Here is a 288358-nt window from a genome sequence, read left to right on the forward strand (position 1 = left end):
TTTTGTATTAAATTCGGTTGCAATTTCTGTGTTTCAACACCAATAAGAAGGTGCAAGGTATACAGGAAACCTGTAGTGAACCATCGGAATCTACAACTGGGCTCACAGGAGAGGTTCAAATCATATAAAGTGAGAGTGTCAGTCCTCTTGTACTTAAGTCGGCATTGTGCCTTTTGTATTAAATTCGGATGCAGTTTCAGTGTTTCATCGTCAACTAGAAGGTCAAAGGGATACCGTAAACCTGATGTGAAGCATCGGAATCTAAAACTGGACTCACAGGAGAGGTTCAAATCATAGATAGTTAGAGTGTCAGTCCTCTTGTACTTAAGTCGGCATTGTGCCTTTTGAATTTAATTCCGATGCAATTTCTATGTTTCATCGTCAATAAGAAGGTGCAAGGTATACAGTAAACCCGAAGTGAAACATCGGAATCTAAAACTGGACCCACAGGAGAAGTTCAATTCGTAGAAAAAGAGAGTGTCAGTCCTCTTGTACTTAACTCGGCATTGTGCCTTTTGTATTAAATTTGGATGCAATTTCTGTGTTTCATCGTCAATAGTAAGGGCCAAGGTATCTGGTAAACCTGAAGTGACGCATCGGATTCTAAAACTGGACTCACAGGAGAGGTTCAAATCATAGACAGTTAGAGTGTCTGTCCTCTTGTACTTAAGTCGGCATTGTGCCTTTTGTATTAAATTCAGATGCAATTTCTGTGTCTCATCGTCAGTAAGAAGGTCCAAGGCATACAGTAAACCTGAAGTAAAGCATCGGAATATAAAACTGGACTCACAGGAGAGGTTCAAATCACAGAAAGTGAGAGTGTCAGTCCTCTTTTACTTAAATCCTCATTGTGCCTTTTGTATTAAATTCGGATGCAAACTCTGTGTTTCATCGTCAATAAGAAGGTCCAAGGGATACAGTAAACCTGAAGTGAAGCATCGGAATATAAAACTGGAATCACCGGAGAGGTTCAAACCATAGAAAGGGAGAGTGTCGGTCCTCTTGTACTTCAGTCGGCATTGTGCCTTTTGTATTAAATTCGGATGCAATTTCTGTGTTTCATCGTCAATAAGAAAGTGCAAGGTATACAGTAAACCTGAAGTGAAGCATCGGAATCTAAAACTGGACTCACAGGACAGGTTCAAATCATATAGAGTTACAGTGTCAGTCCTCTTGTACTTAAGTCGGCATTGTGCATTTTGTATTAAATTCGGATGCAATTTCTGTGTTTCATCGTTAATAAGAAGGTCCAAGGGATACAGTAAACCTGAAGTGAAGCATCGGAATATAAAACTGCAATCACAGGAGAGGTTCAAATCGTAGAAAGTGAGAGCGTCAGTCCTCTTTTACTTAAGTCGGCATTGTGCTTTTGGTATGAAATTCGGATGCAATTTCTGTGTTGCATCGTCAATAACAAGGTCCAAGGTATACAGTAATCCTGAAGTGAAGAATCGGAATCAAAAATTGGACTCACAGGAGAGGTTGAAATCATAGAAAGAGAGAGTGTCAATCCTCATTCACTTAAGTCGGCATTGTGCCTTTTGTATTAAATTCGGATGCAAACCCTGTGTTTCATCGTCAATAAGAAGGTCCAAGGGATACAGTAAACCTTAAGTGCAGTATCGGAATCTAAAACTAGACTCACAGGAGAGGTTCAAGTCATAGAAAGTGAGAGTGTCAGTCCTCTACTACTTAAGTCGGCATTGCGCCTATTGTATTGAATTCGGATGCAATTTCTGTGTTTCATCGTCAATAGGAAGGTCCAAGGGATACAGTACACCAGAAGTGAAGCATCGGAATATAAAACTGCAATCACAGGAGAGGTTCAAATCGTGGAAAGTAAGAGCGTCAGTCCTCTTTCACTTAAGTCGGCATTGTGCCTTTGGTATGAAATTCGGATGCAATTTCTGTGTTGCATCGTCAATAAGAAGGTCCAAGGTATACAGTGATCCTGAAGTGAAGCATCGGAATCTAAAACTGGACTCACAGGAGAGGTTCAAATCATAGAAAGAGTGAGTGTCAGTCCTCTTATACTTAAGTCGGCATTGTGCCATTTGTAATAAATTCGGATGCAACTCTGTGTTTCATCGTAAAAAAGAAGGTCCGAGGGATACAGTAAACCTGAAGTGAAGCATCGGAATCTAAAACTGGACTCACAGGAGAGGTTCAAATCATAGATAGTTAGAGCGTCAGTCCTCTTGTACTTAAGTCGGCATTGTGCCTTTTGAATTTAATTCCGATGCAATTTCTGTGTTTCATCGTCAGTAATAAGGTGCAAGGTATACAGTAAACCTGAGGTGAAGCATCGGTTTCTAAAACTGGACTCACAGGAGAGGTTCAAAACATAGAGAGTTAGAGTGTCAGTCCTCTTGTACTTAAGTCGGCATTGTGCCTTTTGAATTTAATTCCGATGCAATTTCTATGTTTCATCGTCAATAAGAAGGTGCTAGGTATACAGTAAACCTGAAGTGAAACATCGGAATCTAAAACTGGACCCACAGAAGAGGTTCAATTCATAGAAAGGGAGAGTGTCAGTCCTCATTTACTTAAGTCGGCATTGTGCCTTTTGTATTAAATTCGGTTGCAATTTCTGTGTTTCAACACCAATAAGCAGGTGCAAGGTATACAGGAAACCTGTAGTGAACCATCGGAATCTACAACTGGGCTCACAGGAGAGGTTCAAATCATATAAAGTGAGAGTGTCAGTCCTCTTGTACTTAAGTCGGCATTGTGCCTTTTGTATTAAATTCGGATGCAGTTTCAGTGTTTCATCGTCAACTAGAAGGTCCAAGGGATACCGTAAACCTGAAGTGAAGCATCGGAATCTAAAACTGGACTCACAGGAGAGGTTCAAATCATAGATAGTTAGAGTGTCAGTCCTCTTGTACTTAAGTCGGCATTGTGCCTTTTGAATTTAATTCCGATGCAATTTCTATGTTTCATCGTCAATAAGAAGGTGCAAGGTATACAGTAAACCCGAAGTGAAACATCGGAATCTAAAACTGGACCCACAGGAGAAGTTCAATTCATAGAAAAAGAGAGTGTCAGTCCTCTTGTACTTAAGTCGGCATTGTGCCTTTTGTATTAAATTTGGATGCAATTTCTGTGTTTCATCGTCAATAGTAAGGGCCAAGGTATCTGGTAAACCTGAAGTGACGCATCGGATTCTAAAACTGGACTCACAGGAGAGGTTCAAATCATAGACAGTTAGAGTGTCTGTCCTCTTGTACTTAAGTCGGCATTGTGCCTTTTGTATTAAATTCAGATGCAATTTCTGTGTCTCATCGTCAGTAAGAAGGTCCAAGGCATACAGTAAACCTGAAGTAAAGCATCGGAATATAAAACTGGACTCACAGGAGAGGTTCAAATCACAGAAAGTGAGAGTGTCAGTCCTCTTTTACTTAAATCCTCATTGTGCCTTTTGTATTAAATTCGGATGCAAACTCTGTGTTTCATCGTCAATAAGAAGGTCCAAGGGATACAGTAAACCTGAAGTGAAGCATCGGAATATAAAACTGGAATCACCGGAGAGGTTCAAACCATAGAAAGGGAGAGTGTCGGTCCTCTTGTACTTCAGTCGGCATTGTGCCTTTTGTATTAAATTCGGATGCAATTTCTGTGTTTCATCGTCAATAAGAAAGTGCAAGGTATACAGTAAACCTGAAGTGAAGCATCGGAATCTAAAACTGGACTCACAGGACAGGTTCAAATCATATAGAGTTACAGTGTCAGTCCTCTTGTACTTAAGTCGGCATTGTGCATTTTGTATTAAATTCGGATGCAATTTCTGTGTTTCATCGTTAATAAGAAGGTCCAAGGGATACAGTAAACCTGAAGTGAAGCATCGGAATATAAAACTGCAATCACAGGAGAGGTTCAAATCGTAGAAAGTGAGAGCGTCAGTCCTCTTTTACTTAAGTCGGCATTGTGCTTTTGGTATGAAATTCGGATGCAATTTCTGTGTTGCATCGTCAATAACAAGGTCCAAGGTATACAGTAATCCTGAAGTGAAGAATCGGAATCAAAAATTGGACTCACAGGAGAGGTTGAAATCATAGAAAGAGAGAGTGTCAATCCTCATTCACTTAAGTCGGCATTGTGCCTTTTGTATTAAATTCGGATGCAAACCCTGTGTTTCATCGTCAATAAGAAGGTCCAAGGGATACAGTAAACCTTAAGTGAAGTATCGGAATCTAAAACTAGACACACAGGAGAGGTTCAAGTCATAGAAAGTGAGAGTGTCAGTCCTCTACTACCTAAGTCGGCATTGCGCCTATTGTATTGAATTCGGATGCAATTTCTGTGTTTCATCGTCAATAGGAAGGTCCAAGGGATACAGTACACCAGAAGTGAAGCATCGGAATATAAAACTGCAATCACAGGAGAGGTTCAAATCGTAGAAAGTAAGAGCGTCAGTCCTCTTTCACTTAAGTCGGCTTTGTGCCTTTGGTATGATATTCGGATGCAATTTCTGTGTTGCATCGTCAATAAGAAGGTCCAAGGTATAACGTAATCCTGAAGTGAAGCATCGGAATCTAAAACTGGACTCACAGGTGAGGTTCAAATCATAGAAAGAGTGAGTGTCAGTCCTCTTATACTTAAGTCGGCATTGTGCCATTTGTAATAAATTCGGATGCAAACTCTGTGTTTCATCGTAAATAAGAAGGTCCGAGGGATACAGTAAACCTGAAGTGAAGCATCGGAATCTAAAAGTGGACCCACAGGAGAGGTTCAAATCATAGAAAGAGAGAGAGTCAGTCCTCTTGTACTTAAGTCGGCATTGTGCCTTTTGTATTAAATTCGGATGCAATTTCTGTGTTTCAACGTCAATAAGAAGGTGCAAGTTATACAGGAAACCTGTAGTGAACCATCGGAATCTACAACTGGGCTCGCAGGAGAGGTTAAAATCATATAAAGTGAGAGTGTCAGTCCTCTTGTACTTAAGTCGGCATTGTGCCTTTTGTATTAAATTCGGATGCAGTTTCAGTGTTTCATCGTCAACTAGAATGTCCAAGGGATACCGTAAACCTGAAGTGAAGCATCGGAATCTAAAACTGGACTCACAGGAGAGGTTCAAATCATAGATAGTTAGAGTGTCAGTCCTCTTGTACTTAAGTGGGCATTGTGCCTTTTGAATTTAATTCCGATGCAATTTCTGTGTTTCATCGTCAGTAATAAGGTGCAAGGTATACAGTAAACCTGAGGTGAAGCATCGGAATCTAAAACTGGACTCACAGGAGAGGTTCAAAACATAGAGAGTTAGAGTGTCAGTCCTCTTGTACTTAAGTCGGCATTGTGCCTTTTGAATTTAATTCCGATGCAATTTCTATGTTTCATCGTCAATAAGAAGGTGCATGGTATACAGTAAACCTGAAGTGAAACATCGGAATCTAAAACTGGACCCACAGAAGAGGTTCAATTCATAGAAAGGGAGAGTGTCAGTCCTCATTTACTTAAGTCGGCATTGTGCATTTTGTATTGAATTCGGATGCAATTTCTGTATTTCATCGTCATTAAGAAGGTCCAAGGGATACAGTAAACCTGAAGTGAAGCATCGGAATCTAAAACTGGACTCACAGGAGAGGTTCAAATCATAGAAAGTTAGAGTGTCAGTCCTCTTGTACTTATGTCGGCATTGTGCCTTTTGTATCAAATTCCAATGCAATTTCTGTGTTTCATCATCAATAATAAAGTGCAAGGTATACGGTAAACCTGAAGTGACGCATCGGAATCTAAAACTGGACTCACAGGAGAGGTTCAAATCATAGAGAGTTAGAGTGTCAGTCCTCTTGTACTTATGTCGGCATTGTGCCTTTTGAATTAAATTCCGATGCAATTTCTGTGTTTCATCGTCAATAATAAGGTGCAAGGTATCTGGTAAACCTGAAGTGACGCATCGGATTCTAAAACTGGACTCACAGGAGAGGTTCAAATCATAGGCAGTTAGAGTGTCTGTCCTCTTGTACTTAAGTCGGCATTGTGCCTTTTGTATTAAATTCGGATCCAATTTCTGTGTCTCATCGTCAATAAGAAGGTCCAAGGCATACAGTATACCTGAAGTAAAGCATCGGAATATAAAACTGGACTCACAGGAGAGGTTCAAATCACAAAAAGTGACAGTGTCAGTCCTCTTTTACTTAATTCTTCATTGTGCCTTTTGTATTAAATTCGGATGCAAACTCTGTGTTTCATCGTCAATAAGAAGGTCCAAGGGATACAGTAAACCTGAAGTGAAGCATCGGAATCTAATACTGGACTCACAGGAGAGGTTCATATCATGGAAAGGGAGAGTGTCAGTCCTCTTGTACTTACGTCGCCATTGTGCCTTTCGTATTAAATTCGGATGCAATTTCTGTGTTTCATCGTCAATAAGAAGGTGCAAGGTATACATTTAACCAGAAGTGAACCATCGGAATCAATAACAGGACTCACAGAAAAGGTTCAAAATATAGAAAGTGAGAGTGTCAGTCCTCTTGTACTTATGTCGGCATTGTGCATTTTTTATTAAATTCGGATGCAATTTCTTTGTTTCATCGTCAATAAGAAGGTCCAAGGGATACAGTAAACCTGAAGTGAAGCATCGGAATATAAAACTGGAATCACAGGAGAGGTTCAAACCATAGAAAGGGAGAGTGTCGGTCCTCTTGTACTTCAGTTGGCATTGTGCCTTTTGTATTAAATTCGGATTCAATTTCTGTGTTTCATCGTCCATAAGAAGGTGCAAGGTATACAATAAACCTGAAGTGCACCATCGGAATCTAAAACTGGACTCACAGGAGAGGTTCAAATCATAGAAAGTGAGAGTGTCAGTCCTCTTATACTTAAGTCGGCATTGTGCCTTTTGTATTAAATTCGGATGCAGTTTCTGTGTCTCATCGTCAGTAAGAAGGTCCAAGGCATACAGTAAACCTGAAGTAAAGCATCGGAATATAAAACTGGACTCACAGGAGAGGTTCAAATCACAGAAAGTGAGAGTGTCAGTCCTCTTTTACTTAAATCCTCATTGTGCCTTTTGTATTAAATTCGGATGCAAACTCTGTGTTTCATCGTCAATAAGAAGGTCCAAGGGATACAGTAAACCTGAAGTGAAGCATCGGAATATAAAACTGGAATCACAGGAGAGGTTCAAACCATAGAAAGGGAGAGTGTCGGTTCTCTTGTACTTCAGTCGGCATTGTGCCTTTTGTATTAAATTCGGATGCAATTTCTGTGCTTCATCGTCAATAAGAAAGTGCAAGGTATACAGTAAACCTGAAGTGAAGCATCGGAATCTAAAACTGGACTCACAGGACAGGTTCAAATCATAGAGAGTTACAGTGTCAGTCCTCTTGTACTTAAGTCGGCATTGTGCATTTTGTATTAAATTCGGATGCAATTTCTGAGATTCATCGTTAATAAGAAGGTCCAAGGGATACAGTAAACCTGAAGTGAAGCATCGGAATATAAAACTGCAATCACAGGAGAGGTTCAAATCGTAGAAAGTGAGAGCGTCAGTCCTCTTTTACTTAAGTCGGCATTGTGCTTTTGGTATGAAATTCGGATGCAATTTCTGTGTTGCATCGTCAATAACAAGGTCCAAGGTATACAGTAATCCTGAAGTGAAGAATCGGAATCAAAAATTGGACTCACAGGAGAGGTTGAAATCATAGAAAGAGAGAGTGTCAATCCTCATTCACTTAAGTCGGCATTGTGCCTTTTGTATTAAATTCGGATGCAAACCCTGTGTTTCATCGTCAATAAGAAGGTCCAAGGGATACAGTAAACCTTAAGTGCAGTATCGGAATCTAAAACTAGACTCACAGGAGAGGTTCAAGTCATAGAAAGTGAGAGTGTCAGTCCTCTACTACTTAAGTCGGCATTGCGCCTATTGTATTGAATTCGGATGCAATTTCTGTGTTTCATCGTCAATAGGAAGGTCCAAGGGATACAGTACACCAGAAGTGAAGCATCGGAATATAAAACTGCAATCACAGGAGAGGTTCAAATCGTGGAAAGTAAGAGCGTCAATCCTCTTTCACTTAAGTCGGCATTGTGCCTTTGGTATGAAATTCGGATGCAATTTCTGTGTTGCATCGTCAATAAGAAGGTCCAAGGTATACAGTAATCCTGAAGTGAAGCATCGGAATCTAAAACTGGACTCACAGGAGAGGTTCAAATCATAGAAAGAGTGAGTGTCAGTCCTCTTATACTTAAGTCGGCATTGTGCCATTTGTAATAAATTCGGATGCAACTCTGTGTTTCATCGTAAAAAAGAAGGTCCGAGGGATACAGTAAACCTGAAGTGAAGCATCGGAATCTAAAACTGGACTCACAGGAGAGGTTCAAATCATAGATAGTTAGAGCGTCAGTCCTCTTGTACTTAAGTCGGCATTGTGCCTTTTGAATTTAATTCCGATGCAATTTCTGTGTTTCATCGTCAGTAATAAGGTGCAAGGTATACAGTAAACCTGAGGTGAAGCATCGGTTTCTAAAACTGGACTCACAGGAGAGGTTCAAAACATAGAGAGTTAGAGTGTCAGTCCTCTTGTACTTAAGTCGGCATTGTGCCTTTTGAATTTAATTCCGATGCAATTTCTATGTTTCATCGTCAATAAGAAGGTGCAAGGTATACAGTAAACCTGAAGTGAAACATCGGAATCTAAAACTGGACCCACAGAAGAGGTTCAATTCATAGAAAGGGAGAGTGTCAGTCCTCATTTACTTAAGTCGGCATTGTGCCTTTTGTATTAAATTCGGATGCAATTTCTGTATTTCATCGTCATTAAGAAGGTCCAAGGGATACAGTAAACCTGAAGTGAAGCATCGGAATCTAAAACTGGACTCACAGGAGAGGTTCAAATCATAGAAAGTTAGAGTGTCAGTCCTCTTGTACTTATGTCGGCATTGTGCCTTTTGTATCAAATTCCAATGCAATTTCTGTGTTTCATCATCAATAATAAAGTGCAAGGTATACGGTAAACCTGAAGTGACGCATCGGAATCTAAAACTGGACTCACAGGAGAGGTTCAAATCATAGAGAGCTAGAGTGTCAGTCCTCTTGTACTTATGTCGGCATTGTGCCTTTTGTATTAAATTCCGATGCAATTTCTGTGTTTCATCGTCAATAATGAGGTGCAAGGTATCTGGTAAACCTGAAGTGACGCATCGGAATCTAAAACTGGACTCACAGGAGAGGTTCAAATCATAGGCAGTTAGAGTGTCTGTCCTCTTGTACTTAAGTCGGCATTGTGCCTTTTGTATTAAATTCGGATCCAATTTCTGTGTCTCATCGTCAATAAGAAGGTCCAAGGCATACAGTATACCTGAAGTAAAGCATCGGAATATAAAACTGGACTCACAGGAGAGGTTCAAATCACAAAAAGTGACAGTGTCAGTCCTCTTTTACTTAAATCTTCATTGTGCCTTTTGTATTAAATTCGGATGCAAACTCTGTGTTTCATCGTCAATAAGAAGGTCCAAGGGATACAGTAAACCTGAAGTGAAGCATCGGAATCTAAAACTAGACTCACAGGAGAGGTTCAAATCATAGAAAGTGAGAATGTCAGTCCTCTAGTACTTAAGTCGGCATTGCGCCAATTGTATTGAATTCGGATGCAATTTCTGTGTTTCATCGTCAATAAGAAGGTAGAAAGGATACACTAAACCTGAAATGAAGCATCGGAATCTAAAACTGGACTCACAGGAGAGGTTCAAAACATAGAAAGTGAGAGTGTCAGTCTTCTTTTACTTAAGACGGCATTGTGCCTTTTGTATTAAATTCGGATGCAATTTCTGTGTTTCATCGTCGATAAGAAGGTCCAAGGTATACGGTAAACCTGAGGTGAGGCATCGGAATCTAATACTGGACTCACAGGAGAGGTTCATATCATGGAAAGGGAGAGTGTCAGTCCTCTTGTACTTACGTCGCCATTGTGCCATTCGTATTAAATTCGGATGCAATTTCTGTGTTTCATCGTCAATAAGAAGGTGCAAGGTATACATTAAACCAGAAGTGAACCATCGGAATCTAAAACAGGACTCACAGGAGATGTTCAAATCATAGAAAGTGAGAGTGTCAGTCCTCTTGTACTTATGTCGGCATTGTGCATTTTTTATTAAATTCGGATGCAATTTCTTTGTTTCATCGTCAATAAGAAGGTCCAAAGGATACAGTAAACCTGAAGTGAAGCATCAGAATATAAAACTGGAATCACAGGAGAGGTTCAAACCATAGAAAGGGAGAGTGTCGGTCCTCTTGTACTTCAGTCGGCATTTTGCCTTTTGTATTAAATTCGGATTCAATTTCTGTGTTTCATCGTCCATAAGAAGGTGCAAGGTATACAGTAAACCTGAAGTGAAGCATCGGAATCTAAAACTGGACTCACAGGAGAGGTTCAAATCATAGAGAGTTACAGTGTCAGTCCTCTTGTACTTAAGTCGGCATTGTGCATTTTGTATTAAATTCGGATGCAATTTCTGTGTTTCATCGTCAATTAGAAGGTCCAAGGGATACAGTAAACCTGAAGTGAAGCATCGGAATATAAAACTGCAATCACAGGAGAGGTTCAAATCGTAGAAAGTGAGAGCGTCAGTCCTCTTTTACTTAACTCGGCATTGTGCCTTTGGTATGAAATTCGGATGCAATTTCTGTGTTGCATCGTCAATAAGAAGGTCCAAGGTATACAGTAATCTTGAAGTGAAGAATCGCAATCTAAAATTAGACTCACAGTAGAGGTTGAAATCATAGAAAGGGAGAGTGTCAGTCCTCTTGTACTTAAGTCGGCATTGTGCCTTTTGTATTAAATTCGGATGCAATTTCTGTGTTTCATCGCCAATAAGAAGGTGCAAGGTATACAGGAAACCTGTAGTGAACCACCGGAATCTACAACTGGGCTCACAGGAGAGGTTCAAATCATATAAAGTGAGAGTGTCAGTCCTCTTGTACTGAAGTCGGCATTGTGCGTTTTGTATTAAATTCGGGTGCAATTTCAGTGTTTCATCGTCAACTAGAAGGTCCAAGGGATACCGTAAACCTGAAGTGAAGCATCGGAATCTAAAACTGGACTCACAGGAGAGGTTCAAATCATAGATAGTTAGAGTGTCAGCCCTCTTGTACTAAAGTCGGCATTGTGCCTTTTGAATTTAATTCCGATGCAATTTCTGTGTTTCATCGTCAATAAGAAGGTGCAAGGTATACAGTAAACCTGAGGTGAAGCATCGGAATCTAAAACTGGACTCACAGGAGAAGTTCAAATCATAGAGAGTTAGTGTGTCAGTCCTCTTGTACTTAAGTAGGCATTGTGCCTTTAGAATTTAATTCCGATGCAATTTCTATGTTTCATCGTCAATAAGAAGGTGCAAGGTATACAGTAAACCTGAAGTGAAACATCGGAATCTAAAACTGGACTCACAGGAGAGGTTCAAATCATAGAAAGAGAGAGTGTCAATCCTCATTCACTTAAGTCGGCATTGTGCCTTTTGTATTAAATTCCGATGCAAACTCTGTGTTTCATCGTCAATAAGAAGGTCCAAGGGATACAGTAAACCTTAAGTGATGTATCGGAATCTAAAACTAGACTCACAGGAGAGGTTCAATTCATAGAAAGTGAGAGTGTCAGTCCTCTACTACTTAAGTCGGCATTGCGCCTATTGTATTGAATTCGGATGCAATTTCTGTGTTTCAACGTCAATAGGAAGGTCCAAGGGATACAGTAAACCTGAAGTGAAGCATCGGAATCTAAAACTGGACTCACAGGAGAGGTTCAAATCATAGAAAGTTAAAGTGTCAGTCTTCTTTTACTTAAGTCGGCATTGTGCCTTTTGTATTAAATTCGGATGCAATTTCTGTGTTTCATCGTCGATAAGAAGGTCCAAGGTATACGGTAAACCTGAGGTGAGGCATCGGAATCTAATACTGGACTCACAGCTGAGGTTCATATCATGGAAAGGGAGAGTATCAGTCCTCTTGTACTTACGTCGCCATTGTTCCTTTCGTATGAAGTTCGGATGCAATTTCTGTGTTTCATCGTCAATAAGAAGGTGCAAGGTATACATTAAACCAGAAGTGAACCATCGGAATCTAAAACAGGACTCACAGGAGATGTTCAAATCATAGAAAGTGAGAGTGTCAGTCCTCTTGTACTTATGTCGGCATTGTGCATTTTTTATTAAATTCGGATGCAATTTCATTGTTTCATCGTCAATAAGAAGGTCCAAAGGATACAGTAAACCTGAAGTGAAGCATCGGAATATAAAAGTGGAATCACAGGAGAGGTTCAAACCATAGAAAGGGAGAGTGTCGGTCCTCTTGTACTTCAGTCGGCATTTTGCCTTTTGTATTAAATTCGGATTCAATTTCTGTGTTTCATCGTCCATAAGAAGGTGCAAGGTATACAATAAACCTGAAGTGCACCATCGGAATCTAAAACTGGACTCACAGGAGAGGTTCAAATCTTAGAAAGTGAGAGTTGTCAGACCTCTTATACTTAAGTCGGCATTGTGCCTTTTGTATTAAATTCGGATGCAATTTCTGTGTTTCATCGTCAATAAGAAAGTACAAGGTATACAGTAAACCTGAAGTGAAGCATCGGAATCTAAAACTGGACTCACAGGAGAGGTTCAAATCATAGAGAGTTACAGTGTCAGTCCTCTTGTACTTAAGTCGGCATTGTGCATTTTGTATTAAATTCGGATGCAATTTCTGTGTTTCATCGTCAATAAGAAGGTCCAAGGGATACAGTAAACCTGAAGTGAAGCATCGGAATATAAAACTGCAATCACAGGAGAGGTTCAAATCGTAGAAAGTGAGAGCGTCAGTCCTCTTTTACTTAACTCGGCATTGTGCCTTTGGTATGAAATTCGGATGCAATTTCTGTGTTGCATCGTCAATAAGAAGGTCCAAGGTATACGGTAATCCTGAAGTGAAGAATCGGAATCTAAAATTAGACTCACAGTAGAGGTTGAAATCATAGAAAGGGAGAGTGTCAGTCCTCTTGTACTTAAGTCGGCATTGTGCCTTTTGTATTAAATTCGGATGCAATTTCTGTGTTTCATCGTCAATAAGAAGGTGCAAGGTATACAGGAAACCTGTAGTGAACCATCGGAATCTACAACTGGGCTCACAGGAGAGGTTCAAATCATATAAAGTGAGAGTGTCAGTCCTCTTGTACTGAAGTCGGCATTGTGCGTTTTGTATTAAATTCGGGTGCAATTTCAGTGTTTCATCGTCAACTAGAAGGTCCAAGGGATACCGTAAACCTGAAGTGAAGCATCGGAATCTAAAACTGGACTCACAGGAGAGGTTCAAATCATAGATAGTTAGAGTGTCAGTCCTCTTGTACTAAAGTCGGCATTGTGCCTTTTGAATTTAATTCCGATGCAATTTCTGTGTTTCATCGTCAATAAGAAGGTGCAAGGTATACAGTAAACCTGAGGTGAAGCATCGGAATCTAAAACTGGACTCACAGGAGAGGTTCAAATCATAGAGAGTTAGTGTGTCAGTCCTCTTGTACTTAAGTAGGCATTGTGCCTTTAGAATTTAATTCCGATGCAATTTCTATGTTTCATCGTCAATAAGAAGGTGCAAGGTATACAGTAAACCTGAAGTGAAACATCGGAATCTAAAACTGGATTCACAGGAGAGGTTCAAATCATAGAAAGAGAGAGTGTAAATCCTCATTCACTTAAGTCGGCATTGTGCCTTTTGTATTAAATTCGGATGCAAACTCTGTGTTTCATCGTCAATAAGAAGGTCCAAGGGATACAGTAAACCTTAAGTGATGTATCGGAATCTAAAACTAGACTCACAGGAGAGGTTCAAATCATAGAAAGTGAGAGAGTCAGTCCTCTACTACTTAAGTCGGCATTGCGCCTATTGTATTGAATTCGGATGCAATTTCTGTGTTTCATCGTCAATAGGAAGGTCCAAGGGATACAGTAAAACTGAAGTGAAGCATCGGAATCTAAAACTGGACTCACAGGAGAGGTTCAAATCATAGTAAGTTAGAGTGTCAGTCTTCTTTTACTTAAGTCGGCATTATGACTTTTGTATTAAATTCGGATGCAATTTCTGTGTTTCATCGTCCTTAAGAAGGTCCAAGGTATACAGTAAACCTGAGGTGAGGCATCGGAATCTAATACTGGACTCACAGGAGAGGTTCAAATCATGGAAAGGGAGAGTGTCAGTCCTCTTGTACTTAAGTCGGCATTGTGCCTTATGTATTAAACTCGGATGCAATTTCTGTGTTTCATCGTCAATAAGAAGGTGCAAGGTATACATTAAACCTGAAGTGAACCATCGGAATCTAAAACTGGACTCACAGGAGAGGTTCCAAATATAGAAAGTGAGAGTGTCTGTCCTCTCGTACTTAAGTCGGCATTGTGCCATTTGTATTGAATTCGGATGCAATTTCTGTGTTTCATCGTCAATAAGAAGGTCCAAGGGATGCAGTAATCCTGAAGTGAATCATCGGAATCTAAAAGTGGACTCACAGGAGAGGTTCAAATCATAGAAAGTGGGAGTGTCAGTCCTCTTTTACTTAAGTCGGCATTGTGCCTTTTGCATAAAATTCGGATACAATTTCTGTGTTTCATCGTCAATAAGATGGTGCAAGGTATACAGTAAACCTGAAGAGAAGCATCTGAATCTAAAACTGGACTCACAGGAGAGATTCAAATCATAGAAAGTTAGGGTGTCAGTCCTCTTGTACTTAAGTCGGCATTGTGCCTTTTGTATTAAATTCGGAAGCAAACTCTGTGTTTCATCGTCAATAATAAGGTGCAAGGTATACGGTTAACATAAAGTGTCGCATCGGAATCTAAAACTGGGCTCTCAGGTGATGTTCAAATCATAGAAAGTGAGTGTGTCAGTCCTCTTTTACTTAAGTCGGCATTGTGCCTTTTGCATTAAATTCGGATGCAATTTCTGTGTTTCATCGTCAATAAGAAGGTGCAAGATATATAGTAAACCTGAAGTGAAGCATCGGAATCTAAAACTAAACTCACAGGAGAGGTTCAAATCATAGAAAGTGAGGGTGTCAGTCCTCTTTTACTTAAGTCGGCATTGTGCCTTTTGTATGAAATTCGGATTCAATTTCTGTGTTTCATCGTCAATAGGAAGGTCCAAGGGATACAGTAAACCTGAAGTGAAGCATCGCAATCTAAAACTGGACTCACAGGAGAATTTCAAATCATAGAAAGTTAGAGTGTCAGTCCTCTTGTACTTAAGTCGGCAATGTTCCTTTTGAATTTAATTCCGATGCAATTTCTGTGTTTCATCGTCAATAAGAAAGTCCAAGGTATACATAAACCTGAATTGAAGCATCGGAATGTAAAACTGGACTCACAGGAGAGGTTCAAATCATAGAAAGTGAGAGTGTCAGTCCTCTTTTACTTAAGTCGGCATTGTGCTTTTTATTAAATTCGGATGCAATTTCTGTGCTTCATCGTCAATAAGAACGTCCAAGGGATACGGTAAACCTGAAGTGAAGCATCGGAATCTAAAACTGGACTCACAGTAAAGGTTCAAATCATAGAAAGTGAGAGTGTCAGTCCTCTTTTACTTATGTCAGCATTGTGCCTTTTGTATTAAATTCCGATGCAATTTCTGTGTTTCATCGTCAATAAGAAGGTGCAAGGTATACAGTAAACGTAAAGTGAAGCATCGGAATCTAAAACTGGACTCACAGGAGAGGTTCAAATCATGGAAATTTAGGGTGTCAGTCCTCATGTAGTTAAGTCGGCATTGTGCCTTTTGTATTAAATTCGAACGCAAACTCTGTGTTTCATCGTAAATTAGAAAGTCCAAGGGATACAGTAAACCTGAAGTGAAGCATCGGATTCTAAAACTGGACTCACAGGAGAGGTTCAAAACATAGACAGTTAGAGTGTCTGTCCTCTTGTACTTAAACCGGCATTGTGCCCTTTGTATTAAATTTGGATGCAATTTCTGTGTCTCATCGTCAATAAGAAGGTCCAAGGCATACAGTAATCCTGAAGTGAAGCATCGGAATCTAAAACTGGACTCACAGGAGAGGTTCAAATCACAGAAAGTGAGAGTGTCAGTCCTCTTTTACTTAAGTCCTTATTGAGCCTTTTCTATTAAATTCGGATGCAATTTCTGTGTTTCATCGTCAATAAGATGTTCCAAGGGATATAGTAAACCTGAAGTGATGCATCGGAATCTAAAACTGGACTCACAGGAGAGGTTCAAATCATAGAAAGTTAGAGTGTCAGTCCTCTTGTACTTAAGTCAGCATTGTGCCTTTTGTATTAAATTCGGATGCAAACTCTGTGTTTCATTGTCAATAAGAAGGTCCAAGGGATACAGTAAACCTGAATTGAAGCATCGGAATCTAAAACTAGACTCACATGGGAGGTTCAAATCATAGAAAGTGAGAGTGTCAGTCATCTAGTACTTAAGTCGACATTGCGCCTATTGTATTGAATTCGGATGCAATTTCTGTGTTTCATCGTCATTAAGAAGGTCAAAGGGATACAGTAAACCTGAAGTGATGCATCGGAATCTAAAACTGGACTCACAGGAGAGGTTCAAATCATCGAAAGTGAGAGTGTCAGTCCTCTTTTACTTAAGTTGGCATTGTGCCTTTGTGTTATATTCGGATGCAATTTCTGTTTTTCATCGTCGATAAGAAGGTCCAAGGTATACAGTAAACCTGAAGTGAGTCATCGGAATCTAATACTGGACTCACAGGAGACTTCAAAACATGGAAAGGGAGAGTGTCAGTCCTCTTGTACTTAAGTCGGCATTGTGCATTTTGTATTAAATTCGGATGCAATTTCTGTGTTTCATCGTCAATAAGAAGGTCCAAGGGATACAGTAAACCTGAAGTGAAGCATCGGAATCTAAAACTAGACTCACAGGAGATGTTCAAATCATAGAAAGTGAGAGTGTCAGTCCTCTTTTACTTAAGTCGGCATTGTGTCTTTTGTATCAAATTCGGATGCAATTTCTGTCTTTCATCGTCAATAAGAAGGTCCAAAGGATACAGTAAACCTGAAGTGAAGCATCGGAATCTAAAACTGGACTCCCAGGAGAGAATCAAATCATAGAAAGTGAGAGTGTCAGTCCTCTTGTACTTAAGTCGGCATTGTGCCTTTTGATTTTAATTCCGGTGCAATTTCTATGTTTCATCGTCAATAAGAAGGTCCAAGGGATACAGTAAACCTGAAGTGAAGCATCGGAATCTAAAACTGCACTAACAGGAGAAATTCAAACCATAGGAAGTTAGAGTGTCAGTCCTCTTGTACTTAAGTCGGCATTGTGCCTTTTGTATTAAATTCGGATGCAAACTCTGTGTTTCATCGTCAATAAGAAGCTCCAATTGATACAGTAAACATGAAGTGAATCATTGGAATCTAAAACTGGACTCACAGGATAGGTCCAATCCATTGAAAATGAGAGTGGCAGTCCTCTAGTTCTTAAGTCGGCATTGTGCCTTTTGTATTGAATTCGGATGCAATATCTGGGTTTCATCGTCAATAAGAAGGTCCAAGGGATGCAGTAAACCTGAAGTGAAGCATCGGAATCTAAAACTGGACTCACACGAGAGGTTCAAATCATAGAAAGTGAGAGTGTCACTCCTCTTTTACTTAAGTCGGCATTGTGCCTTTTGTATTAAATATGGATGCAATTTCTGTGTTTCATCGTCAATAAGAAGGTCCAAGGTATACAGTAAACCTGAAGTGAAGCATCGGAATGTAAAACTGGACTCACAGGAGAGGTTCAAATCATAGAAAGTGATAGAGTCGGTCCTCTTTTACTTAAGTCGGCATTGTGCCTTTTGTATTAAATTCGGATGCAATTTATGTGTTTCATCGTCAATAAGAAGGTCCAAGGGATGCGGTAAACCTGAAGTGAAGCATCGGAATCTAAAACTGGACTCACAGGAAAGGTTCAAATCATAGAAAGTGAGAGTGTCAGTCCTCTTTTACTTAAGTCGGCATTGTGCCTTTTGCATTAAATTCAGATGCAATTTCTGTGTTTCATCGTCAATAAGAAGGTGCAAGGTAGACAGTAAACCTAAAGTGAAGCATTGGAATCTAAAACTGGACTCACGGGAGAGGTTCAAATCATAGAAAGTTAGGGTGTCAGTCCTCATGTAGTTAAGTCGGCATTGTGCCTTTTGTATTAAATTCGGAAGCAAACTCTGTGTTTCATCGTAAATTAGAAAGTCCAAGGGATACAGTAAACCTGAAGTGAAGCATCGGAATCTAAAACTGGACTCACAGGACACGTTCAAATCATAGAAAGTTAGAGTGTCAGTCCTCTTGTACTTAAGTCGGCATTGTGCATTTTGTATTAAATTCGGAAGCAAACTCTGTGTTTCATCGTCAATAAGAAGGTCCAAGGGATACAGTAAACCTGAAGTGAAGCATCGGAATCTAAAACTGGACTCACAGGAGAGGTCAAATCATGGAAATTTAGGGTGTCAGTCCTCATGTAGTTAAGTCGGCATTGTGCCTTTTGTATTAAATTCGGACGCTAACTCTGTGTTTCATCGTAAATTAGAAAGTCCAAGGGATACAGTAAACCTGAAGTGAAGCATCGGAATCTAAAACTGGACTCACAGGAGAGGTTTAAAACATAGACAGTTAGAGTGTCCGTCCTCTTGTACTTAAGTCGGCATTGTGCATTTTGTATTAAATTCGCATGCAATTTCTGTGTCTCATCGTCAATAAGAAGGTCCAAGGCATACAGTAAACCTGAAGTGAAGCATTGGAATCTAAAACTGGACTCAAAGGCGAGGTTCTAATCACAGAAAGTGAGAGTGTCAGTCCTATTTACTTATGTCTTCATTGTGCCATTTCTATTAAATTCGGATGCAATTTCTGTGTTTCATCGTCATTAAGAAGGTCCAAGGGATACAGTAAACCTGAAGTGAAGCATCGGAATCTAAAACTGGACTCACAGCAGAGGTTCTAATCATAGAAAGTGAGAGTGTCAGTCCTCTTTTACTTAAGTCGGCATTGTGCCTTTGTGTTAAATTCGGATGCAATTTCTGTGTTTCATCGTCGATAGGAAGGTCCAAGGTATACAGTAAACCTGAAGTGAGGCATCGGAATCTAATACTGGACTCACAGGAGAGGTTCAAATCATGGAAAGGGAGAGTGTCAGTCCTCTTGTACTTAAGTCGGCATTGTGCATTTTGTATTAAATTCGGATGCAATTTCTGTGTTTCATCGTCAATAAGAAGGTCCAAGGGATACAGTAAACCTGAAGTGAAGCATCGGAATCTAAAACTAGACGCACAGGAGATGTTCAAATCATAGAAAGTGAGAGTGTCAGTCCTCTTTTACTTAAGTCGGCATTGTGCCTTTTGTATCAAATTCGGATGCAATTTCTGTCTTTCTTCGTCAATAAGAAGGTCCAAGGGATACAGTAAACCTGAAGTGAAGCATCGGAATCTAAAACTGGACTCCCAGGAGAGAATCAAGTCATAGAAAGTGAGAGTGTCACTCCTCTTGTATTTAAGTCGGCATTGTGCCTTTTGAATTTAATTCCGATGCAATTTCTGTATTTCATCGTCAATAAGAAGGTCCAAGGGATACAGTAAACCTGAAGTGAAGCATCGGAATCTAAAACTGCACTAACGGGAGAAATTCAAATCATAGGAAGTTAGAGTGTCAGTCCTCTTGTACTTAAGTCGGCATTGTGCCTTTTGTATTAAATTCGGATGCAAACTCGGTGTTTCATCGTCAATAAGAAGCTCCAAGGGATACAGTAAACATGAAGTGAATCATCGGAATCTAAAACTGGACTCACAGGAGAGGTTCAAATCATTGAAAATGATAGTGGCAGTCCTCTAGTTCTTAGGTCGGCATTGTTCCTTTTGTATTGAATTCGGATGCAATATCTGTGTTTCATCGTCAATAAGAAGGTCCAAGGGATGCAGTAAACCTGAAGTGAGGCATCGGAATCTAAAACTGGACTCACAGGAGAGGTTCAAATCACAGAAAGTGGGAGTGTCAGTCCTCTTTTACTTAAGTCCTCAATGTGCCTTTTCTATTAAATTCGGATGCAATTTCTGTGTTTCATCGTCAATAAGAAAGTTCAAGGGATATAGTAAACCTGAAGTGAAGAATCGGAATCTAAAACTGGACTCACAGGACAGGTTCAAATCATAGAAAGTTAGAGTGTCAGTCCTCTTGTACTTAAGTCGGCATTGTGCATTTTGTATTAAATTCGGAAGCAAACTCTGTGTTTCATCGTCAATAAGAAGGTCCAAGGGATACAGTAAACCTGAAGTGAAGCATCGGAATCTAAAACTAGACTCACAGGAGAGGTTCAGATCATAGAAAGTGAGAGTGTCAGTCCTCTAGTACTTCAGTCGGCTTTGCGCCTATTGTATTGAATTCGGATGCAATTTCTGTGTTTCATCGTCAATAAGAAGGTCCAAGGGATACAGTAAACCTGAAATGAAGCATCGGAATCTAAAACTGGACCCACAGAAGAGGTTCAAATCATAGAAAGTGAGAGTGTCAGTCCTCTAGTACTTAAGTCGGCATTGTGCCTATTGTATTGAATTCGATGCAATTTCTGTGTTTCATCGTCAATAAGAAGGTCCAAGGGATACAGTAAACCTGAAGTGAAGCATCGGAATCTAAAACTGGACTCACAGGAGAGGTTCAAATCATAGAAAGTGAGAGCGTCAGTCCTCTTTTACTTAAGCCGGCATTGTGCCTTTGGTATGAAATTCGGATGAATTTTCTGTGTTGCATCGTCAATAAGAAGGTCCAAGGTATACAGTAATCGTGAAGTGAAGCTTCGGAATCTAAAATTGGACTCACAGGAGAGTTTCAAATCATAGAAAGGGAGAGTGTCAGTCCTCTTGTACTTAAGTCGGCATTGTGCCTTTTGAATTTAATTCCGATGCAATTTCTGTGTTTCATCGTCAATAAGAAGGTGCAAGGTATGCAGTAAACCTGAGGTGAAGCATCGGAATCTAAAACTGGACTCACAGGAGAGGTTCAAATCATATAGAGTTAGAGTGTCAGTCCTCATTTACTTAAGTCGGCATTGCGCCTTTTGTATTAAATTCGGAAGCAATTTCTGTATTTCATCGTCATTAAGAAGGTCCAAGGGATACAGTAAACCTGAAGTGAAGCATCGGAATCTAAAACTGGACTCACAGGAGAGGTTCAAATCATAGAAAGTTAGAGTGTCAGTCCTCTTGTACTTCTGTCGGCATTGTGCTTTTTGTATTAAATTCCGATGCAATTTCTGTGTTTCATCGTCAATAATAAGGTGCAAGGTATACGGTAAACCTGAAGTGACGCATCGGAATCTAAAACTGGACTCACAGGAGAGGTTCAAATCATAGAAAGTGGGAGTGTGAGTCCTCTTGTACTTAAGTCGGCATTGTGCCTTTTGTACTAAATTCGGGTGCAATTTCTGTGTTTCATCGTCAATAAGAAGGTCCAAGGTATACAGTAAACCTGAAGTGAAGCATCGGAATCTAAAACTGGACTCACAGGTGATGTTCAAATCATAGAAAGTGAGAGTGTCAGTCCTCTTTTACTTAAGTCGGCATTGTGCCTTTTGTATTAAATTCGGATGCAATTTCTGTGTTTCATCGCCAATAAGAAGGTGCAAGGTATACAGGAAACCTGTAGTGAACCACCGGAATCTACAACTGGGCTCACAGGAGAGGTTCAAATCATATAAAGTGAGAGTGTCAGTCCTCTTGTACTGAAGTCGGCATTGTGCGTTTTGTATTAAATTCGGGTGCAATTTCAGTGTTTCATCGTCAACTAGAAGGTCCAAGGGATACCGTAAACCTGAAGTGAAGCATCGGAATCTAAAACTGGACTCACAGGAGAGGTTCAAATCATAGATAGTTAGAGTGTCAGCCCTCTTGTACTAAAGTCGGCATTGTGCCTTTTGAATTTAATTCCGATGCAATTTCTGTGTTTCATCGTCAATAAGAAGGTGCAAGGTATACAGTAAACCTGAGGTGAAGCATCGGAATCTAAAACTGGACTCACAGGAGAAGTTCAAATCATAGAGAGTTAGTGTGTCAGTCCTCTTGTACTTAAGTAGGCATTGTGCCTTTAGAATTTAATTCCGATGCAATTTCTATGTTTCATCGTCAATAAGAAGGTGCAAGGTATACAGTAAACCTGAAGTGAAACATCGGAATCTAAAACTGGACTCACAGGAGAGGTTCAAATCATAGAAAGAGAGAGTGTCAATCCTCATTCACTTAAGTCGGCATTGTGCCTTTTGTATTAAATTCCGATGCAAACTCTGTGTTTCATCGTCAATAAGAAGGTCCAAGGGATACAGTAAACCTTAAGTGATGTATCGGAATCTAAAACTAGACTCACAGGAGAGGTTCAATTCATAGAAAGTGAGAGTGTCAGTCCTCTACTACTTAAGTCGGCATTGCGCCTATTGTATTGAATTCGGATGCAATTTCTGTGTTTCAACGTCAATAGGAAGGTCCAAGGGATACAGTAAACCTGAAGTGAAGCATCGGAATCTAAAACTGGACTCACAGGAGAGGTTCAAATCATAGAAAGTTAAAGTGTCAGTCTTCTTTTACTTAAGTCGGCATTGTGCCTTTTGTATTAAATTCGGATGCAATTTCTGTGTTTCATCGTCGATAAGAAGGTCCAAGGTATACGGTAAACCTGAGGTGAGGCATCGGAATCTAATACTGGACTCACAGCTGAGGTTCATATCATGGAAAGGGAGAGTATCAGTCCTCTTGTACTTACGTCGCCATTGTTCCTTTCGTATGAAGTTCGGATGCAATTTCTGTGTTTCATCGTCAATAAGAAGGTGCAAGGTATACATTAAACCAGAAGTGAACCATCGGAATCTAAAACAGGACTCACAGGAGATGTTCAAATCATAGAAAGTGAGAGTGTCAGTCCTCTTGTACTTATGTCGGCATTGTGCATTTTTTATTAAATTCGGATGCAATTTCATTGTTTCATCGTCAATAAGAAGGTCCAAAGGATACAGTAAACCTGAAGTGAAGCATCGGAATATAAAAGTGGAATCACAGGAGAGGTTCAAACCATAGAAAGGGAGAGTGTCGGTCCTCTTGTACTTCAGTCGGCATTTTGCCTTTTGTATTAAATTCGGATTCAATTTCTGTGTTTCATCGTCCATAAGAAGGTGCAAGGTATACAATAAACCTGAAGTGCACCATCGGAATCTAAAACTGGACTCACAGGAGAGGTTCAAATCTTAGAAAGTGAGAGTTGTCAGACCTCTTATACTTAAGTCGGCATTGTGCCTTTTGTATTAAATTCGGATGCAATTTCTGTGTTTCATCGTCAATAAGAAAGTACAAGGTATACAGTAAACCTGAAGTGAAGCATCGGAATCTAAAACTGGACTCACAGGAGAGGTTCAAATCATAGAGAGTTACAGTGTCAGTCCTCTTGTACTTAAGTCGGCATTGTGCATTTTGTATTAAATTCGGATGCAATTTCTGTGTTTCATCGTCAATAAGAAGGTCCAAGGGATACAGTAAACCTGAAGTGAAGCATCGGAATATAAAACTGCAATCACAGGAGAGGTTCAAATCGTAGAAAGTGAGAGCGTCAGTCCTCTTTTACTTAACTCGGCATTGTGCCTTTGGTATGAAATTCGGATGCAATTTCTGTGTTGCATCGTCAATAAGAAGGTCCAAGGTATACGGTAATCCTGAAGTGAAGAATCGGAATCTAAAATTAGACTCACAGTAGAGGTTGAAATCATAGAAAGGGAGAGTGTCAGTCCTCTTGTACTTAAGTCGGCATTGTGCCTTTTGTATTAAATTCGGATGCAATTTCTGTGTTTCATCGTCAATAAGAAGGTGCAAGGTATACAGGAAACCTGTAGTGAACCATCGGAATCTACAACTGGGCTCACAGGAGAGGTTCAAATCATATAAAGTGAGAGTGTCAGTCCTCTTGTACTGAAGTCGGCATTGTGCGTTTTGTATTAAATTCGGGTGCAATTTCAGTGTTTCATCGTCAACTAGAAGGTCCAAGGGATACCGTAAACCTGAAGTGAAGCATCGGAATCTAAAACTGGACTCACAGGAGAGGTTCAAATCATAGATAGTTAGAGTGTCAGTCCTCTTGTACTAAAGTCGGCATTGTGCCTTTTGAATTTAATTCCGATGCAATTTCTGTGTTTCATCGTCAATAAGAAGGTGCAAGGTATACAGTAAACCTGAGGTGAAGCATCGGAATCTAAAACTGGACTCACAGGAGAGGTTCAAATCATAGAGAGTTAGTGTGTCAGTCCTCTTGTACTTAAGTAGGCATTGTGCCTTTAGAATTTAATTCCGATGCAATTTCTATGTTTCATCGTCAATAAGAAGGTGCAAGGTATACAGTAAACCTGAAGTGAAACATCGGAATCTAAAACTGGATTCACAGGAGAGGTTCAAATCATAGAAAGAGAGAGTGTAAATCCTCATTCACTTAAGTCGGCATTGTGCCTTTTGTATTAAATTCGGATGCAAACTCTGTGTTTCATCGTCAATAAGAAGGTCCAAGGGATACAGTAAACCTTAAGTGATGTATCGGAATCTAAAACTAGACTCACAGGAGAGGTTCAAATCATAGAAAGTGAGAGAGTCAGTCCTCTACTACTTAAGTCGGCATTGCGCCTATTGTATTGAATTCGGATGCAATTTCTGTGTTTCATCGTCAATAGGAAGGTCCAAGGGATACAGTAAAACTGAAGTGAAGCATCGGAATCTAAAACTGGACTCACAGGAGAGGTTCAAATCATAGTAAGTTAGAGTGTCAGTCTTCTTTTACTTAAGTCGGCATTATGACTTTTGTATTAAATTCGGATGCAATTTCTGTGTTTCATCGTCCTTAAGAAGGTCCAAGGTATACAGTAAACCTGAGGTGAGGCATCGGAATCTAATACTGGACTCACAGGAGAGGTTCAAATCATGGAAAGGGAGAGTGTCAGTCCTCTTGTACTTAAGTCGGCATTGTGCCTTATGTATTAAACTCGGATGCAATTTCTGTGTTTCATCGTCAATAAGAAGGTGCAAGGTATACATTAAACCTGAAGTGAACCATCGGAATCTAAAACTGGACTCACAGGAGAGGTTCCAAATATAGAAAGTGAGAGTGTCTGTCCTCTCGTACTTAAGTCGGCATTGTGCCATTTGTATTGAATTCGGATGCAATTTCTGTGTTTCATCGTCAATAAGAAGGTCCAAGGGATGCAGTAATCCTGAAGTGAATCATCGGAATCTAAAAGTGGACTCACAGGAGAGGTTCAAATCATAGAAAGTGGGAGTGTCAGTCCTCTTTTACTTAAGTCGGCATTGTGCCTTTTGCATAAAATTCGGATACAATTTCTGTGTTTCATCGTCAATAAGATGGTGCAAGGTATACAGTAAACCTGAAGAGAAGCATCTGAATCTAAAACTGGACTCACAGGAGAGATTCAAATCATAGAAAGTTAGGGTGTCAGTCCTCTTGTACTTAAGTCGGCATTGTGCCTTTTGTATTAAATTCGGAAGCAAACTCTGTGTTTCATCGTCAATAATAAGGTGCAAGGTATACGGTTAACATAAAGTGTCGCATCGGAATCTAAAACTGGGCTCTCAGGTGATGTTCAAATCATAGAAAGTGAGTGTGTCAGTCCTCTTTTACTTAAGTCGGCATTGTGCCTTTTGCATTAAATTCGGATGCAATTTCTGTGTTTCATCGTCAATAAGAAGGTGCAAGATATATAGTAAACCTGAAGTGAAGCATCGGAATCTAAAACTAAACTCACAGGAGAGGTTCAAATCATAGAAAGTGAGGGTGTCAGTCCTCTTTTACTTAAGTCGGCATTGTGCCTTTTGTATGAAATTCGGATTCAATTTCTGTGTTTCATCGTCAATAGGAAGGTCCAAGGGATACAGTAAACCTGAAGTGAAGCATCGCAATCTAAAACTGGACTCACAGGAGAATTTCAAATCATAGAAAGTTAGAGTGTCAGTCCTCTTGTACTTAAGTCGGCAATGTTCCTTTTGAATTTAATTCCGATGCAATTTCTGTGTTTCATCGTCAATAAGAAAGTCCAAGGTATACATAAACCTGAATTGAAGCATCGGAATGTAAAACTGGACTCACAGGAGAGGTTCAAATCATAGAAAGTGAGAGTGTCAGTCCTCTTTTACTTAAGTCGGCATTGTGCTTTTTATTAAATTCGGATGCAATTTCTGTGCTTCATCGTCAATAAGAACGTCCAAGGGATACGGTAAACCTGAAGTGAAGCATCGGAATCTAAAACTGGACTCACAGTAAAGGTTCAAATCATAGAAAGTGAGAGTGTCAGTCCTCTTTTACTTATGTCAGCATTGTGCCTTTTGTATTAAATTCCGATGCAATTTCTGTGTTTCATCGTCAATAAGAAGGTGCAAGGTATACAGTAAACGTAAAGTGAAGCATCGGAATCTAAAACTGGACTCACAGGAGAGGTTCAAATCATGGAAATTTAGGGTGTCAGTCCTCATGTAGTTAAGTCGGCATTGTGCCTTTTGTATTAAATTCGAACGCAAACTCTGTGTTTCATCGTAAATTAGAAAGTCCAAGGGATACAGTAAACCTGAAGTGAAGCATCGGATTCTAAAACTGGACTCACAGGAGAGGTTCAAAACATAGACAGTTAGAGTGTCTGTCCTCTTGTACTTAAACCGGCATTGTGCCCTTTGTATTAAATTTGGATGCAATTTCTGTGTCTCATCGTCAATAAGAAGGTCCAAGGCATACAGTAATCCTGAAGTGAAGCATCGGAATCTAAAACTGGACTCACAGGAGAGGTTCAAATCACAGAAAGTGAGAGTGTCAGTCCTCTTTTACTTAAGTCCTTATTGAGCCTTTTCTATTAAATTCGGATGCAATTTCTGTGTTTCATCGTCAATAAGATGTTCCAAGGGATATAGTAAACCTGAAGTGATGCATCGGAATCTAAAACTGGACTCACAGGAGAGGTTCAAATCATAGAAAGTTAGAGTGTCAGTCCTCTTGTACTTAAGTCAGCATTGTGCCTTTTGTATTAAATTCGGATGCAAACTCTGTGTTTCATTGTCAATAAGAAGGTCCAAGGGATACAGTAAACCTGAATTGAAGCATCGGAATCTAAAACTAGACTCACATGGGAGGTTCAAATCATAGAAAGTGAGAGTGTCAGTCATCTAGTACTTAAGTCGACATTGCGCCTATTGTATTGAATTCGGATGCAATTTCTGTGTTTCATCGTCATTAAGAAGGTCAAAGGGATACAGTAAACCTGAAGTGATGCATCGGAATCTAAAACTGGACTCACAGGAGAGGTTCAAATCATCGAAAGTGAGAGTGTCAGTCCTCTTTTACTTAAGTTGGCATTGTGCCTTTGTGTTATATTCGGATGCAATTTCTGTTTTTCATCGTCGATAAGAAGGTCCAAGGTATACAGTAAACCTGAAGTGAGTCATCGGAATCTAATACTGGACTCACAGGAGACTTCAAAACATGGAAAGGGAGAGTGTCAGTCCTCTTGTACTTAAGTCGGCATTGTGCATTTTGTATTAAATTCGGATGCAATTTCTGTGTTTCATCGTCAATAAGAAGGTCCAAGGGATACAGTAAACCTGAAGTGAAGCATCGGAATCTAAAACTAGACTCACAGGAGATGTTCAAATCATAGAAAGTGAGAGTGTCAGTCCTCTTTTACTTAAGTCGGCATTGTGTCTTTTGTATCAAATTCGGATGCAATTTCTGTCTTTCATCGTCAATAAGAAGGTCCAAAGGATACAGTAAACCTGAAGTGAAGCATCGGAATCTAAAACTGGACTCCCAGGAGAGAATCAAATCATAGAAAGTGAGAGTGTCAGTCCTCTTGTACTTAAGTCGGCATTGTGCCTTTTGATTTTAATTCCGGTGCAATTTCTATGTTTCATCGTCAATAAGAAGGTCCAAGGGATACAGTAAACCTGAAGTGAAGCATCGGAATCTAAAACTGCACTAACAGGAGAAATTCAAACCATAGGAAGTTAGAGTGTCAGTCCTCTTGTACTTAAGTCGGCATTGTGCCTTTTGTATTAAATTCGGATGCAAACTCTGTGTTTCATCGTCAATAAGAAGCTCCAATTGATACAGTAAACATGAAGTGAATCATTGGAATCTAAAACTGGACTCACAGGATAGGTCCAATCCATTGAAAATGAGAGTGGCAGTCCTCTAGTTCTTAAGTCGGCATTGTGCCTTTTGTATTGAATTCGGATGCAATATCTGGGTTTCATCGTCAATAAGAAGGTCCAAGGGATGCAGTAAACCTGAAGTGAAGCATCGGAATCTAAAACTGGACTCACACGAGAGGTTCAAATCATAGAAAGTGAGAGTGTCACTCCTCTTTTACTTAAGTCGGCATTGTGCCTTTTGTATTAAATATGGATGCAATTTCTGTGTTTCATCGTCAATAAGAAGGTCCAAGGTATACAGTAAACCTGAAGTGAAGCATCGGAATGTAAAACTGGACTCACAGGAGAGGTTCAAATCATAGAAAGTGATAGAGTCGGTCCTCTTTTACTTAAGTCGGCATTGTGCCTTTTGTATTAAATTCGGATGCAATTTATGTGTTTCATCGTCAATAAGAAGGTCCAAGGGATGCGGTAAACCTGAAGTGAAGCATCGGAATCTAAAACTGGACTCACAGGAAAGGTTCAAATCATAGAAAGTGAGAGTGTCAGTCCTCTTTTACTTAAGTCGGCATTGTGCCTTTTGCATTAAATTCAGATGCAATTTCTGTGTTTCATCGTCAATAAGAAGGTGCAAGGTAGACAGTAAACCTAAAGTGAAGCATTGGAATCTAAAACTGGACTCACGGGAGAGGTTCAAATCATAGAAAGTTAGGGTGTCAGTCCTCATGTAGTTAAGTCGGCATTGTGCCTTTTGTATTAAATTCGGAAGCAAACTCTGTGTTTCATCGTAAATTAGAAAGTCCAAGGGATACAGTAAACCTGAAGTGAAGCATCGGAATCTAAAACTGGACTCACAGGACACGTTCAAATCATAGAAAGTTAGAGTGTCAGTCCTCTTGTACTTAAGTCGGCATTGTGCATTTTGTATTAAATTCGGAAGCAAACTCTGTGTTTCATCGTCAATAAGAAGGTCCAAGGGATACAGTAAACCTGAAGTGAAGCATCGGAATCTAAAACTGGACTCACAGGAGAGGTCAAATCATGGAAATTTAGGGTGTCAGTCCTCATGTAGTTAAGTCGGCATTGTGCCTTTTGTATTAAATTCGGACGCTAACTCTGTGTTTCATCGTAAATTAGAAAGTCCAAGGGATACAGTAAACCTGAAGTGAAGCATCGGAATCTAAAACTGGACTCACAGGAGAGGTTTAAAACATAGACAGTTAGAGTGTCCGTCCTCTTGTACTTAAGTCGGCATTGTGCATTTTGTATTAAATTCGCATGCAATTTCTGTGTCTCATCGTCAATAAGAAGGTCCAAGGCATACAGTAAACCTGAAGTGAAGCATTGGAATCTAAAACTGGACTCAAAGGCGAGGTTCTAATCACAGAAAGTGAGAGTGTCAGTCCTATTTACTTATGTCTTCATTGTGCCATTTCTATTAAATTCGGATGCAATTTCTGTGTTTCATCGTCATTAAGAAGGTCCAAGGGATACAGTAAACCTGAAGTGAAGCATCGGAATCTAAAACTGGACTCACAGCAGAGGTTCTAATCATAGAAAGTGAGAGTGTCAGTCCTCTTTTACTTAAGTCGGCATTGTGCCTTTGTGTTAAATTCGGATGCAATTTCTGTGTTTCATCGTCGATAGGAAGGTCCAAGGTATACAGTAAACCTGAAGTGAGGCATCGGAATCTAATACTGGACTCACAGGAGAGGTTCAAATCATGGAAAGGGAGAGTGTCAGTCCTCTTGTACTTAAGTCGGCATTGTGCATTTTGTATTAAATTCGGATGCAATTTCTGTGTTTCATCGTCAATAAGAAGGTCCAAGGGATACAGTAAACCTGAAGTGAAGCATCGGAATCTAAAACTAGACGCACAGGAGATGTTCAAATCATAGAAAGTGAGAGTGTCAGTCCTCTTTTACTTAAGTCGGCATTGTGCCTTTTGTATCAAATTCGGATGCAATTTCTGTCTTTCTTCGTCAATAAGAAGGTCCAAGGGATACAGTAAACCTGAAGTGAAGCATCGGAATCTAAAACTGGACTCCCAGGAGAGAATCAAGTCATAGAAAGTGAGAGTGTCACTCCTCTTGTATTTAAGTCGGCATTGTGCCTTTTGAATTTAATTCCGATGCAATTTCTGTATTTCATCGTCAATAAGAAGGTCCAAGGGATACAGTAAACCTGAAGTGAAGCATCGGAATCTAAAACTGCACTAACGGGAGAAATTCAAATCATAGGAAGTTAGAGTGTCAGTCCTCTTGTACTTAAGTCGGCATTGTGCCTTTTGTATTAAATTCGGATGCAAACTCGGTGTTTCATCGTCAATAAGAAGCTCCAAGGGATACAGTAAACATGAAGTGAATCATCGGAATCTAAAACTGGACTCACAGGAGAGGTTCAAATCATTGAAAATGATAGTGGCAGTCCTCTAGTTCTTAGGTCGGCATTGTTCCTTTTGTATTGAATTCGGATGCAATATCTGTGTTTCATCGTCAATAAGAAGGTCCAAGGGATGCAGTAAACCTGAAGTGAGGCATCGGAATCTAAAACTGGACTCACAGGAGAGGTTCAAATCACAGAAAGTGGGAGTGTCAGTCCTCTTTTACTTAAGTCCTCAATGTGCCTTTTCTATTAAATTCGGATGCAATTTCTGTGTTTCATCGTCAATAAGAAAGTTCAAGGGATATAGTAAACCTGAAGTGAAGAATCGGAATCTAAAACTGGACTCACAGGACAGGTTCAAATCATAGAAAGTTAGAGTGTCAGTCCTCTTGTACTTAAGTCGGCATTGTGCATTTTGTATTAAATTCGGAAGCAAACTCTGTGTTTCATCGTCAATAAGAAGGTCCAAGGGATACAGTAAACCTGAAGTGAAGCATCGGAATCTAAAACTAGACTCACAGGAGAGGTTCAGATCATAGAAAGTGAGAGTGTCAGTCCTCTAGTACTTCAGTCGGCTTTGCGCCTATTGTATTGAATTCGGATGCAATTTCTGTGTTTCATCGTCAATAAGAAGGTCCAAGGGATACAGTAAACCTGAAATGAAGCATCGGAATCTAAAACTGGACCCACAGAAGAGGTTCAAATCATAGAAAGTGAGAGTGTCAGTCCTCTAGTACTTAAGTCGGCATTGTGCCTATTGTATTGAATTCGATGCAATTTCTGTGTTTCATCGTCAATAAGAAGGTCCAAGGGATACAGTAAACCTGAAGTGAAGCATCGGAATCTAAAACTGGACTCACAGGAGAGGTTCAAATCATAGAAAGTGAGAGCGTCAGTCCTCTTTTACTTAAGCCGGCATTGTGCCTTTGGTATGAAATTCGGATGAATTTTCTGTGTTGCATCGTCAATAAGAAGGTCCAAGGTATACAGTAATCGTGAAGTGAAGCTTCGGAATCTAAAATTGGACTCACAGGAGAGTTTCAAATCATAGAAAGGGAGAGTGTCAGTCCTCTTGTACTTAAGTCGGCATTGTGCCTTTTGAATTTAATTCCGATGCAATTTCTGTGTTTCATCGTCAATAAGAAGGTGCAAGGTATGCAGTAAACCTGAGGTGAAGCATCGGAATCTAAAACTGGACTCACAGGAGAGGTTCAAATCATATAGAGTTAGAGTGTCAGTCCTCATTTACTTAAGTCGGCATTGCGCCTTTTGTATTAAATTCGGAAGCAATTTCTGTATTTCATCGTCATTAAGAAGGTCCAAGGGATACAGTAAACCTGAAGTGAAGCATCGGAATCTAAAACTGGACTCACAGGAGAGGTTCAAATCATAGAAAGTTAGAGTGTCAGTCCTCTTGTACTTCTGTCGGCATTGTGCTTTTTGTATTAAATTCCGATGCAATTTCTGTGTTTCATCGTCAATAATAAGGTGCAAGGTATACGGTAAACCTGAAGTGACGCATCGGAATCTAAAACTGGACTCACAGGAGAGGTTCAAATCATAGAAAGTGGGAGTGTGAGTCCTCTTGTACTTAAGTCGGCATTGTGCCTTTTGTACTAAATTCGGGTGCAATTTCTGTGTTTCATCGTCAATAAGAAGGTCCAAGGTATACAGTAAACCTGAAGTGAAGCATCGGAATCTAAAACTGGACTCACAGGTGATGTTCAAATCATAGAAAGTGAGAGTGTCAGTCCTCTTTTACTTAAGTCGGCATTGTGCCTTTTGTATTAAATTCGGATGCAATTTCTGTGTTTCATCGTCGATAAGAAGGTGCAAGGTATACAGTAAACCTGAAGTGAAGCATCGGAATCTAAAACTAAACTCACAGGAGAGGTTCAAATCATAGAAAGTGAGGGTGTCAGTCCTCTTTTACTTAAGTCGGCATTGTGCCTTTTGTATTAAATTCGGATTCAATTTCTGTGTTTCATCGTCAATAGGAAGGTCCAAGGGATACAGTAAACCTGAAGTGAAGCATCGCAATCTAAAACTGGACTCACAGGAGAATTTCAAATCATAGAAAGTTAGAGTGTCAGTCCTCTTGTACTTAAGTCGGCATTGTGCATTTTGAATTTAATTCCGATGCAATTTCTGTGTTTCATCGTCAATATGAAGGTCCAAGGTATACAGTATACCTGAAGTGAAGCATCGGAATGTAAAACTGGACTCACAGGAGAGGTTCAAATCATAGAAAGTGAGAGTTTCAGTCCTCTTTTACTTAAGTCGGCATTGTGCTTTTTATTAAATTCGGATGCAATTTCTGTGTTTCATCGTCAATAAGAAGGTCCAAGGGATACGGTAAACCTGAAGTGAAGCATCGGAATCTAAAACTGGACTCACAGGAAAGGTTCAAATCATAGAAAGTGAGAGTGTCAGTCCTCTTTTACTTAAGTCGGCATTGTGCCTTTTGTATTTAATTCGGATGCAATTTCTGTGTTTCATCGTCAATAAGAAGGTGCAAGGTATACAGTAAACGTGAAGTGAAGCATCGGAATCTAAAACTGGACTCACAGGAGAGGTTGAAATCATGGAATTTAGGGTGTCAGTCCTCATGTAGTTAAGTCGGCATTGTGCCTTTTGTATTAAATTCGGACGCAAACTCTGTGTTTCATCGTAAATTAGAAAGTCCAAGGGATACAGTAAACCTGAAGTGAAGCATCGGAATCTAAAACTGGACTCACAGGAGAGGTTTATAACATAGACAGTTAGAGTGTCCGTCCTCTTGTACTTAAGTCGGCATTGTGCATTTTGTATTAAATTCGGATGCAATTTCTGTGCCTCATCGTCAATAAGAAGGTGCAAGGTATACAGTAAACCTGAAGTGAAGCATTGGAATCTAAAACTGGACTCAAAGGCGAGGTTCTAATCACAGAAAGTGAGAGTGTCAGTCCTATTTACTTAAGTCTTCATTGTGCCATTTCTATTAAATTCGGATGCAATTTCTGTGTTTCATCGTCATTAAGAAGGTCCAAGGGATACAGTAAACCTGAAGTGAAGCATCGGAATCTAAAACTGGACGCACAGGAGAGGTTCAAATCATAGAAAGTGAGGGGTCAGTCCTCTTTTACTTAAGTCGGCATTGTGCCTTTTGTATCAAATTCGGATTCAATTTCTGTGTTTCATCGTCAATAGGAAGGTCCAAGGGATACAGTAAACCTGAAGTGAAGCATCGCAATCTAAAACTGGACTCACAGGAGAATTTCAAATCATAGAAAGTTAGAGTGTCAGTCCTCTTGTACTTAAGTCGGCATTGTTCCTTTTGAATTTAATTCCGATGCAATTTCTGTGTTTCATCGTCAATAAGAAAGTCCAAGGTATACATAAACCTGAATTGAAGCATCGGAATGTAAAACTGGACTCACAGGAGAGGTTCAAATCATAGAAAGTGAGAGTGTCAGTCCTCTTTTACTTAAGTCGGCATTGTGCTTTTTATTAAATTCGGATGCAATTTCTGTGCTTCATCGTCAATAAGAACGTCCAAGGGATACGGTAAACCTGAAGTGAAGCATCGGAATCTAAAACTGGACTCACAGTAAAGGTTCAAATCATAGAAAGTGAGAGTGTCAGTCCTCTTTTACTTATGTCGGCATTGTGCCTTTTGTATTAAATTCGGATGCAATTTTTGTGTTTCATCGTCAATAAGAAGGTGCAAGGTATACAGTAAACGTAAAGTGAAGCATCGGAATCTAAAACTGGACTCACAGGAGAGGTTCAAATCATGGAAATTTAGGGTGTCAGTCCTCATGTAGTTTAGTCGGCATTGTGCCTTTTGTATTAAATTCGAACGCAAACTCTGTGTTTCATCGTAAATTAGAAAGTCCAAGGGATACAGTAAACCTGAAGTGAAGCATCGGAATCTAAAACTGGACTCACAGGAGAGGTTCAAAACATAGACAGTTAGAGTGTCTGTCCTCTTGTACTTAAACCGGCATTGTGCCCTTTGTATTAAATTTGGATGCAATTTCTGTGTCTCATCGTCAATAAGAAGGTCCAAGGCATACAGTAATCCTGAAGTGAAGCATCGGAATCTAAAACTGGACTCACAGGAGAGGTTCAAATCACAGAAAGTGAGAGTGTCAGTCCTCTTTTACTTAAGTCCTTATTGAGCCTTTTCTATTAAATTCGGATGCAATTTCTGTGTTTCATCGTCAATAAGATGTTCCAAGGGATATAGTAAACCTGAAGTGATGCATCGGAATCTAAAACTGGACTCACAGGAGAGGTTCAAATCATAGAAAGTTAGAGTGTCAGTCCTCTTGTACTTAAGTCAGCATTGTGCTTTTTGTATTAAATTCGGATGCAAACTCTGTGTTTCATTGTCAATAAGAAGGTCCAAGGGATACAGTAAACCTGAATTGAAGCATCGGAATCTAAAACTAGACTCACATGGGAAGTTCAAATCATAGAAAGTGAGAGTGTCAGTCATCTAGTACTTAAGTCGACATTGCGCCTATTGTATTGAATTCGGATGCAATTTCTGTGTTTCATCGTCATTAAGAAGGTCCAAGGGATACAGTAAACCTGAAGTGATGCATCGGAATCTAAAACTGGACTCACAGGAGAGGTTCAAATCATCGAAAGTGAGAGTGTCAGTCCTCTTTTACTTAAGTTTGCATTGTGCCTTTGTGTTATATTCGGATGCAATTTCTGTTTTTCATCGTCGATAAGAAGGTCCAAGGTATACAGTAAACCTGAAGTGAGTCATCGGAATCTAATACTGGACTCACAGGAGAGGTTCAAAACATGGAAAGGGAGAGTGTCAGTCCTCTTGTACTTAAGTCGGCATTGTGCATTTTGTATTAAATTCGGATGCAATTTCTGTGTTTCATCGTCAATAAGAAGGTCCAAGGGATACAGTAAACCTGAAGTGAAGCATCGGAATCTAAAACTAGACTCACAGGAGATGTTCAAATCATAGAAAGTGAGAGTGTCAGTCCTCTTTTACTTAAGTCGGCATTGTGCCTTTTGTATCAATTTCGGATGCAATTTCTGTCTTTCATCGTCAATAAGAAGGTCCAAGGGATACAGTAAACCTGAAGTGAAGCATCGGAATCTAAAACTGGACTCCCAGGAGGGAATCAAATCATAGAAAGTGAGAGTGTCAGTCCTCTTGTACTTAAGTCGGCATTGTGCCTTTTGATTTTAATTCCGATGCAATTTCTATGTTTCATCGTCAATAAGAAGGTCCAAGGGATACAGTAAACCTGAAGTGAAGCATCGGAATCTAAAACTGCACTAACAGGAGAAATTCAAATCATAGAAAGTTAGAGTGTCAGTCTTCTTTTACTTAAGTCGGCATTGTGCCTTATGTATTAAATTCGGATGCAATTTCTGTGTTTCATCGTCCTTAAGAAGGTCCAAGGTATACAGTAAACCTGAGGTGAGGCATCGGAATCTAATACTGGACTCGCAGGAGAGGTTCAAATCATGGAAAGGGAGAGTGTCAGTCCTCTTGTACTTAAGTCGGCATTGTGCCTTATGTATTAAATTCGGATGCAATTTCTGTGTTTCATCGTCAATAAGAAGGTACAAGGTATACAATAAACCTGAAGTGAACCATCGGAATCTAAAACTGGACTCACAGGAGAGGTTCCAAATATAGAAAGTGAGAGTGTCAGTCCTCTCGTACTTAAGTCGGCATTGTGCCATTTGTATTGAATTCGGATGCAATTTCTGTGTTTCATCGTCAATAAGAAGGTCCAAGGGATGCAGTAATCCTGAAGTGAATCATCGGAATCTAAAAGTGGACTCACAGGAGAGGTTCAAATCATAGAAAGTAGGAGTGTCAGTCCTCTTTTACTTAAGTCGGCATTGTGCCTTTTGCATAAAATTCGGATACAATTTCTGTGTTTCATCGTCAATAAGATGCTGCAAGGTATACAGTAAACCTGAAGAGAAGCATCTGAATCTAAAACTGGACTCACAGGAGAGATTCAAATCATAGAAAGTTAGGGTGTCAGTCCTCTTGTACTTAAGTCGGCATTGTGCCTTTTGTATTAAATTCGGAAGCAAACTCTGTGTTTCATCGTCAATAATAAGGTGCAAGGTATACGGTTAACATGAAGTGTCGCATCGGAATCTAAAACTGGGCTCACAGGTGATGTTCAAATCATAGAAAGTGAGTGTGTCAGTCCTCTTTTACTTAAGTCGGCATTTTGCCTTTTGCATTAAATTCGGATGCAATTTCTGTGTTTCATCGTCAATAAGAAGGTGCAAGGTATATAGTAAACCTGAAGTGAAGCATCGGAATCTAAAACTAAACTCACAGGAGAGGTTCAAATCATAGAAAGTGAGGGTGTCAGTCCTCTTTTACTTAAGTCGGCATTGTGCCTTTTGTATCAAATTCGGATTCAATTTCTGTGTTTCATCGTCAATAGGAAGGTCCAAGGGATACAGTAAACCTGAAGTGAAGCATCGCAATCTAAAACTGGACTCACAGGAGAATTTCAAATCATAGAAAGTTAGAGTGTCAGTCCTCTTGTACTTAAGTCGGCATTGTTCCTTTTGAATTTAATTCCGATGCAATTTCTGTGTTTCATCGTCAATAAGAAAGTCCAAGGTATACATAAACCTGAATTGACGCATCGGAATGTAAAACTGGACTCACAGGAGTGGTTCAAATCATAGAAAGTGAGAGTGTCAGTCCTCTTTTACTTAAGTCGGCATTGTGCTTTTTATTAAATTCGGATGCAATTTCTGTGCTTCATCGTCAATAAGAACGTCCAAGGGATACGGTAAACCTGAAGTGAAGCATCGGAATCTAAAACTGGACTCACAGTAAAGGTTCAAATCATAGAAAGTGAGAGTGTCAGTCCTCTTTTACTTATGTCGGCATTGTGCCTTTTGTATTAAATTCGGATGCAATTTCTGTGTTTCATCGTCAATAAGAAGGTGCAAGGTATACAGTAAACGTAAAGTGAAGCATCGGAATCTAAAACTGGACTCACAGGAGAGGTTCAAATCATGGAAATTTAGGGTGTCAGTCCTCATGTAGTTAAGTCGGCATTGTGCCTTTTGTATTAAATTCGAACGCAAACTCTGTGTTTCATCGTAAATTAGAAAGTCCAAGGGATACAGTAAACCTGAAGTGAAGCATCGGAATCTAAAACTGGACTCACAGGAGAGGTTCAAAACATAGACAGTTAGAGTGTCTGTCCTCTTGTACTTAAACCGGCATTGTGCCCTTTGTATTAAATTTGGATGCAATTTCTGTGTGTCATCGTCAATAAGAAGGTCCAAGGCATACAGTAATCCTGAAGTGAAGCATCGGAATCTAAAACTGGACTCACAGGAGAGGTTCAAATCACAGAAAGTGAGAGTGTCAGTCCTCTTTTACTTAAGTCCTTATTGAGCCTTTTCTATTAAATTCGGATGCAATTTCTGTGTTTCATCGTCAATAAGATGTTCCAAGGGATATAGTAAACCTGAAGTGATGCATCGGAATCTAAAACTGGACTCACAGGAGAGGTTCAAATCATAGAAAGTTAGAGTGTCAGTCCTCTTGTACTTAAGTCAGCATTGTGGCTTTTGTATTAAATTCGGATGCAAACTCTGTGTTTCATTGTCAATAAGAAGGTCCAAGGGATACAGTAAACCTGAATTGAAGCATCGGAATCTAAAACTAGACTCACATGGGAGGTTCAAATCATAGAAAGTGAGAGTGTCAGTCATCTAGTACTTAAGTCGACATTGCGCCTATTGTATTGAATTCGGATGCAATTTCTGTGTTTCATCGTCATTGAGAAGGTCCAAGGGATACAGTAAACCTGACGTGATGCATCGGAATCTAAAACTGGACTCACAGGAGAGGTTCAAATCATCGAAAGTGAGAGTGTCAGTCCTCTTTTACTTAAGTTGGCATTGTGCCTTTGTGTTATATTCGGATGCAATTTCTGTTTTTCATCGTCGATAAGAAGGTCCACGGTATAGAGTAAACCTGAAGTGAGTCATCGGAATCTAATACTGGACTCACAGGAGAGGTTCAAAACATGGAAAGGGAGAGTGTCAGTCCTCTTGTACTTAAGTCGGCATTGTGCATTTTGTATTAAATTCGGATGCAATTTCTGTGTTTCATCGTCAATAAGAAGGTCCAAGGGATACAGTAAACCTGAAGTGAAGCATCGGAATCTAAAACTAGACTCACAGGAGATGTTCAAATCATAGAAAGTGAGAGTGTCAGTCCTCTTTTACTTAAGTCGGCATTGTGCCTTTTGTATCAAATTCGGATGCAATTTCTGTCTTTCATCGTCAATAAGAAGGTCCAAGGGATACAGTAAACCTGAAGTGAAGCATCGGAATCTAAAACTGGACTCCCAGGAGAGAATCAAATCATAGAAAGTGAGAGAGTCAGTCCTCTTGTACTTAAGTCGGCATTGTGCCTTTTGTATTAAATTCGGATGCAAACTCTGTGTTTCATCGTCAATAAGAAGCTCCAATTGATACAGTAAACATGAAGTGAATCATTGGAATCTAAAACTGGACTCACAGGATAGGTCCAAATCATTGAAAATGAGAGTGGCAGTCCTCTAGTTCTTAAGTCGGCATTGTGCCTTTTGTATTGAATTCGGATGCAATATCTGGGTTTCATCGTCAATAAGAAGGTCCAAGGGATGCAGTAAACCCGAAGTGAAGCATCGGAATCTAAAACTGGACTCACACGAGAGGTTCAAATCATAGAAAGTGAGAGTGTCACTCCTCTTTTACTTAAGTCGGCATTGTGCCTTTTGTATTAAATATGGATGCAATTTCTGTGTTTCATCGTCAATAAGAAGGTCCAAGGTATACAGTAAACCTGAAGTGAAGAATCGGAATGTAAAACTGGACTCACAGGAGAGGTTCAAATCATAGAAAGTGATAGAGTCGGTCCTCTTTTACTTAAGTCGGCATTGTGCCTTTTGTATTAAATTCGGATGCAATTTATGTGTTTCATCGTCAATAAGAAGGTCCAAGGGATACGGTAAACCTGAAGTGAAGCATCGGAATCTAAAACTGGACTCACAGGAAAGGTTCAAATCATAGAAAGTGAGAGTGTCAGTCCTCTTTTACTTAAGTCGGCATTGTGCCTTTTGCATTAAGTTCAGATGCAATTTCTGTGTTTCATCGTCAATAGGAAGGTGCAAGGTAGACAGTAAACCTAAAGTGAAGCATTGGAATCTAAAACTGGACTCACGGGAGAGGTTCAAATCATTGAAAGTTAGGGTGTCAGTCCTCATGTAGTTAAGTCGGCATTGTGCCTTTTGTATTAAATTCGGAAGCAAACTCTGTGTTTCATCGTAAATTAGAAAGTCCAAGGGATACACTAAACCTGAAGTGAAGCATCGGAATCTAAAACTGGACTCACAGGAGAGGTTCAAATCACAGAAAGTGAGAGTGTCAGTACTCTTTTACTTAAGTCCTCATTGTGCCTTTTCTATTAAATTCGGATGCAATTTCTGTGTTTCATCGTCAATAAGAAGGTTCAAGGGATATAGTAAACCTGAAGTGAAGCATCGGAATCTAAAACTGGACTCACAGGACAGGTTCAAATCATAGAAAGTTAGAGTGTCAGTCCTCTTGTACTTAAGTCGGCATTGTGCATTTTGTATTAAATTCGGAAGCAAACTCTGTGTTTCATCGTCAATAAGAAGGTCCAAGGGATACAGTAAACCTGAAGTGAGGCATCGGATCCAAAACTAGACTCACAGGAGAGGTTCAGATCATAGAAAGTGAGAGTGTCAGTCCTCTAGAACTTCAGTCGGCTTTGCGCCTATTGTATTGAATTCGGATGCAATTTCTGTGTTTCATCGTCAATAAGAAGGTCCAAGGGATACAGTAAACCTGAAGTGAAGCATCGGAATCTAAAACTGGACTCACAGGAGAGGTTCAAATCATAGAAAGCGAGAGTGTCAGTCCTCTTTTACTTAAGTCGGCATTGTGCCTTTTGTAATAAATTCGGATGCAAACTCTGTGTTTCATCGTAAATAAGAAGGTCCGAGGGATACAGTAAACCTGAAGTGAAGCATCGGAATCTAAAACTGGACCCACAGAAGAGGTTCAAATCATAGAAAGTGAGAGTGTCAGTCCTCTAGTACTTAAGTCGGCATTGTGCCTATTGTATTGAATTCGATGCAATTTCTGTGTTTCATCGTCAATAAGAAGGTCCAAGGGATACAGTAAACCTGAAGTGAAGCATCGGAATCTAAAACTGGACTCACAGGAGAGGTTCAAATCATAGAAAGTGAGAGCGTCAGTCCTCTTTTACTTAAGTCGGCATTGTGCCTTTGGTATGAAATTCGGATGAAATTTCTGTGTTGCATCGTCAATAAGAAGGTCCAAGGTATACAGTAATCGTGAAGTGAAGCTTCGGAATCTAAAATTGGACTCACAGGAGAGTTTCAAATCATAGAAAGGGAGAGTGTCAGTCCTCTTGTACTTCTGTCGGCATTGTGCTTTTTGTATTAAATTCCGATGCAATTTCTGTGTTTCATCGTCAATAATAAGGTGCAAGGTATACGGTAAACCTGAAGTGACGCATCGGAATCTAAAACTGGACTCACAGGAGAGGTTCAAATCATAGAAAGTGGGAGTGTGAGTCCTCTTGTACTTAAGTCGGCATTGTGCCTTTTGTACTAAATTCGGGTGCAATTTCTGTGTTTCATCGTCAATAAGAAGGTCCAAGGTATACAGTAAACCTGAAGTGAAGCATCGGAATCTACAACTGGACTCACAGGTGATGTTCAAATCATAGAAAGTGAGAGTGTCAGTCCTCTTTTACTTAAGTCGGCATTGTGCCTTTTGTATTAAATTCGGATTCAATTTCTGTGTTTCATCGTCAATAGGAAGGTCCAAGGGATACAGTAAACCTGAAGTGAAGCATCGTAATCTAAAACTGGACTCACAGGAGAATTTCAAATCATAGAAAGTTAGAGTGTCAGTCCTCTTGTACTTAAGTCGGCATTGTGCCTTTTGAATTTAATTCCGATGCAATTTCTGTGTTTCATCGTCAATATGAAGGTCCAAGGTATACAGTAAACCTGAAGTGAAGCATCGGAATGTAAAACTGGACTCACAGGAGAGGTTCAAATCATAGAAAGTGAGAGTGTCAGTCCTCTTTTACTTAAGTCGGCATTGTGCCTTTTGTATTACATTCGGATGCAATTTCTGTGTTTCATCGTCAATAAGAAGGTGCTAGGTATACAGTAAACGTGAAGTGAAGCATCGGAATCTAAAACTGGACTCACAGGAGAGGTCAAATCATGGAAATTTAGGGTGTCAGTCCTCATGTAGTTAAGTCGGCATTGTGCCTTTTGTATTAAATTCGGACGCAAACTCTGTGTTTCGTCGTAAATTAGAAAGTCCAAGGGATACAGTAAACCTGAAGTGAAGCATCGGAATCTAAAACTGGACTCACAGGAGAGGTTTAAAACATAGACAGTTAGAGTGTCCGTCCTCTTGTACTTAAGTCGGCATTGTGCATTTTGTATTAAATTCGCATGCAATTTCTGTGTCTCATCGTCAATAAGAAGGTCCAAGGCATACAGTAAACCTGAAGTGAAGCATTGGAATCTAAAACTGGACTCAAAGGCGAGGTTCTAATCACAGAAAGTGAGAGTGTCAGTCCTATTTACTTAAGTCTTCATTGTGCCATTTCTATTAAATTCGGATGCAATTTCTGTGTTTCATCGTCATTAAGAAGGTCCAAGGGATACAGTAAACCTGAAGTGAAGCATCGGAATCTAAAACTGGACTCACAGCAGAGGTTCTAATCATAGAAAGTGAGAGTGTCAGTCCTCTTTTACTTAAGTCGGCATTGTGCCTTTGTGTTAAATTCGGATGCAATTTCTGTGTTTCATCGTCGATAGGAAGGTCCAAGGTATACAGTAAACCTGAAGTGAGGCATCGGAATCTAATACTGGACTCACAGGAGAGGTTCAAATCATGGAAAGGGAGAGTGTCAGTCCTCTTGTACTTAAGTCGGCATTGTGCATTTTGTATTAAATTCGGATGCAATTTCTGTGTTTCATCGTCAATAAGAAGGTCCAAGGGATACAGTAAACCTGAAGTGAAGCATCGGAATCTAAAACTGGACTCCCAGGAGAGAATCAAGTCATAGAAAGTGAGAGTGTCAGTCCTCCTGTATTTAAGTCGGCATTGTGCCTTTTGAATTTAATTCCGATGCAATTTCTGTATTTCATCGTCAATAAGAAGGTCCAAGGGATACAGTAAACCTGAAGTGAAGCATCGGAATCTAAAACTGCATTAACGGGAGAAATTCAAATCATAGGAAGTTAGAGTGTCAGTCCTCTTGTACTTAAGTCGGCATTGTGCCTTTTGTATTAAATTCGGATGCAAACTCGGTGTTTCATCGTCAATAAGAAGCTCCAACGGATACAGTAAACATGAAGTGAATCATCGGAATCTAAAACTGGATTCACAGGAGAGGTTCAAATCATTGAAAATGATAGTGGCAGTCCTCTAGTTCTTAGGTCGGCATTGTGCCTTTTGTATTGAATTCGGATGCAATATCTGTGTTTCATCGTCAATAAGAAGGTCCAAGGGATGCAGTAAACCTGAAGTGAAGCATCGGAATCTAAAACTGGACTCACAGGAGAGGTTCAAATCACAGAAAGTGAGAGTGTCAGTCCTCTTTTACATAAGTCCTCAATGTGCCTTTTCTATTAAATTCGGATGCAATTTCTGTGTTTCATCGTCAATAAGAAAGTTCAAGGGATATAGTAAACCTGAAGTGAAGAATCGGAATCTAAAACTGGACTCACAGGACAGGTTCAAATCATAGAAAGTTAGAGTGTCAGTCCTCTTGTACTTAAGTCGGCATTGTGCATTTTGTATTAAATTCGGAAGCAAACTCTGTGTTTCATCGTCAATAAGAAGGTCCAAGGGATACAGTAAACCTGAAGTGAAGCATCGGAATCTAAAACTAGACTCACAGGAGAGGTTCAGATCATAGAAAGTGAGAGTGTCAGTCCTCTAGTACTTCAGTCGGCTTTGCGCCTATTGTATTGAATTCGGATGCAATTTCTGTGTTTCATCGTCAATAAGAAGGTCCAAGGGATACAGTAAACCTGAAATGAAGCATCGGAATCTAAAACTGGACCCACAGAAGAGGTTCAGATCATAGAAAGTGAGAGTGTCAGTCCTCTAGTACTTAAGTCGGCATTGTGCCTTTTGTATTGAATTCGGATGCAATATCTGTGTTTCATCGTCAATAAGAAGGTCCAAGGGATGCAGTAAACCTGAAGTGAAGCATCGGAATCTAAAACTGGACTCACAGGAGAGGTTCAAATCACAGAAAGTGAGAGTGTCAGTCCTCTTTTACTTAAGTCCTCAATGTGCCTTTTCTATTAAATTCGGATGCAATTTCTGTGTTTCATCGTCAATAAGAAAGTTCAAGGGATATAGTAAACCTGAAGTGAAGAATCGGAATCTAAAACTGGACTCACAGGACAGGTTCAAATCATAGAAAGTTAGAGTGTCAGTCCTCTTGTACTTAAGTCGGCATTGTGCATTTTGTATTAAATTCGGAAGCAAACTCTGTGTTTCATCGTCAATAAGAAGGTCCAAGGGATACAGTAAACCTGAAGTGAAGCATCGGAATCTAAAACTAGACTCACAGGAGAGGTTCAGATCATAGAAAGTGAGAGTGTCAGTCCTCTAGTACTTCAGTCGGCTTTGCGCCTATTGTATTGAATTCGGATGCAATTTCTGTGTTTCATCGTCAATAAGAAGGTCCAAGGGATACAGTAAACCTGAAGTGAAGCATCGGAATCTAAAACTGGACTCACAGGAGAGGTTCAAATCATAGAAAGTGAGAGCGTCAGTCCTCTTTTACTTAAGTCGGCATTGTGCCTTTGGTATGAAATTCGGATGAAATTTCTGTGTTGCATCGTCAATAAGAAGGTCCAAGGTATACAGTAATCGTGAAGTGAAGCTTCGGAATCTAAAATTGGACTCACAGGAGAGTTTCAAATCATAGAAAGGGAGAGTGTCAGTCCTCTTGTACTTAAAACGGCATTGTGCCTTTTGAATTTAATTCCGATGCAATTTCTGTGTTTCATCGTCAATAAGAAGGTGCAAGGTATGCAGTAAACCTGAGGTGAAGCATCGGAATCTAAAACTGGACTCACAGGAGAGGTTCAAATCATATAGAGTTAGACTGTCAGTCCTCATTTACTTAAGTCGGCATTGCGCCTTTTGTATTAAATTCGGAAGCAATTTCTGTATTTCATCGTCATTAAGAAGGTCCAAGGGATACAGTAAACCTGAAGTGAAGCATCGGAATCTAAAACTGGACTCACAGGAGAGGTTCAAATCATAGAAAGTTAGAGTGTCAGTCCTCTTGTACTTCTGTCGGCATTGTGCTTTTTGTATTAAATTCCGATGCAATTTCTGTGTTTCATCGTCAATAATAAGGTGCAAGGTATACGGTAAACCTGAAGTGACGCATCGGAATCTAAAACTGGACTCACAGGAGAGGTTCAAATCATAGAAAGTGGGAGTGTGAGTCCTCTTGTACTTAAGTCGGCATTGTGCCTTTTGTACTAAATTCGGGTGCAATTTCTGTGTTTCAACGTCAATAAGAAGGTCCAAGTTATACAGTAAACCTGAAGTGAAGCATCGGAATCTAAAACTGGACTCACAGGTGATGTTCAAATCATAGAAAGTGAGAGTGTCAGTCCTCTTTTACTTAAGTCGGCATTGTGCCTTTTGTATTAAATTCGGATGCAATTTCTGTGTTTCATCGTCGATAAGAAGATGCAAGGTATACAGTAAACCTGAAGTGAAGCATCGGAATCTAAAACTAAACTCACAGGAGAGGTTCAAATCATAGAAAGTGAGGGTGTCAGTCCTCTTTTACTTAAGTCGGCATTGTGCCTTTTGTATTAAATTCGGATTCAATTTCTGTGTTTCATCGTCAATAGGAAGGTCCAAGGGATACAGTAAACCTGAAGTGAAGCATCGCAATCTAAAACTGGACTCACAGGAGAATTTCAAATCATAGAAAGTTAGAGTGTCAGTCCTCTTGTACTTAAGTCGGCATTGTGCCTTTTGAATTTAATTCCGATGCAATTTCTGTGTTTCATCGTCAATATGAAGGTCCAAGGTATACAGTAAACCTGAAGTGAAGCATTGGAATGTAAAACTGGACTCACAGGAGAGGTTCAAATCATAGAAAGTGAGAGTGTCAGTCCTCTTTTACTTAAATCGGCATTGTGCTTTTTATTAAATTCGGATGCAATTTCTGTGTTTCATCGTCAATAAGAAGGTCCAAGGGATACGGTAAACCTGAAGTGAAGCATCGGAATCTAAAACTGGACTCACAGGAAAGGTTCAAATCATAGAAAGTGAGAGTGTCAGTCCTCTTTTACTTAAGTCGGCATTGTGCCTTTTGTATTAAATTCGGATGCAATTTCTGTGTTTCATCGTCAATAAGAAGGTGCAAGGTATACAGTAAACCTGAAGTGAAGCATCGCAATCTAAAACTGGACTCACAGGAGAATTTCAAATCATAGAAAGTTAGAGTGTCAGTCCTCTTGTACTTAAGTCGGCATTGTGCCTTTTGAATTTAATTCCGATGCAATTTCTGTGTTTCATCGTCAATATGAAGGTCCAAGGTATACAGTAAACCTGAAGTGAAGCATTGGAATGTAAAACTGGACTCACAGGAGAGGTTCAAATCATAGAAAGTGAGAGTGTCAGTCCTCTTTTACTTAAGTCGGCATTGTGCTTTTTATTAAATTCGGATGCAATTTCTGTGTTTCATCGTCAATAAGAAGGTCCAAGGGATACGGTAAACCTGAAGTGAAGCATCGGAATCTAAAACTGGACTCACAGGAGAGGTTCAAATCATGGAATTTAGGGTGTCAGTCCTCATGTAGTTAAGTCGGCATTGTGCCTTTTGTATTAAATTCGGACGCAAACTCTGTGTTTCATCGTAAATTAGAAAGTCCAAGGGATACAGTAAACCTGAAGTGAAGCATCGGAATCTAAAACTGGACTCACAGGAGAGGTTTAAAACATAGACAGTTAGAGTGTCCGTCCTCTTGTACTTAAGTCGGCATTGTGCATTTTGTATTAAATTCGGATGCAATTTCTGTGTCTCATCGTCAATAAGAAGGTCCAAGGCATACAGTAAACCTGAAGTGAAGCATTGGAGTGTAAAACTGGACCCACAGGAGAGGTTCTAATCACAGAAAGTGTGAGCGTCAGTCCTCTTTTACTTAAGTCCTCATTGTGCCATTTCTATTAAATTCGGATGCAATTTCTGTGTTTCATCGTCATTAAGAAGGTCCAAGGGATATAGTTAACCTGAATTGATGCATCGGAATCTAAAACTGGACTCACAGGAGAGGTTCAAATCAGAGAAAGTTAGAGTGTCAGTCCTCTTGTACCTAAGTCAGCATTGTGCCTTTTGTATTAAATTCGGATGCAAACTCTGTGTTTCATTGTCAATAAGAAGGTCCAAGGGATACAGTAAACCTGAAGTGAAGCATCGGAATCTAAAACTAGACTCACATGAGAGGTTCAAATCATAGAAAGTGAGAGGGTCAGTCATCTAGTACGTAAGTCGACATTGCGCCTACTGTAATGAATTCGGATGCAATTTCTGTATTTCATCGTCAATAAGAAGGTGCAAGGGATACAGTAAACCTGAAGTGAAGCATCGGAATCTAAAACTGGACTCACAGCAGAGGTTCAAATCATAGAAAGTGAGAGTGTCAGTCCTCCTTTAATTAAGTCGGCATTGTGCCTTTGTGTTAAATTCGGATGCAATTTCTGTGTTTCATCGTCGATAAGAAGGTCCAAGATATACAGTAAACCTGAAGTGAGGCATCGGAATCTAATACTGGACTCACAGGAGAGGTTCAAATCATGGAAAGGGAGAGTCTCAGTCCTCTTGTACTTAAGTCGGCATTGTGCATTTTGTATTAAATTCGGATGCAATTTCTGTGTTTCATCGTCAATAAGAAGGTGCAAGGTATACAGTAAACCTGAAGTGAAGCATCGGAATCTAAAACTAAACTCACAGGAGAGGCTCAAATCATAGAAAGTGAGGGTGTCAGTCCTCTTTTACTTAAGTCGGCATTGTGCCTTTTGTATTAAATTCGGATTCAATTTCTGTGTTTCATCGTCAATAGGAAGGTCCAAGGGATACAGTAAACCTGAAGTGAAGCATCGCAATCTAAAACTGGACTCACAGGAGAATTTCAAATCATAGAAAGTTAGAGTTTCAGTCCTCTTGTACTTAAGTCGGCATTGTGCCTTTTGAATTTAATTCCGATGCAATTTCAGTGTTTCATCGTCAATATGAAGGTCCGAGGTATACAGTAAACCTGAAGTGAAGCATCGGAATGTAAAACTGGACTCACAGGAGAGGTTCAAATCATAGAAAGTGAGAGTGTCAGTCCTCTTTTACTTAAGTCGGCATTGTGCTTTTTATTAAATTCGGATGCAATTTCTGTGTTTCATCGTCAATAAGAAGGTCCAAGGGATACGGTAAACCTGAAGTGAAGCATCGGAATCTAAAACTGGACTCACAGGAGGGGTTCAAATAATAGAGAGTTAGAGTGTCAGTCCTCTTGTACTTAAATCGGCATTGTGCCTTTTGTATTAAATTCGGATGCAAACTCTGTGTTTCATTGTAAATAAAAAGGTCCAAGGGATTCAGTAAAACTGAAGTGTAGCATCGGAATCTAAAACTGGGCTCACAGGAGAGGTTCAAAACATAGACAGTTAGAGTGTCGGTCCTCTTGTACTTAAGTCGGCAATGTGTCTTTTGTATTAAATTCAGATGCAATATCTGTGTCTCATCGTCTATAAGGAGGTCCAAGGCATACAGTAAACCTGAAGTGATAAATCGGAATCTAAAACTGGACTCACAGGAGAGGTTCAGATCACAGAAAGTGAGAGTGTCAGTCCTCTTTTACTTAAGTCGGCATTGTGCCTTTTGTATTGAATTTGGATGCAATTTCTGTGTTTCATCTTCAATAAGAAGGTACAAGGGATACAGTAAATCTGAAGTGAAGCATCGGAATCTAAAACTGGACTAACAGGAGAGTTTCAAATCATCGAAAGTTAGAGTGTCAGTCCTCTTGTACTTAAGTCGGCATTGTGCCTTTTGTACTAAATTCGGTTGCAATTTCTGTGTTTCATCGTCAATAAGAAGGCCCAAGATATACTGTAAACCTGAGGTGAAGCATCGGAATCGAAAACTGGACTCACAGGACAGGTCCAAATCTTAGAAAGTTAGAGTGTCAGTCCTCTTGTACTTATGTCGGCATTGTGCCTTTTGTATTATATTCGGATGCAATTTCTGTGTCTCATCGACAATAAGAAGGTCCAAGGCATACAGTAAACCAGAAGTGAAGCATCGGAATCTAAAACTGGACTCACAGGAGAGGAATAAAACATAGACAGTTAGAGTGTCCGTCCTCTTGTACTTAAGTCGGCATTGTGCATTTTGTATTAAATTCGGATGCAATTTCTGTGTCTCATCGTCAATAAGAAGGTCCAAGGCATACAGTAAACCTGAAGTGAAGCATTGGAATCTAAAACTGGACCCACAGGGGAGGTTCTAATCACAGAAAGTGTGAGTGTCAGTCCTCTTTTACTTAAGTCCACATTGTACCATTTCTATTAAATTCGGATGCAATTTCTGTGTTTCATCGTCATTAAGAAGGTCCAAGGGATATAGTAAACCTGAATTGATGCATCGGAATCTAAAACTGGACTCACAGGAGAGGTTCAAATCAGAGAAAGTTAGAGTGTCAGTCCTCTTGTACCTAAGTCAGCATCGTGCCTTTTGTATTAAATTCGGATGCAAACTCTGTGTTTCATTGTCAATAAGAAGGTCCAAGGGATACAGTAAACCTGAAGTGAAGCATCGGAATCTAAAACTAGACTCACATGAGAGGTTCAAATCATAGAAAGTGAGAGTGTCATTCATCTAGTACGTAAGTCGACATTGCGCCTACTGTAATGAATTCGGATGCAATTTCTGTATTTCATCGTCAATAAGAAGGTGCAAGGGATACAGTAAACCTGAAGTGAAGCATCGGAATCTAAAACTGGACTCACAGCAGAGGTTCAAATCATAGAAAGTGAGAGTGTCAGTCCTCTTTTACTTAAGTCGGCATTGTGCCTTTGTGTTAAATTCGGATGCAATTTCTGTGTTTCATCGTCGATAAGAAGGTCCAAGGTATACAGTAAACCTGAAGTGAGGCATCGGAATCTAATACTGGACTCACAGGAGAGGTTCAAATCATGGAAAGGGAGAGTGTCAGTCCTCTTGTACTTAAGTCGGCATTGTGCATTTTGTATTAAATTCGGATGCAATTTCTGTGTTTCATCGTCAATAAGAAGGTCCAAGGGATACAGTAAACCTGAAGTGAAGCATCGGAATCTAAAACTAGACTCACAGGAGATGTTCAAATCATAGAAAGTGACTGTCGGTCCTCTTTTACTTAAGTCGGCATTGTGCCTTTTGTATTAAATTCCGATGCTATTTCTGTGTTTCATCGTCAATAATAAGGTGCAAGCTATACGGTAAACCTCAAGTGACGCATCGGAACCTAAAACTGGACTCACAGGAGAAGTTCAAATCATAGAACGCGAGACGGTCAGTCCTCTTTTGCTTAAGTCGGCATTGTGCCATTTGTATTAAATTCGGATGCAATTTCTGTGTTTCATCGTCAATAAGAAGGTCCAAGGGATACAGTAAACCTGAAGTGAAGTATCGGAATCTAAAACTGGACTCACAGGAGAGGTTCAAATCATAGAAAGTGAGAGTGTCAGTCCTCTTGTACTTAAGTCGGCATTGTGCATTTTGTACTAAATACGGATGCAATTTCTGTGTTTCATCGTCAATAAGAAGGTCCAAGGTATACAGTAAACCTGAAGTGAAGCATCAGAATCTAAAGCTGGACTCACAGGAGAGTTTCAAATCATAGAAAGTAAGAGTGTCAGTACTCTTGTACTTAATTCGGTATTGTGCCTTTTGAATTTAATTCCGATTCAATTGCTGTGTTTCATCGTCAATAAGAAGGTGCAAGGTATACAGTAAACGTGAAGTGAAGCATCGGAATCTAAAACTGGACTCACAGGAGAGGTCCACATCATAGTAAGTGAGATTGTCAGTCCTCTTTTACTTACGTCGGCATTGTGCCTTTTGTGTTAAATTCGGATGCAACTTCTCTGTTTCATCGTCAACCAGACGGTCCAAGGTATACAGTAAACCTGAAGTGAAGCATCGGAATCTAAAACTGGACTCACAGGAGAGGTTCAAATCATAGAAAGTGAGAGTGTCAGTCCGCTTTTACTTCAGTCGGCATTTTGCCTTTTGTATTACATTCGGATGCAATTTCTGTGTTTCATCGTCAATAAGAGGGCCGAAGGTATACAGTAAACCTGAAGTGTAGCATCGGAATCTAAAACTGGTCTCACAGGAGAGGTTCACATCATAGAAAGAGAGAGTGTCAGTCTTCTTGTACTTGGGTCGGCATTGTGCCTTTTGTATTAAATTCGGATGCAAACTCTGTGTTTCATCGTAAATAAAAAGGTCCAAGGGATTCAGTAAACCTGAAGTGAAGCATCTGGATCTAAAACAGGACTCACAGGAGAGGTTCAAAACATTGACAGGTAGAGAGTCGGTCCTCGTGTACTTAAGTCGGCAATGTGCCTTTTGTATTAAATTCTGATGCAATTTCTGTGTCTCATCGTCTATAAGAAGTTCCAAGGCATACAGTAAACCTGAAGTGAAAAATCGGAATCTAAAACTGGACTCACAGGAGAGGTTCAAAATACAGAAAGTGAGAGTGTCAGTCCTCTTGTCCTTAAGTCGGCATTGTGCCTTTTGTATTAAATTCGGATGCAAACTCTGTGTTTCATCGTCAATAAGAGGGTCCTAAGGATACAGTAAACCTGAAGTGAAGCATCAGAATCTAAAACTGGACTCACAGGAGAGTTTCAAATCATAGAAAGTGAGAGTGTCAGTACTCTTGTACTTAAGTCGGCATTGTGACTTTTGACTTTAATTCCGATGCAATTTCTGTGTTTCATCGTCAATAAGAAGGTGCAAGGTATACAGTAAACCTGAAGTGAAGCATCGGAATCTAAAACTGGACTCACTGGAGAGGTTCAAATCCTAGTAAGTGAGATTGACAGTCCTCTTTTACTTAAGTCGGCATTGTGCCTTTTGTAATAAATTCGGATGCAACTTCTGTGTTTCATCGTCAACAAGAGGGTCCAAGGTATACAGTAAACCTGAAGTGAAGCATCGGAATCTAAAACTGGACTCAGAGGAGAGGTTCAAATCATAGAAAGTGAGAGTGTCAGTCCTCTTGTACTTAGGTCGTCATTGTGCCTTTTGTATTAAATTCGGATGCAAACTCTGTGTTTCATGGTAAAGAAAAAGGTCCAAGGGATTCTGTAAACCTGAAGTGAAGCATCTGAATCTAAAACAGGACTCAAGGGAGAGGTTCAAATCATAGACAGTTAGAGAGTCGGTCCTCTTGTACTTAAGTCGGCAATGTGCCTTTTGTATTATATTCAGATGCAATTTCTGTGTCTCATCGTCTATAAGAAGGTCCAAGGCATACAGTAAACCTGAAGTGAAAAAACGGAGTCTAAAACTGGACTCACAGGAGAGGTTCAAAACACAGAAAGTGAGAGTGTCAGTCCTCTTTTACTTAAGTCGGCATTGTGCCTTTTGTATTAAATTCGGATGCAATTTCTGTGTTTCATCGTCAATAAGAAGGTCCAAGGGATACAGTAAACCTGAAGTGAAGCATCGGAATCTAAAACAAGACTCACAGGAGAGGTTCAAATCATAGAAAGTTAGAGTGTCAGTCCTCTTGTCCTTAAGTCGGCATTGTGCCTTTTGTAATAAATTCGGATGCAAACTCTGTGTTTCATCGTCAATAAGAAGGTCCTAAGGATACAGTAAACCTGAAGTGAAGCATCGGAATCTAAAACTGGACTCACAGGACAGGTCCAAATCTTAGAAAGTTAGTGTGTCAGTCCTCTTGTACTTATGTCGGCATTGTGCATTTTGTATGAAATTCCGATGCTATTTCTGTGTTTCATCATCAATAATAAGGTGCAAACTGTACGGTAAACCTGAACTGACGCATCGGAATCTAAAACTGGACTCACAGGAGAAGTTCAAATCATAGAACGTGAGACGGTCAGTCCTCTTTTGCTTAAGTCGGCATTGTGCCATTTGTATTAAATTCGGATGCAATTTCTGTGTTTCATCGTCAATAAGAAGGTCCAAGGGATACAGTAAACCTGAAGTGAAGTATCGGAATCTAAAACTGGACTCACAGGAGAGGTTCAAATCATAGAAAGTGAGAGTGTCAGTCCTCTTGTACTTAAGCCGGCATTGTGCCTTTTGTACTAAATTCGGATGCAATTTCTGTGTTTCATCGTCAATAAGAAGGTCTAAGTTATACAGTAAACCTGAAGTGAAGCATCAGAATCTAAAACTGGACTCACAGGAGAGTTTCAAATCATAGAAAGTGAGAGTGTCAGTACTCTTGTACTTAAGTCGGCATTGTGCCTTTTTAATTTAATTCCGATGCAATTTTTGTGTTTCATCGTCAATAAGAAGGTATACAGTAAACCTGAAGTGAAGCATCGGAATCTAAAACTGGACTCACAGGAGTGGTTCAAATCATAGTAAGTGAGATTGTCAGTCCTCTTTTACTTAAGTCGGCATTGTGCCTTTTGTATTAAATTCGGATGCAACTTCTGTGTTTCATCGTCAACAAGAGGGTCCAATGTATACAGTAAACCTGAAGTGAAGCATCGGAATCTAAAACTGGACTCACAGGAGAGGTTCAAATCATAGTAAGTGAGAGTGCCAGTCCTCCTTTACTTAAGTCGGCATTGGGCCTTTTGTAATAAATTCGGATGCAATTTCTGTGTTTCATCGTCAACAAGAGGGTCCAAGGTATACGGAAAACCTGAAGAGAAGCATCGGAATCTCAAACTGGTCTCACAGGAGAGGTTCAAATCATAGAAAGTGAGAGTGTCAGTCCTCTTGTACTTAAGTCGGCATTGTGCCTTTTGTACTAAATTCGGATGCAGTTTCTGTGTTTCATCATCAATAAGAAGGCCCAAGATATACAGTAAACCTAAAGCGAAGTATCGGAATCTAAAACTGGACTCACAGGAGAGGTTCAAATCATAGAAAGTGAGAGTGTCAGTCCTCTTGTACGTAAGTCAGCATTGTGCCTTTTGTACTAAATACGGATGCAATTTCTGTGTTTCATCGTCAATAAGAAGGTCCAAGGTGTACACTAAACCTGAAGTGAAGCATCAGAATCTAAAACTGGACTCACAGGAGAGTTTCAAATCATAGAAAGTGAGAGTGTCAGTACTCTTGTACTTCTGTCGGCATTGTGCTTTTTGAATTTTATTCCGATGCAATTTCTGTGTTTCATCGTCAACAAGAAGGTGCAAGGTATACAGTAAACCTGAAGTGAAGTATCGGAATCTAAAACTGGACTCACAGGCGAGGTTCAAATCATAGTAAGTGAGATTGTCAGTCCTCTTTTACTTAGGTCGGCATTGTGCCTTCTGTATTAATTACGGATGCAACTTCTGTGTTTCATCGTCAACAAGAGGGTCCAATGTATACAGTAAACCTGAAGTGAAGCATCGGAATCTAAAACTGGACTCACAGGAGAGGTTCAAATCATAGCAAGTGAGAGTGTCAGTCCTCTTTTACTTAAGTCGGCAATGTGCCTTTTGTATTAATTTCAGATGCAATTTCTGTGTCTCATCGTCTATAAGAAGGTCCAAGGCATACAGTAAACCTGAAGTGAAAAATCGGAATCTAAAACTTGACTCACAGGAGAGGTTCAGATCACAGAAAGTGAGAGTGTCAGTCCTCATTTACTTAAGTCCGCATTGTGCCTTTTGTATTAAATTCGGATGCAATTTCTGTGTTTCATCGTCAATAAGAAGGTCCAAGGGAAACAGCAAACCTGAAGTGAAGCATCGGAATTTAAAACTGGACTCACAGGAGAGGTTCAAATCATAGAAAGTTAGAGTGTCAGTCCTCTAGTACTTAAGTCGGCATTGTGCCTTTTGTATTGAATTCAGATGCAGTTTCTGTGTTTCATCGTCAATAAGAAGGCCCAAGATATACAGTAAACCTGAAGTGAAGTATCGGAATCTAAAACTGGATTCACAGGAGAGGTTCAAATCATAGAAAGGGAGAGTGTCAGTCCTCTTGTACGTAAGTCAGCATTGTGAGTTTTGTACTAAATACGGATGCAATTACTGTGTTTCATCGTCAATAAGAAGGTCCAAGGTATACAGTAAACCTGAAGTGAAGCATCAGAATCTAAAACTGGACTCACAGGAGAGTTTCAAATCATAGAAAGTGAGAGTGTCAGTACTCTTCTACTTAAGTCGACATTGTGCCTTTTGAATTTAATTCCGATGCAATTTCTGTGTTTCATCGTCAATAAGAAGGTGCAAGGTATACAGTAAACCTGAAGTGAAGTATCGGAATCTAAAACTGGACTCACAGGAGAGGTTCAAATCATAGTAAGTGAGATTGTCAGTCCTCTTTTACTTAAGTCGGCATTGTGCCTTTTGTATTAAATTCGGATGCAACTTCTGTGTTTCATCGTCAACAAGAGGGTCCAAGGTATACAGTAAACCTGAAGTGAAGCATCGGAATCTAGAACTGGACTCACAGGAGAGGTTCAAATCATAGAAAGTGAGAGTGTCAGTCCGCTTTTACTTAAGTCGGCATTTTGCCTTTTGTGTTACATTCGGATGCAATTTCTGTGTTTCATCGTCAATAAGAAGGTCCAAGGGATACAGTAAACCTGAAGTGAAGCATCGGTATCTAAAACAGGACTCACAGGAGAGGTTCAAATCATAGAAAGTTAGAGTGTCAGTCCTCTTGTCCTTAAGTCGGCATTGTGCCTTTTGTATTAAATTCGGATGCAAACTCTGTGTGTCATCGTAAATAAGAAGGTCCTAAGGATACAGTAAACCTGAAGTGAAGCATCAGAATCTAAAACTGGACTCACAGGAGAGTTTCAAATCATAGAAAGTCAGAGCGTCAGTACTCTTGTACTTAAGTCGGCATTGTGACTTTTGAATTTAATTCCGATTCAATTTCTGTGTTTCATCGTCAATAAGAAGGTGCAAGGTATACAGTAAACCTGAAGTGAAGCATCGGAGTCTAAAACTGGACTCACAGGAGAGGTTCAAATCATAGTAAGTGAGATTGTCAGTCCTCTTTTACTTAAGTCGGCATTGTGCCTTTTGTAATAAATTCGGATGCAACTTCTTGTTTCATCGTCAACAAGAGGGTCCAAGGTATACAGTAAACCTGAAGTGAAGCATCGGAATCTAAAACTGGACTCATAGGAGAGGTTCAAATCATAGAAAGTGAGAGTGTCAGTCCTCTTGTACTTAGGTCGGCATTGTGCCTTTTGTATTAAATTCGGATGCAAACTCTGTGTATCATCGTAAATAAAAAGGTCCAAGGGATTCAGTAAACCTGAAGTGAAGCATCTGAATCTAAAACAGGACTCACAGGAGAGGTTCAAAACATAGACAGTTAGAGAGTCGGTCCTCTTGTACTTAAGTCGGCAATGTGCCTTTTGTATTACATTCAGATGCAATTTCTGTGTCTCATCGTCTATAAGAAGGTCCAAGGCATACAGTAAACCTGAAGTGAAAAATCGGAATCTAAAACTGGACTCACAGGAGAGGTTCAAAACACAGAAAGCGAGAGTGTCAGTCCTCTTTTACTTAAGTCGGCATTGTGCCTTTTGTATTAAATTCGGATGCAATTTCTGTGTTTCATCGTCAATATGAAGGTCCAAGGGATACAGTAAACCTGAAGTGAAGCATCGGAATCTAAAACAAGACTCACAGGAGAGGTTCAAATCATAGAAAGTTAGAGTGTCAGTCCTCTTGTCCTTAAGTCGGCATTGTGCCTTTTGTAATAAATTTGGATGCAAACTCTGTGTTTCATCGTCAATAAGAAGGTCCTAAGGATACAGTAAACCTGAAGTGAAGCATCAGAATCTAAACCTGGACTCACAGGAGAGGTTCAAATCATAGAAAGTGAGAGTGTCAGTCCTCTAGCACTTAAGTCGGCATTGTGCCTCTTGTATTAAATTCGGATGCAATTTCTGTGTTTCATCGTCAATAAGAAGGTCCAAGGAATATAGTAAACCTCAAATGTAGCATCGGAATCTAAAACTGGACTAACAGGAGAGGTTCAAATCATAGGAAGTGAGAGTGTCAGTCCTCTTGTACTTATGTCGGCATTGTGCCTTTTGTAGTAAAATCGGATGCAATTTCTGTGTTTCATCGTCAATAAGAAGGTCCAAGGGATACAGTAAACCTGAAGTGAAGTATCGGAATCTAAAACTGGACTCACAGTAGAAGTTCAAATCATAGAACGTGAGACGGTCAGTCCTCTTTTGCTTAAGTCGGCATTGTGCTATTTGTATTAAATTCGGATGCAATTTCTGTGTTTCATCGTCAATAAGAAGGTCCAAGGGATACAGTAAACCTGAAGTGAAGTATCGGAATCTAAAACTGGACTCACAGGTGAGGTTCCTATCATTGAAAGTGAGAGTGTCAGTCCTCTTGTACTTAAGTCGGCATTGTGCCTTTTGTACTAAATTCGGATGCAATTTTGGTGTTTCATCGTCAATAAGATGGTCCAAGGTATACAGTAAACCTGAAGTGAAGCATCAGAATCTAAAACTGGACTCACAGGAGAGTTTCAAATCATAGAAAGTGAGAGTGTCAGTCCTCTTGTACTTAAGTCGGCATTGTGCCTTTTGTATTAAATTCGGATGCAATTTCTGTGTTTCATCGTCAATAAGAAGGTCCGAAGTAAACAGTAAACCTGAAGTGAAGCATCGGAATCTAAAACTGGTCTCACAGGAGAGGTTCAAATCATAGAAAGTGAGAGTGTCAGTCCTCTTGTACTTAAGACGGCATTGTGCCTTTTGTATTAAATTCGGATGCAAACTCTGTGTTTCATAGTAAATAAAAAGGTCCAAGGGGTTCAGTAAAACTGAAGTGAAGCATCGGAATGTTAAACTGGACTCACAGGAGAGGTTCAAAACATAAACAGTTAGAGGGTCGGTCCTCTTGTACTTAAGTCGGCAATGTGCCTTTTGTATTAAATTCAGATGCAATTTCTGTGTCTCATCGTCTATAAGAAGGTCCAGGGCATACAGTTAACCTGAACTGAAAAATCGGAATCTAAAACTGGACTCACAGGAGAGGTTCAGATCACAGAAAGTGAGAGTGTCAGTCCTCTTTTACTTAAGTTCGCATTGTGCCTTTTGTATTAAATTCGGATGCAATTTCTGTGTTTCATCGTCAAAAAGGAGGTCCAAGGGAAACAGTAAACCTGAAGTGAATAATCGGAATCTAAAACTGGACTCACAGGAGAGGTTCAAATCATAGAAAGTCAGAGTTTCAGTCCTCTAGTACTTAAGTCGGCATTGTGCCTTTTGTATTGAATTTGGATGCAATTTCTGTGTTTCATCGTCAATAAGAAGGTCCAATGGATACAGTAAATCTTAAGTGAAGCATTGGAATCTAAAACTGGATTAACAGGAGAGTTTCAAATCATAGAAAGTTAGAGTGTCAGTCGTCTTGTACTTAAATCGGCATTGTGCCTTTTGTTCTAAATTCGGATGCAATTTCTGTGTTTCTTCAACAATAAGAAGGCCCAAGATATACAGTAAACCTGAAGTGAAGCATCGGAATCTAAAACTGGACTCACAGGACAGGTCCATATCTTAGAAAGTTAGAGTGTCAGTCCTCTTATACTTATGTCGGCATTCTGCCTTTTGTATTAAATTCCGATGCTATTTCTGTGTTTCATCGTCAATAATAAGGTGCAAGCTATACGGTAAACCTCAAGTGACGCATCGGAATTTAAAACTGGACTCACAGGAGAAGTTCAAATCATAGAACGTGAGACGGTCAGTCCTCTTTTGCTTAAGTCGGCATTGTGCCATTTGTATTAAATTCGGATGCAATTTCTGTGTTTCATCGTCAATAAGAAGGTCCAAGGGATACAGTAAACCTGAAGTGAAGTATCGGAATCTAAAACTGGACTCACAGGAGAGGTTCATATCATAGAAAGTGAGAGTGTCAGTCCTTTTGTACTTAAGTCGGCATTGTGCCTTTTGTACTAAATTCGGATGCAATTTTTGTGTTTCATCGTCAATAAGAAGGTCCAAGGTATACAGTAAACCTGAAGTGAAGCATCAGAATCTAAAACTGGACTCACAGGAGAGTTTCAAATCATAGAAAGTGAGAGTGTCAGTCCTCTTGTACTTAAGACGGCATTGTGACTTTTGTATTAAATTCGGATGCAATTTCTGTGTTTCATCGTCAATAAGAAGGTCCGAAGTAAACAGTAAACCTGAAGTGAAGCATCGGAATCTAAAACTGGTCTCACAGGAGAGGTTCAAATCATAGAAAGTGAGAGTGTCAGTCCTCTTGTACTTAAGACGGCATTGTGCATTTTGTATTTAATTCGGATGCAAACTCTGTGTTTCATCGTAAATAAAAAGGTCCAAGGGATTCAGTAAAACTGAAGTGAAGCATCGGAATCTAAAACTGGACTCATAGGAGAGGTTCAACACATAGACAGTTAGAGTGTCGGTCCTCTTGTACTTAATTCGGCAATGTGCCTTTTGTATTAAATTCAGATGCTATTTCTGTGTCTCATCGTCTATAAGAAGGTCCGAGGCATACAGTAAACCTGAAGTGAAAAATCGGAATCTAAAACTGTTCTCACAGGAGAGGTTCAGATCACAGAAAGTGAGAGTGTCAGTCCTCTTTTACTTAAGTCCGCATTGTGCCTTTTGTATTAAATTCGGATGAAATTTCTGTGTTTCATCGTCAATAAGATGGTCCAAGGGAAACAGTTAACCTGAAGTGAAGCATCGGAATCTAAAACTGGACTCACAGGAGAGGTTCAAATCATAGAAAGTTAAAGTGTCAGTCCTCTAGTACTTAAGACGGCATTGTGCCTATTGTATTGAATTCTCATGCAATTTCTGTGTTCCATCGTCAATAAGAAGGTCCACGGGATACAGTAAATCTGAAGTGAAGCATCGGAATCTAAAACTGGACTCACAGGAGAATTTCAAATCATAGGAAGTTAGTGTGTCAGTCCTCTTGTACTTAAGTCGGCATTGTGCCTTTTGTACTAAATTCGGATGCAGTTTCTGTGTTTCATCGTCAATAGGAAAGCCCAAGATATACAGTAAACCTAAGGTGAAGCATCGGAATCTAAAACTGGACTCACAGGACAGGTCCAAATCTTAGAAAGTTAGAGTGTCAGTCCTCTTGTACTTATGTCGGCATTGTGCATTTTGTATTAAGTTCCAATGCTATTTCTGTGTTTCATCGTCAATAATAAGGTGCAAGCTATACGGTAAACCTGAAGTGACGCTTTGGAATCTAAAACTGGACTCACAGGAGAAGTTCAAATCATAGAACGTGAGACGGTCAGTCCTCTTTTGCTTAAGTCGGCCTTGTACTATTTGTATTAAATTCGAATGCAATTTCTGTGTTTCGTCGTCAATAAGAAGGTCCAAGGGATACAGTAAACCTGAAGTGAAGTATCGGAATCTAAAACTGGACTCACAGGAGAGGTTCAAATCATAGAAAGTGAGAGTGTCAGTCCTCTTGTACTTAAGTCGGCATTGTGCCTTTCGTACTAAATACGGATGCAATTTCTGTGTTTCATCGTCAATAAGAAGGTCCAAGGTATACAGTAAACCTGAAGTGAAGCATCGAAATCTAAAACTGGACTCACAGGAGAGTTTCAAATCATAGAAAGTGAGAGTGTCAGTACTCTTGTACTTAAGTCGGCATTGTGCCTTTTGAATTTAATTCCGATGCAATTTCTTTGTTTCATCGTAAATAAAAAGGTCCAAGGGATTCAGTAAACCTGAAGTGAAGCATCTGAATCTAAAACTGGACTCACAGGAGAGGTTCAAAACATAGACAGTTAGAGAGTCGGTCCTCCTGTACTTAAGTCGGCAATGTGCCTTTTGTATTAAATTCAGATGCAATTTATGTGTCTCATCGTCTATAAGAAGGTCCAAGGGATACAGTAAATCTGAAGTGAAAAATCGGAATCTAAAACTGGACTCACAGGAGAGGTTCAAAACACAGAAAGTGAGAGTGTCAGTCCCCTTTTACTTAAGTCGGCATTGTGCCTTTTGTATTAAATTCGGATGCAATCTCTGTGTTTCATCGTCAATAAGAAGGTCCTAAGCATACAGTAAACCTGAAGTGAAGCATCAGAATCTAAAACTGGACTCACAGGAGAGGTTCAAATCATAGTAAGTGAGAGTGTCAGTCCTCTAGCACTTAAGTTGGCATTTTGCCTCTAGTATTGAATTCGGATGCAATTTCTGTGTTTCATCGTCAATATGAAGGGCCAAGGGATACAGTAAACCTGAAGTGAAGAATCGGAATCTAAAACTGGACTCACAGGAGAGGTTCAAATCATAGAAAGTGAGAGTGTCAGTCATCTTTTACTTTACTCGGCATTGTTCCTTTTGTATTAAATTCGGATGCAATTTCTGTGTTTCATCGTCAATAAGAAGGTGCAAGGTATACAGTAAACCCGAAGTGAAGCATCGGAATCTGAAACTGGACTCACAGGAGAGGTTCAAATCACAGAAAGTTAGAGTGTCAGTCCTCTTGTACTTAAGTCGGCATTGTGCCTTTCGTATTAAATTCGGATGCAATTTCTGTGTTTTATCGTCAATAAGAAGGTCCAAGGGATACAATAATCCTGAAGAGAAGCATCAGAATCTAAAACTGGACTCACAGGAATGGTTCAAATCATAGAAAGTTAGAGTGTCAGTCCTCTTGTTCTTAAGTCGGCATTGTGCCTTTTGTACTAAATTCGGATGCAATTTCTGTGTTTCTTCGTCAATAAGAAGGCCCAAGTTACACAGTAAACCTGAAGTGAAGCATCGGAATCTAAAACTGGACTCACAGGACAGGTTTAAATCTTAGAAAGTTAGAGTGTCAGTCCTCTTGTACTTAAGTCGGCATTGTGCCTTTTGAATTTAATTCCGATGCAATTTCTATGTTTCATCGTCAATAAGAAGGTACAAGGTATACAGTAAACCTGAAGTGAAGCATCGGAATGTAAAACTGGACTCACAGGAGAGTTTCAAATCATAGAACGTGAGAGTGTCAGACCTCTTCTACTTAAGTCGGCATTGTGCCTTTTGTATTAAATTTAGATGCAAACTCTGTGATTCATCGTCAATAAGGAGGTCCAAGGGATACAGTAAACCAGAAGTGAAGCATCGGAATGTAAAACTGGACTCACAGGAGATGTTCAAATCATAGAAAGTGAGAGTGTCAGTCCTCTAGTACTTAAGTCGGCATTGTGCCTTTTGTATTGAATTCGGATGCAATTTCTATGTTTCATCGACAATATGAAGGGCCAAGGGATACAGTAAATCTGAAGTGAAGCATCGGAATGTAAAACTGGACTCACAGGAGAGTTTCAAATCATAGATTGTGAGAGTGTCAGACCTCTTTATTTAAGTCGGCATTGTGCCTTTTGTATTAAACTCGGATGCAATTTCTGTGTTTCATCGTCTAAAAGAAGGTCCAAGGGATTCAGTAAACCTGAAGTGAAGCATCTGAATCTAAAACTGGACTCACAGGAGAGGTTCAAAACATAGACAGTTAGAGAGTCGGTCCTCCTGTACTTAAGTCGGCAATGTGCCTTTTGTATTAAATTCAGATGCAACTTCTGTGTCTTATCGTCTATAAGAAGGTCCAAGGGTATACAGTAAATCTGAAGTGAAAAATCGGAATCTAAAACTGGACTCACAGGAGAGGTTCAAAACACAGAAAGATAGAGTGTCAGTCCCATTTTACTTAAGTCGGCATTGTGCCTTTTGTATTAAATTCGGATGCAATTTCTGTGTTTCATCGTCAATAACAAGGTCCAAGGGATACAGTATACCTGAAGTGAAGCATCGGAATCTAAAACAGGACTCACAGGAGAGGTTCAAATAATAGAAAGTTAGAGTGTCAGTCCTCTTGTCTCTAAGTCGGTATTGCGCCTTTTGTATTAAATTCGGATGCAAACTCTGTGTTTAATCGTCAATAAGAAGTTCCTAAGGATACAGTACACCTGAAGTGAAGCATCAGAATCTAAAACTGGACTCACAGGAAAGGTTCAAATCATAGTAAGTGAGAGTGTCAGTCCTCTAGCACTTAAGTCGGCATTTTGCCTCTTGTATTAAATTCGGATGCAATTTCTGTGTTTCATCGTCAATAAGAAGGTCCAAGGGATACAGTAAACCTGAAATGTAGCATCGGAATCTAAAACTGGACTAACAGGAGAGGTTCAATTCATAGAAAAAGAGAGTGTCAGTCCTCTTTTACTTAAGTCGACATTGTACCTTTTGTTTTAAATTCGGATGCAATTTCTGTGTTTCATCGTCAATAAGAAGGTCCAAGGTATGCAGTACAACTGAAGGGAAGCATAGGAATCTAAAACTGGACTCATAGGAGAGGTTCAAATCATAGAAAGTGAGAGTGTCAGTCCTCTTTTACTTATGTCGGCATTGTGCCTTTTGTATTAAATTCGGATGCAATTTCTGTGTTTCATCGTCAATAAGAAGGTCCAAGGGATACAGTAAACCTGAAGTGAAGCTTCGGAATCTAAAATTGGACTCACAGGAGAGGTTCAAATCATAGAAAGTGAGAGTGGCAATCATCTTTTACTTAACTCGGCATTGTGCCTTTTGTATTAAATTCGTATGCAATTTCTGTGTTTCATCGTCAATAAGAAGGTGCAAGGTATACAGTAAACCCGAAGTGAAGCATCGGAATCTAAAACTGGACTCACAGGAGAGGTTCAAATCATAGAAAGTTAGAGTGTCAGTCCTCTTGTACTTAAGTCGGCATTGTGCCTTTTGTACTAAATTCGGATGCAATTTCTGTGTTTCTTCGTCAATAAGAAGGCCCAAGGTACACAGTAAACCTGAAGTGAAGCATCGGAATCTAAAACTGGACTCACAGGACAGGTTCAAATCTTAGAAAGTTAGAGTGTCAGTCCTCTTGTACTTAAGTCGGCATTGTGCCTTTTGAATTTAATTCCGATGCAATTTCTATGTTTCATCGTCAATAAGAAGGTACAAGGTATACAGTAAACCTGAAGTGAAGCATCGGAATGTAAAACTGGACTCACAGGAGAGTTTCAAATCATAGAACGTGATTGTGTCAGACCTCTTCTACTTAAGTCGGCATTGTGCCTTTTGTATTAAATTTAGATGCAAACTCTGTGATTCATCGTCAATAAGAAGGTCCAAGGGATACAGTAAACCAGAAGTGAAGCATCGGAATCTAAAACTGGACTCACAGGAGAGGTTCAAAACATAGACAGTTAGAGAGTCGGTCCTCCTGTACTTAAGTCGGAAATGTGCCTTTTGTATTAAATTCAGATGCAATTTCTGTGTCTTATCGTCTATAAGAAGGTCCAAGGGATACAGTAAATCTGAAGTGAAAAATCGGAATCTAAAACTGGACTCACAGGAGAGGTTCAAAACACAGAAAGATAGAGTGTCAGTCCCATTTTACTTATGTCGGCATTGTGCCTTTTGTATTAAATTCGAATGCAATTTCTGTGTTTCATCGTCAATAACAAGGTCCAAGGGATACAGTATACCTGAAGTGAAGCATCGGAATCTAAAACAGGACTCACAGGAGAGGTTCAAATAATAGAAAGTTAGAGTGTCAGTCCTCTTGTCTTTTAGTCGGTATTGCGCCTTTTGTATTAAATTCGGATGCAAACTCTGTGTTTCATCGTCAATAAGAAGTTCCTAAGGATACAGTACACCTGAAGTGAAGCATCAGAATCTAAAACTGGACTCACAGGAGAGGTTCAAATCATAGTAAGTGAGTGTGTCAGTCCTCTAGCACTTAAGTCGGCATTTTGCCTCTTGTATTAAATTCGGATGCAATTTCTGTGTTTCATCGTCAATAAGAAGGTCCAAGGGATACAGTAAACCTGAAATGTAGCATCGGAATCTAAAACTGGACTAACAGGAGAGGTTCAAATCATAGGAAAACAGAGTGTCAGTCCTCTTTTACTTAAGTCGACATTGTGCCTTTTGTTTTAAATTCGGATGCAATTTCTGTGTTTCATCGTCAATAAGAAGGTCCAAGGTATGCAGTACAACTGAAGGGAAGCATTGGAATCTGAAACTGGACTCACAGGAGAGGTTCAAATCATAGAAAGTGAGAGTGTCAGTCCTCTTTTACTTATGTCGGCATTGTGCCTTTTGTATTAAATTCGGATGCAATTTCTGTGTTTCATCGTCAATAAGAAGGTCCAAGGGATACAGTAAACCTGAAGTGAAGCATCGGAATCTAAAATTGGACTCACAGGAGAGGTTCAAATCATAGAAAGTGAGAGTGGCAATCATCTTTTACTTAACTCGGCATTGTGCCTTTTGTATTAAATTCGTATGCAATTTCTGTGTTTCATCGTCAATAAGAAGGTGCAAGGTATACAGTAAACCCGAAGTGAAGCATCGGAATCTAAAACTGGACTCACAGGAGAGGTTCAAATCATAGAAAGTTAGAGTGTCAGTCCTCTTGTACTTAAGTCGGCATTGTGCCTTTTGTACTAAATTCGGATGCAATTTCCGTGTTTCTTCGTCAATAAGAAGGCCCAAGGTACACAGTAAACCTGAAGTGAAGCATCGGAATCTAAAACTGGACTCACAGGACAGGTTCAAATCTTAGAAAGTTAGAGTGTCAGTCCTCTTGTACTTAAGTCGGCATTGTGCCTTTCGAATTTAATTCCGATGCAATTTCTGTGTTTCATCGTCAATAAGAAGGTACAAGATATACAGTAAACCTTAAGTGAAGCATCGGAATGTAAAACTGGACTCACAGGAGAGTTTCAAATCATAGAACGTGATTGTGTCAGACCTCTTCTACTTAAGTCGGCATTGTGCCTTTTGTATTAAATTTAGATGCAAACTCTGTGATTCATCGTCAATAAGAAGGTCCAAGGGATACAGTAAACCAGAAGTGAAGCATCGGAATGTAAAACTGGACTCACAGGAGATGTTCAAATCATAGAAAGTGAGAGTGTCAGTCCTCTAGTACTTAAGTCGGCATTGTGCCTTTTGTATTGAATTCGGATGCAATATCTATGTTTCATCGTCAATATGAAGGGCCAAGGGATACAGTAAATCTGAAGTGAAGCATCGGAATGTAAAACTGGACTCACAGGAGAGTTTCAAATCATAGAACGTGAGAGTGTCAGACCTCTTTATTTAAGTCGGCATTGTGCCTTTTGTATTAAACTCGGATGTAATTTCTGTGTTCCATCGTCTAAAAGAAGGTCCAAGGGATACAGTAAACCTGAAGTGAAGCATCGGAATCTAAAACTGGACTCACAGGAGAGGTTCAAATAATAGAAAGTGAGAGTGTCAGTCTTCTTGTACTTACGTCAGCATTGTGCCTTTTGTATTAAATTCGGATGCAAACTCTGTGTTTCATCGTAAATAAAAAGGTCCAAGGGATTCAGTAAACCTGAAGTGAAGCATCTGAATCTAAAACTGGACTCACAGGAGAGGTTCAAAACATAGACAGTTAGAGAGTCGGTCCTCCTGTACTTAAGTCGGAAATGTGCCTTTTGTATTAAATTCAGATGCAATTTCTGTGTCTTATCGTCTATAAGAAGGTCCAAGGGATACAGTAAATCTGAAGTGAAAAATCGGAATCTAAAACTGGACTCACAGGAGAGGTTCAAAACACAGAAAGATAGAGTGTCAGTCCCATTTTACTTAAGTCGGCATTGTGCCTTTTGTATTAAATTCGAATGCAATTTCTGTGTTTCATCGTCAATAACAAGGTCCAAGGGATACAGTATACCTGAAGTGAAGCATCGGAATCTAAAACAGGACTCACAGGAGAGGTTCAAATAATAGAAAGTTAGAGTGTCAGTCCTCTTGTCTTTTAGTCGGTATTGCGCCTTTTGTATTAAATTCGGATGCAAACTCTGTGTTTCATCGTCAATAAGAAGTTCCTAAGGATACAGTACACCTGAAGTGAAGCATCAGAATCTAAAACTGGACTCACAGGAGAGGTTCAAATCATAGTAAAAGTTTGTGTCAGTCCTCTAGCACTTAAGTCGGCATTTTGCCTCTTGTATTAAATTCGGATGCAATTTCTGTGTTTCATCGTCAATAAGAAGGTCCAAGGGATACAGTAAACCTGAAATGTAGCATCGGAATCTAAAACTGGACTAACAGGAGAGGTTCAAATCATAGAAAAACAGAGTGTCAGTCCTCTTTTACTTAAGTCGACATTGTGCCTTTTGTTTTAAATTCGGATGCAATTTCTGTGTTTCATCGTCAATAAGAAGGTCCAAGGTATGCAGTACAACTGAAGGGAAGCATTGGAATCTGAAACTGGACTCACAGGAGAGGTTCAAATCATAGAAAGTGAGAGTGTCAGTCCTCTTTTACTTATGTCGGCATTGTGCCTTTTGTATTAAATTCGGATGCAATTTCTGTGTTTCATCGTCAATAAGAAGGTCCAAGGGATACAGTAAACCTGAAGTGAAGCATCGGAATCTAAAATTGGACTCACAGGAGAGGTTCAAATCATAGAAAGTGAGAGTGGCAATCATCTTTTACTTAACTCGGCATTGTGCCTTTTGTATTAAATTCGTATGCAATTTCTGTGTTTCATCGTCAATAAGAAGGTGCAAGGTATACAGTAAACCCGAAGTGAAGCATCGGAATCTAAAACTGGACTCACAGGAGAGGTTCAAATCATAGAAAGTTAGAGTGTCAGTCCTCTTGTACTTAAGTCGGCATTGTGCCTTTTGTACTAAATTCGGATGCAATTTCCGTGTTTCTTCGTCAATAAGAAGGCCCAAGGTACACAGTAAACCTGAAGTGAAGCATCGGAATCTAAAACTGGACTCACAGGACAGGTTCAAATCTTAGAAAGTTAGAGTGTCAGTCCTCTTGTACTTAAGTCGGCATTGTGCCTTTCGAATTTAATTCCGATGCAATTTCTGTGTTTCATCGTCAATAAGAAGGTACAAGGTATACAGTAAACCTGAAGTGAAGCATCGGAATGTAAAACTGGACTCACAGGAGAGTTTCAAATCATAGAACGTGAGGGTGTCAGACCTCTTCTACTTAAGTCGGCATTGTGCATTTTGTGTCAAATTGGAATGCAATTTCTGTGTTTCATCGTCAATAAGAAGGGCCAAGGGATACAGTAAACCTGAAGTGAAGCATCGGAATGTAAAACTGGACTCACAGGAGAGATTCAAATCATAGAAAGTTAGAGTGTCAGTCCTCTAGTACTTAAGTCGGCATTGTGACTTTTGTATTAAATTCAGATGCAAACTCTGTGTTTCTTCGTCAATAAGAAGGTCCAAAGGATACAGTAAACCAGAAGTGAAGCATCGGAATCTAAAACTGGACTCACAGGAGATGTTTAAATCATAGAAAGTGAGAGTGTCAGTCCTCTAGTACTTAAGTCGGCATTGTGCCTTTTGTATTGAATTCGGATGCAATTTCTGTGTTTCATCGTCAATATGAAGGGCCAAGGGATACAGTAAACCTGAAGTGAAGCATCGGAATGTAAAACTGGACTCACAGGAGAGATTCAAATCATAGAAAGTTAGAGTGTCAGTCCTCTAGTACTTAAGTCGGCATTGTGCCTTTTGTATTAAATTCAGATGCAAACTCTGTGTTTCTTCGTCAATAAGAAGGTACAAAGGATACAGTAAACCTGAAGTGAAGCATCGGAATGTAAAACTGGACTCACAGGAGAGTTTCAAATCATAGAACGTGAGAGTGTCAGACCTCTTTATTTAAGTCGGCATTGTGCCTTTTGTATTAAACTCGGATGCAATTTCTGTGTTTCATCGTCTAAAAGAAGGTCCAAGGGATAGAGTGAACCTGAAGTGAAGTATCGGAATCTAAAACTGGACTCACAGGAGAGGTTCAAATCATAGAAAGTGAGAGTGTCAGTCCTCTTGTACTTAAGTCGGCATTGTGCCTTTTGTACTAAATACGGATGCAATTTCTGTGTTTCATCGTTAATAAGAAGGTCCAAGGTATACAGTAAACCTGAAGTGAAGCATCGAAATCTAAAACTGGACTCACAGGAGAGTTTCAAATCATAGAAAGTGAGAGTGTCAGTACTCTTGTACTTAAGTCGGCATTGTGCCTTTTGAATTTAATTCCGATGCAATTTCTTTGTTTCATCGTCAATAAGAAGGTGCAAGGTATACAGTAAACCTGAAGTGAAGCATCGGAATCTAAAACTGGACTCACAGGAGAGGTTCAAATCATAGTAAGGGAGATTGTCAGTCATCTTTTACTTAAGTCGGCATTGTGCATTTTGTATTAAATTCGGTTGCAAACTCTGTGTTTCATCGTCAATAAGAAGGTCCTAAGGATACAGCAAACCTGAAGTGAAGCATCAGAATCTAAAAATGGACTCACAGGAGAGGTTCAAATCATAGTAAGTGAGAGTGTCAGTCCTCTAGCACTTAAGTCAGCATTTTGCCTCTTGTATTGAATTCGGATGCAATTTCTGTGTTTCATCGTCAATATGAAGGGCCAAGGGATACAGTAAACCTGAAGTGAAGCATCGGAATGTAAAACTGGACTCACAGGAGAGTTTCAAATCATAGAACGTGAGAGTGTCAGACCTCTTTATTTAAGTCGGCATTGTGCCTTTTGTATTAAACTCGGGTGCAATTTCTGTGTCTCATCGTCAATAAGAAAGTCCAAGGTATACAGTAAACCTGAAGTGAAGCATCGGAATCTAAAACTGGACTCACAGGAGAGGTTCAAATCATAGAAAGTGAGAGTGTCAGTCATCTTTTACTTTACTCGGCATTGTGCCATTTGTATTAAATTCGGATGCAATTTCTGTGTTTCATCGTCAATAAGAAGGTGCAAGGTATACAGTAAACCCGAAGTGAAGCATCGGAATCTAAAACTGGACTCACAGGACAGGTTCAAATCTTAGAAAGTTAGAGTGTCAGTCCTCCTGTACTTAAGTCGGCATTGTGCCTTCTGAATTTAATTCCGATGCAATTTCTATGTTTCATCGTCAATAAGAAGGTACAAGGTATACAGTAAACCTGAAGTAAAGCATCGGAAATTAAAACTGGACTCACAGGAGAGTTTCAAATCATAGAACGTGAGAGTGTCAGACCTCTTCTACTTAAGTCGGCATTGTGCATTTTGTATTAAATTGGAATGCAATTTCTGTGTTTCATCGTCAATAAGAAGGGCCAAGAGATACAGTAAACCTGAAGTGAAGCATCGGAATGTAAAACTGGATTCACAGGAGAGTTTCAAATCATAGAAAGTTAGAGTGTCAGTTCTCTAGTACTTAGGTCGGCATTGTGCCTTTTGTATTAAATTCAGATGCAAACTCTGTGTTTCATCGTCAATAAGAAGGTCCAAGGGATACAGTAAACTAGAAGTGAAGCATCGGAATCTAAAACTGGACTCACAGGAGTTGTTCAAATCATAGAAAGTGAGAGTGTCAGTCCTCTAGTACTTAAGTCGGCATTGTGCCTTTTCTATTGAATTCGGATGCAATTTCTGTGTTCCATCGTCAATATGATGGGCCAAGGGATACAGTAAACCTGAAGTGAAGCATCGGAATGTAAAACTGGACTCACAGGAGAGTTTCAAATCATAGAACGTGAGAGTGTCAGACCTCTTTATTTAAGTCGGCATTGTGCCTTTTGTATTAAACTCGGATGCAATTTCTGTGTTTCATCGTCTAAAAGAAGGTCCAAGGGATACAGTAAACCTTAAGTGAAGCATCGGAATCTAAAACTGGACTCACAGGAGAGGTTCAAATAATAGAAAGTGAGAGTGTCAGTCCTCTTGTACTTACGTCAGCATTGTGCCTTTTGTATTAAATTCGGATGCAAACTCTGTGATTCATCGTAAATAAAAAGGTCCAAGGGATGCAGTAAACCTGAAGTGAAGCTTCTGAATCTAAAACTGGACTCACAGGAGAGGTTCAAAACATAGACAGTTAGAGAGTCGGTCCTCCTGTACTTAAGTCGGCAATGTGCCTTTTGTATTAAATTCAGATGCAATTTCTGTGTCTCATCGTCTATAAGAAGGTCCAAGGGATACAGTAAATCTGAAGTGAAAAATCGGAATCTAAAACTGGACTCACAGGAGAGGTTCAAAACACAGAAAGATAGAGTGTCAGTCCCCTTTTACTTAAGTCGGCATTGTGCCTTTTGTATTAAATTCGGATGCAATTTCTGTGTTTCATCGTCAATAACAAGGTCCAAGGGATACAGTATACCTGAAGTGAAGCATCGGAATCTAAAACAGGACTCACAGGAGAGGTTCAAATCATAGAAAGTTAGAGTGTCAGTCCTCTTGTCTTTAAGTCGGTATTGTGCCTTTTGTATTAAATTCGGATGCAAACCCTGTGTTTCTTCGTCAATAAGAAGGTCCTAAGGATACAGTAAACCTGAAGTGAAGCATCAGAATCTAAAACTGGACTCACAGGAGAGGTTCAAATCATAGTAAGTGAGAGTGTCAGTCCTCTAGCACTTAAGTCGGCATTTTGCCTCTTATATTATATTCGGATGCAATTTCGGTGTTTCATTGTCAATAAGAATGTGCAAGGTATACAGTAAACCTGAAGTGAAGCATCGGAATCTAAAATTGGACTCACAGGAGAGGTTCAAATCATAGAAAGTGAGAGTGTCAGTCATCTTTTACTTAACTCGGCATTGTGCCTTTCGAATTTAATTCCGATGCAATTTCTGTGTTTCATCGTCAATAAGAAGGTACAAGGTATACAGTAAACCTGAAGTGAAGCATCGGAATGTAAAACTGGACTCACAGGAGAGTTTCAAATCATAGAACGTGAGAGTGTCAGACCTCTTCTACTTAAGTCGGCATTGTGCATTTTGTATTAAATTGGAATGCAATTTCTGTGTTTCATCGTCAATAAGAAGGGCCAAGGGATACAGTAAACCTGAAGTGAAGCATCGGAATGTAAAACTGGACTCACAGGAGAGTTTCAAATCATAGAACGTGAGAGTGTCAGACCTCTTTATTTAAGTCGGCATTGTGCCTTTTGTATTAAACTCGGATGCAATTTCTGTGTTTCATCGTCTAAAAGAAGGTCCAAGGGATACAGTAAACCTGAAGTGAAGCATCGGAATCTAAAACTGGACTCACAGGAGAGGTTAACATAATAGAAAGTGAGAGTGTCAGTACTCTTTTACTTAAGTCGGCATTGTGCTTTTTAAATTAAATTCGGATGCAATATCTGTGTTTCATCGTCAATAAGAATGTGCAAGGTATACAGTAAACTCGAAGTGAAGCATCGGAATCTAAAACTGGACTCACAGGAGAGGTTCATATAGTAGAAAAAGAGAGTGTCATTCCTCTTGTACTTAAGTCGGCATTGTGCCTTTTTTATTAAATTCGGATGCAATTTCTGTGTTTCGTCGTCAATAAGAAGGGCCAAGGTATACAGTAAACCTGAAGAGAAGCATCGGAATCTAAAACTGGACTCACAGGAGAGGTTCAAATCGTAGAAAGTGAGAGTGTGAGTCCTCTTGTACTTAAGTCGGCATTGTGCCATTTGTATTAAATTCGGATGCAATTTCTGTGTTTCCTCGTCCATAAGAAGGTCCAAGGGATACAGTAAACCTGAAGTGAAGTATCGGAATCTAAAACTGGACTCACAGGAGAGGTTCAAATCATAGAAAGTGAGAGTGTCAGTCCTCTTGTACTTAAGTCGGCATTGTGCCTTTTGAATTTAATTCCGATGCAATTTCTGTGTTTCATCGTCAATAAGAAGGTGCAAGGTATACAGTAAACCTGAAGTGAAGCGTCGGAATCTAAAACTGGACTCACAGCAGAGGTTCAAATCAAAGTAAGTGAGATTGTCAGTCCTCTTTTACTTAAGTAAGCATTGTGCCTTTTGTATTAAATTCGGATGCAACTTCTGTGTTTCATCGTCAACAGGAGGGTCCAAGGTATACAGTAAACCTGAAGTGAAGCATCGGAATCTAAAACTGGACTCACAGGAGAGGTTCAAATCATAGAAAGTGAGAGTGTGAGTCCGCTTTTACTTAAGTCGGCATTGTGCCTTATGTATTAAATTCGGATGCAACTTCTGTGTTTCATCGTCAACAGGAGGGTCCAAGCTATACAGTAAACCTGAAGTGAAGCATCGGAATCTAAAACTGGACTCACAGGAGAGGTTCAAATCGTAGAAAGTTAGAGTGTCAGTCCTCTTGTACTTAAGTCGGCATTGTGACATTTGTATTAAATTCGGATGAAAACTCTGTGTTTCATCGTAAATACGAAGGTCCAAGGGATACAGTAAACCTGAAGTGAAGCATTGGAATCTGAAACTGGACTCACAGGAGAGGTTTAAAACATACACAGTTTGAGTGTCGGTCCTCTTGTACTTAAGTCAGCATTGTGCCTTTTGTATTGAATTCGGATGCAATTTCTGTGTATCATCGTCAATACGAAGGTCCAAGGCGTACAAGAAACCTGAAGTGAAGCATCGTAATCTAAAACTGGACTCACAGGAGAGGATCGGATCACAGAAAGTGAGAGTGTCAGTCCTCTTTTACTTAAGTCGGCATTGTGCCTTTTGTATTAAATTGGAATGCAATTTCTGTGTTTCATCGTCAATAAGAAGGGCCAAGGGATACAGTAAACCTGAAGTGAAGCATCGGAATCTAAAACTGGACTCACAGGAGAGTTTCAAATCATAGAAGGTTAGAGTGTCAGTCCTCTAGTACTTAAGTCGACATTGTTCCTTTTCTATTAAATTCGGATTCAAACTCTGTGTTTCATCGTCAATAAGAAGGTCCAAGGGATACAGTAAACCAGAAGTGAAGCATCGAATCTAAAACTGGACTCACAGGAGATGTTCAAACCATAGAAAGTGAGAGTGTCAGTCCTCTAGTACTTAAGTCGTCATTGTGCCTTTTGTATTGAATTCGGATGCAATTTCTGCGTTTCATCGTCAATAAGAAAGGCCAAGCGATACAGTAAACCTGAAGTGAAGCATCGGAATGTAAAACTGGACTCACAGGAGAGTTTCAAATCATAGAAAGTGAGAGTGTCAGTCCTCTTTACTTAAGTCGGCATTGTGCCTTTTGTATTACACTCGGATGCAATTTCTGTGTTTCATCGTCTATAAGAAGGTTCAAGGGATACAGTAAACCTGAAGTGAAACATCGGAATCTAAAACTGGACTCACAGGAGAGGTTCAAATCATAGAAAGTGAGAGTGTCAGTACTCTTTTACTTAACTCGGCATTGTGCCTTTTGTATTAAATTCGGATGCAATTTCTGTGTTTCATCGTCAATAAGAAGGTGCAAGGTATACAGTAAACTCGAAGTGAAGCATCGGAATCTAAAACTGGACTCACAGTAAAGGTTCATATCATAGAAAGTGAGAGTGTCATTCCTCTTGTACTTAAGTCGGCATTGTGCCTTTTGAATTTAATTCCGATGCAATTTCTGTGTTTCGTCGTCAATAAGAAGGTGCAAGGTACACAGTAAACCTGAAGTGAAGCATCGGAATCTAAAACTGGACTCACAGGAAAGGCTCAAATCATAGTAAGTGAGATTCTCAGTATTCCTTTACTTAAGTCGGCATTGTGCCTGATGTATTAAATTCGGATGCAACTTCTGTTTTCCATCGTCAACAAAAGGGTCCAAGGTATACAGTAAACCTGAAGTGAAGCATTGGAATCTAAAACTGTACTCACAGGAGAGGTTCAAATCATAGAAAGTGAGAGTGTCTGTGCGCTTTTATTTAAGTCGGCATTGTGCCTTTTGAATTAAATTCGGATGCAATTTCTGTGTTTCATCGTCAATAAGCGGGTCCAAGGTATACAGTAAACCTGAAGTGAAGCATCGGAATCTAAAACTGATCTCACAGGAGAGGATCAAATCATAGAAAGTGAGAGTGTCAGTCCTCTTGTACTTAAGTCGGCAATTTGGATTTTGTATTAAATTCGGATGCAAACTCTGTGTTTCATCGTAAATAAAAAGGTCCAAGTGATACAGTAAACCTGAAGTGAAGCATCGGAATCTAAAACTCTACTCACAGGAGAGGTTCAAATCATAGAAAGTTAGAGTGTCAGTCCTCTTGTCCTTAAGTCGGCATTGTGCCTTTTGTATTAAATTCGGATGCTAACTCTGTGTTTCATCGTCAATAAGAAGCTCCAAAGGGTACAGTAAACCTGAAGTGAAGCATCGGAATCTAAAACTGGACTCACAGCAGGGGTTCAAATCATAGAAAGTGAGAGTGTCAGTCCTCTAGTACTTAAGTCGGCATTGTGCCTTTTCTATTGAATTCGGATGCACTTTCTGTGTTTCATCGTCAATAAGAAGGTCAAGGGATACAGTAAATCTGAAATGTAGCATCGGAATCTAAAACTGGACTCACAGGAGAGGTTCACATCATAGAAAGTGAGAGTGTCAGTCCTCTTTTACTTAAGTCGACATTGTGCTTTTTGTTTAAATTGGGATGCAATATCTGTGTTTCATCGTCAATTAGAAGGTCCAAGGTATGCAGTAATCCTGAAGATAAGCATCGGAATCTAAAACTGGACTCACATGAGAGGTTCAAATCATAGAAAGTGAGAGTGTCAGTCCTCTTTTACTTATGTCGGCATTGTGAGTTTTGTATAAAATTCGGATGCAATTTCTGTGTTTCATCGTCAATGAGAAGGTCCAAGGGATACAGTAAACCTGAACTGAAGCATCGGAATCTAAAACTGGACTCACAGGAGAGGTTCAAAACGTAGAAAGTGAGAGTGTCAGTCATCTTTTATTTTAGTCGGCATTGTGCCTTTTGTATTAAACTCGGATGCAATTTCTGTGTTTCATCGTCAATAAGAAGGTGCAAGGTATACAGTTAACCCGAAGTGAAGCATCGGAATCTAAAACTGGACACACAGGAGAGGTTCAAATCATAGAAAGTTAGAGTGTCAGACCTCTTATCCTTAAGTCGGCATTGTGCCTTTTGTGTTAAATTCGGATGCTAACTCTGTATTTCATCGTCAATAAGAGGGTCCAAAGGATACAGTAAACCTGAAGTGAAGCATCTGAATCTAAAACTGGACTCTCAGAAGGGGTTCAAATCATAGAAAGTGAGAGTGTCAGTCCTCTAGTACTTAAGTCGGCATTGTGCCTTTTCTATTGAATTCGGATGCAATTTCTGTGTTTCATCATCAATAAGAAGGTCCAAGGGATACAGTAAACCTGAAATGTAGCATCGGAATCTAAAACTGGACTCACAGGAGAGGTTCAAATCATAGAAAGTGAGAGTGTCAGTCCTCTTTTACTTAATTCGACATTGTGCCTTTTGTCTTAAATTGGGAATGCAATTTCTGTGTTTCATCGTCTATAAGAAGGTTCAAGGGATACAGTAAACCTGAAGTGAAACATCGGAATCTAAAACTGGACTCACAGGACAGGTTCAAATTATAGAAAGTGAGAGTGTCAGTACCCTTTTACTTAAGTTGGCATTGTGCCTTTTGTATTAAATTCGGATGCAATTTCTGTGTTTCATCGTCAATAAGAAGGTGCAAGGTATACAGTAAAATCGAAGTGAAGCATCGGAATCTAAAACTGGACTCACAGTAAAGGTTCATATCGTAGAAAGTGAGAGTGTCATTCCTCTTGTACTTAAGTCGGCATTGTGCCTTTTGAATTTAATTCCGATGCAATTTCTGTGTTTCATCGTCAATAAGAAGGTGCAAGGTATACAGTAAACCTGAAGTGAAGCATCGGAATCTAAAACTGGACTCACAGGAGAGGTTCAAATCATAGAAAGTGAGAGTGTCTGTCCGCTTTTACTTAAGTCGGCATTGTGCCTTATGAATTAAATTCGGATGCAATTTCTGTGTTTCATCGTCAATAAGCGGGTCCAAGGTATACAGTAAACCTGAAGTGAAGCATCGGAATCTAAAACTGATCTCACAGGAGAGGATCAAATCATAGAAAGTGAGAGTGTCAGTCCTCTTGTACTTAAGTCGGCAATTTGCATTTTGTATTAAATTCGGATGCAAACTCTGTGTTTCATCGTAAATAAAAAGGTCCAAGTGATACAGTAAACCTGAAGTGAAGCATCGGAATCTAAAACTGGACTCACAGGAGAGGTTCAAATCATGGAAAGTTAGAGTGTCAGTCCTCTTGTCCTTAAGTCGGCATTGTGCCTTTTGTATTAAATTCGGATGCTAACTCTGTGTTTCATCGTCAATAAGAAGCTCCAAAGGATACAGTAAACCTGAAGTGAAGCATCGGAATCTAAAACTGGACTCACAGCATTGGTTCAAATCATAGAAAGTGAGAGTGTCAGTCCTCTAGTACTTAAGACGGCATTGTGCCTTTTCTATTGAATTCGGATGCAATTTCTGTGTTTCATCGTCAATAAGAAGGTCAAGGGATACAGTAAATCTGAAATGTAACATCGGAATCTAAAACTGGACTCACAGGAGTGGTTCACATCATAGAAAGTGAGAGTGTCAGTCCTCTTTTACCTAAGTCGACATTGTGCCTTTTGTTTTACATTGGGATGCAATATCTGTGTTTCATCGTCAATTAGAAGGTCCACGGTATGCAGTAATCCTGAAGAGAAGCATCGGAATCTAAAACTGGACTCACAGGAGAGATTCAAATCATAGAAAGTGAGAGTGTCAGTCCTCTTTTACTTATGTCAGCATTGTGCCTTTTGTATAAAATTCGGATGCAATTTCTGTGTTTCATCATCAATGAGAAGGTCCAAGGGATACAGTAAACCTGAACTGAAGCATCGGAATCTAAAACTGGGCTCACAGGAGAGGTTCAAAACATAGAAAGTGAGAGTGTCAGTCATCTTTTATTTTAGTCGGCATTGTGCCTTTTGTATTAAATTCGGATGCAATTTCTGTGTTTCATCGTCAATAAGAAGGTGCAAGGTATACAGTAAACCCAAGGTGAAGCATCGGCTTCTAAAACTAGACTCACAGGAGTGGTTCAAATCATAGAAAGTTAGAGTGCCAGTCCTCTTGTACATAAATCGGCATTGTGTCTTTTGTTCTAAATTCGGATGCAATTTCTGTGTTTCATCGTCAATAAGAAGGCCCAAGGTATACAGTAAACCAGAAGTGAAGCATCGGAATCTACAACTGGACTCACAGGACAGGTTCAAATCATAGAATGTGATAGTGTCTGTCCGCTTTTACTTAAGTCGGCATTGTGCATTTTGAATTAAATTCGGATGCAATTTCTGTGTTTCATCGTCAATAAGCGGGTCCAAGGTATACAGTATTCCTGAAGTGAAGCATCTGAATCTAAAACTGATCTCACAGGAGAAGATCAAATCATAGAAAGTGAGAGTGTCAGTCCACTTGTACTTAAGTAGGCATTGTGCATTTTGTATTAAATTCGGATGCAAACTCTGTGTTTCATCGTAAATAAAAAGGTCCAAGTGATACAGTAAACCTGAAGTGAAGCATCGGAATCTAAAACTGGACTCACGGGAGAGGTTCAAATCATAGAAAGTTAGTGTGTCAGACCTCTTGTCCTTAAGTCGGCATTGTGCCTTTTGTATTAAATTCGGATGATAACTCTGTGTTTCATCGTCAATAAGAAGGTCCAAAGGATACAGTAAACCTGAAGTGAAGCATCGGAATCTAAAACTGGACTCTCAGAAGGGGTTCAAATCACAGAAAGTGGGAATGTCAGTCCTCTAGTACTTAAGTCGGCATTGTGCCTTTTCTATTGAATTCGGATGCAATTTCTGTGTTTCATCGTCAATAAGAAGGTCCAAGGGATACAGTAAACCTGAAATGTAGCATCGGAATCTAAAACTGGACTCACAGGAGAGGTTCAAATCATAGAAAGTGAGAGTGTCAGTCCTCTTTTACTTAATTCGACATTGTGCATTTTGTCTTAAATTGGGATGCAATTTCTGTGTTTCATCGTCAATTAGAAGGTCCAAGGTATGCAGTAATCCTGAAGAGAAGCATGGGAATCTAAAACTGGACTCACAGGAGAGGTTCAAATCATAGAAAGTGAGAGTGTCAGTCCTCTTTTACTTAAGTCGGCATTGTGCCTTTTGTATTAAATTCGGATGCAACTTCTGTGTTTCATCGTCAACAGGAGGGTCCAAGGTATACAGTAAACCTGAAGTGAAGCATCGGAATCTAAAACTGGACTCACAGGAGAGGTTCAAATCATAGAAAGTGAGAGTGTCAGTCCGCTTTTACTTAAGTCGGCATTGTGCCTTTTGTATTAAATTCGGATGCAATTTCTATGTTTCATCGTTAATACGCGGGTCCGAAGTATACAGTAAACCTGAAGTTAAGCATCGGAATGTAAAACTGGACTCACAGGAGAGTTTCAAATCATAGAAAGTGAGAGTGTCAGTCCTCTTTACTTAAGTCGGCATTGTGCCTTTTGTATTACACTCGGATGCAATTTCTGTGTTTTATCGTCTATAAGAAGGTTCAAGGGATACAGTAAACCTGAAGTGAAACATCGGAATGTAAAACTGGACTCACAGGACAGGTTCAAATCATAGAAAGTGAGAGTGTCGGTACTCTTTTACTTAAGTAGGCATTGTGCCTTTTGTATTAAATTCGGATGCTATTTCTGTGTTTCATCGTCAATAAGAAGGTCCAAGGCATACAAGAAACCTGAAGTGAAGCATCGTAATCTATAACTGGACTCACAGGAGAGGTTCAAATCACAGAAAGTCAGACTGTCAGTCCACTTTTACTAAAGTTGGCATTGTGCCTTTTGTATTAAAATCGGATGCAATTTCTATGTTTCATCGTTAATAAGCGGGTCCGAAGTATACAGTAAACCTGAAGTGAAGCATCGGAATGTAATACTGGACTCACAGGAGAGTTTCAAATGATAGAAAGTGAGAGTGTCAGTCGTCTTTACTTAAGTCGGCATTGTGCCTTTTGTATTACACTCGGATGCAATTTCTGTGTTTCATCGTCTATAAGAAGGTTCAAGGGATGCAGTAAACCTGAAGTGAAACAACGGAATCTAAAACTGGACTCACAGTAAAGGTTCATATCGTAGAAAGTAAGAGTGTCATTCCTCTTGTACTTAAGTCGGCATTGTGCATTTTGAATTTAATTCCGATGCAATTTCTGTGTTTCATCGTCAATAAGAAGGTGCAAGGTATACAGTAAACCTGAAGTGAAGCATCGGAATCTAAAACTGGACTCACAGGAGAGGTTCAAATCATAGAAAGTGAGAGTGTCTGTCCGCTTTTACTTAAGTCGGCATTGTGCCTTTTGAATTAAATTCGGATGCAATTTCTGTGTTTCATCGTCAATAAGCGGGTCCAAGGTATACAGTAAACCAGAAGTGAAGCATCGGAATCTAAAACTGATTTCACAGGAGAGGATCAAATCATAGAATGTGAGAGTGTCAGTCCTCTTGTACTTAAGTCGGCAATTTGCATTTTGTATTAAACTCGGATGCAAACTCTGTGTTTCATCGTAAATAAAAAGGTCCAAGTGATACATTAAACCTGAAGTGATGCATCGGAATTTAAAACTGGACTCACAGGAGAGGTTCAAATCATAGTAAGTGAGATTGTCAGTATTCCTTTACTTAAGTCGGCATTGTGCCTTTTGTATTAAATTCGGATGCAACTTCTGTTTTCCATCGTCAACAAAAGGGTCCAAGGTATACAGTAAACCTGAAGTGAAGCATCGGAATCTAAAACTGGACTCACAGCAGGGGTTCAAATCATAGAAAGTGAGAGTGTCAGTCCTCTAGTACTTAAGTCGGCATTGTGCCTTTTCTATTGAATTCGGATGCAATTTCTGTGTTTCATCGTCAATAAGAAGGTCCAAGGGATACAGTAAATCTGAAATGTAGCATCGGAATCTAAAACTGGACTCACAGGAGAGGTTCAAATCATAGAAAGTGAGAGTGTCAGTCCTCTTTTACTTAAGTTGACATTGTGCCTTTTGTTTTAAATTGGGATGCAATATCTGTGTTTCATCGTCAATTAGCAGGTCGAAGGTATGCAGTAATCCTGAAGAGAAGCATCGGAATCTAAAACTGGACTCACAGGAGAGGATCAAATCATAGAAAGTGAGAGTGTCAGTCCTCTTTTACTTATGTCGGCATTGTGCCTTTTGTATAAAATTCGGATGCAATTTCTATGTTTCATCGTCAATGAGAAGGTCCAAGGGATACAGTAAACCTGAACTGAAGCATCGGAATCTAAAACTGGACTCACAGGAGAGGTTCAAATCATAGAAAGTGAGAGTGTCAGTCATCTTTTATTTTAGTCGGCATTGTGCCTTTTGAATTAAATTCGGATGCAATTTCTGAGTTTCATCGTCAATGAGAAGGTGCAAGGTATACAGTAAACCCGAAGTGAAGCATCGGAATCTAAAACTAGACTCACAGGAGAGGTTCAAATCATAGAAAGTTATAGTGTCAGTCCTCTCGTACATAAATCGGCATTGTGTCTTTTGTTCTAAATTCGGATGCAATTTCTGTGTTTCTTCGCCAATAAGAAGGCCCAAGGTATACAGTAAACCAGAAGTGAAGCATCGGAATCTACAACTGGACTCACAGGACAGGTTCAAATCATAGAAAGTGATAGTGTCTGTCCGCTTTTACTTAAGTTGGCATTGTGCCTTTTGAATTAAATTCGGATGCAATTTCAGTGTTTCATCGTCAATAAGCGGGTCCAAGGTATACAGTAATCCTGAAGTGAAGCATCGGAATCTAAAACTGATCTCACAGGAGAGGATCAAATCATAGAAAGTGAGAGTGTCAGTCCTCTTGTACTTAAGTCGGCATTGTGCATTTTGTATTAAATTCGGATGCAAACTCTGTGTTTCATCGTAAATAAAATGGTCCAAGTGATACAGTAAACCTGAAGTGAAGCATCGGAATGTAAAACTGGACTCACAGGAGAGGTTCAAATCATAGAAAGTTAGAGTGTCAGTCCTCTTGTCCTTAAGTCGGCATTGTGCCTTTTGTATTAAATTCGGATGCTAACTCTGTGTTTCATCGTCAATAAGAAGGTCCAAAGGATACAGTAAACCTGAAGTGAAGCATCGGAATCTAAAACTGGACTCTCAGAAGGGGTTCAAATCATAGAAAGTGAGAGTGTCAGTCCTCTAGTACTTAAGTCGGCATTGTGCTTTTTCTATTGAATTCGGATGCAATTTCTGTGTTTCATCGTCAATAAGAAGGTCCAAGGGATACAGTAAACCTGAAATGTAGCATCGGATCTAAAACTGGTCTCACAGGACAGGTTCAAATCATAGAAAGTGAGAGTGTCAGTCCGCTTTTACTTAAGTCGGCATTGTGCCTTTTGTATTAAATTCGGATGCAATTTCTATGTTTCATCGTTAATAAGCGGGTACGAAGTATACAGTAAACCTGAAGTGAAGCATCGGAATGTAAAACTGGACTCACAGGAGAGTTTCAAATCATAGAAAGTGAGAGTGTCAGTCCGCTTTTACTTAAGTCGGCATTGTGCCTTTTGTTTTAAATTCGGATGCAACTTCTGTGTTTCATCGTCAACAGGAGGGTCCAAGGTATACAGTAAACCTGAAGTGAAGCATCGGAATCTAAAACTGGACTCACAGGAGAGGTTCAAATCATAGAAAGTGAGAGTGTCAGTCCGCTTTTACTTAAGTCGGCATTGTGCCTTTTTTATTAAAATCGGATGCAATTTCTATGTTTCATCGTTAATAAGCGGGTCCGAAGTATACAGTAAACCTGAAGTGAAGCATCGGAATGTAAAACTTAACCCACAGGAGAGTTTCAAATCATAGAAAGTGAGAGTGTCAGTCCTCTTTACTTAAGTCGGCATTGTGCCTATTGTATTACACTCGGATGCAATTTCTGTGTTTCATCGTCAATAAGCGGGTCCAAGGTATACAGTAATCCTGAAGTGAAGCATCGGAATCTAAAACTGATCTCACAGGAGAAGATCAAATCATAGAAAGTGAGAGTGTCAGTCCTCTTGTACTCAAGTCGGCGTTGTGCATTTTGTATTAAATTCGGATGCAAACTCTGTGTTTCATCGTAAATAAAAAGGTCCAAGTGATACAGTAAACCTGAAGTGAAGCATCGGAATCTAAAACTGGACTCACAGGAGAGGTTCAAATCATAGAAAGTGAGAGTGTCAGTCCTCTTTTACTTAAGTCGGCATTGTGCCTTTTGTATTAAATTCGGATGCAATTTCTGTGTTTCATCGTGAATAAGAAGGTGCAAGGTATACAGTAAACCCGAAGTGAAGCATCGGAATCTACAACTGGACTCACAGGACAGGTTCAAATCATAGAAAGTGATAGTGTCTGTCCGCATTTACTTAAGTCGGCATTGTGCCTTTTGAATTAAATTCGGATGCAATTTCTGTGTTTCATCGTCAATAAGCGGGTCCAAGGTATACAGTAGTCCTGAAGTGAAGCATCGGAATCTAAAACTGATCTCACAGGAGAGGATCGAATCATAGAAAGTGAGAGTGTCAGTCCTCTTGTACTTACGTCGGCATTGTGCATTTTGTATTAAATTCGGATGCAAACTCTGTGTTTCATCGTAAATAAAATGGTCCAAGTGATACAGTAAACCTGAAGTGAAGCATCGGAATGTAAAACTGGACTCACAGGAGAGGTTCAAATCATAGAAAGTTAGAGTGTCAGTCCTCTTGTCCTTAAGTCGGCATTGTGCTTTTTGTATTAAATTCGGATGCTAACTCTGTGTTTCATCGTCAATAAGAAGTTCCAAAGGATACAGTAAACCTGAAGTGAAGCATCGGAATCTAAAACTGGGCTCTCAGAAGGGGTTCAAATCATAGAAAGTGAGAGTGTCAGTCCTCTAGTACTTAAGTCGGCATTGTGCCTATTCTATTGAATTCGGATGCAATTTCTGTGTATCATCGTCAATAAGAAGGTCCAAGGGATACAGTAAACCTGAAATGTAGCATCGGAATCTAAAACTGGACTCACAGGACAGGTTCAAATCATAGAAAGTGAGAGTGTCAGTACTCTTTTACTTAAGTCGTGATTGTGCCTTTTGTATTAAATTCGGATGCTATTTCTGTGTTTCATCGTCTATAAGAAGGTTCAAGGGATACAGTAAACCTGAAGTGAAACATCCGAATCTAAAACTGGACTCACAGGACAGGTTCACATCATAGAAAGTGAGAGTGTCAGTACTCTTTTAATTAAGTCGGCATTGTGCCTTTTGTATTAAATTCGGATGCTATTTCTGTGTTTCATCGTCAATAAGAAGGTCCAAGGCATACAAGACACCTGAAGTGAAGCATCGTAATCTATAACTGGACTCACAGGAGAGGTTCACATCACAGAAAGTCAGAGTGTCAGTCCTCTTTTACTTAAGTCGGCATTGTGCCTTTTGTATTAAATTCGGATGCAAACTCTGTGTTTCATGGTCAATAAGAAGGTCCAAGGGTTACAGTAAACCTGAAGTGAAGCATCGGAATCTAAAACTGGACTCACAGGAGAGGTTCAAATCATAGAAAGTGAGAGTGTCAGTCCTCTTTTACTTAAGTCGACATTGTACCTTTTGTCTTAAATCGGGATGCAATTTCTGTGTTTCATCGTCAATTAGAAGGTCCAAGGTATGCAGTAATCGTGAAGAGAAGCATGGGAATCTAAAACTGGACTCACAGGAGATGTTCAAATCATAGAAAGTGAGAGTGTCAGTCCTCTAGTACTTAAGTCGGCATTGTGCCTTTTGAATTTAATTCCGATGCAATTTCCGTGTTTCATCGTCAATAAGAAGGTGCAAGGTATACAGTAAACCTGAAGTGAGGCATCGGAATCTAAAACTGGACTCACAGGAGAGGTTACAAATCATAGTAAGTGAGATTGTCAGTAGTCCTTTACTTAAGTCGGCATTGTGCCTTTTGTATTAAATACGGATGCAACTTCTGTGTTCCATCGTCAACAAAAGGGTCCAAGGTATTCAGTAAACCTGAAGTGAAGCATCGGAATCTAAAACTGGACTTACAGGAGAGGTTCAAATCATAGAAAGTGAGAGTGTCTGTCCGCTTTTACTTAAGTCGGCATTGTGCGTTTTGTATTAAATTCGGATGCTAACTCTGTGTTTCATCGTCAATAAGAAGGTCCAAAGGATACAGTAAACCTGTAGTGAAGCATCGGAATCTAAAACTGGATTCTCAGAAGGGGTTCAAATCATAGAAAGTGAGAGTGTCAGTCCTTCAGTACTTAAGTCGGCATTGTGAATTTTCTATTGAATTCGGATGCACTTTCTGTGTTTCATCGTCAATAAGAAGGTCCAAGGGATACAGTAAACCTGAAATGTAGCATCGGAATCTAAAACTGGACTCACAGGAGAGGTTCAAATCATAGAAAGTGAGAGTGTCAGTCCTCTTTTACTTAATTCGACATTGTGGCTTTTGTCTTAAATTGGGATGCAATTTCTGTGTTTCATCGTCAATTAGAAAGTCCAAGGTATGCAGTAATCCTGAAGAGAAGCATGGGAATCTAAAACTGGACTCACAGGAGAGGTTCAAATCACCGAAAGTGAGAGGGTCAGTCCTCTTTTACTTAAGTCGGCATTGTGCCTTTTGTATTAAATTCGGATGCAACTTCTGTGTTTCATCGTCAACAGGAGGGTCCAAGGTATACAGTAAATCTGAAGTGAAGCATCGGAATCTAAAACTGGACTCACAGGAGAGTTTCAAATCATAGAAAGTGAGAGTGTCAGACCGCTTTTACTTAAGTCGGCATTGTGCCTTTTGTATTAAATTCGGATGCAATTTCTATGTTTCATCGTTAATAAGCGGGTCCGAAGTATACAGTAAACCTGATGTGAAGCATCGGAATGTAAAACTGGACTCACAGGAGAGTTTCAAATCATAGAAAGTGAGAGTGTCAGTCCTCTTTACTTAAGTCGGCATTGTGCCTTTTGTATTACACTCGGATGCAATTTCTGTGTTTCATCGTCTATAAGAAGGTTCAAGGGATACAGTAAACCTGAAGTGAAACATCGGAATCTAAAACTGGACTCACAGGACAGGTTCAAATCATAGAAAGTGAGAGTGTCAGTACTCTTTTACTTAAGTCGGCATTGTGCCTTTTGTATTAAATTCGGATGCTATTTCTGTGTTTCATCGTCAATAAGAAGGTCCAAGGCATACAAGAAACCTGAAGTGAAGCATCGTAATCTATAACTGGACTCACAGGAGTGGTTCAAATCACAGAAAGTCAGAGTGTCAGTCCTCTTTTACTTAAGTTGGCATTGTGCCTTTTGTATTAAATTCGGATGCAAACTCTGTGTTTCATCGTCAATAAGAAGGTCCAAGGGATACAGTAAACCTGAAGTGAAGCATCGGAATCTAAAACTGGACTCACAGGAGATGTTCAAATCATAGAAAGTGAGAGTGTCAGTCCTCTAGTACTTAAGTCGGCATTGTGCATTTCTATTGAATTCGGATGCAATTTCTGTGTTTCATCGTCAATAAGAAGGTCCAAGGGATACAGTAAACCGGAAATGTAGCATCGGAATCTAAAACTGGACTCACAGGAGAGGTTCAAATCATAGAAAGTGAGAGTGTCAGTCCTCTTTTACTTAAGTCGGCATTGTGCCTTTTGTATTAAATTCGGATGCAACTTCTGTGTTTCATCATCAACAGGAGGGTCCTAGGTATACAGTAAATCTGAAGTGAAGCATCGGAATCTAAAACTTGACTCACAGGAGAGGTTCAAATCATAGAAAGTTAGAGTGTCAGTCCGCTTTTACTTAAGTCGGCATTGTGCCTTTTGTATTAAATTCGGATGCAATTTCTATGTTTCATCGTTAATAAGCGGGTCCGAAGTATACAGTAAACCTGAAGTGAAGCATCGGAATGTAAAACTGGACTCACAGGAGAGTTTCAAATCATAGAAAGTGAGAGTGTCAGTCCTCTTTACTTAAGTCGGCATTGTGCCTTTTGTATTACACTCGGATGCAATTTCTGTGTTTCATCGTCTATAAGAAGGTTCAAGGGATACAGTAAACCTGAAGTGAAACATCGGAATCCAAAACTGGACTCACAGGACAGGTTCAAATCTTAGAAAGTGAGAGTGTCAGTACTCTTTTACTTAAGTCGGCATTGTGCCTTTTGTATTAAATTCGGATGCAATTTCTGTGTTTCATCGTCAATAAGAAGGTGCAAGGTATACGGTAAACTCGAAGTGAAGCATCGGAATTTACAACTGGACTCACAGGAGAGTTTCAAATCATAGAAAGTTAGAGTGTCAGTCCTCTAGTACTTAAGTCGACATTGTGCCTTTTGTATTAAATTCGGATGCAAACTCTGTGTCTCATCGTCAATAAGAAGATCCAAGGGATACAGTAAACCAGAAGTGAAGCATCGGAATCTAAAACTCGACTCACAGGAGATGTTCAAATCATAGAAAGTGAGAGTGTCAGTCCTCTAGTACTTAAGTCGGCATTGTGCCTTTTGTATTGAATTCGGATGCAATTTCTGCGTTTCATCGTCAATAAGAAGGGCCAAGGGATACAGTAAACCTGAAGTGAAGCATCGGAATGTAAAACTGGACTCACAGGACAGTTTGAAATCATAGAAAGTGAGAGTGTCAGTCCTCTTTACTTAAGTCGGCATTGTGCCTTTTGTATTACACTGGGATGCAATTTCTGTGTTTCATCGTCTATAAGAAGGTTCAAGGGATACAGTAAACCTGAAGTGAAACATCGGAATCTAAAACTGGACTCACTGGACAGGTTCAAATCATAGAAAGTGAGAGTGTCAGTACTCTTTTACTTAAGTCGGCATTGTGCCTTTTGTATTAATTTCGGATGCTATTTCTGTGTTTCAACGTCAATAATAAGGTGCAAGGTATACAGTAAACTCGAAGTGAAGCATCGGAATCTAAAACTGGACTCACAGTAGAGGTTCATATCGTAGAAAGTGAGAGTGTCATTCCTCTTGTACTTAGGTCGGCGTTGTGCCTTTTGTATTAAATTCGGATGCAATTTCTGTGTTTCGTCGTCACTAAGAATGTGCAAGGTATACAATAAACCTGAAGAGAAGCATCGGAATCTAAAACTGGACTCACAGGAGAGGTTCAAATCGTAGAAAGTGAGAGTATCAGTCCCCATGTACTTAAGCCAGCATTGTGCCATTTGTATTAAATTCGGATGCAATTTCTGTGTTTCATCGTCAATAAGAAGGTGCAAGGGATACAGTAAACCTGAAGTGAAGTATCGGAAACTAAACCGGACTCACAGGAGAGGTTCAAATCATAGAAAATGAGAGTGTCAGTCCTCTTGTACTTAAGTCGGCATTGTGCATTTTGTACTAAATTCGGATGCAATTTCTGTGTTTCATCGTCAATAAGAAGGTCCAAGGTATACAGTAAACCTGGAGTGAAGCATCAGAATCTAAAACTAGACTCACAGGAGAGTTTCAAATCATAGAAAGTGAGAGTGTCAGTACTCTTGTACTTAAGTTGGCATTGTGCCTTTTGAATTTAATTCCGATGCAATTTCTGTGTTTCATCGTCAATAAGAAGGTGCAAGGTATACAGTAAACCTGAAGTGAAGCATCGGAATCTAAAACTGGACTCACAGGTGAGTTTCAAATCATAGTAAGTGAGATTGTCAGTATTCCTTTACTTAAGTAGGCATTGTGCCTTTTGTTTTAAATTGGGATGCAATTTCTGTGTTTCATCGTCAATTAGAAGGTCCAAGGTATGCAGTAATCCTGAAGAGAAGCATCGGAACCTAAAACTGGACTCACGGGAGAGGTTCAAATCATAGAAAGTGAGAGTGTCAGTCCTCTTTTACTTATGTCGGCATTGTGCCTTTTGTATAAAATTCGGACGCAATTTCTGTGTTTCATCGTCAATGAGAAGGTCCAAGGGATACAGTAAACCTGAAGTGAAGCATCGGAATCTAAAACTGGACTCACAGGAGAGGTTCATATCATAGAAAGTGAGAGTGTCAGTCATCTTTTACTTTAGTCGGCATTGTGCCTTTTGTATTAAATACGGATGCAATTTCTGTGTTTCATCGTCAATAAGAAGGTGCAAGGTATACAGTAAACCCGAAGTGAAGCATCGGAATCTAAAACTAGACTCACAGGAGAGGTTCAAATCATAGAAAGTTAGAGTGTCAGTCCTCTTGTACTTAAATCGGCATTGTGCCTTTTGTTCTAAATTCGGATGCAATTTCTGCGTTTCCTCGTCAATAAGAAGGCCCAAGGTATACAGTAAACCTGAAGTGAAGCATCGGAATCTAAAACTGGACTCACAGGACAGGTTCAAATCTTAGAAAGTTAGAGTGTCAGTCCTCTTGTACTTAAGTTAGCATTGTGCCTTTTGAATTTAATTCCGATGCAATTTCTGAGTTTCATCGTCAATAAGAAGGTACAAGGTATACAATAAACATAAAGTGAAGCATCGGAACCTAAAACTGAACCCACAAGAGAGGTTCAAATCAGATAAAGTGAGAGTGTTAGTCCTCTTTTACTTAAGTCGGCAATGTGCCTTTTCTATTGAATTCGGATGCAATTTCTGTGTTTCATCGTCAATAAGAAGGTCCAAGGGATACAGTAAACCTGAAATGTAGCATCGGAATCTAAAACTGGACTCACAGGAGTGGTTCAAATCATAGAAAGTGAGAGTGTCAGTCCTCTTTTACTTAATTCGACATTGTGCCTTTTGTCTTAAATTGGGATGCAATTTCTGTGTTTCATCGTCAATTAGAAAGTCCAAGGTATGCAGTAATCCTGAAGAGAAGCATGGGAATCTAAAACTGGACTCACAGGAGAGGTTCAAATCACAGAAAGTGAGAGGGTCAGTCCTCTTTTACTTAAGTCAGCATTGTGCCTTTTGTATTACACTCGGATGCAATTTCTGTTTTTCATCGTCTATAAGAAGGTTCAAGGGATACAGTAAACCTGAAGTGAAACATCGGAATCTAAAACTGGACTCACAGGACAGGTTCAAATCATAGAAAGTGAGAGTGTCAGTACTCTTTTACTTAAGTCGGCATTGTGCCTTTTGTATTAAATTCGGATGCTATTTCTGTGTTTCATCGTCATTAAGAAGGTCCAAGGCATACAAGAAACCTGAAGTGAAGCATCGTAATCTATAACTGGACTCACAGGAGTGGTTCAAATCACAGAAAGTCAGAGTGACAGTCCTCTTTTACTTAAGTTGGCATTGTGCCTTTTGTATTAAATTCGGATGCAAACTCTGTGTTTCGTCGTCAATAAGAAGGTCCAAGGGATACAGTAAACCTGAAGTGAAGCATCGGAATCTAAAACTGGACTCACAGGAGATGTTCAAATCATAGAAAGTGAGAGTGTCAGTCCTCTAGTACTTAAGTCGGCATTGTGCATTTCTATTGAATTCGGATGCAATTTCTGTGTTTCATCGTCAATAAGAAGGTCCAAGGGATACAGTAAACCGGAAATGTAGCATCGTAATCTAAAACTGGACTCACAGGAGAGGTTCAAATCATAGAAAGTGAGAGTGTCAGTCCTCTTTTACTTAAGTCGGCATTGTGCCTTTTGTATTAAATTCGGATGCAACTTCTGTGTTTCATCATCAACAGGAGGGTCCTAGGTATACAGTAAATCAGAAGTGAAGCATCGGAATCTAAAACTGGACTCACAGGAGAGGTTCAAATCATAGAAAGTTAGAGTGTCAGTCCGCTTTTACTTAAGTCGGCATTGTGACTTTTGTATTAAATTCGGATGCAATTTCTATGCTTCATCGTTAATATGCGGGTCCGAAGTATACAGTAAACCTGAAGTGAAGCATCGGAATGTAAAACTGGACTCACACGAGAGTTTCAAATTATAGAAAGTGAGAGTGTCAGTCCTCTTTACTTAAGTCGGCATTGTGCCTTTTGTATTACACTCGGATGCAATTTCTGTGTTTCATCGTCTATAAGAAGGTTCAAGGGATACAGTAAACCTGAAGTGAAACATCGGAATCTAAAACTGGACTCACAGGACAGGTTCAAATCATAGAAAGTGAGAGTGTCAGTACTCTTTTACTTAAGTCGGCATTGTGCCTTTTGTATTAAATTCGGATGCAATTTCTGTGTTTCATCGTCAATAAGAAGGTGCAAGGTATACAGTAAACTCGAAGTGAAGCATCGGAATCTACAACTGGACTCACAGGAGAGTTTCAAATCATAGAAAGTTAGTGTGTCAGTCCTCTAGTACTTAAGTCGACATTGTGCCTTTTGTATTAAATTCGGATGCAAACTCTGTGTTTCATCGTCAATAAGAAGATCCAAGGGATACAGTAAACCAGAAGTGAAGCATCGGAATCTAAAACTCGACTCACAGGAGATGTTCAAATCATAGAAAGTGAGAGTGTCAGTCCTCTAGTACTTAAGTCGGCATTGTGCCTTTTGTATTGAATTCGGATGCAATTTCTGCGTTTCATCGTCAATAAGAAGGGCCAAGGGATACAGTTAACCTGAAGTGAAGCATCGGAATGTAAAACTGGACTCACAGGACAGTTTCAAATCATAGAAAGTGAGAGTGTCAGTACTCTTTTACTTAAGTCGGCATTGTGCCTTTTGTATTACACTCGGATGCAATTTCTGTGTTTCATCGTCTATAAGAAGGTTCAAGGGATACAGTAAACCTGAGGTGAAACATCGGAATCTAAAACTGGACTCACTGGACAGGTTCAAATCATAGAAAGTGAGAGTGTTAGTACTCCTTTACTTAAGTCGGCATTGTGCCTTTTGTATTAAATTCGGATGCTATTTCTGTGTTTCATCGTCAATAATAAGGTGCAAGGTATACAGTAAAGTCGAAGTGAAGCATCGGAATCTAAAACTGGACTCACAGTAGAGGTTCATATCGTAGAAAGTGAGAGTGTCATTCCTCTTGTACTTAGGTCGGCATTGTGCCTTTTGTATTAAATTCGGATGCAATTTCTAAGTTTCGTCGTCACTAAGAAGGTGCAAGGTATACAGTAAACCTGAAGAGAAGCATCGGAATCTAAAACTGGACTCACAGGAGAGGTTCATATCGTAGAAAGTGAGAGTATCAGTCCCCATGTACTTGAGCCAGCATTGTGCCATTTGTATTAAATTCGGATGCAATTTCTGTGTTTCATCGTCAATAAGAAGGTGCAAGGGATACAGTAAACCTGAAGTGAAGTATCGGAATCTAAAACAGAACTCACAGGAGAGGTTTAAATCATAGAAAGTGAGAGTGTCAGTCCTCTTTTACTTATGTCGGCATTGTGAGTTTTGTATAAAATTCGGATGCAATTTCTGTGTTTCATCGTCAATGAGAAGGTCCAAGGGATACAGTAAACCTGAAGTGAAGCATCGGAATCTAAAACTGGACTCACAGGAGAGGTTCAAATCATAGAAAGTGAGAGTGTCAGTCCGCTTTTACTTAAGTCGGCATTGTGCCTTTTGTATTACATACGGATGCAATTTCTGTGTTTCATCGTCAATAAGAAGGTGCAAGGTATACAGTAAACCCAAAGTGAAGCATCGGAATCTAAAACTAGACTCACAGGAGAGGTTCAAATCATAGAAAGTTAGAGTGTCAGTCCTCTTGTACTTAAATCGGCATTGTGCCTTTTGTTCTAAATTCGGATGCAATTCCTGCGTTTCTTCGTCAATAAGAAGGCCCAACGTATACAGTAAACCTGAAGTGAAGCATCGGAATCTAAAACTGGACTCACAGGACAGGTTCAAATCTTAGAAAGTTAGAGTGTCAGTCCTCTTGTACTTAAGTTAGCATTGTGCCTTTTGAATTTAATTCCGATGCAGTTTCTGAGTTTCATCGTCAATAAGAAGGTACAAGGTATACAATAAACATAAAGTGAAGCATCGGAACCTAAAACTGAACCCACAAGAGAGGTTCAAATCACATAAAGTGAGAGTGTCAGTCCTCTTTTACTTAAGGCGGCATTGTGAATTTTGTATTAAATTCGGATGCAATTTCTGTGTTTCATAGTCAATAAGAAGGTCCGAAGTATACAGTAAACCTGAAGTGAAGCATCGGAATCTAAAACTGGTCTCACAGGAGAGGTTCAAATCATAGAAAGTGAGAGTGTCAGTCCTCTTGTACTTAAGACGGCATTGTGCCTTTTGTATTAAATTCGGATGCAAACTCTGTGTTTCATCGTAAATAAGAAGGTCCAAGGGATACTGTAATCCTGAAGTGAAGTATCGGAATCTAAAACTGGACTCACAGGAGAGGTTCAAAACATAGACAGTTTGAGTGTCGGTCCTCCTGTACTTAAGTCGGCATTGTGCCTTTTGTATTGAATTCGGATGCAAGTTCTGTGTCTCATCGTCAATAAGAAGGTCCAAGGCATATAGTAAACCTGAAGTGTAGCATCGTAATCTAAAACTGGACTCACAGGAGAGGTTCAAATCACAGAAAGTGAGAGTGGCAGTCCTCTTTTACTGAAGCCGGCATTGTGCCTTTTGCATTAAATTGGAATGCAATTTCTGTGTTTCATCGCCAATAAGAAGGGCCAAGGGATACAGTATACCTGAAGTGAAGCATCGGAATGTAAAACTGGACTCACAGGACAGGTTCAAATCATAGAAAGTTAGAGTGTCAGTACTCTTGTACTTAAGTCGGCATTGTCCCTTTTGAATTTAATTCAGATGCAATTTCTGTGTTTCATCGTCAATAAGCGGAACCAAGGTATACAGTAAACCTGAAGTGAAGCATCGGAATCTAAAACTGATTTCACAGGAGAGGATCAAATCATAGAAAGTGAGAGTGTCAGTCCTCTTGTACTTAAGTCGGCATTGTGTATTTTGTATTAAATTCGGATGCAAACTCTGTGTTTCATCGTAAATAAAAAGGTCCAAGTGATACAGTCAACCTGAAGTCAAGCATCGGAATCTAAAACTGGACTCACAGGAGAGGTTCAAATCATAGAAAGTTAGAGTGTCAGTCCTCTTGTCCTTAAGTCGGCATTGTGCCTTTTGTATTAAATTCGAATGCTAACTCTGTGTTTCATCGTCAATAAGAAGGTCCAAAGGATACAGTAAACCTGAAGTGAAGCATCGGAATCTAAAACTGGACTCACAGCAGGGGTTCAAATCATAGAAAGTGAGAGTGTCAGTCCTCTGGTACTTAAGTCGGCATTGTGCCTTTTCTATTGAATTCGGATGCAATTTCTGTGTTTCATCGTCAATAAGAAGGTCCAAGGGATACAGTAAACCTGAAATGTAGCATCGGAATCTAAAACTGGACTCACAGGAGAGGTTCAAATCATAGAAAGTGAGAGTGTCAGTCCTCTTTTACTTAAGTCGACATTGTGCCTTTTGTTTTAAATTGGGATGCAATTTCTGTGTTTCATCGTCAATTAGAATGTCCAAGGTATGCAGTAATCCTGAAGAGAAGCATCGGAATCTAAAACTGGACTCACGGGAGAGGTTCAAATCATAGAAAGTGAGAGTGTCAGTCCTCTTTTACTTATGTCGGCATTGTGCCTTTTGTATAAAATTCGGATGCAATTTCTGTGTTTCATCGTCAATGAGAAGGTCCCAGGGATACAGTAAACCTGAAGTGAAGCATCGGAATCTAAAACTGGACTCACAGGAGAGGTTCAAATCATAGAAAGTGAGAGTGTCAGTCATCTTTTACTGTAGTCGGCATTGTGCCTTTTGTATTAAATACGGATGCAATTTCTGTGTTTCATCGTCAATAAGAAGGTGCAAGGTATACAGTAAACCCAAAGTGAAGCATCGAAATCTAAAACTAGACTCACAGGAGAGGTTCAAATCATTGAAAGTTAGAGTGTCAGTCCTCTTGTACTTAAATCGGCATTGTGCCTTTTGTTCTAAATTCGGATGCAATTTCTGCGTTTCTTCCTCAATAAGAAGGCCCAAGGTATACAGTAAACCTGAAGTGAAGCATCGGAATCTAAAACTGGACTCACAGGACAGGTTCAAATTTTAGAAAGTTAGAGTGTCAGTCCTCTTGCACTTAAGTTGGCATTGTGCCCTTTGAATTTAATTCCGATGCAATATCTGAGTATCATCGTCAATAAGAAGGTACAAGGTATACAATAAACATAAAGTGAAGCATCGGAACCTAACACTGAACCCACAAGAGAGGTTCAAATCACATAAAGTGAGAGTGTCAATCCTCTTTTACTGAAGTCGGCATTGTGCCTTTTGTATTAAATTCGGATCAATTTCTGTGGTTAATCGTCAATAAGAAGGTCCGAAGTATACAGTATACCTGAAGTGAAGCATCGGAATCTAAAACTGGTCTCACAGGAGTTTTCAAATCATAGAAAGTGAGAGTGTCAGTCCTCTTGTACTTAAGACGGCATTGTGCCTTTTGTTCTAATTTCGGGTGCAAACTCTGTGTTTCATCGTAAATAAGAAGGTCCAAGGGATACAGTAAACCTGAAGTGAAGCATCGGAATCTAAAACTGGACTCACAGGAGAGGTTCAAAACATAGACAGTTTGAGTGTCGGTCCTCCTGTACTTAAGTCGGCATTGTGCCTTTTGTATTGAATTCGGATGCAATTTCTGTGTCTCATCGTCAATAAGAAGGTCCAAGGCATACAGTGAACCTGAAGTGTAGCATCGTAATCTAAAACTGGACTCACAGGAGAGGTTCAAATCACAGAAAGTGAGAGTGGCAGTCCTCTTTTACTTAAGCCGGCATTGTGCCTTTTGTATTAAATTGGAATGCAATTTCTGTGTTTCATCGTCAATAAGAAGGGCCAAGGGATACAGTATACATGAAGTGAAGCATTGGAATGTAAAACTGGACTCACAGGAGAGTTTCAAATCATAGAAAGTGAGAGAGTCAGTCCTCTTTACTTAAGTCGGCATTGTGCCTTTTGTATTACACTCGGATGCAATATCTGTGTTTCATCGTCTATAAGAAGGTTCAAGGGATACAGTAAACCTGAAGTGAAACATCGGAATCTAAAACTGGACTCACAGGACAGGTTCAAATCATAGAAAGTGAGAGTGTCAGTACTCTTTTACTTAAGTCGGCATTGTGCCTTTTGTATTAAATTCGGATGCTATAACTGTGTTTCATCGTCAATAATAAGGTGCAAGGTATACAGTAAACTCGAAGTGAAGCATCGGAATCTAAACTTGGACTCACAGTAGATGTTCATATCGTAGAAAGTGAGAGTGTCATTCCTCTTGTACTTAGGTCGGCATTGTGCCTTTTGTATTAAATTCGGATGCAATTACTGTGTTTCGTCGTCACTAAGAAGGTGCAAGGTATACAGTAAACCTAAAGAGAAGCATCGGAATCTAAAACTGGACTCACAGGAGAGGTTCAAATCGTAGAAAGTGAGAGTATCAGTCCCCATGTACTTAAGCCAGCATTGTGCCATTTGTATTAAATTCGGATGCAATTTCTGTCTTTCATCGTCAATAAGAAGGTGCAAGGGATACAGTAAACCTGAAGTATCGGAATCTAAAACCGGACTCGCAGGAGAGGTTCAAATCATAGAAAATGAGAGTGTCAGTCCTCTTGTACTTAAGTCGGCATTGTGCCTTTTGTACTAAATTCGGATTCAAACTCTGTGTTTCATCGTAAATAAGAAGGTCCAAGGGATACAGTAAACCTGAAGTGAAGCATCGGAATCTAAAACTGATTTCACAGGAGAGGATCAAATCATAGAAAGTGAGAGTGTCAGTCCTCTTGTACTTAAGTCGGCATTGTGTATTTTGTATTAAATTCGGATGCAAACTCTGTGTTTCATCGTAAATAAAAAGGTCCAAGTGATACATTCAACCTGAAGTCAAGCATCGGAATCTAAAACTGGACTCACAGGAGAGGTTCAAATCATAGAAAGTTAGAGTGTCAGTCCTCTTGTCCTTAAGTCGGCATTGTGCCTTTTGTATTAAATTCGAATGCTAACTCTGTGTTTCATCGTCAATAAGAAGGTCCAAAGGATACAGTAAACCTGAAGTGAAGCATCGGAATCTAAAACTGTACTCACAGCAGGGGTTCAAATCATAGAAAGTGAGAGTGTCAGTCCTCTGGTACTTAAGTCGGCATTGTGCCTTTTCTATTGAATTCGGATGCAATTTCTGTGTTTCATCGTCAATAAGAAGGTCCAAGGGATACAGTAAACCTGAAATGTAGCATCGGAATCTAAAACTGGACTCACAGGAGAGGTTCAAATCATAGAAAGTGAGAGTGTCAGTCCTCTTTTACTTAAGTCGACATTGTGCCTTTTGTTTTAAATTGGGATGCAATTTCTGTGTTTCATCGTCAATTAGAAGGTCCAAGGTATGCAGTAATCCTGAAGAGAAGCATCGGAATCTAAAACTGGACTCACGGGAGAGGTTCAAATCATAGAAAGTGAGAGTGTCAGTCCTCTTTTACTTATGTCGGCATTGTGCCTTTTGTATAAAATTCGGATGCAATTTCTGTGTTTCATCGTCAATGAGAAGGTCCCAGGGATACAGTAAACCTGAAGTGAAGCATCGGAATCTAAAACTGGACTCACAGGAGAGGTTCAAATCATAGAAAGTGAGAGTGTCAGTCATCTTTTACTGTAGTCGGCATTGTGCCTTTTGTATTAAATACGGATGCAATTTCTGTGTTTCATCGTCAATAAGAAGGTGCAAGGTATACAGTAAACCCAAAGTGAAACATCGAAATCTAAAACTAGACTCACAGGAGAGGTTCAAATCATTGAAAGTTAGAGTGTCAGTCCTCTTGTACTTAAATCGGCATTGTGCCTTTTGTTCTAAATTCGGATGCAATTTCTGCGTTTCTTCCTCAATAAGAAGGCCCAAGGTATACAGTAAACCTGAAGTGAAGCATTGGAATCTAAAACTGGACTCACAGGACAGGTTCAAATTTTAGAAAGTTAGAGTGTCAGTCCTCTTGCACTTAAGTTGGCATTGTGCCCTTTGAATTTAATTCCGATGCAATATCTGAGTATCATCGTCAATAAGAAGGTACAAGGTATACAATAAACATAAAGTGAAGCATCGGAACCTAACACTGAACCCACAAGAGAGGTTCAAATCACATAAAGTGAGAGTGTCAATCCTCTTTTACTTAAGTCGGCATTGTGCCTTTTGTATTAAATTCGGATCAATTTCTGTGGTTAATCGTCAATAAGAAGGTCCGAAGTATACAGTATACCTGAAGTGAAGCATCGGAATCTAAAACTGGTCTCACAGGAGTTTTCAAATCATAGAAAGTGAGAGTGTCAGTCCTCTTGTACTTAAGACGGCATTGTGCCTTTTGTTCTAATTTCGGGTGCAAACTCTGTGTTTCATCGCAAATAAGAAGGTCCAAGGGATACAGTAAACCTGAAGTGAAGCATCGGAATCTAAAACTGGACTCACAGGAGAGGTTCAAAACATAGACAGTTTGAGTGTCGGTCCTCCTGTACTTAAGTCGGCATTGTGCCTTTTGTATTTAATTCGGATGCAATTTCTGTGTCTCATCGTCAATAAGAAGGTCCAAGGCATACAGTGAACCTGAAGTGTAGCATCGTAATCTAAAACTGGACTCACAGGAGAGGTTCAAAACACAGAAAGTGAGAGTGGCAGTCCTCTTTTACTTAAGCCGGCATTGTGCCTTTTGTATTAAATTGGAATGCAATTTCTGTGTTTCATCGTCAATAAGAAGGGCCAAGGGATACAGTATACATGAAGTGAAGCATTGGAATGTAAAACTGGGCTCACAGGAGAGTTTCAAATCATAGAAAGTGAGAGAGTCAGTCCTCTTTACTTAAGTCGGCATTGTGCCTTTTGTATTACACTCGGATGCAATATCTGTGTTTCATCGTCTATAAGAAGGTTCAAGGGATACAGTAAACCTGAAGTGAAACATCGGAATCTAAAACTGGACTCACAGGACAGGTTCAAATCATAGAAAGTGAGGGTGTCAGTCCTCTTTTACTTAAGACGGCATTGTGCCTTTTGTATTAAATTCGGATGCTATAACTGTGTTTCATCGTCAATAATAAGGTGCAAGGTATACAGTAAACTCGAAGTGAAGCATCGGAATCTAAACTTGGACTCACAGTAGATGTTCATATCGTAGAAAGTGAGAGTGTCATTCCTCTTGTACTTAGGTCGGCATTGTGCCTTTTGTATTAAATTCGGATGCAATTACTGTGTTTCGTCGTCACTAAGAAGGTGCAAGGTATACAGTAAACCTAAAGAGAAGCATCGGAATCTAAAACTGGACTCACAGGAGAGGTTCAAATCGTAGAAAGTGAGAGTATCAGTCCCCATGTACTTAAGCCAGCTTTGTGCCATTTGTATTAAATTCGGATGCAATTTCTGTCTTTCATCGTCAATAAGAAGGTGCAAGGGATACAGTAAACCTGAAGTGAAGTATCGGAATCTAAAACCGGACTCGCAGGAGAGGTTCAAATCATAGAAAATGAGAGTGTCAGTCCTCTTGTACTTAAGTCGGCATTGTGCCTTTTGTACTAAATTCGGATTCAAACTCTGTGTTTCATCGTAAATAAGAAGGTCCAAGGGATACAGTAAACCTGAAGTGAAGCATCGGAATCTAAAACTGGACTCACAGGAGAGGTTCAAAACATAGACAGTTTGAGTGTCGGTCCTCCTGTACTTAAGTCGGCATTGTGCCTTTTGTATTGAATTCGGATGCAATTTCTGTGTCTCATCGTCAATAAGAAGGTCCAAGGCATACAGTGAACCTGAAGTGTAGCATCGTAATCTAAAACTGGACTCACAGGAGAGGTTCAAATCACAGAAAGTGAGAGTGGCAGTCCTCTTTTACTTAAGCCGGCATTGTGCCTTTTGTATTAAATTGGAATGCAATTTCTGTGTTTCATCGTCAATAAGAAGGGCCAAGGGATACAGTATACATGAAGTGAAGCATTGGAATGTAAAACTGGACTCACAGGAGAGTTTCAAATCATAGAAAGTGAGAGAGTCAGTCCTCTTTACTTAAGTCGGCATTGTGCCTTTTGTATTACACTCGGATGCAATATCTGTGTTTCATCGTCTATAAGAAGGTTCAAGGGATACAGTAAACCTGAAGTGAAACATCGGAATCTAAAACTGGACTCACAGGACAGGTTCAAATCATAGAAAGTGAGAGTGTCAGTACTCTTTTACTTAAGTCGGCATTGTGCCTTTTGTATTAAATTCGGATGCTATAACTGTGTTTCATCGTCAATAATAAGGTGCAAGGTATACAGTAAACTCGAAGTGAAGCATCGAAATCTAAACTTGGACTCACAGTAGATGTTCATATCGTAGAAAGTGAGAGTGTCATTCCTCTTGTACTTAGGTCGGCATTGTACCTTTTGTATTAAATTCGGATGCAATTACTGTGTTTCGTCGTCACTAAGAAGGTGCAAGGTATACAGTAAACCTAAAGAGAAGCATCGGAATCTAAAACTGGACTCACAGGAGAGGTTCAAATCGTAGAAAGTGAGAGTATCAGTCCCCATGTACTTAAGCCAGCATTGTGCCATTTGTATTAAATTCGGATGCAATTTCTGTCTTTCATCGTCAATAAGAAGGTGCAAGGGATACAGTAAACCTGAAGTGAAGTATCGGAATCTAAAACCGGACTCGCAGGAGAGGTTCAAATCATAGAAAATGAGAGTGTCAGTCCTCTAGTACTTAAGTCGGCATTGTGGCTTTTCTATTAAATTCGGATGCAATTTCTGTGTTTCATGGTCAATAAGAAGGTCCAAGGGATACAGTAAACCTGAAATGTAGCATCGGAATCTAAAACTGGACTCACAGGAGAGGTTCAAATCATAGAAAGTGAGAGTGCCAGTCCTCTTTTACTTATGTCGGCATTGTGCCTTTTGTATAAAATTCGGATGCAATTTCTGTGTTTCATCGTCAATGAGAAGGTCCCAGGGATACAGTAAACCTGAAGTGAAGCATCGGAATCTAAAACTGGACTCACAGGAGAGGTTCAAATCATAGAAAGTGAGAGTGTCAGTCATCTTTTACTTTAGTCGGCATTGTGCCTTTTGTATTAAATACCGATGCAATTTCTGTGTTTCATCGTCAATAAGAAGGTGCAAGGTATACAGTAAACCCGAAGTGAAGCATCGGAATCTAAAACTAGACTCACAGGAGAGGTTCAAATCATTGAAAGTTAGAGTGTCAGTCCTCTTGTATTAAAATCGGCATGGTGCCTTTTGTTCTAAACTCAAATGCAATTTCTGCGTTTCTTCCTCAATAAGAAGGCCCAAGGTATACAGTAAACCTGAAGTGAAGCATCGGAATCTAAAACTGGACTCACAGGACAGGTTCAAATCTTAGAAAGTTAGAGTGTCAGTCCTCTTGTACTTAAGTTGGCATTGTGCCTTTTGAATTTAATTCCGATGCAATTTCTGAGTTTCATCGTCAATAAGAAGGTACAAGGTATACAATAAACATAGAGTGAAGCATCGGAACCTAAAACTGAACCCACAAGAGAGGTTCAAATCACATAAAGTGAGAGTGTCAGTCCTCTTTTACTTAAGTCGGCATTGTGCCTTTTGTATTAAATTCGGATGCAATTTCTGTGTTTCATCGTCAATAAGAAGGTCCGAAGTATACAGTAAACCTGAAGTGAAGCATCGGAATCTAAAACTGGTCTCACAGGAGAGGTTCAAATCATAGAAGGTGAGAGTGTCAGTCCTCTTGTACTTAAGACGGCATTGTGCCTTTTGTATTAAATTCGGATGCAAACTCTGTGTTTCATCGTAAATAAGAAGGTCCAAGGGATACAGTAAACCTGAAGTGAAGCATCGGAATCTAAAACAGGACTCACAGGAGCGGTTCAAAACATAGACAGTTTGAGTGTCGGTCCTCCTGTACTTAAGTCGGCATTGTGCCTTTTGTATTGAATTCGGATGCAATTTCTGTGTCTCATCGTCAATAAGAAGTTCCAAGGCATACAGTAAACCTGAAGTGAAGCATCGGAATCTAAAACTGGACTCACAGGAGAGGTTCAAATCATAGAAAGTGAGAGTGTCTGTCCTCTTTTACTTAAGTCGGCATTGTGCATTTTGTATTAAATTCGGATGCAATTTCTGTGTTTCATCGTCAATGAGAAGGTCCAAGGGATACAGTAAACCTGAAGTGAAGCATCGGAATCTAAAACTGGACTCACAGGAGAGGTTCAAATCATAGAAAGTGAGAGTGTCAGTCCGCTTTTACTTAAGTCGGCATTGTGCCTTTTGTATAAAATTCGGATGCAATTTCTGAGTTTCATCGTCAATAAGAAGGTACAAGGTATACAATAAACATAAAGTGAAGCATCGGAAACTAAAACTGAACCCACAAGAGAGGTTCAAATCACATAAAGTGAGAGTGTCAGTCCTCTTTTACTTAAGTCGGCATTGTGCCTTTTGTATTAAATTCGGATGCAATTTCTGTGTTTCATAGTCAATAAGAAGGTCCGAAGTATACAGTAAACCTGAAGTGATTCATCGGAATCTAAAACTGGTCTCACAGGAGAGGTTCAAATCATAGAAAGTGAGAGTGTCAGTCCTCTTGTACTTAAGACGGCATTGTGCCTTTTGTATTAAATTCGGATGCAAACTCTGTGTTTCATCGTAAATAAGAAGGTCCAAGGGATACTGTAATCCTGAAGTGAAGTATCGGAATCTAAAACTGGACTCACAGGAGAGGTTCAAAACATAGACAGTTTGAGTGTCGGTCCTCCTGTACTTAAGTCGGCATTGTGCCTTTTGTATTGAATTCGGATGCAAGTTCTGTGTCTCATCGTCAATAAGAAGGTCCAAGGCATACAGTAAACCTGAAGTGTAGCATCGTAATCTAAAACTGGACTCACAGGAGAGGTTCAAATCACAGAAAGTGAGAGTGGCAGTCCTCTTTTACTGAAGCCGGCATTGTGCCTTTTGCATTAAATTGGAATGCAATTTCTGTGTTTCATCGTCAATAAGAAGGGCCAAGGGATACAGTATACCTGAAGTGAAGCATCGGAATGTAAAACTGGACTCACAGGACAGGTTCAAATCTTAGAAAGTTAGAGTGTCAGTACTCTTGTACTTAAGTCGGCATTGTCCCTTTTGAATTTAATTCCGATGCAATTTCTGTGTTTCATCGTCAATAAGCGGAACCAAGGTATACAGTAAACCTGAAGTGAAGCATCGGAATCTAAAACTGATTTCACAGGAGAGGATCAAATCATAGAAAGTGAGAGTGTCAGTCCTCTTGTACTTAAGTCGGCATTGTGTATTTTGTATTAAATTCGGATGCAAACTCTGTGTTTCATCGTAAATAAAAAGGTCCAAGTGATACAGTCAACCTGAAGTCAAGCATCGGAATCTAAAACTGGACTCACAGGAGAGGTTCAAATCATAGAAAGTTAGAGTGTCAGTCCTCTTGTCCTTAAGTCGGCATTGTGCCTTTTGTATTAAATTCGAATGCTAACTCTGTGTTTCATCGTCAATAAGAAGGTCCAAAGGATACAGTAAACCTGAAGTGAAGCATCGGAATCTAAAACTGGACTCACAGCAGGGGTTCAAATCATAGAAAGTGAGAGTGTCAGTCCTCTGGTACTTAAGTCGGCATTGTGCCTTTTCTATTGAATTCGGATGCAATTTCTGTGTTTCATCGTCAATAAGAAGGTCCAAGGGATACAGTAAACCTGAAATGTAGCATCGGAATCTAAAACTGGACTCACAGGAGAGGTTCAAATCATAGAAAGTGAGAGTGTCAGTCCTCTTTTACTTAAGTCGACATTGTGCCTTTTGTTTTAAATTGGGATGCAATTTCTGTGTTTCATCGTCAATTAGAATGTCCAAGGTATGCAGTAATCCTGAAGAGAAGCATCGGAATCTAAAACTGGACTCACGGGAGAGGTTCAAATCATAGAAAGTGAGAGTGTCAGTCCTCTTTTACTTATGTCGGCATTGTGCCTTTTGTATAAAATTCGGATGCAATTTCTGTGTTTCATCGTCAATGAGAAGGTCCCAGGGATACAGTAAACCTGAAGTGAAGCATCGGAATCTAAAACTGGACTCACAGGAGAGGTTCAAATCATAGAAAGTGAGAGTGTCAGTCATCTTTTACTGTAGTCGGCATTGTGCCTTTTGTATTAAATACGGATGCAATTTCTGTGTTTCATCGTCAATAAGAAGGTGCAAGGTATACAGTAAACCCAAAGTGAAGCATCGAAATCTAAAACTAGACTCACAGGAGAGGTTCAAATCATTGAAAGTTAGAGTGTCAGTCCTCATGTACTTAAATCGGCATTGTGCCTTTTGTTCTAAATTCGGATGCAATTTCTGCGTTTCTTCCTCAATAAGGAGGCCCAAGGTATACAGTAAACCTGAAGTGAAGCATCGGAATCTAAAACTGGACTCACAGGACAGGTTCAAATTTTAGAAAGTTAGAGTGTCAGTCCTCTTGCACTTAAGTTGGCATTGTGCCCTTTGAATTTAATTCCGATGCAATATCTGAGTATCATCGTCAATAAGAAGGTACAAGGTATACAATAAACATAAAGTGAAGCATCGGAACCTAACACTGAACCCACAAGAGAGGTTCAAATCACATAAAGTGAGAGTGTCAATCCTCTTTTACTGAAGTCGGCATTGTGCCTTTTGTATTAAATTCGGATCAATTTCTGTGGTTAATCGTCAATAAGAAGGTCCGAAGTATACAGTATACCTGAAGTGAAGCATCGGAATCTAAAACTGGTCTCACAGGAGTTTTCAAATCATAGAAAGTGAGAGTGTCAGTCCTCTTGTACTTAAGACGGCATTGTGCCTTTTGTTCTAATTTCGGGTGCAAACTCTGTGTTTCATCGTAAATAAGAAGGTCCAAGGGATACAGTAAACCTGAAGTGAAGCATCGGAATCTAAAACTGGACTCACAGGAGAGGTTCAAAACATAGACAGTTTGAGTGTCGGTCCTCCTGTACTTAAGTCGGCATTGTGCCTTTTGTATTGAATTCGGATGCAATTTCTGTGTCTCATCGTCAATAAGAAGGTCCAAGGCATACAGTGAACCTGAAGTGTAGCATCGTAATCTAAAACTGGACTCACAGGAGAGGTTCAAATCACAGAAAGTGAGAGTGGCAGTCCTCTTTTACTTAAGCCGGCATTGTGCCTTTTGTATTAAATTGGAATGCAATTTCTGTGTTTCATCGTCAATAAGAAGGGCCAAGGGATACAGTATACATGAAGTGAAGCATTGGAATGTAAAACTGGACTCACAGGAGAGTTTCAAATCATAGAAAGTGAGAGAGTCAGTCCTCTTTACTTAAGTCGGCATTGTGCCTTTTGTATTACACTCGGATGCAATATCTGTGTTTCATCGTCTATAAGAAGGTTCAAGGGATACAGTAAACCTGAAGTGAAACATCGGAATCTAAAACTGGACTCACAGGACAGGTTCAAATCATAGAAAGTTAGAGTGTCAGTACTCTTTTACTTAAGTCGGCATTGTGCCTTTTGTATTAAATTCGGATGCTATAACTGTGTTTCATCGTCAATAATAAGGTGCAAGGTATACAGTAAACTCGAAGTGAAGCATCGGAATCTAAACTTGGACTCACAGTAGATGTTCATATCGTAGAAAGTGAGAGTGTCATTCCTCTTGTACTTAGGTCGGCATTGTGCCTTTTGTATTAAATTCGGATGCAATTACTGTGTTTCGTCGTCACTAAGAAGGTGCAAGGTATACAGTAAACCTAAAGAGAAGCATCGGAATCTAAAACTGGACTCACAGGAGAGGTTCAAATCACAGAAAGTGAGAGTGGCAGTCCTCTTTTACTTAAGCCGGCATTGTGCCTTTTGTATTAAATTGGAATGCAATTTCTGTGTTTCATCGTCAATAAGAAGGGCCAAGGGATACAGTATACATGAAGTGAAGCATTGGAATGTAAAACTGGACTCACAGGAGAGTTTCAAATCATAGAAAGTGAGAGAGTCAGTCCTCTTTACTTAAGTCGGCATTGTGCCTTTTGTATTACACTCGGATGCAATATCTGTGTTTCATCGTCTATAAGAAGGTTCAAGGGATACAGTAAACCTGAAGTGAAACATCGGAATCTAAAACTGGACTCACAGGACGGGTTCAAATCATAGAAAGTGAGAGTGTCAGTACTCTTTTACTTAAGTCGGCATTGTGCCTTTTGTATTAAATTCGGATGCTATAACTGTGTTTCATCGTCAATAATAAGGTGCAAGGTATACAGTAAACTCGAAGTGAAGCATCGGAATCTAAACTTGGACTCACAGTAGATGTTCATATCGTAGAAAGTGAGAGTGTCATTCCTCTTGTACTTAGGTCGGCATTGTGCCTTTTGTATTAAATTCGGATGCAATTACTGTGTTTCGTCGTCACTAAGAAGGTGCAAGGTATACAGTAAACCTAAAGAGAAGCATCGGAATCTAAAACTGGACTCACAGGAGAGGTTCAAATCGTAGAAAGTGAGAGTATCAGTCCCCATGTACTTAAGCCAGCATTGTGCCATTTGTATTAAATTCGGATGCAATTTCTGTCTTTCATCGTCAATAAGAAGGTGCAAGGGATACAGTAAACCTGAAGTATCGGAATCTAAAACCGGACTCGCAGGAGAGGTTCAAATCATAGAAAATGAGAGTGTCAGTCCTCTTGTACTTAAGTCGGCATTGTGCCTTTTGTACTAAATTCGGATTCAAACTCTGTGTTTCATCGTAAATAAGAAGGTCCAAGGGATACAGTAAACCTGAAGTGAAGCATCGGAATCTAAAACTGATTTCACAGGAGAGGATCAAATCATAGAAAGTGAGAGTGTCAGTCCTCTTGTACTTAAGTCGGCATTGTGTATTTTGTATTAAATTCGGATGCAAACTCTGTGTTTCATCGTAAATAAAAAGGTCCAAGTGATACAGTCAACCTGAAGTCAAGCATCGGAATCTAAAACTGGACTCACAGGAGAGGTTCAAATCATAGAAAGTTAGAGTGTCAGTCCTCTTGTCCTTAAGTCGGCATTGTGCCTTTTGTATTAAATTCGAATGCTAACTCTGTGTTTCATCGTCAATAAGAAGGTCCAAAGGATACAGTAAACCTGAAGTGAAGCATCGGAATCTAAAACTGTACTCACAGCAGGGGTTCAAATCATAGAAAGTGAGAGTGTCAGTCCTCTGGTACTTAAGTCGGCATTGTGCCTTTTCTATTGAATTCGGATGCAATTTCTGTGTTTCATCGTCAATAAGAAGGTCCAAGGGATACAGTAAACCTGAAATGTAGCATCGGAATCTAAAACTGGACTCACAGGAGAGGTTCAAATCATAGAAAGTGAGAGTGTCAGTCCTCTTTTACTTAAGTCGACATTGTGCCTTTTGTTTTAAATTGGGATGTAATTTCTGTGTTTCATCGTCAATTAGAAGGTCCAAGGTATGCAGTAATCCTGAAGAGAAGCATCGGAATCTAAAACTGGACTCACGGGAGAGGTTCAAATCATAGAAAGTGAGAGTGTCAGTCCTCTTTTACTTATGTCGGCATTGTGCCTTTTGTATAAAATTCGGATGCAATTTCTGTGTTTCATCGTCAATGAGAAGGTCCCAGGGATACAGTAAACCTGAAGTGAAGCATCGGAATCTAAAACTGGACTCACAGGAGAGGTTCAAATCATAGAAAGTGAGAGTGTCAGTCATCTTTTACTGTAGTCGGCATTGTGCCTTTTGTATTAAATACGGATGCAATTTCTGTGTTTCATCGTCAATAAGAAGGTGCAAGGTATACAGTAAACCCAAAGTGAAGCATCGAAATCTAAAACTAGACTCACAGGAGAGGTTCAAATCATTGAAAGTTAGAGTGTCAGTCCTCTTGTACTTAAATCGGCATTGTGCCTTTTGTTCTAAATTCGGATGCAATTTCTGCGTTTCTTCCTCAATAAGAAGGCCCAAGGTATACAGTAAACCTGAGGTGAAGCATCGGAATCTAAAACTGGACTCACAGGACAGGTTCAAATTTTAGAAAGTTAGAGTGTCAGTCCTCTTGCACTTAAGTTGGCATTGTGCCCTTTGAATTTAATTCCGATGCAATATCTGAGTATCATCGTCAATAAGAAGGTACAAGGTATACAATAAACATAAAGTGAAGCATCGGAACCTAACACTGAACCCACAAGAGAGGTTCAAATCACATAAAGTGAGAGTGTCAATCCTCTTTTACTTAAGTCGGCATTGTGCCTTTTGTATTAAATTCGGATCAATTTCTGTGGTTAATCGTCAATAAGAAGGTCCGAAGTATACAGTATACCTGAAGTGAAGCATCGGAATCTAAAACTGGTCTCACAGGAGTTTTCAAATCATAGAAAGTGAGAGTGTCAGTCCTCTTGTACTTAAGACGGCATTGTGCCTTTTGTTCTAATTTCGGGTGCAAACTCTGTGTTTCATCGCAAATAAGAAGGTCCAAGGGATACAGTAAACCTGAAGTGAAGCATCGGAATCTAAAACTGGACTCACAGGAGAGGTTCAAAACATAGACAGTTTGAGTGTCGGTCCTCCTGTACTTAAGTCGGCATTGTGCCTTTTGTATTGAATTCGGATGCAATTTCTGTGTCTCATCGTCAATAAGAAGGTCCAAGGCATACAGTGAACCTGAAGTGTAGCATCGTAATCTAAAACTGGACTCACAGGAGAGGTTCAAATCACAGAAAGTGAGAGTGGCAGTCCTCTTTTACTTAAGCCGGCATTGTGCCTTTTGTATTAAATTGGAATGCAATTTCTGTGTTTCATCGTCAATAAGAAGGGCCAAGGGATACAGTATACATGAAGTGAAGCATTGGAATGTAAAACTGGGCTCACAGGAGAGTTTCAAATCATAGAAAGTGAGAGAGTCAGTCCTCTTTACTTAAGTCGGCATTGTGCCTTTTGTATTACACTCGGATGCAATATCTGTGTTTCATCGTCCATAAGAAGGTTCAAGGGATACAGTAAACCTGAAGTGAAACATCGGAATCTAAAACTGGACTCACAGGACAGGTTCAAATCATAGAAAGTGAGGGTGTCAGTACTCTTTTACTTAAGACGGCATTGTGCCTTTTGTATTAAATTCGGATGCTATAACTGTGTTTCATCGTCAATAATAAGGTGCAAGGTATACAGTAAACTCGAAGTGAAGCATCGGAATCTAAACTTGGACTCACAGTAGATGTTCATATCGTAGAAAGTGAGAGTGTCATTCCTCTTGTACTTAGGTCGGCATTGTGCCTTTTGTATTAAATTCGGATGCAATTACTGTGTTTCGTCGTCACTAAGAAGGTGCAAGGTATACAGTAAACCTAAAGAGAAGCATCGGAATCTAAAACTGGACTCACAGGAGAGGTTCAAATCGTAGAAAGTAAGAGTATCAGTCCCCATGTACTTAAGCCAGCATTGTGCCATTTGTATTAAATTCGGAAGCAATTTCTGTCTTTCATCGTCAATAAGAAGGTGCAAGGGATACAGCAAACCTGAAGTGAAGTATCGGAATCTAAAACCGGACTCGCAGGAGAGGTTCAAATCATAGAAAATGAGAGTGTCAGTCCTCTTGTACTTAAGTCGGCATTGTGCCTTTTGTACTAAATTCGGATTCAAACTCTGTGTTTCATCGTAAATAAGAAGGTCCAAGGGATACAGTAAACCTGAAGTGAAGCATCGGAATCTAAAACTGGACTCACAGGAGAGGTTCAAAACATAGACAGTTTGAGTGTCGGTCCTACTGTACTTAAGTCGGCATTGTGCCTTTTGTATTGAATTCGGATGCAATTTCTGTGTCTCATCGTCAATAAGAAGGTCCAAGGCATACAGTGAACCTGAAGTGTAGCATCGTAATCTAAAACTGGACTCACAGGAGAGGTTCAAATCACAGAAAGTGAGAGTGGCAGTCCTCTTTTACTTAAGCCGGCATTGTGCCTTTTGTATTAAATTGGAATGCAATTTCTGTGTTTCATCGTCAATAAGAAGGGCCAAGGGATACAGTATACATGAAGTGAAGCATTGGAATGTAAAACTGGACTCACAGGAGAGTTTCAAATCATAGAAAGTGAGAGAGTCAGTCCTCTTTACTTAAGTCGGCATTGTGCCTTTTGTATTACACTCGGATGCAATATCTGTGTTTCATCGTCTATAAGAAGGTTCAAGGGATACAGTAAACCTGAAGTGAAACATCGGAATCTAAAACTGGACTCACAGGACAGGTTCAAATCATAGAAAGTGAGAGTGTCAGTACTCTTTTACTTAAGTCGGCATTGTGCCTTTTGTATTAAATTCGGATGCTATAACTGTGTTTCATCGTCAATAATAAGGTGCAAGGTATACAGTAAACTCGAAGTGAAGCATCGAAATCTAAACTTGGACTCACAGTAGATGTTCATATCGTAGAAAGTGAGAGTGTCATTCCTCTTGTACTTAGGTCGGCATTGTACCTTTTGTATTAAATTCGGATGCAATTACTGTGTTTCGTCGTCACTAAGAAGGTGCAAGGTATACAGTAAACCTAAAGAGAAGCATCGGAATCTAAAACTGGACTCACAGGAGAGGTTCAAATCGTAGAAAGTGAGAGTATCAGTCCCCATGTACTTAAGCCAGCATTGTGCCATTTGTATTAAATTCGGATGCAATTTCTGTCTTTCATCGTCAATAAGAAGGTGCAAGGGATACAGTAAACCTGAAGTGAAGTATCGGAATCTAAAACCGGACTCGCAGGAGAGGTTCAAATCATAGAAAATGAGAGTGTCAGTCCTCTAGTACTTAAGTCGGCATTGTGGCTTTTCTATTAAATTCGGATGCAATTTCTGTGTTTCATGGTCAATAAGAAGGTCCAAGGGATACAGTAAACCTGAAATGTAGCATCGGAATCTAAAACTGGACTCACAGGAGAGGTTCAAATCATAGAAAGTGAGAGTGCCAGTCCTCTTTTACTTATGTCGGCATTGTGCCTTTTGTATAAAATTCGGATGCAATTTCTGTGTTTCATCGTCAATGAAAAGGTCCCAGGGATACAGTAAACCTGAAGTGAAGCATCGGAATCTAAAACTGGACTCACAGGAGAGGTTCAAATCATAGAAAGTGAGAGTGTCAGTCATCTTTTACTTTAGTCGGCATTGTGCCTTTTGTATTAAATACGGATGCAATTTCTGTGTTTCATCGTCAATAAGAAGGTGCAAGGTATACAGTAAACCCGAAGTGAAGCATCGGAATCTAAAACTAGACTCACAGGAGAGGTTCAAATCATTGAAAGTTAGAGTGTCAGTCCTCTTGTATTAAAATCGGCATGGTGCCTTTTGTTCTAAACTCAAATGCAATTTCTGCGTTTCTTCCTCAATAAGAAGGCCCAAGGTATACAGTAAACCTGAAGTGAAGCATCGGAATCTAAAACTGGACTCACAGGACAGGTTCAAATCTTAGAAAGTTAGAGTGTCAGTCCTCTTGTACTTAAGTTGGCATTGTGCCTTTTGAATTTAATTCCGATGCAATTTCTGAGTTTCATCGTCAATAAGAAGGTACAAGGTATACAATAAACATAGAGTGAAGCATCGGAACCTAAAACTGAACCCACAAGAGAGGTTCAAATCACATAAAGTGAGAGTGTCAGTCCTCTTTTACTTAAGTCGGCATTGTGCCTTTTGTATTAAATTCGGATGCAATTTCTGTGTTTCATCGTCAATAAGAAGGTCCGAAGTATACAGTAAACCTGAAGTGAAGCATCGGAATCTAAAACTGGTCTCACAGGAGAGGTTCAAACCATAGAAAGTGAGAGTGTCAGTCCTCTTGTACTTAAGACGGCATTGTGCCTTTTGTATTAAATTCGGATGCAAACTCTGTGTTTCATCGTAAATAAGAAGGTCCAAGGGATACAGTAAACCTGAAGTGAAGCATCGGAATCTAAAACAGGACTCACAGGAGAGGTTCAAAACATAGACAGTTTGAGTGTCGGTCCTCCTGTACTTAAGTCGGCATTGTGCCTTTTGTATTGAATTCGGATGCAATTTCTGTGTCTAATCGTCAATAAGAAGGTCCAAGGCATACAGTAAACCTGAAGTGAAGCATCGGAATCTAAAACTGGACTCACAGGAGAGGTTCAAATCATAGAAAGTGAGAGTGTCAGACCTCTTGTATTTAAGTCGGCAATGTGCCCTTTGTATTAAGTTCGGATGCAATTTCTGTGTTTCATCGTCAATAAGAAGGTGCAAGGTATAAAGTAAACCTGAAGTGAAGCATCGGAACCTAAAACTGGACTCACAGGAGAGGTTCAAATCATAGAAAGTGAGAGTGTCAGTCCTCTTGTACTTAAGTCGGCATTGTGCCTCTTTTATTAAAGTCGAATGCAATTTCTGTGTTTCATCGTCAATAAGAAGGTGCAAATGTATACAGTAAACGGGAAGTGAAGCGTCGGAATCTAGAACTGGACTCACAGGAGAGGTTAAATCGTAGAATGTGAGAGTGTCAGTCCTCTTGTACTTAAGTCGGCATTGTGCCTTTTGTATTAAATTCGGATGCAATTACTTTGTTTCATCGCCAATAAGAAGGTGCAAGGTACACAATAAACCTGAAGTGAAGCATCAGAATCTAAAACTGGACTCACAGGAGCGGTTCAAATCATAGAAAGTGAGAGTGTCAGTCCTCTTGTACTTAAGTCGGCATTGTGCCTTTTGTATTAAATTCGGATGCAATTTCTGTGTTTCATCGTCAATAAGAAGGTGCAAGGTATACAGTAACCCTGAAGTGAAGCATCGGAATCTAAAACTGGAATCACAGTAGAGGTTCAAATCGTAGAAAGTTAGAGTGTCAGTCCTCTTGTACTTAAGTCGGCATTGTGCCTTTTGTAATCAATTCGGATGCAATTTCTGTGTTTCATCGTCAATGAGAAGGTCCCAGGGATACAGTAAACCTGAAGTGAAGCATCGGAATCTAAAACTGGACTCACAGGAGAGGTTAAAATCATAGAAAGTGAGAGTGTCAGTCATCTTTTACTTTAGTCGGCATTGTGCCTTTTGTATTAAATACGGATGCAATTTCTGTGTTTCATCGTCAATAAGAAGGTGCAAGGTATACAGTAAACCCGAAGTGAAGCATCGGAATCTAAAACTAGACTCACAGGAGAGGTTCAAATCATTGAAAGTTAGAGTGTCAGTCCTCTTGTATTAAAATCGGCATGGTGCCTTTTGTTCTAAACTCAAATGCAATTTCTGCGTTTCTTCCTCAATAAGAAGGCCCAAGGTATACAGTAAACCTGAAGTGAAGCATCGGAATCTAAAACTGGACTCACAGGACAGGTTCAAATCTTAGAAAGTTAGAGTGTCAGTCCTCTTGTACTTAAGTTGGCATTGTGCCTTTTGAATTTAATTCCGATGCAATTTCTGAGTTTCATCGTCAATAAGAAGGTACAAGGTATACAATAAACATAGAGTGAAGCATCGGAACCTAAAACTGAACCCACAAGAGAGGTTCAAATCACATAAAGTGAGAGTGTCAGTCCTCTTTTACTTAAGTCGGCATTGTGTCTTTTGTATTAAATCCGGATTCAATTTCTGTGTTTCATCGTCAATAAGAAGGTCCGAAGTATACAGTAAACCTGAAGTGAAGCATCGGAATCTAAAACTGGTCTCACAGGAGAGGTTCAAATCATAGAAAGTGAGAGTGTCAGTCCTCTTGTACTTAAGACGGCATTGTGCCTTTTGTATTAAATTCGGATGCAAACTCTGTGTTTCATCGTAAATAAGAAGGTCCAAGGGATACAGTAAACCTGAAGTGAAGCATCGGAATCTAAAACAGGACTCACAGGAGAGTATCAAAACATAGACAGTTTGAGTGTCGGTCCTCCTGTACTTAAGTCGGCATTGTGCCTTTTGTATTGAATTCGGATGCAATTTCTGTGTCTAATCGTCAATAAGAAGGTCCAAGGCATACAGTAAACCTGAAGTGAAGCATCGGAATCTAAAACTGGACTCACAGGAGAGGTTCAAATCATAGAAAGTGAGAGTGTCAGACCTCTTGTATTTAAGTCGGCAATGTGCCCTTTGTATTAAGTTCGGATGCAATTTCTGTGTTTCATCGTCAATAAGAAGGTGCAAGGTATAAAGTAAACCTGAAGTGAAGCATCGGAACCTAAAACTGGACTCACAGGAGAGGTTCAAATCATAGAAAGTGAGAGTGTCAGTCCTCTTGTACTTAAGTCGGCATTGTGCCTCTTTTATTAAAGTCGAATGCAATTTCTGTGTTTCATCGTCAATAAGAAGGTGCAAATGTATACAGTAAACGGGAAGTGAAGCGTCGGAATCTAGAACTGGACTCACAGGAGAGGTTAAATCGTAGAATGTGAGAGTGTCAGTCCTCTTGTACTTAAGTCGGCATTGTGCCTTTTGTATTAAATTCGGATGCAATTACTTTGTTTCATCGCCAATAAGAAGGTGCAAGGTACACAATAAACCTGAAGTGAAGCATCGGAATCTAAAACTGGACTCACAGGAGCGGTTCAAATCATAGAAAGTGAGAGTGTCAGTCCTCTTGTACTTAAGTCGGCATTGTGCCTTTTGTATTAAATTCGGATGCAATTTCTGTGTTTCATCGTCAATAAGAAGGTGCAAGGTATACAGTAACCCTGAAGTGAAGCATCGGAATCTAAAACTGGAATCACAGTAGAGGTTCAAATCGTAGAAAGTTAGAGTGTCAGTCCTCTTGTACTTAAGTCGGCATTGTGCCTTTTGTAATCAATTCGGATGCAATTTCTGTGTTTCATCGTCAATGAGAAGGTCCCAGGGATACAGTAAACCTGAAGTGAAGCATCGGAATCTAAAACTGGACTCACAGGAGAGGTTCAAATCATAGAAAGTGAGAGTGTCAGTCATCTTTTACTTTAGTCGGCATTGTGCCTTTTGTATTAAATACGGATGCAATTTCTGTGTTTCATCGTCAATAAGAAGGTGCAAGGTATACAGTAAACCCGAAGTGAAGCATCGGAATCTAAAACTAGACTCACAGGAGAGGTTCAAATCATAGAAAGTGAGAGTGTCAGTCCTCTTGTACTTAAGTCGGCATTGTGCCTCTTTTATTAAAGTCGAATGCAATTTCTGTGTTTCATCGTCAATAAGAAGGTGCAAATGTATACAGTAAACGGGAAGTGAAGCATCGGAATCTAAAACAGGACTCACAGGAGAGTATCAAAACATAGACAGTTTGAGTGTCGGTCCTCCTGTACTTAAGTCGGCATTGTGCCTTTTGTATTGAATTCGGATGCAATTTCTGTGTCTAATCGTCAATAAGAAGGTCCAAGGCATACAGTAAACCTGAAGTGAAGCATCGGAATCTAAAACTGGACTCACAGGAGAGGTTCAAATCATAGAAAGTGAGAGTGTCAGACCTCTTGTATTTAAGTCGGCAATGTGCCCTTTGTATTAAGTTCGGATGCAATTTCTGTGTTTCATCGTCAATAAGAAGGTGCAAGGTATAAAGTAAACCTGAAGTGAAGCATCGGAACCTAAAACTGGACTCACAGGAGAGGTTCAAATCATAGAAAGTGAGAGTGTCAGTCCTCTTGTACTTAAGTCGGCATTGTGCCTCTTTTATTAAAGTCGAATGCAATTTCTGTGTTTCATCGTCAATAAGAAGGTGCAAATGTATACAGTAAACGGGAAGTGAAGCGTCGGAATCTAGAACTGGACTCACAGGAGAGGTTAAATCGTAGAATGTGAGAGTGTCAGTCCTCTTGTACTTAAGTCGGCATTGTGCCTTTTGTATTAAATTCGGATGCAATTACTTTGTTTCATCGCCAATAAGAAGGTGCAAGGTACACAATAAACCTGAAGTGAAGCATCAGAATCTAAAACTGGACTCACAGGAGCGGTTCAAATCATAGAAAGTGAGAGTGTCAGTCCTCTTGTACTTAAGTCGGCATTGTGCCTTTTGTATTAAATTCGGATGCAATTTCTGTGTTTCATCGTCAATAAGAAGGTGCAAGGTATACAGTAACCCTGAAGTGAAGCATCGGAATCTAAAACTGGAATCACAGTAGAGGTTCAAATCGTAGAAAGTTAGAGTGTCAGTCCTCTTGTACTTAAGTCGGCATTGTGCCTTTTGTAATCAATTCGGATGCAATTTCTGTGTTTCATCGTCAATGAGAAGGTCCCAGGGATACAGTAAACCTGAAGTGAAGCATCGGAATCTAAAACTGGACTCACAGGAGAGGTTCATATCATAGAAAGTGAGAGTGTCAGTCATCTTTTACTTTAGTCGGCATTGTGCCTTTTGTATTAAATACGGATGCAATTTCTGTGTTTCATCGTCAATAAGAAGGTGCAAGGTATACAGTAAACCCGAAGTGAAGCATCGGAATCTAAAACTAGACTCACAGGAGAGGTTCAAATCTTAGAAAGTTAGAGTGTCAGTCCTCTTGTACTTAAGTCGGCATTGTGCCTTTTGTAATCAATTCGGATGCAATTTCTGTGTTTCATCGTCAATGAGAAGGTCCCAGGGATACAGTAAACCTGAAGTGAAGCATCGGAATCTAAAACTGGACTCACAGGACAGGTTCAAATCTTAGAAAGTTAGAGTGTCAGTCCTCTTGTACTTAAGTTGGCATTGTGCCTTTTGAATTTAATTCCGATGCAATTTCTGAGTTTCATCGTCAATAAGAAGGTACAAGGTATACAATAAACATAGAGTGAAGCATCGGAAACTAAAACTGAACCCACAAGAGAGGTTCAAATCACATAAAGTGAGAGTGTCAGTCCTCTTTTACTTAAGTCGGCATTGTGCCTTTTGTATTAAATCCGGATTCAATTTCTGTGTTTCATCGTCAATAAGAAGGTCCGAAGTATACAGTAAACCTGAAGTGAAGCATCGGAATCTAAAACTGGTCTCACAGGAGAGGTTCAAATCATAGAAAGTGAGAGTGTCAGTCCTCTTGTACTTAAGACGGCATTGTGCCTTTTGTATTAAATTCGGATGCAAACTCTGTGTTTCATCGTAAATAAGAAGGTCCAAGGGATACAGTAAACCTGAAGTGAAGCATCGGAATCTAAAACAGGACTCACAGGAGAGTATCAAAACATAGACAGTTTGAGTGTCGGTCCTCCTGTACTTAAGTCGGCATTGTGCCTTTTGTATTGAATTCGGATGCAATTTCTGTGTCTCATCGTCAATAAGAAGGTCCAAGGCATACAGTAAACCTGAAGTGAAGCATCGGAATCTAAAACTGGACTCACAGGAGCGGTTCAAATCATAGAAAGTGAGAGTGTCAGTCCTCTTGTACTTAAGTCGGCATTGTGCCTTTTGTATTAAATTCGGATGCAATTTCTGTGTTTCATCGTCAATAAGAAGGTGCAAGGTATACAGTAACCCTGAAGTGAAGCATCGGAATCTAAAACTGGAATCACAGTAGAGGTTCAAATCGTAGAAAGTTAGAGTGTCAGTCCTCTTGTACTTAAGTCGGCATTGTGCCTTTTGTAATCAATTCGGATACAATTTCTGTGTTTCATCGTCAATAAGAAGGTGCAAGGTATACAGTAAACCTGAAGTGAAGCATCGGAATCTAAAACTGGACTCACAGGAGAGGTTCAAATCGTAGAAAGTGAGAGTGTCAGTCCTCTTGTACTTATGTCGGCATTGTGCCTTTTATATTCAATTCGGATGCAATTTCTGTCTTTCATCGTCAATAAGAAGGTGCAAGGTATACAGTAAACCTGAAGTGAAGCATCGGACTCTAATACTTTACTCACAAGAGAGGTTCAAATCGTAGAAAGTGAGAGTGTCAGTCCTCTTGTACTTAAGTCGGCATTGTGCCTTTTGTATTAGATTCTGAAGCAATTTCCGTGTTTCATCGTCAATAAGAAGGTGCAAGGTATACAGTAAACTTGAAGTGAAGCATCGGAATCTAAAACTGGACTCACACGAGAGGTTCAAATCATAGAAAGTTAAAGTGTCAGTCCTCTTGTACTTAAGTCGGCATTGTGCCTTTTGTATTAGGTTCGGATGCAATTTCTGTGTTTTATCGTCAATAAGAAGGTCCAACGGATACAGAAAACCTGAAGTGAAGCATCGGAATCTAAAACTGGGCTCACAGGAGAGGTTCAAATCATAGAAAGTTAGAGTGTCAGTCCTCTTCTACTTAAGTCGGCATTGTGCCTTTTGTATTAAATTCGGATGCAATTTCTGTGTTTCTTCGTCAATAAGAAGGTGCAAGGTATACAGTAAAGTCGAAGTGAAGCATCGGAATCTAAAACTGGACTAACAGGAGAGGTTCATATCGTAGAAAGTGAGAGTGTCAGTCCCCTTGTACTTATGTCGGCATTGTGCCTTTTGTATTAAATTCGGATGCAATTTATGTGTTTCGTCGTCAATAAGAAGGTGCAAGGTATACAGTAAACCTGAAGAGAAGCATCGGAATCTAAAACTGGACTCACAGGAGAGGTTCAAATCATAGAAAGTTAGAATGTCAGTCCTCTTGTACTTAAGTCTCCATTGTGCCTTTTGTACTAAATTCGGATGAAATTTCTATGTTTCTTCGTTAATAAGAAGGCCCAAGGTATATAGTAAACCTGAAGTGAAGCATCGGAATCTAAAACTGGACTCACAGAAGAGGTTCAAATCTTAGAAAGTTAGAGTGTCAGTCCTCTTGTACTTAAGTCGGCATTGTGGCTTTTGAATTTAATTCCGATGCAATATCTGTGTTTCATCGTCAATAAGAAGGTACAAGGTATACAATAAACCTAAAGTGAAACATCAGAACCTAAAACTGAACTCACAAGAGAGGTTCAAATCACATAATGCTAGAGTTTCAGTCCTCTTTTACTTAAGTCGGCATTGTGCCTTTTGTATTAAATTCGGATGCAATTTCTGTGTTTCATCGTCAATAAGAAGGTCCGAAGTAAACAGTAAACCTGAAGTGAAGCATCGGAATCTAAAACTGGTCTCACAGGAGAGGTTCAAATCATAGAAAGTGAGAGTGTCAGTCCTCTAGTACTTAAGTCGGCATTGTGCCTTTTGTATTGACTTCGGATGCAATTTCTGTGTTTCATCGTCAATAAGAAGGGCCAAGGGATACAGTAAACCTGAAGTGAAGCATCGGAATTTAAAACTGGACTCACAGGAGAGTTTCAAATCATAGAACGTTAGAGTGTCAGATCTCTTTATTTAAGTCGGCATTGTGCCTTTTGTATTAAACTCGAATGCAATTTCTGTGTTTCATCGTCTTTAAGCAGGTCCAAGGGATACAGTAAACCTGAAGTGAAGAATCGGAATCTAAAACTGGACTCGCAGGAGAGGTTCAAATCATAGAAAGTGAGAGTGTCAGTACTTTTTTACTTAAGTCGGCATTGTGCCTTTTCTATTAAATTCGGATGCTATTTCTGTGTTTCATCGTCAATAAGAAGGTGCAAGGTATACAGTAAACTTGAAGTGAATCATCAGAATCTAAAACTGGACTCACACGAGAGGTTCATATCGTAGAAAGTGAGAGTGTCATTCCTCTTGTACTTAAGTCGGCATTGTGCCTTTTGTAATAAATTCGGATGCAATTTCTGTGTTTCGTCGTTAATAAGAAGTTGCAAGGTATACAGTAAGCCTGAAGAGAAGCATCGGAATCTAAAACTGGACTCACAGGAGAGGTTCAAATCGTAGAAAGTGAGAGTGTCAGTCCTCTAGTACTTAAGTCGGCATTGTGCTATTTGTATTAAATGCGGATGCAATTTCTGTGTTTCATCGTCAATATTAAGGTCCAAGGGATACAGTAAATCTGAAGTGAAGTATCGGAATCTAAAACTGGACTCACAGGAGAGGTTCAAATCATAGAAAGTGAGAGTGTCAGTCCTCTTGTACTTAAGTCGGCATTGTGCCATTTGTATTAAATTCGGATGCAACTTCTGTGTTTCATCGTCAACAAGAGGGTCCAAGGTATACAGTAAAATTGAAATGAAGCATCAGAATCTAAAACTGGACTCACAGGAGAGGTTCAAATCATAGAAAGTGAGAGTGTCAGTCCGCTTTTAATTAAGTCGGCATTGTGCCTTTTGTATTAAATTCGGATGCAATTTCTGTGTTTCATCGTCAATAAGCGGGTCCGAAGTATACAGTAAACCTGAAGTGAAGCATCGGAATCTAAAACTGGTCTCACAGGAGAGGTTCAAATCATAGAAAGTGAGAGTGTCAGTCCTCTTGTACTTAAGTCGGCATTGTGCGTTTTGTATTAAATTCGGATGCAATTTCTGTGTTTCATCGTCAATAAGCGGGTCCGAAGTATACAGTAAACCTGAAGTGAAGCATCGGAATCTAAAACTGGTCTCACAGGAGAGGTTCAAATCATAGAAAGTGAGAGTGTCAGTCCTCTTGTACTTAAGTCGGCATTGTGCCTTTTGTATTAAATTCGGATGCAAATTCTGTGTTTCATCGTAAATAAGAAGGTCCAAGGGATACAGTAAACCTGAAGTGAAGCATCTGAATCTAAAACTGGACTCACAGGAGAGGTTCAAAATATAAACAGTTTGAGTGTCGGTCCTCTTGTACTTAAGTCGGCATTGTGCCTTTTGTATTAAATTCGGATGCAAACTCTGTGTTTCATCGTCAATAAGAATGTGCAACGTATACAGTAAACTCGAAGTGAAGCATCGGAAACTAAAACTGGACTCACAGGAGAGGTCCAAAACATAGACAGTTTGAGTGTCGGTCCTCTTGTACTTAAGTCGGCATTGTGCCTTTTGTATTGAATTCGGATGCAATTTCTGAGTTTCATCGTCAATAAGAAGGTACAAGGTATACAATAAACCTAAAGTGAAGCATCGGAACCTAAAACTGAACTCACAAGAGAGGTTCAAATCACATAAAGTGAGAGTGTCAGTCCTCTTTTACTTAAGTCGGCATTGTGCCTATTGTATTAAATTCGGATGCAACTTCTGTGTTTCATCGTCAACAAGAGGGTCCAAGGTATACAGTACAATTGAAGTGAAGCATCGGAATCTAAAACTGGACTCACAGGAGAGGTTCAAATCATAGAAAGTGAGAGTGTCAGTTCGCTTTTACTTAAGTCGGCATTGTGCCTTTTGTATTAAATTCGGATGCAATTTCTGTGTTTCATCGTCAATAAGAATGTGCAACGTATACAGTAAACTCGAAGTGAAGCATCGGAAACTAAAACTGGACTCACAGGAGATGTTCAAATCATAAAAGGTGAGAGTGTCAGTGCTCTAGTACTTAAGTCGGCATTGTGCCTTTTGTATTAAATTCTGATGCAATTTCTGTGTTTCATTGTCAATAAGAAGGTGCAACGTATACAGTAACCTCGAAGTAAAGCATCGGATCTAAAACTGGACTCACAGGAAAGGTACATATCGTAGAAAGTGAGAGCGTCATTCCTCTAGTACTTAAGTCGGCATTGTGCCTTTTGTATTAAATTCGGATGCAATTTCTGTGTTTCATCGTCAATAAGCGGGTCCGAAGTATACAGTAAACCTGAAGTGAAGCATCGGAATCTAAAACTGGTCTCACAGGAGAGGTTCAAATCATAGAAAGTGAGAGTGTCAGTACTCTTTTACTTAAGTTGGCATTGTGCCTTTTGTATTAAATTCGGATGCAATTTCTGTGTTTCATCGTCAATAAGAATGTGCAACGTATACAGTAAACTCGAAGTGAAGCACCGGAAACTAAAACTGGACTCACAGGAGAGGTTCAAAACATAGACAGTTTGAGTGTCGGTCCTCTTGTACTTAAGTCGGCATTGTGCCTTTTGTATTGAATTCGGATGCAATTTCTGAGTTTCATCGTCAATAAGAAGGTACAAGGTATACAATAAACCTAAAGTGAAGCATCGGAACCTAAAACTGAGTTCACAAGAGAGGTTCAAATCAGATAAAGTGAGAGTGTCAGTCCTCTTTTACTTAAGTCGGCATTGTGCCTTTTGTATTAAATTCGGATGCAATTTCTGTGTTTCATCGTCAATAAGCGGGTCCGAAGTATACAGTAAACCTGAAGTGAAGCATCGGAATCTAAAACTGGTCTCATAGGAGAGGTTCAAACCATAGAAAGTGAGAGTGTCAGTCCTCTTGTACTTAAGTCGGCATTGTGCCTTTTGTATTTAATTCGGATGCAAACTCTGTGTTTCATCGTAAATAAGAAGGCCCAAGGGATACAGTAAACCTGAAGTGAAGCATTGGAATCTAAAACTGGACTCACAGGAGAGGTTCAAAACATAGACAGTTTGAGTGCCGGTCCTCTTGTACTTAAGTCGGCATTGTGCCTTTTGTATTGAATTCGGATGCAATTTCTGTGTCTCATCGTCAATAAGAAGGTGCAAGGTATACAGTAAACCTGAAGTGAAGCATCGGAATCTAAAACTGGACTCACAGGAGAGGTTCAAATCATGGTAAGTGAGATTGTCAGTCCTCTTTTACTTAAGTCGGCATTGTGCCTTTTGTATTAAATTCGGATGCAACTTCTGTGTTTCATCGTCAACAAGAGGGTCTAAGGTATACAGTAAAATTGAAGTGAAGCATCGGAATCTAAAACTGGACTCACAGGAAAGGTTCAAATCATAGAAAGTGAGAGTGTCAGTCCTCTTTTACTTAAGTCGACATTGTGCGTTTTGTTTTAAATTCAGATGCAATTTCTGTATCTCATCGTCTATAAGAAGGTCCAAAGGATACAGTAAACCTGACGTGAAGCATCGGAATCTAAAACTGGACTCACAGAAAGGGTTCAAATCATAGAAAGTGAGAGTGTCAGCCTTTTGTATTGAATTCGGATGCAATTTCTGTGTTTCATCGTTAATAAGAAGGTCCAAGGGATACAGTAAACCTGAAATGTAGCATCGTAATCTAAAACTGGACTCACAGGAGAGGTTCAAATCATAGGAAGTGAGAGTGTCAGTCCTCTTTTACTTAAGTCGACATTGTGCCTTTTGTTTTAAATTCGGATGCAATTTCCTTGTTTCATCGTCAGTAAGAAGGTCCAAGGTATGCAGTAATCCTGAAGAGAAGCATCGGAATCTAAAACTGGAATCACAGGAGAGGTTCAAATCATAGAAAGTGAGAGTGTCAGTCCTCTTTTACTTATGTCGGCATTGTGCCTTTTGTATAAAATTCGGATGCAATTTCTGTGTTTCATCGTCAATAAGAAGGTCCAAGGTATACAGTAAACCTGAAGAGAAGCATCGGAATCTAAAACTGGACTCACAGGAGAGGTTCAAATCATAGAAAGTTGGAGTGTCAGTCCTCTTGTACGTAAGTCGGCATTGTGCCTTTTGTATTAAATTCGGATGCAATTTCTGTGTTTTATCGTCAATAAGAAGGTCCAAGGGATACAGTAAACCTGAAGTGAAGCATCGGAATCCAAAACTGGACTCACAGGAGAGGTTGATATCTTAGAAAGTTAGATTGTCAGTCCTCTTGTACTTAAGTTGGCATTGTGCCTTTTGAATTTAATTCCGATGCAATTTCTGAGTTTCATCGTTAATAAGAAGGTACAAGGTATACAATAAACCTACAGTGAAGCATCGGAACCTAAAACTGAATTCACAATAGAGGTTCAAATCACATAAAGTGAAAGTGTCAGTCCTCTTTTACTTAAGTCGGCATTGTGCCTTTTGTATTAAATTCGGATGCAATTTCTGTGTTTCATCGTCAATAAGAAGGTCCGAAGTATACAGTAAACCTGAAGTGAAGCATCGGAATCTAAGACTGGTCTCACAGGAGAGGTTCAAATCATAGAAAGTGAGAGTGTCAGTCCTCTTGTACTTGCGTCGGCATTGTGCCTTTTGTATCAAATTCGGATGCAAACTCTGTGTTTCATCGTAAATAAGAAGGTCCAAGGAATACAGTAAACCTGAAGTGAAGCATCGGAATCTAAAACTGGACTCACAAGACAGGTTCAAAACATAGACAGTTTCAGTGTCGGTCCTCTTGTACTTAAGTCGGCATTGTGCGTTTTGTATTGAATTCGGATGCAATTTCTGTGTGTCATTGTCAATATGAAGGTCCAAGGCATACAGTAAACCTGAAGTGAAGCGTCGTAATCTAAAACTGGACTCACAGGAGAGGTTCAAATCACAGAAAGTGAGAGTGTCAGTCCTCTTTTACTTATGTCGGCATTGTGCCTTTTGTATTAAATTGGAATGCAATTTCTGTGTTTCATCGTCAATAAGAAGGTGCAAGGTATACAGTAAACTCGAAGTGAAGCATCGGAATCTAAAACTGGACTCACAGGAGAGGTTCATATCGTAGAAAGTGAGAGTGTCAGTCCTCTTGTACTTAAGTCGGCATTGTGCCTTTTGTATTAAATTCGGATGCAAACTCTGTGTTTCATCGTAAATAAGAAGGTCCAAGGGATACAGTAAACCTGAAGTGAAGCATCGGAATCTAAAACTGGACTCACAGGAGAGGTTCAAAACATAGACAGTTTGAGTGTCGGTCCTCTTGTACTTAAGTCGACATTGTGCGTTTTGTTTTAAATTCAGATGCAATTTCTGTGTCTCATCGTCAATAAGAAGGTCCAAGGCATACAGGAAACCTGAAGTGAAGCATCGTAATCTAAAACTGGACTCGCTGGAGAGGTTCAAATCACAGAAAGTGAGAGTGTCAGTCGTCTAGTACTTAAGTCGGCATTGTGCCTTTTGTATTGAATTCGGATGCAATTTCTGTGTTTCATCGTTAATAAGAAGGTCCAAGGGATACAGTAAACCTGAAATGTAGCATCGGAATCTTAAACTGGACTCACAGAAGGGGTTCAAATCATAGAAAGTGAGAGTGTCAGTCGTCTAGTACTTAAGTCGGCATTGTGCCTTTTGTATTGAATTCGGATGCAATTTCTGTGTTTCATCGTCAATAAGAAGGTCCAAGGGATACAGTAAACCTGAAATTTAGCTTCGTAATCTAAAACTGGACTCACAGGAGAGGTTCAAAACATTAGGAAGTAAGAGTGTCAGTCCTCTTTTACTTAAGTCGACATTGTGCCTTTTGTTTTAAATTCGGATGCAATATCTGTGTTTCATCGTCAATAAGAAGGTCCAAGGTAGGCAGTAATCCTGAAGAGAAGCATCGGAATCTAAAACTGGAATCACAGTAGAGGTTCAAATCGTAGAAATTTAGAGTGTCAGTCCTCTTGTACTTAAGTCGGCATTGTGCCTTTTGTATTAAATTCGGATGCAATTTCTGTGTTTCATCGTCAATAAGAAGGTGCAAGGTATACAGTAAACCTTAAGTGAAGCATCGGAATCTAAAACTGGACTCACAGGAGAGGTTCAAATCATAGAAAATTAAAGTGTCAGTCCTCTTGTACTTAAGTCGGCATTGTGCCTTTTGTATTACATTCAGATGCAATTTCTGTGTTTTATCGTCAATAAGAAGGTCCAAGGGATACAGTAAACCTGAAGTGAAGCTTCGGAATCTAAATAGGACTCACAGGAGAGGTTCAAATCATAGAAAGTTAGAGTGTCAGTCCTCTTCTACTTAAGTCGGCATTGTGCCTTTTGTATTAAATTCGGATGCAATTTCTGTGTTTCATCGTCAATAAGGAGGTCCAAGGGATACAGTAAACCTGAAGCAAAGCATTGGAATCTAAAACTAGACTCACAGGAGAGATTCAAATCGTAGATAGTGAGAGTGTCAGTCCTCTTGTACTTAAGTCGGCAATGTGCCTTTTGTATAAAATTCCGATGCAATTTCAGTGTTTCATCGTCAATAAGAAGGTGCAAGGTATACAGTAAAATCGAAGTGCAGCATCGGAATCTAAAACCGGACTCACAGGAGAGGTTCATATCGTAGAAAGTGAGGGTGTCAGTCCTCTTGTACTTAAGTCGGCATTGTGCCTTTTGTATTAAATTCGGATGCAAACTCTGTGTTTCATCGTAAATAAGAAGGTCCAAGGCATACAGCAAACCTGAAGTGAAGCATCGGAATCTAAAACTGGACTCACAGGAGAGGTTCAAAACATAGAGAGTTTGAGTGTCGGTCCTCTTGTACTTAAGTCGACATTGTGCGTTTTGTTTTAAATTCAGATGCAATTTCTGTATCTCATCGTCTATAAGAAGGTCCAAAGGATACAGTAAACCTGAAGTGAAGCATCGGAATCTAAAACTGGACTCACAGAAAGGGTTCAAATCATACAAAGTGAGAGTGTCAGTCGTCTAGTACTTAAGTCGGCATTGTGCCTTTTGTATTGAATTCGGATGCAATTTCTGTGTTTCATCGTTAATAAGAAGGTCCAAGGGATACAGTAAACCTGAAATGTAGCATCGGAATCTTAAACTGGACTCACAGAAGGGGTTCAAATCATAGAAAGTGAGAGTGTCAGTCGTCTAGTACTTAAGTCGGCATTGTGCCTTTTGTATTGAATTCGGATGCAATTTCTGTGTTTCATCGTCAATAAGAAGGTCCAAGGGATACAGTAAACCTGAAATTTAGCTTCGTAATCTAAAACTGGACTCACAGGAGAGGTTCAAAACATTAGGAAGTAAGAGTGTCAGTCCTCTTTTACTTAAGTCGACATTGTGCCTTTTGTTTTAAATTCGGATGCAATATCTGTGTTTCATCGTCAATAAGAAGGTCCAAGGTATGCAGTAATCCTGAAGAGAAGCATCGGAATCTAAAACTGGAATCACAGTAGAGGTTCAAATCGTAGAAAGTTAGAGTGTCAGTCCTCTTGCACTTAAGTCGGCATTGTGCCTTTTGTATTAAATTCGGATGCAATTTCTGTGTTTCATCGTCAATAAGAAGGTGCAAGGTATACAGTAAACCTTAAGTGAAGCATCGGAATCTAAAACTGGACTCACAGGAGAGGTTCAAATCATAGAAAATTAAAGTGTCAGTCCTCTTGTACTTAAGTCGGCATTGTGCCTTTTGTATTACATTCAGATGCAATTTCTGTGTTTTATCGTCAATAAGAAGGTCCAAGGGATACAGTAAACCTGAAGTGAAGCTTCGGAATCTAAATAGGACTCACAGGAGAGGTTCAAATCATAGAAAGTTAGAGTGTCAGTCCTCTTCTACTTAAGTCGGCATTGTGCCTTTTGTATTAAATTCGGATGCAATTTCTGTGTTTCATCGTCAATAAGGAGGTCCAAGGGATACAGTAAACCTGAAGCAAAGCATTGGAATCTAAAACTAGACTCACAGGAGAGATTCAAATCGTAGATAGTGAGAGTGTCAGTCCTCTTGTACTTAAGTCGGCAATGTGCCTTTTGTATAAAATTCCGATGCAATTTCAGTGTTTCATCGTCAATAAGAAGGTGCAAGGTATACAGTAAAATCGAAGTGCAGCATCGGAATCTAAAACCGGACTCACAGGAGAGGTTCATATCGTAGAAAGTGAGGGTGTCAGTCCTCTTGTACTTAAGTCGGCATTGTGCCTTTTGTATTAAATTCGGATGCAAACTCTGTGTTTCATCGTAAATAAGAAGGTCCAAGGCATACAGCAAACCTGAAGTGAAGCATCGGAATCTAAAACTGGACTCACAGGAGAGGTTCAAAACATAGAGAGTTTGAGTGTCGGTCCTCTTGTACTTAAGTCGGCATTGTGCCTTTTGTGTTGAATTCGGATGCAATATCTGTGTCTCATCGTCAATAAGAAGGTCCAAGGCATACAGGAAACCTGAAGTGAAGCATCGTAATCTAAAACTGGACTCGCTGGAGAGGTTCAAATCACAGAAAGTGAGAGTGTCAGTCCTCTTTTACTTAAGTCGGCATTGTGCATTTTGTATTAAATTGTAATGCAATTTCTGAGTTTCATCGTCAATTAGAAGGGCCAAGGGATACAGTAAACCTAAAGTGAAGCATCGGAATGTAAAACTGGACTCCCAGGAGAGTTTCAAGTCATAGAAAGTTAGAGTGTCAGTCCTCTAGTACTTAAGTCGGCATTGTGCCTTTTGTATTGAATTCGGATGCAATTTCTGTGTTTCATCGTAAATAATATGGGCCAAGGGATACAGTAAATCTGAAGTGAAGCATCGGAATGTAAAACTGGACTCACAGGAGAGTTTCAAATCATAGAACGTGAGAGTGTCAGACATCTTTATTTAAGTCGGCATTGTGCCTTTTGTATTAAACTCGGATGCAATTTCTGTGTTTCATCGTCTATAAGAAGGTCCAAGGGATACAGTAAACCTGAAGTGAAGCATCAGAATCTAAAACTGGACTCACAGGAGGGGTTCAAATCATAGAAAGTGAGAGTGTCAGTCCTCTAGTACTTAAGTCGGCATTGTGCCTTTTGTATTGAATTTGGATGAAATTTCTGTGTTTCATCGTCAATAAGAAGGTGCAAGGTATACAGTAAACCTGAAGTGAAGCATCGGAATCTAAAACTGGACTCACAGGAGAGGTTCAAATCATAGTAAGTGAGATTGTCAGTCCTCTTTTACTTAAGTCGGCATTGTGCCTTTTGTATTAAATTCGGATGCAACTTCTGTGTTTCATCGTCAACAAGAGGGTCTAAGGTATACAGTAAAATTGAAGTGAAGCATCGGAATCTAAAACTGGACTCACAGGATAGGTTCAAATCATAGAAAGTGAGAGTGTCAGTCCTCCTTTACTTAAGTCGACATTGTGCGTTTTGTTTTAAATTCAGATGCAATTTCTGTATCTCATCGTCTATAAGAAGGTCCAAAGGATACAGTAAACCTGAAGTGAAGCATCGGAATCTAAAACTGGACTCACAGAAAGGGTTCAAATCATACAAAGTGAGAGTGTCAGTCGTCTAGTACTTAAGTCGGCATTGTGCCTTTTGTATTGAATTCGGATGCAATTTCTGTGTTTCATCGTTAATAAGAAGGTCCAAGGGATACAGTAAACCTGAAATGTAGCATCGTAATCTAAAACTGGACTCACAGGAGAGGTTCAAATCATAGGAAGTGAGAGTGTCAGTCCTCTTTTACTTAAGTCGACATTGTGCCTTTTGTTTTAAATTCGGATGCAATTTCCTTGTTTCATCGTCAATAAGAAGGTCCAAGGTATGCAGTAATCCTGAAGAGAAGCATCGGAATCTAAAACTGGAATCACAGGAGAGGTTCAAATCATAGAAAGTGAGAGTGTCAGTCCTCTTTTACTTATGTCGGCATTGTGCCTTTTGTATAAAATTCGGATGCAATTTCTGTGTTTCATCGTCAATAAGAAGGTCCAAGGTATACAGTAAACCTGAAGAGAAGCATCGGAATCTAAAACTGGACTCACAGGAGAGGTTCAAATCATAGAAAGTTAGAGTGTCAGTCCTCTTGTACTTAAGTCGGCATTGTGCCTTTTGTATTCAATTCGGATGCAATTTCTGTGTTTTATCGTCAATAAGAAGGTCCAAGGGATACAGTAAACCTGAAGTGAAGCATCGGAATCCAAAACTGGACTCACAGGAGAGGTTGATATCTTAGAAAGTTAGATTGTCAGTCCTCTTGCACTTAAGTTGGCATTGTGCCTTTTGAATTTAATTCCGATGCAATTTCTGAGTTTCATCGTTAATAAGAAGGTACAAGGTATACAATAAACCTACAGTGAAGCATCGGAACCTAAAACTGAACTCACAAGAAAGGTTCAAATCACATAAAGTGAAAGTGTCAGTCCTCTTTTACTTAAGTCGGCATTGTGCTTTTGTATTAAATTCGGATGCAATTTCTGTGTTTCATCGTTAATAAGAAGGTCCAAGGGATACAGTAAACCTGAAATGTAGCATCGTAATCTAAAACTGGACTCACAGGAGAGGTTCAAATCATAGGAAGTGAGAGTGTAACTCCTCTTTTACTTAAGTCAACATTGTGCCTTTTGTTTTAAATTCGGATGCAATTTCCTTGTTTCATCGTCAATAAGAAGGTCCAAGGTATGCAGTAATCCTGAAGAGAAGCATCGGAATCTAAAACTGGAATCACAGGAGAGGTTCAAATCATAGAAAGTGAGAGTGTCAGTCCTCTTTTACTTATGTCGGCATTGTGCCTTTTGTATAAAATTCGGATGCAATTTCTGTGTTTCATCGTCAAAAAGAAGGTCCAAGGTATACAGTAAACCTGAAGAGAAGCATCGGAATCTAAAACTGGACTCACAGGAGAGGTTCAAATCATAGAAAGTTAGAGTGTCAGTCCTCTTGTACTTAAGTCGGCAACGTGCCTTTTGTATAAAATTCCGATGCAATTTCAGTGTTTCATCGTCAATAAGAAGGTGCAAGGTATACAGTAAAATCGAAGTGCTGCATCGGAATCTAAAACCGGACTCACAGGAGAGGTTCATATCGTAGAAAGTGAGGGTGTCAGTCCTCTTGTACTTAAGTCGGCATTGTGCCTTTTGTATTAAATTCGGATGCAAACTCTGTGTTTCATCGTAAATAAGAAGGTCCAAGGCATACAGTAAACCAGAAGTGAAGCATCGGAATCTAAAACTGGACTCACAGGAGAGGTTCAAAACATAGACAGTTTGAGTGTCGGTCCTCTTGTTCTTAAGTCGGCATTGTGCATTTGTGTTGAATTCGGATGCAATATCTGTGTCTCATCGTCAATAAGAAGGTCCAAGGCATACAGGAAACCTGAAGTGAAGCAACGTAATCTAAAACTGGACTCGCTGGAGAGGTTCAAATCACAGAAAGTGAGAGTGTCAGTCCTCTTTTACTTAAGTCGGCATTGTGCATTTTGTATTAAATTGTAATGCAATTTCTGTGTTTCATCGTCAATTAGAAGGGCCAAGGGATACAGTAAACCTAAAGTGAAGCATCGGAATGTAAAACTGGACTCCCAGGAGAGTTTCAAGTCATAGAAAGTTAGAGTGTCAGTCCTCTAGTACTTAATTCGGCATTGTGCCTTTTGTATTGAATTCGGATGCAATTTCTGTGTTTCATCGTAAATAATATGGGCCAAGGGATACAGTAAATCTGAAGTGAAGCATCGGAATGTAAAACTGGACTCACAGGAGAGTTTCAAATCATAGAACGTGAGAGTGTCAGACCTCTTTACTTAAGTCGACATTGTGCGTTTTGTTTTAAATTCAGATGCAATTTCTGTATCTCATCGTCTATAAGAAGGTCCAAAGGATACAGTAAACCTGAAGTGAAGCATCGGAATCTAAAACTGGACTCACAGAAAGGGTTCAAATCATACAAAGTGAGAGTGTCAGTCGTCTAGTACTTAAGTCGGCATTGTGCCTTTTGTATTGAATTCGGATGCAATTTCTGTGTTTCATCGTTAATAAGAAGGTCCAAGGGATACAGTAAACCTGAAATGTAGCATCGTAATCTAAAACTGGACTCACAGGAGAGGTTCAAATCATAGGAAGTGAGAGTGTCAGTCCTCTTTTACTTAAGTCGGCATTGTGCCTTTTGTTTTAAATTCGGATGCAATTTCCTTGTTTCATCGTCAATAAGAAGGTCCAAGGTATGCAGTAATCCTGAAGAGAAGCATCGGAATCTAAAACTGGAATCACAGGAGAGGTTCAAATCATTGAAAGTTAGAGTGTCAGTCCTCTTGTACTTAAGTCGGCATTGTGCCTTTTGTATCAATTCGGATGCAATTTCTGTGTTTTATCGTCAATAAGAAGGTCCAAGGGATACAGTAAACCTGAAGTGAAGCATCGGAATCCAAAACTGGACTCACAGGAGAGGTTGATATCTTAGAAAGTTAGATTGTCAGTCCTCTTGTACTTAAGTTGGCATTGTGCCTTTTGAATTTAATTCCGATGCAATTTCTGAGTTTCATCGTTAATAAGAAGGTACAAGGTATACAATAAACCTACAGTGAAGCATCGGAACCTAAAACTGAACTCACAAGAAAGGTTCAAATCACATAAAGTGAAAGTGTCAGTCCTCTTTTACTTAAGTCGGCATTGTGCCTTTTGTATTAAATTCGGATGCAATTTCTGTGTTTCATCGTCAATAAGAAGGTCCGAAGTATACAGTAAACCTGAAGTGAAGCATCGGAATCTAAGACTGGTCTCACAGGAGACGTTCAAATCATAGAAAGTGAGAGTGTCAGTCCTCTTGTACTTGAGTCGGCATTGTGCCTTTTGTATTAAATTCGGATGCAAACTCTGTGTTTCATCGTGAATAAGAAGGTCCAAGGGATACAGTAAACCTGAAGTGAAGCATCGGAATCTAAAACTGGACTCACAAGAGAGGTTCAAAACATAGACAGTTTGAGTGTCGGTCCTCTTGTACTTAAGTCGGCATTGTGCGTTTTGTATTGAATTCGGATGCAATTTCTGTGTGTCATTGTCAATATGAAGGTCCATGGCATACAGTAAACCTGAAGTGAAGCGTCGTAATCTAAAACTGGACTCACAGGAGAGGTTCAAATCACAGAAAGTGAGAGTGTCAGTCCTCTTTTACTTATGTCGGCATTGTGCCTTTTGTATTCAATTCGGATGCAATTTCTGTGTTTTATCGTCAATAAGAAGGTCCAAGGGATACAGTAAACCTGAAGTGAAGCATCGGAATCCAAAACTGAACTCACAGGAGAGGTTGATATCTTAGAAAGTTAGATTGTCAGTCCTCTTGTACTTAAGTTGGCATTGTGCCTTTTGAATTTAATTCCGATGCAATTTCTGAGTTTCATCGTTAATAAGAAGGTACAAGGTATACAATAAACCTACAGTGAAGCATCGGAACCTAAAACTGAACTCACAAGAAAGGTTCAAATCACATAAAGTGAAAGTGTCAGTCCTCTTTTACTTAAGTCGGCATTGTGCCTTTTGCATTAAATTCGGATGCTATTTCTGTGTTTCATCGTCAATAAGAAGGTCCGAAGTATACAGTAAACCTGAAGTGAAGCATCGGAATCTAAAACTGGACTCACAGGAGAGGTTCAAATCATAGTAAGTGAGATCGTCAGTCCTCTTTTACTTAAGTCGGCATTGTGCCTTTTGTATTAAATTCGGATGCAACTTCTGTGTTACATCGTCAACAAGAGGGTCTAAGGTATACAGTAAAATTGAAGTGAAGCATCGGAATCTAAAACTGGACTCACAGGATAGGTTCAAATCATAGAAAGTGAGAGTGTCAGTCCTCTAGTACTTAAGTCGGCATTGTGCCTTTTGTATTGAATTCGGATGCAATTTCTGTGTTTCATCGTCAATAAGAAGGTCCAAGGGATACAGTAAACCTAAAGTGAAGCATCGGAATGTAAAACTGGACTCACAGGAGAGTTTCAAATCATAGAACGTGAGAGTGTCAGACCTCTTTATTTAAGTCGGCATTGTGCATTTTGTATTAAACTCGGATGCAATTTCTGTGTTTCATCGTCTATAAGAAGGTCCAAGGGATACAGTAAACCTGAAGTGAAGCATCAGAATCTAAAACTGGACTCACAGGAGGGGTTCAAATCATAGAAAGTGAGAGTGTCAGTCCTCTAGTACTTAAGTCGGCATTGTTTCTTTTGTATTGAATTTGGATGCAATTTCTGTGTTTCATCGTCAATAAGAAGGTGCAAGGTATACAGTAAACCTGAAGTGAAGCATCGGAATCTAAAACTGGACTCACAGGAGAGGTTCAAATCATAGTAAGTGAGATCGTCAGTCCTCTTTTACTTAAGTCGGCATTGTGCCTTTTGTATTAAATTCGGATGCAACTTCTGTGTTACATCGTCAACAAGAGGGTCTAAGGTATACAGTAAAATTGAAGTGAAGCATCGGAATCTAAAACTGGACTCACAGGATAGGTTCAAATCATAGAAAGTGAGAGTGTCAGTCCTCTAGTACTTAAGTCGGCATTGTGCCTTTTGTATTGAATTCGGATGCAATTTATGTGTTTCATCGTCAATAAGAAGGTCCAAGGGATACAGTAAACCTGAAATGTAGCATCGTAATCTAAAACTGGACTCACAGGAGAGGTTCAAATCATTGGAAGTGAGAGTGTCAGTCCTCTTTTACTTAAGTCGACATTGTGCGTTTTGTTTTAAATTCAGATGCAATTTCTGTATCTCATCGTCTATAAGAAGGTCCAAAGGATACAGTAAACCTGAAGTGTAGCATCGGAATCTAAAACTGGACTCACAGAAGGGGTTCAAATCATAGAAAGTGAGAGTGTCAGTCGTCTAGTACTTAAGTCGGCATTGTGCCTTTTGTATTGAATTCGGATGCAATTTCTGTGTTTCATCGTCAATAAGAAGGTCCAAGGGATACAGTAAACCTGAAATGTAGCATCGTAATCTAAAACTGGACTCACAGGAGAGGTTCAAAACATTAGGAAGTGAGAGTGTCAGTCCTCTTTTACTTATGTCGGCATTGTGCCTTTCGTATAAAATTCGGATGCAATTTCTGTGTTTCATCGTCAATAAGAAGGTCCAAGGTATACAGTAAACCTGAAGAGAAGCATTGGAATCTAAAACTGGACTCACAGGAGAGGTTCAAATCATAGAAAGTGAAAGTGTCAGTCATCTTTTACTTTAGTCGGCATTGTGCCTTTTGTATTAAATTCGGATGTAATTTCTGTGTTTCATCGTCAATAAGAAGGTGAAAGGTATACAGTAAACCCGAAGTGAAGCATCGGAATCTAAAACTGGACTCATAGGAGAGGTTCAAATCATAGAAAGTTAGAGTGTCTGTCCTCTTCTACTTAAGTCGGCATTGTGCCTTTTGTATTAAATTCGGATGCAATTTCTGTGTTTTATCGTCAATAAGAAGGTCCAAGGGATACAGTAAACCTGAAGTGAAGCATCGGAATCCAAAACTGGACTCACAGGAGAGGTTGATATCTTAGAAAGTTAGAGTGTCAGTCCTCTTGTACTTAAGTTGGCATTGTGCCTTTTGAATTTAATTCCGATGCAATTTCTGAGTTTCATCGTTAAAAGAAGGTACAAGGTATACAATAAACCTAAAGTGAAGCATCGGAACCTAAAACTGAACTCACAAGAGAGGTTCAAATCACATAAAGTGAAAGTGTCAGTCCTCTTTTACTTAAGTCGGCATTGTGCCTTTTGTATTAAATTCGGATGCAATTTCTGTGTTTCATCGTCAATAAGAAGGTCCGAAGTATACAGTAAACCTGAAGTGAAGCATCGGAATCTAAAACTGGTCTCACAGGAGAGGTTCAAATCATAGAAAGTGAGAGTGTCAGTCCCCTTGTACTTGAGTCGGCATTGTGCCTTTTGTATTAAATTCGGATGAAAACTCTGTGTTTCATCGTAAATAAGAAGGTCCAAGGGATACAGTAAACCTGAAGTGAAGCATCGGAATCTAAAACTGGACTCACAGGAGAGGTTCAAAACATAGACAGTTTGAGTGTCGGTCCTCTTGTACTTAGGTCGGCATTGTGCGTTTTGTAATGAATTCGGATGCAATTTCTGTGTGTCATCGTCAATATGAAGGTCCAAGGCATACAGTAAACCTGAAGTGAAGCGTCGTAATCTAAAACTGGACTCACAGGAGAGGTTCAAATCACAGAAAGTGAGAGTGTCAGTCCTCTTTTACTTATGTCGGCATTGTGCCTTTTGTACTAAATTGGAATGCAATTTCTGTGTTTCATCGTCAATAAGAAGGTGCAAGGTATACAGTAAACTCGAAGTGAAGCATCGGAATCTAAAACTGGACTCACAGGAGAGGTTCATATCGTAGAAAGTGAGAGTGTCAGTCCTCTTGTACTTAAGTCGGCATTGTGCCTTTTGTATTAAATTCGGATGCAAACTCTGTGTTTCATCGTAAATAAGAAGGTCCAAGGGATACAGTAAACCTGAAGTGAAGCATCGGAATCTAAAACTGGACTCACAGGAGAGGTTCAAAACATATACAGTTTGAGTGTCGGTCCTTTTGTACTTAAGTCGGCATTGTGCCTTTTGTGTTGAATTCGGATGCAATTTCTCTGTCTCATCGTCAATAAGAAGGTCCAAGGCATACAGAAAACCTGAAGTGAAGCATCGTAATCTAAAACTGGACTCGCTGGAGAGGTTCAAATCACAGAAAGTGAGAGTGTCAGTCCTCTTTTACTTAAGTCAGCATTGTGCATTTTGTATTAAATTGTAATGCAATTTCTGTGTTTCATCGTCAATAAGAAGGGCCAAGGGATACAGTAAACCTAAAGTGAAGCATCGGAATGTAAAACTGGACTCACAGGAGAGTTTCAAGTCATAGAAAGTTAGAGTGTCAGTCCTCTAGTACTTAAGTCGGCATTGTGCCTTTTGTATTGAATTCGGATGCAATTTCTGTGTTTCATCGTAAATAATATGGGCCAAGGGATACAGTAAATCTGAAGTGAAGCATCGGAATGTAAAACTGGACTCACACGAGAGTTTCAAATCATAGAACGTGAGAGTGTCAGACCTCTTTATTTAAGTCGGCATTGTGCATTTTGTATTAAACTCGGATGCAATTTCTGTGTTTCATCGTCTGTAAGAAGGTCCAAGGGATACAGTAAACCTGAAGTGAAGCATCAGAATCTAAAACTGGACTCACAGGAGGGGTTCAAATCATAGAAAGTGAGAGTGTCAGTCCTCTAGTACTTAAGTCGGCATTGTTTTTTTGTATTGAATTTGGATGCAATTTCTGTGTTTCATCGTCAATAAGAAGGTGCAAGGTATACAGTAAACCTGAAGTGAAGCATCGGAATCTAAAACTGGACTCACAGGAGAGGTTCAAATCATAGTAAGTGAGATTGTCAGTCCTCTTTTACTTTAGTCGGCATTGTGCCTTTTGTATTAAATTCGGATGCAACTTCTGTGTTTCATCGTCAACAAGAGGGTCTAAGGTATACAGTAAAATTGAAGTGAAGCATCGAAATCTAAAACTGGACTCACAGGATAGGTTCAAATCATAGAAAGTGAGAGTGTCAGTCCTCTAGTACTTAAGTCGGCATTGTGCCTTTTGTATTGAATTCGGATGCAATTTCTGTGTTTCATCGTCAATAAGAAGGTCCAAGGGATACAGTAAACCTGAAATGTAGCATCGTAATCTAAAACTGGACTCACAGGAGGGGTTCAAATCATTGGAAGTGAGAGTGTCAGTCCTCTTTTACTTAAGTCGACATTGTGCGTTTTGTTTTAAATTCAGATGCAATTTCTGTATCTCATCGTCTATAAGAAGGTCCAAAGGATACAGTAAACCTGAAGTGTAGCATCGGAATTTAAAACTGAACTCACAGAAGGGGTTCAAATCATAGAAAGTGAGAGTGTCAGTCGTCTAGTACTTAAGTCGGCATTGTGCCTTTTGTATTGAATTCGGATGCAATTTCTGTGTTTCATCGTCAATAAGAAGGTCCAAGGGATACAGTAAACCTGAAATGTAGCATCGTAATCTAAAACTGGACTCACAGGAGAGGTTCAAAACATTAGGAAGTGAGAGTGTCAGTCCTCTTTTACTTAAGTCGACATTGTGCCTTTTGTTTTAAATTCGGATGCAATTTCTGTGTTTCATCGTCAATAAGAAGGTCCAAGGTATGCAGTAATCCTGAAGAGAAGCATCGGAATCTAAAACTGGAATCACAGGAGAGGTTCAAATCATAGAAAGTGAGAGTGTCAGTCCTCTTTTACTTATGTCGGCATTGTGCCTTTTGTATAAAATTCGGATGCAATTTCTGTGTTTCATCGTCAATAAGAAGGTCCAAGGTATACAGTAAACCTGAAGAGAAGCATCGGAATCTAAAACTGGACTCACAGGAGAGGTTCAAATCATAGAAAGTGAAAGTGTCAATCATCTTTTACTTTAGTCGGCATTGTGCCTTTTGTATTAAATTCGGATGCAATTTCTGTGTTTCATCGTCAATAAGAAGGTGAAAGGTATACAGTAAACCCGAAGTGAAGCATCGGAATCTAAAACTGGACTCACAGGAGAGGTTCAAATCATAGAAAGTGAGAGTGTCAGTCCTCTTGTACTTGAGTCGGCATTGTGCCTTTTGTATTAAATTCGGATGCAAACTCTGTGTTTCATCGTAAATAAGAAGGTCCAAGGCATACAGGAAACCTGAAGTGAAGCATCGTAATCTAAAACTGGACTCGCTGGAGAGGTTCAAATCACAGAAAGTGAGAGTGTCAGTCCTCTATTACTTAAGTCGGCATTGTGCATTTTGTATTAAATTGTAATGCAATTTCTGTGTTTCATCGTCAATAAGAAGGGCCAAGGGATACAGTAAACCTAAAGTGAAGCATCGGAATGTAAAACTGGACTCACAGGAGAGTTTCAAGTCATAGAAAGTTAGAGTGTCAGTCCTCTAGTACTTAAGTCGGCATTGTGCCTTTTGTATTGAATTCGGATGCAATTTATGTGTTTCATCGTAAATAATATGGACTAGGGATACAGTAAATCTGAAGTGAAGCATCGGAATGTAAAACTGGACTCACAGGAGGGTTTCAAATCATAGAACGTGAGGGTGTCAGACCTCTTTATTTAAGTCGGCATTGTGCCTTTTGTATTAAACTCGGATGCAATTTCTGTGTTTCATCGTCTATAAGAAGGTCCAAGGGATACAGTAAACCTGAAGTGAAGCATCAGAATCTAAAACTGGACTCAGAGGAGGGGTTCAAATCATAGAAAGTGAGAGTGTCAGTCCTCTAGTACTTAAGTCGGCATTGTTTCTTTTGTATTGAATTTGGATGCAATTTCTGTGTTTCATCGTCAGTAAGAAGGTGCAAGGTATACAGTAAACCTGAAGTGAAGCATCGGAATCTAAAACTGGACTCACAGGAGAGGTTCAAATCATAGTAAGTGAGATTGTCAGTCCTCTTTTACTTAAGTCGGCATTGTGCCTTTTGTATTAAATTCGGATGCAACTTCTGTGTTTCATCGTCAACAAGAGGGTCTAAGGTATACAGTAAAATTGAAGTGAAGCATCGGAATCTAAAACTGGACTCACAGGATAGGTTCAAATCAGAGAAAGTGAGAGTGTCAGTCCTGTAGTACTTAAGTCGGCATTGTTTCTTTTGTATTGAATTTGGATGCAATTTCTGTGTTTCATCGTCAATAAGAAGGTGCAAGGTATACAGTAAACCTGAAGTGAAGCATCAGAATCTAAAACTGGACTCACAGGAGAGGTTCAAATCATAGTAAGTGAGATTGTCAGTCCTCTTTTACTTTAGTCGGCATTGTGCCTTTTGTATTAAATTCGGATGCAACTTCTGTGTTTCATCGTCAACAAGAGGGTCTAAGGTATACAGTAAAATTGAAGTGAAGCATCGGAATCTAAAACTGGACTCACAGGATAGGTTCAAATCATAGAAAGTGAGAGTGTCAGTCCTCTAGTACTTAAGTCGGCATTGTGCCTTTTGTATTGAATTCGGATGCAATTTCTGTGTTTCATCGTCAATAAGAAGGTCCAAGGGATACAGTAAACCTGAAATGTAGCATCGTAATCTAAAACTGGACTCACAGGAGGGGTTCAAATCATTGGAAGTGAGAGTGTCAGTCCTCTTTTACTTAAGTCGACATTGTGCGTTTTGTTTTAAATTCAGATGCAATATCTGTATCTCATCGTCTATAAGAAGGTCCAAAGGATACAGTAAACCTGAAGTGTAGCATCGGAATCTAAAACTGAACTCACAGAAGGGGTTCAAATCATAGAAAGTGAGAGTGTCAGTCGTCTAGTACTTAAGTCGGCATTGTGCCTTTTCTATTGAATTCGGATGCAATTTCTGTATTTCATCGTCAATAAGAAGGTCCAAGGGATACAGTAAACCTGAAATGTAGCATCGTAATCTAAAACTGGACTCACAGGAGAGGTTCAAAACATTAGGAAGTGAGAGTGTCAGTCCTTTTTTACTTAAGTCGACATTGTGCTTTTGTTTTAAATTGGGATTCAATTTCTGTGTTTCATCGTCAATAAGAAGGTCCAAGGAATGCAGTAATCCTGAAGAGAAGCATCGGAATCTAAAACTGGAATTACAGGAGAGGTTCAAATCATAGAAAGTGAGAGTGTCAGTCCTCTTTTACTTATGTCGGCATTGTGCCTTTTGTATAAAATTCGGATGCAATTTCTGTGTTTCATCGTCAATAAGAAGATCCAAGGTATACAGTAAACCTCAAGAGAAGCATCGGAATCTAAAACTGGACTCACAGGAGAGGTTCAAATCATAGAAAGTGAAAGTGTCAGTCATCTTTTACTTTAGTCGGCATTGTGCCTTTTGTATTAAATTCGGATGCAATTTCTGTGTTTCATCGTCAATAAGAAGGTGAAAGGTATACAGTAAACCCGAAGTGAAGCATCGGAATCTAAAACTGGTCTCACAGGAGAGGTTCAAATCATAGAAAGTGAGAGTGTCAGTCCTCTTGTACTTGAGTCGGCATTGTGCCTTTTGTATTAAATTCGGATGCAAACTCTGTGTTTCATCGTAAATAAGAAGGTCCAAGGGATACAGTAAACCTGAAGTGAAGCATCGGAATCTAAAACTGGACTCACAGGAGAGGTTTAAAACATAGACAGTTTGAGTGTCGGTCCTCTTGTACTTAAGTCGGCATTGTGCGATTTGTATTGAATTCGGATGCAATTTCTGTGTGTCATCGTCAATATGAAGGTCCAAGGCATACAGTAAACCTGAAGTGAAGCATCGTAATCTAAAACTGGACTCACAGGAGAGGTTCAAATCACAGAAAGTGAGAGTGTCAGTCCTCTTTTACTTATGTCGGCATTGTGCCTTTTGTATTAAATTGGAATGAAATTTCTGTGTTTCATCGTCAATAAGAAGGTGCAAGGTATACAGTAAACACGAAGTGAAGCATCGGAATCTAAAACTGGACAAACACGGAGAGGTTCATATCGTAGAAAGTGAGAGTGTCAGTCCTCTTGTACTTAAGTCGGCATTGTGCCTTTTGTATTAAATTCGGATGCAAACTCTGTGTTTCATCGTAAATAAGAAGGTCCAAGGGATACAGTAAACCTGAAGTGAAGCATCGGAATCTAAAACTGGACTCACAGAAGAGGTTCAAAACATAGACAGTTTGAGTGTCGGTCCTTTTGTACTTAAGTCGGCATTGTGATTTTTTTTTTTGAATTCGGATGCAATTTCTGTGTCTCATCGTCAATAAGAAGGTCCAAGGCATACAGGAAACCTGAAGTGAAGCATCGTAATCTAAAACTGGACTCGCTGGAGAGGTTCAAATCACAGAAAGTGAGAGTGTCAGTCCTCTATTACTTAAGTCGGCATTGTGCATTTTGTATTAAATTGTAATGCAATTTCTGTGTTTCATCGTCAATAAGAAGGGCCAAGGGATACAGTAAACCTAAAGTGAAGCATCGGAATGTAAAACTGGACTCACAGGAGAGTTTCAAGTCATAGAAAGTTAGAGTGTCAGTCCTCTAGTACTTAAGTCGGCATTGTGCCTTTTGTATTGAATTCGGATGCAATTTCTGTGTTTCATCGTAAATAATATGGGCCAAGGGATACAGTAAATCTGAAGTGAAGCATCGGAATGTAAAACTGGACTCACAGGAGAGTTTCAAATCATAGAACGTGAGGGTGTCAGACCTCTTTATTTAAGTCGGCATTGTGCCTTTTGTATTAAACTCGGATGCAATTTCTGTGTTTCATCGTCTATAAGAAGGTCCAAGGGATACAGTAAACCTGAAGTGAAGCATCAGAATCTAAAACTGGACTCACAGGAGGGGTTCAAATCATAGAAAGTGAGAGTGTCAGTCCTCTAGTACTTAAGTCGGCATTGTTTCTTTTGTATTGTATTTTGATGCAATTTCTGTGTTTCATCGTCAGTAAGAAGGTGCAAGGTATACAGTAAACCTGAAGTGAAGCATCGGAATCTAAAACTGGACTCACAGGAGAGGTTCAAATCATAGTAAGTGAGATTGTCAGTCCTCTTTTACTTAAGTCGGCATTGTGCCTTTTGTATTAAATTCGGATGCAACTTCTGTGTTTCATCGTCAACAAGAGGGTCTAAGGTATACAGTAAAATTGAAGTGAAGCATCGGAATCTAAAACTGGTCTCACAGGAGAGGTTCAAATCATAGGAAGTGGGAGTGTCAGTCCTCTTTTACTTAAGTCGACATTGTGCGATTTGTTTTAAATTCAGATGCAATTTCTGTGTCTCATCGTCTATAAGAAGGTCCAAAGGATACAGTAAACCTGAAGTGAAGCATCGGAATCTAAAACTGGACTCACAGAAGGGGATCAAATCATAGGAAGTGAGAGTGTCAGTCCTCTAGTACTTAAGTCGGCATTGCGCCTTTTGTATTGAATTCGGATGCAATTTCTGTGTTTCATCGTCAATCAGAAGGTCCAAGGGATACAGTAAACCTGAAATGTAGCATCGTAATCTAAAACTGGACTCACACGAGAGGTTCAAATCATAGGAAGTGAGAGTGTCAGTCCTCTTTTACTTAAGTCGACATTGTGCCTTTTGTTTTAAATTCGGATGAAATTTTGTGTGTTTCATCGCCAATAAGAAGGTCCAAGGTATGCAGTAATCCTGAAGAGAAGCATCGGAATCTAAAACTGGAATCACAGGAGAGGTTCAAATCATAGAAAGTGAGAGTGTCAGTCCTCTTTTACTTATGTCGGCATTGTGCCTTTTGTATAAAATTCGGATGCAATTTCTGTGTTTCATCGTCAATAAGAAGGTCCAAGGTATACAGTAAACCTGAAGAGAAGCATCGGAATCTAAAACTGGACTCACAGGAGAGGTTCAAATCATAGAAAGTGAAAGTGTCAGTCATCTCTTACTTTAGTCGGCATTGTGCCTTTTGTATTAAATTCGGATGCAATTTCTGTGTTTCATCGTCAATAAGAAGGTGAAAGGTGTACAGTAAACCCGAAGTGAAGCCCCGGAATCTAAAACTGGACTCACAGGAGAGGTTCAAATCATAGAAAGTTAGAGTGTCAGTCCTCTTGTACTTAAGTCGGCATTGTGCCTTTTGTATTAAATTCGGATGCAATTTCTGTGTTTTATCGTCAATAAGAAGGTCCAAGGGATACAGTAAACCTGAAGTGAAGCATCGGAATCCAAAACTGGACTCACAGGAGGGGTCAAATCTTAGAAAGTTAGAGTGTCAGTCCTCTTGTACTTAAGTTGGCATTGTGCCTTTTGAATTGGATTCCGATTCAATTTCTTTTTCATCGTCAATAAGAAGGTACAAGGTATACAATAAACCTAAAGTGAAGCATCGGAAACTAAAACTGAACTCACAAGAGAGGTTCAAATCACAAAAAGTGAGAGTGTCAGTCCTCTTTTAGTTGAGTCGGCATTGTGCCTTTTGTATTAAATTCGGATGCAATTTCTGTGTTTCATCGTCAATAAGAAGGTCCGAAGTATACAGTAAACCTGAAGTGAAGCATCGGAATCTAAAACTGGTCTCACAGGAGAGGTTCAAATCATAGAAAGTGAGAGTGTCAGTCCTCTTGTACTTGAGTCGGCATTGTGCCTTTTGTATTAAATTCGGATGCAAACTCTGTGTTTCATCGTAAATAAGAAGGTCCAAGGGATACAGTAAACCTGAAGGGAAGCATCAGAATCTAAAACTGGACTCACAGGAGGGGTTCAAATCATAGAAAGTGAGAGTGTCAGTCCTCTAGTACTTAAGTCGGCATTGTTTCTTTTGTATTGAATTTGGATGCAATTTCTGTGTTTCATCGTCAGTAAGAAGCTGCAAGGTATACAGTAAACCTGAAGTGAAGCATCGGAATCTAAAACTGGACTCACAGGAGAGGTTCAAATCATAGTAAGTGAGATTGTCAGTCCTCTTTTCCTTAAGTCGGCATTGTGCCTTTTGTATTAAATTCGGATGCAACTTCTGTGTTTCATCGTCAATAAGAAGGTCCAAGGGATACAGTAAACCTGAAATGTAGCATCGTAATCTAAAACTGGACTCACAGGAGAGGTTCAAATCATAGGAAGTGGGAGTGTCAGTCCTCTTTTACTTAAGTCGTCATTGTGCGATTTGTTTTAAATTCAGATGCAATTTCTGTGTCTCATCGTCTATAAGAAGGTCCAAAGGATACAGTAAACCTGAAGTGAAGCATCGGAATCTAAAACTGGACTCACAGAAGGGGTTCAAATCATAGGAAGTGAGAGTGTCAGTCCTCTAGTACTTAAGTCGGCATTGTGCCTTTTGTATTAAATTCGGATGCAATTTCTGTGTTTCATCGTCAATAAGAAGGTCCAAGGTATGCAGTAATCCTGAAGAGAAGCATCGGAATCTAAAACTGAAATCACAGGAGAGGTTCAAATCATAGAAAGTGAGAGTGTCAGTCCTCATTTACTTATGTCGGCATTGTGCCCTTTGTATAAAATTCGGATGCAATTTCTGTGTTTCATCGTCAATAAGAAGGTCCAAGGTATACAGTAAACCTGAAGAGAAGCATCGGAATCTAAAACTGGACTCACAGGAGAGGTTCAAATCATAGAAAGTGAAAGTGTCAGTCATCTTTTACTTTAGTCGGCATTGTGCCTTTTGTATTAAATTCGGATGCAATTTCTGTGTTTCATCGTCAATAAGAAGGTGAAAGGTATACAGTAAACCCGAAGTGAAGCATCGGAATCTAAAACTGGACTCACAGGAGAGGTTCAAATCATAGAAAGTTAGAGTGTCAGTCTTCTTGTACTTAAGTCGGCATTGTGCCTTTTGTATTAAATTCGGATGCAATTTCTGTGTTTTATCGTCAATAAGAAGGTCCAAGGGATACAGTAAACCTGAAGTGAAGCATCGGAATCCAAAACTGGACTCACAGGAGGGGTCAAATCTTAGAAAGTTAGAGTGTCAGTCCTCTTGTACTTAAGTTGGCATTGTGCCCTTTGAATTTAATTCCGATTCAAATTCTGAGTTTCATCGTCAATAAGAAGGTACAAGGTATACAAAAAAACCTAAAGTGAAGCATCGGAACCTAAAACTGAACTCACAAGAGAGGTTCAAATCACAAAAAGTGAGAGTGTCAGTCCTCTTTTACTTAAGTCGGCATTGTGCCTTTTGTATTAAATTCGGATGCAATTTCTGTGTTTCATCGTCAATAAGAAGGTCCGAAGTATACAGTAAACCTGAAGTGAAGCATCGGAATCTAAAACTGGTCTCACAGGAGAGGTTCAAATCATAGAAAGTGAGAGTGTCAGTCCTCTTGTACTTGAGTCGGCATTGTGCCTTTTGTATTAAATTCGGATTCAAACTCTGTGTTTCATCGTAAATAAGAAGGTCCAAGGGATACAGTAAACCTGAAGTGAAGCATCGGAACCTAAAACTGGACTCACAGGAGAGGTTCAAAACATAGACAGTTTGAGTGTCGGTCCTCTAGTACTTAAGTCGGCATTGTGCGTTTTGTATTGGATTCGGATGCAATTTCTGTGTGTCATCGTCAATATGAAGGTCCAAGGCATACAGTAAATATGAAGTGAAGCATCGTAATCTAAAACTGGACTCACAGGAGAGGTTCAAATCACAGAAAGTGAGAGTGTCAGTCCTCTTTTACTTATCTCGGCATTGTGCCTTTCGTATTAAATTGGAATGCAATTTCTGTGTTTCATCGTCAATAAGAAGGTGCAAGGTATACAGTAAACTCGAAGTGAAGCATCGGAATCTAAAACTGGACTCACAGGAGAGGTTCATATCGTAGAAAGTGAGAGTGTCAGTCCTCTTGTACTTAAGTCGGCATTGTGCCTTTTGTATTAAATTCGGATGCAAACTCTGTGTTTCATCGTAAATAAGAAGGTCCAAAGGATACAGTAAACCTGAAGTGAAGCATCGGAATCTAAAACTGGACTCACAGGAGAGGTTCAAAACATAGACAGTTTGAGTGTTGGTCCTCTTGTACTTAAGTCGGCATTGTGCCTTTTGTGTTGAATTCGGATGCAATTTCTGTGTCTCATCGTCAATAAGAAGGTCCAAGGCATACAAAAAACCTGAAGTGAAGCATCGTAATCTAAAACTGGACTCGCTGGAGAGGTTTAAATCACAGAAAGTGAGAGTTTCATTCCTCTTTTACTTAAGTCGGCATTGTGCATTTTGTATTAAATTGTAATGCAATTTCTGTGTTTCATCGTCAATAAGAAGGGCCAAGGGATACAGTAAACCTAAAGTGAAGCATCGGAATGTAAAACTGGACTCACAGGAGAGTTTCAAGTCATAGAAAGTTAGAGTGTCAGACCTCTAGTACTTAAGTCGGCATTGTGCCTTTTGTGTTGAATTCGGATGCAATTTCTGTGTTTCATCGTAAATAATATGGGCCAAGGGATACAGTAAAACTGAAGTGCAGCATCGGAATGTATAACTGGACTCACAGGAGAGTTTCAAATCATAGAACGTGAGAGTGTCAGACCTCTTTATTTAAGTCGGCATTGTGCCTTTTGTACTAAACTCGGATGCAATTTCTGTGTTTCATCGTCTATAAAAAGGTCCAAGGGATACAGTAAACCTGAAGTGAAGCATCAGAATCTAAAACTGGACTCACAGGAGGGGTTCAAATCATAGAAAGTGAGAGTGTCAGTCCTCTAGTACTTAAGTCGGCATTGTGCTTTTTGTATTGAATTTGGATGCAATTCCTGTGTTTCATCGTGAATAAGAAGGTGCAAGGTATACAGTAAACATGAGGTGAAGCATCGGAATCTAAAACTGGACTCACAGGAGAGGTTCAAATCATAGTAAGTGAGATTGTCAGTCCTCTTTTACTTAAGTCGGCATTGTGCCTTTTGTATTAAATTCGGATGCAACTTCTGTGTTTCATCGTCAACAAGAGGGTCTAAGGTATACAGTAAAATTGAAGTGAAGCATCGGAATCTAAAACTGGACTCACAGGAGAGGTTCAAATCATAGGAAGTGAGAGTGTCAGTCCTCTTTTACTTAAGTCGACATTGTGCCTTTTGTTTTAAATTCGGATGCAATTTCTGTGTTTCATCGTCAATAAGAAGGTCCAAGGTATGCAGTAATCCTGAAGAGAGGCATCGGAATCGAAAACTGGAATCACAGGAGAGGTTCAAATCATAGGAAGTGAGAGTGTCAGACCTCATTTACTTATGTCGGCATTGTGCCTTTTGTATAAAATTCGGATGCAATTTCTGTGTTTCATCGTCAATAAGAAGGTGAAAGGTATACAGTAAACCCGAAGTGAAGCATCGGAATCTAAAACTGGACTCACAGGAGAGGTTCAAATCATAGAAAGTGACAGTGTCAGTCCTCATTTACTTATGTCGGCATTGTGCCTTTTGTATAGTATTCGGATGCAATTTCTGTGTTTCATCGTCAATAAGAAGGTCCAAGGTATACAGTAAACCTGAAGAGAAGCATCGGAATCTAAAACTGGACTCACAGGAGAGGTTCAAATCATAGAAAGTGAAAGTGTCAGTCATCTTTTACTTTAGTCGGCATTGTGCCTTTTGTATTAAATTCGGATGCAATTTCTGTGTTTCATCGTCAATAAGAAGGTGAAAGGTATACAGTAAACCCGAAGTGAAGCATCGGAATCTAAAACTGGACTCACAGGAGAGGTTCAAATCATAGAAAGTTAGAGTGTCAGTCCTCTTGTACTTAAGTCGGCATTGTGCCTTTTGTATTAAATTCGGATGCAATTACTGTGTTTTATCGTCAATAAGAAGGTCCAAGGGATACAGTAAACCTGAAGTGAAGCATCGGAATCCAAAACTGGACTCACAGGAGGGGTCAAATCTTAGAAAGTTAGAGTGTCAGTCCTCTTGTACTTAAGTTGGCATTGTGCCTTTTGAATTTAATTCCGATTCAAATTCTGAGTTTCATCGTCAATAAGAAGGTACAAGGTATACAATAAACCTAAAGTGAAGCATCGGAACCTAAAACTGAACTCACAAGAGAGGTTCAAATCACAAAAAGTGAGAGTGTCAGTCCTCTTGTACTTAAGTCGGCATTGTGCCTTTTGTATTAAATTCGGATGCAAACTCTGTGTTTCATCGTAAATAAGAAGGTCCAAGGGATACAGTAAACCTGAAGTGAAGCATCGGAATCTAAACCTGGACTCACAGGAGAGGTTCAAATCACAGAAAGTGAGAGTGGCAGTCCTCTTTTACTTAAGCCGGCATTGTGCCTTTTGTGTTGAATTCGGATGCAATTTCTGTGTCTCATCGTCAATAAGAAGGTCCAAGGCATACAGAAAACCTGAAGTGAAGCATCGTAATTTAAAACTGGACTCGCTGGAGAGGTTTAAATCACAGAAAGTGAGAGTTTTATTCCTCTTTTACTTAAGTCGGCATTGTGCATTTTGTATTAAATTGTAATGCAATTTCTGTGTTCCATCGTCAATAAGAAGGGCCAAGGGATACAGTAAACCTAAAGTGAAGCATCGGAATGTAAAACTGGACTCACAGGAGAGTTTCAAGTCATAGAACGTGAGAGTGTCAGACCTCTTTATTTAAGTCGGCATTGTGCCTTTTGTATTAAACTCGGATGCAATTTCTGTGTTTCATCGTCTATAAGAATGTCCAAGGGATACAGTAAACCTGAAGTGAAGCATCAGAATCTAAAACTGGACTCACAGGAGGGGTTCAAATCATAGAAAGTGAGAGTGTCAGTCCTCTAGTACGTAAGTCGGCATTGTGCTTTTTGTATTGAATTTGGATGCAATTTCTGTGTTTCATCGTCAATAAGAAGGTGCAAGGTATACAGTAAACCTGAGGTGAAGCATCGGAATCTAAAACTGGACTCACAGGAGAGGTTCAAATCATAGTAAGTGAGATTGTCAGTCCTCTTTTACTTAAGTCGGCATTGTGCCTTTTGTATTAAATTCGGATGCAACTTCTGTGTTTCATCGTCAACAAGAGGGTCTAAGGTATACAGTAAAATTGAAGTGAAGCATCGGAATCTAAAACTGGACTCAGAGGATAGGTTCAAATCATAGAAAGCGAGAGTGTCAGTCCTCTAGTACTTAAGTCGGCATTGTGCCTTTTGTATTGAATTCGGATGCAATTTCTCTGTTTCATCGTCAATACGAAGGTCCAAGGGATACAGTAAACCTGAAATGTAGCATCGTAATCTAAAACTGGACTCACAGGAGAGGTTCAAATCAAAGGAAGTGAGAGTGTCAGTCCTCTTTTACTTAAGTCGACATTGTGCGTTTATTTTAAATTCAGTTGCAATTTCTGTGTCTCATCGTCTATAAGAAGGTCTAAAGGATACAGTAAACCTGAAGTGAAGCATAGGAATCTAAAACTGGACTCACAGAAGGGGTTCAAATCATAGAAAGTGAGAGTGTCAGTCCTCTAGTACTTAAGTCGGCATTGTGCCTTTTGTATTGAATTCGGATGCAATTTCTGTGTTTCCTCGTCAATAAGAAGGACGAAGGGATACAGTAAACCTGAAATGTAGCATCGTAATCTAAAACTGGACTCACAGGAGAGGTTCAAATCATAGGAAGTGAGAGTGTCAGTCCTCTTTTACTTAAGTCGACATTGTGCCTTTTGTTTTAAATTCGGATGCAATTTCTGTGTTTCATCGTCAATAACAAGGTCCAAAGTATGCAGTAATCCTGAAGAGAACCATCGGAATCGAAAACTGGAATCACAGGAGAGGTTCAAATCATAGAAAGTGAGAGTGTCAGTCCTCTTTTACTTATGTCGGCATTGTGCCTTTTGTATAAAATTCGGATGCAATTTCTGTGTTTCATCCTCAATAAGAAGGTCCAAGGTATACAGTAAACCTGAAGAGAAGCATCGGAATCTAAAACTGGACTCACAGGAGAGGTTCAAATCATGGAAAGTGAAAGTGTCAGTCATCTTTTACTTTAGTCGGCATTGTGCCTTTTGTATTAAATTCGGATGCAATTTCTGTGTTTCATCGTCAATAAGAAGGTGAAAGGTATACAGTAAACCCGAAGTGAAGCATCGGAATCTAAAACTGGACTCACAGGAGAGGTTCAAATCATAGAAAGTTAGAGTGTCAGTCGTCCTGTACTTAAGTCGGCATTGTGCCTTTTGTATTAAATTCGGATGCAATTTCTGTGTTTTATCGTCAATAAGAAGGTCCAAGGGATACAGTAAACCTGAAGTGAAGCATCGGAATCCAAAACTGGACTCACAGGAGAGGTTCAAATCTTAGAAAGTTAGAGTGTCAGTCCTCTTGTACTTAAGTTGTCATTGTGCCTTTCGAATTTAATTCCGATGCAATTTCTGAGTTTCATCGTCAATAAGAAGGTACAAGGTATACAATAAACCTAAAGTGAAGCATCGGAACCTAAAACTGAACTCACAAGAGAGGTTCAAATCACAAAAAGTGAGAGTGGCAGTCCTCTTTTACTTAAGCCGGCATTGTGCCTTTTGTGTTGAATTCGGATGCAATTTCTGTGTCTCATCGTCAATAAGAAGGTCCAAGGCATACAGAAAACCTGAAGTGAAGCATCGTAATTTAAAACTGGACTCGCTGGAGAGGTTTAAATCACAGAAAGTGAGAGTTTTATTCCTCTTTTACTTAAGTCGGCATTGTGCATTTTGTATTAAATTGTAATGCAATTTCTGTGTTCCATCGTCAATAAGAAGGGCCAAGGGATACAGTAAACCTAAAGTGAAGCATCGGAATGTAAAACTGGACTCACAGGAGAGTTTCAAGTCATAGAAAGTTAGAGTGTCAGACCTCTAGTACTTGTCGGCATTGTGCCTTTTGTGTTGAATTCGGATGCAATTTCTGTGTTTCATCGTAAATAATATGGGCCAAGGGATACAGTAAAACTGAAGTGCAGCATCGGAATGTAAAACTGGACTCACAGGAGAGTTTCAAATCATAGAACGTGAGAGTGTCAGACCTCTTTATTTAAGTCGGCATTGTGCCTTTTGTATTAAACTCGGATGCAATTTCTGTGTTTCATCGTCTATAAGAAGGTCCAAGGGATACAGTAAACCTGAAGTGAAGCATCAGAATCTAAAACTGGACTCACAGGAGGGGTTCAAATCATAGAAAGTGAGAGTGTCAGTCCTCTAGTACGTAAGTCGGCATTGTGCTTTTTGTATTGAATTTGGATGCAATTTCTGTGTTTCATCGTCAATAAGAAGGTGCAAGGTATACAGTAAACCTGAGGTGAAGCATCGGAATCTAAAACTGGACTCACAGGAGAGGTTCAAATCATAGTAAGTGAGATTGTCAGTCCTCTTTTACTTAAGTCGGCATTGTGCCTTTTGTATTAAATTCGGATGCAACTTCTGTGTTTCATCGTCAACAAGAGGGTCTAAGGTATACAGTAAAATTGAAGTGAAGCATCGGAATCTAAAACTGGACTCAGAGGATAGGTTCAAATCATAGAAAGCGAGAGTGTCAGTCCTCTAGTACTTAAGTCGGCATTGTGCCTTTTGTATTGAATTCGGATGCAATTTCTCTGTTTCATCGTCAATACGAAGGTCCAAGGGATACAGTAAACCTGAAATGTAGCATCGTAATCTAAAACTGGACTCACAGGAGAGGTTCAAATCAAAGGAAGTGAGAGTGTCAGTCCTCTTTTACTTAAGTCGACATTGTGCGTTTATTTTAAATTCAGTTGCAATTTCTGTGTCTCATCGTCTATAAGAAGGTCCAAAGGATACAGTAAACCTGAAGTGAAGCATAGGAATCTAAAACTGGACTCACAGAAGGGGTTCAAATCATAGAAAGTGAGAGTGTCAGTCCTCTAGTACTTAAGTCGGCATTGTGCCTTTTGTATTGAATTCGGATGCAATTTCTGTGTTTCATCGTCAATAAGAAGGTCGAAGGGATACAGTAAACCTGAAATGTAGCATCGTAATCTAAAACTGGACTCACAGGAGAGGTTCAAATCATAGGAAGTGAGAGTGTCAGTCCTCTTTTACTTAAGTCGACATTGTGCCTTTTGTTTTAAATTCGGATGCAATTTCTGTGTTTCATCGTCAATAACAAGGTCCAAAGTATGCAGTAATCCTGAAGAGAAGCATCGGAATCGAAAACTGGAATCACAGGAGAGGTTCAAATCATAGAAAGTGAGAGTGTCAGTCCTCTTTTACTTATGTCGGCATTGTGCCTTTTGTATAAAATTCGGATGCAATTTCTGTGTTTCATCGTCAATAAGAAGGTCCAAGGTATACAGTAAACCTGAAGAGAAGCATCGGAATCTAAAACTGGACTCACAGGAGAGGTTCAAATCATAGAAAGTGAAAGTGTCAGTCATCTTTTACTTTAGTCGGCATTGTGCCTTTTGTATTAAATTCGGATGCAATTTCTGTGTTTCATCGTCAATAAGAAGGTGAAAGGTATACAGTAAACCCGAAGTGAAGCATCGGAATCTAAAACTGGACTCACAGGAGAGGTTCAAATCATAGAAAGTTAGAGTGTCAGTCCTCCTGTACTTAAGTCGGCATTGTGCCTTTTGTATTAAATTCGGATGCAATTTCTGTGTTTTATCGTCAATAAGAAGGTCCAAGGGATACAGTAAACCTGAAGTGAAGCATCGGAATCCAAAACTGGACTCACAGGAGAGGTTCAAATCTTAGAAAGTTAGAGTGTCAGTCCTCTTGTACTTAAGTTGTCATTGTGCCTTTCGAATTTAATTCCGATGCAATTTCTGAGTTTCATCGTCAATAAGAAGGTACAAGGTATACAATAAACCTAAAGTGAAGCATCGGAACCTAAAACTGAACTCACAAGAGAGGTTCAAATCACAAAAAGTGAGAGTGTCAGTCCTCTTTTACTTAAGTCAGCATTGTGCCTTTTGTATAAAATTCGGATGCAATTTCTGTGTTTCATCGTCAATAAGAAGGTCCGAAGTATACAGTAAACCTGAAGTGAAGCATCGGAATCTAAAACTGGCCTCACAGGAGAGGTTCAAATCATAGAAAGTGAGAGTGTCAGTCCTCTTGTACTTGAGTCGGCATTGTGTCTTTTGTATTAAATTCGGATGCAGACTCTGTGTTTCATCGTAAATAAGAAGGTCCAAGGGATACAGTAAACCTGAAGTGAAGCATCGGAATCTAAAACTGGACTCACAGGAGAGGTTTAAAACATAGACAGTTTCAGTGTCGGTCCTCTTGTACTTAAGTCGGCATTGTGCGTTTTGTATTGAACTCGGATGCAATTTCTGTGTGTCATCGTCAATATGAAGGTCCAAGGCATACAGTAAACCTGAAGTGAAGCATCGTTATCTAAAACTGGACTCACAGGAGAGGTTCAAATCACAGAAAGTGAGAGTGTCAGTCCTCTTCTACTTATGTCGGCATTGTGCCTTTTGTATTAAATTGGAATGTAATTTCTGTGTTTCATCGTCAATAAGAAGGGCCAAGGGATACAGTAAACCTGAAGTGAAGCATCGGAATGTAAAACTGGGCTCACAGGAGAGTTTCAAATCATAGAAAGTTAGAGTGTCAGTCCTCTAGTACTTAAGTCGGCATTGTGCCTTTTGTATTAATTTCGGATGCAAACTCTGTGTTTCATCTTTAATAAGAATTTCCAAGGGATACAGTAAATCAGAAGTGAAGCATCGCAATCTAAAACTGGACTCACAGGAGATGTTCAAATCATAGAAAGTGAGAGTGTCAGTCCTCTAGTACTTAAGTCGGCATTGTGCCTTTTGTATTGAATTCGGATGCAATTTCTGTGTTTCATCGTCATTAAGAAGGTCCAAGGGATACAGTACACCTGAAGTGAAGCATCGGAATCTAAAACTGGACTCACAGGAGAGGTTCAAATGATAGAAAGTGAGAGTGTCAGTCCTCTTTTACTTAAGTCGGCATTGTGCCTTTTGTATTATATTCGGATGCAATTTCTGTGTTTTATCGTCAATAAGAAGATCCAAGGTATACAGTAAACCTGAAGTGAAACATCGGAATCTAAAACTGGACTCACAGGAGAAGTTCAAATCATAGAAAGCGAGAGTGTCAGTCCTCTTCACTTAAGTCGGCATTGTTCCTTTTGTATTAAACTCGGATGCAATTTCTGTGTTTCATCGTCTATAAGAAGGATCAAGGGATACAGTAAACCTGAAGTGAAGCATCAGAATCTAAAACTGGACTCACAGAAGAGGTTTAAATCATAGAAAGTGAGAGTGTCAGTACTCTTTTACTGAAGTCGGCATTGTGCCTTTTGTATTAGATTCGTATGCAATTTCTGGGTTTTATCGTCAATAAGAAGGTCCAAGGGGTACAGTAAACCTGAAGCATCGGAATCTAAAACTGGACTCACAGGAGAGGTTCAAATCATAGAAAGTTAGAGTGTCAGTCCTCTTCTACTTAAGTCGGCATTGTGCCTTTTGTATTAAATTCGGATGCAATTACTGTGTTTCATCGTCAATAAGGAGCTCCAAGGGATACAGTAAACCTGAAGTGAAGCATTGGAATCTAAAACTGGACTAACTGGAGAGGTTCAAATCGTAGAAAGTGAGAGTATCAGTCCTCCTGTACTTAAGCCGGCAATGTGCATTTTGTATAAAATTCCGATGCAATTTCAGTGTTTCATCGTCAATAAGAAGGTGCAAGGTATACAGTAAACTCGAAGTGAAGCATCGGAATCTGAAACTGGATTCACAGGAGAGGTTCATATCGTAGAAAGTGCGAGTGTCCGTCCTCTTGTACTTAAGTCAGCATTGTGCCTTTTGTATTAATTTCGGATGCCATTTCTGTGTTTCGTCGTCAATAAGAAGGTGCAAGGTATACAGTAAACCTGCAGAGGAGCATCGGAATCTAAAACTGGACTCACAGGAGAGGTTCAAATCTTAGAAAGTGAGAGTGACAGTCCTCTTGTACTTAAGTAGGCATAATGCATTTTGTATTAAATTCGGATGCTATTTCAGTGTTTCATCGTCAGTAAGAGGGTCCGAGGTAACAGTAAACCTGAGGTAAAGCATCGTAATCTAAAACTGGACTCGCAGGAGATGTTCAAATCGTAGCAAGTGATAGTGTCAGTCCTCTTGTACTGAAATCGGCATTGTGCCTTTTGTATTGAATTTGGATGCAATTTCTGTGTTTCATCGTCAATAAGAAGGTGCAAGGTATACAGTAAACCTGAAGTGAAGCATCGGAATCTAAAACTGGACTCACAGGAGGGGTTCAAATCATAGAAAGTGAGAGTGTCAGTCCTCTAGTACTTAAGACGGCATTGTGCTTTTTGTATTGAATTTGGATGCAATTTCTGTGTTTCATCGTCAATAAGAAGGTGCAAGGTATACAGTAAACCTGAGGTGAAGCATCGGAATCTAAAACTGGACTCACAGGAGAGGTTCAAATCATAGTAAGTGAGATTGTCAGTCCTCTTTTACTTAAGTCGGCATTGTGCCTTTTAAATTAAATTCGGATGCAACTTCTGTGTTTCATCGTCAAACAAGAGGGTCTAAGGTATACAGTAAAATTGAAGTGAAGCATCGGAATCTAAAACTGGACTCAGAGGATAGGTTCAAATCATAGAAAGCGAGAGTGTCAGTCCTCTAGTACTTAAGTCGCCATTGTGCCTTTTGTATTGAATTCGGATGCAATTTCTGTGTTTCATCGTCAATACGAAGGTCCAAGGGATACAGTAAACCTGAAATGTAGCATCGTAATCTAAAACTGGACTCACAGGAGAGGTTCAAATCATAGGAAGTGAGATGTCAGTCCTCTTTTACTTATGTCGACATTGTGCGTTTTGTTTTAAATTCAGTTGCAATTTCTGTGTCTCATCGTCTATAAGAAGGTCCAAAGGATACAGTAAACCTGAAGTGAAGCATCGGAATCTAAAACTGGACTCACAGAAGGGGTTCAAATCATAGAAAGTGAGAGTGGCAGTCCTCTAGTACTTAAGTCGACATTGTGCCTTTTGTTTTAAATTCGGATGCAATTTCTGTGTTTCATCGTCAATAAGAAGGTCCAAGGTATGCAGTAATACTGAAGAGAAGCATCGGAATCGAAAACTGGAATCACAGGAGAGGTTCAAATCATAGAAAGTGAGAGTGTCAGTCCTCTTTTACTTATGTCGGCATTGTGCCTTTTGTATAAAATTCGGATGCAATTTCTGTGTTTCATCGTCAATAAGAAGGTCCAAGGTATACAGTAAACCTGAAGAGAAACATCGGAATCTAAAACTGGACTCACAGGAGAGGTTCAAATCATAGAAAGTGAAAGTGTCAGTCATCTTTTACTTTAGTCGGCATTGTGCCTTTTGTATTAAATTCGGATGCAATTTCTGTGTTTCATCGTCAATAAGAAGGTGAAAGGTATACAGTAAACCCGAAGTGAAGCATCGGAATCTAAAACTGGACTCACAGGAGAGGTTCAAATCATAGAAAGTTAGAGTGTCAGTCCTCCTGTACTTAAGTCGGCATTGTGCCTTTTGTATTAAATTCGGATGCAATTTCAGTGTTTTATCGTCAATAAGAAGGTCCAAGGGATACAGTAAACCTGAAGTGAAGCATCGGAGTCCAAAACTGGACTCACAGGAGAGGTTCAAATCTTAGAAAGTTAGAGTGTCAGTCCTCTTGTACCTAAGTTGTCATTGTGCCTTTCGAATTTAATTCCGATGCAATTTCTGAGTATCATCGTCAATAAGAAGGTACAAGGTATACAATAAACCTAAAGTGAAGCATCGGAACCTAAAACTGAACTCACAAGAGAGGTTCAAATCACAAAAAGTGAGAGTGTCAGTCCTCTTTTACTTAAGTCGGCATTGTGCCTTTTGTATTAAATTCGGATGCCATTTCTGTGTTTCATCGTCAATAAGAAGGTCCAAAGTATACAGTAAACCTGAAGTGAAGCATCGGAATTTAAAACTGGCCTCACAGGAGAGGTTCAAATCATAGAAAGTGAGAGTGTCAGTCCTCTTGTACTTGAGTCGGCATTGTGTCTTTTGTATTAAATTCGGATGCAAACTCTGTGTTTCATCGTAAATAAGAAGGTCCAAGGGATACAGTAAACCTGAAGTGAAGCATCGGAATCTAAAACTGGACTCACAGGAGAGGTTCAAAACATAGACAGTTTGATTGTCGGTCCTCTTGTACTTAAGTCGGTATTGTGCGTTTTGTATTGAACTCGGATGCAATTTCTGTGAGTCATCGTCAATATGAAGGTCCAAGGCATACAGTAAACCTGAAGTGAAGCATCGTAATCTAAAACTGGACTCACAGGAGAGGTTCAAATCACAGAAAGTGAGAGTGTCAGTCCTCTTTTACTTATGTCGGCATTGTGCCTTTTGTATTAAATTGGAATGCAATTTCTGTGTTTCATCGTCAATAAGAAGGGCCAAGGGATACAGTAAACCTGAAGTGAAGCATCGGAATGTAAAACTGGGTTCACAGGAGAGTTTCAAATCTTAGAAAGTTAGAGTGTCAGTCCTCTAGTACTTAAGTCGGCATTGTGCCTTTTGTATTAATTTCGGATGCAAACTCTGTGTTTCATCTTTAATAAGAATTTCCAAGGGATACAGTAAATCAGAAGTGAAGCATCGGAATCTAAAACTGGACTCACAGGAGATGTTCAAATCATAGAAAGTGAGAGTGTCAGTCCTCTAGTACTTAAGTCGGCATTGTGCCTTTTGTATTGAATTCGGATGCAATTTCTGTGTTTCATCGTCATTAAGAAGGTCCAAGGGATACAGTACACCTGAAGTGAAGCATCGGAATCTAAAACTGGACTCACAGGAGAGGTTCAAATGATAGAAAGTGAGAGTGTCAGTCCTCTTTTACTTAAGTCGGTATTGTGCCTTTTGTATTATATTCGGATGCAATTTCTGTGTTTCATCGTCAATAAGAAGATCCAAGGTATACAGTAAACCTGAAGTGAAACATCGGAATCTAAAACTGGACTCACAGGAGAATTTCAAATCATAGAAAGCGAGAGTGTCAGTCCTCTTCACTTAAGTCGGCATTGTTCCTTTTGTATTAAACTCGGATGCAATTTCTGTGTTTCATCGTCTATAAGAAGGATCAAGGGATACAGTAAACCTGAAGTGAAGCATCAGAATCTAAAACTGGACTCACAGAAGAGGTTTAAATCATAGAAAGTGAGAGTGTCAGTACTCTTTTACTGAAGTCGGCATTGTGCCTTTTGTATTAGATTCGTATGCAATTTCTGGGTTTTATCGTCAATAAGAAGGTCCAAGGGGTACAGTAAACCTGAAGTGATGCATCGGAATCTAAAACTGGACTCACAGGAGAGGTTCAAATCATAGAAAGTTAGAGTGTCAGTCCTCTTCTACTTAAGTCGGCATTGTGCCTTTTGTATTAAATTCGGATGCAATATCTGTGTTTCATCGTCAATAAGGAGGTCCAAGGGATACAGTAAACCTGAAGTGAAGCATTGGAATCTAAAACTGGACTAACTGGAGAGGTTCAAATCGTAGAAAGTTAGAGTATCAGTCCTCCTGTACTTATGTCGGCAATGTGCATTTTGTATACAATTCCGATGCAATTTCAGTGTTTCATCGTCAATAAGAAGGTGCAAGGTATACAGTAAACTCGAAGTGAAGCATCGGAATCTGAAACTGGATTCACAGGAGAGGTTCATATCGTAGAAAGTGCGAGTGTCAGTCCTCTTGTACTTAAGTCAGCATTGTACCTTTTGTATTAATTTCGGATGCCATTTCTGTGTTTCGTCATCAATAAGAAGGTGCAAGGTATACAGTAAACCTGCAGAGGAGCATCGGAATCTAAAACTGGACTCACAGGAGAGGTTCAAATCTTAGAAAGTGAGAGTGACAGTCCTCTTGTACTTAAGTCGGCATTATGCATTTTGTATTAAATTCGGATGCCATTTCAGTGTTTCATCGTCAGTAAGATGGTCCGAGGTAACAGTGAACCTGAGGTAAAGCATCGTAATCTAAAACTGGACTCGCAGGAGATGTTCAAATCGTAGCAAGTGAGAGTGTCAGTCCTCTAGTACTTAAGTCGGCATTGTGCCTTTTGTATTGAATTTGGATGCAATTTCTGTGTCTCATCATCAATAAGAAGGTGCAAGGTATACAGTAAACCTGAAGTGAAGCATCGGAATCTAAAACTGGACTCACAGGAGAGGTTCAAATCATAGTAAGTGAGATTGTCAGTCCTCTTTTACTTAAGTCGGCATTGTGCCTTTTGTATTAAATTCGGATGCAACTTCTGTGTTTCATCGTCAACAAGAGGGTCTAAGGTATACAGTAAAATTGAAGTGAAGCATCGGAATCTAAAACTGGACTCACAGGATAGGTTCAAATCATAGAAAGTGAGAGTGTCAGTCCTCTAGTACTTAAGTCGGCATTGTGCCTTTTGTATTGAATTCGGATGCACTTTCTGTGTTTCATCGTCAATAAGAAGGTCCAAGGGATACAGTAAACCTGAAATGTAGCATCGTAATCTAAAACTGGACTCACAGGAGAGGTTCAAATCATAGGAAGTGATAGTGTCAGTCCTCTTTTTCTTAAGTCGACATTGTGCGTTTTGTTTTAAATTCAGATGCAATTTCTGTGTCTCATCGTCTATAAAAAGGTCCAAGGGATACAGTAAACCTGAAGTGAAGCATCGGAATCTAAAACTGGACTCACAGTAGGGGTTCAAATCATAGAAAGTGAGAGTGTCAGTCCTCTAGTACTTAAGTCGGTATTGTGCCTTTTGTATTGAATTCGGATGCAATTTCTGTGTTTCATCGTAAATAATATGGGCCAAGGGATACAGTAAATCTGAAGTGCAGCATCGGAATGTAAAAGTGGACTCACAGGAGGGTTTCAAATCATAGAACGTGAGAGTGTCAGACCTATTTATTTAAGTCGGCATTGTGCCTTTTGTATTAAACTCGGATGCAATTTCTGTGTTTCATCGTCTATAAGGAGGTCCAAGGGATACAGTAAACCTGAAGTGTAGCATCAGAATCTAAAACTGGACTCACAGGAGGGGTTCAAATCATAGAAAGTGAGAGTGTCAGTCCTCTAGTACTTAAGTCGGCATTGTGCCTTTTGTATTGAATTTGGATGCAATTTCTGTGTTTCATCGTCAATAAGAAGGTGCAAGGTATACAGTAAACCTGAAGTGAAGCATCTGAATCTAAAACTGGACTCACAGGAGAGGTTCAAATCATAGTAAGTGAGATTGTCAGTCCTCTTTTACTTAAGTCGACATTGCGCTATTTGTTTTAAATTCGGATGCAATTTCTGTGTTTCATCGTCAATAAGAAGGTCCAAGGTATGCAGTAATCCTGAAGAGAAGCATCGGAAACTAAAATTGGAATCACAGGAGAGGTTCAAATCATAGAAAGTGAGAGTGTCAGTCCTCTTTTACTTATGTCGGCATTTTGCCTTTTGTATAAAATTCGAATGCAATTTCTGTGTTTCGTCGTCAATAAGAAGGTCCAAGGTATACAGTAAACCCGAAGTGAAGCATCGGAATCTAAAACTGGACTCACAGGAGAGGTTCAAATCATAGAAAGTTAGAGTGTCAGTCCTCTTGTACTTAAGTCGGCATTGTGCCTTTTGTATTAGATTCGGATGCAATTTCTGGGTTTTATCGTCAATAAGAAGGTCCAAGGGGTACAGTAAACCTGAAGTGAAGCGTCGGAATCTAAAACTGGACTCACAGGAGAGGTTCAAATCATAGAAAGTTAGAGTGTCAGTCCTCTTCTACTTAAGTCGGCATTGTGCCTTTTGTATTAAATTCGGATGCAATTTCTGTGTTTCATCGTCAATAAGGAGGTCCAAGGGATACAGTAAACCTGAAGTGAAGCATTGGAATCTAAAACTGGACTAACTGGAGAGGTTCAAATCGTAGAAAGTGAGAGTGTCAGTCCTCCTGTACTTAAGTCGGCAATGTGCCTTTTGTATAAAATTCCGATGCAATTTCAGTGTTTCATCGTCAATAAGAAGGTGCAAGGTATACAGTAAACTCGAAGTGAGGCATCGGAATCTAAAACTGGATTCACAGGAGAGGTTCATATCGTAGAAAGTGAGAGTGTCAGTCCTCTTGTACTTAAGTCAGCATTGTGCCTTTTGTATTAATTTCGGATGCAATTTCTGTGTTTCGTCGTCAATAAGAAGGTTCAAGGTATACAGTAAACCTGCAGAGGAGCATCGGAATCTAAAACTGGACTCACAGGAGAGGTTCAAGTCTTAGAAAGTGAGAGTGACAGTCCTCTTGTACTTAAGTCGGCATTATGCATTTTGTATTAAATTCGGATGCTATTTCAGTGTTTCATCGTCAGTAAGAGGGTCCAAGGTAACAGTAAACCTGAGGCAAAGCATCGGAATCTAAAACTGGACTCGCAGGAGATGTTCAAATCGTAGCAAGTGAGAGTGTCAGTCCTCTTGTACTTAAGTCGGCATTGAGTCTTTTGTATTAAATACGGATGCAATTTCTGTGCTTCATCGTCAATATGAAGGGGCAAGGTATACAGTAAACATGAAGTGAAGCATCGGAATCTAAAACTGGACTCATAGGATAGGTTCAAATCACACAAAGTGAGAGTGTCAGTCCTCTTTTACTTAAGACGGCATTGTGCCTTTTGTATTAAATTCGGATGCAATTTCTGTGTTTCGTTGTCAATAAGAAGGTCCAAGGGATACAGTAAACCTGAAGTGAAGCATCGGATCTAAAACTGTACTCACAGGAGGTGTTCAAATCATAGAAAGTTAGAGTGTCAGTCCTCTTGTACTTAGGTCGGCATTGTGCCTTTTGTATTAAATTCCGATGCAATTTCTGTGTTTCATCGTCAATAAGAAGGTCCGTAGTATACAGTAAACCTGAAGTGAAGCATCGGAATCTAAAACTGGTCTCACAGGAGAGGTTCAAATCATAGTAAGTGAGAGTGTCAGTCCTCTTGTACTTGAGTCGGCATTGTGCCTTTTGTATTAAATTCGGATGCAAACTCTGTGTTTCATCGTAAATAAGAAGGTCCAAGGGATACAGTAAACCTGAAGTGAAGCATCGGAATCTAAAACTGGACTCACAGGAGAGGTTCAAAACATAGACAGTTTGAGTGTCGGTCCACTTGTACTTAAGTCAGCATTGTGCGTTTTGTATTGAATTCGGATGCAATTTCTGTGTGACATCGTCAATATGAAGGTCCAAGGCATACAGTAAACCTGAAGTGAAGCATCATAATCTAAAACTGGACTCACAGGAGAGGTTCAAATCACAGAAAGTGAGTGTGTCAGTCCTCTTTTACTTATGTCGGCATTGTGCCTTTTGTATTAAATTGGAATGCAATTTCTGTGCTTCATCGTCAATAAGAAGGGCCAAGGGATACAGTAAACCTGAAGTGAAGCATCGGAATGTGAAACTGGCCTCACAGGAGAGTTTCAAATCATAGAAAGGTAGAGTGTCAGTCCTCTAGTACTTAAGTCGGCATTGTGCCTTTTGTATAAAATTCGGATGCAAACTCTGTGTTTCATCGTCAATAAGAAGGTCCAAGGGATACAGTGAATCAGAAGTGAAGCATCGGAATCTAAAACTGGACTCACAGGAGATGTTCAAATCATAGAAAGTGAGAGTGTCAGTCCTCTAGTACTTAAGTCGGCATTGCGCATTTTGTATTGAATTCGGATGCAATTTCTGTGTTTCATCGTCATTTAGAAGGTCCAAGGGATACAGTACACCTGAAGTGAAGCATCGGAATCTAAAACTGAACTCACAGGAGAAGTTCAAATCATAGAAAGTGAGAGTGTCAGTCCTCTTTACTTAAGTCGGCATTGTTCCTTTTGTATTAAACTCGGATGCAATTTCTGTGTTTCATCGTCTATAAGAAGAATCAAGGGATACAGTAAACCTGAAGTGAAGCATCAGTATCTAAAACTGGACTCACAGGAGAGGTTTAAATCATAGAAATTGAGAGTGTCAGTACTCTTTTACTTAAGTCGGCATTGTGCCTTTTGTATTAGATTCGGATGCTATTTCTGGTTTTTATCGTCAATAAGAAGGTCCAAGGGGTACAGTAAACCTGAAGTGAAGCATCGGAATCTAAAACTGGACTCACAGGAGAGGTTCAAATCATAGAAAATTAGAGTGTCAGTCCTCTTCTACTTAAGTCGGCTATGTGCCTTTTGTATTAAATTCGGATGCAATTTCTGTGTTTCATCGTCAATAAGGAGGTCCAAGGGATACAGTAAACCTGAAGTGAAGCATTGGAATCTAAAACTGGACTAACTGGAGAGGTTCAAATCGTAGAAAGTGAGAGTGTCAGTCCTCCTGTACTTAAGTCGGCAATGTGCCTTTTGTATAAAATTCCGATGCAATTTCAGTGTTTCATCGTCAATAAGAAGGTACAAGGTATACAGTAAACCTCCAGAAGAGCATCGGAATCTAAAACTGGACTCACAGGAAAGGTTCAAATCATAGAAAGTAAGAGTGTCAGTCCTCTTGTACTTAAGTCGGCATTATGCATTTTGTATTAAATTCTAATGCTATTTCAGTGTTTCATCGTCAATAAGAGGGTCCAAGGTAACAGTAAACCTGAGGTAAAGCATCGGAATCTAAAACTGGACTCGCAGGAGATGTTCAAATCGTAGCAAGTGAGAGTGTCAATCCTCTTGTACTTAAATCGGCATTGGGCATTTTGTACTAATTTCGGATGGAATTTCTGTGTTTCATCGTCAATAAGAAGGTGCAAGGTATACAGTAAACCTGAAGTGAAGCATCGGAATCTAAAACTGCACTCACAGGTGCGGTTCAAATCATAGAAAGTGAGAGTGTCAGTCCTCTTTTACTTAAGAGGGCATTGTGCCTTTTGCATTAAATTCGGATGCAATTTCTGTGTTTCATTGTCAATAAGAAGGTCCAAGGGATACAGTAAACCTGAAGTGAAGCATCGGAATCCAAAACTGGACCCACAGGAGAGGTTCAAATCTTAGAAAGTTAGAGTGTCAGTCCTCTTGTACTTAAGTTGGCATTGTGCCTTTTGAATTTAATTCCGATGCAATTTCTGAGTTTCATCGTCAATAAGAAGGTACAAGGTATACAATAAACCTAAAGTGAAGCATCGGAACCTAGAACTGAACCCACAAGAGAGGTTCAAATCACAAAAAGTGAGAGTGTCAGTCCTCTTTTACTTAAGTCGGCATTGTGCCTTTTGTATTAAATTCGGATGCAATTTCTGTGTTTCATCGTCAATAAGAAGGTCCGAAGTATACAGTAAACCTGAAGTGAAGCATCGGAATCTAAAACTGGACTCACAGGAGAAGTTCAAATCATAGAAAGTGAGAGTGTCAGTCCTCTTTACTTAAGTCGGCATTGTTCCTTTTGTATTAAACTCGGATGCAATTTCTGTGTTTCATCGTCCATAAGAAGGATCAAGGGATACAGTAAACCTGAAGTGAAGCATCAGAATCTAAAACTGGACTCACAGGAGAGGTTTAAATCATAGAAAGTGAGAGTGTCATTACTCTTTTACTCAAGTCGGCATTGTGCCTTTTGTATTAGATTCGGATGCAATTTCTGGGTTTTATCGTCAATAAGAAGGTCCAAGGGGTACAGTAAACCTGAAGTGAAGCATCGGAATCTAAAACTGGACTCACAGGAGAGGTTCAAATCATAGAAAGTTAGAGTGTCAGTCCTCTTCTACTTAAGTCGGCATTGTGCCTTTTGTATTAAATTCGGATGCAATTTCTGTGTTTCATCGTCAATAAGGAGGTCCAAGGGATACAGTAAACCTGAAGTGAAGCATTGGAATCTAAAACTGTACTAACTGGAGAGGTTCAAATCGTAGAAAGTGAGAGTGTCAGTCCTCCTGTACTTAAGTCGGCAATGTGCCTTTTGTATAAAATTCCGATGCAATTTCAGTGTTTCATCGTCAATAAGAAGCTGCAAGGTATACAGTAAACTCGAAGTGAGGCATCGGAATCTAAAACTGGATTCACAGGAGAGGTTCATATCGTAGAAAGTGAGAGTGTCAGTCCTCTTGTACTTAAGTCAGCATTGTGCCTTTTGTATTAATTTCGGATGCAATTTCTGTGTTTCGTCGTCAATAAGAAGGTTCAAGGTATACAGTAAACCTGCAGAGGAGCATCGGAATCTAAAACTGGACTCACAGGAGAGGTTCAAGTCTTAGAAAGTGAGAGTGACAGTCCTCTTGTACTTAAGTCGGCATTATGCATTTTGTATTAAATTCGGATGCTATTTCAGTGTTTCATCGTCAGTAAGAGGGTCCAAGGTAACAGTAAACCTGAGGTAAAGCATCGGAATCTAAAACTGGACTCGCAGGAGATGTTCAAATCGTAGCAAGTGAGAGTGTCAGTCCTCTTGTACTTAAGTCGGCATTGAGCCTTTTGTATTAAATACGGATGCAATTTCTGTGCTTCATCGTCAATATGAAGGGGCAAGGTATACAGTAAACATGAAGTGAAGCATCGGAATCTAAAACTGGACTCATAGGATAGGTTCAAATCACACAAAGTGAGAGTGTCAGTCCTCTTTTACTTAAGACGGCATTGTGCCTTTTGTATTAAATTCGGATGCAATTTCTGTGTTTTGTTGTCAATAAGAAGGTCCAAGGGATACAGTAAACCTGAAGTGAAGCATCGGATCTAAAACTGGACTCACAGGAGGTGTTCAAATCATAGAAAGTTAGAGTGTCAGTCCTCTTGTACTTGAGTCGGCATTGTGCCTTTTGTATTAAATTCGGATGCAAACTCTGTGTTTCATCGTAAATAAGAAGGTCCAAGGGATACAGTAAACCTCAAGTGAAGCATCGGAATCTAAAACTGGACTCACAGGAGAGGTTCAAAACATAGACAGTTTGAGTGTCGGTCCTCTTGTACTTAAGTTAGCATTGTGCGTTTTGTATTGAATTCGGATGCAATTTCTGTGTGACATCGTCAATATGAAGGTCCAAGGCATACAGTAAACCTGAAGTGAAGCATCATAATCTAAAACTGGACTCACAGGAGAGGTTCAAATCACAGAAAGTGAGTGTGTCAGTCCTCTTTTACTTATGTCGGCATTGTGACTTTTGTATTAAATTGGAATGCAATTTCTGTGCTTCATCGTCAATAAGAAGGGCCAAGGGATACAGTAAACCTGAAGTGAAGCATCGGAATGTGAAACTGGCCTCACAGGAGAGTTTCAAATCATAGAAAGGTAGAGTGTCAGTCCTCTAGTACTTAAGTCGGCATTGTGCCTTTTGTATTAAATTCGGATGCAATTTCTGTGTTTCATCGTCATTAAGAAGGTCCAAGGGATACAGTACACCTGAAGTGAAGCATCGGAATCTAAAACTGGACTAACAGGAGAGGTTCAAATCATAGAAAGTGAGAGTGTCAGTCCTCTTTTACTTAAGTCGGCATTGTGCCTTTTGTATTATATTCGGATGCAATTTCTGTGTTTCATCGTCAATAAGAAGATCCAAGGTATACAGTAAACCTGAAGTGAAACATCGGAATCTAAAACTGGACTCACAGGAGAAGTTCAAATCATAGAAAGTGAGAGTGTCAGTCCTCTTTACTTAAGTCGGCATTGTTCCTTTTGTATTAAACTCGGATGCAATTTCTGTGTTTCATCGTCTATAAGAAGAATCAAGGGATACAGTAAACCTGAAGTGAAGCATCAGTATCTAAAACTGGACTCACAGGAGAGGTTTAAATCATAGAATGTGAGAGTGTCAGTACTCTTTTACTTAAGTCGGCATTGTGCCTTTTGTATTAGATTCGGATGCAATTTCTGGTTTTTATCGTCAATAAGAAGGTCCAAGGGGTACAATAAACCTGAAGTGAAGCATCGGAATCTAAAACTGGACTCACAGGAGAGGTTCAAATCATAGAAAGTTAGAGTGTCAGTCCTCTTCTACTTAAGTCGGCAATGTGCCTTTTGTATTAAATTCGGATGCAATTTCTGTGTTTCATCGTCAATAAGGAGGTCCAAGGGATACAGTAAACCTGAAGTGAAGCATTGGAATCTAAAACTGGACTAACTGGAGAGGTTCAAATCGTAGAAAGTGAGAGTGACAGACCTCCTGTACTTAAGTCGGCAATGTGCCTTTTGTATAAAATTCCGATGCAATTTCAGTGTTTCATCGTCAATAAGAAGGTGCAAGGTATACAGTATACCTGAAGTGAAGCATCGGAATCTAAAACTGGATTCACAGGAGAGGTTCATATCGTACAAAGTGATGGTGTCAGTCCTCTTGTACTTAAGTCGGCATTGTGCCTTTTGTATTAATTTCGGAGGCAATTTCTGTGTTTCGTCGTCAATAAGAAGGTGCAAGGTATACAGTAAACCTCCAGAAGAGCATCGGAATCTAAAACTGGACTCACAGGAAAGGTTCAAATCATAGAAAGTAAGAGTGTCAGTCCTCTTGTACTTAAGTCGGCATTATGCATTTTGTATTAAATTCGGATGCTATTTCAGTGTTTCATCGTCAATAAGAGGGTCCAAGGTAACAGTAAACCTGAGGTAAAGCATCGGAATCTAAAACTGGACTCGCAGGAGATGTTCAAATCGTAGCAAGTGAGAGTGTCAATCCTCTTGTACTTAAATCGGCATTGGGGATTTTGTACTAATTTCGGATGGAGTTTCTGTGTTTCATCGTCAATAAGAAGGTGCAAGGTATACAGTAAACCTGAAGTGAAGCATCGGAATCAAAAACTGCACTCACAGGTGCGGTTCAAATCATAGAAAGTGAGAGTGTCAGTCCTCTTGTACTTAAGTCGGCATTGATGGTTTTGTATTAAATACGGATGCAATTTCTGTGCTTCATCGTCAATATGAAGGGGCAAGGTATACAGTAAACATGAAGTGAAGCATCGGAATCTAAAACTGGACTCATAGGAGAGGTTCAAATCACACAAAGTGAGAGTGTCAGTCCTCTTTTACTTAAGAGGGCATTGTGCCTTTTGCATTAAATTCGGATGCAATTTCTGTGTTTCATTGTCAATAAGAAGGTCCAAGGGATACAGTAAACCTGAAGTGAAGCATCGGAGTCTAAAACTGGACTCACAGGAGGGGTTCAAATCATAGAAAGTTAGAGTGTCAGTCCTCTTGTACTTAGGTCGGCATTGTGCCTTTTGTATTAAATTCCGATGCTATTTCTGTGTTTCATCGTCAATAATAAGGTGCAAGCTATACGGTAAACCCGAAGTGACGCATCGGAATCTAAAACTGGACTCACAGGAGAAGTTCAAATCATAGAAAGCGAGAGGGTGAGTCTTCTTTTACTTAAGTCGGCATTGTTACCATTTGTATTAAATTCGGATGCAATTTCTGTGTTTCATCGTCAATAAGAAGGTCCAAGAGATACAGTAAACCTGAAGTGATGTATCGGAATCTAAAACTGGACTCACAGGAAAGGTTCAAATCATAGAAAGTGAGAGTGTCAGTCCTCTTGTACTTAAGTCGGCATTGTGACTTTTGTACTAAATTCGGATGCAACTTCTGTGTTTCATCGTCAATAAGAAGGTCCAAGGTATACAGTAAACCTGAAGTGAAGCATCAGAATCTAAAACTGTACTCACAGGAGAGTTTCAAATCATAGAATGTGAGAGTGTCAGTACTCTTGTACTTAAGTCGGCATTGTGCCTTTTGAATTTAATTCCGATGCAATTTCTGTATTTCATCGTCAATAAGAAGGTGCAAGGTATACAGTAAACCTGAAGTGAAGCATCGGAATCTAAAGCTGGACTCACAGGAGAGGATCAAATCATAGTAAGTGAGGGTGTCAGTCCTCTTTTACTTAAGTCGGCATTTGCCTTTTGTATTAAATTCGGATGCAACCTCTGTGTTTCATCGTCAACAAGAGGGGCAAAGGTATACAATAAACCAGAAGTGAAGCATCGGAATCTAAAACTGGTCTCACAGGAGAGGTTCAAATCATAGAAAATGAGAGTGTCAGTCCTCTTGTACTTAAGTCGGCATTGTGCCTTTTGTATTAAATTCGGATGCAAAATCTGTGTTTCATCGTAAATAAGAAGGTCCAAGGGATTCAGTAAACTTGAAGCGAAGCATCGGAATCTAAAACTGGACTCACAGGAGAGGTTCAAAACATAGACAGTTAGAGTGTCGGTCCTCTTGTACTTAAGTCGGCATTGTGCCATTTGTATTAAATTCAGATGCAATTTCTGTGTCTCATCGTCAATAAGAAGGTCCAAGGCATACAGTAAACCTGAAGTGGAGCATCGGAATCTGAAACTGGACTCACAGGAGAGGTTCAAATCATAGAAAGTGAGAGTGTCAGTGCTCTAGTACTTAAGTCGGCATTGTGCCTTTTGTATTGAATTCGGATGCAATTTCTGTGTTTCATCGTCAATAAGAAGGTCCAAGGGATACAGTAAAATTGAAGTAAAGCATCGGAATCTAAAACTGGACTAACAGGAGAGGTTCAAATCATAGAGAGTCAGAGTGTTAGTCCTCTTTTACTTAAGTCGGCATTGTGCCTTTTGTATTAAATTCGGATGCAATTTCTGTGTTTTATCGTCAATAAGAAGGTCCAAGGTATACAGTAAACCTCAAGTGAAGCATCGGAATGTAAAACTGGAGTCACAGGAGAGGTTCAAATCATAGAAAGACAGAGTGTCCGTCCTCTTTTACTTAAGTCGGCATTGTGCCTTTTGTACTAAATTCGGATGCAATTTCTGTATTTCATCATCAATAAGATGGTCCAAGGGGTACAGTAAACCTGAAGTGAAGCATCGGAATCTAAAACTGGACTCACAGGAGGGGTTCAAATCATATAAAGTTAGAGTGTCATTCCTCTTGTACTTAGGTCGGCATTGTGCCTTTTGTATTAAATTCCGATGCAATTTCTGTGTTTCATCGTCAATAAGAAGGTGCAAGGTATACAGTAAACCTGAAGTGAAGCATCGGAATCTAAAACTTGTCTCACAGGAGGGGTTCAAATAGTAGAGAGTTAGAGTGTCAGTCCTCTTGTACTTAAGTCGGCATTGTGCCTTTTGAATTTAATTCCGATGCAAATTCTATGTTTCATCGTCAATAAGAACGTGAAAGATATACAGTAAACTTGAAACTGAAGCATCGGAATCTAAAACTGGACTCGCAGGAGTGGTTCAAGTCATAGAAAGGGAGAGTGTCAGTCCTCTTTTACTTGAGTCGGCATTGTGCCTTTTGTATTAAATTCGGATGCACTCTTCTGTATTTCATCGTCAATAAGAAGGTCCAAGGGATACAGTAAACCTGAAGTGAAGCATCGGAATCTAAAACTGGACTCACAGGAGAGGTTCAAAACATAGACAGTTAGAGTGTCGGTCCTCTTGCACTTAAGTCGTCATTGTGCCTTTTGTATTAAATTCAGATGCAATTTCCGTGTCTCATCGTCAATAAGTGGGTCCAAGGCATACAGTAAACCTGAAGTGAAGCATCGGAATCTAAATCTGGACTCACAGGAGAGGTTCAAATCATAGAAAGTGAGAGTGTCAGTGCTCTAGTACTTAAGTCGGCATTGTGCCTTTTTTTTGAATTCGGATGCAATTTCTGTGTTTCATCGTCAATAAGAAGGTCCAAGGGATACATTAAACCTGAAATAAAGCATCGGAATCTAAAACTGGACTAACAGGAGAGGTTCAAATCATAGAAAGAGAGAGTGTCAGTCCTCTTTTACTTGAGTCGGCATTGTGCCTTTTGTATTAAATTCGGATGCACTCTTCTGTATTTCATCGTCAATAAGAAGGTCCAAGGGATACAGTAAACCTGAAGTGAAGCATCGGAATCTAATACTGGACTCACAGGAGAGGTTCAAATCATAGAAAGTTAGAGTGTCAGTCCTCTTGTACTTATGTCGGCATTGTGCCTTTTGTATTAAATTCCGATGCTATTTCTGTGTTTCATCGTCAATAATAAGGTGCAAGCTATACGGTAAACCTGAAGTGAAGCATCGGAATCTAAAACTGGAGTTACAGGAGAGGTTCAAATCATAGAAAGAGAGAGTGTCCGTCCTCTTTAACTTAAATCGGCATTGTGCCTTTTGTACTAAATTCGGATGCAATTTCTGTATTTCATCATCAATAAGATGGTCCAAGGGGTACAGTAAACCTGAAGTGAAGCATCGGAATCTAAAACTGGTCTCACAGGAGGGGTTCAAATCATAGAAAGTTAGAGTGTCAGTCCTCTTGTACTTAGGTCGGCATTGTGCATTTGTATTAAATTCCGATGCAATTTCTGTGTTTCATCGTCAATAAGAAGGTGCAAGGTATACAAAAAACCTGAAGTGATGCATCGGAATCTAAAACTGGACTCACAGGAGGGGTTCAAATAATAGAGAGTTTGAGTGTCAGTCCTCTTGTACTTAAGTCGGCATTGTGCCTTTTGAATTTAATTCCGATGCAATTTCTTTGTTTCTTCGTCAATAAGAAGGTGCAAGCTATACGGTAAACCTGAAGTGACGCATCGGAATCTAAAACCGGACTCACAGGAGAAATTCAAATCAAAAAAAGCGAGACGGTCAGTCCTCTTTTACTTAAGTCGGCATTGTGCCATTTGTATTAAATTCGGATGCAATCTCTGTGTTTCATCGTCAATAAGAAGGTCCAAGGGATACAGTAAACCTGAAGTGAAGCATCGGAATCTAAAACTGGACTCAAGGAGAGGATCAAATCATAGTAAGTGAGGGTGTCAGACCTCTTTTACTTAAGTCGGCATTGTGCCATTTGTATTAAATTCGGATGCAACCTCTGTGTTTCATCGTCAACAAGAGGGTCCAAGGTATACAGTAAATCTGAAGTGAAGCATCGGAATCTAAAACTGGACTCACAGGAGAGGTTCAAATCATAGAAAATGAGAGTGTCAGTCCATTTGTACTTAAGTCGGCATTGTGTCTTTTGTATTAAATTCGGATGCAAAATCTGTGTTTCATCGTAAATAAGAAGGTCCAAGGGATTCAGTAAACCTGAAGTGAAGCATCGGAATCTAAACCTCGACTCACAGGAGAGGTTCAAAACATAAACAGTTAGAGTGTCGGTCCTCTTGTACTTAAGTCGGCAATGTGCCATTTGTATTAAATTCAGATGCAATATCTGTGTCTCATCGTCAATAAGAAGGTCCAAGGCATACAGTAAACCTGAAGTGAAGCATCGGAATCTAAAACTGGAGTCACAGGAGAGGTTCAAATCATAGAAAGTGAGAGTGTCAGTGCTCTAGTACTTAAGTCGGCATTGCGCCTTTTGTATTGAATTCGGATGCAATTTCTGTGTTTCATCGTCAATAAGAAGGTCCAAGGTATACAGTAAACCTGAAGTAAAGCATCGGAATCTAAAACTGGAGTCTCAGGAGAGGTTCAAATCATGGAAAGAGAGAGTGTCAGTCCTCTTTTACTTAAGTCGGCATTGTGCCTTTTGTACTAAATTCGGATGCAATTTCTGTATTTCATCATCAATAAGATGGTCCAAGGGGTACAGTAAACCTGAAGTGAAGCATCGGAATCTAAAACTGGACTCACAGGAGAGGTTCAAATCAAAGAAAGTTAGAGTGTCATTTCCTCTTCTACTTAAGTCGGCATTGAGCCTTTTGTATTAAATACGGATGCAATTTCTGTGCTTCATCGTCAATAAGAAGGGGCAAGGTATACAGTAAACCTGAAGTGAAGCATCGGAATCTAAAACTGGACTCACAGGAGAGGTTCAAATCACAGAAAGTGAGAGTGTCAGTCCTCTTTTACTTAAGTCGGCATTGTGCCTTTTTTATTAAATTCGGATGCAATTTCTGTGTTTCATCGTCAATAAGAAGGTCCAAGGGATACAGTAAACCTGAAGTGAAGCATCGGAATCTAAAACTGGACTCACAGGAGAGGTTCAAATCATAAAAAGTAAGAGTGTCAGTCCTCTTGTACTTAGGTCGGCATTGTGCCTTTTGTATTAAATTCCGATTGCAATTTCTGTGTTTCATCGTCAATAAAAAGGTGCAAGGTATACAATAAACCTGAAGTGAAGCATCGGAATCTAAAACTTTACTCACAGGAGGGGTTCAAATAATAGACAGTTAGAGGGTCAGTCCTCTTGTACTTGAGTCGGCATTGTGCCTTTTGAATTCAAATCCGATGCAATTTCTATGTTTCATCGTCAATAAGAAGGAGCAAGGTATACAGTAAACCTGAAGTGAAGCATCGGAATCTAAAACTGGACTCACAGGAGAGGTTCAAATCACAGAAAGTGAGAGTGTCAGTCCTCTTTTACTTAAGTGGGCATTGTGCCTTTTGTATTACATTCGGATGCAATTTCTGTGTTTCATCGGCAATAAGAAGGTGCAAGGTTTACAGTAAAACTGAAGTGAAGCATCGGAATCTAAAACTGGACCCACAGGAGAGGTTCAAATCATAGTAAGTGAGAGTGTCAGTCCTCTTTTACTTAATTCGGCATTTTGCCTTTTGTATTAAATTCGGATGCAACTTCTGTGTTTCATCGTCAACAAGAGGGTCCAAGGTATACAGTAAACCTGAAGTGAAGCATCGGAATCTAAAACTGGTCTCACAGGAGAGGTTCAAATCATAGAAAGTGAGAGTGTCAGTCCTCTTGTACTTAAGTCAGCATTGTGCCTTTTGTATAAAATTCGGATGCAAACTCTGTGTTTCATCGTAAATAAGAAGGTCCAAGGGATTCAGTAAACCTGAAGTGAAGCATCAGAAACTAAGACTGGACTCACAGGAGAGGTTCAAAACATAGACAGTTAGAGTGTCGGTCCTCTTGTACTTAAGTCGGCATAGTGCCTTTTGTATTAGATTCAGATGCAATTTCTGTGTCTCATCGTCAATAAGAAGGTCCAAGGCATACAGTAAACCTGAAGTGAAGCATCGGAATCTAAAACTGGACTCACAGGAGAGGTTCAAATCACAGAATGTGAGAGTGTCAGTCCTCTTTTACTTAATTCGGCATTGTGCCTTTTGTATTAAATTCGGATGCAATTTCTGTGATTCATCGTCAATAAGAAGGTCCAATGGGATACAGTAAACCTGAAGTGAAGTATTGGAATCTAAAACTGGACTCACAGGAGAGCTTCAAATCATAGAAATTTAGAGTGTCAGTCCGCTTGTACTTAGTCGGCACTGTGCCTTTTGTATTAAATTCTGGTGCAAACTCTGTGTTTCATCGTCAATGAGAAGGTCCAAAGGATACAGCAAACCCGAAGTGAAGCATCGGAATCTAAAACTGGACTCACAGGAAAGGTTCAAATCGTAGAAAGTGAGAGTGTCAGTGCACTAGTACTTAAGCCGCCATTGTGAATTTTGTATTGAATTCGGATGCAATTTCTGTGTTTCATCGTCAATAAGAAGGTCCAAGGGATACAGTACACCTGAAGTGAAGTATCGGAATCTAAAACTGGACTCACAGGAGAAGTTCAGATCATAGAGAGTGAGAGTCTCGGTCCTCTTTTACTTAAGTCCGCATTGTGCCTGTTGTATTAAATTCGGTCGCAATTTATGTGTTTAATCGTCAATAAGAAGGTCCATGGGATACAGTACACCTGAAGTGAAGTATCGCAATCTAAAACTGGACTCACAGGAGAGGTTCAAATCATAGAAAGTGAGAGTGTCAGTCCTCTTGTACTTAAGTCGGCAATGTGCCTTATGTACTAAATTCGGATGCTTTTTCTGTGTTTCATCATCAATAACAAGGTCCAAGGTATACAGCAAACCTGAAGTGAAGCATCAGAATCCAAAACTGGACTCACAGGAGAGTTTCAAATCATAGAAAGTGAGAGTGTCAGTACTCTTGTACTTAAGTCGGCATTGTGCCTTTTGAATTTAATTCCGATGCAATTTCTGTGTTTCATCGTCAATAAGATGGTGCAAGGTATACAGTAAACCCGAAGTGAAGCATCGGAATCTAAAACTGGACTAACAGGAGAGGATCAAATCATAGAAAGTGAGAGTGTCAGTCCTCTTTTACTTAAGTCGGCATTGTGCCTTTTGTATTAGATTCGGATACAAACTCTGTGTTTCATCGTAAATAAGAAGGTCCAAGGGATTCAGTAAACCTGATGTGAAGCATCGGAATCTAAAACTGGACTCACAGGAGAGGTTCAAAACATAGACAGTTAGAGTGTCAGTCCTCTTGTACTTAAGTCGGCATTGTGACTTTTGTATTAAATTCAGATGCAATTTCTGTGTCTCATCGTCAATAAGAAAGTCCAAGGCATACAGTAAACCTGAAGTGAAGCATCGGAATCTAAAACTGGACTCACAGGAGAGGGTGAAATCTCAGAAAGTGAGAGTGTCAGTCCGCTTTTACTTAAGTCGGCATTGTGCCTTTTGTATTACATTCGGATGCAATTTCTGTGTTTCATCGTCAATAAGAAGGTCCAAGGGATACAGTAAACCTGAAGTGAAGCATCGGAATCTAAAACTGGACTCACAGGAGAGGTTCAAATCATAGAAAGTTAGAGTGTCAGTCCTCTTGTACTTAAGTCGGCATTGTGCCTTTTGTATTAAATTCGAATGCAAACTCTGTGTTTCATCGTCAATAAGATGGTCCAAAGGATACAGTAAACCTGAAGTAAAGCACCGGAATCTAAAACTGGACTCACAGGAGAGGTTCAAATCATAGAAAGTGAGAGTGTCAGTCCTCTAGTACTTAAGTCGGCATTGTGCCTTTTGAAATGAATTCGGATGCAATATCTGTGTTTCATCGTCAATAAGAAGGTCCAAGGGATACAGTAAACCTGAAGTGAAGCATCGGAATCTAAAACTGGACTCACAGGACAGGTTCAAATCATAGAAAGTGAGAGGGTCAGTCGTCTTTTACTTAAGTCGGCATTGTTTCTTTTGTATTAAATGCGGATGCAATTTCTGTGTTTCACCGTCAATAGGAAGGTCCAAGGTATAGAGTAAAACTGAAGTGAAGCATCGGAATCGAAAACTGGACTCAAAATACAGGTTCAAATCATAGAAAGTGAGAGTGTCAGTCCTCTTTTACTTATGTCGTCATTGTGCCTTTTGCATTAAATTCGAATGCAGTTACTGTGTTTCATCGTCCATACGAAGGTCCAAGATATACTGTAAACCTGAAGTGAAGCATCGGAATCTAAATCTGGACTCACAGGAGAGGTTCATATCATAGAAAGTTAAAGTGTCAGTCCTCTTTTACTTTAGTCGGCATTGTGCCTTTTGTATTAAATTCGGATGCAATTTCTGTGTTTCTTCGTCAATAAGAAGGTGCAAGGTATACAGTAAACCTGAAGTGAAGCATCGGAATCGAAAACTGGACTCAAAGGAGAGGTTCAAAAAATAGAAAGTTAGAGTGTCAGTCCTCTTGTACTTAAGTCGGCATTGTGTCTTTTGTATTAAATTCGGATGCAATTTCTGTGTTTTATCGTCAATAAGAAGTTCCAAGGGATACAGTAAACATGAAGTGAAGCATCGGAATATAAAACTGGACTCACAGGAGAGGTTCAAATCATAGAAGGTTAGAGTGTCAGTCCTCTTGTACTTAAGTCGGCATTGTGCCTTTTGTACTAAATTCGGATGCAACATCTGTGTTTCACGTCAATAGGAAGGTCCAAGGTATACAGTAAACCTGAAGTGAAGCATCAGAATCTAAAACTGGACTCACAGGAGAGGTTCAAACCTTAGAAATTAAGAGTGTCAGGTCTCTTGTACTTAAGACGGCATTGTGCCTTTTGAATTTAATTCCGATGCAATTTATGTGTTTCATCGTCAATGAGAAGGTACAAGGTAAACAATAAACACAAAGTGAAGCATCAGAATCTAAAACTGGACTCACAAAAGAGGTTCAAATCACAGAAAGTGATTGTGTCAGTCCTCTTTTACTTAAGTCGGCAATGTGCCTTTTGTATTAAATTCGGATACAATATCTGTGATTCATCGTCAATACGAAGGTCCAAGGTATACAGTAAACCTGAAGTGAAGCATCTGAATCTAAAACTGGACTCACATGAGAGGTTGAAAACATAGACAGTTTGAGTGTCGGTCCTCTTGTACTTAAGTCGGCATTGTGCCTTTTGTATTAATTTCGGATGCAATTTCTGTGCCTAATCGTCAATAAGAAGGTCCAAATCATACAGTAAACCTGAAGTGAAGCATCGGAATCTAAAACTGGACTCACAGGAGAGGTTCAAATCACAGAAAGTGAGAGTGTCAGTCCTCTTTTACTTAAGTCGGCATTGTCCCTTTTGTATTAAATTCGGATGCAATTTCTGTGTTTCATCGTCAATAAGAAGGTCCAAGGGATACAGTAAACATGAAGTGAAACATCGGAATCGAAAACTGGACTCACAGGAGAGTTTCAAATCATAGAAAGTTAGTGTGTCAGTCCTCTTGTACTTAAATCGGCATTGTGCCTTTTGTATTAAGTTCGGATGCAAACTCTGTGTTTCATCGTCAATAAGAAGGTCCAAGGGATACAGTAAACCTGAAGTGAAGCATCGGAATCTTAAACTGGACTCACAGGAGAGGTTGAAATCATAGAAAGTTAGAGTGTCAGTCCTCTTGTACTTAAGTCGGCATTGTGCCTTTTGTATTCAATTCGGATGCAATTTCTGTGTTTTATCGTCAATAAGAAGGTCCAAGGGATACAGTAAATCTTTAGTGAAGCATCGGAATCTAAAACTGGACTCACAGGAGAGGTTCAAATCATAGAAAGTTAGAGTGTCAGTCCTCTTCTACTTAAGTCGGCATTGTGCAATTTGTATTAAATTCGGATGCAATTTCTGTGTTTCATCGCCAATAAGAAGGTGCAAGGTATACAGTAATATTGACGTGAAGCTTCGGAATCTGAAATTGGACTCACAGGAGAGGTTCAGATCGTAGAAACTGAGAGTGTCAGTCCTCTTTTACTTAAGTCGGCATTGTGCCTTTTGTATTTGATTCGGATGCAATTTCTGAGTTTCATCGTCAACAAGAAGGTGCAAGGTATGCAGTAAACCTGAAGTGAAGCATCGGAATCTAAAACTGGACTCACAGGAGAGGTTCAAATCATAGAAAGTGAGAGGGTCAGTCCTCTTTTACTTCAGTCGGCATTGTGCCTTTTGTATTAAATTCGGATGGAATTTCTGTGTTTCATATTCAATAAGAAGGTCTAAGGTACAGAGTAAAACTGAAATGAAGCATCGGAATCCAAAACTGGACTCACAGGAGAGGTTCAAATCATAGAAAGTTAGAGTGTCAGTCCTCCTTTACTTATGTCGGCATTGTGCCTTTTGTATTCAATTCGGATGCAAACTCTGTGTTTCATCGTCAATAAGAAGGTCCAAGGGATACAGTAGACCAGAAGTGAAGCATCGGAATCTAAAACTGGACTCACAGGAGAGGTTCAAATCATAGATAGTGAGAGTGTCAGTACTCTTGTACTTAAGTCGGCATTGTGAGTTTTGAATTTAATTCCGATGCTATTTCTGTGTTTCGTCGTCAATAAGATGGTGCAACGTATACAGTAAACCCGAAGTGAAGCATCGGAATCTAAAACTGGACTCACAGGCGAGGATCAAATCATAGAAAGTGAGAGTGTCAGTCCTCTTTTACTTAAGTCGGCATTGTGCCTTTTGTATTAAATTCGGATACAAACTCTGTGTTTCATCGTAAATAAGAAGGTCCAAGGGATTCAGTAAACCTGAAGTGAAGCATCGGAATCTAAAACTGGTCTCACAGGAGAGGTTCAAAACGTAGACAGTTAGAGTTTCGGTCCTCTTGTACTTAAGTCGGCATTGTGACATTTGTATTAAATTCAGATGCAATTTCTGTGTCTCATCGTCAATACGAAGGTTCAAGGCATACAGTAAACCTGAAGTGAAGCATCGGAATCTAAAACTGGACTCACAGGAGAGGGTGAAATCACAGAAAGTGAGAGTGTCAGTCCGATTTTACTTAAGTCGGCATTGTGCCTTTTGTATTAAATTCGGACGCAATTTCTGTGTTTCATCGTCAATAAGAAGGTCCAAGGGATACAGTAAACCTGAAGTGAAGCATCGGAATCTAAAGCTGGACTCACAGGAGAGGTTCAAATCATAGAAAGTAAGAGTGTCAGTCCTCTTGTACTTAAGTCGGCATTGTGCCTTTTGTATTAAATTCGGAAGCAAACTCTGTGTTTCATCGACAATAAGATGGTCCAAAGGATACAGTAAACCTGAAGTAAAGCATCGGAATCTGAAACTGAACTCACAGGAGAGGTTCAAATCATAGAATGTGAGAGTGCCTGTCCTCTAGTACTTAAGTCGTCATTGTGCCTTTTGTATTGAATTCGGATGCAATATCTGTGTTTCATCGTCAATAAGAAGGTCCAAGGGATACAGTAAACCTGAAGTGAAGCATCGGAATCTAAAACTGGACTCACAGTAGAGGTTCAAATCATAGAAAGTGAGAGTGTCAGTCCTCTTTTACTTATGTCGTCATTGTGCCTTTTGTATTAAATTCGAATGCAATTACTGTGTTTCATCGTCAAAAGAAGGTCCAAGGGATACAGGAAACCTGAAGTGAAGCATCGGAATCTAAATCTGGACTCACAGGAGAGGTTCATATCATAGAAAGTTAGAATGTCAGTCCTCTTTTACTTTAGTCGGCATTGTGCCGTTTGTATTAAATTCGGATGCAATTTCTGTGTTTCATCGTCAATAAGAAGGTGCAAGGTATACAGTAAACCTGAAGTGAAGCATCGGAATCGAAAACTGGACTCAAAGGAGAGGTTCAAAAAATAGAAAGTTAGAGTGTCAGTCCTCTTGTACTTAAGTCGGCATTGTGTCTTTTGTATTCAATTCGGATGCAATTTCTGTGTTTTATCGTCAATAAGAAGGTCCAAGGGATACAGTAAACCTGAAGTGAAGCATCGGAATCTAAAACTGGACTCATAGGAGAGGTTCAAATCATAGAAGGTTAGAGTGTCAGTCCTCTTGTACTTAAGTCGGCATTGTGCCTTTTGTACTAAATTCGGATGCAACATCTGTGTTTCACGTCAATAGGAAGATCCAAGGTATACAGTAAACCTGAAGTGAAGCATCGGAATCTAAAACTGGACTCACAGGAGAGTTTCAAACCTTAGAAAGTTAGAGTGTCAGTTCTCTTGTACTTAAGTCGGCATTGTGCCTTTTGAATTTAATTCCGATGCAATTTCTGTGTTTCATCGTCAATGAGAAGGTACAAGGTAAACAATAAACACAAAGTGAAGCATCAGAATCTAAAACTGGACTCACAAGAGAGGTTCAAATCACAGAAAGTGAGAGTGTCAGTCCTCTTTTACTTAAATCGGCATTGTGCCTTTTGTATTAAATTCGGATGCAATTTCTGTGATTCATCGTCAATAAGAAGGTCCTAGGTATACAGTAAACCTGAAGTGAAGCAACGGAATCTAAAACTGGACTCACATGAGAGGTTGAAACATAGACAGTTTGAGTGTCGGTCCTCTTGTACTTAAGTCGGCATTGTGCCTTTTGTATTAAATTCGGATGCAATTTCTGTGTCTCATCGTCAATAAGAAGGTCCAAATCATACAGTAAACCTGAAGTGAAGCATCGGAATCTAAAACTGGACTCACAGGAGAGGTTCAAATCACAGAAAAAAAGAGTGTCAGTCCTCTTTTACTTAAGTCGGCATTGTCCCTTTTGTATTAAATTCGGATGCAATTTCTGTGTTTCATCGTCAATAAGAAGGTCCAAGGGATACAGTAAACATGAAGTGAAACATCGGAATCGAAAACTGGACTCACAGGAGAGTTTCAAATCATAGAAAGTACGTGTGTCAGTCCTCTTGTACTTAAGTCGGCATTGTGCCTTTCAATTAAATTCGGATGCAAACACTGTAATTCATTGTCAATAAGAAGGTCTAAGGTACAGAGTAAAACTGAAATGATGCATCGGAATCTAAAACTGGACTCACAGGAGAGGTTCAAATCATAGAAAGTGAGAGTGTCAGCCCTCCTTTACTTATGTCGGCATTGTGCCTTTTGTATTAAATTCGGATGCAATTACTGTGTTTCATCGTCAATAAGAAGGTCCAAGGGATACAGTAAACCTGAAGTGAAGCATCGGAATCTAAATCTGGACTCACAGGAGAGGTTCATATTATAGAAAGTCAGAGTGTCAGTCCTCTTTTACTTTAGTCGGCATTGTTCCTTTTGTATTAAATTCGGATGCAATTTCTGTGTTTCATCGTCAATAAGAAGGTGCAAGGTATACAGTAAACCTGAAGTGAAGCATCGGAATCTAAAACTGGACTCAAGGGAGAGGTTCAAAAAATAGAAAGTTAGAGTGTCAGTCCTCTTGTACATAGTTCGGCATTATGTCTTTTGTATTAAATTCGGATGCAATTTCTGTGTTTTATCGTCAATAAGAAGGTCCAAGGGATACAGTAACCCTGAAGTGAAGCATCGGAATCTAAAATTGGACTCACAGGAGAGGTTCAAATCTTAGACAGTTAGAGTGTCAGTCCCCTTGTACTTAAGACGGCATTCTGCCCTTTGAATTTAATTCCGATGCAATTTCTGTGTTTCATCGTCAATAAGAAGGTACAAGGTATACAATAAAACCAAAGTGAAGCATCAGAATCTAAAACTGGACTCACAAGAGAGGTTCAAATCACAGAAAGTGAGAGTGTCAGTCTTCTTTTACTTAAGTCGGTATTGTGCCTTTTGTATTAAATTCGGATGCAATTTCAGTGATTCATCGTCAATAAGAAGGTCCAAGGTATACAGTAAACCTGAAGTGAAGCATCGGAATCAAAAACTGGACTCACAGGAGAGGTTCAAATCTTAGACAGTTAGAGTGTCAGTCCCCTTGTACTTAAGACGGCATTGTGCCCTTTGAATTTAATTCCGATGCAATTTCTGTGTTTCATCGTCACTAAGAAGGTCCAAGGTATACAGCAATAATGAAGTGAAGCATCCGAATCTAAAACTGGACTCACAGGAGAGGTTCAAATCATAGAAAGTGAAAGTGTCAGTCCTCTTGTACTTAAGTCGGCATTGTGCTTTTTGTATTAAATTCTTATGCTATTTCTGTGCTTCGTCGTCAATAAGCAGGTGCACGGTATACAGTAATCTTGACGTGAAGCATCGGAATCTAAAACTGGACTCACAGGAGAGGTTCAAATCGTAGAAAGTGAGAGTCTCAGACCTCTTGTACTTAAGTCGGCATTGTGCCTTTTGTATTATATTCGGATGCAATTTCAGTGTTTTATCGTCAATAAGAAGGTCCAAGGGATACAGTAATCCTGAAGTAAAGCATCGGAATCTAAAACTGGACTCACAGGAGAGGTTCAAATCATAGGAAGTTAGAGTGTCAGTCCTCTTGTACTTAAGTCGGCATTGTGCCACTTATATTCAATTCGGATGCAATTTCTGAGTTTCATCGTCAATAAGAAGGTGCAAGGTATACAGTAAACCTGAAGTGAAGCATCGGACTCTAATACTGGACTCACAGGAGAGGTTCAAATCGTAGAAAGTGAGAGTGTCAGTCCTCTTGTTCTTAAGTCGGCATTGTGCCTTTTGTATTAAATTCGGATGCAATTACTGTGTTTCATCGTCAATAAGAACGTCCAAGGGATACAGTAAACCTGAAGTGAAGCATCGGAATCTAAATCTGGACTCACAGGAGAGCTTCATATTATAGAAAGTCAGAGTGTCAGTCCTCTTTTACTTTAGTCGGCATTGTTCCTTTTGTATTAAATTCGGATGCAATTTCTGTGTTTCATCGTCAATAAGAAGGTGCAAGGTATACAGTAAACCTGAAGTGAAGCATCGGAATCTAAAACTGGACTCAAGGGAGAGGTTCAAAAAATAGAAAGTTAGAGTGTCAGTCCTCTTGTACTTAGGTCGGCATTATGTCTTTTGTATTAAATTCGGATGCAATTTCTGTGTTTTATCGTCAATAAGAAGGTCCAAGGGATACAGTAAACCTGAAGTGAAGCATCGGATTCTAAAATTGGACTCACAGGAAAGGTTCAAATCTTAGACAGTTAGAGTGTCAGTCCCCTTGTACTTAAGACGGCATTGTGCCCTTTGAATTTAATTCCGATGCAATTTCTGTGTTTCATCGTCACTAAGAAGGTCCAAGGTATACAGCAATCCTGAAGTGAAGCATCCGAATCTAAAACTGGACTCACAGGAGAGGTTCAAATCATAGAAAGTGAGAGTGTCAGTCCTCTTGTACTTAAGTCGGCATTGTGCTTTTTGTATTAAATTCGGATGCTATTTCTGTGCTTCATCGTCAATAAGCAGGTGCAAGGTATACAGTAATCTTGACGTGAAGCATCGGAATCTAAAACTGGACTCACAGGAGAGGTTCAAATCGTAGAAAGTGAGAGTCTCAGACCTCTTGTACTTAAGTCGGCAATGTGCCTTTTGTATTAAATTCGGATGGAATTTCTGTGTTCCATCGTCAATAAGAAGGTGCAAGGTATACATTAAATCTGAAGTGAAGCATCGGAATCTAAAATTGGACTCACAGGAGAGGTTCAAATCATTGAAAGTGAGAGTGTCAGTGCTTTTGTACTTAAGTCGGCATTGTGCATTTTGTATTAAATTCGGATGCAATTTCAGTGCCTCATCGTCAATAAGTAGGTGCAAGGTGTACAGTAAACGTGAACTGAAGCGTCGGAATCTGAAACTGGACTCACAGGAGGGGGTTCAAATCGTAGAAAGTGAGAGTGTCAGTCCTCTTGTACTTAAGTCGGCATTGTGCCTTTTGTATTATATTCGGATGCAATTTCAGTGTTTTATCGTCAATAAGAAGGTCCAAGGAATACAGTAATCCTGAAGTGAAGCATCGGAATCTAAAACTGGACTCACAAGAGAGGTTCAAATCACAGGAAGTTAGAGTGTCAGTCCTCTTCTACTTAAGTCGGCATTGAGCATTTTGTATTAAATTCGGATGCAATTTCTGTGATTCATCGACAATAAGAAGGTGCAAGGTATACAGTAATCTCGACGTGAAGCATCGGAATCTAAAACTGGACTCACAGGAGAGGTTCAAATCGTAGAAAGTGAGAGTGTCAGTCCTCTTGTACTTAAGTCGGCATTGTGCCACTTATATTCAATTCGGATGCAATTTCTGAGTTTCATCGTCAATAAGAAGGTGCAAGGTATACAGTAAACCTGAAGTGAAGCATCGGACTCTAATACTGGACTCACAGGAGAGGTTCAAATCGTAGATAGTGAGAGTGTCAGTCCTCTTGTTCTTAAGTCGGCATTGTGCCTTTTGTATGAAATTCGGATGCAATTTCTGTGTTTCATCGCCAATAAGAAGGTGCAAGGTATACAGTAAACCTGAAGTAAAACATCGGAATCTAAAACTGGACTCACAGGAGAGGTTCAAATCGTAGAATGTAAGAGCGTCAGTCCTCTTGTACTTAAGTCGGGATTGTGCATTTTGTATTAAATTCGGATGCAATTTCTGTGTTTCATCGTCAGTAAGAAGGTCCAAGGTATACAGTAATCTCGACGTGAAGCATCGGAATCTAAAACTGGACTCACAGGAGAGGTTGAAATCGTAGAAAGTGAGAGTGTCAGTCCTCTTGTACTTAAGTCGGCATTGTGCCATTTATATACAATTCGGATGCCATTTCTGTGCTTCATCGTCAATACGCAGGTGCAAGGTATACAGTAAACGTGAAGTGAAGCGTCGGAATCTAAAACTGGACTCACAGGAGAGGTTCGTATCGTAGAAAGCGAGAGTGTCAGTCCTCTTGTACTTAAGTACGCATTGTGCCTTTTGTATTAAATACGGATGCAATTTCTGTGTTTCATCGTCAATAAGAAGGTGCATGGTATATAGTAAACCTGAAGTGAAACATCGGAATCTAAAACTGGACTCACAGGAGAGGTTCAAATCATAGAAAGTTAGAGTGTCAGTCCTCTTGTACTTAAGTCGGCATTGGGCCTTTTGCAATAAATTCAATGCAATTTCTGTGTTTTATGGTCAATAAGAAGGTCCAAGAGATACAGTAAACTTAAAGTGAAGCATCGGAATCTAAAACTGGACTCACGGGAGATGTACAAATCATAGAAAGTTAGAGTGTCAGTCCTCTTCTACTTAAGTCGGCATTGTGCATTTTGTATTAAATTCGGATGCAATTTCTGTGTTTCATCGTCAATAAGAAGGTGCAAGGTATACAGTAATCTTGACGTGAAGCATCGGAATCTAAAACTGGACTCACAGGAGAGGTTCAGATCGTAGAAACTGAGAGTGTCAGTCCTCTTGTACTTAAGTCGGCATTGTAACATTTGTATTAAATTCGGATGCAATTTCTGTGTTTCATCGTCAATAAGAAGGTGCAAGGTATACAGTAAACTCGAAGTGAAGCATCGGAATCTGAAACTGGACTCACAGGAGAGGTTCAAATCGTAGAAAGTGAGGGTGTCTGTCCTCTTGTACCTAAGTCGGCATTGTGCCTTTTGAATTAAATTCGGATGCAATTTCTGTGTTTCAAGGTCAATAAGAAGGTGCAAGGTATACAGTACAGCTGAAGTGAAGCATCGGAATCTAAATCTGGACTCACAGGAGAGGTTCAAATCGTAGAAAGTGAGAGTGTCAGTCCTCTTGTACTTAAGTCGGCATTGTGCCATTTATATTCAATTCGGATGCAATTACTGAGTTTCATCGTCAATAAGAAGGTGCAAGGTATACAGAAAAACTGATGTGAAGCATCGGACTCTAATACTGGACTCACAGAAGAGGTTCAAATCGTAGAAAGTGAGAGTGTCAGTCCTCTTGTACTGAAGTCGGCATTGTGCTTTTTGTATTAAATTCGGATGCAATTTCTGTGTTTCATCGTCAATAAGAAGGTGCATGGTATACAGTAAACCTGAAGTGAAGCATCAGAATCAAAAACTGGACTCACAGGAGAGGTTCAAATCATAGAAAGTTAGAGTGTCAGTCCTCTTGTACTTAAGTCGGCATTGTTCCTTTTGTATTAAATTCGAATGCGATTTCTGTGTTTTATCGTCAATACGAAAGGTCTAAGGGAAACAGTCAACCTGAAGTGAAGCATCGGATCTAAAACTGGACTCACAGGAGAGGTTCAAATCATAGAAAGTGAGAGTGTCACTCCCCTTGTACTTATGTCGGCATTGTGCCTATTGTATTAAATTCGGATGCAATTTCTGTGTTTCATCGTTAAGAAGAAGGTGCAAGGTATACAGTAAACCTAAAGTGAAGCATCGGAATCTAAAACTGGACTCACAGGAGAGGTTCAAATCGTAGAAAGTGAGAGTGTCAGTCCGCTTGTACTTAAGTCGGCATTGTGCAGTTTGTATTAAATTCGGATGCAATTTCTGTGTTTCATCGTCAATAAAAAGGTGCAATGTATACAGTAAACCTGAAGTGAAGCATCGGAATCTAAAACTGGAATCGCAGGAGAGGTTCAAATCATAGAAAGTGATAGTGTCAGTCCTCTTGTACTTAAGTCGGCATTGTGCCTTTTGTATTAAATTCGGATGCAATTTCTGTGTTTCATCGTCAATAAGAAGGTGCAAGGTATACAGTAATCTTGATGTGAAGCATCGGAATCTAAAACTGGACTCACAGGAGAGGTTCAAATCGTAGAAAGTGAGAGTGTCAGACCTCTTTTACTTAAGTCGGCATTGTGCCTCTTGTATTAAATTCCGATGCACATTCTGTGTTTCATCGTCAATAAGAAGGTGCAAGGTATACAGTAAACTCGAAGTGAAGCATCGGAATCAAAAACTGGACTCACAGGAGAGGTTCAAGTCGTAGAAAATGTGAGTGTCTGTGCTCTTGTACTTAAGTCGGCATTGTGCCTTTTGTATTAAATTCGGATGCAATTTCTGTGTTTCATCGTCAATAAGAAGGTGCAAGGTATACAGTAAACCTGAAGTGAAGCATCGGAATCTAAAACTGGACTCACAGGAGAGGTTCAAATCGTAGAGAGTGAGAGTGTCAGTCCTCTTGTACTTAAGGCGGCATTGTGCCATTTATATTCAATTCGGATGCAATTTCAGAGTTTCATCGTCAATAAGAAGGTGCAAGGTATACAGTAAACCTAAAGTGAAGCATCGGACTCTAATACTGGACTCACAGGAGAGGTTCAAATCGTAGAAAGTGAGAGTGTCAGTCCTCTTGTACTTAAGTCGGCATTGTGAATTTTGTATTAAATTCGGATGCAATTTCTGTGTTTCATCGTCAATAAGAAAATTAAAGGTATACAGTAAACCTGAAGTGAAGCATCGGAATGTAAAACTGGACTCACAGGAGAGGTTCAAATCGTAGAAAGTGAGAGCGTCAGTCCTCTTGTACTTAAGTCGGCATTGTGCATTTCGTATTAAATTCGGTTGCAATTTCTGTGTTTCATCGTCAATAAGAAGGTCCAAGGTATACAGTAAACCTGAAGTGAAGCATCGGAATCTGAAACTGGACCCACAGGAGAGGTTCAAATCATAGAAAGTGAGAGTGTCAGTCCTCTTTTACTTAAGTCGGCATTGTGCTTTTTGTATTAAGTTCGGATGCAATTTCTTTGTTTCATCGTCAATAAGAAGGTGCAAGGTACACAGTAATCTTGACGTGAAGCATCGGAATCAAAAACTGGACTCACAGGAGAGGTTCAAATCGTAGAATGTGAGAGTGTCAGACCTCTTCTACTTAAATCGGCAATGTGCCTTTTGTATTAAATTCGGATGCAATTTCTGTGTGTCATCGTCAATAAGAAGGTGCAAGGTATACATTAAACCTGAAGTGAAACATCGGAACCTAAAACTGGACTCAAAGGAGAGGTTCAAATCATAGAAAGTGAGAGTGTCAGTCCTCTTGTACTTAAGTCGGCATTATGCCTTTTGTATTAAATTCGGATGCAATTTCTGTGCTTCATCGTCAATAAGCAGGTGCAAGGTATACAGTAAACGTGAAGTGAAGCGTCGGAATCTAAAACTGGACTCACAGGAGAGGTTCAAATCGTAGAAAGTGTGAGTGTCAGTCCTCTTGTACTTAAGTCGGCATGGTGCCTTTTGTATTAAATTCGGATGCAATTTCTGTGTTTCATCGTCAATAAGAAGGAGCAAGGTATACAGCAAACCTGAAGTGAAGCATCGCAATCTAAAACTGTACTCACTGGAGACGTTCAAATCATAGAAAGTGAGAGTGTCAGTCCTCTTGTACTTAACTCGTCATGGTACCTTTTGTATTAAATTCGGATGCAATTTCTGTGTTTCATCGTCAATAAGAAGGTCCAAGGCATACAGTAAACCTGAAGTGAAGCATCGGAATCTAAAACTGGACTCACAGGAGAGGTTCATATCACAGGAAGTGAGAGTGTCAGTCCTCTCTTACTTTAGTCAGCATTGTGCCTTTTGTATTAAATTCGGATGCAATTTCTGTGTTCCATCGTCAATAAGAAGGTCCAAGGGATACAATAAACATGAAGTGAAACATCGGAATCTAAAACTGGACTCACAGGAGAGTTTCAAATCATTGAAAGTTAAAGTGTCAGTCCTCTTGTACTGAAGTCGGCATTGTGCCTTTTGTATTAAATTCGTATGCAAACTCTGTGTTTCATCGTCAATAAGAAGGTCCAAGGGATACAGTAAACCAGAAGTGAAGGATCGGAATCTAAAAGTGGAATCACAGGAGAGGTTCAAATCATAGAAAGTGAGAGTGTCAGTCCTTTAGTACTTAAGTCGGTATTGTGCCTTTTGTATTGAATTCGGATGCAATTTCTGTGTTTCATCGTCAATAAGAAGGTCCAAGGGATACAGTAAACCTGAAGTGAAGCATCGGAATCTAATACTGGACTCACAGGAGAGGTTCAAATCATAGAAAGTGAGAGTGTCAGTCCTCTTTTACATAAGTCGGCATTATGCCTTTTGTATTAAATTCGGATGCAATTTCTGTGTTTCATCGTCAATAAGAAAATCCAAGGTATACAGTAAACCTGAAGTGAAGCATCGGAATCTAAAACTGGACTCACAGGAGAGGTTCAAATCGTAGAAAGTGTGAGTGTCAGTCCTCTTGTACTTAAGTCGGCATGGAGCCTTTTGTATTAAATTCGGATGCAATTTCTGTGTTTCATCGTCAATAAGAAGGTGCAAGGTATACAGCAAACCTGAAGTGAAGCATCGGAATCTAAAACTGTACTCACAGGAGACGTTCAAATCATAGAAAGTGAGAGTGTCAGTCCTCTTGTACTTAACTCGGCATGGTGCCTTTTGTATTAAATTCGGATGCAATTTCTGTGTTTCATCGTCAATAAGAAGGTCCAAGGCATACAGTACACCTGAAGTGAAGCATCGGAATCTAAAACTGGACTCACAGGAGAGGTTCATATCACAGGAAGTGAGAGTGTCAGTCCTCTCTTACTTTAGTCAGCATTGTGCCTTTTGTATTAAATTCGGATGCAATTTCTGTGTTTCATCGTCAATAAGAAGGTCCAAGGGATACAATAAACATGAAGTGAAACATCGGAATCTAAAAGTGGACTCACAGGAGAGTTTCAAATCATTGAAAGTTAAAGTGTCAGTCCTCTTGTACTGAAGTCGGCATTGTGCCTTTTGTATTAAATTCGGATGCAATTTCTGTGTTTCATCGTCAATAAGAAGGTCCAAGGGATACAGTTAACCAGAAGTGAAGCATCGGAATCTAAAAGTGGAATCACAGGAGAGGTTCAAATCATAGAAAGTGAGAGTGTCAGTCCTCTAGTACTTAAGTCGGTATTGTGCCTTTTGTATTGAATTCGGATGCAATTTCTGTGTTTCATCGTCAATAAGAAGGTCCAAGGGATACAGTAAACCTGAAGTGAAGCATCGGAATCTAATACTGGACTCACAGGAGAGGTTCAAATCATAGAAAGTGAGAGTGTCAGTCCTCTTTTACATAAGTCGGCATTATGCCTTTTGTATTAAATTCGAAGGAAATTACTGTGTTTCATCGTCAATAAGAAGGTCCAAGGGATACAGTAAACCTGAAGTGAAGCATCGGAATCTAAATCTGGACTCACAGGAGAGGTTCATATCATAGAAAGTTAGAGTGTCAGTCCTCTTTTACTTTAATCGGCATTGTGCCTTTTGTATTAAATTCGCATGCAATTTCTGTGTTTTATCGTCAATAAGAAGGTGCAAGGTATACAGTAAACCTGAAGTGAAGCATCGGAATCGAAAACTGGACTCAAAGGAGAGGTTCAAAAAATAGAAAGTAAGAGTGTCAGTCCTCTTGTAGTTAGGTCGGCATTGTGTCTCTTGTATTAAATTCGGATGCAATTTCTGTGTTTTATCGTCAATAAGAAGGTCCAAGGGATACAGTAAACCTGAAGTGAAGCATCGGAATCTAAAACTGGACTCGTAGGAGAGGTTCAAATCATAGAAGGTTAGAGTGTCAGTCCTCTTGTACTAAAGTCGGCATTGTGCCTTTTGTACTAAATTCGGATGCAACATCTGTGTTTCACGTCAATAGGAAGGTCCAAGGTATACAGTAAACCTGAAGTGAAGCATCGGAATCTAAAACTGGACTCACAGGAGAGGTTCAAACCTTAGAAAGTTAGAGTGTCAGTTCTCTTGTACTTAAGTCGGCATTGTGCCTTTTGAATTTAATTCCGATGCAATTTCTGTGTTTCATCGTCAATGACAAGGTACAAGCTAAACAATAAACACAAAGTGAAGCATCAGAATCTAAAACTGGACTCACAAGAGAAGTTCAAAACACAGAAAGTGAGAGTGTCAGTCCTCTTTTACTTAGATCGGCATTGTGCCTTTTGTATTAAATTCAGATGCAATTTCTGTGATTCATCGTCAATAAGAAGGTCCTAGGTATACAGTAAACCTGAAGTGAAGCATCGGAATCTAAAACTGGACTCACATGAGAGGTTGAAAACATAGACAGTTTGAGTGTCAGTCCTCTTGTACTTAAATCGGCATTGTGCCTTTTGTATTAAATTCGGATACAATATCTGTGTCTCATCGTCAATAAGAAGGTCCAAATCATACAGTTAACCTGAAGTGAAGCATCGGAATCTAAAACTGGACTCACAGGAGAGGTTCAAATCACAGAAAGTGAGAGTGTCAGTCCTCTTTTACTTAAGTCGGCATTGTCCCTTTTGTATTAAATTCGGATGCAATTTCTGTGTTTCATCGTCAATAAGAAAGTCCAAGGGATACAGTAAACATGAAGTGAAACATCGGAATCGAAAACTGGACTCACAGGAGAGTTTCAAATCATAGAAGGTAAGTGTGTCAGTCCTCTTGTACTTAAGTCGGCATTGTGCCTTTTGTATTAAATTCGGATGCAAACTCTGTAATTCATTGTCAATAAGAAGGTCTAAGGTACAGAGTTAAACTGAAATGAAGCATCGGAATCTAAAACTGGACCCACAGGAGAGGTTCAAATCATAGAAAGTCTGACTGTCAGTCCTCCTTTACTTATGTTGGCATTGTGCATTTTGTATTAAATTCGGATGCAATTACTGTGTTTCATCGTCAATAAGAAGGTCCAAGGGATACAGTAAACCTGAAGTGAAGCATCGGAATCTAAATCTGGACTCACAGGAGAGGTTCATATTATAGAAAGTGAGAGTGTCAGTCCTCTTTTACTTTAGTCTTCATTGTGCCTTTTGTATTAAATTCGGATGCAATATCTGTGTCTCATCGTCAATAAGAAGGTGCAAGGAATACAGTAAACCTGAAGTGAAGCATCGGAATCTAAAACTGGACTCAAGGGAAAGGTTCAAAAAATAGAAAGTTAGAGTGTCAGTCCTCTTGTTCTTAAGTCGGCATTGTGCCATTTGTACTAAATTCGGATGCAATTTCTGTGCTTCATCGTCAATAAGAAGGTGCAAGGTATACAGTAAACGTGAAGTGAAGCGTCGGAATCTGAAACTGGACTCACAGGAGAGGTTCAAATCGTAGAAAGTGTGAGTGTCAGTCCTCTTGTACTTAAGTCGGCATTGTGCCTTTTGTATTATATTCGGATGCAATTTAGTGTTTTATCGTCAATAAGAAGGTCCAAGGGATACAGTAATCCTGAAGTGAAGCATCGGAACCTAAAACTGGACTCACAGGAGATGTTCAAATCATAGAAAGTTAGAGTGGCAGTCCTCTTCTACTTAAGTCGGCATTGAGCATTTTGTATTAAATTCGGATGCAATTTCTGTGATTCATCGTCAATAAGAAGGTCCAAGGTATACAGTAAACCTGAAGTGAAGCATCGGAATCTAAAACCGGACTCACAGGAGAGGTTCAAAACATGGACAGTTTGAGTGTCGGTCCTCTTGTACTTATGTCGGCATTGTGCCTTTTGTACTACATTCGGATGCAATTTCTGTGTCTCATCGTCAATAAGAAGGTCCAAGGCATACAGTGAACCTTAAGTGAAGCATCGGAATCTAAAACTGGACTCACAGGAGAGGTTCATATCACAGAAAGTGAGAGTGTCAGTCCTCTCTTACTTTAGTCAGCATTGCGCCTTTTGTATTAAATTCGGATGCAATTTCTGTGTTTCATCGTCAATAAGAAGGTCCAAGGGATACAGTAAACATGAAGTGAATCATCGGAATCTAAAACTGGACTCACAGGAGAGTTTCAAATCATAGAAAGTTAAAGTGTCAGTCCTCTTGTACTGATGTCGGCATTGTGCCTTTTGTATTAAATTCGGATGCAAACTCTGTGTTTCATCGTCAATAAGAAGGTCCAAGGGATACAGTAAACCAGAAGTGAAGCATCGGAATCTAAAACTGGAAACACAGGAGAGGTTCAAATCATAGAAAGTGAGAGTGTCAGTCCTCTAGTACTTAAGTCGGTATTGTGCCTTTTGTATTGAATTCGGATGCAATTTCTGTGTTTCATCGTCAATAAGAAGGTCCAAGGGATACAGTAAACCTGAAGTGAAGCATCGGAATCTAAAACTGGACTCACAGGAGAGGTTCAAATCATAGAAAGTGAGAGTGTCAGTCCTCTTTTACATAAGTCGGCATTATGCCTTTTGTATTAAATTCGGATGCAATTTCTGTGTTTCATCGTCAGTAAGAAAATCCAAGGTATACAGTAAACCTGAATTGAAGCATCGGTATCTAAAACTGGACTCACAGGAGAGGTTCAAATCATCGAAAGTGAGAGTGTCAGTCCTCTTGTACTTAAGTCGGCATTGTGCATTTTGTATTAAATTCGGATGCAATTTCTGTGTTTCATCGTCACTAAGAAGGTCCAAGGTATACAGCAAACCTGAAATGAAGATTCGGAATCTAAAACTGGACTCACAGGAGAGGTTCAAATCATAGATAGTGAGAGTGTCAGTCCTCTTGTACTTTAGTCGGCATTGTGCTTTTTGTATTAAATTCGGATGCTATTTCTGTGCTTCATCGTCAATAAGCAGGTGCAAGGTATACAGTAATCTTGACGTGATGCATCGGAATCTAAAACTGGACTCACAGGAGAGGTTCAAATCGTAGAAAGTGAGAGTGTCAGACCTCTTGTACTTAAGTCGGCAATGTGCCTTTTGTATTAAATTCGGATGCAATTTCTGTGTTTCATCGTCAATAAGAAGGTGCAAGGTATACATTAAACCTGAAGTGAAGGATCGGAAACTTAAACTGGACTCACAGGAGAGGTTCAAATCATAGAAAGTGAGAGTGTCAGTCCTCTTGTACTTAAGTCGGCATTGTGCATTTTGTATTAAATTCGGATGCAATTTCTGTGCTTCATCGTCAATAAGAAGGTGCAAGGTATACAGTAAACGTGAAGTGAAGCGCCGGAATCTGAAACTGGACTCACAGGAGAGGTTCAAATCGTAGAAAGTGTGAGTGTCAGTCCTCTTGTACTTAAGTCGGCATTGTGCCTTTTGTATTATATTCGGATGCAATTTAGTGTTTTATCGTCAATAAGAAGGTCCAAGGGATACAGTAATCCTGAAGTGAAGCATCGGAACCTAAAACTGGACTCACAGGAGATGTTCAAATCATAGAAAGTTAGAGTGGCAGTCCTCTTCTACTTAAGTCGGCATTGAGCATTTTGTATTAAATTCGGATGCAATTTCTGTGTTTCATCGACAATAAGAAGGTGCAAGGTATACAGTAATCTCGACGTGAAGCATCGGAATCTAAAACTGGACTAACAGGGGAGGTTCAAATCGTAGAAAGTGAGAGTGTCAGTCCTCTTGTACTTAAGTCGGCATTGTGCCATTTATATTCAATTCGGATGCAATATCTGAGTTTCATCGTCTATAAGAAGGTGCAAGGTATAGAGTAAACCTGAAGTGAAGCATCGGACTCTAATTCTGGACTCACAGGAGAGGTTCAAATCGTAGAAAGTGAGAGTGTCAGTCCTCTTGCTCTTAAGTCGGCATTGTGAATTTTGTATGAAATTCGGATGCAATTTCTGTGATTCATCGTCAATAAGAAGGTGCAAAGTATACATTAAACCTGAAGGAAGCATCGGAACCTAAAACTGGACTCACAGGAGAGGTTCAAATCGTAGAATGTGAGAGCGTAAGTCCTCTTGTACTTAAATCGGCATTGTGCCTTTTGTATTAAATTCGGATGCTATTTCTGTGCTTCATCGTCAATAAGCAGGTGCAAGGTATACAGTAAACGTGAAGTAAAGCGTCGGAATCTAAAACTGGACTCACAGGAGAGGTTCAAATCGTAGAAAGTGAGAGTGTCAGTCCTCTTGTACTTAAGTCGACATTGTGCATATTGTATTAAATTCGGGTGCAATTTCTGTGCTTCATCGTCAATACGCAGGTGCAAGGAATACAGTAAACGTGAAGTGAAGCGTCGGAATCTAAAACTGGACTCACAGGAGAGGTTCATATCGTAGAAAGCAAGAGTGTCAGTCCTCTTGTACTTAATTCGGCATTGTGCCTTTTGTATTAAATACGGATGCAATTTCTGTGTTTCATCGTCAATAAGAAGGTGCAAGGTATACAGTAAACCTGAAGTGAAGCATCGGAATCTATAACTGGACTCACAGGAGAGGTTCAAATCGTAGAAATTGATGGTGTCTGTCCTCTTGTACTTAAGTCGGCATTGTGCCTTTTGAATTAAATTCGGATGCAATTTCTGTGTTTCAAGGTCAATAAGAAGGTGCAAGGTATACAGTACACCTGAAGTGAAGCATCGGAATCTAAAACTGGACTCACAGGAGAGGTTCAAATCGTAGAAAGTGAGAGTGTTAGTCCTCTTGTACTTAAGTCGGCATTGTGCCATTTATATTCAATTCGGATGCAATTACTGAGTTTCATAGTCAATAAGAAGGTGCAAGGTATACAGTAAACCTGATGTGAAGCATCGGACTCTAATACTGGACTCACAGGAGAGGTTCAAATCGTAGACAGTGAGAGTGTCAGTCCTCTTGTACTTAAGTCGGCATTGTGCCTTTTGTATTAAATTCGGATGCAATTTCTGTGTTTCATCGTCAAGAAGAAGGTGCAAGGTATACAGTAAACCTGAAGTGAAGCATCGGAATCTAAAACTGGACTCACAGGAGAGGTTCAAATCGTAAAAAGTAAAAGTGTCGGTCCTCTTGTACTTAAGTCGGCATTGTGCATTTTGTATTAAATTCGGATGCAATTTCTGTGCTTTATCGTCAATAAGAAGGTCCAAGGTATACAGTAAACCTGAAGTGAAACATCGGAATCGAACACTGGACTCACAGGATAGGTTCAAATCGTAGAAAGTGAGAGTGTCAGTCCTCTTGTACTTAAGTCGGCATTGTGCTTTTTGTATTAATTTCGGATGCAATTTTTTTGTTTCATCGTCATTAAGAAGGTGCAAGGTATACAGTAATCTTGATGTGAAGCATCGGAATCTAAAAATGGACTCACAGGTGAGGTTCAAATCGTAGAAAGTGAGAGTGACAGCCCTCTTGTACTTAAGTCGGCAATGTGCCATTTGTATTAAATTCGGATGCAATTTCTGTGTTTCATCGTCAATAAGAAGGTGCAAGGTATACAGTAAACCTGAAGTGAAGCATCGGAATCTAAAACTGGACTCACAGGAGATGTTCAAATCATAAAAAGTGAGAGTGTCAGTCCTCTTGTACTTAAGTCGGCATTGTGCCTTTTGTATTAAATTCGATGCAATTTCTGTGTTTCATCGTCAATAAGAAGGTGCAAGGAATACAGTAAACCTGAAGTGAAGCATCGGAATCTAAAACTGGACTCACAGGAGAGGTTCAAATCGTAGAAAGTGAGAGTGTCAGTCCTCTTGTACTTAAGGCGGCATTGTGCCATTTATATTCAATTCGGATGCAATTTCAGAGTTTCATCGTCAATAAGAAGGTGCAAGGTATACAGTAAACCTGAAGTGACGCATCGGACCCTAATACTGGACTCACAGGAGAGGTTCAAATCGTAGAAGGTGAGGGTGTCAGTCCTCTTGTACTTAAGTCGGCATTGTGACTTTTGTATTAAATTCGGATGCAATTTCTGTGTTTCATCGTCAATCAGAAGATGCAAGGTATACTGTAAACCTGAAGTGAAGCATCGGAATCTAAAACTGGACTCACAGGAGAGGTTCAAATCGTAGAAAGTGAGAGCGTCAGTCCTCTTGTACTTAAGTCGGCATTGTGCATTTTGTATTAAATTCGGTTGCAATTTCTGTGTTTCATCGTCAATAAGAAGGTCCAAGGTATACAGTAAACCTGAAGTGAAGCATTGGAATCTGAAACTGGACTCACAGGAGAGGTTCAAATCATAGAAAGTGAGAGTGTCAGTCCTCTTGTACTTAAGTCGGCATTGTGCTTTTTGTATTAAGTTCGGATGCAATTTCTGTGTTTCATCGTCAATAAGAAGGTGCAAGGTATACAGTAATCTTGGCGTGAAGCATCGGAATCCTAAACTGGACTCAAAGGAGAGGTTCAAATCGTAGAAAGTGAAAGTGTCAGACCTCTTCTACTTAAATCGGCAATGTGCCTTTTGTATTAAATTCGGATGCAATTTCTGTGTGTCATCGTCAATAAGAAGGTGCAAGGTATTCATTAAACCTGATGTGAAGCATCGGAATCTAAAACCGGACTCACAGGAGAGGTTCAAATCGTAGAAAGTCAGAGCGACAGTCCTCTTGTACTTAAGTCGGCATTGTGCATTTTGTATTAAATTCGGTTGCAATTTCTGTGTTTCATCATCAATAAGAAGGTCCAAGGTATACAGTGAACCTGAAGTGAAGCATCGGAATCTGAAACCGGACTCACAGGAGAGGTTCAAATCATAGAAAGTGAGAGTGTCAGTCCTCTTGTACTTAAGTCATCATTGTGATTTTTGTATTAAATTCGGATGCAATTTCTGTGTATCATCTTCAATAAGAAGGTGCAAGGTATACAGTAATCTTGACGTCAAGCATCAGAATCTAAAACTTGACTCACAGGAGAGGTTCAAATCGTTGAAAGTGAGAGTGTCAGACCTCTTGCACTTAAGTCGGCAATGTGCTTTTGTATTAAATTCGGATGCAATTTCTGTGTTTCATCGTCAATAAGAAGGTGCAAGGTATACATTAAACCTGAAGTGAAGCATTGGAACCTAAAACTGGACTCACAGGAGAGGTTCAAATCATTGAAAGTGAGAGTGTCAGTCCTCTTGTACTTAAGTCGGCATTGTGCCTTTTGTAGTAAATTCGGATGCAATTTCTGTGCTTCATCGTCAATAAGCAGGTTCAAGGTATACAGTAAACGTGAAGTAAAGCGTCGGAATCTTAAACTGGACTCACAGGAGAGGTTCAAATCGTAGAAAGTGAGAGTGTCAGTCCTCTTGTACTTAAGTCGACATTGTGCATATTGTATTAAATTCGGGTGCAATTTCTGTGTTTCATCGTCAATAAGAAGGTCCAAGGTATACAGTAAACCTGATGTGAAGCACCGGAATCTGAAACTGGACTCATAGGAGAGGTTCAAATCATAGAAAGTGAGAGTGTCAGTCCTCTTGTACTTAAGTCGGCATTGTGCTTTTTGTATTAAATTCGGATGCAATTTCTGTGTTTCATCGTCAATAAGAAGGTGCAAGGTATACAGTAATCTTGACGTGAAGCATCGGAATCTAAAACTGGACTCACATGAGAGGCTCAAATCGTAGAAAGTGAGAGTGTCAGACCTCTTGTACTTAATTCGGCATTGTGCCTTTTGTATCAAATTCGGATGCTATTTCTGTGCTTCATCGTCAATAAGCAGGTGCAAGGTATACAGTAAACGTGAAGTAAAGCGTCGGAATCTAAAACTGGACTCACAGGAGAGGTTCAAATCGTAGAAAGTGAGAGTATCAGTCCTCTTTTACTTAAGTCGACATTGTGCCTTTTGTATTAAATACGGATGCAATTTCTGTGTTTCATCGTCAATAAGAAGGTGCAAGGTATACAGTAAACCTGAAGTGAAGCATCGGAATCTAAAACTGGACTCAAAGGAGAGGTTCAAATCATTGAAAGTGAGAGTGTCAGTCCTCTTGTACTTAAGTCGGCATTGTGCCTTTTGTTTTAAATTCGGATGCAATTTCTGTGTTTCATCGTCAATAAGAAGGTGCATGGTATACAGTAATCTCGACGTGAAGCATCGAAATCTAAAACTGGACTAACAGGAGAGGTTCAAATCGTAGAAAGTGAGAGTGTCAGTCCTCTTGTACTTAAGTCGGCATTGTGCCATTTATATTCAATTCGGATGCAATTTTTGAGTTTCATCGTCAATAAGAAGGTGCAAGGTATAGAGTAAACCTGAAGTGAAGCATCGGACTCTAATACTGGACTCACAGGAGAGGTTCAAATCGTAGAAAGTGGGAGTGTCAGTCCTCTTGCTCTTAAGTCGGCATTGTGCCTTTTGTATGACATTCAGATGCAATTTCTGTGTTTCATCGTCATTAAGAAGGTGCAAGGTATACAGTAAACCTGAAGTAAAGCATCGGAATCTAAAACTAGACTCACAGGAGAGGTTCAAATCGTAGAATGTGAGAGCGTCAGTCCTCTTGTACTTAAGTCGGGATTGTGCATTTTGTATTAAATTCGTATGCAATTTCTGTGTTTCATCGTCAATAAGAAGGTCCAAGGTATACAGTAATCTCGACGTGAAGCATCATTATCTAAAACTGGACTCACAGGAGAGGTTCAGATCGTAGAAACTAAAAGTGTCAGTCCTCTTGTACTTAAGTCGGCATTGTAACTTTTGTAATAAATTCGGATGCAATATCTGTGTTTCATCGTCAATAAGAAGGTGAAAGGTATACAGTAAGCTCGAAGTGAAGCATCGGAATCTAAAACTGGACTCACAGGAGAGGTTCAAATCGTAGAAAGTGAGGGTGTCTGTCCTCTTGTACTTAGGTCGGCATTGTGCCTTTTGAATTAAATTCTAATGCAATTTCTGTGTTTCAAGGTCAATAAGAAGGTGCAAGGTATACAGTACACCTGAAGTGAAGCATCGGAATCTAAAACTGGACTCAAAGGAGAGGTTCAAATCGTAGAAAGTGAGAGTGTCAGTCCTTTTGTACTTAAGTCGGCATTGTGCCATTTATATTCAATTCGGATGCAATTACTGAGTTTCATAGTCAATAAGAAGGTGCAAGGTATACAGCAAACCTGATGTGAAGCATCGGACTCTAATACTGGACTCACAGGAGAGGTTCAAATCGTAGAAAGTGAGAGTGTCAGTCCTCTTGTACTTAAGTCGGCATTGTGCTTTTTGTATTAAATTCGGATGCAATTTCTGTGTTTCATCGTCATTAAGAAGGTGCAAGGTATACAGTAATCTTGACGTGAAGCATCGGAATCCAAAACTGGACTCACAGGAGAAGTTCAAATCGTAGAAAGTGAGAGTGTCAGCCCTCTTGTACTTAAGTCTGCAATGTGCCATTTGTATAAAATTCGGATGCAATTTCTGTTTTCATCGTCAATAAGATGGTGCAAGGTATACATGAAACCTGAAGTGGAGCATCGGAATCTAAAACTGGACTCACAGGAGAGGTTCAAATCATAGAAAGTGAGAGTGTCAGTCCTCTTGTACTTAAGTCGGCATTGTGCCTTTTGTATTAAATTCGGATGCAATTTCTGTGTTTCATCGTCAATAAGAAGGTGCAAGGTATAGAGTAAACCTGAAGTGAAGCATCGGAATCTAAAACTGGACTCACAGGAGAGGTTCAAATCATAGAAAGTGAGAGTGTCAGTCCTCTTGTACTTAAGTCATCAATGTGCTTTTTGTATTAAATTCGGATGCAATTTGTGTGTATCATCGTCAATAAGAAGGTGCAAGGTATACAGTAATTTTGACGTGAAGCATCAGAATCTAAAACTTGACTCACAGGAGAGGTTCAAATCGTAGAAAGTGAGAGTGTCAGACCTCTTGTACTTCAGTCGGCAGTGTGCTTTTGTATTAACTTCGGATGCAATTTCTGTGTTTCATCGTCAATAAGAAGGTGCAAGGTATACATTAAACCTGAAGTGAAGCATTGGAACCTAAAACTGGACTCACAGGAGAGGTTCAAATCATAGAAAGTGAGAGTGTCAGTCCTCTTGTACTTAAGTCGGCATTGTGCTTTTTGTATTAAATTCGGATGCTATTTCTGTGCTTCATCGTCAATAAGCAGGTGCAAGGTATACAGTAAACGTGAAGTAAAGCGTCGGAATCTAAAACTGGACTCACAGGTGAGGTTCAAATCGTAGAAAGTGAGAGTGTCAGTCCTCTTGTACTTAAGTCGACATTGTGCATATTGTATTAAATTCGGGTGCAATTTCTGTGTTTCATCGTCAATAAGAAGGTCCAAGGTATACAGTAATCTCGACGTGAAGCATCATTATCTAAAACTGGACTCACAGGAGAGGTTCAAATCGTAGAAAGTGAGAGTGTCAGTCCACTTGTACTTAAGTCGGCATTGTGCCATTTATATTCAATTCGGATGCAATTTCTGTGCTTCATCGTCAATACGCAGGTGCAAGGTATACAGTAAACGTGAAGTGAAGCGTCGGAATCTAAAACTGGACTCACAGGAGAGGTTCATATCTTAGAAAGCAAGAGTGTCAGTCCTCTTGTACTTAAGTCGGCATTGAGCCTTTTGTATTAAATACGGATGCAATTTCTGTGTTTCATCGTCAATAAGAAGGTGCAAGGTATATAGTAAACCTGAAGTGAAGCATCGGAATCTAAAACTGGACTCACAGGAGAGGTTCAAATCATAGAAAGTTAGAGTGTCAGTCCTCTTCTATTTATGTCGGCATTGGGCCTTTTGTATTAAATTAGGATGCAATTTCTGTGTTTTATCGTCAATAAGAAGGTCCAAGAGATACAGTAAACCTGAAGTGAAGCATCGGCATCTAAAACTGGACTCACAGGAGAGGTTCAGATCGTAGAAACTAAAAGTGTCAGTCCTCTTGTACTTAAGTCGGCATTGTAACTTTTGTAATAAATTCGGATGCAATATCTGTGTTTCATCGTCAATAAGAAGGTGCAAGGTATACAGTAAGCTCGAAGTGAAGCATCGGAATCTAAAACTGGACTCACAGGAGAGGTTCAAATCGTAGAAAGTGAGGGTGTCTGTCCTCTTGTACTTAGGTCGGCATTGTGCCTTTTGAATTAAATTCTAATGCAATTTCTGTGTTTCAAGGTCAATAAGAAGGTGCAAGGTATACAGTACACCTGAAGTGAAGCATCGGAATCTAAAACTGGACTCAAAGGAGAGGTTCAAATCGTAGAAAGTGAGAGTGTCAGTCCTTTTGTACTTAAGACGGCATTGTGCCATTTATATTCAATTCGGATGCAATTACTGAGTTTCATAGTCAATAAGAAGGTGCAAGGTATACAGCAAACCTGATGTGAAGCATCGGACTCTAATACTGGACTCACAGGAGAGGTTCAAATCGTAGAAAGTGAGAGTGTCAGTCCTCTTGTACTTAAGTCGGCATTGTGCTTTTTGTATTAAATTCGGATGCAATTTCTGTGTTTCATCGTCATTAAGAAGGTGCAAGGTATACAGTAATCTTGACGTGAAGCATCGGAATCCAAAACTGGACTCACAGGAGAAGTTCAAATCGTAGAAAGTGAGAGTGTCAGCCCTCTTGTACTTAAGTCTGCAATGTGCCATTTGTATAAAATTCGGATGCAATTTCTGTTTTCATCGTCAATAAGATGGTGCAAGGTATACATGAAACCTGAAGTGGAGCATCGGAATCTAAAACTGGACTCACAGGAGAGGTTCAAATCATAGAAAGTGAGAGTGTCAGTCCTCTTGTACTTAAGTCGGCATTGTGCCTTTTGTATTAAATTCGGATGCAATTTCTGTGTTTCATCGTCAATAAGAAGGTGCAAGGTATAGAGTAAACCTGAAGTGAAGCATCGGAATCTAAAACTGGACTCACAGGAGAGGTTCAAATCATAGAAAGTGAGAGTGTGAGTCCTCTTGTACTTAAGTCATCAATGTGCTTTTTGTATTAAATTCGGATGCAATTTGTGTGTATCATCGTCAATAAGAAGGTGCAAGGTATACAGTAATTTTGACGTGAAGCATCAGAATCTAAAACTTGACTCACAGGAGAGGTTCAAATCGTAGAAAGTGAGAGTGTCAGACCTCTTGTACTTCAGTCGGCAGTGTGCTTTTGTATTAACTTCGGATGCAATTTCTGTGTTTCATCGTCAATAAGAAGGTGCAAGGTATACATTAAACCTGAAGTGAAGCATTGGAACCTAAAACTGGACTCACAGGAGAGGTTCAAATCATAGAAAGTGAGAGTGTCAGTCCTCTTGTACTTAAGTCGGCATTGTGCTTTTTGTATTAAATTCGGATGCTATTTCTGTGCTTCATCGTCAATAAGCAGGTGCAAGGTATACAGTAAACGTGAAGTAAAGCGTCGGAATCTAAAACTGGACTCACAGGTGAGGTTCAAATCGTAGAAAGTGAGAGTGTCAGTCCTCTTGTACTTAAGTCGCAATTGTGCCATTTATATTCAATTCGGATGCAATTTCTGAGTTTCATCGTCAATAAGAAGGTGCAAGGTATAGAGTAAACCTGAAGTGAAGCATCGGACTCTAATACTGGACTCACAGGAGAGGTTCTAATCGTAGAAAGTGAGAGTGTCAGTCCTCTTGCTCTTAAGTCGGCATTGTGCCTTTTGTATGACATTCAGATGCAATTTCTGTGTTTCATCGTCAATAAGAAGGTGCAAGGTATACAGTAAACCTGAAGTAAAGCATCGGAATCTAAAGCTGGACTCACAGGAGAGGTTCAAATCGTAGAATGTGAGAGCGTCAGTCCTCTTGTACTTAAGTCGCAATTGTGCATTTTGTATTAAATTCGTATGCAATTTCTGTGTTTCATCGTCAATAAGAAGGTCCAAGGTATACAGTAATCTCGACGTGAAGCATCATTATCTAAAACTGGACTCACAGGAGAAGTTCAAATCGTAGAAAGTGAGAGTGTCAGTCCACTTGTACTTAAGTCGGCATTGTGCCATTTATATTCAATTCGGATGCAATTTCTTTGCTTCATCGTCAATACGCAGGTGCAAGGTATACAGTACACGTGAAGTGAAGCGTCGGAATCTAAAACTGGACTCACAGGAGAGGTTCATATCGTAGAAAGCAAGAGTGTCAGTCCTCTTGTACTTAAGTCGGCATTGTGCCTTTTGTATTAAATACGGATGCAATTTCTGTGTTTCATCGTCAATAAGAAGGTGCAAGGTATACAGTAAACCTGAAGTGAAGCATCGGAATCTAAAACTGGACTCAAAGGAGAGGTTCAAATCATTGAAAGTGAGGGTGTCAGTCCTCTTGTACTTAAGTCGGCATTGTGCCTTTTGTTTTAAATTCGGATGCAATTTCTGTGTTTCATCGTCAATAAGAAGGTGCATGGTATACAGTAAACCTGAAGTGAAACATCGGAATCTAAAACTGGACTCACAGGAGAGGTTCAAATCATAGAAAGTTAGAGTGTCAGTCCTCTTCTACTTATGTCGGCATTGGGCCTTTTGTATTAAATTAGGATGCAATTTCTGTGTTTTATCGTCAATAAGAAGGTCCAAGAGATACAGTAAACCTGAAGTGAAGCATCGGCATCTAAAACTGGACTCACAGCAGAGGTTCAGATCGTAGAAACTGAGAGTGTCAGTCCTCTTGTACTTAAGTCGGCATTGTAACTTTTGTATTAAATTCGGATGCAATATCTGTGTTTCATCGTCAATAAGAAGGTGCAAGGTATACAGTAAGCTCGAAGTGAAGCATCGGAATCTAAAACCGGACTCACAGGAGAGGTTCAAATCGTAGAAAGTGAGGGTGTCTGTCCTCTTGTACTTAGGTTGGCATTGTGCCTTTTGAATTAAATTCTAATGCAATTTCTGTGTTTCAAGGTCAATAAGAAAGTGCAAGGTATACAGTACACCTGAAGTGAAGCATCGGAATCTAAAACTGGACTCACAGGAGAGGTTCAAATCGTAGAAAGTGAGAGTGTCAGTCCTTTTGTACTTAAGTCGGCATTGTGCCATTTATATTCAATTCGGATGCAATTACTGAGTTTCATAGTCAATAAGAAGGTGCAAGGTATACAGTAAACCTGATGTGAAGCATCGGACTCTAATACTGGACTCACAGGAGAGGTTCAAATCGTAGAAAGTGAGAGTGTCAGTCCTCTTGTACTTAAGTCGGCATTGTGCTTTTTGTATTAAATTCGGATGCAATTTCTGTGTTTCATCGTCATTAAGAAGGTGCAAGGTATACAGTAATCTTGACGTGAAGCATCGGAATCTAAAACTGGACTCACTGGAGAGGTTCAAATCGTAGAAAGTGAGAGTGTCAGCCCTCTTGTACTTAAGTCTGCAATGTGCCATTTGTATAAAATTCGGATGCAATTTCTGTGTTTCATCGTCAATAGGATGGTGCAAGGTATACATTAAACCTGAAGTGGAGCATCGGAATCTAAAACTGGACTCACAGGAGAGATTCAAATCGTAGAAAGTGAGAGTGTCAGTCCTCTTGTACTTAAGTCGGCATTGTGCCTTTTGTATTAAATTCGGATGCAATTTCTGTGTTTCATCGTCAATAAGAAGGTGCAAGGTATAGAGTAAACCTGAAGTGAAGCATCGGAATCTAAAACTGGACTCACAGGAGAGGTTCAAATCATAGAAAGTGAGAGTGTCAGTCCTCTTGTACTTAAGTCATCAATGTGCTTTTTGTATTAAATTCGGATGCAATTTCTGTGTATCATCGTCAATAAGAAGGTGCAAGGTATACAGTAATCTTGACGTGAAGCATCAGAATCTAAAACTTGACTCACAGGAGAGGTTCAAATCGTAGAAAGTGAGAGTGTCAGACCTCTTGTACTTAAGTCGGCAGTGTGCTTTTGTATTAACTTCGGATGCAATTTCTGTGTTTCATCGTCAATAAGAAGGTGCAAGGTATACATTAAACCTGAAGTGAAGCATTGGAACCTAAAACTGGACTCACAGGAGAGGTTCAAATCATAGAAAGTGAGAGTGTCAGTCCTCTTGTACTTGAGTCGGCATTGTGCTTTTTGTATTAAATTCGGATGCTATTTCTGTGCTTCATCGTCAATAAGCAGGTGCAAGGTATACAGTAAACGTGAAGTAAAGCGTCGGAATCTAAAACTGGACTCACAGGAGAGGTTCAAATCGTAGAAAGTGAGAGTGTCAGTCCTCTTGTACTTAAGTCGACATTGTGCATATTGTATTAAATTCGGGTGCAATTTCTGTGTTTCATCGTCAATAAGAAGGTCCAAGGTATACAGTAAACCTGAAGTGAAGCACCGGAATCTGAAACTGTACTCACAGGAGAGGTTCAAATCATAGAAAGTGAGAGTGTCAGTCCTCTTGTACTTAAGTCGGCATTGAGCAATTTGTATTAAATTCGGATGCAATTTCTGTGATTCATCGACAATAAGAAGGTGCAAGGTATACAGTAATCTCGACGTGAAGCATCGGAATCTTAAACTGGAGTAACAGGAGAGGTTCAAATCGTAGAAAGTAAGAGTGTCAGTCCTCTTGTACTTAAGTCGGCATTGTAACTTTTGTATTAAATTCGGATGCAATATCTGTGTTTCATATTCAATAAGAAGGTGCAAGGTATACAGTAAGCTCGAAGTGAAGCATCGGAATCTAAAACTGGACTCACAGGAGAGGTTCAAATCGTAGAAAGTGAGGGTGTCTGTCCTCTTGTACTTAGGTCGGCATTGTGCCTTTTGAATTAAATTCTAATGCAATTTCTGTGTTTCAAGGTCAATAAGAAGGTGCAAGGTATACAGTACACCTGAAGTGAAGCATCGGAATCTAAAACTGGACTCAAAGGAGAGGTTCAAATCGTAGAAAGTGAGAGTGTCAGTCCTTTTGTACTTAAGTCGGCATTGTGCCATATATATTCAATTCGGATGCAATTACTGAGTTTCATAGTCAATAAGAAGGTGCAAGGTATACAGTAAACCTGATGTGAAGCATCGGACTCTAATACTGGACTCACAGGAGAGGTTCAAATCGTAGAAAGTGAGAGTGTCAGTCCTCTTGTACTTAAGTCGGCATTGTGCTTTTTGTATTAAATTCGGATGCAATTTCTGTGTTTCATCGTCATTAAGAACTTGCAAGGTATACAGTAATCTTGACGTGAAGCATCGGAATCCAAAACTGGACTCACAGGAGAAGTTCAAATCGTAGAAAGTGAGAGTGTCAGCCCTCTTGTACTTAAGTCTGCAATGTGCAATTTGTATAAAATTCGGATGCAATTTCTGTGTTTCATCGTCAATAAGATGGTGCAAGGTATACATTAAACCTGAAGTGGAGCATCGGAAACTAAAACTGGACTCACAGGAGAGGTTCAAATCATAGAAAGTGAGAGTGTCAGTCCTCTTGTACTTAAGTCGGCATTGTGCCTTTTGTATTAAATTCGGATGCAATTTCTGTGTTTCATCGTCAATAAGAAGGTGCAAGGTATAGAGTAAACCTGAAGTGAAACTTCGGAATCTAAAACTGGACTCACAGGAGAGGTTCAAATCATAGAAAGTGAGAGTGTCAGTCCTCTTGTACTTAAGTCATCAATGTGCTTTTTGTATTAAATTCGGATGCAATTTCTGTGTATCATCGTCAATAAGAAGGTGCAAGGTATACAGTAATCTTGACGTGAAGCATCAGAATCTAAAACTTGACTCACAGGAGAGGTTCAAATCGTAGAAAGTGAGAGTGTCAGACCTCTTGTACTTAAGTCGGCAGTGTGCTTTTGTATTAACTTCGGATGCAATTTCTGTGTTTCATCGTCAATAAGAAGGTGCAAGGTATACATTAAACCTGAAGTGAAGCATTGGAACTATAAAATAAATAAAATAAAATAAAATATTAATTATTTTTATCTGTCTGATTGGCTCTCCTATGAGTCGTCAGGTTTTGATTATTCGGTATCAGACGCTTGACAATGGCTTTTTCGTAAAGGCAATGTTACTCGTAGTTGACCGTGAAATAAAACTGAAATAATCGGACTTCGTAATTATATCGTTTCCAAAGACTGCTGCGGTAGGTGCGGACTCATAAACTAAATCTCAATATTACAATAATTTGCCAGCCATGCCAAAACGTCGTACAGAGGTGATTGTCTACTAAACAAAAAATTACACAGTTAGTTAAATCAGATATATTCAATGAATAAGCCTACAGTTCATAATCCTACTTACTTTTATAAATATAAATTCTTTACAGAATCGAGTGCCTAGTATGGTTGCAACTCGCAGTAATTTTCTATATCATGAAATATGGCGGTGTGCCAGACAATAAACTAAAATACGTGCTTCTCGCACCACTTCAACGAGAGCTCTTCTTTTTTTTTTTTTAATCAAACATACGACTAACGAAAATGTACTTTTGTTTTATCAGCGACACAGCGCTGCAGTTGTGTGCCATAGGCTTTATTTATTTGTCACTGATTATTTATTTAATTAATATCTCGCGTTTCCGAGGAAACTCACGCTCGGCATGCAAATGTGCCTTTATATTGCCCCCTGAATTGCGAGGCGAAAGGACACACCTGCAGGCGAGCAATTCACCTAAAGGCACAAGAAAATCTAAGTTATCTACAACTATTTACATGACTTACATTATACTGTATATTATACACAAAATTTGAATGACGCGCGTGCGCCGAAAAAGTTCTTATGTTGGCAAAACAGAGTGCGCGCATGCGCAGAAGCGTCTGTGTAACTACGGCACTGCCGTTATTTCGTAAATTTAGATCACGCGGCACAGTATTGCAGTTCATATTGTTCGTGTGCGCGCGCATTTCTTAGTCGTTGCACAAAGAAAATATTCCACCAAGATTACATATGAAGACTACATTCTATGACAGGTAACTTAGTTTTAAAATTACAATATTTGTTATAATACAATACAACTTTAGATTGTTGAATGTTCTTAGTTACATAGCATTGCAATGAAATGCTTCAAAGAAAAATGTCCGTATTTTTCAGGTGCGTTGACCTATACACATGGTGTCGTTATCACAGTTCATATTCATCTGCTGCACAATAATTTTTTACAGGTTAGTATCGTCGTGGTAAAGTTTTTTTGATCACAGTAACATCGTTGTATAACAACGTGATTGATACATAAGCATGTCCATTTCCTATTTCCATTATAGTCGTTGTGATGCAGTTCGTTGTGACAAAAAGCATTGTTTATTACAGATCAGACGTGACCCGTCGAGTAATTAGTCCATATGCAGTTCGTTTTCGATATTCCGTGGAAGCTTGGTTGCAGAACCTCGGACGGCACATAGCTGGCGTCGATCCTTGGACAGTCCAGGTAAGCGTGTCCGTCACATTTCGAGAACATTTCATTCCCTGAAGTTCCAACCAAAATTCTTCCACCCGTCGTGTTGTTTTCTGGACAGGCACTTTGTGTCCATTTAATCCAGTTAACATCTTGAAGTTGGGTACTGTAGTAATGTCGCTAGACGATGCACGAATTATGCACTTCACATATTCAGTTTTTTTTTTTTTAAATATAGCTCACCTAAATGTTCGTGGTTACTCATCGAGGAAATCGTTCATCGCGTTAACAAAGGTACGATGCATCATGAATGTCATTAACAGTTTCTTTCACATAGGTTTCTGCGTAGTTGCAGACTTAGTAATGTACGTTAATGTCCGTGAATAGTGGTTCACTACGCAATTTTTTTTTTTTTTTTTTAAAAAAAGTTTTTCACATTTTGGCACTCGTTATCGTTCAAATTTTCACACAGTAACAGTTACATTATACATCAGTTTAAAAAAAACATAAGTAATAATACATACACACGTCACATATTTTCTTAGCATAAACATAATACAGTTGCACATAAACATGTTTACATCATCATTACATAGCTATAGGTTATTACATTGTGTCATATTTGATTACATGAATTGCAGATATTTACATCCTCTTTAGCGGTTTTGCTGGGATATTATCGATGTTTTTTGTGATGTCATCTGAAATTAAGATAGGTTAGACGCAACATTCATTACATCAGTAGGCAAGACCAGGCGTTTTCACTACTCAATAAATATTCAAAATAGTAAGAGAGAGAAAATGTTCGATTCCTCGCGTTTTGTGCGTGTGTGTAGTGTGTCTGTGTGGCCTTGACTACTGGTAGATGCTTTTCTTGCTGAGAGATGTGCGTCTAATCTATTTCTCGAAGTAAAAGATCGCTTCACAGATGACGTCTGTCGGTTCGTCAGGTGTCATAGCAAGTCAGTGGTACCTACAGTCACAAATGTTCCGTGAAAAATTTATATATCATTCACTGCTACGTAATCATAAATTTTACTTTAATATTCAGTCTTCTCGGTGGAACCGCGGCGTTGAAAGAAAGGTTCTTCTGTCTTCAACTGCGACTCTGGAACGCTGAAATGAAAATTTCTATACTACTTATTATCTGTGTTGTAGCAACAGAGTTTTTCGAATTGCTTAGCAATATTTTGATGGGTATGACTTTTACATTATTCAGCATGAAATGCTCTAAGATCTCGGTGTGCGTATAGCCCAATAATTTTGTTAGTTCTACGATGTTGTAACAGATACACACCAGGGTGCGGTATGTTAACAATTATATAAGGTCCTTCATATAGCAGACGCCACTTAGCGTTGCGTCGTTTGAGTGCAACAGATTTATGATGAGTACGAAGTAGTACAAGCATTCCTACCTCGAATTTTTGTTTTCTTTTTATTATGTTTCTGTGATGTTTGTTTCGTATCTGTGCGTGATGTGTCAGCGTAGTCAATACTTCTTTTATTTTCTGTTCAGGTGTGATTTCCTTGTCCGACAACTTAGGTAATGGTTCTATCCACTGATCGTTCTGTTTGCAATTGAACATGATCTCGTTAGGTGTGTAATTTGTATCGTAAATATTTAAGTTATTGTGTACGTCTTCGAAAAGACTTAGGTAGGACACCCAATTAGTATGTTTTGATGAAATATAGGTCCTCATGAATCGATTTAATTCTCGGAAAAGTCTCTCAGTCGCGTTACATTGTGGACTAAACCTCGAAATAAATATACTTTTAATGTTATTGTCCTTCAAGAAATTTCTCCATTTGTACCCAGAGTAGTATGCTGCATTATCTGACAGAATTGCTTTAGGTTTTCCCACGTGCGTCAGGTAATCACTTGAGAATCTTCGTATTATAGCATTTGCAGTGGCGGATTTTAAAGCATAAAGTTTTACGTGTTTAGAAAATATATCGTAAAAAGCTAAGATATATTTGACGCCTCCAGAGCTTGCTGGATGCGGTCCACTAATGTCAGTACACAGAATTTCCAGGGGTCTACCAGGTAAAATAGAATGTAAATCTGTTTTTGTGGATAAATTCTGAGGTTTTGATTTTTGACATATGACACATGTTTTTAGTTCCCTGTAAATTTTTCTTCTCATATTGCTAAAATAACAGTATGTACTGAGCTTTGCCAAACACTTTTTCGTCCCATAATGACCCCAAACTAAGTGTGTGTGCCAAATTAGATTACGTTCAGACTCTTTGGGAATGCATACACACCAGTTAGTAGCATTTGGATGTCGGCGGTAAAATAACACATCATTGTGTAACTTGTAATACTGAGTCAAAGGATGGTTGTGTTTTTCTACCAGTAATGTTATTATCTTATACCAGTGAGGATCAGATTTTTGTAATTCAGCCATGTTTCTGCACATATCAATATAATATTGGTGATACTGCTTGTCTTGCATTAAGAGAATCCTGTAGTCATTTATATTTTCTAAGTCACTGTTGGTATCATTCATACCTTGTGGAAGTCTAGACAAAGTGTCTGCAATGGTGTTGTCCTTACCTCTTATGTACTTAATTTCAAAAGAGTAGTTCTGAAGTGTAACTGCCCATCGTGATAGTCTAGGATGTACAAGTTTACAAGTTAACAAAAATGTCAGGGCCTGGTGATCGGTGTAAATTACCGTATGTTTTCCAAATAAATAATAATTGAATTTCTTGAATGCCCATACTATGGAAAGTGTTTCTAACTCAGTAGTGGAGTATGTACGCTCACATTCAGTTAGAGTGCGACTCGCAAACCCAATAATTCTTATCTGTTCCTCCTCTTTATTCTTTACAACTTGAAATAAGCAACAGCCCAAGCCAGTACGTGAAGCGTCACAAGTCATACAAAAATCTAAATTGAAATCTGGATGGCTCAAAATGTTAGCATTCACTAAAGCATGTTTAATTGTATTAAAGTCATTCTGGCACTGTTCCGACCAGATCCAAACTTGATTCCTTCTGAGTAGATTTAGCAGATGTTTACTGTTCAAAAGTGGTTGTGGCAAAAAACGTCTGAAAAATGAACATAGCCCAAGGAATGATTTTAACTGCTTTTTAGTTCGAGGGCTAGGAAAGTTTCTGATAGCATCTAATTTACTGGGATCCGGACGTATGCCCTGTGAATTAATGATATGTCCTAAATACTTTATCTCACTGCAACCAAATTTTGATTTTCTTAGGTTGGCTGTGACTCCAGCTTGTGCAAATTTTTCTAAAATTCTTTGAAGTGTGTCAACGTGTTCATTCCAGGATTGTGTAGCTATCAGTATATCATCTACATAGTGTGTGACTGTCTCAACTAAATCGTCGCCAAGCACGGTATCCAGGGCTGTAATGAATACCCCAGAGCTGACATTCAGTCCGAAGGGTAGAACACAAAACTGATAGGTTCGCCCCCCGAACATAAATGCAGTATATTTCCGAGAATCAGGAGTGATACCCACCTGCCAAAACGAATTAGCGAGATCTATTGTGGAAAAATATTTTGCATCTAGAAATTTCTGTAATTGCTCTTCTAAATTTTCAGGTTTTGTGTGAACCGGTAAAATTATTTCATTAATAGCTCGTGCGTCTAACACTAACCTAATGCCTCCATTTGATTTTTTGACAACAAGTAGAGGACTACAATAAGGTGAGGTGGATGGTTCAATGACCTTCCAGTCTAACATTTGTTTTAATTCTTGCCACACAGCAGGTCGTTGAGATAACGGTACGTTATATGTCTTATGGTAGAAGATCTTGTGAGGCTTAACTTCAATCTTGTACACATACGTGTTGATAACACCTAATCGTTTGGTAAAAACTTGTAAATATTTGGATAACACTTCCTGTAGTTTTATACGTTCATGTACACTGAGAGCTGTAGCTTCACTTATCTTATGATCAAGCAATGTTTTCAAGTCCATTAGCTCTCTGTCAGATGAGTGTGTTTGCATGTCTTGAATGTCTTTGTCAAGTACTAACTGTACCTTGTACCCTGTACAGTGTTTGTCATGCTTTAGAGTTCTCCTGTCCAAATCAATAATAATTACACTGCCTTTATCATTTAAAATACATTTACCTTTGGAGAAGTCTATAATGCAGTCCTTCTCGCTCATAATATCTATTCCTAATATGCAATTTGTCACAAGGTTTTGTACAACCAGGAATGGCCATTGTACGGTTCCATTACCTATTTTAACGTTTACAAAAACTTGCTTCGTAACCCTACATGACTTATTACCTAGTGCAGTAGTTATTTTACAGTTTTGGGCAGGAAACTCAGGCACAGGTTCCAATTCACACATCTTTTTATAAAAATTAAAAGATAAAACGCTCACAGCTGCACCTGTATCTAGGATAATAGTAGTTGGAATCCCACCTACTACACCAGTAGTGGATGCTAAAACAATTTCATTTGTGTTTAAACGACATTGTGTACTGTCTTGTAAAAGTTCATCTGATATATTGTTACTGTGGTTGTATCTTATAAATAAAACAGGTAGTTTTTGTTTAGAATTACTCGGCATATCATTATTCTGTTGTTCAAGTGTGGTGTCAAATAACTGATTAACATTGAAGCCGCCCCCCAAGGATTCTTCAGCCACGACCTAGGGCAAAGTAGTGACTGTTTCTAGTTTGTTGGATTATCATTTGTACTAGGTACTGACACAGATTGAGGTTGTGCATCAGGTGTCATTTCTATTATATTCACATTCGGATATTGCCTATTATGATCTCCAAACTTTTGCGGTTGTTGTTGCTGTTGCGCATTATAACTTACCTGTCGGTCGTAAGGTATGCTCCAATTTTGACCTGGTGGCTGCTGTGGTAAAGCAGAGTTTGAATGAAAGTACTGATCGTTACGAGTCCAACCTTGATGCTGTCTTGGCTCGTAGTTATTATTATTTCTATTTCTGTTTGTGTTTTTGTTATTACCTTTGTATCCGTTGTTACCGTTGCAGTTATTACCGCGGTGCCTTTTGTATGGATTGCCGCATGAAATGTTATTACTGTTGTAACTATTGTTCGTATTGGAATACGCGTGTTGATTTTGATTTCCGTACTGAGACGGCATGTGAGTTTGCTGTTTTTGTTGTACCGCGTATCCAACTGTGGGCGCGCCAGAATTGTGTTGGCAAGCCTGCATGTTTTGCATACCACTAGTGTAAACATTGTGGCTGCTGTTTTGCCGCGCGAAGCGCTGATCTTCAAGTAACATGTCAACCGAATCTAAAGCTGTTAAAAAATAATCTGAATCGTCATCCGGGATATGTAGAAGTTTTTCCTTAATGTTGAAAGGCAATTTGGCCTTCAACGCTCGGAGTATATCACGTGTTGCGTCTGGTTCGTCTAAAAAATGTCCCATGTTCAAGTATTTTTCAAAATATCTGCGTAAGTTACCATTTTTACTGTTAAAAGTTTCAGGTTCTAAAATTTGTCTCCTGAGTCGCTCCTGGACGGATTGCGACCAGAATTTGTTCAGAAAGGCACGCTCAAACTCACTGTACGTGGTACATACGTCAGCTTGACTGTATGCCCAGACAGCTACATCGCCTTGGATGTAACCGACAATATATGAAATCTTTTTCCGGTTACTCCAAGTGCGTGGAAATGCGTTACTAAAAGATTTAAGAAAAATCACCGGATGAATGGTTCGTTTCTCTGGGATAAAAGCCTGAAATTGCCTGTGTTTTATTAAGCTTTCGTCTTCCTTTGCATTATGATATGGATTTGTTCCACTGTAATTACTGCAATGCTCAGCTGGCGAGTAATTACGATAATGTTGCTGTGGTTTACCATGATAATAGCTTGTGTTTGTGGTTGCACGTCGTGGTATGTGTTGTAGTCGTGGTGTGTTTTGTTCTTGTGTGTTTGTGGTGTGCGGTATGTGTGCGTCATACTCGAATGTATATTGGTTTCTGAACTGTACATTTTGACTGATATTTTCGTTACATTCAGACTGTGGTTGATCGGTGAATTGTCTCATGGGTGCAGTGACGGATTGTACTGCGTCACTAATCAGCTGTTTGTTATTAGTGATGTATTCCGCTACGGAGTCGTGCACAATTGTTGGTAAATTTTCACGTATGCATCTATCAAAATGTTTGTCTTTGTTCTCTACCCAATCATGAAATTCTTTATTAATATTTTGAAAATGAGCTGTGGCATCAGATTGTAAGATGTCAGTCAGGTGTTGTTCAACATCGTCAAATTTATTCTGCACGTCAGTAATTCGTTTTTCAAGGTTGTCGTGTACTGAAGGATATGTTTGAATTTGTTCAGTAAGAGCTTCACACGTGACATTAAGGTTTTTTAATTGTTTCTGTAAAAGTGCTACGTCATTTGTAGTCTTTTCTTGTCTCGTATTAAGCTTGGACAATTTCGTACTGAGTTCAGTCATCTGTTCGGTCAGTGTGGCGTCTATAAGTTCCACACGTTTACACAAAGTGTCATTACATGCCTTGATTGCTATGAGATCAGATTTAATTTCGTCATTTTGTGTCTTTAACTGTTCATTTTGTGTCTTTAAGGTTGCCATGTTTTCCGCGTTCTGCATCCTTAAGGTTGCCATATTTTCTGCGTTTTGTTTCATTAGCATTTGTAACATGTTGGCAATGTTTACTGTTTGCAAGGTCTCTGCCCCCGCCGCGTCATTAGACGTGACGTCATGTATTAACATGGGCTCTGACTGAGACTTTGAAATTTTTGTGGTGGACGGCCTATTGTCAAAATTTCCGTTGACACTTGCGTCAATATTTGATGTATCGTCACTACCGGTTGCTGTCGTAAAGTCATTTTCTAACATTTGTCTCTCGTCCGAGTCGGATTGCGTCTGAATAGTACGTCTTTGCTGTTCCATTTTTGCGTATTGTTTTCTAGTTATTACCATGCCACACGTGCTATATATTTCAAGAAATTAATGTTTGACACTGGTTTTAAAATAAAATGCAGTTGAGCATGTATCGGTCGTAGCAACAATGGCTGTCTGTTAATTTAAAAATATAAACTGAATTTGAGATTATTGGTAATGGCTGCTGGCCATGTTACATGATGTCGTACAGAAGTCGGCCATATTGTACACTCGTGTATTGGTATTGTTGCATACGTTATTGTTTAAGGAAAAATACTGAGAATGGAATTTATCACTGAAACTGTTATGCGGAAAAGAAACACTACAGAATTTTACTGAAAAGCTAATACACTGAATTATACGTCTGGTCAAGCCTGCTAATGCAAAGATGCTGCGTCTTACCTTATTTTGCTGGAAGCTTCTTTGCGTCTTCCCGCAAAATTTTATAATTGGCAAATATCTTCTGATTTTTTTTTTTATTTCTCATATAGTCAAGTCCAGGACCAGAAGGTTGATTTTTCACATGAAACAAAGAGAACAATGTAACAAATGACAAAATAACAAGTCCGACACGCAGTCGCCAATATAAAATAAATAAAATAAAATAAAATATTAATTATTTTTATCTGTCTGATTGGCTCTCCTATGAGTCGTCAGGTTTTGATTATTCGGTATCAGACGCTTGACAATGGCTTTTTCGTAAAGGCAATGTTATTCGTAGTTGACCGTGAAATAAAACTGAAATAATCGGACTTCGTAATTATATCGTTTCCAAAGACTGCTGCGGTAGGTGCGGACTCATAAACTAAATCTCAATATTACAATAATTTGCCAGCCATGCCAAAACGTCGTACAGAGGTGATTGTCTACGAAACAAAAAATTACACAGTTAGTTAAATCAGATATATTCAATGAATAAGCCTACAGTTCATAATCCTACTTACTTTTATAAATATAAATTCTTTACAGAATCGAGTGCCTAGTATGGTTGCAACTCGCAGTAATTTTCTATATCATGAAATATGGCGGTGTGCCAGACAATAAACTAAAATACGTGCTTCTCGCACCACTTCAACGAGAGCTCTTCTTTTTTTTTTTTTAATCAAACATACGACTAACGAAAATGTACTTTTGTTTTATCAGCGACACAGCGCTGCAGTTGTGTGCCATAGGCTTTATTTATTTGTCACTGATTATTTATTTAATTAATATCTCGCGTTTCCGAGGAAACTCACGCTCGGCATGCAAATGTGCCTTTATAGAACCTAAAACTGGACTCACAGGAGAGGTTCAAATCATAGAAAGTGAGAGTGTCAGTCCTCTTGTACTTAAGTCGGCATTGTGCTTTTTGTATTAAATTCGGATACTATTTCTGTGCTTCATCGTCAATAAGCAGGTGCAAGGTATACAGTAAACGTGAAGTAAAGCGTCGGAATCTAAAACTGGACTCACAGGAGAGGTTCAAATCGTAGAAAGTGAGAGTGTCAGTCCTCTTGTACTTAAGTCGACATTGTGCATATTGTATTAAATTCGGGTGCAATTTCTGTGTTTCATCGTCAATAAGAAGGTGCAAGGTATACTTTAAACCTGAAGGAAGCATCAGAACCTAAAACTGGACTCACAGGAGAGGTTCAAATCGTAGAATGTGAGAGCGGCAGTCCTCTTGTACTTAAGTCGGCATTGAGCATTTTGTATTAAATTCGGATGCAATTTCTGTGATTCATCGACAGTAAGAAGGTGCAAGGTATACAGTAATCTCGACGTGAAGCATCTAAATCTAAAACTGGACTAACAGGAGAGGTTCAAATCGTAGAAAGTGAGAGTGTCAGTCCTCTTGTACTTAAGTCGGCATTGTGCCATTTATATTCAATTCGGATGCAATTTCTGAGTTTCATCGTCAATAAGAAGGTGCAAGGTATAGAGTAAACCTGAAGTGAAGCATCGGACTCTAATACTGGACTCACAGGAGAGGTTCAAATCGTAGAAAGTGAGAGTGTAAGTCCTCTTGCTCTTAAGTCGGCATTGTGCCTTTTGTATGACATTCAGATGCAATTTCTGTGTTTCATCGTCAATAAGAAGGTGCAAGGTATACAGTAAACCTGAAGTAAAGCATCGGAATCTAAACCTGGACTCACAGGAGAGGTTCAAATCGTAGAATGTGAGAGCGTCAGTCCTCTTGTACTTAAGTCGCAATTGTGCATTTTGTATTAAATTCGTATGCAATTTCTGTGTTTCATCGTCAATAAGAAGGTCCAAGGTATACAGTAATCTCGACGTGAAGCATCATTATCTAAAACTGGACTCACAGGAGAGGTTCAAATCGTAGAAAGTGAGAGTGTCAGTCCACTTGTACTTAAGTCGGCATTGTGCCATTTATATTCAATTCGGATGCAATTTCTGTGCTTCATCGTCAATACGCAGGTGCAAGGTATACAGTAAACGTGAAGTGAAGCGTCGGAATCTAAAACTGGACTCACAGGAGAGGTTCATATCGTAGAAAGCAAGAGTGTCAGTCCTCTTGTACTTAAGTCGGCATTGTGCTTTTTGTTTTAAATTCGGATGCAATTTCTGTGTTTCATCGTCAATAAGAAGGTGCATGGTATACAGTAAACCTGAAGTGAAACATCGGAATCTAAAACTGGACTCACAGGAGAGGTTCAAATCATAGAAAGTTGGAGTGTCAGTCCTCTTCTTCTTATGTCGGCATTGGGCCTTTTGTATTAAATTAGGATGCAATTTCTGTGTTTTATCGTCAATAAGAAGGTCCAAGAGATACAGTAAACCTGAAGTGAAGCATCGGCATCTAAAACTGGACTCACAGCAGAGGTTCAGATCGTAGAAACTGAGAGTGTCAGTCCTCTTGTACTTAAGTCGGCATTGTAACTTTTGTATTAAATTCGGATGCAATACCTGTGTTTCATATTCAATAAGAAGGTGCAAGGTATACAGTAAGCTCGAAGTGAAGCATCGGAATCTAAAACTGGACTCACAGGAGAGGTTCAAATCGTAGAAAGTGAGAGTGTCAGTCCTTTTGTACTTAAGTCGGCATTGTGCCATATATATTCAATTCGGATGCAATTACTGAGTTTCATAGTCAATAAGAAGGTGCAAGGTATACAGTAAACCTGATGTGAAGCATCGGACTCTAATACTGGACTCACAGGAGAGGTTCAAATCGTAGAAAGTGAGAGTGTCAGTCCTCTTGTACTTAAGTCGGCATTGTGCTTTTTGTATTAAATTCGGATGCAATTTCTGTGTCTCATCGTCATTAAGAACTTGCAAGGTATACAGTAATCTTGACGTGAAGCATCGGATTCCAAAACTGGACTCACAGGAGAAGTTCAAATCGTAGAAAGTGAGAGTGTCAGCCCTCTTGTACTTAAGTCTGCAATGTGCCATTTGTATAAAATTCGGATGCAATTTCTGTGTTTCATCGTCAATAAGATGGTGCAAGGTATACATTAAACCTGAAGTGGAGCATCGGAAACTAAAACTGGACTCACAGGAGAGGTTCAAATCATAGAAAGTGAGAGTGTCAGTCCTCTTGTACTTAAGTCGGCATTGTGCCTTTTGTATTAAATTCGGATGCAATTTCTGTGTTTCATCGTCAATAAGAAGGTGCAAGGTATAGAGTAAACCTGAAGTGAAACATCGGAATCTAAAACTGGACTCACAGGAGAGGTTCAAATCATAGAAAGTGAGAGTGTCAGTCCTCTTGTACTTAAGTCATCAATGTGCTTTTTGTATTAAATTCGGATGCAATTTCTGTGTATCATCGTCAATAAGAAGGTGCAAGGTATACAGTAATCTTGACGTGAAGCATCAGAATCTAAAACTTGACTCACAGGAGAGGTTCAAATCGTAGAATGTGAGAGCGGCAGTCCTCTTGTACTTAAGTCGGCATTGAGCATTTTGTATTAAATTCGGATGCAATTTCTGTGATTCATCGACAATAAAAAGGTGCAAGGTATACAGTAATCTCGACGTGAAGCATCTAAATCTAAAACTGGACTAACAGGAGAGGTTCAAATCGTAGAAAGTGAGAGTGTCAGTCCTCTTGTACTTAAGTCGACATTGTGCGTATTGTATTAAATTCGGGTGCAATTTCTGTGTTTCATCGTCAATAAGAAGGTGCAAGGTATACTTTAAACCTGAAGGAAGCATCAGAACCTAAAACTGGACTCACAGGAGAGGTTCAAATCGTAGAATGTGAGAGCGGCAGTCCTCTTGTACTTAAGTCGGCATTGAGCATTTTGTATTAAATTCGGATGCAATTTCTGTGATTCATCGACAATAAGAAGGTGCAAGGTATACAGTAATCTCGACGTGAAGCATCTAAATCTAAAACTGGACTAACAGGAGAGGTTCAAATCGTAGAAAGTGAGAGTGTCAGTCCTCTTGTACTTAAGTCGGCATTGTGCCATTTATATTCAATTCGGATGCAATTTCTGAGTTTCATCGTCAATAAGAAGGTGCAAGGTATAGAGTAAACCTGAAGTGAAGCATCGGACTCTAATACTGGACTCACAGGAGAGGTTCAAATCGTAGAAAGTGAGAGTGTAAGTCCTCTTGCTCTTAAGTCGGCATTGTGCCTTTTGTATGACATTCAGATGCAATTTCTGTGTTTCATCGTCAATAAGAAGGTGCAAGGTATACAGTAAACCTGAAGTAAAGCATCGGAATCTAAACCTGGACTCACAGGAGAGGTTCAAATCGTAGAATGTGAGAGCATCAGTCCTCTTGTACTTAAGTCGCAATTGTGCATTTTGTATTAAATTCGTATGCAATTTCTGTGTTTCATCGTCAATAAGAAGGTCCAAGGTATACAGTAATCTCGACGTGAAGCATCATTATCTAAAACTGGACTCACAGGAGAGGTTCAAATCGTAGAAAGTGAGAGTGTCAGTCCACTTGTACTTAAGTCGGCATTGTGCCATTTATATTCAATTCGGATGCAATTTCTGTGCTTCATCGTCAATACGCAGGTGCAAGGTATACAGTAAACGTAAATGTGAAGCGTCGGAATCTAAAACTGGACTCACAGGAGAGGTTCATATCGTAGAAAGCAAGAGTGTCAGTCCTCTTGTACTTAAGTCGGCATTGTGCCTTTTGTTTTAAATTCGGATGCAATTTCTGTGTTTCATCGTCAATAAGAAGGTGCATGGTATACAGTAAACCTGAAGTGAAACATCGGAATCTAAAACTGGACTCACAGGAGAGGTTCAAATCATAGAAAGTTGGAGTGTCAGTCCTCTTCTTCTTATGTCGGCATTGGGCCTTTTGTATTAAATTAGGATGCAATTTCTGTGTTTTATCGTCAATAAGAAGGTCCAAGAGATACAGTAAACCTGAAGTGAAGCATCGGCATCTAAAACTGGACTCACAGCAGAGGTTCAGATCGTAGAAACTGAGAGTGTCAGTCCTCTTGTACTTAAGTCGGCATTGTAACTTTTGTATTAAATTCGGATGCAATATCTGTGTTTCATATTCAATAAGAAGGTGCAAGGTATACAGTAAGCTCGAAGTGAAGCATCGGAATCTAAAACTGGACTCACAGGAGAGGTTCAAATCGTAGAAATTGAGAGTGTCAGTCCTTTTGTACTTAAGTCGGCATTGTGCCATATATATTCAATTCGGATGCAATTACTGAGTTTCATAGTCAATAAGAAGGTGCAAGGTATACAGTAAACCTGATGTGAAGCATCGGACTCTAATACTGGACTCACAGGAGAGGTTCAAATCGTAGAAAGTGAGAGTGTCAGTCCTCTTGTACTTAAGTCGGCATTGTGCTTTTTGTATTAAATTCGGATGCAATTTCTGTGTCTCATCGTCATTAAGAACTTGCAAGGTATACAGTAATCTTGACGTGAAGCATCGGAATCCAAAACTGGACTCACAGGAGAAGTTCAAATCGTAGAAAGTGAGAGTGTCAGCCCTCTTGTACTTAAGTCTGCAATGTGCCATTTGTATAAAATTCGGATGCAATTTCTGTGTTTCATCGTCAATAAGAAGGTGCAAGGTATACAGTAAACCTGAAGTAAAGCATCGGAATCTAAACCTGGACTCACAGGAGAGGTTCAAATCGTAGAATGTGAGAGCGTCAGTCCTCTTGTACTTAAGTCGCAATTGTGCATTTTGTATTAAATTCGTATGCAATTTCTGTGTTTCATCGTCAATAAGAAGGTCCAAGGTATACAGTAATCTCGACGTGAAGCATCATTATCTAAAACTGGACTCACAGGAGAGGTTCAAATCGTAGAAAGTGAGAGTGTCAGTCCACTTGTACTTAAGTCGGCATTGTGCCATTTATATTCAATTCGGATGCAATTTCTGTGCTTCATCGTCAATACGCAGGTGCAAGGTATACAGTAAACGTGAAGTGAAGCGTCGGAATCTAAAACTGGACTCACAGGAGAGGTTCATATCGTAGAAAGCAAGAGTGTCAGTCCCCTTGTACTTAAGTCGGCATTGTGCCTTTTGTTTTAAATTCGGATGCAATTTCTGTGTTTCATCGTCAATACGAAGGTGCATGGTATACAGTAAACCTGAAGTGAAACATCGGAATCTAAAACTGGACTCACAGGAGAGGTTCAAATCATAGAAAGTTAGAGTGTCAGTCGTCTTCTACTTATGTCGGCATTGGGCCTTTTGTATTAAATTAGGATGCAATTTCTGTGTTTTATCGTCAATAAGAAGGTCCAAGAGATACAGTAAACCTGAAGTGAAGCATCGGCATCTAAAATTAGACTCACAGCAGAGGTTCAGATCGTAGAAACTGAGAGTGTCAGTCCTCTTGTACTTAAGTCGGCATTGTAACTTTTGTATTAAATTCGGATGCAATATCTGTGTTTCATCGTCAATAAGAAGGTGCAAGGTATACAGTAAGCTCGAAGTGAAGCATCGGAATCTAAAACTGGACTCACAGGAGAGGTTCAAATCGTAGAAAGTGAGGGTGTCTGTCCTCTTGTACTTAGGTCGGCATTGTGCCTTTTGAATTAAATTCTAATGCAATTTCTGTGTTTCAAGGTCAATAAGAAGGTGCAAGGTATACAGTACACCTGAAGTGAAGCATCGGAATCTAAAACTGGACTCACAGGAGAGGTTCAAATCGTAGAAAGTGAGAGTGTCAGTCCTTTTGTACTTAAGTCGGCTTGTGCCATTTATATTCAATTCGGATGCAATTACTGAGTTTCATAGTCAATAAGAAGGTGCAAGGTATACAGTAAACCTGATGTGAAGGATCGGACTCTAATACTGGACTCACAGGAGAGGTTCAAATCGTAGAAAGTGAGAGTGTCAGTCCTCTTGTACTTAAGTCGGCATTGTGCTTTTTGTATTAAATTCGGATGCAATTTCTGTGTTTCATCGTCATTAAGAAGGTGCAAGGTATACAGTAATCTTAACGTGAAGCATCGGAATCTAAAACTGGACTCACAGGAGAGGTTCAAATCGTAGAAAGTGAGAGTGTCAGCCCTCTTGTACTTAAGTCTGCAATGTGCCATTTGTATAAAATTCGGATGCAATTTCTGTGTTTCATCGTCAATAAGATGGTGCAAGGTATACATTAAACCTGAAGTGGAGCATCGGAAACTAAAACTGGACTCACAGGAGAGGTTCAAATCATAGAAAGTGAGAGTGTCAGTCCTCTTGTACTTAAGTCGGCATTGTGCCTTTTGTATTAAATTCGGATGCAATTTCTGTGTTTCATCGTCAATAAGAAGGTGCAAGGTATAGAGTAAACCTGAAGTGAAACATCGGAATCTAAAACTGGACTCACAGGAGAGGTTCAAATCATAGAAAGTGAGAGTGTCAGTCCTCTTGTACTTAAGTCATCAATGTGCTTTTTGTATTAAATTCGGATGCAATTTCTGTGTATCATCGTCAATAAGAAGGTGCAAGGTATACAGTAATCTTGACGTGAAGCAACAGAATCTAAAACTTGACTCACAGGAGAGGTTCAAATCGTAGAAAGTGAGAGTGTCAGACCTCTTGTACTTAAGTCGGCAGTGTGCTTTTGTATTAACTTCGGATGCAATTTCTGTGTTTCATCGTCAATAAGAAGGTGCAAGGTATACATTAAACCTGAAGTGAAGCATTGGAACCTAAAACTGGACTCACAGGAGAGGTTCAAATCATAGAAAGTGAGAGTGTCAGTCCTCTTGTACTTAAGTCGGCATTGTGCTTTTTGTGTTAAATTCGGATACTATTTCTGTGCTTCATCGTCAATAAGCAGGTGCAAGGTATACAGTAAACGTGAAGTAAAGCGTCGGAATCTAAAACTGGACTCACAGGAGAGGTTCAAATCGTAGAATGTGAGAGCGGCAGTCCTCTTGTACTTAAGTCGGCATTGAGCATTTTGTATTAAATTCGGATGCAATTTCTGTGATTCATCGACAATAAGAAGGTGCAAGGTATACAGTAATCTCGACGTGAAGCATCTAAATCTAAAACTGGACTAACAGGAGAGGTTCAAATCGTAGAAAGTGAGAGTGTCAGTCCTCTTGTACTTATGTCGGCATTGTGCCATTTATATTCAATTCGGATGCAATTTCTGAGTTTCATCGTCAATAAGAAGGTGCAAGGTATAGAGTAAACCTGAAGTGAAGCATCGGACTCTAATACTGGACTCACAGGAGAGGTTCAAATCGTAGAAAGTGAGAGTGTAAGTCCTCTTGCTCTTAAGTCGGCATTGTGCCTTTTGTATGACATTCAGATGCAATTTCTGTGTTTCATCGTCAATACGAAGGTGCAAGGTATACAGTAAACCTGAAGTAAAGCATCGGAATCTAAAACTGGACTCACAGGAGAGGTTCAAATCGTAGAATGTGAGAGCGTCAGTCCTCTTGTACTTAAGTCGCAATTGTGCATTTTGTATTAAATTCGTATGCAATTTCTGTGTTTCATCGTCAATAAGAAGGTCCAAGGTATACAGTAATCTCGACGTGAAGCATCATTATCTAAAACTGGACTCACAGGAGAGGTTCAAATCGTAGAAAGTGAGAGTGTCAGTCCACTTGTACTTAAGTCGGCATTGTGCCATTTATATTCAATTCGGATGCAATTTCTGTGCTTCATCGTCAATACGCAGGTGCAAGGTATACAGTAAACGTGAAGTGAAGCGTCGGAATCTAAAACTGGACTCACAGGAGAGGTTCATATCGTAGAAAGCAAGAGTGTCAGTCCCCTTGTACTTAAGTCGGCATTGTGCCTTTTGTTTTAAATTCGGATGCAATTTCTGTGTTTCATCGTCAATACGAAGGTGCATGGTATACAGTAAACCTGAAGTGAAACATCGGAATCTAAAACTGGACTCACAGGAGAGGTTCAAATCATAGAAAGTTAGAGTGTCAGTCGTCTTCTACTTATGTCGGCATTGGGCCTTTTGTATTAAATTAGGATGCAATTTCTGTGTTTTATCGTCAATAAGAAGGTCCAAGAGATACAGTAAACCTGAAGTGAAGCATCGGCATCTAAAATTAGACTCACAGCAGAGGTTCAGATCGTAGAAACTGAGAGTGTCAGTCCTCTTGTACTTAAGTCGGCATTGTAACTTTTGTATTAAATTCGGATGCAATATCTGTGTTTCATCGTCAATAAGAAGGTGCAAGGTATACAGTAAGCTCGAAGTGAAGCATCGGAATCTAAAACTGGACTCACAGGAGAGGTTCAAATCGTAGAAAGTGAGGGTGTCTGTCCTCTTGTACTTAGGTCGGCATTGTGCCTTTTGAATTAAATTCTAATGCAATTTCTGTGTTTCAAGGTCAATAAGAAGGTGCAAGGTATACAGTACACCTGAAGTGAAGCATCGGAATCTAAAACTGGACTCACAGGAGAGGTTCAAATCGTAGAAAGTGAGAGTGTCAGTCCTTTTGTACTTAAGTCGGCATTGTGCCATTTATATTCAATTCGGATGCAATTACTGAGTTTCATAGTCAATAAGAAGGTGCAAGGTATACAGTAAACCTGATGTGAAGGATCGGACTCTAATACTGGACTCACAGGAGAGGTTCAAATCGTAGAAAGTGAGAGTGTCAGTCCTCTTGTACTTAAGTCGGCATTGTGCTTTTTGTATTAAATTCGGATGCAATTTCTGTGTTTCATCGTCATTAAGAAGGTGCAAGGTATACAGTAATCTTAACGTGAAGCATCGGAATCTAAAACTGGACTCACAGGAGAGGTTCAAATCGTAGAAAGTGAGAGTGTCAGCCCTCTTGTACTTAAGTCTGCAATGTGCCATTTGTATAAAATTCGGATGCAATTTCTGTGTTTCATCGTCAATAAAATGGTGCAAGGTATACATTAAACCTGAAGTGGAGCATCGGAATCTAAAACTGGACTCACAGGAGAGGTTCAAATCATAGAAAGTGAGAGTGTCAGTCCTCTAGTACTTAAGTCGGCATTGTGCCTTTTGTATTAAATTCGGATGCAATTTCTGTGTTTCATCGTCAATAAGAAGGTGCAAGGTATAGAGTAAACCTGAAGTGAAGCATCGGAATCTAAAACTGGACTCACAGGAGAGGTTCAAATCATAGAAAGTGAGAGTGTCAGTCCTCTTGTACTAAAGTCATCAATGTGCTTTTTGTATTAAATTCGGACGCAATTTCTGTGTATCATCGTCAATAAGAAGGTGCAAGGTATACAGTAATCTTGACGTGAAGCATCAGAATCTAAAACTTGACTCACAGGAGAGGTTCAAATCGTAGAAAGTGAGAGTGTCAGAACTCTTGTACTTAAGTCGGCAGTGTGCTTTTGTATTAACTTCGGATGCAATTTCTGTGTTTCATCGTCAATAAGAAGGTGCAAGGTATACATTAAACCTGAAGTGAAGCATTGGAACCTAAAACTGGACTCACAGGAGAGGTTCAAATCATAGAAAGTGAGAGTGTCAGTCCTCTTGTACTTAAGTCGGCATTGTGCTTTTTGTATTAAATTCGGATGCTATTTCTGTGCTTCATCGTCAATAAGCAGGTGCAAGGTATACAGTAAACGTGAAGTAAAGCGTCGGAATCTAAAACTGGACTCACAGGAGAGGTTTAAATCGTAGAAAGTGAGAGTGTCAGTCCTCTTGTACTTAAGTCGACATTGTGCATATTGTATTAAATTCGGGTGCAATTTCTGTGTTTCATCGTCAATAAGAAGGTCCAAGGTATACAGTAAACCTGAAGTGAAGCACCGGAATCTGAAACTGGACTCACAGGAGAGGTTCAAATCATAGAAAGTGAGAGTGTCAGTCCTCTTGTACTTAAGTCGGCATTGAGCATTTTGTATTAAATTCGGATGCAATTTCTGTGTTTCATCGTCAATAAGAAGGTGCAAGGTATACAGTAATCTTGACGTGAAGCATCGGAATCTAAAACTGGACTCACAGGAGAGGTTCAAATCGTAGAAAGTGAGAGTGTCAGTCCTCTTGTACTTAAGTCGGCATTGTGCCATTTATTTTCAAATCGGATGCAATTTCTGAGCTTCATCGTCAATAAGACGGTGCAAGGTATAGAGTAAACCTGAAGTGAAGCATCGGACTCTAATACTGGACTCACAGGAGTGGTTCAAATCGTAGAAAGTGAGAGTGTCAGTCCTCTTGTTCTTAAGTCGGCATTGTGCCTTTTGTATGAAATTCGGATGCATTTTCTGTGGTTCATCGTCAATAAGAAGGTGCAAGGTATACAGTAAACCTGAAGTAAAGCATCGGAATCTAATACTGGACTCACAGGAGAGGTTCAAATCGTAGAATGTGAGAGCGTCAGTCCTCTTGTACTTAAGTCGGGATTGTGCATTTTGTATTAAATTCGGATGCAATTTCTGTGTTTCATCGTCAATAAGAAGGTCCAAGGTATACAGTAATCTCGACGTGAAGCATCGGAATCTAAAACTGGACTCACAGGAGAGGTTCAAATCGTAGAAAGTGAGAGTGTCAGTCCAATTGCACTTAAGTCGGCATTGTGCCATTTATATTCAATTCGGATGCAATTTCTGTGCTTCATCGTCAATACGCAGGTGCAAGGTATACAGTAATCGTGAAGTGAAGCGTCGGAATCTAAAACTGGACTCACAGGAGAGGTTCATATCGTAGAAAGCAAGAGTGTCAGACCTCCTGTACTTAAGTCGGCATTGTGCCTTTTGTATTAAATACGGATGCAATTTCTGTGTTTCATCGTCAATAAGAAGGTGCAAGGTATACAGTAAACCTGAAGTGAAGCATCGGAATCTAAAACTGGACTCACAGGAGAGGTTCAAATCATTGAAAGTGAGAGTGTCAGTCCTCTTGTACTTAAGTCGGCATTGTGCCCTTTGTATTAAATTCGGATGCTATTTCTGTGTTTCATCGTCAATAAGAAGGTGCATGGTATACTGTAAACCTGAAGTGAAACATCGGAATCTAAAACTGGACTCACAGGAGAGGTTCAAATCACAGAAAGTTAGAGTGTCAGTCCTCTCGTACTTAAGTCAGCATTGGGCCTTTTGTATTAAATTAGGATGCAATTTCTGTGTTTTATCGTCAATAAGAAGGTCCAAGAGATACAGTAACCTGAAGTGAAGCATCGGAATCTAAAACTGCACTCAGAGGAGAGGTTCAAATCATAAAAAGTTAGAGTGTCAGTCCTCTTCTACTTAAGTCGGCACTGTGCATTTTGTATAAAATTCGGATGCAATTTCTGTGCTTGATCGTCAATAAGAAGATGCAAGGTATACAGTAAACCTGAAGTGAAGCATCGGAATCTAAACCTGGACTCACAGGAGAGGTTCAAATCGTAGAAAGTGAGAGCGTCAGTCCTCTTGTACTTAAGTTGGCATTGTGCATTTTTTATTTAATTCGGTTGCAATTTCTGTGTGTCATCGTCAATAAGAAGGTGCAAGGTATACATTAAATCTGAAGTGAAGCATCGGAACCTAAAACTAGACTCAAAGGAGAGGTTCAAATCATAGAAAGTGAGAGTGTCAGTCCTCTTGTACTTAAGTCGGCATTATGACTTTTGTATTACATTCGGAAGCAAATTCTGTGCTTCATCGTCAATAAGCAGGTGCAAGGTATACAGTAAACGTGAAGTGAAGCGTCGGAATCTAAAACTGGACTCACAGGAGAGGTTCAAATCGTAGAAAGTGAGAGTGTCAGTCCTCTTGTACTTAAGTCGGCATGGTGCCTTTTGTATTAAATTCGGATGCAATTTCTGTGTTTCATCGTCAATAAGAAGGTGCAAGTTATACAGTAAACCTGAAGTGAAGCATCGGAATCTAAAACTGGACTCACAGGAGAGGTTCAAATCATAGAAAGTGAGAGTGTCAGTCCTCTTGTACTTAAGTCGGCATTGTGCTTTTTGTATTAAATTCGGATGCAATTTCTGTGTTTCATCGTCAATAAGAAGGTGCAAGGTATACAGTAATCTTGACGTGAAGCATCGGAATCTAAAACTGGACTCACAGGAGAGGTTCAAATCGTAGAAAGTGAGAGTGTCAGACCTCTTGTACTTAAGTCGGCAATGTGCCATTTGTATTAAATTCGGATGCATTTTCTGTGTTTCATCGTCAATAAGAACGTGCAAGGTATACAGTAATCTTTACGTGAAGCATCGGAATCTAAAACTGGACTCACAGGAGAGGTTCAGATTGTAGAAACTGAGAGTGTGAGTCCTCTTATACTTAAGTCGGCATTGTGCCTTTTGTATTAAATTCGGATGCAATTTCTGTGTTTCATCATCAATAAGAAGGTGCAAGGTATACAGTAAACCTGAAGTGAAGCATCGGAATCTAAAACCGGACTCACAGGAGAGGTTCAGATCGTAGAAAGTCAGAGCGTCAGTCCTCTTGTACTTAAGTCGGCATTGTGCATTTTGTATTAAATTCGGTTGCAATTTCTGTTTTTCATCGTCAATAAGAAGGTCCAAGGTAAACAGTGAACCTGAAGTGAAGCATCGGAATCTGAAACCGGACTCACAGGAGAGGTTCAAATCATAGAAAGTGAGAGTGTCAGTCCTCTTGTACTTAAGGCATCATTGTGCTTTTTGTATTAAATTCGGATGCAATTTCTGTGTTTCATCGTCAATAAGAAGGTGCAAGCTATACAGTAATCTTGACGTGAAGCATCAGAATCTAAAACTTGACTCACAGGAGAGATTCAAATCGTAGAAAGTGAGAGTGTCAGACCTCTTGTACTTAAGTCGGCAATGTGCTTTTGTATTAAATTGGGATGCAATTTCTGTGTTTCATCGTCAATACGAAGGTGCAAGGTATACATTAAACCTGAAGTGATCATTGGAACCTAAAACTGGACTCACAGGAGAGGTTCAAATCATAGAAAGTGAGAGTGTCAGTCCTCTTGTACTTAAGTCGGCATTGTGCCTTTTGTATTAAATTCGAATGCAATTTCTGTGTTTCATCGTCAATAAGCAGGTGCAAGGTATACAGTAAACGTGAAGTGTAGCGTCGTAATCTAAAACTGTACTCACAGGAGAGGTTCAAATCGTAGAAAGTGAGAGTGTCAGTCCTCTTGTACTTAAGTCGGCATTGTGCCTTTTGTATTAAATTCGGATGCAATTTCTGTGTTTCATCGTCAATAAGAAGGTGCAAGGTATACAGTAAACCTGAAGTGAAGCATCGGACACTAATACTGGACTCACAGGAGAGGTTCAAATTGTAGAAAGTGAGAGTGTCAGTCCTCTTGTACTTAAGTCGGCATTGTGCCTTTTGTATTAAATTCGGATGCAATTTCTGTGCTTCATCGTCAATAAGAAGGTGCAAGGTATATAGTAAACCTGATGTGAAGCATCGGAATCTAAAACTGGACTCACAGGAGAGGTTCAAATCGTAGAAAGTGAGAGTGTCAGTCCTCTTGTACTTAAGTCGACATTGTGCATTTTGTATTAAATTCGGGTGCAATTTCTGTGTTTCATCGTCAATAAGAAGGTCCAAGGTATACAGTAAACCTGAAGTGAAGCACCGGAATCTGAAACTGGACTCACAGGAGAGGTTCAAATCATAGAAAGTGAGAGTGTCAGTCCTCTTGTACTTAAGTCGGCATTGAGCTTCTTGTATTAAATTCGGATGCAATTTCTGTGTTTCATCGTCAATAAGAAGGTGCAAGGTATACAGTAATCTTGACGTGAAGCATCGGAATCTAAAACTGGACTCACATGAGAGGCTCAAATCGTAGAAAGTGAGAGTGTCAGTCCTCTTGTGCTTAAGTCGGGATTGTGCATTTTGTATTAAATTCGGGTGCAATTTCTGTGTTTCATCGTCAATAAGAAGGTCCAAGGTATACAGTAAACCTGAAGTGAAGCACCGGAATCTGAAACTGTACTCACAGATGAGGTTCATATCATAGAAAGTGAGAGTGTCAGTCCTCTTGTACTTAAGTCGGCATTGTGCTTTTTGTATTAAATTCGGATGCAATTTCTGTGTTTCATCGTCAATAAGAAGGTGCAAGGTATACAGTAATCTTGACGTGAAGCATCGGAATCTAAAACTGGACTCACAGGAGTGGTTCAAATCTTAGAAAGTGAGAGTGTCAGACCTCTTGTACTTAAGTCGGCAATGTGCCTTTTGTATTAAATTCGGATGCAATTTCTGTGTTTCATCGTCAATAAGAAGGTGCAAGGTATACAGTAAACCTGAAGTGAAGCATCGGAACCTAAAACTGGACTCACATGAGAGGTTCAAATCATAGAAAGTGAGAGTGTCAGTCCTCTTGTACTTAAGTCGGCATTGTGCCTTTTGTATTAAATTCGCATGCAATTTCTGTGTTTCATCGTCAATAAGCAGGTGCAAGGTATACAGTAAACGTGAAGTGTAGCGTCGTAATCTGAAACTGTACTCACAGGAGAGGTTCAAATCGTAGAAAGTGAGAGTGTCAGTCCTCTTGTACTTAAGTCGGCATTGTGCCTTTTGTATTAAATTCGGATGCAATTTCTGTGTTTCATCGTCAATTAGAAGGTGCAAGGTATACAGTAAACCGGAAGTGAAGCATCGGACACTAATACTGGACTCACAGGAGAGGTTCAAATTGTAGAAAGTGGGAGTGTCAGTCCTCTTGTACTTAAGTCGGCACTGTACCTTTTGTATTAAATTCGGATGCAATTTCTGTGCCTCATCGTCAATAGGAAGGTGCAAGGTATATAGTAAACCAGAAGTGAAGCATCGGAATCTAAAACTGGACTCACAGGAGAGGTTCAAATGGTAGAAAGTGAGAGTGTCAGTCCTCTTGTGCTTAAGTCGGGATTGTGCATTTTGTATTAAATTCGGATGCAATTTCTGTCTTTCATCGTCAATAAGAATGTCCAAGGTATACAGTAAACCGGAAGTGAAGCATCGGAATCCAAAACTGGACTCACTGGAGAGGTTCACATCATAGAAAATGAAAGTGTCAGTCCTCTTGTACTTAAGTCGGCATTGTGCTTTTTGTATTAAATTCGGATGCAATTTCTGTGTTTCATCGTCAATAAGAAGGTGCAAGGTATACTGTAATCTTGACGTGAAGCATCGGAATCTAAAACTGGACTCACAGGAGAGGTTCAAATCGTAGAAAGTGAGAGTTGTAGACCTCTTGTACTTAAGTCGGCAATGTGCCTTTTGTATTAAATTCGGATGCAACGTCTGTGTTTCATCGTCAATAAGAAGGTGCAAGGTATACATTAAACCTGAAGTGAAGCATCGGAATCTAAAACTGGACTCACAGGAGAGGTTCAAATCATAGAAAGTGAGAGTGTCAGTCCTCTTGTACTTAAGTCGGCATTGTGCCTTTTGTATTCTATTCGGATGCAATATCTGTGTTTCATCATCAATAAGAAGGTACAGGGTATACAGTAAACCTGAAGTGAAGCATCAGAATCTAATACTGGTCTCACAGGAGAGGTTCAAATCGTAGGAAGTGAGAGTGTCAGTCCTCTTGTACTTAAGTCGGCATTGTGCCTTTTGTATTAAATTCGGATGCAATTTCTGTGTTTCATCGTCAATAAGAAGGTGCAAGGTATACAGTAAACCTGAAGTGAAGCATCGGAATCTAAAACTGGACTCACAGGAGAGGTTCAAAACGTAGAAAGTGAGAGTGTCAGTCCTCTTGTACTTAAGTCGGCATTGTGCCATTTATATTCAATTCGGATGCAATTTCTGTGTTTCATCGTCAATAAGCAGGTGCAAGGTATACAGTAAACCTGAAGTGAAGAATCGGAATCTAAAACTGGACTCACAGGAGAGGTTCAAATCATAGAAAGTGAGAGTGTCAGTCCTCTTGTACTTAAGTCGGCATTGTGCCTTTTGTATTAAATTCGGATGCAATTTCTGTGTTTCATCGTCAATAAGAAGGTGCAAGGTATACAGTCAACCTGAAGTGAAGCATCGGAATGTAAAACTGGACTCACAGGAGAGATTCAAGTCGTAGAAAGTGAGAGTGTCAGTCCTCTTGTACTTAAGTCGGCATTGTGCCTTTTGTATTCTATTCGGATGCAATTTCTGTGTTTCATCATCAATAAGAAGGTGCAAGGTATACAGTAAACCTGAAGTGAAGCATCAGAATCTAACACTGGTCTCAAAGGAGAGGTTCAAATCGTAGGAAGTGAGAGTGTCAGTCCTCTTGTACTTAAGTCTGCATTTTGCCTTTTGTATTAAATTCGGATGCAATTTCTGTGTTTCATCGTCAATAAGAAAGTGCAAGATATACAGTAAACTCGAAGTGAAGCATCGGAATCTAAAACTGGACTCACAGGAGAGGTTCAGATCGTAAAAAGTGAGAGTGTGAGTCCTCTTGTACTTAAGTCGGCATTTTGCCATTTATATTCAATTCGGATGCAATTTCTGAATTTCATCGTCAATAAGAAGGTGCAAGGTATACAGTAAACCTTTAGTGAAGCATCGGACTCTAATACTGGACTCACAGGAGAGGTTCAAATCAAAGAAAGTGAGAGTGTCAGTCCTCTTGTACTTAAGTCGGCATTGTGCCTTTTGTATAAAATCGGATGCAATATCTGTGTTTCATCGTCAATAAGAAGGTGCAAGGTATACAGTAAACCTGAAGTGAAGCATCGGAATCTAAAACTGGACTCACAGGAGAGGTACAAAACGTAGAAAGTGAGAGTGTCAGTCCTCTTATACTTAAGTCGGCATTGTGCCATTTATATTCAGTTCGGATGCAATTTCTGAGTTTCATCGTCAATAGGAAGGTGCAAGGTATACAGTACACCTGTAGTGAAGCATCGGACTCTAATACTGGACTCACAGGAGAGGTTCAAAGCGTTGAAAGTGAGAGTGTCAGTCCTCTTGTACTTAAGTCGGCATCGTGCCTTTTGTATTAAATTCGGATGCAATTTCTGTGCTTCATCGTCAATAAGAAGGTGCAAGGTATACAGTAAACCTGAAGTGAAGCATCGGAATCTAAAACTGGACTCACAGGAGAGGTTCAAACCATAGAAAGTTAGAGTGTCAGTCCTCTTGTACTTAAGTCGGCATTGTGCCTTTTGTATTAAATTCGGATGCAATCTCTGTGTTTCATCGTCAATAAGAAAGTGCAAGGTATACAGTAAACCTGAAGTGAAGCATCGGAATCTAAAACTGGACTCACAGGAGAGGTACAAAACGTAGAAAGTGAGAGTGTCAGTCCTCTTATACTTTAGTCGGCATTGTGCCATTTATATTCAGTTCGGATGCAATTTCTGAGTTTCATCGTCAATAGGAAGGTGCAAGGTATACAGTACACCTGTAGTGAAGCATCGGACTCTAATACTGGACTCACAGGAGAGGTTCAAAGCGTTGAAAGTGAGAGTGTCAGTCCTCTTGTACTTAAGTCGGCATCGTGCCTTTTGTATTAAATTCGGATGCAATTTCTGTGCTTCATCGTCAATAAGAAGGTGCAAGGTATACAGTAAACCTGAAGTGAAGCATCGGAATCTAAAACTGGACTCACAGGAGAGGTTCAAATCGTAGAAAGTGAGAGTGTCAGTCCTCTTGTGCTTAAGTCGGGATTGTGCATTATGTATTAAATTCGGATGCAATTTCTGTGTTTCATCGTCAATAAGAAGTCCAAGGTATACAGTAAAACGGAAGTGAAGCATCGGAATCTAAAACTGGACTCACAGGAGAGGTTCAAATCATAGAAAGTGAAAGTGTCAGTCCTCTTGTACTTAAGTCGGCATTGTGCTTTTTGTATTAAATTCGGATGCAATTTCTGTGTTTCATCGTCAATAAGAAGGTGCAAGGTATACAGTAATCTTGACGTGAAGCATCGGAATCTAAAACTGGACTCACAGGAGTGGTTCAAATCTTAGAAAGTGAGAGTGTCAGACCTCTTGTACTTAAGTCGGCAATGTGCCTTTTGTATTAAATTCGGATGCAATTTCTGTGTTTCATCGTCAATAAGAAGGTGCAAGGTATACATTAAACCTGAAGTGAAGCATCGGAACCTAAAACTGGACTCACATGAGAGGTTCAAATCATAGAAAGTGAGAGTGTCAGTCCTCTTGTACTTAAGTCGGCATTGTGCCTTTTGTATTAAATTCGCATGCAATTTCTGTGTTTCATCGTCAATAAGCAGGTGCAAGGTATACAGTAAACGTGAAGTGTAGCGTCGTAAACTAAAACTGTACTCACAGGAGAGGTTCAAATCGTAGAAAGTGAGAGTGTCAGTCCTCTTGTACTTAAGTCGGCATTGTGCCTTTTGTATTAAATTCGGATGCAATTTCTGTGTTTCATCGTCAATAAGAAGGTGCAAGGTATACAGTAATCTTGACGTGAAGCATCGGAATCTAAAACTGGACTCACAGGAGTGGTTCAAATCTTAGAAAGTGAGAGTGTCAGACCTCTTGTACTTAAGTCGGCAATGTGCCTTTTGTATTAAATTCGGATGCAATTTCTGTGTTTCATCGTCAATAAGAAGGTGCAAGGTATACAGTAAACCTGAAGTGAAGCATCGGACACTAATACTGGACTCACAGGAGAGGTTCAAATTGTAGAAAGTGAGAGTGTCAGTCCTCTTGTACTTAAGTCGGCATTGTGCCTTTTGTATTAAATTCGGATGCAATTTCTGTGCTTCATCGTCAATAAGAAGGTGCAAGGTATATAGTAAACCTGAAGTGAAGCATCGGAATCTAAAACTGGACTCACAGGAGAGGTTCAAATGGTAGAAAGTGAGAGTGTCAGTCCTCTTGTGCTTAAGTCGGGATTGTGCATTTTGTATTAAATTCGGATGCAATTTCTGTCTTTCATCGTCAATAAGAAGGTCCAAGGTATACAGTAAACCGGAAGTGAAGCATCGGAATCCAAAACTGGACTCACTGGAGAGGTTCACATCATAGAAAATGAAGGTGTCAGTCCTCTTGTACTTAAGTCGGCATTGTGCCTTTTGTATTAAATTCGGATGCAATTTCTGTGTTTCATCGTCAATAAGAAGGTGCAAGGTATACTGTAATCTAGACGTGAAGCATCGGAATCTAAAACTGGACTCACAGGAGAGGTTCAAATCGTAGAAAGTGAGAGTTGTAGACCTCTTGTACTTAAGTCGGCAATGTGCCTTTTGTATTAAATTCGGATGCAACTTCTGTGTTTCATCGTCAATAAGAAGGTGCAAGGTATACATTAAACCTGAAGTGAAGCATCGGAATCTAAAACTGGACTCACAGGAGAGGTTCAAATCATAGAAAGTGAGAGTGTCAGTCCTCTTGTACTTAAGTCGGCATTGTGCCTTTTGTATTAAATTCGGGTGCAATTTCTGTGCTTCATCGTCAATAAGAAGGTGCAAGGTATACAGTAAACGTGAAGTGAAGCGTCGGAATCTAAAACTGGACTCACAGGAGAGATTCAAATCGTAGAAAATGAGAGTGTCAGTCTTCTTGCACTTAAGTCGGCATTGTGCCTTTTGTATTCTATTCGGATGCAATATCTGTGATTCATCATCAATAAGAAGGAGCAGGGTATACAGTAAACCTGAAGTGAAGCATCAGAATCTAATACTGGTCTCACAGGAGAGGTTCAAATCGTAGGAAGTGAGAGTGTCAGTCCTCTTGTACTTAAGACGGCATTGTGCCTTTTGTATTAAATTCGGATGCAATTTCTGTGTTTCATCGTCAATAAGAAGGTGCAAGGTATACAGTAAACCTGAAGTGAAGCATCGGAATCTAAAACTGGACTCACAGGAGAGGTTCAAAACGTAGAAAGTGAGAGTGTCAGTCCTCTTGTACTTAAGTCGGCATTGTGCCATTTATATTCAATTCGGATGCAATTTCTGAGTTTCATCGTCAATAGGAAGGTGCAAGGTATACAGTAAACCTGAAGTGAAGGATCGGACTCTAATACTGGACTCACAGGAGAGGTTCAAATCGTAGAAAGTGAGAGTGTCAGTCCTCTTGTCTTTAAGTCGGCATTGTGCCTTTTGTATTAAATTCGGATGCAATTTCTTTGCTTCATCGTCAATATGAAGGTGTAAGGTATATAGCAAACCTGAAGTGAAGCATCGGAATCTAAAACTGGACTCACAGGAGAGGTTCAAATCGTAGAAAGTGAGAGTGTCAGTCCTCCTGTGCTTAATTCAGGATTGTGCATTTTGTATTAAATTCGGATGCAATTTCTGTGTTTCATCGTCAATGAGAAGGTCCAAGGTATATAGTAAACCGGAAGTGAAGCATCGGAATCTAAAACTGGAGTCACAGGAGAGGTTCAAATCATAGAAAATGAAAGTGTCAGTCCTCTTGTACTTAAGTCGGCATTGTGCTTCTTGTATTAAATTCGGATGCAATTTCTGTGTTTCATCGTCAATAAGAAGGTGCAAGGTATACAGTAATCTTGACGTGAAGCATCTGAATCTTAAACTGGACTCACAGGAGAGGTTCAAATCGTAGAAAGTGAGAGTTGTAGACCTCTTGTACTTAAGTCGGCAATGTGCCTTTTGTATTAAATTCGGATGCAATTACTGTGTCTCATCGTCAATAAGAAGATGCAAGGTATACATTAAACCTGAAGTGAAGCATCGGAATCTAAAACTGGACTCACAGGAGAGGTTCAAATCATAGAAAGTGAGAGTGTCAGTCCTCTTGTACTGAAGTCGGCATTAAGCCTTTTGTATTAAATTCGGATGCAATTTCTGTGCTTCATCGTCAATAAGAAGGTGCACGGTATACAGTAAACGTGAAGTGAAGCGTCGAAATCTAAAACTGGACTCACAGGAGAGGATCAAATCGTAGAAAGTGAGAGTGTCAGTCCTCGTGTACTGAAGTCGGCATTGTGCCTTTTGTATTAAATTCGGATGCAATTTCTGTGTTTCATCGTCAATAAGCAGGTGCAAGGTATACAGTAAACCTGAAGTGAAGTATCGGAATCTAAAACTGGACTCACAGGAGAGGTTCAAATCATAGAAAGTGAGAGTGTCAGTCCTCTTGTACTTAAGTCGGCATTGTGCCTTTTGTATTCTATTCGGATGCAATTTCTGTGTTTCATCATCAATAAGAAGGAGCAAGGTATACAGTAAACCTGAAGTGAAGCATCAGAATCTAACACTGGTCTCACAGGAGAGGTTCAAATCGTAGGAAGTGAGAGTGTCAGTCCTCTTGTACTTAAGTCTGCATTGTGCCTTTTGTATTAAATTCGGATGCAATTTCTGTGTTTCATCGCAAATAAGAAGGTGCAAGGTATACAGTAAACCTGAAATGAAGCTCCGGAATCTAAAACTGGACTGTGCCTTCACGTCAAGATTACTGTATACCTAGCACCTTCTTATTGACGATGAAACACAGAAATTGCATCCGAATTTAATACAAAAAGCACAATGCCGACTTAAGTACAAGAGTACTGTCACTTTCATTTTCTATGATTTGAACCTCTCCTGTGAGTCCAGTTTTGGATTCCGATGCTTCACTTCCGGTTTACTGTACACCTTGGACCTTCTTATTGACGATGAAACACAGAAGAGGTTCAAATCGTAGAAAGTGAGAGTGTCAGTCCTCTTGTACTTAAGTCGGCATTTTGCCATTTATATTCAATTCGGATGCAATTTCTGAATTTCATCGTCAATAAGAAGGTGCAAGGTATACAGTAAACCTTTAGTGAAGCATCGGACTCTAATACTGGACTCACAGGAGAGGTTCAAATCAAAGAAAGTGAGAGTGTCAGTCCTCTTGTACTTAAGTCGGCATTGTGCCTTTTGTATAAAATCGGATGCAATATCTGTGTTTCATCGTCAATAAGAAGGTGCAAGGTATACAGTAAACCTGAAGTGAAGCATCGGAATCTAATACTGGACTCACAGGAGAGGATCAAATCGTAGAAAGCTAGAGTGTCAGTCCTCTTGTAGTTAAGTCGGCATTGTGCCTTTTGTATTAAATTCGGATGCAATTTCTGTGTTTCATCGTCAATAAGAAGGTGCAAGGTATACAGTAAACCTGAAGTGAAGCATCGGAATCTAAAACTGGACTCATAGGAGAGGTTCAAAACGTAGAAAGTGAGAGTGTCAGTCCTCTTGTACTTAAGTCGGCATTGTGCCATTTATATTCAATTCGGATGCAATTTCTGTGTTTCATCGTCAATAAGAAGGTGCAAGGTATACAGTAAACCTGAAGTGAAGCATCGGAATCTAAAACTGGACTCACAGGAGAGGTTCAAATCGTAGGAAGTGAGAGTGTCAGTCCTCTTGTACTTCAGTCGGCATTGTGCCTTTTGTATTAAATTCGGATGCAATTTCTGTTGTTCATCGCAAATAAGAATGTGCAAGGTATACAGTGAACCTTAAGTGAAGCATCGGAATCTAAAAATGGACTCACAGGAGAGGTTCAATTCGTAGAAAGTGAGAGTGTCAGTCTTGTTGTACTTAAGTCGGCATTGTGCCTTTTGTATTAAATTCGGATGCAATTTCTGTGTTTCATCGTCAATAAGAAGGTGCAAGGTATACAGTAAACCTGAAGTGAAGCATCGGAATCTAAAACTGGACTCACAGGAGAGGTTCAAACCGTAAGAAAGTGAGAGTGTCAGTCCTCTTGTGCTTAAGTCGGGATTGTGAATTTTGTATTAAATTCGGGTGCAATTTCTGTGTTTCATCGTCAATAAGAAGGTCCAGGGTATACAGTAAACCTGAAGTGAAGCACCGGAATCTGAAACTGGACTCACAGGAGAGGTTCAAATCATAGAAAGTGAGAGTGTCAGTCCTCTTGTACTTAAGTCGGCATTGTGCTTTTTGTATTAAATTCGGATGCAATTTCTGTGTTTCATCGTCAATAAGAAGGTGCAAGGTATACAGTAAACCTGCAGTGAAGCATCGGAATCTAAAACTGAACTCACAGGAGAGGTTCAAATCATAGAAAGTTAGAGTGTCAGTCCTCTTGTACTTAAGTCGGCATTGTGCCTTTTGTATTAAATTCGGATGCAATCTCTGTGTTTCATCGTCAATAAGTAGGTGCAAGGTATACAGTAAACCTGAAGTGAAGCATCGGAATCTAAAACTGGACTCACAGGAGAGGTACAAAACGTAGAAAGTGAGAGTGTCAGTCCTCTTATACTTAAGTCGGCATTGTGCCATTTATATTCAGTTCGGATGCAATTTCTGAGTTTCATCGTCAATAGGAAGGTGCAAGGTATACAGTACACCTGTAGTGAAGCATCGGACTCTAATACTGGACTCACAGGAGAGGTTCAAAGCGTTGAAAGTGAGAGTGTCAGTCCTCTTGTACTTAAGTCGGCATCGTGACCTTTGTATTAAATTCGGATGCAATTTCTGTGCTTCATCGTCAATAAGAAGGTGCAAGGTATACAGTAAACCTGAAGTGAAGCATCGGAATCTAAAACTGGACTCACAGGAGAGGTTCAAATCGTAGAAAGTGAGAGTGTCAGTCCTCTTGTGCTTAAGTCGGGATTGTGCATTTTGTATTAAATTCGGATGCAATTTCTGTGTTTCATCGTCAATAAGAAGGTCCAAGGTATACAGTAAAACGGAAGTGAAGCATCGGAATCTAAAACTGGACTCACAGGAGAGGTTCAAATAATAGAAAGTGAAAGTGTCAGTCCTCTTGTACTTAAGTCGGCATTGTGCTTTTTGTATAAAATTCGGATGCAATTTCTGTGTTTCATCGTCAATAAGAAGGTGCAAGGTATACAGTAATCTCGACGTGAAGCATCGGAATCTAAAACTGGACTCACAGGAGAGGTTCAAATCGTAGAAAGTGAGAGTGTCAGTCCTCTTGTACTTAAGTCGGCATTGTGCCTTTTGTATTAAATTCGGATGCAATTTCTGTGTTTCATCGCAAATAAGAATTTGCAAGGTATGCAGTAAACCTGAAGTGAAGCATCGGAATCTAAAACTGGACTCACAGGAGAGGTTCAAATCGTAGAAAGTGAGAGTGTCAGTCCTCTTGTACTTAGGGCGGCATTGTGCCTTTTGTATTAAATTCGGATGCAATTTCTGTGTTTCATCGTCAATAAGGAGGTGCAAGGTATACAGTAAACTCGAAGTGAAGCATCGGAATCTAAAACTGGACTCACAGGAGAGGTTCAAATCGTAGAAAGTGAGAGTGTCAGTCCTCTTGTACTTATGTCGGCATTGTGAATTTTGTATTAAATTCGGATGCAATTTCTGTGTTTCATCGTCAATAAGAAGGTGCAAGGTATACAGTAAACCTGAAGTGAAGCATCGGAATCTAAAACTGGACTCACAGGAGAGGTTCAAATCGTAGAAAGTGAGAGTGTCAATCCTCTTGTACTTAAGTCGGCATTTTGCCATTTATATTCTATTCGGATGCAATTTCTGAGTTTCATTGTCAATAAGAAGGTGCAAGGTATACAGTAAACCTGAAGTGAAGCATCGGACTCTAATACTGGACTCACAGGAGAGGTTCAAATCGAAGAAAGTGAGAGTGTCAGTCCCCTTGTACTTAAGTCGGCATTGTGATTTTTGTATTAAATTCGGATGCAATTTCTGTGCTTCATCGTCAATAAGAAGGTGCAAGGTATACAGTAAACGTGAAGTGAAGCGTCGGAATTTAAAACTGGACTTACAGGAGAGGTTTAAATCGTAGAAAGTGAGAGTGTCAGTCCTCTTGTACTTAAGTCGGCATTGTGCCTTTTGTATTAAATTCGGATGCAATTTCTGTGTTTCATCGTCAATAAGAAGGTGCAAGGTACACAGTAAACCTGAAGTGAAGCATCGGAATATAAAACTGGACTCACAGCAGACATTCAAATCGTAAAAAGTGAGAGTGTCAGTCCTGTTCACTTAAGTCGGCATTGTGCCTTTTGTATTCTATTCGGATGCAATTTCTGTGTTTCATCGTCAATAAGAAGGTGCACGGTATACAGTAAACCTGAAGTGAAGCATCAGAATCTAATACTGGACTCACAGGAGAGGCTCAAATCGTAGGAAGTGAGAGTGTCAGTTGTCTTGTACTTAAGTCGGCACTGTGCCTTTTGTATTAAATTCGGATGCAATTTCTGTGTTTCATCGCAAATAAGAAGGTGCAAGGTATACAGTAAACCTGAAGTGAAGCATCGTAATCTAAAATTGGACTCACAGGAGAGGTTCAAATCGTAGAAAGTGAGAGTGTCAGTCCTCTTGTACTTAAGTCGGCATTGTGCCTTTTGTATTAAATTCGGATGCAATTTCTGTGTTTCATCGTCAATAAGAAGGTGCAAGGTATACAGTAAACCTGAAGTGGTGCATCGGGCACTAATACTGCACTCACAGGAGAGGTTCATATCGTAGAAAGTGGGAGTGTCAGTCCTCTTACTTAAGTCGGCATTGTGCCTTTTGTATTAAATTAGGATGCAATTTCTGTGTTTCATCGTCAATAAGAAGGTGCAAGGTATACAGTAAACCTGAAGTGAAGCATCGGAATATAAAAGTGGACCCACAGGAGTTGTTGAAATCGTAGAAAGTGAGAGTGTCAGTCCTTTTGTACTTAAATCGGCATTGGGCCTTTTGTACTAATTTCGGATGCTATTTCTGTGTTTCATCGTCAATAAGAAGGTGCAAGGTATACAGTAAACCTGAAGTGAAGCATCGGAATCAAAAACTGGACTCATAGGACAGGTTCAAATCATAGAAAGTGAGAGTGTCACACCTCTTGTACTTAAGTCGGCATTGTGATTTTTGTATTAAATTCGGATGCAATTTCTGTATTTCATCGTCAATAAGAAGGTGCAAGGTATACAGTAATCTTGACGTGAAGCATCGGAATCTAAAACTGGACTCACAGGAGAGGTTCAAATCGTAGAAAGTGAGAGTGTCAGACCTCTTGTACTTAAGTCGGCAATGTGCCTTTTGTATTAAATTCGATTGCCATTTCTGTGTTTCATCGACAATAAGAAGGTGCAAGGTATACATTAAACCTGAAGTGAAGCATCGGAATCTAAACATTGACTCACAGGAGAGGTTCAAATCATAGAAAGTGAGAGTGTCAGTCCTCTTGTACTTACGTCGGCATTGTGCCTTTTGTATTAAATTCGGATGCAATTTCTGCGCTTCATTGTCAATAAGAAAGTGCAAGGTATACAGTAAACGTGAAGTGAAGCGTCGGAATCTAAAACTGGACTCACAGAAGAGGTTCAAATCGTAGAAAGTGAGAGTGTCAGTATTCTTAAACTTAAGTCGGCATTGTGCCTTTTGTATTAAATTAGGATGCAATTTCTGTGTTTCATCGTCAATAAGAAGGTGCAAGGTATACAGTAAACCTGAAGTGAAGCATCGGAATCTGAAACTGGACTCACAGCAGACATTCAAATCGTAAAAAGTGAGAGTGTCAGTCCTCTTCACTTAAGTCGGCATTGTGCCTTTTGTATTCTATTCAGATGCAATTTCTGTGTTTCATCGTCAATAAGAAGGTGCACGATATACAGTAAACCTGAAGTGAAGCATCAGAATCCAATACTGGACTCACAGGAGAGGCTCAAATCGTAGGAAGTGAGAGTGTCAGTAGTCTTGTACTTAAGTCGGCATTGTGCTTTTTGTATTAAATTCGGATGCAATTTCTGTGTTTTATGCAAATAAGAAGGTGCAAGGTATACAGTAATCCTGAAGTGAAGCATCGAAATCTAAAACTGGACCCACAGGAGAGGTTCAAATCGTAGAAAGTGAGAGTGTCAGTCCTCTTGTACTTAAGTCGGCATTGTGCCTTTTGTATTAAATTCGGATGCATTTTCTGTGTTTCATCGTCAATAAAAAGGTGCAAGGTATACAGTAAACCTGAAGTTGTGCATCGGACACTAATACTGGACTCACAGGAGAGGTTCAAATAGTAGAAAGTGGGAGTGTCAGTCCTCTTACTTAAGTCGGCATTGTGACTTTTTTATTAAATTCGGATGCAATTTCTGTGTTTCATCGTCAATAAGAAGGTGCACGGTATACAGTAAACCTGAAGTGAAGCATCGGAATCTAAAACTGAACTCACTGGAGAGGTTCAAATCGTAGAAAGTGAGAGTGTCAGTCCCCTTGTACTTAAGTCGGCATTGTGCATTTTGTTTTAAATTCGGTTGCAATTTCTGTGTTTCATCGTCAATAAGAAGGTGCAAGGTATACAGTAAACCTGCAGTGAAGCATCGGAATGTAAAACTGGACTCACAGGAGAGATTAAAATCGTAGAAAGTGAGAGTGTCAGTCCTCTTGTACTTAAGTCGGCATTGTGCCTTTTGTATTCTATTCGGATGCAATTTCTGTGTTTCATCATCAATAAGAAAGTGCAAGGTATACAGTAAACGTGAAGTGAAGCGTCGGAATCTAAAACTGGACTCACAGAAGAGGTTCAAATCGTAGAAAGTGAGAGTGTCAGTCCTCTTAAACTTAAGTCGGCATTGTGCTTTTTGTATTAAATTAGGATGCAATTTCTGTGTTTCATCGTCAATAAGAAGGTGCAAGGTATACAGTAAACCTGAAGTGAAGCATCGGAATCTGAAACTGGACTCACAGCAGACATTCAAATCGTAAAAAGTGAGAGTGTCAGTCCTCTTCACTTAAGTCGGCATTGTGCCTTTTGTATTCTATTCAGATGCAATTTCTGTGTTTCATCGTCAATAAGAAGGTGCACGATATACAGTAAACCTGAAGTGAAGCATCAGAATCCAATACTGGACTCACAGGAGAGGCTCAAATCGTAGGAAGTGAGAGTGTCAGTAGTCTTGTACTTAAGTCGGCATTGTGCTTTTTGTATTAAATTCGGATGCAATTTCTGTGTTTTATGCAAATAAGAAGGTGCAAGGTATACAGTAAACCTGAAGTGAAGCATCGGAATCTAAAACTGGACTCACAGGAGATATTCAAATCGTAGAAAGTGAGAGTGTCAGTCCTCTTGTACTTAAGTCGGCATTGTGCCTTTTGTATTAAATTCGGATGCAATTTCTGTGTTTCATCGTCAATAAAAAGGTGCAAGGTATACAGTAAACCTGAAGTTGTGCATCGGACACTAATACTGGACTCACAGGAGAGGTTCAAATCGTAGAAAGTGGGAGTGTCAGTCCTCTTACTTAAGTCGGCATTGTGCCTTTTTTATTAAATTCGGATGCAATTTCTGTGTTTCATCGTCAATAAGAAGGTGCACGGTATACAGTAAACCTGAAGTGAAGCATCGGAATCTAAAACTGAACTCACTGGAGAGGTTCAAATCGTAGGAAGTGAGAGTGTCAGTCCCCTTGTACTTAAGTCGGCATTGTGCATTTTGTTTTAAATTCGGTTGCAATTTCTGTGATTCATCGTCAATAAGATGGTGCAAGGTATACAGTAAACCTGAAGTGAAGCATCGGAATGTAAAACTGGACTCACAGGAGAGATTAAAATCGTAGAAAGTGAGAGTGTCAGTCCTCTTGTACTTAAGTCGGCATTGTGCCTTTTGTATTCTATTCGGATGCAATTTCTGTGTTTCATCATCAATAAGAAGGTGCAAGGTATACAGTAAACCTGAAGTGAAGCATCAGAATCTAACACTGGTCTCACAGGAGAGGTTCAAATCGTAGGAAGTGAGAGTGTCAGTCCTCTTGTACTTAAGTCTGCATTGTGCCTTTTGTATTAAATTCGGATGCAATTTCTGTGTTTCATCGCAAATAAGAAGGTGCAAGTTATACAGTAAACCTGAAATGAAGCTTCGGAATCTAAAACTGGACTGTGCCTTCACGTCAAGATTACTGTATACCTTGCACCTTCTTATTGACGATGAAACACAGAAATTGCATCCGAATTTAATACAAAAAGCACAATGCCGACTTTAGTACAAGAGTACTGTCACTTTCATTTTCTATGATTTGAACCTCTCCTGTGAGTCCAGTTTTGGATTCCGATGCTTCACTTCCGGTTTACTGTACACCTTGGACTTTCTTATTGACGATGAAACACAGAAGAGGTTCAAATCGTAGAAAGTGAGAGTGTCAGTCCTCTTGTACTTAAGTCGGCATTGTGCTTTTTGTATTAAATTCGGATGCAATTTCTGTGTTTCATCGTCAATAAGAAGGTGCAAGATATACAGTAAACTCGAAGTGAAGCATCGGAATCTAAAACTGGACTCACAGGAGAGGTTCAAATCGTAGAAAGTGAGAGTGTCAGTCCTCTTGTACTTATGTCGGCATTGTGCCTTTTGTATTAAATTCGGATACAATTTCTGTGTTTCATCGTCAATAAGAAGGTGCAAGGTATACAGTAAACCTGAAGTGAAGCATCGGATTCTAAAAGTGGACTCACAGGAGAGGTTCAAATCGTAGAAAGTGAGAGTGTGAGTCCTCTTGTACTTAAGTCGGCATTTTGCCATTTATATTCAATTCGGATGCAATTTCTGAATTTCATCGTCAATAAGAAGGTGCAAGGTATACAGTAAACCTTTAGTGAAGCATCGGACTCTAATACTGGACTCACAGGAGAGGTTCAAATCAAAGAAAGTGAGAGTGTCAGTCCTCTTGTACTTAAGTCGGCATTGTGCCTTTTGTATTAAATTCGGATGCAATCTCTGTGTTTCATCGTCAATAAGAAGGTGCAAGGTATACAGTAAACCTGAAGTGAAGCATCGGAATCTAATACTGGACTCACAGGAGAGGTTCAAATCGTAGAAAGCTAGAGTGTCAGTCCTCTTGTAGTTAAGTCGGCATTGTGCCTTTTGTATTAAATTCGGATGCAATTTCTGTGTTTCATCGTCAATAAGAAGGTGCAAGGTATACAGTTAACCTGAAGGGAAGCATCGGAATCTAAAACTAGACTCATAGGAGAGGTTCAAAACGTAGAAAGTGAGAGTGTCAGTCCTCTTGTACTTAAGTCGGCATTGTGCCATTTATATTCAATTCGGATGCAATTTCTGTGTTTCATCGTCAATAAGAAGGTGCAAGGTATACAGTAAACCTGAAGTGAAGCATCGGAATCTAAAACTGGACTCACAGGAGAGGTTCAAATCGTAGGAAGTGAGAGTGTCAGTCCTCTTGTACTTCAGTCGGCATTGTGCCTTTTGTATTAAATTCGGATGCAATTTCTGTTGTTCATCGCAAATAAGAAGGTGCAAGGTATACAGTAAACCTTAAGTGAAGCATCGGAATCTAAAAATGGACTCACAGGAGAGGTTCAATTCGTAGAAAGTGAGAGTGTCAGTCTTGTTGTACTTAAGTCGGCATTGTGCCTTTTGTATTAAATTCGGATGCAATTTCTGTGTTTCATCGTCAATAAGAAGGTGCAAGGTATACAGTAAACCTGAAGTGAAGCATCGGAATCTAAAACTGGACTCACAGGAGAGGTTCAAACCGTAGAAAGTGGGAGTGTCAGTCCTCTTGTGCTTAAGTCGGGATTGTGAATTTTGTATTATATTCGGGTGCAATTTCTGTGTTTCATCGTCAATAAGAAGGTCCAGGGTATACAGTAAACCTGAAGTGAAGCACCGGAATCTGAAACTGGACTCACAGGAGAGGTTCAAATCATAGAAAGTGAGAGTGTCAGTCCTCTTGTACTTAAGTCGGCATTGTGCTTTTTGTATTAAATTCGGATGCAATTTCTGTGTTTCATCGTCAATAAGAAGGTGCAAGGTATACAGTAAACCTGAAGTGAAGCATCGGAATCTAAAACTGAACTCACAGGAGAGGTTCAAATCATAGAAAGTTAGAGTGTCAGTCCTCTTGTACTTAAGTCGGCATTGTGCCTTTTGTATTAAATTCGGATGCAATCTCTGTGTTTCATCGTCAATAAGAAGGTGCAAGGTATACAGTAAACCTGAAGTGAAGCATCGGAATCTAAAACTGGACTCACAGGAGAGGTACAAAACGTAGAAAGTGAGAGTTTCAGTCCTCTTATACTTAAGTCGGCATTGTGCCATTTATATTCAGTTCGGATGCAATTTCTGAGTTTCATCGTCAATAGGAAGGTGCAAGGTATACAGTACACCTGTAGTGAAGCATCGGACTCTAATACTGGACTCACAGGTGAGGTTCAAAGCGTTGAAAGTGAGAGTGTCAGTCCTCTTGTACTTAAGTCGGCATCGTGCCTTTTGTATTAAATTCGGATGCAATTTCTGTGCTTCATCGTCAATAAGAAGGTGCAAGGTATACAGTAAACCTGAAGTGAAGCATCGGAATCTAAAACTGGACTCACAGGAGAGGTTCAAATCGTAGAAAGTGAGAGTGTCAGTCCTCTTGTGCTTAAGTCGGGATTGTGCATTTTGTATTAAATTCGGATGCAATTTCTGTGCTTCATCGTCAATAAGCAGGTCCAAGGTATACAGTAAAACGGAAGTGAAGCATCGGAATCTAAAACTGGACTCACAGGAGAGGTTCAAATCATAGAAAGTGAAAGTGTCAGTCCTCTTGTACTTAAGTCGGCATTGTGCTTTTTGTATAAAATTCGGATGCAATTTCTGTGTTTCATCGTCAATAAGAAGGTGCAAGGTATACAGTAATCTCGACGTGAAGCATCGGAATCTAAAACTGGACTCACAGGAGAGGTTCAAATCGTAGAAAGTGAGAGTTGTAGACCTCTTGTACTTAAGTCGGCAATGTGTCATTTGTATTAAAATCGGATGCAATTTCTGTGTTTCATCGTCAATAAGAAGGTGCAAGGTATACATTAAACCTGAAGTGAAGCATCGGAATCTAAAACTGGACTCACAGGAGAGGTTCAAATCATAGAAAGTGAGAGTGTCAGTCCTCTTGTACTTAAGTCGGCATTGTGCCTTTTGTATTAAATTCGGATGCAAACTCTGTGTTTCATCGACAATAAGAAGGTGCAAGGTATACAGTAAATGTGAAGTGAAGCGTCGGAATCTAAAACTGGACTCACAGGAGAGGATCAAATCGTACAAAGTGAGAGTGTCAGTCCTAGTGTACTGAAGTCTGCATTGTGCCTTTTGTATTAAATTCGGATGCAATTTCTGTGTTTCATCGTCAATAAGAAGGTGCAAGGTATGCAGTAAACCTGAACTGAAGTATCGGAATCGAAAACTGGACTCACAGGAGAGGTTCAAATCATAGAAAGTGAGAGTGTCAGTCCACTTGTACTTAAGTCTGCATTGTGCCTTTTGTATTAAATTCGGATGCAATTTCTGTGTTTCATCGTCAATAAGAAGGTGCAAGGTATACAGTAAACCCAAAGTGAAGCATCGGAATCTAAAACTGGACTCACAGGAAAGATTCAAATCGTAGAAAGTGAGAGTGTCAGTCCTCTTGTACTTAAGTCGGCATTGTGCCTTTTGTATTCTATTCGGATCCAATTTCTGTGTTTCATCGTCAATAAGAAGGTGCAAGGTATACAGTAAACCTGAAGTGAAGCATCAGAATCTAATACTGGTCTCACAGGGGAGGTTCAAATCGTAGGAAGTGAGAGTGTCAGTCCTCTTGTACTTAAGTCGGCATTGTGCCTTTTGTATTAAATTCGGATGCAATTTCTGTGTTTCATCGCAAATAAGAATTTGCAAGGTATACAGTAAACCTGAAGTGAAGCATCGGAATCTAAAACTGGACTCACAGGAGAGGTTCAAATCGTAGAAAGTGAGAGTGTCAGTCCTCTTGTACTTAGGGCGGCATTGTGCCTTTTGTATTAAATTCGGATGCAATTTCTGTGTTTCATCGTCAATAAGAAGGTGCAAGGTATACAGTAAACTCGAAGTGAAGCATCGGAATCTAAAACTGGACTCACAGGAGAGGTTCAAATCGTAGAAAGTGAGAGTGTCAGTCCTCTTGTACTTATGTCGGCATTGTGAATTTTGTATTAAATTCGGATGCAATTTCTGTGCTTCATCGTCAATAAGAAGGTGCAAGGTATACAGTAAACCTGAAGTGAAGCATCGGAATCTAAAACTGGACTCACAGGAGAGGTTCAAATCGTAGAAAGTGAGAGTGTCAATCCTCTTGTACTTAAGTCGGCATTTTGCCTTTTGTATTAAATTCGGATGCAATTTCTGTGTTTCATCGTCAATAAGAAGGTGCAAGGTACACAGTAAACCTGAAGTGAGGCATCGGAATATAAAACTGGACTTACAGCAGACATTCAAATCGTAAAAAGTGAGAGTGTCAGTCCTCTTCACTTAAGTCGGCATTGTGCCTTTTGTATTCTATTCGGATGCAATTTCTGTGTTTCATCGTCAATAAGAAGGTGCACGGTATACAGTAAACCTGAAGTGAAGCATCAGAATCTAATACTGGACTCACAGGACAGGCTCAAATCGTAGGAAGTGAGAGTGTCAGTTGTCTTGTACTTAAGTCGGCATTGTGCCTTTTGTATTAAATTCGGATGCAATTTCTGTGTTTCATCGCAAATAAGAAGGTGCAAGGTATACAGTAAACCTGAAGTGAAGCATCGTAATCTAAAATTGGACTCACAGGAGAGGTTCAAATCGTAGAAAGTGAGAGTGTCAGTCCTCTTGTGCTTAAGTCGGGATTGTGCATTTTGTATTAAATTCGGATGCAATTTCTGTGTTTCATCGTCAATAAGAAGGTCCAAGGTATACAGTAAAACGGAAGTGAAGCATCGGAATCTGAAACTGGACTCACAGGAGAGGTTCATATCATAGAAAGTGAGAGTGTCAGTCCTCTTGTACTTAAGTCGGCATTGTGCTTTTTGTATTAAATTCAGATGCAATTTCTGTGTTTCATCGTCAATAAGAAGGTGCAAGGTATACAGTAAACCTGAAGTGAAGCATCGGAATCTAAAACTGAACTCACAGGAGAGGTTCAAATCATAGAAAGTTAGAGTGTCAGTCCTCTTGTACTTAAGTCGGCATTGTGCCTTTTGTATTAAATTCGGATGCAATCTCTGTGTTTCATCGTCAATAAGAAGGTGCAAGGTATACAGTAAACCTGAAGTGAAGCATCGGAATCTAAAACTGGACTCACAGGAGAGGTACAAAACGTAGAAAGTGAGAGTTTCAGTCCTCTTATACTTAAGTCGGCATTGTGCCATTTATATTCAGTTCGGATGCAATTTCTGAGTTTCATCGTCAATAGGAAGGTGCAAGGTATACAGTACACCTGTAGTGAAGCATCGGACTCTAATACTGGACTCACAGGTGAGGTTCAAAGCGTTGAAAGAGAGAGTGTCAGTCCTCTTGTACTTAAGTCGGCATCGTGCCTTTTGTATTAAATTCGGATGCAATTTCTGTGCTTCATCGTCAATAAGAAGGTGCAAGGTATACAGTAAACCTGAAGTGAAGCATCGGAATCTAAAACTGGACTCACAGGAGAGGTTCAAATCGTAGAAAGTGAGAGTGTCAGTCCTCTTGTGCTTAAGTCGGGATTGTGCATTTTGTATTAAATTCGGATGCAATTTCTGTGTTTCATCGTCAATAAGAAGGTCCAAGGTATACAGTAAAACGGAAGTGAAGCATCGGAATCTAAAACTGGACTCACAGGAGAGGTTCAAATCATAGAAAGTGAAAGTGTCAGTCCTCTTGTACTTAAGTCGACATTGTGCTTTTTGTATAAAATTCGGATGCAATTTCTGTGTTTCATCGTCAATAAGAAGGTGCACGGTATACAGTAAACCTGAAGTGAAGCATCGGAATCTAAAACTGAACTCACTGGAGAGGTTCAAATCGTAGAAAGTGAGAGTGTCAGTCCCCTTGTACTTAAGTCGGCATTGTGCATTTTGTTTTAAATTCGGTTCCCTTTTCTGTGTTTCATCGTCAATAAGAAGGTGCAAGGTATACAGTAAACCTGAAGTGAAGCATCGGAATGTAAAACAGGATTCACAGGAGAGATTAAAATCGTAGAAAGTGAGAGTGTCAGTCCTCTTGTACTTAAGTCGGCATTGTGCCTTTTGTATTCTATTCGGATGCAATTTCTGTGTTTCATCATCAATAAGAAGGTGCAAGGTATACAGTAAACGTGAAGTGAAGCGTCGGAATCTAAAACTGGACTCACAGAAGAGGTTCAAATCGTAGAAAGTGAGAGTGTCAGTCCTCTTAAACTTAAGTCGGCATTGTGCCTTTTGTATTAAATTAGGATGCAATGTCTGTGTTTCATCGTCAATAAGAAGGTGCAAGGTATACAGTAAACCTGAAGTGAAGCATCGGAATCTGAAACTGGACTCACAGCAGACATTCAAATCGTAAAAAGTGAGAGTGTCAGTCCTCTTCACTTAAGTCGGCATTGTGCCTTTTGTATTCTATTCAGATGCAATTTCTGTGTTTCATCGTCAATAAGATGTTGCACGATATACAGTAAACCTGAAGTGAAGCATCAGAATCCAATACTGGACTCACAGGAGAGGCTCAAATCGTAGGAAGTGAGAGTGTCAGTAGTCTTGTACTTAAGTCGGCATTGTGCTTTTTGTATTAAATTCGGATGCAATTTCTGTGTTTTATGCAAATAAGAAGGTGCAAGGTATACAGTAAACCTGAAGTGAAGCATCGGAATCTAAAACTGGACTCACAGGAGAGGTTCAAATCGTAGAAAGTGAGAGTGTCAGTCCTCTTGTACTTAAGTCGGCATTGTGCCTTTTGTATTAAATTCGGATGCAATTTCTGTGTTTCATCGTCAATAAAATGGTGCAAGGTATACAGTAAACCTGAAGTTGTGCATCGGACACTAATACTGGACTCACAGGAGAGGTTCAAATCGTAGAAAGTGGGAGTGTCAGTCCTCTTACTTAAGTCGGCATTGTGCCTTTTTTATTAAATTCGGATGCAATTTCTGTGTTTCATCGTCAATAAGAAGGTGCACGGTATACAGTAAACCTGAAGTGAAGCATCGGAATCTAAAACTGAACTCACTGGAGAGGTTCAAATCGTAGGAAGTGAGAGTGTCAGTCCCCTTGTACTTAAGTCGGCATTGTGCATTTTGTTTTAAATTCGGTTGCAATTTCTGTGTTTCATCGTCAATAAGAAGGTGCAAGGTATACAGTAAACCTGAAGTGAAGCATCGGAATGTAAAACTGGACTCACAGGAGAGATTAAAATCGTAGAAAGTGAGAGTGTCAGTCCTCTTGTACTTTAGTCGGCATTGTGCCTTTTGTATTCTATTCGGATGCAATTTCTGTGTTTCATCATCAATAAGAAGGTGCAAGGTATACAGTAAACCTGAAGTGAAGCATCAGAATCTAACACTGGTCTCACAGGAGAGGTTCAAATCGTAGGAAGTGAGAGTGTCAGTCCTCTTGTACTTAAGTCTGCATTGTGCCTTTTGTATTAAATTCGGATGCAATTTCTGTGTTTCATCGCAAATAAGAAGGTGCAAGGTATACAGTAAACCTGAAATGAAGCTTCGGAATCTAAAACTGGACTGTGCCTTCACGTCAAGATTACTGTATACCTTGCACCTTCTTATTGACGATGAAACACAGAAATTGCATCCGAATTTAATACAAAAAGCACAATGCCGACTTAAGTACAAGAGTACTGTCACTTTCATTTTCTATGATTTGAACCTCTCCTGTGAGTCCAGTTTTGGATTCCGATGCTTCACTTCCGGTTTACTGTACACCTTGGACTTTCTTATTGAAGATGAAACACAGAAGAGGTTCAAATCGTAGAAAGTGAGAGTGTCAGTCCTCTTGTACTTAAGTCGGCATTGTGCTTTTTGTATTAAATTCGGATGCAATTTCTGTGTTTCATCGTCAATAAGAAGGTGCAAGATATACAGTAAACTCGAAGTGAAGCATCGGAATCTAAAACTGGACTCACAGGAGAGGTTCAAATCGTAGAAAGTGAGAGTGTCAGTCCTCTTGTACTTATGTCGGCATTGTGCCTTTTGTATTAAATTCGGATACAATTTCTGTGTTTCATCGTCAATAAGAAGGTGCAAGGTATACAGTAAACCTGAAGTGAAGCATCGGATTCTAAAAGTGGACTCACAGGAGAGGTTCAAATTGTAGAAAGTGAGAGTGTGAGTCCTCTTGTACTTAAGTCGGCATTTTGCCATTTATATTCAATTCGGATGCAATTTCTGAATTTCATCGTCAATAAGAAGGTGCAAGGTATACAGTAAACCTTTTTGTGCAGCATCGGACTCTAATACTGGACTCACAGGAGAGGTTCAAATCAAAGAAAGTGAGAGTGTCAGTCCTCTTGTACTTAAGTCGGCATTGTGCCTTTTGTATAAAATCGGATGCAATATCTGTGTTTCATCGTCAATAAGAAGGTGCAAGGTATACAGTAAACCTGAAGTGAAGCATCGGAATCTAATACTGGACTCACAGGAGAGGTTCAAATCGTAGAAAGCTAGAGTGTCAGTCCTCTTGTAGTTAAGTCGGCATTGTGCCTTTTGTATTAAATTCGGATGCAATTTCTGTGTTTCATCGTCAATAAGAAGGTCCAAGGTATACAGTAAAACGGAAGTGAAGCATCGGAATCTGAAACTGGACTCACAGGAGAGGTTCATATCATAGAAAGTGAGAGTGTCAGTCCTCTTGTACTTAAGTCGGCATTGTGCTTTTTGTATTAAATTCAGATGCAATTTCTGTGTTTCATCGTCAATAAGAAGGTGCAAGGTATACAGTAAACCTGAAGTGAAGCATCGGAATCTAAAACTGAACTCACAGGAGAGGTTCAAATCATAGAAAGTTAGAGTGTTAGTCCTCTTGTACTTAAGTCGGCATTGTGCCTTTTGTATTAAATTCGGATGCAATCTCTGTGTTTCATCGTCAATAAGAAGGTGCAAGGTATACAGTAAACCTGAAGTGAAGCATCGGAATCTAAAACTGGACTCACAGGAGAGGTACAAAACGTAGAAAGTGAGAGTTTCAGTCCTCTTATACTTAAGTCGGCATTGTGCCATTTATATTCAGTTCGGATGCAATTTCTGAGTTTCATCGTCAATAGGAAGGTGCAAGGTATACAGTACACCTGTAGTGAAGCATCGGACTCTAATACTGGACTCACAGGTGAGGTTCAAAGCGTTGAAAGAGAGAGTGTCAGTCCTCTTGTACTTAAGTCGGCATCGTGCCTTTTGTATTAAATTCGGATGCAATTTCTGTGCTTCATCGTCAATAAGAAGGTGCAAGGTATACAGTAAACCTGAAGTGAAGCATCGGAATCTAAAACTGGACTCACAGGAGAGGTTCAAATCGTAGAAAGTGAGAGTGTCAGTCCTCTTGTGCTTAAGTCGGGATTGTGCATTTTGTATTAAATTCGGATGCAATTTCTGTGTTTCATCGTCAATAAGAAGGTCCAAGGTATACAGTAAAACGGAAGTGAAGCATCGGAATCTAAAACTGGACTCACAGGAGAGGTTCAAATCATAGAAAGTGAAAGTGTCAGTCCTCTTGTACTTAAGTCGACATTGTGCTTTTTGTATAAAATTCGGATGCAATTTCTGTGTTTCATCGTCAATAAGAAGGTGCACGGTATACAGTAAACCTGAAGTGAAGCATCGGAATCTAAAACTGAACTCACTGGAGAGGTTCAAATCGTAGAAAGTGAGAGTGTCAGTCCCCTTGTACTTAAGTCGGCATTGTGCATTTTGTTTTAAATTCGGTTCCCTTTTCTGTGTTTCATCGTCAATAAGAAGGTGCAAGGTATACAGTAAACCTGAAGTGAAGCATCGGAATGTAAAACAGGATTCACAGGAGAGATTAAAATCGTAGAAAGTGAGAGTGTCAGTCCTCTTGTACTTAAGTCGGCATTGTGCCTTTTGTATTCTATTCGGATGCAATTTCTGTGTTTCATCATCAATAAGAAGGTGCAAGGTATACAGTAAACGTGAAGTGAAGCGTCGGAATCTAAAACTGGACTCACAGAAGAGGTTCAAATCGTAGAAAGTGAGAGTGTCAGTCCTCTTAAACTTAAGTCGGCATTGTGCCTTTTGTATTAAATTAGGATGCAATGTCTGTGTTTCATCGTCAATAAGAAGGTGCAAGGTATACAGTAAACCTGAAGTGAAGCATCGGAATCTGAAACTGGACTCACAGCAGACATTCAAATCGTAAAAAGTGAGAGTGTCAGTCCTCTTCACTTAAGTCGGCATTGTGCCTTTTGTATTCTATTCAGATGCAATTTCTGTGTTTCATCGTCAATAAGATGTTGCACGATATACAGTAAACCTGAAGTGAAGCATCAGAATCCAATACTGGACTCACAGGAGAGGCTCAAATCGTAGGAAGTGAGAGTGTCAGTAGTCTTGTACTTAAGTCGGCATTGTGCTTTTTGTATTAAATTCGGATGCAATTTCTGTGTTTTATGCAAATAAGAAGGTGCAAGGTATACAGTAAACCTGAAGTGAAGCATCGGAATCTAAAACTGGACTCACAGGAGAGGTTCAAATCGTAGAAAGTGAGAGTGTCAGTCCTCTTGTACTTAAGTCGGCATTGTGCCTTTTGTATTAAATTCGGATGCAATTTCTGTGTTTCATCGTCAATAAAATGGTGCAAGGTATACAGTAAACCTGAAGTTGTGCATCGGACACTAATACTGGACTCACAGGAGAGGTTCAAATCGTAGAAAGTGGGAGTGTCAGTCCTCTTACTTAAGTCGGCATTGTGCCTTTTTTATTAAATTCGGATGCAATTTCTGTGTTTCATCGTCAATAAGAAGGTGCACGGTATACAGTAAACCTGAAGTGAAGCATCGGAATCTAAAACTGAACTCACTGGAGAGGTTCAAATCGTAGGAAGTGAGAGTGTCAGTCCCCTTGTACTTAAGTCGGCATTGTGCATTTTGTTTTAAATTCGGTTGCAATTTCTGTGTTTCATCGTCAATAAGAAGGTGCAAGGTATACAGTAAACCTGAAGTGAAGCATCGGAATGTAAAACTGGACTCACAGGAGAGATTAAAATCGTAGAAAGTGAGAGTGTCAGTCCTCTTGTACTTTAGTCGGCATTGTGCCTTTTGTATTCTATTCGGATGCAATTTCTGTGTTTCATCATCAATAAGAAGGTGCAAGGTATACAGTAAACCTGAAGTGAAGCATCAGAATCTAACACTGGTCTCACAGGAGAGGTTCAAATCGTAGGAAGTGAGAGTGTCAGTCCTCTTGTACTTAAGTCTGCATTGTGCCTTTTGTATTAAATTCGGATGCAATTTCTGTGTTTCATCGCAAATAAGAAGGTGCAAGGTATACAGTAAACCTGAAATGAAGCTTCGGAATCTAAAACTGGACTGTGCCTTCACGTCAAGATTACTGTATACCTTGCACCTTCTTATTGACGATGAAACACAGAAATTGCATCCGAATTTAATACAAAAAGCACAATGCCGACTTAAGTACATGAGTACTGTCACTTTCATTTTCTATGATTTGAACCTCTCCTGTGAGTCCAGTTTTGGATTCCGATGCTTCACTTCCGGTTTACTGTACACCTTGGACTTTCTTATTGAAGATGAAACACAGAAGAGGTTCAAATCGTAGAAAGTGAGAGTGTCAGTCCTCTTGTACTTAAGTCGGCATTGTGCTTTTTGTATTAAATTCGGATGCAATTTCTGTGTTTCATCGTCAATAAGAAGGTGCAAGATATACAGTAAACTCGAAGTGAAGCATCGGAATCTAAAACTGGACTCACAGGAGAGGTTCAAATCGTAGAAAGTGAGAGTGTCAGTCCTCTTGTACTTATGTCGGCATTGTGCCTTTTGTATTAAATTCGGATACAATTTCTGTGTTTCATCGTCAATAAGAAGGTGCAAGGTATACAGTAAACCTGAAGTGAAGCATCGGATTCTAAAAGTGGACTCACAGGAGAGGTTCAAATTGTAGAAAGTGAGAGTGTGAGTCCTCTTGTACTTAAGTCGGCATTTTGCCATTTATATTCAATTCGGATGCAATTTCTGAATTTCATCGTCAATAAGAAGGTGCAAGGTATACAGTAAACCTTTTTGTGCAGCATCGGACTCTAATACTGGACTCACAGGAGAGGTTCAAATCAAAGAAAGTGAGAGTGTCAGTCCTCTTGTACTTAAGTCGGCATTGTGCCTTTTGTATAAAATCGGATGCAATATCTGTGTTTCATCGTCAATAAGAAGGTGCAAGGTATACAGTAAACCTGAAGTGAAGCATCGGAATCTAATACTGGACTCACAGGAGAGGTTCAAATCGTAGAAAGCTAGAGTGTCAGTCCTCTTGTAGTTAAGTCGGCATTGTGCCTTTTGTATTAAATTCGGATGCAATTTCTGTGTTTCATCGTCAATAAGAAGGTGCAAGGTATACAGTTAACCTGAAGTGAAGCATCGGAATCTAAAACTGGACTCATAGGAGAGGTTCAAAACGTAGAAAGTGAGAGTGTCAGTCCTCTTGTACTTAAGTCGGCATTGTGCCATTTATATTCAATTCGGATGCAATTTCTGTGTTTCATCGTCAATAAGAAGGTGCAAGGTATACAGTAAACCTGAAGTGAAGCATCGGAATCTAAGACTGGACTCACAGGAGAGGTTCAAATCGTAGGAAGTGTGAGTGTCAGTCCTCTTGTACTTCAGTCGGCATTGTGCCTTTTGTATTAAATTCGGATGCAATTTCTGTTGTTCATCGCAAATAAGAAGGTGCAAGGTATACAGTAAACCTTAAGTGAAGCATCGGAATCTAAAAATGGACTCACAGGAGAGGTTCAATTCGTAGAAAGTGAGAGTGTCAGTCTTGTTGTACTTAAGTCGGCATTGTGCCTTTTGTATTAAATTCGGATGCAATTTCTGTGTTTCATCGTCAATAAGAAGGTGCAAGGTATACAGTAAACCTGAAGTGAAGCATCGGAATCTAAAACTGGACTCACAGGAGAGGTTCAAACCGTAGAAAGTGAGAGTGTCAGTCCTCTTGGGCTTAAGTCGGGATTGTGAATTTTGTATTATATTCGGGTGCAATTTCTGTGTTTCATCGTCAATAAGAAGGTCCAGGGTATACAGTAAACCTGAAGTGAAGCACCGGAATCTGAAACTGGACTCACAGGAGAGGTTAAAATCATAGAAAGTGAGAGTGTCAGTCCTCTTGTACTTAAGTCGGCATTGTGCTTTTTGTATTAAATTCGGATGCAATTTCTGTGTTTCATCGTCAATAAGAAGGTGCAAGGTATACAGTAAACCTGAAGTGAAGCATCGGAATCTAAAACTGAACTCACAGGAGAGGTTCAAATCATAGAAAGTTAGAGTGTCAGTCCTCTTGTACTTAAGTCGGCATTGAACCTTTTGTATTAAATTCGGATGCAATCTCTGTGTTTCATCGTCAATAAGAAGGTGCAAGGTATACAGTAAACCCGAAGTGAAGCATCGGAATCTAAAACTGGACTCACAGGAGAGGTACAAAACGTAGAAAGTGAGAGTTTCAGTCCTCTTATACTTAAGTCGGCATTGTGCCATTTATATTCAGTTCGGATGCAATTTCTGAGTTTCATCGTCAATAGGAAGGTGCAAGGTATACAGTACACCTGTAGTGAAGCATCGGACTCTAATACTGGACTCACAGGTGAGGTTCAAAGCGTTGAAAGTGAGAGTGTCAGTCCTCTTGTACTTAAGTCGGCATCGTGCCTTTTGTATTAAATTCGGATGCAATTTCTGTGCTTCATCGTCAATAAGAAGGTGCAAGGTATACAGTAAACCTGAAGTGAAGCATCGGAATCTAAAACTGGACTCACAGGAGAGGTTCAAATCGTAGAAAGTGAGAGTGTCAGTCCTCTTGTGCTTAAGTCGGGATTGTGCATTTTGTATTAAATTCGGATGCAATTTCTGTGTTTCATCGTCAATAAGAAGGTCCAAGGTATACAGTAAAACGGAAGTGAAGCATCGGAATCTAAAACTGGACTCACAGGAGAGGATCAAATCGTACAAAGTGAGAGTGTCAGTCCTCGTGTACTGAAGTCTGCATTGTGCCTTTTGTATTAAATTCGGATGCAATTTCTGTGTTTCATCGTCAATAAGAAGGTGCAAGGTTTACAGTAAACCTGAACTGAAGTATCGGAATCGAAAACTGGACTCACAGGAGAGGTTCAAACCATAGAATGTGAGAGTGTCAGTCCTCTTGTACTTAAGTCTGCATTGTGCCTTTTGTATTAAATTCGGATGCAATTTCTGTGTTTCATCGTCAATAAGAAGGTGCAAGGTATACAGTAAACCCAAAGTGAAGCATCGGAATCTAAAACTGGACTCACAGGAAAGATTCAAATCGTAGAAAGTGAGAGTGTCAGTCCTCTTGTACTTAAGTCGGCATTGTGCCTTTTGTATTCTATTCGGATCCAATTTCTGTGTTTCATCGTCAATAAGAAGGTGCAAGGTATACAGTAAACCTGAAGTGAAGCATCAGAATCTAATACTGGTCTCACAGGAGAGGTTCAAATCGTAGGAAGTGAGAGTATCAGTCCTCTTGTACTTCAGTCGGCATTGTGCCTTTTGTATTAAATTCGGATGCAATTTCTGTTGTTCATCGCAAATAAGAAGGTGCAAGGTATACAGTAAACCTTAAGTGAAGCATCGGAATCTAAAAATGGACTCACAGGAGAGGTTCAATTCGTAGAAAGTGAGAGTGTCAGTCTTGTTGTACTTAAGTCGGCATTGTGCCTTTTGTATTAAATTCGGATGCAATTTCTGTGTTTCATCGTCAATAAGAAGGTGCAAGGTATACAGTAAACCTGAAGTGAAGCATCGGAATCTAAAACTGGACTCACAGGAGAGGTTCAAACCGTAGAAAGTGAGAGTGTCAGTCCTCTTGGGCTTAAGTCGGGATTGTGAATTTTGTATTATATTCGGGTGCAATTTCTGTGTTTCATCGTCAATAAGAAGGTCCAGGGTATACAGTAAACCTGAAGTGAAGCACCGGAATCTGAAACTGGACTCACAGGAGAGGTTCAAATCATAGAAAGTGAGAGTGTCAGTCCTCTTGTACTTAAGTCGGCATTGTGCTTTTTGTATTAAATTCGGATGCAATTTCTGTGTTTCATCGTCAATAAGAAGGTGCAAGCTATACAGTAAACCTGAAGTGAAGCATCGGAATCTAAAACTGAACTCACAGGAGAGGTTCAAATCATAGAAAGTTAGAGTGTCAGTCCTCTTGTACTTAAGTCGGCATTGTGCCTTTTGTATTAAATTCGGATGCAATCTCTGTGTTTCATCGTCAATAAGAAGGTGCAAGGTATACAGTAAACCCGAAGTGAAGCATCGGAATCTAAAACTGGACTCAGAGGAGAGGTATAAATCGTAGAAAGTGAGAGTTTCAGTCCTCTTATACTTAAGTCGGCATTGTGCCATTTATATTCAATTCGGATGCAATTTCTGAGTTTCATCGTCAATAGGAAGGTGCAAGGTATACAGTACACCTGTAGTGAAGCATCGGACTCTAATACTGGACTCACAGGTGAGGTTCAAAGCGTTGAAAGTGAGAGTGTCAGTCCTCTTGTACATAAGTCGGCATCGTGCCATTTGTATTAAATTCGGATGCAATTTCTGTGCTTCATCGTCAATAAGAAGGTGCAAGGTATACAGTAAACCTGAAGTGAAGCATCGGAATCTAAAACTGGACTCACAGGAGAGGTTCAAATCGTAGAAAGTGAGAGTGTCAGTCCTCTTGTGCTTAAGTCGGGATTGTGCATTTTGTATTAAATTCGGATGCAATTTCTGTGTTTCATCGCCAATAAGAAGGTCCAAGGTATACAGTAAAACGGAAGTGAAGCATCGGAATCTAAAACTGGACTCACAGGAGAGGTTCAAATCATAGAAAGTGAAAGTGTCAGTCCTCTTGTACTTAAGTCGGCATTGTGCTTTTTGTATAAAATTCGGATGCAATTTCTGTGTTTCATCGTCAATAAGAAGGTGCAAGGTATACAGTAATCTCGACGTGAAGCATCGGAATCTAAAACTGGACTCACAGGAGAGGTTCAAATCGTAGAAAGTGAGAGTTGTAGACCTCTTGTACTTAAGTCGGCAATGTGTCATTTGTATTAAAATCGGATGCAATTTCTGTTTTTCATCGTCAATAAGAAGGTGCAAGGTATACATTAAACCTGAAGTGAAACATCGGAATCTAAAACTGGACTCACAGGAGAGGTTCAAATCATAGAAAGTGAGAGTGTCAGTCCTCTTGTACTGAAGTCGGCATTGTGCCTTTTGCATTAAATTCGGATGCAAACTCTGTGTTTCATCGACAATAAGAAGGTGCAAGGTATACAGTAAATGTGAAGTGAAACGTCGGAATCTAAAACTGGACTCACAGGAGAGGATCAAATCGTACAAAGTGAGAGTGTCAGTCCTCGTGTACTGAAGTCTGCATTGTGCCTTTTGTATTAAATTCGGATGCAATTTCTGTGTTTCATCGTCAATAAGAAGGTGCAAGGTTTACAGTAAACCTGAACTGAAGTATCGGAATCGAAAACTGGACTCACAGGAGAGGTTCAAATCATAGAATGTGAGAGTGTCAGTCCTCTTGTACTTAAGTCTGCATTGTGCCTTTTGTATTAAATTCGGATGCAATTTCTGTGTTTCATCGTCAATAAGAAGGTGCAAGGTATACAGTAAACCCAAAGTGAAGCATCGGAATCTAAAACTGGACTCACAGGAAAGATTCAAATCGTAGAAAGTGAGAGTGTCAGTCCTCTTGTACTTAAGTCGGCATTGTGCCTTTTGTATTCTATTCGGATCCAATTTCTGTGTTTCATCGTCAATAAGAAGGTGCAAGGTATACAGTAAACCTGAAGTGAAGCATCAGAATCTAATACTGGTCTCACAGGAGAGGTTCAAATCGTAGGAAGTGAGAGTGTCAGTCCTCTTGTACTTAAGTCGGCATTGTGCCTTTTGTATTAAATTCGGATGCAATTTCTGTGTTTCATCGCAAATAAGAATTTGCAAGGTATACAGTAAACCTGAAGTGAAGCATCGGAATCTAAAACTGGACTCACAGGAGAGGTTCAAATCGTAGAAAGTGAGAGTGTCAGTCCTCTTGTACTTAGGGCGGCATTGTGCCTTTTGTATTAAATTCGGATGCAATTTCTGTGTTTCATCGTCAATAAGAAGGTGCAAGGTATACAGTAAACTCGAAGTGAAGCATCGGAATCTAAAACTGGACTCACAGGAGAGGTTCAAATCGTAGAAAGTGAGAGTGTCAGTCCTCTTGTACTTATGTCGGCATTGTGAATTTTGTATTAAATTCCGATGCAATTTCTGTGATTCATCGTCAATAAGAAGGTGCAAGGTATACAGTAAACCTGAAGTGAAGCATCGGAATCTAAAACTGGACTCACAGGAGAGGTTCAAATCGTAGAAAGTGAGAGTGTCAATCCTCTTGTACTTAAGTCGGCATTTTGCCATTTATATACAATTCGGATGCAATTTCTGAGTTTCATTGTCAATAAGAAGGTGCAAGGTATACAGTAAACCTGAAGTGAAGCATCGGACTCTAATACTGGACTCACAGGAGAGGTTCAAATCGTAGAAAGTGAGAGTGTCAGTCCCCTTGTACTTATGTCGGCATTGTGATTTTTGTATTAAATTCGGATGCAATTTCTTTGCTTCATCGTCAATAAGAAGGTGCAAGGTATACAGTAAACGTGAAGTGAAGCGTCGGAATTTAAAACTGGACTTACAGGAGAGGTTTAAATCGTAGAAAGTGAGAGTGTCAGTCCTCTTGTACTTAAGTCGGCATTGTGCCTTTTGTATTAAATTCGGATGCAATTTCTGTGTTTCATCGTCAATAAGAAGGTGCAAGGTACACAGTAAACCTGAAGTGAGGCATCGGAATATAAAACTGGACTTACAGCAGACATTCAAATCGTAAAAAGTGAGAGTGTCAGTCCTCTTCACTTAAGTCGGCATTGTGCCTTTTGTATTCTATTCGGATGCAATTTCTGTGTTTCATCGTCAATAAGAAGGTGCACGGTATACAGTAAACCTGAAGTGAAGCATCAGAATCTAATACTGGACTCACAGGACAGGCTCAAATCGTAGGAAGTGAGAGTGTCAGTTGTCTTGTACTTAAGTCGGCATTGTGCCTTTTGTATTAAATTCGGATGCAATTTCTGTGTTTCATCGCAAATAAGAAGGTGCAAGGTATACAGTAAACCTGAAGTGAAGCATCGTAATCTAAAATTGGACTCACAGGAGAGGTTCAAATCGTAGAAAGTGAGAGTGTCAGTCCTCTTGTACTTAAGTCGGCATTGTGCCTTTTGTATTAAATTCGGATGCAATTTCTGTGTTTCATCGTCAATAAGAAGGTGCAAGGTATACAGTAAACCTGAAGTGGTGCATCGGACACTAATACTGGACTCACAGGAGAGGTTCAAATCGTAGAAAGTGGGAGTGTCAGTCCTCTTACTTAAGTCGGCATTGTGCCTTTGTTATTAAATTCGGATGCAATTTCTGTGTTTCATCGTCAATAAGAAGGTGCACGATATACAGTAAACCTGAAGTGAAGCATCGGAATCTAAAACTGAACTCACTGGAGAGGTTCAAATCGTAGAAAGTGAGAGTGTCAGTCCTCTTGTACTTAAGTCGGCGTTGTGCATTTTGTATTAAATTCGGATGCAATTTCTGTGTTTCATCGTCAATAAGAAGGTCCACGGTATACAGTAAACCTGAAGTGAAGCATCGGAATATAAAAGTGGACCCACAGGAGTTGTTGAAATCGTAGAAAGTGAGAGTGTCAGTCCTTTTGTACTTAAATCGGCATTGGGCCTTTTGTACTAATTTCGGATGCTATTTCTGTGTTTCATCGTCAATAAGAAGGTGCAAGGTATACAGTAAACCTGAAGTGAAGCATCGGAATCAAAAACTGGACTCATAGGACAGGTTCAAATCATAGAAAGTGAGAGTGTCACACCTCTTGTACTTAAGTCGGCATTGTGATTTTTGTATTAAATTCGGATGCAATTTCTGTATTTCATCGTCAATAAGAAGGTGCAAGGTATACAGTAATCTTGACGTGAAGCATCGGAATCTAAAACTGGACTCACAGGAGAGGTTCAAATCGTAGAAAGTGAGAGTGTCAGACCTCTTGTACTTAAGTCGGCAATGTGCCTTTTGTATTAAATTCGGTTGCCATTTCTGTGTTTCATCGTCAATAAGAAGGTGCAAGGTATACATTAAACCTGAAGTGAAGCATCGGAATCTAAACATTGACTCACAGGAGAGGTTCAAATCATAGAAAGTGAGAGTGTCAGTCCTCTTGTACTTACGTCGGCATTGTGCCTTTTGTATTAAATTCGGATGCAATTTCCGCGCTTCATTGTCAATAAGAAAGTGCAAGGTATACAGTAAACGCGAAGTGAAGCGTCGGAATCTAAAACTGGACTCACAGAAGAGGTTCAAATCGTAGAAAGTGAGAGTGTCAGTCCTCTTAAACTTAAGTCGGCATTGTGCCTTTTGTATTAAATTAGGATGCAATTTCTGTGTTTCATCGTCAATAAGAAGGTGCAAGGTATACAGTAAACCTGAAGTGAAGCATCGGAATCTGAAACTGGACTCACAGCAGACATTCAAATCGTAAAAAGTGAGAGTGTCAGTCCTCTTCACTCAAGTCGGCATTGTGCCTTTTGTATTCTATTCAGATGCAATTTCTGTGTTTCATCGTCAATAAGAAGGTGCACGATATACAGTAAACCTGAAGTGAAGCATCAGAATCCAATACTGGACTCACAGGAGAGGCTCAAATCGTAGGAAGTGAGAGTGTCAGTAGTCTTGTACTTAAGTCGGCATTGTGCTTTTTGTATTAAATTCGGATGCAATTTCTGTGTTTTATGCAAATAAGAAGGTGCAAGGTATACAGTAAAACTGAAGTGAAGCATCGGAATCTAAAACTGGACTCACAGGAGAGGTTCAAATCGAAGAACGTGAGAGTGTCAGTCCTCTTGTACTTAAGTCGGCATTGTGCCTTTTGTATTAAATTCGGATGCAATTTCTGTGTTTCATCGTCAATAAAAAGGTGCAAGGTATACAGTAAACCTGAAGTTGTGCATCGGACACTAATACTGGACTCACAGGAGAGGTTCAAATCGTAGAAAGTGGGAGTGTCAGTCCTCTTACTTAAGTCGGCATTGTGCCTTTTTTATTAAATTCGGATGCAATTTCTGTGTTTCATCGTCAATAAGAAGGTGCACGGTATACAGTAAACCTGAAGTGAAGCATCGGAATCTAAAACTGAACTCGCTGGAGAGGTTCAAATCGTAGAAAGTGAGAGTGTCAGTCCCCTTGTACTTAAGTCGGCATTGTGCATTTTGTTTTAAATTCGGATGCAATTTCTGTGTTTCATCGTCAATAAGAAGGTCCACGGTATACAGTAATCCTGAAGTGACGCATCGGAATATAAAACTGGACCCACAGGAGTTGTTGAAATCGTAGAAAGTGAGAGTGTCAGTCCTGTTGTACTTAAATCAGCATTGGGCCTTTTGTACTAATTTCGGATGCTATTTCTGTGTTTCATCGTCAATAAGAAGGTGCAAGGTATACAGTAAACCTGAAGTGAAGAATCGGAATCTAAAACTGGACTCAAAGGACAGGTTCAAATCATATATAGTGAGAGTGTCAGTCCTCTTGTACTTAAGTCGGCATTGTGATTTTTGTATTAAATTCGGATGCAATTTCTGTGTTTCATCGTCAATAAGAAGGTGCAAGGTATACAGTAATCTTGACGTGAAGCATCGGAATCTACAACTGGACTCACAGGAGAGGTTCAAATCGTAGAAAGTGAGAGTGTCAGACCTCTTGTACTTAAGTCGGCAATGTGCCTTTTGTATTAAATTCGATTGCAATTTCTGTGATTCATCGTCAATAAGAAGGTGCAAGGTATACAGTAAACCTAATCTGAAGTATCGGAATCGAAAACTGGACTCACAGGAGAGGTTCAAATCATAGAAAGTGAGAGTGTCAGTCCTCTTGTACTTAAGTCTGCATTGTGCCTTTTGTATTAAATTCGGATGCAATTTCTGTGTTTCATCGTCAATAAGAAGGTGCAAGGTATACAGTAAACCCAAAGGGAAGCTTCGTAATCTAAAACTGGACTCACAGGAAAGATTCAAATCGTAGAAAGTGAGAGTGTCAGTCCTCTTGTACTTAAGTCGGCATTGTGCCTTTTGTATTCTATTCGGATCCAATTTCTGTGTTTCATCGTCAATAAGAAGGTGCAAGGTATACAGTAAACCTGAAGTGAAGCATCAGAATCTAATACTGGTCTCACAGGAGAGGTTCAAATCGTAGGAAGTGAGAGTGTCAGTCCTCTTGTACTTAAGTCGGCATTGTGCCTTTTGTATTAAATTCGGATGCAATTTCTGTGTTTCATCGCAAATAAGAATTTGCAAGGTATACAGTAAACCTGAAGTGAAGCATCGGAATCTAAAACTGGACTCATAGGAGAGGTTCAAATCGTAGAAAGTGAGAGTGTCAGTCCTCTTGTACTTAGGGCGGCATTGTGCCTTTTGTATTAAATTCGGATGCAATTTCTGTGTTTCATCGTCAATAAGAAGGTGCAAGGTATACAGTAAACTCGAAGTGAAGCATCGGAATCTAAAACTGGACTCACAGGAGAGGTTCAAATCGTAGAAAGTGAGAGTGTCAGTCCTCTTGTACTTATGTCGGCATTGTGAATTTTGTATTAAATTCCGATGCAATTTCTGTGTTTCATCGTCAATAAGAAGGTGCAAGGTATACAGTAAACCTGAAGTGAAGCATCGGAATCTAAAACTGGACTCACAGGAGAGGTTCAAATCGTAGAAAGTGAGAGTGTCAATCCTCTTGTACTTATGTCGGCATTTTGCCATTTATATTCAATTCGGATGCAATTTCTGAGTTTCATTGTCAATAAGAAGGTGCAAGGTATACAGTAAACCTGAATTGAAGCATCGGACTCTAATACTGGACTCACAGGAGAGGTTCAAATCGAAGAAAGTGAGAGTGTCAGTCCCCTTGTACTTAAGTCGGCATTGTGATTTTTGTATTAAATTCGGATGCAATTTCTGTGCTTCATCGTCAATAAGAAGGTGCAAGGTATACAGTAAACGTGAAGTGAAGCGTCGGAATTTAAAACTGGACTTACAGGAGAGGTTTAAATCGTAGAAAGTGAGAGTGTCAGTCCTCTTGTACTTAAGTCGGCATTGTGCCTTTTGTATTAAATTCGGATGCAATTTCTGTGTTTCATCGTCAATAAGAAGGTGCAAGGTACACAGTAAACCTGAAGTGAGGCATCGGAATATAAAACTGGACTCACAGCAGACATTCAAATCGTAAAAAGTGAGAGTGTCAGTCCTCTTCACTTAAGTCGGCATTGTGCCTTTTGTATTCTATTCGGATGCAATTTCTGTGTTTCGTCGTCAATAAGAAGGTGCACGGTATACAGTAAACCTGAAGTGAAGCATCAGAATCTAATACTGGACTCACAGGACAGGCTCAAATCGTAGGAAGTGAGAGTGTCAGTTGTCTTGTACTTAAGTCGGCATTGTGCCTTTTGTATTAAATTCGGATGCAATTTCTGTGTTTCATCGCAAACAAGAAGGTGCAAGGTATACAGTAAACCTGAAGTGAAGCATCGTAATCTAAAATTGGACTCACAGGAGAGGTTCAAATCGTAGAAAGTGAGAGTGTCAGTCCTCTTGTACTTAAGTCGGCATTGTGCCTTTTGTATTAAATTCGGATGCAATTTCTGTGTTTCATCGTCAATAAGAAGGTGCAAGGTATACAGTAAACCTGAAGTTGTGCATCGGACACTAATACTGGACTCACAGGAGAGGTTCAAATCGTAGAAAGTGGGAGTGTCAGTCCTCTTGTACTTAAGTCGGCGTTGTGCATTTTGTATTAAATTCGGAACAAATTTCTGTGTTTCATCGTCAATAAGAAGGTCCACGGTATACAGTAAACCTGAAGTGAAGCATCGGAATATAAAAGTGGACCCACAGGAGTTGTTGAAATCGTAGAAAGTGAGAGTGTCAGTCATTTTGTACTTAAATCGGCATTGGGCCTTTTGTACTAATTTCGGATGCTATTTCTGTGTTTCATCGTCAATAAGAAGGTGCAAGGTACACAGTAAACCTGAAGTGAAGCATCGGAATCAAAAACTGGACTCATAGGACAGGTTCAAATCATAGAAAGTGAGAGTGTCACACCTCTTGTACTTAAGTCGGCATTGTGATTTTTGTATTAAATTCGGATCCAATTTCTGTATTTCATCGTCAATAAGAAGGTGCAAGGTATACAGTAATCTTGACGTGAAGCATCGGAATCTAAAACTGGACTCACAGGAGAGGTTCAAATCGTAGAAAGTGAGAGTGTCAGACCTCTTGTACTTAAGTCGGCAATGTGCCTTTTGTATTAAATTCGGTTGCCATTTCTGTGTTTCATCGTCAATAAGAAGGTGCAAGGTATACATTAAACCTGAAGTGAAGCATCGGAATCTAAACATTGACTCACAGGAGAGGTTCAAATCATAGAAAGTGAGAGTGTCAGTCCTCTTGTACTTACGTCGGCATTGTGCCTTTTGTATTAAATTCGGATGCAATTTCTGCGCTTCATTGTCAATAAGAAAGTGCAAGGTATACAGTAAACGTGAAGTGAAGCGTCGGAATCTAAAACTGGACTCACAGAAGAGGTTCAAATCGTAGAAAGTGAGAGTGTCAGTCCTCTTAAACTTAAGTCGGCATTGTGCCTTTTGTATTAAATTAGGATGCAATTTCTGTGTTTCATCGTCAATAAGAAGGTGCAAGGTATACAGTAAACCTGAAGTGAAGCATCGGAATCTGAAACTGGACTCAAAGCAGACATTCAAATCGTAAAAAGTGAGAGTGTCAGTCCTCTTCACTTAAGTCGGCATTGTGCCTTTTGTATTCTATTCAGATGCAATTTCTGTGTTTCATCGTCAATAAGAAGGTGCACGATATACAGTAAACCTGAAGTGAAGCATCAGAATCCAATACTGGACTCACAGGAGAGGCTCAAATCGTAGGAAGTGAGAGTGTCAGTAGTCTTGTACTTAAGTCGGCATTGTGCTTTTTGTATTAAATTCGGATGCAATTTCTGTGTTTTATGCAAATAAGAAGGTGCAAGGTATACAGTAAACCTGAAGTGAAGCATCGGAATCTAAAACTGGACTCACAGGAGAGGTTCAAATCGTAGAAAGTGAGAGTGTCAGTCGTCTTGTACTTAAGTCGGCATTGTGCCTTTTGTATTAAATTCGGATGCAATTTCTGTGTTTCATCGTCAATAAGAAGGTCCACGGTATACAGTAATCCTGAAGTGAAGCATCGGAATATAAAACTGGACCCACAGGAGTTGTTGAAATCGTAGAAAGTGAGAGTGTCAGTCCTGTTGTACTTAAATCAGCATTGGGCCTTTTGTACTAATTTCGGATGCTATTTCTGTGTTTCATCGTCAATAAGAAGGTGCAAGGTATACAGTAAACCTGAAGTGAAGAATCGGAATCTAAAACTGGACTCAAAGGACATGTTCAAATCATATATAGTGAGAGTGTCAGTCCTCTTGTACTTAAGTCGGCATTGTGATTTTTGTATTAAATTCGGATGCAATTTCTGTGTTTCATCGTCAATAAGAAGGTGCAAGGTATACAGTAATCTTGACGTGAAGCATCGGAATCTAAAACTGGACTCACAGGAGAGGTTCAAATCGTAGAAAGTGAGAGTGTCAGACCTCTTGTACTTAAGTCGGCAATGTGCCTTTTGTATTAAATTCGATTGCAATTTCTGTGATTCATCGTCAATAAGAAGGTGCAAGGTATACATTAAACCTGAAGTGAAGCATCGGAATCTAAAAATTGACTAACAGGAGAGGTTCAAATCATAGAAAGTGAGAGTGTCAGTCCTCTTGTACTTACATCGGCTTTGTGCCTTTTGTATTAAATTCGGATGCAATCTCTGCGCTTCATCGTCAATAAGAAGGTGCAAGGTATACAGTAAACCTGAAGTGAAGCATCGGAATCTAAAACTGGACTCTCAGGAAAGATTCAAATCGTAGAAAGTGAGAGTGTCAGTCCTCTTGTACTTAAGTCCGCATTGTGCTTTTTATATTTTATTCGGATGCAATTTCTGTGTTTCATCGTCAAAAAGAATGTGCAAGGTATACAGTAAACCTGAAGTGATGCATCAGAATCTAATACTGGACTCACAGGAGAGGTTCAAATCGTAGAAAGTGAGAGTGTCAGTCCTCTTGTAGTTAAGTCGGCATTGTGCCTTTCGTATTAAATTCGGATGCAATTTCTGTGTTTCATCGTCAATAAGAAGGTGCAAGGTATACAGTAAACCTGAAGTGAAGCATCGGAATCTAAAACTGGACTCACAGGAGAGGTTCAAATCGTAGAAAGTGAGAGTGTCAGTCCTCTTGTACTTAAGTTGGCATTGTGCATTTTGAATTAAATTCGGATGTAATTTCTGTGTTTCATCGTCAATAGGAAGGTGGAAGGTATACAGTAAACTGGAAGTGAAGCATCGGAATCTAAAACTGGACTCACAGGAGAGGTTCAAATCGTAGGAAGTGAGAGTGACAGTCCTCTTGTACTTAAGTCGGCATTGTGCCTTTTGTATTAAATTCTAATGCAATTTCTGTGTTTCATCGTCAATAAGAAGGTTCAAGGTTTACAGTAAACCTTAAGTGAAGCATCGGAATCTGAAACTGGACTCACAGGAGAGGTTCATATCGTAGAAAGTGAGAGTGTCAGTCCTCTTGTACTTAAGTCGGCATTGTGCATTTTGTATTAAATTCGGATGCAATTTCTGTCTTTCATCGTCAATAAGAAGGTAGAAGGTATACAGTAAACCTGAAGTGAAGCATCGGAATCTAAAACTGGACTCACAGGTGATGTTCAAATCGTAGAAAGTAAGAATGTCAGTCCCTTTGTACTTAAAAGGCATTGGGCCTTTTGTATTAAATTCGAATGCAATTTCTGTGCTTCATCGTCAATACGAAGGTGCAAGGTATACAGTAAACGTGAAGTGAAGCGTCGGAATCTAAAACTGGACTCACAGAAGAGGTTCAAATCGTAGAAAGAGAGGGTGTCAGTCCTCTTGTACTTAAGTCGGCATTGTCCCTTTTGTATTAAAGTCGGATGCAATTTCTGTGTTTCATCGTCAATAAGAAGGTGCAAGGTATACAGTAAACTTGAAGTGAAGCATCGGAATCTAAAACGGGACTCACAGGAGAGGTTCAAATCGTAGAAAGTGAGAGTGTCAGTCCTCTGGTACTTAAGTCGGCATTGTGCACTTTGTATTAAATTCGGATGTAATTTCTGTGTTTCATCGTCAATAAGAAGGTGCAGGTATACAGTAAACTCGAAGTGAAGCAACGGAATCTAAAACTGGACTCACATGAGAGGTTCAAATCGTAGAAAGTGAGAGTGCCAGTCCTCTTGTACTTAAGTCGGCAATGTACCTTTTGTATTAAATTCGGATGCAATTTCTGTGTTTCATCGTCAATAAGAATGTGCAAGGTATACAGTAAACCTTAAGTGAAGCATTGGAATCTAAAACTGGACTCACAGGAGAGGTTCAAATCGTAGAAAGTGAGAGTGTCAGTCCTCTTGTACTTATGTCTGCATTGTGCATTTTGTATTAAATTCTGATGCAATTTCTGTGTTTCATCGTCTATAAGAATGTCCAAGGTATACAGTAAACCTGACGTGAAGCATCGGAATCTAAAACTGGACTCATAGGAGATGTTCAAATCGTAGAAAGTGAGAGTGTCAGTCCTTTTGTACTTAAATCGGCATTGGGGCTTTTGTAGTAATTTCGGATGCAATATCTGTGTTTCATCGTCAACAAGAGGGTGCAAGGTATGCAGTAAACCTGAAGTGAAGCATCGGAATCTAAAACTGGACTCACAGGAGAGGTTCAAATCATTGAAGGTGAGAGTGTCAGTCCTCTTGTACTTAAGTCGGCATTGTGCTTTTTGTATGAAATTCGGATGCAATTTCTGTGTTTCATCGTCAATAAGAAGGTGCAAGGTATACAGTAATCTTGACATGAAGCATGGGAATCTAAAACTGGACTCACAGGAGAGGTTCAAATCGTAGAAAGTGAGAGTGTCAGAACTCTTGTACTTAAGTCGGCAATGTGCCTTTTGTATTGAATTTGGATGCAATTTCTGAGTTTCATCGTCAATAAGAATGTGCAAGGTATACAGTAAACGTGATGTGAAGCGTCGGAAACTAAAACTGGTCTCACAGGAGAGGTTCAAATCGTAGAAAGTGAGAGTGTCAGTCCTCTTGTACTGAAGTCGGCATTGTGCCTTTTGTATTAAATTCGGATGCAATTTCTGTGTTCCATCGTCAATAATAAGGTGCAAAGTATACAGTAAACCTAATGTGAAGCATCGGAATCCAAAACTGGACTCACAGGAGAGGTTCAAATCGTAGAAAGTGAGAGTGTCAGTCCTCTTGTACTTAAGTCGGCATTGTGCCTTTTGTATTAAATTCGAATGCAATTTCTGTGTTTCATCGTCGATAAGAAGGTGCAATTTATACAGTAAATCAGAAGTGAAGCATCGGAATCTAAAACTGGACTCACAGGAGAGACTCAAATCGTAGAAAGTGAGAGTGTCAGTCCTCTTGTACTTAAGTCGGCATTGTGACTTTTGTATTAAATTCGGATGCAATTTCTGTGTTTCATCGTCTATAACAAGTTGCAAGGTACACAGTAAACCTGAAGTGAAGCATCAGAATCTAAAACTGGACTCACAGGAGAGATTCAATTCATAGAAAGTGAGAGTGTCAGTCCTCTTGTACTTAAGTCGGCATTGTGCCTTTCGTATTCTATTCGGATGCAATTTCTGTGCTTCATCGTCAATGAGAAGGTGCAAGGTATATAGTAAACCTGAAGTGAAGCATCGGAATCTAAAACTGGACTCACAGGAGAGGTTCAAATCATAGAAAGTGAGAGTGTCAGTCCTCTTGTACTTAAGTCGGCATTGTGCCTTTTGTATTAAATTCGGATGCAATTTCTGTGTTTCATCGTCAAGAAAAAGGTCCAAGGTATACAGTAAACCTGAAGGGAAGCATCAGATTCCAAAACTGGATTCACAGGAGAAGTTCAAATCGTAGAAAGTGAAAGTGTCAGTCCTCTTGTACTTATGTCAGCATTGTGCCTTTTATATTCAATTCGGATGTGATTTCTGTCTTTCATCGTCAATAAGAAGGTGCAAGGTATACAGTAAACCAGAAGTGAAGCATCGGAATCTAAGACTGGACTCACAGGAGATGTTCAAATCGTAGAAAGTGAGAGTGTCAGTCCTTTTGTACTGAAGTCGGCATTGTGCCTTTTGTATTAAATTCGGATGCAATTTCTGTGTTTCATCGTCAATAAGAAGGCGCAAGGTATACAGTAAACCAGAAGTGAAGCATCGGAATCTAAAACTGGACTCACAGGAGAGGCTCAAATCGTAGAAAGTGAGAGTGTCAGTCCTCTTGTACTTAAGTCGGCATTGTGACTTTTGTATTAAATTCGGATGCAAATTCTGTGCTTCATCGTCAATAAGAAGGTGCAAGGTATACAGTAAACCTGAAGTGAAGCATCGGAATCTAAAACTAGACTCACAGGAGAGGTTCAAATCATAGAAAGTGAGAGTGTCAGTCCTCTTGTACTTAAGTCGGCATTGTGCCTTTTGTATTAAATTCGATGCAATTTCTGTGTTTCATCGTCAATAAGAAGGTGCAAGGTATACAGTAAACCTGAAGTGAAGCATCGGAATCTAAAACTGGGCTCACAGGGAGGTTCAAATCGTAGAAAGTGAAAGTGTCAGTCCTCTTGTACTTAAGTCGACATTGTGCCTTTTGTATTAAATTCGGATGCAATTTCTGTGTTTCATCGTCAATAAGAAGGTGCAAGGTATACAGTAAACCTGAAGTGAAGCATCGCAATCTAAAACCGGACTCACAGGAGAGGTTCAAATCGTAGAAAGTGAAAGTGTCAGTCCTCTTGTACTTATGTCGGCATTGTGCCTTTTATATTCATTTCGGATGTGATTTCTGTTATTCATCATCAATAAGAAGGTGCAAGGTATACAGTAAACATGAAGTGAAGCACCGGACTCTAAAACTGGACTCACAGGAGAGGTTCAAATCGTAGAAAGTGAAAGTGTCAGTCCTCTTGTACTTAAGTCGGCATTGTGCCTTTTGTATTAAATTCGGATGCAATTTCTGTGTTTCATCGTCAATAAGAAGGCGCAAGGTATACAGTAAACCAGAAGTGAAGCATCGGAATCTAAAACTGGACTCACAGGAAAGGTTCAAATCGTAGAAAGTGAGAGTGTCAGTCCTCTTGTACTTAAGTCGGCATTGTGCATTTTGTATTAAATTCGGATGCAATTACTGTGTTTCTTCGACAATAAGAAGGTCCAAGGTATACAGTAAACCTGACGTGAAGCATCGGAATCTAAGACTGGACTCACAGGAGATGTTCAAATCATAGAAAGTGAGAGTGTCAGTCCTTTTGTACTGAAGTCGGCGTTGTGCCTTTTGTATTAAATTCGGATGCAATTTCTGTGTTTCATCGTCAATAAGAAGGCGCAAGGTATACAGTAAACCAGAAGTGAAGCATCGGAATCTAAAACTGGACTCACAGGAGAGGCTCAAATCGTAGAAAGTGAGAGTGTCAGTCCTCTTGTACTTAAGTCGGCATTGTGACTTTTGTATTAAATTCGATGCAATTTCTGTGTTTCATCGTCAATAAGAAGGTGCAAGGTATACAGTAAACCTGAAGTGAAGCATCGGAATCTAAAACTGGACTCACAGGAGAGGTTCAAATCGTAGAAAGTGAAAGTGTCAGTCCTCTTGTACTTAAGTCGACATTGTGCCTTTTGTATTAAATTCGGATGCAATTTCTGTGTTTCATCGTCAATAAGAAGGTGCAAGGTATACAGTAAACCTGAAGTGAAGCATCGGAATCTAAAACTGGACTCACAGGAGAGGTTCAAATCGTAGAAAGTGAAAGTGTCAGTCCTGTTGTACTTATGTCGGCATTGTGCCTTTTATATTCAATTCGGATGTGATTTCTGTCTTTCATCGTCAATAAGAAGGTGCAAGGTATGCAGTAAACCTGAAGTGAAGTACCGGACTCTAAAACTGGACTCACAGGAGAGGTTCAAATCGTAGAAAGTGAAAGTGTCAGTCCTCTTGTACTTAAGTCGGCATTGTGCCTTTTGTATTAAATTCGGATGCAATTTCTGTGTTTCATCGTCAATAAGAAGGTGCAAGGTATACAGTAAACCAGAAGTGAAGCATCGGAATCTAAAACTGGACTCACAGGAAAGGTTCAAATCGTAGAAAGTGAGAGTGTCAGTCCTCTTGTACTTAAGTCGGCATTGTGCATTTTGTATTAAATTCGGATGCAATTTCTGTGTTTCATTGTCAATAAGAAGGTGCAAGGTATACAGTAAACCTGGAGTGAAGCATCTGAATCTAAAACTGGACTCAAAGGAGAGGTTCAAATCATAGAAAGTGAGAGTGTCAGTCCTCTTGTACTTAAGTCGGCATTGTGCCTTTTGTATTAAATTCGGATGCAATTTCTGTGTTTCATTGTCAATAAGAAGGTGCAAGGTATACAGTAATCTTGACGTTGTAACGGAACTGAAACGATGGTGGGCAGACAGTAATTTGGAGCCCGCGCGTCGGAAACAGGCGCGCTGGTGTGAGACTGCCAGGGAGTGCACCCTGATGCCATCTATTGGCGAAACTGGGAATTAGCGCTGGCTCTCAGACAATGCTCTAAACTCTCGGAGTCAAATGTATTCTTTTGGATGGTAATAATAAGTTATTACTGTATGATTTAATGTTATAAAGAGCTGGTAGTAAATTATTATCACTGGTATGAACTCCAGGGTAATAAATATAAATATTCTTAAATACTAAATGATTTCGGTGAAAAGGTGGTAGGGGAACGCCCCCACTCTTGGTGATACGAGCATAGCTAGAGGTAGCTGGAGACACAGGGACTGAACAATGGAATGGCCTGGGGAGTGTTGACGTGACAGGACGTGCGTAACTGTGCTCATGCAAAAGTGATTGTGCAACAGCGAAGAGGCGAATACCGTCGCCGTTTGTGGAGTGGAACGCGACGAATGGTTGTCGAAGCCGTCTCTATGCCACTGGGGCTGATTGTAAGAGTTCCTGCGCCCAGATTTTATGGCGGACGTGCAGTAGCTTATACGAGTGCTACAGCTCGTAGTTCCAGCCGCCATTAAGGGCATGAGGCGTGAAGAGCTGCGTTAGCCACCTGCATCTCACCACCAGCACCGACACGTCTACCCAAGGCAAGACTGCTTGCAATTGTTAAGTCGAACTTTGTATACATGTAAAAGGAGAATACCAGTTATCTTTTATTCAAGTGCAGAGGACAGAATATAGTAATGAGTAAAATTACGAGGCATGTTGTTCATTGTAAAGTGTAGTAACCTGAAACATAGTGTAGTGAAATCAGACTGAGGCCACCATCGCCTCTTTCATTTACAATTCTTTTGGTTGTAGAATAATTTAGCGTATAAGAATGTTGAAAAGAGCAATGGTCACACCAGAATGAGTCGCCTATTTTTAGTTACTTAAATTTTTCTGAGTAACCTTTCAAGTAAAGTCACTTAACTTAATATCCAAAATCATTAAATAAGTTGAAGGATAGAATTTTGTTAACCTAAGTTGCATAAATTGTCTTGGTGGTAATTACCATAACAACTCACAGAAATTGAGAGAGAATTTGCTTTGTAGAATCACCTAGAATGATCAGAAATAGTAATATTCAGAATTAAGAGTAAAATTCAACTCAAGCCGTTGCACTTTGAAACGAGCCAAAAAATTGATTTATTTTTTTGCTCCTTCAGAGCTGGCGACCGTAGTTATAAGTATTTTCAGGAGGATTCGACGGTAAGTCTGCTGCTCTCGTCGTGCTGATAGGATTATCCACTGCTGCTAGCAGTGGTGATTGGATACTTTAGCTCACTACCAAGTTAAGTGGGTCAGGTAGGCAGTGTTACCGTGTGAACTGTAGGGCACTGTAGGCCGTGGATCGAACCCGTTCAATCATCACAGCTCTTTGGGAAATAGTCCGGTTAGGAGTGTACTAATCCAATAGGTAAATACTGGCGAGTAACGGTCGAAAATGTATACGCAAGTGAATTTAGCAAGGTCCATGTAGCACCTAGTTAATTTGGTGTAATGGCAAAGGTAGGAGTGGAGTAAAAGTGAGCTGAGCTTGTGGCAGCTGTGCTGTCTTCAAAGATTAATAACGTGAACTCACTACTACCTCTTACCATTAGGGCTGAGCTATATACGGTTAAAATACGTAGCAGTAAGCGCAAAGGCGTGACAGCTACATGTCCGTATTGGCTTTATACATACGGAAGTAGGAAGCGGGACATTCCGTCAGTGGAGGGGTTAAAACAACTGAGTCAGTTGAGAACATACCCCATTTACTGATGGAAAGATTCGGCGGTTCGGTCGCAACGTGAAGCATCGGAATCTAAAACTGCGCTTACAGGAGACGTTCAAATCGTAGAAAGTGAGAGTGTCAGACGCCTTGTACTTAAGTCGGCAATGTGCCCTCTGTATTAAATTCGGATGTAATTTCTGTGTTTCATCGTCAATAAGAAGGTGCAAGGTATACAGTAAACCTGAAGTGAAGCATCGGAATTTAAAACTGGACTCACGGGAGAGGTTCAAATCATAGAAAGTGAGAGAGTCAGTCCTGTTGTACTTAAGTCAGCATTGTGCCTTTTGTATTAAATTCGGATGCAATTTCTGTGCTTCATCTTCAATAAGAAGGTGCAAGGTATACAATAAACGTGAAGTGAACCGTCGAAATCTAAAACTGGACTCACTGGAGAGGTTCAAATCGTAGAAAGTGAGAGTGTCTGTCCTCTTGTACTTAAGTCGGCATTATGCCTTTTGTATTAAATTCGGATGCAATTACTGTGTTTCATCGTCAATAAGAAGGTGCAAGGTATACAGTGAACCTGAAGTGAAGCATCGCAATCTAAAACTGGACTCACAGGACAGGTTCAAATCATAGAAAGTGAGGGTGTCAGTCCTCTTGTACTTAAGTCGGCATTGTGCCTTTTGTATTAAATTCGGATGCAATTTCTGTGTTTCATCGTCAATAAGAAGGTGCAAGGTATACAGTAATCTTGACGTAAAGCATCGGAATCTAAAACTGGGCTTACAGGAGACGTTCAAATCGTAGAAAGTGAGAGTGTCAGTCCTCTTGTACTTAAGTCGGCATTATGCATTTTGTATTAAATTCGGATGCAAGTTCTGTGTTTCATTGTCAATAAGAAGGTCCAAGGTATACAGTAAACCTAAGTGAAGCATCGGAATCTAAAACTGGACTCACAGGAGAGGTTCAAATCATAGAAAGTGAGAGTGTCAGTATTCTTGTACTGAAGTCGGCATTGTGCCTTTTGTATTAAATTCGGATGCAAACTCTGTGTTTCATCGTCAATAAGAAGGTCCAAGGTATACAGTAAACGTGAAGTGAAGCGTCGGAATCTAAAATAGGACTCACAGGAGAGGATCAAATCGTAGAAAGTGAGAGTGTCAGTCCTCGTGTACTGAAGTCGGCATTGTGCCTTTTGTATTAAATTCGGATGCAATTTCTGTGTTTCATCGTCAATAAGAAGGTGCAAGGTATACAGTAAACCTGAAGTCAAGTATCGGAATCTAAAACTGGACTCACAGGAGAGGTTCAAATCATAGAAAGTGAGAGTGTCAGTCCTCTTGTACTTAAGTCTGCATTGTGCCTTTTGTATTAATTTCGGATGCAATTTCTGTGTTTCATCGTCAAGAAGAAGGTGCAAGGTATACAGTAAACCTGAAGTGAAGCATCGGAATCTAAGACTGGACTCACAGGAGAGATTCAAATCGTAGAAAGTGAGAGTGTCAGTCCTCTTGTACTTAGGTCGGCATTGTGCCTTTTGTATTCTATTCGGATCCAATTTCTGTGTTTCATCGTCAATAAGAAGGTGCAAGGTATACAGTAAACCTGAAGTGAAGCATCAGAATCTAATACTGGCATCACAGGAGAGGTTCAAATCGTAGGAAGTGAGAGTGTCAGTCCTCTTGTACTTAAGTCGGCATTGTGCCTTTTGTATTAAATTCGGATGCAATTTCTGTGTTTCATCGCAAATAAGAAGGTGCAAGGTATACAGTAAACCTGAAGTGAAGCATCGGAATCTAAAACTGGACGCACAGGAGAGTTTCAAATCGTAGAAAGTGAGAGTGTCAGTCCTCTTGTACTTAGGGCGGTATTGTGCCTTTTGTATTAAATTCGGATGCAATTTCTGTGTTTCATCGTCAATAAGAAGGTGCAAGGTATACAGTAAACTCGAAGTGAAGCATCGGAATCTAAAACTGGACTCACAGGAGAGGTTCAAATCGTAGAAAGTGAGAGTGTCAGTCCTCTTGTACTTACGTCGGCATTGTGAATTTTGTATTAAATTTGGATGCAATTTCTGTGTTTCATCGTCAATAAGAAGGTGCAAGGTATACAGTAAACCTGAAGTGAAGCATCGGAATCTAAAACTGGACTCACAGGAGAGGTTCAAATCGTAGAAAGTGAGAGTGTCACTCCTCTTGTACTTAAGTCGGCATTTTGCCATTTATATTCAATTCGGATGCAATTTCTGAGTTTCATCGTCAATAAGAAGGTGCAAGGTATACAGTAAACCTGAAGTGAAGCATCGGAATCTAAAACTGGACTCACAGGAGAGGTTCAAATCGTAGAAAGTGAGAATGTTACTCCTCTTGTACTTAAGTCGGCATTTTGCCATTTATATTCAATTCGGGTGCAATTTCTGAGTTTCATCGTCAATAAGAAGGTGCAAGGTATACAGTAAACCTTAAGTGAAGCATCGGACTCTAATACTGGACTCACAGGAGGTGTTCAAATCGAAGAAAGTGAGAGTGTCACTCCTCTTGTACTTAAGTCGGCATTTTGCCATTTATATTCAATTCGGATGCAATTTCTGTGTTTCATCGTCAATAAGAAGGTGCAAGGTATACAGTAAACCTGAAGTGAAGTATCGGAATCTAAAACTGGACTCACAGGAGGGGTTCAAATCATAGAAAGTGAGAGTGTCAGTCCTCTTGTACTTAAGTCTGCATTGTGCCTTTTGTATTAATTTCGGATGCAATTTCTGTGTTTCATCGTCAATAAGAAGGTGCAAGGTATACAGTAAACCTGAAGTGAAGCATCGGAATCTAAAACTGGACTCACAGGAGAGATTCAAATCGTAGAAAGTGAGAGTGTCAGTCCTCTTGTACTTAAGTCGGCATTGTGCCTTTTGTATTCTATTCGGATCCAATTTCTGTGTTTCATCATCAATAAGAAGGTGCAAGGTATACAGTAAACCTGAAGTGAAGCATCAGAATCTAATACTGGTATCACAGGAGAGGTTCAAATCGTAGGTAGTGAGAGTGTCAGTCCTCTTGTACTTAAGACGGCATTGTGCCTTTTGTATTAAATTCGGATGCAATTTCTGTGTTTCATCGCAAATAAGAAGGTGCAAGGTATACAGTAAACCTGAAGTGAAGCATCGGAATCTAAAACTGGACGCACAGGAGAGTTTCATATCGTAGAAAGTGAGAGTGTCAGTCCTCTTGTACTTAGGGCGGCATTGTCCCTTTCGTATTAAATTCGGATGCAATTTCTGTGTTTCATCGTCAATAAGAAGGTGCAAGGTATACAGTAAACTCGAAGTGAAGCATCGGAATCTAAAACTGGGCTCACAGGAGAGGTTCAAATCGTAGAAAGTGAGAGTGTCAGTCCTCTTGTACTTACGTCGGCATTGTGAATTTTGTATTAAATTTGGATGCAATTTCTGTGTTTCATCGTCAATAAGAAGGTGCAAGGTATACAGTAAACCTGAAGTGAAGCATCGGAATCTAAAACTGGACTCACAGGAGAGGTTCAAATCGTAGAAAGTGAGAGTGTCACTCCTCTTGTACTTAAGTCGGCATTTTGCCATTTATATTCAATTCGGATGCAATTTCTGAGTTTCATCGTCAATACGAAGGTGCAAGGTATACAGTAAACCTTAAGTGAAGCATCGGACTCTAATACTGGACTCACAGGAGGGGTTCAAATCGAAGATAGTGAGAGTGTCAGTCCTCTTGTACTTAAGTCGGCATTGTGCCTTTTGTATAAAATTCGGATGCTATATCTGTGTTTCATCGTCAATAAGAAGGTGCAAGGTATACAGTAAACCTGAAGTGAAGCATCGGAATCTAAAACTGGACTCACAGGAGAGGTTCAAATCGTAGAAAGTGAGAGTGCCACTCCTCTTGTACTTAAGTCGGCATTTTGCCATTTATATTCAATTCGGATGCAATTTCTGAGTTTCATCGTCAATAAGAAGGTGCAAGGTATACAGTAAACTCGAAGTGAAGCATCGGAATCTAACACTGGTCTCTCAGGAGAGGTTCAAATCGTAGAAAGTGAGAGTATCAGACCTCTTGTACTTAAGTCGGCAATGTGCCTTTTGTATTAAATTCGGATGCAATTTCTGTGTTTCATCGTCAATAAGAAGGTGCAAGGTATACATTAAACCTGAAGTGAAGCATCGGAATCTAAACCTGGACTCACAGGAGAGGTTCAAATCATAGATAGTGAGAGTGTCAGTCCCCTTGTACTTATGTCGGCATTGTGCCTTTTGTATTAAATTTGGATGCAATTTCTGTGCTTCATCGTCAATAAGAAGATGCAAGGTATACAGTAAACGTGAAGTGAAGCGTCGGAATTTAAAACTGGACTTACAGGAGAGGTTCAAATCGTAGAAAGTGAGAGTGTCAGTATTCTTGTACTTAAGTCGGCATTGTGCCTTTTGTAATAAATTCAGATGCAATTTCTGTGTTTCATCGTCAATATGATGGTGCAAGGTATACAGTAAACCTGAAGTGAAGCATCGGAATCTAAAACTGGGGTCACAGGAGAGGTTTAAATAATAGAAAGTGAGAGTGTCAGTCCTCTTGCACTTAAGTCATCATTGTGCCTTTTGTATTACATTCGGATGCAATTTCTGTGTTTCATCGTCAATTAGAAGGTGCAAGGTATACAGTAAACCTGAAGTGAAGCAACGGTATATAAAACTGGACTCACAGCAGACATTCAAATCGTAAAAAGTGAAAGTGTCAGTCCTCTTCACTTAAGTCGGCATTGTGCCTTTTGTATTCTATTCGGATGCAATTTCTGTGTTTCATCGTCAATAAGAAGGTGCACGGTATACAGTAAACTTGAAGTGGTGCATCGGAAACTAATACTGGACTCACAGGAGAGGTTCAAATCGTAGAAAGTGGGAGTGTCATTCCTCTTACTTAAGTCGGCATTGTGCCTTTTTTATTAAATTCGGATGCAATTTCTGTGTTTCATCGTCAATAAGAAGGTCCACGGTATACAGTAAACCTGAAGTGAAGCATCGGAATATGAAACTGGACTCACAGGAGAAGTTCAAATCGTAGAAAGAGAGAGTTGTAGACGTCTTGTACTTAAGTCGGCAATGTGCCTTTTGGTTTAAAATCGGATGCAATTTCTGTGTTCCATCGTCAATAAGAAGGTGCAAGGTATACATTAAACCTGAAGTGAAGCATCGGAATCTAAAACTGGACTCACAGGAGAGGTTCAAATCATAGAAAGTGAGAGTGTCAGTCCTCTTGTACTGAAGTCGGCATTGTGCCTTTTGTATTAAATTCGGATGCAAACTCTGTGTTTCATCGTCAATAAGAAGGTGCAAGGAAACAGTAAACGTGAAGTGAAGCGTCGGAATCTAAAACTGGACTCACAGGAGAGGATCAAATCGTAGAAAGTGAGAGTGTCAGTCCTCGTGTACTGAAGTCGGCATTCTGCCTTTTGTATTACATTCGGATGCAATTTCTGTGTTTCATCGTCAATAAGAAGGTGCAAGGTATACAGTAAACCTGAAGTGAAGTATCGGAATCTAAAACTGGACTCACAGGAGAGGTTCAAATCATAGAAAGTGAGAGTGTCAGACCTCTTGTACTTAAGTCTGCATTGAGCCTTTTGTATTAAATTCGGATGCAATTTCTGTGTTTCATCGTCAATAAGAAGGTGCAAGGTATACAGTAAACCTGAAGTGAAGCATCGGAATCTAAAACTGGACTCACAGGAGAGACTCAAATCGTAGAAAGTGAGAGTGTCAGTCCTCTTGTACTTAAGTCGGCATTGTACCTTTTGTATTCTCTTCGGATCCAATAACTGTGTTTCATCGTCAATAAGAAGGTGCAAGGTATACAGTAAACCTGAAGTGAAGCATCAGAATCTAATACTGGACTCACAGGAGAGGCTCAAATCGTAGGAAGTGAGAGTGTCAGTAGTCTTGTACTTAAGTCGGCATTGTGCCTTTTGTATTAAATTCGGATGCAATTTCTGTGTTTCATCGCAAATAAGAAGGTGCAAGGTATACAGTAAACCTGAAGTGGAGCATCGGAATCTAAAACTGGACTCACAGGAGAGGTTCAAATCGTAGAAAGTGAAAGTGTCAGTCCTCTTGTACTTAAGTCGGCATTGTGCCTTTTGTATTAAATTCGGATGCAATTTCTGTGTTTCATCGTCAATAAGAAGGTGCAAGGTATACAGTAAACTTGAAGTGGTGCATCGGAAACTAATACTGGACTCACAGGAGAGGTTCAAATCGTAGAAAGTGGGAGTGTCATTCCTCTTACTTAAGTCGGCATTGTGCCTTTTTTATTAAATTCGGATGCAATTTCTGTGTTTCATCGTCAATAAGAAGGTCCACGGTATACAGTAAACCTGAAGTGAAGCATCGGAATATGAAACTGGACTCACAGGAGAAGTTCAAATCGTAGAAAGAGAGAGTTGTAGACGTCTTGTACTTAAGTCGGCAATGTGCCTTTTGGTTTAAAATCGGATGCAATTTCTGTGTTCCATCGTCAATAAGAAGGTGCAAGGTATACATTAAACCTGAAGTGAAGCATCGGAATCTAAAACTGGACTCACAGGAGAGGTTCAAATCATAGAAAGTGAGAGTGTCAGTCCTCTTGTACTGAAGTCGGCATTGTGCCTTTTGTATTAAATTCGGATGCAAACTCTGTGTTTCATCGTCAATAAGAAGGTGCAAGGAAACAGTAAACGTGAAGTGAAGCGTCGGAATCTAAAACTGGACTCACAGGAGAGGATCAAATCGTAGAATGTGAGAGTGTTAGTCCTCGTGTACTGAAGTCGGCATTCTGCCTTTTGTATTACATTCGGATGCAATTTCTGTGTTTCATCGTCAATAAGAAGGTGCAAGGTATACAGTAAACCTGAAGTGAAGTATCGGAATCTAAAACTGGACTCACAGGAGAGGTTCAAATCATAGAAAGTGAGAGTGTCAGACCTCTTGTACTTAAGTCTGCATTGAGCCTTTTGTATTAAATTCGGATGCAATTTCTGTGTTTCATCGTCAATAAGAAGGTGCAAGGTATACAGTAAACCTGAAGTGAAGCATCGGAATCTAAAACTGGACTCACAGGAGAGACTCAAATCGTAGAAAGTGAGAGTGTCAGTCCTCTTGTACTTAAGTCGGCATTGTACCTTTTGTATTCTCTTCGGATCCAATAACTGTGTTTCATCGTCAATAAGAAGGTGCAAGGTATACAGTAAACCTGAAGTGAAGCATCAGAATCTAATACTGGTCTCACAGGAGAGGTTCAAATCGTAGGAAGTGAGAGTGTCAGTCCTCTTGTACTTAAGTCGGCATTGTGCCTTTTGTATTAAATTCGGATGCAATTTCTGTGTCTCATCGCAAATAAGAAGGTGCAAGGTATACAGTAAACCTGAAGTGAAGCATCGGAATCTAAAACTGGACTCACAGGAGAGTTTCAAATCGTAGAAAGTGAGAGTGTCAGTCCTCTTGTACTTAGGGCGGCATTGTGCCTTTTGTATTAAATTCGGATGCAATTTCTGTGTTTCATCGTCAATAAGAAGGTGCAAGGTATACAGTAAACTCGAAGTGAAGCATCGGAATCTAAAACTGGACTCAAAGGAGAGGTTCAAATCGTGGAAAGTGAGAGTGTCAGTCCTCTTGTACTTACGTCGGCATTGTGAATTTTGTATTAAATTTTGATGCAATTACTGTGTTTCATCGTCAATAAGAAGGTGCAAGGTATACAGTAAACCTGAAGTGAAGCATCGGAATCTAAAACTGGACTCACAGGAGAGGTTCAAATCGTAGAAAGTGAGAGTGTCAATCCTCTTGTACTTAAGTCGGCATTTTGCCATTTATATTCAATTCGGATGCAATTTCTGAGTTACATCGTCAATAAGAAGGTGCAAGGTATACTGTAAACCTGAAGTGAAGCATCGGACTCTAATACTGGACTCACAGGAGAGGTTCAAATCGAAGAAAGTGAGAGTGTCAGTCCTCTTGTACTTAAGTCGGCATTGTGCCTTTTGTATAAAATTCGGATGCAATATCTGTGTTTCATCGTCAATAAGAAGGTGCAAGGTATACAGTAAACCTGAAGTGAAGCATCGGAATCAAAAACTGGACTAACAGGAGAGGTTCAAATCGTAGAAAGTGAGAGTGTCAGTCCTCTTGTACTTATGTCGGCATTGTGCATTTTGTATTAAATTCGGATGGAATTTCTGTGTTTCATCGTCAATAAGAAGGTCCAAGGGATACAGTAAATCTGAAGTGAAGCATCGGAATCTGAAACTGGACTCACATTAGATGTTCAAATCGTAGACAGTTAGAGTGTCAGTCCTTTTGTACTTAAATCGGAATTGGGCCTTTTTTGTACTAATTTCGGATGCAATTTCTGTGTTTCATCGTCAATAAGAAGGTGCAAGGTATACAGTAAACCTGAAGTGAAGCATCGGACTCTAATACTGGACTCACAGGAGAGGTTCAAATCGAAGAAAGTGAGAGTGTCAGTCCTTTTGTACTTAAGTCGGCATTGTGCCTTTTGTATAAAATTCGGATGCAATATCTGTGTTTCATCGTCAATAAGAAGGTGCAAGGTATACAGTAAACCTGAAGTGAAGCATCGGAATCAAAAACTGGACTCACAGGAGAGGTTCAAATCATAGAAAGTGAGAGTGTCAGTCCTCTTGTACTTAAGTCGGCATTGTGCTTTTTGTATTAAATTCGGATCCAATTTCTGTGTTTCATCGTCAATAAGAAGGTGCAAGGTATACAGTAATCTTGACGTGAAGCATCGGAATCTAACACTGGACTCTCAGGAGAGGTTCAAATCGTAGAAAGTGAGAGTGTCACACCTCTTGTACTTAAGTCGGCAATGTGCCTTTTGTATTAAATTCGGATGCAATTTCTGTGTTTCATCGTCAATAAGAAGGTGCAAGGTATACATTAAACCTGAAGTGAAGCATCGGAATCTAAAACTGGACTCACAGGAGAGGTTCAAATCATAGATAGTGAGAGTGTCAGTCCCCTTGTACTTATGTCGGCATTGTGCCTTTTGTATTAAATTCGGATGCAATTTCTGTGCTTCATCGTCAATAAGAAGGTGCAAGGTATACAGTAAACCTGAAGTGAAGCATCGGATTCTAAAACTGGACTCACAGGAGAGGTTTAAATCATAGAAAGTGAGAGTGTCAGTCCTCTTGCACTTAAGTCGGCATTGTGCCTTTTGTATTACATTCGGATGCAATTTCTGTGTTTCATCGTCAATAAGAAGGTGCAAGGTATACAGTAAACCTGAAGTGAAGCAACGGAATATAAAACTGGACTCACAGCAGACATTCAAATCGTAAAAAGTGAGAGTGTCAGTCCTCTTCACTTAAGTCGGCATTGTGCCTTTTGTATTCTATTCGGATGCAATTTCTGTGTTTCATCGTCAATAAGAAGGTGCACGGTATACAGTAAACCTGAAGTGAAGCATCAGAATCTAATACTGGACTCACAGGAGAGGCTCAAATCGTAGGAAGTGAGAGTGTCAGTAGTCTTGTACTTAAGTCAGCATTGTGCCTTTTGTATTAAATTCGGATGCAATTTCTGTGTTTCATCGCAAATAAGAAGGTGCAAGGTATACAGTAAACCTGAAGTGGAGCATCGGAATCTAAAACTGGACTCACAGGAGAGGTTCAAATCGTAGAAAGTGAGAGTGTCAGTCCTCTTGTACTTAAGTCGGCATTGTGCCTTTTGTATTAAATTCGGATGCAATTTCTGTGTTTCATCGTCAATAAGAAGGTGCAAGGTATACAGTAAACTTGAAGTGGTGCATCGGACACTAATACTGGACTCACAGGAGAGGTTCAAATCGTAGAAAGTGGGAGTGTCAGTCCTCTTACTTAAGTCGGCATTGTGCCTTTTGTATTAAATTCGGATGCAATTTCTGTGTTTCATCGCAAATAAGAAGGTGCAAGGTATACAGTAAACCTGAAGTGAAGCATCGGAATCTAAAACTGAACTCACTGGAGAGGAACAAATCGTAGAAAGTGAGAGTGTCAGTCCTCTTGTACTTAAGTCGGCATTGTACATTTTGTATTAAATTCGGATGCAATTTCTGTGTTTCATCGTCAATAATAAGGTCCACGGTATACAGTAAACCTGAAGTCAAGCATCGGAATATAAAACTGGACCCACAGGAGTTGTTGAAATCGCAGAAAGTGAGAGTGTCAGTCCTTTTGTACTTAAATCGGCATTGGGCCTTTTGTACTAATTTCGGATGCTATTTCTGTGTTTCATCGTCAATAAGAAGGTGCAAGGTATACAGTAAACCTGAAGTGAAGCATCGGAATCTAAAACTGGACTCACAGGACAGGTTTAAATCATAGAAAGTGAGAGTGTCAGTCCTCTTGTACTTAAGTCGGCATTGTGATTTTTGTATTAAATTCGGATGCAATTTCTGTGTTTCATCGTCAATAAGAAGGCGCAAGGTATACAGTAATCTTGACGTGAAGCATCGGAATCTAAAACTGGACTCACAGGAGAGGTTCAAATCGTAGAAAGTGAGAGTGTCAGACCTCTTGTACTTAAGTCGGCAATGTGCCTTTTGTATTAAATTCGATTGCAATTTCTGTGTTTCATCGTCAATAAGAAGGTGCAAGGTATACATTAAACCTGAAGTGAAGCATCGGAATCTAAAAATTGACTCACAGGAGAGGTTCAAATCATAGAAAGTGAGAGTGTCAGTCCTCTAGTACTTACGTCGGCATTGTGCCTTTTGTATTAAATTCGGATGCTATTTCTGCGCTTCATCGTCAATAAGAAAGTGCAAGGTATACAGCAAACGTGAAGTGAAGCGTCGGAATCTAAAACTGGACTCACAGAAGAGGTTCAAATCGTAGAAAGTGAGAGTGTCAGTCCTCTTAAACTTAAGTCGGCATTGTGCCTTTTGTATTAAATTCTAATGCAATTTCTGTGTTTCATCGTCAATAAGAAGGTGCAAGTTGTACAGTAAACCTTAAGTGAAGCATCGGAATCTAAAACTGGACTCACAGGAGAGGTTCAAATCGTAGAAAGTGAGAGTGTCAGTCCAATTGTACTTAAGTCGGCATTGTGCATTTTGTATTAAATTTTGATGCAATTTCTGTCTTTCATCGTCAATAAGAAGGTCCAAG

The sequence above is a fragment of the Schistocerca serialis genome, chromosome 8, assembly GCF_023864345.2.
Source record: "Schistocerca serialis cubense isolate TAMUIC-IGC-003099 chromosome 8, iqSchSeri2.2, whole genome shotgun sequence".
Classification (NCBI taxonomy): Eukaryota; Metazoa; Arthropoda; class Insecta; order Orthoptera; family Acrididae; genus Schistocerca; species Schistocerca serialis.